This window comes from Artemia franciscana, chromosome 13 (assembly GCF_032884065.1).
Source record: "Artemia franciscana chromosome 13, ASM3288406v1, whole genome shotgun sequence".
NCBI lineage: Eukaryota > Metazoa > Arthropoda > Branchiopoda > Anostraca > Artemiidae > Artemia > Artemia franciscana.
Window position 1 is genome coordinate 38,251,292 of NC_088875.1, and position 243,793 is coordinate 38,495,084.

The window sequence follows — 243,793 nt, forward strand, 5'->3', positions numbered from 1 at the left end:
CACATCCGTTGTGCGTGAGTTTTGTTACTTAAGAACAAATACAGTAAGTTCAATCCCGGCAGGTGCAACCTCTACAACCAAAGTAAGGTCAACAAATGTAGCTGGATACGTAGTTCTATATTCCTAGTTTTCTTTTAGCCTTCTAACAGAAAAAATCAGCCAAACTTAGACGAATGCATCCCCATTTTTACCGTATCTGTTGTGCGTGAGTCCTTTTCCGTAAAAAAAAAGAAAAAGAAAAAAAAAAAACAACTTGGGCTTATGTTTTTAGATTTTCTTTTACTCTTCTGGCAAATTGAATAAACCAATTTTATGTGAATGGCTTTTGTTTTTGCAATGCGTTGTCTTAGGATTTCTGGTTTTTTTTTGTTTATTTTTAGCGTTCTAACAGACGAAATAAACCAAATTTTTGCAAATGGTTCTACATTTTTGCTCTGTCTGTTGCGTGTGAGCCTTTTTACATCCGAAAAAAATACAGCTGAGTGCACTCACTCTTTTTTTTCTTTTTTGTCTAAAACATCAAATTGGTGTTCATCTTTTGAAAAAACTTAAGAATTTATTAAATTTGTTTATTAATATAAAAGACAAAATAGTTAGCCAATACATGTAGTTCATGTATTATTTTTTTAACTTTTTACCCGTAAAGGAAACGAAAATTTGAAGAATAAGAAAAAGCATGATCTTGTTGCGATTTAAAAAACAATCAATACTAATCAGTTTAGTTAAAAAAATATTACTGAAAGTGTAACTATGTTTACTTGAATCAAAAATGATGTCTCGGGTGCGGGAACTCAAAAGGTGTCATGAATGTATCCAGGGGAGGATGAGCCCTCTCCCCCTGATTTGTTCGCCCGACTCGCAAATATGTAACAAAATAAGTATCCACAATTTTGATGCGTTTTTAATATGGTTTTTGTACCCCCCCCTCGAAAAAATTCCTGGATAGGGCCCAGATGTGACGTTTTTTCTTATTTGGATACTTATGAAACATATGTTAAAAGAAATGTGCTAAAAAGGGGGTCTAATTCGCATTTCTATATCTTGTCTTGGTTTGAATATAATTCAGAGTTTTGATTTTTCAAGAAAAAACTATATTTCATTTTATAAAATGCAGAAACAATCGGAATTCTTAGCTATAATTTGTTTGTTGTGTTTCCCCTATCTTGAAGGCTAAATCATAATCTCCTTTTTACGAACAATTGTTCCTCAGTAAAAATAAAAAATCAAAAATGTGTTTTGAGTTTTTTCGCTCTCGTGTAAAATTCTTAATATATAGTGGCTTTTGAATTACAACGAACTAACTGATTCAAATATGAAACCTATACCTTTTGATCTTGCAAAGTGATTATAACATCAGAAAAGTACGACTTCAGTTAGCCAAAAATAGTAGTTAGCCAGTAAGTATAGGCCATCACAAAAAAAAACAACAACAATATATTTCAGAGAGGTCATTTTCCCAAATAGCGGTAGAAAAAAAACCTTTGTAGGACCAGCTATCAGCACTGTCGCATGTTTTATGGTTTTTCCACATACCAAGCTCACAAATCACAAATTATCACAAGATCACAGGATCACAAATCACAAATTGTACGACAAAATGAAAGTACAGCTTCAAAGGAAGAAGATGAAATTTGATTTTGTTTTCACAAGGAAGGAAAATTACTATTGGGTGGGACAATTTCAGCTGGATAATTGGAAAATGCTTATTTATAAAAGTATATCATGGCTCTTAAAATTGGAATTTTGTTCATTTTCATGGAGATAATTCGGACAGCTCTTATGGATGGTCACCACTTATCGCTGTTTCTTAATTTGCCTCGCATTCAATGAGCCTATTGCAACTAATTTTTGAAATTTTTGGTATTCAAAAGGCAATCGCATCTATTGAATTCCGTTCAAAAGCGCCTCTCCAATCTACTAAATTAATTATTTGGTTATTGTACTTCAGATCTCAGTAGTCCCCATTTCCTCCTTTTAATAATAGAAAGTTTTTGGATGGTCATTTTCTCGGTATAAAGTAGAAGTATTTTGACTTATTTCAAAGGATCTAAAAGTTGAATTTATTTTTTTTTTTTTGCAAGAAACTCATTTTGATGATCAAACCATGTTCAACAGAGCAAAATAATTTCGCTCATTCACTAAGTTATTGCAAGTAATTGCAATTAGTTGTGTTGATTTGTTACTGATTCGGATTATTTCTGACCCAAGCTCTTACGCGGTATTATAGAAATAATGATTCGAAAAAGGTTACAGCGGTCCTCATTCTTTATAATTGCCTCGTTTTCCTTGGATACGAATAATTAACGTAATCTAATATAGGACACCTTTTGGAAAGGTTGAACTTTATGTCGCAGAAAGAAACATGTGTGTAAAGAGCTTAAAGAGTTAGCAACCCATTGGTTTTAAGTCGGGTGATTACTTTCAGCCACTGGGTTCATTTTCAGAGTCTACGCAATTAAGGAAGAATTTACGAGCTCAACAAGCATTTTTAAAAGTTTATGTCCGCTATTTTGGGTCATATTCGAGAGCAAGCTTAGAATTTTTATTACTCAAAAGGAGGCCAAAAAGGAACAATGTAAATTTGGAATCGGAGCAGCAGATTACTATATTTAACTTTATTTTCACTCTTTTGGTCAAGGAAAATTGAAAATTGCCTTAGTGGATGATTTATAGTTATTTTACTTGACTAGCCGAAGAACTTGCTGATAGAAATCAAACAGAAAAAAAGTATACTCTTTTGTGAGGATCGTAAAAATTTTTGGCCTCCTTCCCAATGGCACAACATTCTAGGTCGGTTTACCCCCCCCCCCCCGCACAATAGCATTCCTAAAAATTTTAGTTCGGTCCCCCCCCCCAGTATAGTTATGTCAGCTTTTAATGAAGCATGGCTCTGTACAACTTTATAATGAGAAATCTTCTCTAGCCCTTAAGCATAAGAAAGTACAAGAAAAGACCATATAGTCTGGTCAGGGACATATCCAGAGGGAATCTCAGTACCGGGCCCCCAGGAATTCTGCATGTTCCTTCTGGGCACTTCTTTTTCATATCATTTTTATTTAATTAGTTTCTTATTCCCCCTTCCCACAAAGAAAATTCGTTCGTTTGTTCCTTGCTCCTCCGATCGTTGGAAGCATATATCCGCCTCGGGTTAGGTTTGTTCTCTTCAGAGACACGGAAGCTACCCGTTGTATGAAATAACGGGATAACTTCAACAGTGATTGGCTAGGAGTTGTAATACAAGTACGTTTTACTTGATGTAGTGGCACTTGATCCACTTAAGAAAATAGAATAAATAACAAATTCATAATACATTTATTTATTTAATTTGAATAGTATTAAACGGTAACACGGTATTTAAAATAAATTGAATACAAAAGTTTTGTTTTTAGTGTCAAAAGAATGAATTAATATAACTATATTCAGGTCCAGGACTAAAGCTAAACCAGGTTGCATTGACAAAAAAAATGAAACTCATAAGAATATAATGAATTTGGATAAATGAAACAACAAATGTAAACAAATCGATAAAGTAAAATGACTCTTGAAATAAATTCGATGCCAAAGATTATTTTAGTGGCAACAAGCAATATTTCCATACCTAGGGCCAGGGGCGTAGCTTCAACATTCTGTTTGGGGGGGGGGCAAAAGGCATCTAACTTCAAAGAGTTAACGGACATGGGCTATATAATAATTTTCTCTCCAAATTATTGGAGGAAGGGCAACCGCCTACCTTGCCCAACTCCCAAGCGACGCCACTGCCCAGGGCTGTACGTCGAAAATGCATTATTCAGCCAAAATTACAATGACTAACTATATGAAATTTACAAGAACGTAGAAATAAATTTAGGTAATTGAAATAATGTGATAAAATGGATAATCTTAATTAGTAGCTGAAATAGCCTGTTTTTTTTATTATTGACAAAAATCAGATTATATATGAACAATTCAAGAGCCAGAGTTGTTTATTTCAAAAATATGATTAAGCTCAAACGCCTTGATAAACATAACTTAACAGTTTTATTATTTTTAAATTCAAGTAAGAAACAAGAATGTAGATTAGACCAATTCTTCTAACGTTCGAAGCAGTGTTTTTTTTTTAAATATAACCTTAATAAGGATAAAATAAGGAAATAAGGAAAAAATATAAGGGATAATAATACGGGAAAAATAAAATCTCTGACTGTTTTAAAAGTGATCGTAGAAAAGGATATATAGTGCATTTTGGGAAAAAACTCTGAATGATCTTAAACCCCCCGAGAAAACAGACAATTTATCAAAAGATCTTAAATACAGATTAAAATAAAGGAACGCAGAAATTTCTGGAAATATAGAAAATGAATTATCTTGAAACTCTTGAAGCTTATGTAATTAGATACTGATACCCCTTTGACAAAACTTCACATAACACTTTTAGAATTACCGCAGACGCAACACCGAAGGTGAAAATTCAGCAGCTACCTTGTCATGTCAAGTTAAAATGAATCATGCCCAGGAGTAGAACATCTTGTAAGTTTCATTTTAACATAACACCAATGAAGATGACAAGACGAAATTTCACTTAAAAGTAAATAGAACCAAAGGCGATGTTAGTTAATTGATATATTCTTTCATTAAGGTCAATTAAATTTGTCTACCTCCCTAATCTATCTCAGATATTTTCATCGCTAAAGGAGCCGAGCAAAGTAAAAACCATCAATTATTTCAGCCAAAGACCAATTAAGGTAGTTATATTGTCTTTACCTTTCTTATTCTCTCAAAGTTAACCATCTATTATACTACCCAGGGTATCTAGTTCCATATTAATGTATCGCAGCTCTGGGTAGCTGAGATTTAGCAACTCTTCCCCCTATTATGGATTGCAAGTGCATATTACATTACTTAATCTGGTTGTAAAGAAAACCCACAATTGGAGCATTAATTAAGGTACAAGTCCTAATTAGGCTTTTCTGATTGGCTGGAATAGCAGGGGGTCGCTTGCGTAACTCGTTTAGTTTTGTCGTAGCTTTTTCTGGTTTAACAACAGGAAGATCCGAGTTGAATGGTTTTTATTCCTTTCTTACTTGTACTGACGGCAGACTTTAAGGAGAATTCACGGTTGGATGTCCTCGCAATACTTCCAAATGAATGTGATATGAAAACAAGATTAAGACTGAAAAAAAGATTGGGTAGACGATTCCAAATGATCACAGTAAAAAGTACTTATGGCCTACATCATTGCAGAAAGATCTGTTTTTTATAGAATTACTTTTGCGTTTTATCGCTATAAATGGCAGATACATTTTGTCTCTATCAACGGGAGACTCGAGATGAATTTGACAAAAAGAGTTTTACAAGTAAAAGAGTTTTACAAGTTTAATTTAAAGTAGAGACGTTATATTATCCATCTATTGAAGCCCCAATTCTTTTCAAATTCTTTGTTTAAATTTTGACATGTATTCCAAATCAAATTTTGGCAATTTAAAGACATCTTGGCTAATAAAACTGGCTAAAGGTAACGGACTAAAGAGATATGTCTTGAAAAACACTTTAAGCCTGGCGCCAGGGTATCAAGCTTCGTTTGGTGAAAATAATGAACATTTTTTAACTATCTTTCACAGACCACATATATTTTATTTTGTTTTTCGTTGCTACATATAGTAAAACCATGAGGGTGGTGGGATTCTCGTTATTTGTGCTGTCATTCACTTGACGAGTATTTTTCCAAAATTTAGGGCAAAAACGAATTATATCGATCGTTTCTTCATGCCGGAGAATGGTCAAATGCCCATTTTCAGAAAAAATTATTGTGCTGTTTTCGATAAATAAATAAAAATATATATATACAATTATGTTAAATTCAATAAGATTAGCCACTAGACTAGCCATATTATAACAAATATCTTTTGAATCTGATGATGGATAATTTATGCATTCTGGATGGGGTGCTGTCTTTATAGTCTCAGATGCTAGCATATTTAATATCTAGTTGAAAATTTGTTTTTGTCTGTTTTTTCTTAGAAATTATTAAAATCCATCTGCATAACTCTTATTACGCTAAAGTTTGACTCTTTGTCTTAACTCTACTTTTTAAAACAGTAAAAAAAATTAGCGTAAAGAGCGGGGTGTTGAGTAGGAAAAGCTCCTTTCATATACGGAGCAATTTTTGTTCGTTTTAAGTTTTGATGTCGCTCTGTACTTTCAGTTAAAAAACTTTTTTTTAGTTAAAAAGTTGTTGAATTGATGCATGTTTTGATCTGGGCTCTCCGCACATAAATAATTAAAACAAAATTTGCATGTTAATTTTTTTCTGGCTCAATGGCTTTCTCATAGTTTTGATCGGAAGGTAAGAAAAAAGAGCGAGGGAGGAGGCCTAGTTGCCCTCCAAGTTTTTGATTACTTAAATTGGCTATCTCAGAGTTTTGATCCGGTGACTTTGGGGAAAAAATTAGCGTGGAAGGGAGCGTAGGTGCCCTCCAATTTTTTTGGTCACTTAAAAAGGGCACTAGAACTTTTAATTTCCACTAGAATGAGCCCTCTTAGGACAAAAAGGACCACCGAGTCGATACGATCACTCCTGGAGAAAAAAACAAAACAAATAACAAATAAACACGCATCCGTGATCTGTCTCCTGGCAAAAAATGCAAAATTCCACATTTTTGTAGATAGGAGCTTGAAACTTCTACAATAAGGTTCTCTGATGGTGTGATTTTCTTAAGATTGTATGACTTTTCAAGGGTGTTTTCCCTTATTCTCTAAAATGAGACAATTTTTTTCAAGCTCGTAACTTTTGATGGACTTGATGAAACATATATTTAAAATCAGCATTAAAATGCAATTCTTTTTATGCAGCTATTGGTATTAAAATTCCATTTTTTAGAGTTTCGGTTACTATTGAGACGGGTCGCTTCTTACTACTGTTCGTTACCATGAACTGTTTGACATAGTTCAATATTCTGGATGGGGTGCTGTCTTTATAGTCTCAGATGCTAGCACGTTTAACATATAGCTGAAAATTTGTTTTTGTTCGTTTTTTCCTAGAAGTTTCTGAAGTCCGTCAACATAACTCCTATTCCAATATAGCTCAACATTCTGGATGGGGTGCTGTCTAATTCCAGATGCTAGCACGTTTAACATATAGTTGAAAACATATTTTTTCTTTTTTTTTTCTTAGAATTTCCTAAAGGCCTGAACATAACTCTTATTCCAACATAGCTCAACATTCTGGGTAGGGTGCTTTCATTATAGTCTCAGATGCTAGCACAAGTAATATATAATTAAGAATTTATTTTTGTCGGTTTTTTATCAGAAGTTACTAAGGTGTTCATCATAACTCTTATTGCAACATAGCACAGCATTCTGGATGGGGTGCGGTCCTTGTAGGCTCAGATGGTAGTACGTTTAATATATAGTTGAAAATTTGTCATTGTCTGTTTTTTCTCACAAGTTCCTAAAGGCCGTCAACATAACTCTTATTGCAACATAGCTAAATATTCTGGATGGTGTGCTGTCTTTATGGTTTCAGATCCTAGTACATTTAATATATAGTTGAAAATATGTTTTTTTTTGTTTTTTTTTCTAAAAAGTTCCTAAAGGACGTCTACATAACTCTTATTGCAACATAGCTCAACATTCTGGATAGGGTGCTGTCTTTATAGTCTCAGATGCTTGTACGTTTAATATATTGTAGAAAATTTGTTTTTGTGTGCTTTTTCTCAGAAGGTCCTAAAGGCCGTCAACATAACTCTTATGACAACATAGCTTAACAATCTTTTACGTGCAATTTTTGTAAACCATTAGAATTGCTCTGTCTCTGAAGCCACGGCTACAACAGAGCCTCCAAAATATTTAGCTTTGTATCATGTATTCTATTACTTTTTTTTCTTAATTAAATTTTCCTATTTTAGTGCTATTTGAGAGATAAGTGTAAACCGATCTTCTTTCACACAACAAGCTCCAAAATCAAAGTTCAACTTTGATTCGACTGATTTTTTTGTAGTTATATCTCGAAAATTTAGAGAAAGTACAATATTTTGATTCTAGGGTCTATAAAAATGTATTCTTGTTTAATAAAAGTTTAGTTTCGCATATAGGACAACTTCCATAGACTGATTGAAAAATTTATCGTCCGACCGTAATATTTAGGGTGAACCAGTTTTCCTGTCTTGTTTCAACTTGAGCCATTTTCTATCGGACTAGTTCAATAAATTAAAATTCTCTGCCAGTTGCGTTAGTTATAACTGTATATATTTTCATACGGTATAAATCTATTGATCCAGGCATGTTCTGTTTATTCGTAGCCTACCTATTTTATGGCAAAATTATTTCAAAAATCTAGATGGCAATGTATACAAAACTATCTTTTTCATATACGGCTTCCAAGACATTAATAAAGTTAACAATGTTCAACACAACTCGTACAGTGAAGATTACTTCGCTCGTCAAGAGTTTCTTTTCTGACAGAGAGAGAGAGAGGAAGGGGAAAAAGAGAAGGGGAGTAAACGAGATAGAAGAGGAAGAGAGAGAGAGAGAGAGAGAGAGAGAGAGAGAGAGAGAGAGAGATTTGTACTTTTTTGAGACCTTTACAAAGTTATACGAGAAGAGCAGTTTATTAACACTAAAAAGTTTTTATTTTATTTTATTGATAACGTGGGGTCCCGCGTAAGAGCATTAGCAAATAACTTTTACATATCAGAGCAGTTTTATGCTCTCTTAACTTTTTACAAATTATTTGTTATAATGATTTTTACCAAACATTGCGTTCCCATGAAAAGATTACAAGCTAACATTGTTAGCACAACAAGTTGAGCCGATATTGTAGTATATTATTAGAGAATTTGAAGCACACTATTAAAAAAACTGATAATAAAGGTACGCAGGGTTCAAGATTCTTTATTATAATAGCAATAAATTACAGAATCAAATACATTTTTCCGTTGGCAGGGAGCAGAGATCGTATACCAATGCGATTTAGTTACCAACAGTAATTAGTTTTTATACTTTAAACGTTGATAAATAATTCCTGACTACTAATATTCCTTGCAGCTAGTATAATTTTTTTGTTTTCCTACATGTGTCTTCAGAAATAGACAAGATTAGTACGCTACGGTAAATTTTCTTCAAGTCTGTAATTTTTTTTATTTACACTAAAATTATTACATTTCTAAGAATTGTTAGCTAACCCTTGTATTTCCACAAGCTAACAGATAATCGTTAGAAAATATTCTTAGTTAAAAACTGGAGATGGAACAAAGCTCCATATGATACAAACCTTCATGCTGTGTAAAGCTTTAGATCGAGGCATGTTTTCTTAATATAAAGAACTACCTATCTTATGGTGAAATTGTCTGTAATAAATAGATGGCCTTGTGTTTGAATAGAATTCTTGCAGGTCTTGATTAAAAGCTGGCACGCGATATCAACAGCAGCGCCACCTTGTGAATATATTGACTGAGGGGAACAAATGTATTTTTACAAATCTAGGAATGAGATTTTGTTATTTTTTAAATCATTGTAAATACCCAAAAAGGTGTTGTTCAGCAAAAATAGCAAATAAAGGAGTTTTTGAAAATACAGAGGAATAAATCGTGGGGATATAGGGAGTTTCCAGGCATGTTTCTGCACTGTGTATTCAAATCACCTAAGCATTAGCCCTTAAACAAGACCATGGTCAGGAGGAGAGGGAAGAACGCTGGAAATTCGGAAAGAAATATATGGAATGTGGTAGTTGAATCAACCATTTACTTTTTTATCCTAAGTATAAGCAGGGCTATAGATAGATAGAAGGGGCAAGTACCATGTACCTGGGCCTCAAAACAGTCAAAAGTAGTATTTTTTTGCGTCCGGATAGTAATGTTCAAGTTTTAAACCGTCTGATTACGTAATTTTTATGACTTATCGTTTCTGCTGCATAGAAAATTGAAAAAAACAAAAAAGGGATACAAAGTCGAAACGCTAGAAAAAAGTTGTGCTATGAGATAGGAACCTAGAGTATAGTTACAAAGACGAACCTTTTCGTGTCGGCAATACGTTGCTAAAAAAGTGAATTGGTGGGCCATATTCCTTAAAGCCCAGTTACCTCTCGAAAACTCTGAGTATAAGCCAGGTTTATTGCTAAGTTCCTTTAATGGAGTTTAGGAGAGTCATTGTCTCATTTCACATCCTCGTAAAATACTGCTGGTACCTATTTCTCAATTCATTTTTTTTTGGCCCTGTGAATTTTGTAATTAAAGGTACCACAATGCTTTGAAATAATGCAAGTAGAAGGAGACTGAAGAAACGTTTTTGGACCTTTTGATGAAAATAATTATAATATTCAAAATTAGTGCTTGGTCTCAACGACGAAAAACACAAGATCTGAAGGACATGGAATAAATCAGCCAACGAGCCACTTTCTTTCATCTTTCAATTTGATTTTACCACTAATGGCCCCTTAAATAAAAGATGACCCTGAAGGAAAAACATACAAATTATCAGGAGGTGCTGTAAAGTCGAGCAAAAAGACAATTTGATAGGGTTGAGCTTACATATGTTTTATTTATTATTAATAGATATTATAACTTCTTAGGATGTGTTCCCCGTTTTGAAAAACCCTGCCAGTTTTCTCTGATAAATTATTTAGTATCAGCACCGGGACCTTTACTCTAATCTCAAGAAGAAGTTCCTCACTGGTATCGGAAAAAAAACATCAGAACTGGTTTTCTTTCTAAATTCAAAAATTTAGCTTACCATAGGACGAGTTTTTTCTTCGTTCTGCTTTTACCAAGTACATTGGCTCTGCAAAACCACGCGATTGAACGATTGCAAGGGTGCAATCGTTGAATTCGTTGAATTCGCAAAATTGAATTCGTAAGTTAACATTTCAGTTTTGAAAGTTAGATTTCGGCAAGTAAATATCGTGTAATTAGTTTTAACGTGGAAATCCTGGCATAATTTAATTTTGCGCAAAACAGCCAATGTAGGCAAAAATAAGCACAAAAGGGATACTTCCTATTTCTGCTCTGCTATTCAAAATTAATACTACTACTACTAACAACTCATCACAGCACCAAACCACCTGAGGCAAACACAGCTACGCACACTCCTCCTCTATCCCAATCTGTTCAAAGCCTCCCTCTTTACACCCTCCTAGGAGGATCCCATTTCTTTTAAATCTAAATAGCAGCGAAGACCACACTTCCTTTCCATTACAAACAACGCAACTTAGAAACAATAGGGAAATTTTCTCAAAACAATGGATTTCAATACTTCGGCCCTATGTCCAAGGGCTGTCCTCAAAACAAAACCATATATATATATATATATATATATATATATATATATATATATATATATATATATATATATATATATATATATATATATATATATATATATGTTTACGAAAAGGTAAATTTAGAGGATAAGAATTTAATTGACAAGACTGAAGAAATACTTTTTAAAAATTTTAATATTAAAATAAATGACAATGATAAAAAGTTCCCTTTCCTATATTGGACTGTAAAATTTCATAAGAATCCCCCTAAACCACGGTTTATTGCTGGAGCAGCTAAATGTCCAACCCGCATTGCTGCTACTGACCTCTCTTTAATTTTAAAGGAAATTGTAAATAAACTTAAAACCTATTGCTCTGGTATTAAAAAGTTTTCGAATTTTAATCCATATTGGAGTGTTAATAATTCACTGCAGGAGATAGAATCTTTAACAATAGTTTCAGCTAAAAGAATTGAGTCTTTCGATTTTGCGACAATGTATACTAATTTATCACTTAATGTAGTGTTAGATAATTTAAAAACTGTTATCAAGAAATCTTTCCTCTTATCTAGTAAAAGGTTCTTAAAAATAGACACTTATAATAAAAAAGCTATATGGACAAATTGCTTTAATACCACAGTTAACTTGAGATGTTACAGCTTGGATATGATTTTTGAGTTGTTAGAATTTGTTTTATACAATACTTATATAAGATTTGGTGGTGATTTGTGCAAGCAAATCGTGGGAATTCCCATGGGGGGGGGGAATGCCAGCCCATTTATAGCTGACTTGTTTTTAAGTCAACTAGAGTATAAATATATGATGGATAAGAATAATCCGAATAATTTAAAACATGTTTCGTCAAATAATAAAAGATTTTTAGATGATATTTTGGTCTTAAATTGTAAGGATTTCATTAATATTTCTAAAAATATATATCCATCAGAGCTTACTCTTGAACCTAGTCATGGCGCTGGTCATGAAGATCATTTCTTAGATTTAAATGTTAATATTTGTGATAATAATAAGTTAAGTTTTAAAATGTATAATAAAACGGATGATTTTGATTTTGAAGTGATTAGTTTCCCATTCCCTGAAAGTAATATACACTCAAATATCACATATTCTGCGTTTTTCTCACAGTTACTTCGTTATGCAAGGATTTGTAGTAATTATATTGATTTTAAAAATAGATGTAAAATCTTAAGCCAAAAATTGATATCAAGAGGTTTTTTTGCAAATAAATTAACTTGGCAATTTAAAAAAATTAGTTTTCATTATAAGGAACTTTTAAATAAATATCAAAAGAATTATCTGGAAATACTTAAAGAAATTTTCAACTAATTTTGGAGGTTCGACAAATGATGATGCAGCGAATACTCTACACCGTTCACCCCAATCAACATGAATACTTCTTTCTACGCCTGCTTTTGGTGAATGTACCCTGTCCGACGTCCTTTGAGTATTTGAGAACTGTAAACGTTACTATGCATGACACTTACCGTAGTGCATGCCAAGCTCTGAATTTATTGGAGAATGACCAACACTGGGATAACTGTATCAATGACGCGTGCGAAACGTCAACTCCAAGTCAAATTCGTGCATTGTTTGGAATCATACTAACAACTTGCTCTCCTTCAGCTCCTACAGAGTTATGGGAAAAATATAAATCGAAAGTGTCCGAAGATATACTCCATCGAAAACGGTTAGAGACGTCAGCCCTAGACGAAACGTTGCTTCCTGGTTGAAGAACTGCTCATTCCACTTTGAAATTGCCTCTGAATTTGCATTCTGCAGAAACTCCCACGTGCAATATTTCCAAATCATCTGGGATGGGTAAAGTATTGCAGCAATGCAAACTTATTATTTGGGACGAGTGCACAATGGCACACAAAAAATCGCTCGAGGCTCTGGATCAATGTTTGAAGGATTTGCGAAGGAATTCGAAACCCTTTGGCAGTACATTAATATTGCTTGTGGGAGATTTCAGGCAAACATTACCTATAATACCTTGATCAACTCCTGCAGACGAAATGAATGATTTTGCCTGAAAAATTTTAATTTATGGGCACACGTAAAGACATTAAAATTAACTACAAATATGTGTGTCCGATTGCAAAACGATGACTTTGGTCAAACATTTTCAGATCAATTGCTGGCAATTGGAAACGGAAAGTTCCCAGTAGACTCAATTTCAGGACATATACAACTACCTGCTGAATTCTGTAATTTAGTGACGTCCAAAAATGAATTGATTGAAAAAGTATTTCCGAATATTCTAAACAATTATAAAAATAATAAATGGCTAAGTGAAAGAGCGATTCTTGCACCCAAAAATATAGACGTCCACGAAATCAACGGTATTGTTTTGACCAAGATTCAAGACCAGGCAGTCCTTTACAAGTCAGTCGACACAGTTTTGGAACCAAATGAGGCGGTTAATTATCCATCTGAAATTTTAAATTCCGTGGATCTTTCAGGGTTTCCACCACACGTGCTACAACTAAAAATAGGCGTACCAACAATATTGTCACGTAACATAAACCCACCAAAGCTTTGCAATGGCACGCGACTTGCCGTAAAAAAAAAACAATGGAAAACGTAATAGAGGCCACAATATTGACAGGGCCTTTTGAGGGTGAGGCTGTTCTTATTCCTCGCATTCCCATGATTCCGACGGATCTGCCTTTTCAATTTAAAAGATTGCGATTTCCTATTCGATTAGCATTTGCAATCACCATCAACAAAGCTCAAGGTCAATCATTAGAAAAATGTGTTATAGATCTTAATACTGATTGTTTTTCCCATGGACAATTGTACGTTGCATGTTCGAGGGTCGGTAAACCTGACAATCTATTTATATGCAGCGACAATTGGACAGCGAAGAATGTTGTATATTCGCAAGTTTTACGCAGTTAATTTGTATTGTATCCATCTATCTATCTATCTATATAAAAACGAGTTGTGTGTATGCATATTTGTTTGTTTGTAAAAAGAGCGTTTGCATATGACGTCATTATAAGTACATAAGGCTTTGTATATGCACAGACAATGGGAAAGCCAAGAATGTTGTATATTCGCAAGTTTTACGTAGTTCAAAACACATATATAAATCTATTTATATTCATAGGTGGTGCACAGGGACACAACTACAATGGCGCGTAACTAATATGGCGCGTAACGAATTACGCACGCGGGGGGGGGGCTTGGGGGGTGCGCGAAACGCCCCCACAGACTAGGTGTTGGGGTGGCGCGAAGCGCCACTCCAACAGCTAGTCTTCAATAATAACTAAAGTGTAGTTATAAATTTCTGATGTAAAATCAAAAGTCATATCTGACGTCTCTAACCGTTTTCGATGGAGTATATCTTCGGACATTTTCGATTTATATTTTTTCCATAACTCTGTAGGAGCTAAAGGAGAGCAAGTTGTTAGTATGATTCCAAACAATGCACGAATTTGACTTGGAGTTGACTTTTCGCACGCGTCATTGATGCAGTTATCCCAGTGTTGGTCATTCTCCAATAAATTCTGAGCTTGGCATGCAGTGCAGCAAGTGTCATGTATAGTACCGTTTACAGTTCTCAAATACTCAAAGGACGAAGCCTTTTGGCATTAACTCTTTGAGTAGCTTCCTCTGCTGTTTCTTCTGTCATTGTAGGATTTATACTAAAATTTCTCTTTTAATTAACTCTTTGAGCAATTTACTCGGCCCACTTTCTTTTGGTAATATCTCTTTGAGCCACGAGGCTGTTTTCACGTTGTTCTTGTGATTCCTCGGCACGCTTTCTCTTATTAATTTCTCTTTGAGCCGCGAGCCTGTTTTCACGTAGTTCTTGCGATTCCTCGGCACGATCACGCTTTCTTTTCTTACTTTCTCTATTAGCCACAAGCTTTTTAGCATTAACTCTTTGAGCAGCTTCCTCTGCTGTTTCTTCTGCCATTCTAGGATTTATACTAAAATTTCTCTTTGAATTAACTCTTTGAGCAGCTTCCTCGAAACGGGAAGCTGTAAAGCATATCCGTATATACATACGGGATATATATATATATATATATATATATATATATATATATATATATATATATATATATATATATATATATATATATATATATATATACATATATATATATACATATATATATATATATATATATATATACATATATACATATATATATACATATATATATATATCTATATATATAAAAATAAGTTGTCTGTCTGTGTGTCTGTCTGTGGATCAGGTGACGTCATGTTTCTGTGTTGACTGACGTCATGAAATTAGTTGTCGTCATTGTTGCTTTGACGGTGACGTCATTCAAGATATTTAAGACATATGTTCACGTAGAAATCTATTAATGTTTAAGTTTACAATGATTGATGAGCTTACCATGGCAAAAGCCGATGAAGATGCTCAAAGAGTCTATGCCAAAAAACTTGCTGCTGATAGAGAAAGTCAGAAAAGAAAGCGTGCCGAGGAACTACCAGAGCAACGCGAAAGCAGACTCGCTGCTAAAAGAGAAAGTGAAAAAAGAAGGCGTGCCGAGGAATCAAAAGAACAGCAAGGAAACAGGCTTGAGGCTGATAGAGAAAGAAAGAACAGGAAGCGTGCCGAGGAATCAAAAGAACAGCAAGGAAACAGGCTTGAGGCTGATAGAGAAAGAAAGAACAGAAAGCGTGCCGAGTAACTACCAGAACAACGCGGAAGCAGACTTGCTGCTAAAAGAGAAAGTGAAAAAAGAAGGCGTGCCGAGGAATTACAAGAACAGCAAGAAATCAGGCTTGCTGCTGATAGAGAAAGTAAGAAAAGAAAGCGTGCCGAGGAACCACAAGAACAGCAAGAAATCAGGCTTGCTGCTGATAGAGAAAGTAAGAAAAGAAAGCGTGCCGAGGAATCAGAGCAACCTGAAAGTTATCGCCTGGCATTCAGGTACAACCCAGTCGATGATTATAGCTTGAGTAGATGTGTTCAAATCGGGACAATGTCTAAAATTTGTCCCTATTGCAAGGCCTTGAAATTCAATGGTGAAACAATGGGAATGTGTTGCGCCTCAGGAAAAGTTAAACTTCCTCTATTGGCTGCACCACCAGAGCCATTGAAGATTTTCCTTACTGGAACTACGTCAGAATCTAAGCGTTTTTTGTCAAAAATCAGAAAATACAACTCATGTTTCCAAATGACGTCGTTTGGAGCCCAAATCGAAAATCCAGATCAATTTATGTCTACTTTCAAAGTAAAAGGGCAAATTTATCATAGAGCAGGGTCCCTTCTTCCATTCTCAGGCGAGAATCATAAATTTTTACAATTGTACTTCATCAGTGATAGAAATTCTGAATTGAATGCACGTTGCGAAATTTCTCCCAACGTTGAAAGGACAATCGTTTCCCAATTGCAACATCTTTTCCACGAAAATAATAATTTAGTGCGTCTGTTCAAAACAGCTATCGATTTGATGCCTACTGATACGCATAAAATTGTTATTTCCGCTGACAAAACGCCTCCTGGCCAACATGTGCGTAGATACAATGCTCCAACTATCGACGAAGTGGCAATCGTTATGGTCGGTGATCAGTTTTTACTTCGAGATATTATTCTTCATAAGTGAAACGCTCAGTTGTTAAGAATTGCTGAAATTCATCGATGCTACGATACCCTACAATATCCTATCATTTTTTGGGATGGAGCCGACGGCTATCACTTTAATATTAAATTGATGAATCCAGCCACTAACAAAGAAATGAATAAGAAATGCAGTGCAATGCATTATTATTCCTATAGACTAATGATTCGGCAGGATGAAGAAAATTATATTTTAAAATGCCGTGAATTGTTTCACCAATTCGTCGTTGATATGTATGCTAAAATTGAATCAGAACGTTTGCTATATATCCGCCTGAATCAGACCAAGCTCCGCTCTGAACAATACATTCATTTGCGAGATGCAGTTATAAATGACGGTAATACCACAAACGTTGGAAGATTAACAATTTTACCTTCGTCATATGCTGGCAGTCCCCGTCATACGCATGAATATGTTCAAGATGCTATTGCGTATGTTCGTCTCTATGGTCGTCCAGATTTATTTATTACATTTACATGTAATCAATCTTGGGACGAGATACTGCAGCTTTTACTTCAAGGACAATCGGCGGTTCATAGGCATGACATTACGGCCCGTGTCTTCCGGCAAAAGTTGAAATCACTGATAAACTACATTGTAAAACTTGAAGTGTTTGGGTCAGTGCGATGCTGGATGTACTCAGTGGAATGGCAAAAACGAGGTTTGCCACACGCACATATACTAATCTGGCTACATAAAAAATTACTTCGAACGAAATTGATGATGTGATTTCCGCTGAAATACCTGATAAAAATGTCGATAAGGGGTTACATGATATTATTGTAAAAAATATGATACATGGACCTTGCGGTGCACTGAACGAAAATTCACCATGCATGGCCAAATGAAGGTGCACAAAGCAATATCCTCGACTTTTAGTATCAAACACAATTACTGGCAATGATGGTTACCCACAATATAGAAGAAGATCTACTGAAGATGGCGGTAAAACAGCAATAATAAAGAAGCGTAACGGTACCACCATCGAAGTAGATAACCAGTGGGTTGTTCCATATTCCCCATTATTATCAAAAACATTTAATGCACAAATAAACGTTGAATACTGTAACTCCGTAAAGGCAATCAAATACATATGTAAATACGTCAACAAAGGCAGTGACATGGCAGTTTTTGGCTTGCAGCCCTAAATCAAAGATTTCGATGAAATCGTACAATATCAGGCTGGAAGATACATAAGCAGTAATGAAGCTGTTTGGCGAATTCTTTCATTTCCGATACATGAACGTAGTCCAGCTGTTGTTCACTTAGCGGTACATTTACAGAATGGTCAACGTGTTTATTTCACGGAAACCAACGTGCAACAAAGAGTCCTGAATCCACCGGATACAACATTAACAGCTTTTTTTTCGCTTTGCAAAATGATTCTTTTGCAAAAAAACTGCTGTATACTGAAGTGCCTTCGTATTACACGTGGAATACTAAAAATAAAGTATTTGAACGTCGAAAACAGGGTAAATCAGTCGACGGCCAACCTACCATCTTCAAAGATACCACGATAGGAAGACTCTACACCGTTCACCCCAATCAACATGAATGCTTCTTTCTACGCCTGCTTTTGGTGAATGTACCCGGTCCGACATCCTTTGAGTATTTGAGGACTGTAAATGGTACTATACATGACACTTACCGTAGTGCATGCCAAACTCTGAATTTATTGGAGAATGACCAACACTGGGATAACTGCATCAATGACGCGTGCGAAACGTCAACCCCAAGTCAAATTCGTGCATTGTTTGGCATCATTTTAACAACTTGCTCTCCATCAGCTCCTATGAGTTATGGGAAAAATATAAGTCAAAAATGTCCGAAGATATACTCCATCGAAAACAGTTAGAGACGTCAGATATGACTTTTGATTTTACATCAGAAATTTATAACTACACTTTAGTTGTTATAGAAGATTTGTGCGTACGTTTGGCAAACAAACCTCTTCAGGATTTGGGAATGCCTTCACCTAACCGTATCGCAGCTGTTTCGACATGTGTAGAATTGGATCGTGAACAAAGTTACAGTACGAGTGATCTATTGTCGTATGTACAAAATAACATTTCCAAGTTAACGTCGGAACAAAAAGACATTTATGATACGATAATGCATTGTGTCGATAACAACGTTGGAGAAATTTTCTTTTTGGATGCGCCAGGAGGTACTGGTAAAACGTTTGTGATAAAACTGATTCTGGCATCAATTCGATCAAAAAATGATATAGCGTTGGCAATTGCGTCGTCCGGAATAGCTGCAACATTGCTGCCTGGTGGAAGAACTGCTCATTCCGCTTTGAAATTGCCTCTGAACTTGCATTCTACAGAAACTCCCACGTGCAATATTTCCAAATCATCTGGGATGGGTAAAGTATTGCAGCAATGCAAACTTATTATTTGGGATGAGTGCACAATGGCACACACAAAATCGCTCGAGGCTCTGGATCAATGCTTGAAAGATTTGCGAGGGAAGTCGAAACCCTTTGGCAGCACATTAATATTGCTTGCGGGAGATTTCAGGCAAACATTACCTATAATACCTAGATCAACTCCTTCAGACGAAATGAATGCTTGCCTGAAAAATTCTAATTTATGGGCACACGTAAAAACATTAAAATTAACTACAAATATGCGTGTCCGATTGCAAAACGATGACTCTGGTCAAACATTTTCAGATCAATTGCTGGCAATGGGAAACGGAAAGCTCCCAGTAGACTCAATTTCAGGACGTATACAACTACCTGCTGATTTCTGTAATTTAGTGACGTCCAAAAATGAATTGATTGAAAAAGTATTTCCGAATATTCTAAAAAATTATAAAAATAATAAATGGCTAAGTGAAAGAGCGTTTCTCGCACCCAAAAATATAGACGTCCACGAAATCAACAATATTGTTTTGACCAAGATTCGAGACTAGGCAGTCCTTTACAAGTCAGTCGACACAGTTTTGGAACCAAATGAAGCGGTTAATTATCCATCTGAATTTTTAAATTCCATAGATCCTTCAGGGTTTCCACCACACGTGCTACAACTAAAAATAGGCGTACCAATAATACTTTTAAGAAATATCAACCCACCAAAGCTTTGCAATGGCACGCGACTTGCCGTAAAAAAAAAAAAAACAATGGAAAACCTAATAGAGGCCACAATCTTGACAGGGCCTTATGAGGGTGAGGCTGTTCTTATTCCTCGCATTCCCATGATTCCAACGGATCTGCTTTTTCAATTTAAAAGATTGCAATTCCCAATTCGATTAGCATTTGCAACCACCATCAACAAAGCTCAAGGGCAATCACTAGAAAAATGCGGTATAGATCTTAATACAGATTGCTTTACCAATGTACAATTGTATGTTGCATCTTTGAGGGTCGGTAAACCTGACAATCTATTTATACGCACAGACAATGGGACAGCGAAGACTGTTGTATATTCACAAGTTTTACGTAGTTAATTTGTATTGTATCTATCTATCTATCTATCTATATAAAAACGAGTTGTGTGTATGCATGTTTGTTTGTTTGTAAAAAGAGCGTTTGCATATGACGTCATTATTAGTACATACGGCTTTGTATATGGACAGACAATGGGAAAGCCAAGAATGTTGTATATTCGCAATTTTTACGTAGTTTGAAACACATATATAAATCTATCTATATTCACAGGTGGGACACAGGGACAAAACTACAATGGCGCGTAACTAATATGGCGCGTAACGACTTACGCGCGTGGGGGGGCTTGAGGGGAGCGCGAAGCGCCCCACCAACTAGGTGTTGAGGTGGCGCGAAGCGCCACCCCAACAGCTAGTATATATATACTATATATACTAGCTATATACAGCTAGTATATATATATACTAGCTGTTGGGGTGGCGCTTCGCGCCACCTCAACACCTAGTTGGTGGGGCGCTTCGCGCCCCCCCAAGTCCCCCCGCGCGCGTAAGTCGTTACGCGCCATATTAGTTATGCGCCATTGTAGTTGTGTCCCTGTGTCCCACCTGTGAATATAGATAGATTTATATATGTGTTTCAAACTACGCAAAAATTGCGTATAAACAACATTCTTGGCTTTCCCATTGTCTGTGCATATGCAAAGCCGTATGTACTAATAATGACGTCATATACAAACGCTCTTTTTACAAACAAACAAACATGCATCCACATAACTCGTTTTTATATAGATAGATACAATACAAATTAACTGCGTAAAACTTGCGAATAAACAACATTCTTCGCTGTCCAATTGTCACTGCATATAAATACATTGTCAGGTTTACCGACCCTCGAACATGCAACGTACAATTGTCCATGGGAAAAACAATCAGGATTAAGATCTATACCACATTTTTCTAATGATTGACCTTGAGCTTTGTTAATGGTGATTGCAAATACTAATCGAATTGGGAATTGCAATCTTTTAAATTGAAAAAGCAGATCCGTTGGAATCATGGGAATGCGAGGAAAAAGAACAGCCTCACCCTCATAAGGCCCTGTCAAGATTGTGGCCTCTATTAGGTTTTCCATTGTTTTTTTTTACGGCAAGTCGCATGCCATTACAAAGCTTTGGTGGGTTGATATTTCTTAAAAGTATTATTGGTACGCCTATTTTTAGTTGTAGCACGTGTGGTGGAAACCCTGAAGGATCTATGGAATTTAAAAATTCAGATGGATAATTAACCGCTTCATTTGGTTCCAAAACTGTGTCGACTGACTTGTAAAGGACTGCCTGGTCTCGAATCTTGTTCAAAACAATATTGTTGATTTCGTGGACGTCTATATTTTTGGGTGCGAGAATCGCTCTTTCACTTAGCCATTTATTATTTTTATGATTTTTTAGAATATTCGGAAATACTTTTTCAATCAATTCATTTTTGGACGTCACTAAATTACAGAAATCAGCAGGTAGTTGTATACGTCCTGAAATTGAGTCTACTGTTAGACCAGAGTCATCGTTTTGCAATCGGACACGCATATTTGTAGTAAATTTTAATATTTTTACGTGTGCCTATAAATTAGAATTTTTTAGGCAAGCATTCATTTCGTCTGCAGGAGTTAAACTACGTAAAAATTGCGAATATACAACATTCTTGGCTTTCCCATTGTCTCTGCATATACAAAGCCGTATGTACTAATAATGACATCATATGCAAACGCTCTTTTTACAAACAAACAAACATGCATACATACAACTCGTTTTTATATAGATAGATAGATAGATAGATAGATAAAATACAAATTAACTGCGTAAAACTTGCGAATATACAACATTCTTCGCTGTCCAATTGTCGCTGCATATACATAGATTGTCAGGTTTACCGACCCTCGAACATGCAACGTACAATTGTCAATGGGAAAAACAATCAGTATTAAGATCTATACAACATTTTTCTAATGATTGACCTTGAGCTTTGTTAATGGTGATTGCAAATGCTAATCGAATTGGGAATTGCAATCTTTTAAATTGAAAAGGCAGATCCGTTGGAATCTTGGGAATGCGAGGAATAAGAACAGCCTCACCCTCAAAAGGCCCTTTCAAGATTGTGGCCTCTATTAGGTTTTCCATTGTTTTTTTTACGGCAGGTCGAGTGCCATAGCAAAGTTTTGGTGGGTTTATATTTCTTAAAAGTATTATTGGTAGGCCTATTTTTAGTTGTAGCACGTGTGGTGGAAACCCTGAGAATAATATCTCGAGGTAAAAACTGATCACCGACCATAACGATGGCCACTTCGTCGATAGTTGGAGCATTGTATCTACGCACATGTTGGCCAGGAGGCGTTTTGTCAGCGGAAATAACAATTTTATGTGTATAAGTAGGCATCAAATCGATGGCTGTTTTGAACAGACGCACTAAATTATTATTTTCGTGGAAAAGATGTTGTAATTGGGAAACGATTGTCCTTTCAATGCTGGGAGAAATTTCGCAACGTGCATTCAATTCAGAATTTCTATCACTGATGAAGTACAATTGTAAAAATTTATGATTCTCGCCTGAGAATGGTAGAAGAGACCCTGCTCTATGATAAATTTGCCCTTTTACTTAGAAAGTAGACATAAATTGATCTGGATTTTCAATTTGGGCTCCAAACGACGTCATTTGGAAACATGAGTTGTATTTTCTGATTCATTTATATTCCTTATCTCCCGGTGTCCCGGTCGTCATTTATATCCCCCTGTTTTATATCCCGCTTATTTTTCAGTTTTTTCCTTTTTTTAGTTTTTTTTTACTTTTTTAGTTCTTTTAGTTTTTACGTTTTTTTAGTTTTTTTTAGTTTTTTAGATGAATTTTTTTTTAGTTTTTTACCTTTTTTTCTTTTTAGTTTTTATTGGTTTTTACCTTTTTTTAGCTTTTTATCTTTTTTATTTTTTTTTATTTTTATTTTTAATTTTATTAGTATTCTTTTTCTCTTCTATTTTTCATTTTTCCTTTTTTTTAGTTTTTTTTAGTTTTTTAAGTTTTTTCCTTTTTTTAGTTTCTTTAGTTTTTTTAGTTTTTCGGCTTTTTTATTTTTTTATTAGTTTTTAGTTTTTTTTGTAGTTTTTGCCTTTTTTTAGTTTTTTCAGTTTTTTTTTAGTTTTTAGTTTTTTACCTTTTTTAGCCTAACCAGGATTTGAACCTGGGACCTTCATTCTCCGTTCTGACACCCTCTCTCACCGAGTGACTACTCCAGCATGTTCATTTTGGTGTTTTAAATGGTATATTATTAACCAAATTAATGTGTTTTACAATATACTAAGCATCGTCATAACAAAAATGACGGCAACTATTTTCATGACGTCAGCCGAAACATGACGTCACCTGATCCACAGATCCACAGACCTACAGACAGACAGACAACTTATTTTTATATATATAGATAGATATATATATATATATATATATATATATATATATAAATATATATATATACTAGCTGTTGGGGTGGCGCGAAGCGCCACCCCAACACCTAGTTGGTGGGGCGCTTCGCGCCCCCCCCCCAAGCCCCCCCGTGCGCGTAAGTCGTTACGCGCCATATTAGTTACGCGCCATTGTAGTTGTGTCCCTGTGTCCCACCTGTGAATAGAGATAGATATAAATATATGTTTTTAACTACGTAAAACATGCGAATATACAGCATTCTTCGCTGTCCCATTGTCTGTGCATATAAATAGATTGTCAGGTTTACTGACTCTTGAACATGCAACATATAATTGTCCATGGGAAAAACAATCCGTATTCAGATCTATACCTCATTATTCTAATGATGTGTCCCTGTGTCCCGGTCGTCATTTATATTCCCTGTGTCCCGGTTTTAACTTAAATCTGGTAGGCATTGATGACCTTATCCAAGTCAAAATCCCAAACCCAATCATCATCGCTATCATTTTCAGTTTTGATATGTTTTGACTCTCGCTGTCCAGGTGGATTTTCATCTAACTGCGCGGTTTTGCGTTCTTTAGCCGCAAGCCTGTTTTCTTGCTGTTCTTGTGATTCCTCGGAACGCTTTCTTTTCTTACTTTCTCTATCATCAGCAAGTTTTTTGGCATAAACTCTTTGAGCAGCTTCCTCGGCTGTTAATTTCATGACGTCAGTCAACACAGAAACATGACGTCACCTGATCCACAGACAGACAGACAACTTATTTTTATATATATAGATATATATAAAAATAAGTTGTCTGTGTGTGGATCTGTGGATCTGTGGATCAGGTGACGATCCACAAAAAAGGTAAAAAACTAAAAAAAAACTGAAAAAACTAAAAAAAAGGCAAAAACTACAAAAAAAACTAAAAACTAATAAAAAAAATAAAAAAGCTAAAAAACTAAAAAAAATAAAAAAACTAAGTAACTAAAAAAACTAAAAACTAAAAAAAAAACTTAAAAAAAGGAAAAAACTGAAAAATAGAAGAGAAAAAGAAAACTAATAAAATTAAGAATAAAATAAAAAAAAATAAAAAATATATAAAAATAAGCTGTCTGTCTGTATGTGGATCTGTGGATCTGTGGATCAGGTGACGATCCACAAAAAAGGTAAAAAACTAAAAACTAAAAAAAAACTGAAAAAACTAAAAAAAGGCAAAAACTACAAAAAAAACTAAAAACTAATAAAAAAAATAAAAAAGCTAAAAAACTAAAAAAACTAAAAAAACTAAAAAACTTAAAAAACTAAAAACTAAAAAAAAACTTAAAAAAAGGAAAAAACTGAAAAATAGAAGAGAAAAAGAAAACTAATAAAATTAAGAATAAAATAAAAAAAATAAAAAAGATAAAAACTAAAAAAAAGTAAAAAGAAAAAACGAAAAAAACTAAAAAAGCTAAAAAAAAGGGAAAAACCAATAAAAAACTAAAAAGAAAAAAAGGAAAAAAAAACTAAAAAAACTAAAAGCTAAAAAAAAAACTTAAAAAAAAGGAAAAAACTGAAAAATAGAAGAGAAAAAGAAAACTAATAAAATTAAGAGTTATGACGATGCTTAGTATATTGTAAAACACATTAATTTGGTTAATAATATACCATTTAAAACACCAAAATGAACATGCTGGAGTAGTCACTTGGTGAGAGAGGGTGTCAGAACGGAGAATTAATGTCCCAGGTTCAAATCCTGGTTAGGCTAAAAAGGTAAAAAACTAAAAACTAAAAAAAAACTGAAAAAAACTAAAAGAAGGCAAAAACTACAAAAAAAAATAAAAACTAATAAAAAAATAAAACAGCCGAAAAACTAAAAAAACTAAAGAAACTAAAAAAAGGAAAAAATTTAAAAAACTAAAAACTAAAAAAAAACTAAAAAAATGGAAAAAACTGAAAAATAGAAGAGAAAAAGAAAACTAATAAAATTAAAAATAAACATAAAAAAAAATAAAAAAGATAAAAACTAAAAATAAAGTAAAAAGAAAAAACGAAAAAAAAAATAAAAAAGTTAAAAAAAGGTAAAAATCAATAAAAAACTAAAAAGAAAAAAGGTGAAAAACTAAAAAAAAATTTAATCTAAAAAACTAAAAAAAACTAAAAAGGTAAAAACTAAAAGAACTAAAAAAGAAAAAAAAACTAAAAAAAGGAAAAAAACTGAAAAATAAAGGAGAAAAAGAAAACTAAAAAAATATAAATAAAAGTAAAAAAACTAAAAAGATAAAAACTTCAAAAAAAACTAAAAAGAAAAAGAAAGAAACTAAAAAACCTAAAAAAAAGGTCAAAACCAATAAAAAAAAACTAAAAGGAAAAAAGGGAAAAAATTAAAAATTTATTTCATCATATACCAATTCAAAAACGAATGTATACCGGGATGACGACCGGGACACAGGGAATATAAATGACACAACTACAACGGGGACGCCGGGGGCACAGGGGGATATAAATGACGACCGGGACACCGGGACACAAGGAATATAAATGACGCCTGGGACGCTCAAAGAGAAATCACAGACTGGGACACCGGGACACAAATGACGACCGGGACACAGGGAATATAAATGACGACCGGGACACAGGGACATAACTACAAAGGGGACGCCGGGGTGCACAGGGGGATATATAAATGACGATGGCGACTCAGGGAATGGTCGATTAGCAATCACCATCAACAAAGCTCAAGGGCAATCATTAGAATCATGAGGTATAGATCTGAAACGGGTTGTTTTCCCATGGACCATTATATGTTGCATGTTCAAGAGTCGGTAAACCTGACAATCTATTTATATGCACAGACAATGGGACAGCAAAGAATGTTGTATATTCGCAAGTTTATATATATATATATATATATATATATATATATATATATATATATATTCACAGGTGGGACATAGGGACACAACTACAATGGCGCGAGTTCCTTGGCACGCTTTCTGTTCTTTCTTTCTCTATCAGCCTCAAGCCTGTTTCCTTGCTGTTCCTTTGATTCCTCGGCACGCTTTTTTTTTCTTACTTTCTCTATCAGCAGCAAGTTTTTTGGCATAGACTCTTTGAGCATCTTGCTCGGCTGTTGCCATTGTAAGTTCATCAGTCATTTTACAGTTAAACATTAATAGATTTCTACGTGAACGCATATATATCCCGTATATATATACGGATATGCTTTACAGCTTCCCGTTTCGAGGAAGCTGCTCAAATAGTTAATTCAAAGAGAAATTTTAGTATAAATCCTAGAATGGCAAAAGAAACAGCAGAGGAAGCTGCTCAAAGAATTAATGCTAAAAAGCTTGCGGCTAATAGAGAAGTAAGAAGAGAAAGCGTGATCGTGCCGAGGAATCGCAAGAACTACGTGAAAACAGGCTCGCGGCTCAAAGAGAAATTAATAAAAGAAAGCGTGCCGAGGAATCACAAGAACAACGTGAAAACAGCCTCGTGGCTCAAAGAGATATTACCAAAAGAAAGTGGGCCGAGTAAATTGTTCAAAGAGTTAATTAAAAGAGAAATTTTAGTATAAATCCTACAATGACAGAAGAAACAGCAGAGGAAGCTGCTCAAAGAGTTAATGCCAAAAGGCTTCGTCCTTTGAGTATTTGAGAACTGTAAACGGTACCTCACATGACAATTGCTTACTGCATGCCAAGCTCAGAATTTATTGGAGAATGACCAACACTGGGATAACTGCATCAATGACGCGTGCGAAAAGTCAACTCCAAGTCAAATCCTTCAGCTCCTACAGAGTTATGGAAAAAATATAAATCGAAAATGTCCGAAGATATACTCCATCGAAAACGGTTAGAGACGTCAGATATGACTTTTGATTTTACATCAGAAATTTATAACCAAACTTTAGTTATTGTTGAAGACTAGCTGTTGGAGTGGCGCTTCGCGCCACCCCAACACCTAGTTGGTGGGGGCGTTTCGCGCAACTCCCAAGCCCCCCCCCCGCGCGCGTAAGTCGTTACGCGCCATATTAGTTACGCGCCATTGTAGTTGTGTCCCTGTGCACCACCTATGACGATAAATAGATTTATATATGTGTTTTGAACTACGTAAAACTTGCGAATATACAACATTCTTGGCTTTCCCATTGTCTGTGCGTATACAAAGCCTTATTTACTTATAATGACGTCATATGCAAACGCTCTTTTTACAAACAAACAAATATGCATACACACAACTCGTTTTTATATAGATAGATAGATAGATGCGTAATTAACTGCGTAAAACTTGCGAATATACAACATTCTTCGCTGTCCAATTGTCGCTGCATATAAATAGATTGTCAGGTTTACCGACCCTCGAACATGCAATGTACAATTGTCCATGGGAAAAACAATCGTTATTAAGATCTATAACACATTTTTCTAATGATTGACCTTGAGCTTTGTTGATGGTGATTGCAAATGCTAATCGAATAGGAAATCGCAATCTTTTAAATTGAAAAGGCAGATCCGTCGGAATCATGGGAATGCGAGGAATAAGAACAGCCTCACCCTCAAAAGGCCCTGTCAATATTGTGGCCTCTATTACGTTTTCCATTGTTTTTTTTTACGGCAAGTCGCGTGCCATTGCAAAGCTTTGGTGGGTTTATGTTACGTAACAATATTGTTGGTACGCCTATTTTTAGTTGTAGCACGTGTGGTGGAAACCCTGAAAGATCCACGGAATTTAAAATTTCAGATGGATAATTAACCGCCTCATTTGGTTCCAAAACTGTGTCGACTGACTTGTAAAGGACTGCCTGGTCTTGAATCTTGATCAAAACAATACTGTTGATTTCGTGGACGTCTATATTTTTGGGTGCAAGAATCGCTCTTTCACTTAGCCATTTATTATTTTTATAATTGTTTAGAATATTCGGAAATACTTTTTCAATCAATTCATTTTTGGACGTCACTAAATTACAGAATTCAGCAGGTAGTTGTATACGTCCTGAAATTGAGTCTACTGGGAACTTTCCGTTTCCAATTGCCAGCAATTCATCTAAAAATGTTTGACCAAAGTCATCGTTTTGCAATCGGACACACATATTTGTAGTTAATTTTAATGTCTTTACGTGTGCCCATAAATTAAAATTTTTCAGGCAATCATTCATTTCGTCTGCAGGAGTTGATCAAGGTATTATAGGTAATGTTTGCCTGAAATCTCCCACAAGCAATTTTAATGTACTGCCAAAGGGTTTCGAATTCCTTCGCAAATCTTTCAAACATTGATCCAGAGCCTCGAGCGATTTTTTGTGTGCCATTGTGCACTCGTCCCAAATAATAAGTTTGCATTGCTGCAATACTTCACACATCCCAGATGATTTGGAAATATTGCACGTGGAAGTTTCTGCAGAATGCAAATTCAGAGGCAATTTCAAAGTGGAATGAGCAGTTCTTCCACCAGGCAGCAACGTTGCGTCTAGGGCTGACGTCTCTAACCTTTTTCGATGGAGTATATCTTCGGACATTTTCGATTTATATTTTTCCTATAACTCTTTAGGAGCTGAAGGAGAGCAAGTTGTTAGTATGATTCCAAACAATGCACGAATTTGACTTGGAGTTGACGTTTCGCACGCGTCATTGATGCAGTTATCCCAGTGTTGGTCATTCTCCAATAAATTCAGAGCTTGGCATGCACTACGGTAAGTGTCATGCATAGTAACGTTTACAGTTCTCAAATACTCAAAGGACGTCGGACCGGGTACATTCACCAAAAGCAGGCGTAGAAAGAAGCATTCATGTTGATTGGGGTGAACGGTGTAAAGTCTTCCTATCGTGGTATCTTTGAAGATGGTAGGTTGGCCGTCAACTGCCTTATCCCGTTTTCGACGTTCAAATACTTTATTTTTAGTATTCCACATGTAATACGAAGGCACTTCAGTATACAGCAGTTTTTTTGCAAAGAATCATTTTTGCATAGCGAAAAGAAAGCAGTTAATTTTGTATCCGGTGGATTCAGGGCTCTTTGTTGCACGTTGGATTCCAAAAAATAAACACGTTGACCATACTGTAAGTGTACCGCTAAGTGAACAACAGCTGGACTACGTTCATGTATCGGAAATGAAAGAATTCGCCAAACAGCTTCGTTACTGCTTATGTATCTTCCAGCCTGATATTGTACGATTTCGTCGATATCTTTGATTTCGGACTGCAAGCCAAAAACTGCCATGTCACTGCCTTTGATAATAATGGGGAATATGGAACAACCCACTGGTTATCTATTTCGATGGTGGTACCGTTACACTTCTTTATTATTGCTGTTTTACCGTCATCTTCAGTAGATCTTCTTCTATATTGTGGGTAACCATCATTGCCTTAACCACCGATTGTCCTTGAAGTAAAAGTTGCTGTATCTTTTCCCAAGATTGATTACATGTAAATGTAATAAATAAATCTGGACGACCATACTACTACTACTACTACTACTAATAACTCACTGCAGCACCAAGCCACCTGAGGCCAACACAGCTACGCACGCTCCTCCTCAAACCTAATCTATTTAAAGCCTCCCTCTTTACACCCTCCCAGGAAGTTCTCATTTCCTTTAAATCTTTATTTATGACATACTCCCATCCCAGACAAGGACGACCTACTTTCCGTGTAGCCCCAGACGGTTGGCTAAAAAGGACAATCTTCGGTAATCTGTCATCCTTCATCCACAGAACGTGGCCTAGCCATCTCAACCTTTCTTCCATTATAGCCCTAGAAAGCGGGATTGGACCACATTTTTCGCACAGCTTACTGTTTGAAATATGGTCAGTCAGCCAGGTACCCAGGACAATCCGTAGGCAATTTCTCTGGAAAACATCTAGTAAATTTTCATCTGCTTTTTGGAGCGCCCGTGCTTCAGAACCATATTTGACCACTGTCATCACTGTAGCTTCCAATATTCTAATCTTGGTTTGCTGACCTATTTTTCTATTCTTTCGAACTTTTTTTTAACTGTGAAAAAACACCCTGAGCCTTAGCTATTTACTTTTAACATCTTCACTGCTCCCATCATCTTTACTAATAATACTACCAAGGTAACTGAAGCTCCCAACCTGATCAATCTTTTCGTTACCTAATGTCACCTGTTCAGCTTCACTTATTCCTAGCCTTAGTGACTTAGTCTTCTTAACATTAATTTTCAAGCCTATTTTAGCACCCTGAACTCGCAAAACCTCTAAAAATTTATTCATTTTGCTCACACTTTCATCTAATATGCTTAAATCATCAGCATAATCTAAGTCCAGGAGTGCTTTCCTCCCCATTTAATTCCATGGTCTCCCATTGCTTTTCCTGTGCTCCTTAGGGCAAAGTCTATGGAAATTATCCATATAAAGGGAGATAGAACACAACCCTGTTTAACTCTTGACTTAATACAAAACCAGCTGCTAACCTCATTTCCTACCTTAACCGCAGCCGTATTATTCTCGTACATAGCACACATCACTTTAATGTATTTTTCTGGTATACCATATAACGATAAGACCTTTGTTAACGCTGTTCTATCAACAGAATCAAAAGCTTGCTCATAATCGATAAAACTAAGGACTAAAGGTGTTTGACATCGAAGGGACTTCTCAATTGTTAACCTAAGAGTGAAAACATGGTCGACACATCCTCTACCTTTTCTAAAACCGCATTGTTCTTCCCTTAAAACTTTATCTACAGCATGTCTCAGTCTAAAAAGTATCATATTACTCAGTAATTTGCTACCTACAGATACCAGACTAATGCCTCGATAATTACGACACTCACTCTTGTCACCTTTCCCATTCAGTGGTTTAATTAAGGTTTTCCTAAAATCATTGGTTCTTCCCCTTTTTCAAAAATCATGTTCATAATCTTCAGTAGCTTATTCGTAACCTCAGAGCCACCATATTTAAGAAACTCATTAATCATACTATCAGCACCTGGGGCCTTATTATTTTTTAATCCTTTTAGTACTGTCGCTAATTCTTCCTCACTAAACAAATCTTCCTTCACATCCAAGGTATCACAAGGTTTTTCATTTTCATCTATATCTTTTCCTGCAACTGTATCTCGGTTTAGCACATTCTCAAAATGTTCCACCCATCTTTCTTTAACTTTTTCCTTATCACTAATTGTGGCCCCATTTCTATCTTTAACTGGGACTAGTCCGGATTGGCCACTCCCTTTCAATTTATTAACATGCCAGTATAATATTTTACTATTATGCCGTTTAGCCGCATCTTCCAGATCCTCAGCAATTTTATCCATCGCCTCCACTTCACATCTCCTTAGTTCATATTTTAATGCTTTCTCCACTTTCTTTACATTCCTTTTGTTTTCATACAACCTATGACTCAGATAATTCTTATACAAACCCCTTCTACTCATTATTAAACCTAAAGCTTTTTCACTAATATTCCTAGTTGCAGTCTTAGCACTCTTCCTTAGGACACAATCAGCAACTTCACAAATTGTTTTTCTGAAATTATTCCATCCATCTTCCACATTGTCAAATTTTAAACCCTCAAGTTTAGTACTCAACTGTTCCTGGAATTTCTTTTTTCAAATTTTCATCCTGAAGTCTACCAACATCATAACTTTCCGGGAGGGATTTACCCTTCCGAAATTTCAGCTTTAAATTAACCTTAGACACTACTAGATGGTGATCTTTACTTTTAACATCAATAACGGCACTCCTATACACCCTAGTATCTTGTATTGATCCTGCTAGTCTTCTGTTTACAATAACATAATCAATAAGGTTTGCTGTCTTACCATCACGTGAATACCATGTCAACTTATGGGCCATTTTGTGACCAAACACAGCATTGGTTATAACTAGGTTGTTATACCTACAAAATTGCAAACGCCTATAGCCATTACTGTTTTCTTTTCCTACACCAAATTTACCTAGGCTAGGATACCATCTATCCCTATTTCTACCAACCTGGGCGTTAAAATCTCCTAGCAAAAACACCATATTTCTACCTGGTACCCTGTCTATTTGCTCCTGTAACTGTAAGTAAAATTCATCTGAGTCACTAGTATCTCCATCAGTTGGTTCAATGGGGGCATATACTACTATAACTGATACCTTAAACTTTTTAGTCATAAAATGAGCAATTAGTATTCTATTATTAATACCTTCCCAGCCTAAACAAGACTTAGCAGCTTCCTTATTCATCATGAGCCCTACTCCCTGTCTATGTACCCCATCCTTCCTTCCTGAGTAAACAAATTCTATGTAACCTAATTTCATGCTTCCTACCCCTGGGATATGAGTTTCTGAAACTCATAATAAATCCAGTTCAAACCGTCTGAATTCGTCAGTCAAAATGTCGATGCGATAGTCCTTTTTTAACGTCGTAACATTCCAAGTTCCAATTTTCATGTTCTTTAAATCTTTGAAATTATTTTGGCCTCAAAAAAGCAGTGATCCCGGATACCAGTGCAGGATGGGGACCAACATATCTTCTCAAGTCTACACCGAAGCGCTTAAGCCGGCTTAGAACCGGACAGCAAGAAGTCCCTGGGACCTCCAGTAAGTTGGAGGCTTTGTGCAATCCTGGGCCCATCTTGGTCACAACATGGTTTTCAGCACTTGGCGATGCTGTTCTATCAACAAGAGTCGAAATCCAGCACAGACAGTCCCAAGCCTATTACCTCCGACTCATTATATATTCATGCCTACAAATATTATGCTACTACGGGGAGGCAGCCCATAGTAGATAAATTAGCTAAGATGAGGTTTTTCAGCCCGAAAACGCCCATCAAAAACAAACCAAGCCCAGAAAATTATCCAATAATCAGAATCCCGTACGAGTGCTGTGTTGTTTACTAGGCTATAATTTCCTCTAGGGGCGCCACTCCTCAAGTGGGAAAAATTGACCACAATGTTCCCAGTTTTGCAAGTACCCCGAAAGGGTCGAGGCAACCCTTTACAGAGGCCGTTGTCCATAAATCTGGACCTTACTCCCTGCCGCAGTATAGAGGATCCTCCCACGATGGTGTTCTGCTTCACCATGCAATTTAACCCATTACTGGGAGAAGGTTTGTAACTCATCTGACGTGTGAACACGGCAGTTGGTCCTGCTGAGTGTACATTTGAGGGGCCTTCTTCCTCCTCCACCTGTAATTATGACCCCCAGGGGAGGGTTTCCCAGTTTCTATTATGGGCCCCACTGGGACAAGGTCCTACTTGGTCTAAGCCTCCTATGGAGCTACTCTACCTATCTGTAGGGCATTCCCCTATCTGTTGTCCTCCACCAAAACCCAAAACCTAGCATGATTATCTAATCATTAGTTAATGCAACTAATAAATAATTGCAGTAAATTACAACTTTACTTTAATTTAGACTATAAAGTAAAGGACAAAAATAACATATACAAGCTCTGTTGTCCTCTGCTAAAACCTAGTATGCAAACTAATAATTAACTAACTATTGCAACTGATTAATAATTGTAATAAAGTACAACTTTCCTTTTAATTTATACCCTAAAATAAAGAAAACACAAAAAAGCTCTATTGTCCTCTACCAAAACCTAGCATGTTAACTAATAATTAACTAATAAATAACCCATTTGGCCTAATTGCAACACCTCACAAGCCATACCTTATAGAAAACACCTTTGAGAATTTAAATTAAGAAGGAAACTTATTAGAAACCCTGCTAGTACTGCAAAAGTAGACCTAAGTAGCCAATTTAGCCTGTTTGAAACATCTCACAAGCCAACACCCTATAGAAAACACCTTTGATAATTTAAATGAATAAGAAAACTTATTAGAAATTCTGCTGGTACTGCAAAAGTAGACCTAAGTAGCCAATTTAGCCTGTGTGAAACATCTCACAAGCCAAAACCCTATAGAAAACACCTTTGAGAATTTAAATGAATAAGAAAACTTATTAGAAAATCTGCTAATACTGAAAAAGTAGACCTAAGTAGCCAATTTAGCCTGTGTGAAACATCTCACAAGGCAACAAACTATAGAGAACACCTTTGAGAATTTAAATGAAGAAGAAAACTTATTAGAAACTCTGCTAATACTGCAAAAGTAGACCTAAGTAGCCAATTTAGCCTGTTTGAAACATCTCTCAAGCCAACACACTATAGAAAACACCTTTGAGAATTTAAATGAAGAAGAAAACTTATTAGAGACTATGCTAATACTGCAAAAGTAGACCTAAGTAGCCAATTTAACCTGTTTGAAACATCTCACAAGCCAACACCCTATAGAAAACACCTTTGAGAATTTAAATGAATAAGAAAACTTGTTAGAAACTCTGCTAATACTGCAAAAGTAGAACTAAGTAGCCAATTTAGACTGCTTGAAACATCTCACATGCCGACACCCTATAGACAACACCTTTGAGAATTTAAATTAAGAAGAAAACTTATTAGAAACTCTGCTAATACTGCAAAAGTAGACCTAAGTACCCAATTTAGCCTGTTTGAAACATCTCACAAGCCAACACCCTATAGAAAACACCTTTGAGAATTCAAATAAATAAGAAAACTTATTAGAAACTCTGCTAATACTGCAGAAGTAGACCTAAGTAGCCAATTTAGCCTGTTTGAAACATCTCAGAAGCCAACCTCCTATAGAAAACACCTTTGAGAATCTAAATTAAGAAGAAAACTTATTAGAAACTCTGCTAATATTGCAAAAGTAGACCTAAGTAGCCAATTTAGCCTGTTTGAAACATCTCACAAGCCAAAACCCTATAGAAAACACCTTTGAGAATTCAAATGAAGAAGAAAACTTATTAGAAACTCTGCTAATACTGCAAAAGTAGACCTAAGTAGCCAATTTAGCCTGTTTGAAACATCTCACAAGCCAACAACCTATAGAAAACACCTTTGAGAATTTAAATGAAGAGGAAAACTTATTAGAAACTCTGCTAATACTGCAAAAGTAGACCTAAGTAGCCAATTTAGCCTGTTTGAAACATCTCACAAGCTAACACCCTATAGAAAACACCTTTGAGAATTCAAATGAAGAAGAAAACGTATTAGAAACTCTGCTAACACTGCAAAAGTAGAACTAAGTAGCCAATTTAGCCTGTTTGAAACATCTCACAAGCCAACAACCTATAGAAAACACCTTTGAGAATTTAAACGAAGAAGAAAACTTATTAGAGACTCTGCTAATACCGCAAAAGTAGACCTAAGTAGCCAATTTAGCCTGTTTGAAACATCTCACAAGCCTACACCCTATAGAAAACACCTTTGAGAATTTAAATGAATAAGAAAATTTGTTAGAAACTCAGCTAATACTACAAAAGTAGACATAAGTAGCCAATTTAGCCTGTTTGAAACATCTCACAAGCCGACACCCTATAGAAAACACCTTTGAGAATTTAAATTAAGAAGAAAACTTATTAGAAACTCTGCTAATACTGCAAAAGCAGACCTAAGTAGCCAATTTAGCCTGTTTGAAACATCTCACAAGCCAACATCCTATAGAAGACACCTTTGAGAATTTAAATTAAGAAGAAAACTTATTAGAAACTCTGCTAATACTGCAAAAGTAGACCTAAGTAGCCAATTTAGCCTGTTTGAAACATCTCACAAGCCAACACCCTATAGAAAACACCAATCACCAAAGATATTTTTTGAATTTGAAATCTGGCATTCAAATCTCCTGGAGAAGCATGCATATCATATCTCGGAATCATATTAACGGTTCTCCTTAAATCATAAGCTTATTTTATATAATTGGTAATGTCGGTAACTCCCAGCTAATCACGCGATGTTATATAAAAGGTAGTAAGCGTCTCCGAAGCGACAACTTAACACGAAGCGTCAGTGTGTTTCTAATAATAAGGAGTCGTACATTTATTTTTAATGTTTGAAGCATGAAGGCAAGTGACTACCGCATATAGTTTAAAAAGATTGCATGCGATCAATAACTTCACCTACAAGTGATGAGTTTTATATGTGGTAACTATAGCCTTTTTTGTCTCACTGCAGGAAACTAAATTAAAATTTCCAGAAATTTGTTTATGTGCAAGAGAAAGAGGTAAAGGGACTTAGACTTTAGTGTTTAGAGGAAGAGGCAAGATGGTTTCTCTCCCGTCCTCAAAAAAGAATACAATCTACAGTTGTTTGTCTTTATAGTTTTTTTTTTATCCCTGTCATCCGACCAGTTCTTTGACTAATACAATATATGTTTACCGCTATCTTTACTGGTTTTAGAGGGCACGTAAACAGTGATGAATGTCCTATTACATATCCAGCCTTTTAGTTCTACAGTTGCAGGAACATACGAAATTATATAGGTTCTTAACGGGAACCCATATGGGAGCTTCCCATGATACAACGCAGGCTGCAGTTCAAAGTTAAAAGGTACTCGTACATCCAGCATCTTTTTAACTGAATCCGTTATTTAAGCCTGATATGGAAACTGAGCTTAGTCTTAATAAAATTATCTGTCACAACAATTTACAACCAATCTTTCAGGATTTCATTCAGTTTTGTAAAGAAAGTCTACCTAAATGCCAATAAACCATGTTAACATAAATTCCAGGCTTGAAAAAAAAGACGAAAATAATAAAAAAGATTGCACCGTATTATTCCACAAGCAAATTTCGATCATTTTTCTAAGGTCCCCGCTTTTGAATGTTGGTAAGATATTATTTAGGTATTTTCAATGGCATAGTAATGTCCATAATAAAAATTTCATTCACAAGATATTTATAATTGCTGCATACAGAGAAAAAGTTGGTTAGTTCATCATTACTAAACTCCAGTTGAAAAACCAAGAACAGTTAGTTATTATCACCAATAGAAAGGAATCACAGGAGTGAGCTAGCCTTAAATATAGGTCACAAACTGGCGAGTACATATCACTGGTCCTTTTCTGTTCGAAGCCGACACTTAGACAGCCTCCCGCAAAATTTCCAGATAGGTATTCAGGTCGTTGTACAAGTTTCATGGCAGGGCAATCTGTGGTATCTAGCAGATATCCTTCTCCTTCGTCAGTTATTAAGAAAAATTATTCTCTGGAAACGGTAATTAGGCATCTCAAAGAGACTTTCAAGTCATATAAGGCACTCTTTCGTACTGTCCAAAGTGTCTTTTAAGCCATTATTTAACAGAGACAGTGCTGTAGCGCTTCCAAATTAACTGATGGTTTTTATAAATATAGCCTTCAGAGCCCAGTAGCTCGAAACTTTCACGGATTGTTCTTTGGGTTAAAAGCACACATTCTTATGAGAGGGGGAGCGGGGGAAGTGGGTCCGGAGACTGACCAAAATTGTTTTTCCCTGATTATTTGAACGGATAAATAGCAAACGTTCTGATACAATTTTTTAATACATATTAACGATGTATTGGTGAAACAATTGACGGCATTTTAAAATATAATTGTCTTCATCCTGCTGAATCATTAGTCTATAGGAATAATAATGCATTGTACTGCATTTCTTATTCATTTCTTTGTTAGTGGCTGGATTTATCAATTTAATATTAAAGTGATAGCCGTCGGCTCCATCCCAAAAAATGATAGGATATAATAGGGCATCGTAGCATCGATGAGTTTCAGTGATTCTTACCAACTGAGCGTTTCACTTATGAAGAATAATACCTCGAGGTAAAAACAGATCACCGACCATAACGATTGCCACTTCGTCGATAGTTGGAGCATTGTATCTACGCACATGTTGGCCAGGAGGCGTTTTGTCAGCGGAAATAACAATTTTATGCTTATCAGTAGGCATCAAATCGATGGCTGTTTTGAACAGACGCACAAAATTATTATTTTCGTGGAAAAGGTGTTGCAATTGGGAAACGATTGTCCTTTCAACGTCAGGAGAAATTTCGCAACGTGCATTCAATTCAGAATTTCTATCACTGATGAAATACAATTGTAAAAATTTATGATTCTTGCCTGAGGGTAGAAGGGACCCTGCTCTTTGATAAATTTGCCCTTTTACTTTGAAAGTAGGCATAAATTGATCTTGATTTTCGATTTGGGCACCAAACGATGTCATTTGGAAACATGAGTTATATTTTCTGATTTGTGACAAAAAACGCTTAGATTCTGACGTAGTTCCAGTATGCAAAGTCTTCAATGGCTCTGGGGATGCAGCCAGTTGAGGAAGTTTAACTTTTCTTGAGGCGCAACATATTCCCATTGTTTCACCATTAAATTTCAAGGCCTTGCAGTAGGGACAAATTTTGGGCATAGTCCCGATTTGAACGCATCTACTATAATCATCAACTGGGCTGTACCTGAATGCCATGCGATAATGTTCACGTTGCTCTTGTGATTCCTCGGCACGCTTTCTTTTGGCATTATCTCTTGAAGCCACAAGCCTGTTTTCACGTTGCTCCTGTGATTCCTCGGCACGCCTTCTTTTTTCACTTTCTCTTTTAGCAGCAAGTCTGGTTTTGCGTTGCTCTGGTAGTTCCTCGACACGCCTTCGTTGACGGAAATTGCACATTCCTAATCTGGTATTATCTCTTGAGGCCGCAAGCTGTTTTCACGTTGCTCTTGTGATTCCTCGCCACGCTTTCTGTTCTTACTTTCTCTATCAGCCGCAAGCCTGTTTTCTTGCTGTTCTTGTGATGCCTCGGCAGGCTTTCTTTACTTACTTTCTCTATCAACAGCAAGTTTTTTGGCACAGACTCTTTGAGCAGCTTGCTCGGCTGTTGCCATTGTAGGTTCTTCAGTCATTTTACAATTAAACATTTTTCCGTCCACGATCTTCTTACAATTAAAAATTTGTCTTTGAACTAATTTCTTATGTACCTTTAATGATGTCATCGTCATAACAAACATGACGACAAATAACTTCATGACGACATGACAATATGATGACATGACGTCAGTCGACAGACATAACACACAAACAACTTATTTTTATATATATAGATTTGTGCTTATGTATGGCTTCAGGATTTGGGAATGCCTTCACCTAATCATAACGCTGCTGTTTCGACATGTGTAGAATTGAATCGTGAACAAAGTTACAACACGACTGATCTATTGTCGTATGTGCAAAATAATATTTCTAAGTTAACGTCTGAGCAAAAGGACATTTATGATAAGATAATGCATTGTGTCGATAACAACGTTGGAGAAATCTTCTATGCGCCAGGAGGTACTAGTAGAAAGTTTGTAATAAAATTGATTTTGACATCAATTCGATCAAAAAATGACATAGGTTGCTGCCTGGTGGAAGACCTGCTCATTCCGCTTTGAAATTGCCGCTGAATTTGCATTTTGCAGAAGCTCCCACGTGCAATGTTTCCAAATCATCTGGGATGGGTAAAGTATTGCAGAAATAATAACTTATTATTTGGGACGAGTGCACAATGGCACACAAAAAACCGTTCGAGGCTCTGGATCAATCATTGCGAGATTTGCGAGGAAATTTGAAACCCTTTGGCAGCACATTAATATTGCTTGCGGGAGATTTCAGGCAAACATTACCATTAACACCTAGATCAACCCCTGCAGACAAAATGAATGCTTGCCTGAAAAATTTTAATTTATGGGCACACGTAAAGACATTAAAATTAACTACAAATATGCGTGTCCAATTGCAAAACGATGACTCTGGTCAAGCATTTTCAGATTGATTGCTGGCAATTGGAAACGGAAAGCTCCCAGTAGACTCAATTTCAGGACGTATATAACTGCCTGCTGAATTATGTAATTTAGTGACGTTCAAAAATGAATTGGTTGAAAAGGTATTTCAGAATATTCTAACCAATTATAAAAATCAAAAATAGCTAAGTGAACGAGCGATTCTGGCAGCCAAGAATAAAGACGTCCACGAAATCAACAATGTTATTTTGACCAAGATTCGAAACCAGGCAGTCCTTTACAAGTCAGTCGACACAGTTCTGGAACCAAATGAAGCGGTTAATTATCCATCTGAATTTTTAAATTTCCTCGATCTACCAGGGTTTCCGCCACACGTGCTACAACTAAAAATAGGCGTACCAATAATACTGTTACGAAATATCAACCCACCAAAGCTTTGCAATGGCACGCAACTTGCCGTAAAAAGAAACAATGGAAAACGTAATAGAGGCAACAGTTTTGACAGGGCCTTTTGAGGGTGAGGCTGTTCCTATTCCTCGCATTCCCAGTATTCCAACGGATCTGCCTTTTCAATTTAAAAGATTGCAATTCCCAATTCGATTAGCATTTGCAATCACCATCAACAAAGCTTAAGGGCAATCATTAGAAACATGTGGTATAGATCTTAATACAGATTGTTTTTCCCATCGACAATTGCATGTTTGCATGTTCGAGGGTCGGCAAACCCAACAATCTATTTATATGCACAGACAATGGGACAGCGAAGAATGTTGTATATTCGCAAGTTTTACGTAGTTAAAAACACACACACACATATATATATATATATATATATATATATATATATATATATATATATATATATATATATATATATATATATATATATATATATATATTCACAGGTGGGACACAGGGACACACTTACAATGGCGCGTCACGACTTACGCGCGTGGGGGGGGGCTTTGGGGGCGCGAATTACCCTCACCAACTAGCGCCACACCAACAACTAATATCTTCAATATATATAAAAATAAGTTGTCTGTGTGTGTGTGGGTCTGTCGGGTGACGTCATATTTGTGTGTCGACTGACGTCATGTTTTCGACTGACGAAATTACAGACCGGGACATCGGGACACAAATGACGACCGGGACACCGGCACATAGGGAATATAAATGACGACCGGGACACTCAAAGAGAAAGCGACCGGGACACAAGGAATGTTCGATTAGCAATCACCATCAACAAAGCACCGGGACACTAATGACGACCGGGACACAGGAAGTATAAATGACGACCAGGACATAAGTAAAAAAAACTAAAAAAAAGGTAAAAACTACAAAAAAACTAAAAAGAAAAAAACTAAAAACTTATAAAAAAAACTAAAAAAGCTAAAAAACTAAAAAAACTAAAAAAGAAAAAAAAGAAAAAAAGGAGAAAAAAATACAAAAAAAGGAGAAAAAAAAAAAAAAATAAAAATAAAAAAACTAAAAAGAAAAAAGACAAAAAACTAAAAAAACTAAAAATAAGTAAAAACCAAAAAAACTAAAAAGAAAAAAAGGGGAAAAATACAAAAATTTATTACATCATATACCATTTCAAAAACGAATGTATATACAGACCGGGACACCGGGATACAAATGACGACCGGGACACAGGGAATATAAATGACGACCGGGACACAGGGACACAACTACAACGGGGACGCCGGGGGGCACAGGGGGATATATATTTGACGACGGGGACACAGGGAATGTTCGATTAGCAATCACCATCAACAAAGCTCAAGGGCAATCATTAGAATCATGATGTATAACTAAAAAACTAAAAAAGGTAAAAAAACTAAAACCTAAAAAAAAGACCAATTCAAAAACGAATGTATATACAGACCGTGACACCGGGACACAAATGACGACCGGGACACCGGGACACAAGGAATATAAATGACGCCCGGGAATCTCAAAGAGAAATCACAGACTGGGACACCGGGACACAAATGACGACCGGGACACATGGAATATAAATGACGACCGGGACACAGGGACACAACTACAACGGGGACGCCGGGGGGCACAGGGGGATATATATAAATGACGACGGCGACACAGGGAACCGTCAATTAGCAATCACCATCAACAAAGCTCAAGGGCGATCATTAGAATCATGAGGTATAATTCTGAATACGGATTGTTTTCCCATGGACCATTATATGTTGCATGTTCAAGAGTCGGTAAACCTGACAATATATTTATATGCACAGACAATGGGACAGCAAAGAATGTTGTATATTCGCAAGTTTTACGTAGTATATATATATATATATATATATATATATATATATATATATATATATATATATATATATATATATATATATATATATATATATATATATATATCTATCTATATGCACAGGTGGGACATAGGGACACAACTACAATGGCGCGTAACTAATATGGCGCGTAACGAATTACGCACGCGGGGGGCTTGGGGGGGGCGCGAAGCGCCCCCGCCAACTAGGTGTTGGGTTGGCGCGAAGCGCCACCCCAACAGCTAGTATATATATATATATTATTTATATATATATATATATATATATATATATATATATATATATATATATATATATATATATATATATATATATATATATATATATAGTATTAATAGATATTTTGGGATTTTATCGCACATTTGTTTGTTTTTTTGGCTGGTGAGTCATCGGATACAGTTTTGCAAAAATTCCTAGTGACAAGCGTGATCCTAATACCGTTTTGATGCTACAATGTTAATATCGAAGCCTACCTACCTAGATAACCCAGTTTCATCATTTAGCTTGCTACATATTTTGCTCTATTGGGAACAGAAAAACACGAATATATGTCTTTAATCAGGCAGTCAAAGAAAAATAACTACCAACGTTTCCATGTCATGAAATAAGGGCCCATTAACCTTAACCTAAAGCTTATTCCGATTGATTAATAAAAGCATAATTACATAGAGCGGTACCGCTCCAATACGTGGGTCCCTCGAACGAAAAAGAGAAAGAATTTTGTTTATGTCGGAAGCAAATGGTAACTTATGAGTAACAATGTTATGCAAAAAATTAAGGAGTTATAAACTTTAGACAAGGATGAAACTTACCATGTATATTTCGACTGTTAGGATGTGTGGGTCAATTTTAGAGAATGTCTAGATTTTTTTTCTCAGTGTGGTCGGGATCTTAAAGGACTATATAGATTGAATAGCTCTTGTTTTTGGTAAGTAACCTTTTTCTCATAGAAATTAGCAAATAGATTACCAAGCTCTGAAATTGCAAGAACAGAACATTACTTTTAAAATGTAAAAATTTCCCATCAAACTGCTATAGAAATGAAATTCCTCTTATAACTTTCCATCTTAGAGGCTTCACCTACCAATTTTGGGACATTTTAGTTTTTATCTCGCGATAACCTGGGTCTTATTGGGTCATGTGGGTATAGTAACATAAAGAATGTTTTTTCTCATAGTATGTATCAAATAGAATACATTGTTTTGAATCATAGGTACAGGAAATTATTTTTAAATGCTTAATCTGAAAAAAATTAAAAAAATAAAAATACAGAGATGAAAGTCCTTTCATGACTTTCTGTCTGCGAGGGTGCGTTAGAGGATTTTGGAATTTTGTTTCTCTCTTGATGGTTTGGATCTCGGCAAGGAAAAGCTTGTTTGTATTATATATTTTTGTTTTGATTCTATTTTTATTTTAATTATCTTTTTGGTTCTCATTTTCTTTTGTTTTTGTCTTATAGTTTTTTTTTGTTTCTAAGTCTGTACAGTTTTTAATTTGTCCTTTTTTTTTATATTACACTATTCTGCATCCTTTGCGTTAGGATGCTTACAGTTGTGGAGTACAACTCCCTGCTGAGGGGATGCTACTAAAGTCTCACGTGACCATTTGGTTCGCAAGATAAATCTACAAACCTTCCGGATGGAAAAACACTCTCATCAAATATCTTCAAGATATATATTGGTGCTATTTTCCAAAAAAAAAAAAAAAATTAAAAAATGATGCATTGTCTTATTTTTTCGTCAGGTAAACATACGCTAAATGAACTTCTTAGACCACAATCTGTTTTGCCATATATTGAAAGTTAATAAAATTAAAAGTATTGAAATATATATTGAAAGTTATTAAATATATTGAAAGTTATTAAAAAACCTCCTTTTTACAACTGCTAACGATTGCCACTAAAAAGAAACCAAAATTTGTTCTTTTTTTAGTTGGTTACCACTCCTGTCTTGTAGCAAACTTTTGAGTTATCAAAACAATAAACATTACAGAGATTAAGATTATTTTCTTAAGTTCGTTGTAACGAACTGTAGTAAGGAACGACCCGACTCAATTGTGACCGAAAGTCTAAAAAACGGAATTTTGATGCCAAGAGTTACATGAAAAGAATCACATTTCGATGCTGCTTTTAAATATATAAGTTTAATCAAGTTTAATTTTACCTATTAAAAGTTACAAGCCTGAGAAAATTTGCCTTATTTCAGAAAATAGTGTGAGACGCCCCCTAAAGGTAATGGAATCTTAACGAAAATACACCATCAGATTCAGCGTATCAGGGAACCTTACTGTAGTAGTTTCAAGCTCCTGTCTACAAAATGTGGAATTTTGTATTTTTTTGCCAGAAGACAGATCACGAATGCGTGTTTATTTTTTTGTTTGTTTTGTTTTTGTTTTTTATTCAGGGGTGATCGTATCGACTCAGTGGTCCTAGAATGTCGCAAGAGGGCTCATTCTAACGGAAAAATAAAAGTTCTAGTGCCTTTTCAATTGAACAAAAAAAATGGAGGGCACCTAGGCCCCCTTCCAGGCTCATTTATTTCCCAAAGTCACCGGATCAAAATTCTGAGATAGCCATTTTATTGAACATAGTCAAAAAACCTAATAACTATGTCTTTGGGGACGACTTACTCCCCCAAAGTCCGTGTTGGAGGGGCTAGAAGTTACAAACTTTGACCAGTGTTTACATATAGTAATGGTTATGGGGGAAGTGTACATACGATTTCAGGGGGATTTTTTGGTCGGGGATAGGAAGGGTTGACGGTAGGGGGTTACATAAGGGATCTTTCCATGGAGGAATTTGTCATGGTGGAATAAAAAAAAAGAAAAAAAGATCTAGAAAAGAACAGAAATTATTACGCATATAGGATTCACCTCCTCCTAATACCTCGCTCTTTACGCTAAAGTATTTTTAGTAATTTCAACTATTTATTCTATGGACTTTGTGCTTCAGGGTTCATTCTTAAGGAATGGGGACTAAGTTTAAGCTTTATTGTAAAGAGCGAGGTATTGACGAGGGGGCGAACCCTAACCAAAAAATTAAATGGCAACTAGGTTTCTTTCCCCGCTCCTTTTTCTCAAAATCGTCCGACTAAAACTATGAGAAAGCCATTTAGCAAAAAAAAAAAATATGCAAATTTCGTTTTAATTATTCATGTGCGGAGAGCCAAAATCAAAACATGCTTTAATTCAAAAACGTTAAGAAATTAAATAAAAAAAACAGGTGTTTTTTTTAGCTGAAAGTAAGGAGCAACATCAAAACTTAAAACGGACAGAAATTAGTCCTTAAATAAAAGGGGCTGCTTCCTACTCAACTCCCCGCTCTTTACGCTAACGTTTTTTATTGTTTCAAAAAGTAGAGTTGAGAGAAAGAGTCAAACTTTAGCGTAAAGAGCGCGAAGTTGAGGTTGGGACAACCCCTCTCTTATACGGAGTAATTTCTGTTCGTTTTAAGTTTTAGTGTCGCTCCTTATTTTCAGTTGAAAAAAAACTTGCTTTTTTCTCTCTTTAATTCTATAAATATCAACTGGACAAAATGCACTTTAGGTCACGACAAGCAATGTATAGAAGGGAAGTTCTAGTGATTTCTATTGCAAAGTGGTATTTTATGCTTATTATTTCTCTTGTCAAACATTTCAGGTCTAATAATCAAGGATGTCAAGGTCGTCAGGGTGGTATTGGGGGGGGGGGGGGGTAAAAAAACTTTTAAAAATCCATCAAAAATTTCTTTATGCTCATTTTTTAAATTGTTATATTCATTTTAAAATTCTAATTATAAGAACATCTATTTACCATTCACCAACTTTAAGGGACCTCCCCCAGTCCACTCAGCGTGTCCCTGGGTGGCAATTCTGAAACACCTTGCAGGTATTTAGGGAACCTCTATAAGAGGCACGGACCAAGGGGGACCTTGTCCCTGGGGGTCCTTAATAGAAACTGAGTTACCCTCGCACGGGGCCATAAATACAAGGGGGAGTAAGAGACCCCTCAAATATGCACTCAATAGGGCCAGCCGGCGTATCAACACGTCCCGTGAGTTACAAACCTTTTCCCAGTAGTGGGTTAAATTGCATCTTAGCGCAAAATACCATCGCGGGAGGATCCTTTATAAGAGGACAACTGCGACAGGGCTTAAGATCAAGATCTATGGACAACGGCCTCTGCAAAGGGATGCTTCAACCCTTTCGGGGTACCTGCTAGACTAGGGACCTTGCAGTGAACTCTGTTTCCATTTGAGGAGGGGTGCCGCTCGAGAAAATTACCGTCAAGTAAATAACACAGCATTCGCATGGGGTTCTGATTAATGGATAATTCTTCTGATCTTGGTCTTTTTTTATGTGTGTTTTTGGGCTGGAAAACCTTTTCCGAGCTAATTTATCTACTAGGGGCAGCCTCCCCGTAGTAGCATAAAATTTGTAGGCATGAATATATAATGGGTCGGAGGTAATAGGCTTGAGACTGTCTGTATAGGATTTGGACTCTTGTTGATAGAAGAGCATCGCCAAGTGCTGAAAACAATGTTTTGACCATGAAAGTTGGAACTTGGAATGCTACGACGTTAAAAATGACTGTCGTATCGACAGTTTGACTGACAAATTGAGACAATTTGAACTGGGCTTATTAGGAGATTTAGACACTCATATCCCACGGATAGAAGGCATGAAATTAGGTTATGTAGGATTTTTTTACTCATGCAGAAATGATGGGGTACATAGACAGGGAGTAGGACTCATGAATAAAAAAGCTGCTAAGTCTTCTTTAGGCTGGGAAGGTTTTAATAACAAAGTACTAATTGCTCATTTTATGACTAAAAAGTTCAGGGTATCAGTTATAATGGAATATGGCCATATAGAACCGACTGAGGGAGATACTAGTGACTCAGAGGAATTTTTCTTACAGTTACAGCAGCAAATAGACAGGGTCCCAGATAGAAATCTGATGTTTTTAGTGGGGTATTTTTACGCCTAGACTGGTAGAAATAGGGATAGACGGTATTCTATCCCAGGAAAATTTGGTGTAGGATAGAAAACAGTAATGGCTACAGACTTTTGCAATTTTGTAGGTATAACAATCTAGTTATAACCGATACGGTGTTTGGTCATAAAATGGCCCAAAAGTTAACATGATATCCACGTGATGGTAAGACAGCAAACTTTACTGGTTATGTTACAGTAAACTGAGGACTGGCTGGATCATTGTAAGATTAAATAAAAAAAAATAATTTTTTTAGCCTAAAGTAAGGAGCGACATTAAAACTTAAAACGAACAGAAATTACTCCGTACATGAAATGAGTTGTCCCCTCCACAATCCCTCGCTCTTTATGCTAAAGCTTTTAATTGGTTTAAAAAGTAGAATTGTGGCAAAGAGTCAAACTTTAGCGTAAAGAGCGAGGGATTGTGGAGGGGACAACTCATTTCATATACGGAGTAATTTCTGTTCGTTTTAAGTTTTAATGTCGCTCCTTACTTTAGGCTAAAAAATTATTTTTTTTAATTTAATTTCTGAACGTTTTTGAACTAATGCATGTTTGGTTTTGACTCTCCGCACATAAATTATTACAATGAAATTTGTATATTAATTCTTTTTTTTTGGCTAAATGGCTTTCTCTTAGCTTTAATCAGACGATTTTGAGAAATAAGGGGTGGAGAAGGAGGCCTAGCTGCCCTCCAATTTTTCGGTTACTTAAAAAGGCAACTAGAACTTTTAATTTTTAATGAACGTTTTTATTAGTAAAAAATATACGTAACTTAAGAATAAACTTACGTAACAAAATTTCATAACCTTATATTTTTATTATTTATACGAGGGGGTTTGTACCCTCGTTAATACCTCGTTCTTTACAGTAAATCGTAAGTTTTGTCCCAATTCTTTAAGAATGACCCCTGAATCAGAAAGGCTGTAGAATAAATAGTTGAAATTACTAAAAATACTTTAGCATAAAGAGCAAGGTATTTATCTCCTCCTAAATACCTCGCTCTTTATGCTGAAGTATTTCTAGAACCCTTCATATGCGTAATAATCTCTGTTCGTTTTAAGTTTCAATGCTACTTCTTCCTTTCATTTGAAAAAACGTTTTCATGTTTATTTTTCATTGTTTTCTTATAGTAATGCTAGAGAATCCTGCGCCCTTGTCATTGAATTTTTCTTCCCCCATGACAGATTCCTCCAAGGAAAGATCCTCCAACATAGCCCCCCCCCTCAGCCCCACCCCCAAACAAAATAAAATCCCCCTGAAAACGTCTGTACACTTCCCAATAACCATTACTATATGTAAACACTGGTCAAAGTTTGTAACTTGCAGCCCCTCCCCCAGGGATTGTGGGGGAGTAAGTCATCCCCAAAGACATAGTTTTTATGGTTTTTGACTATGCTGAACAAAATGGCTATCTCAAAATTTTGATCCGTTGACTTTGAGAAAAAAATGAGCGTGGGAGGGGGCCTAGATGCCCTCCAATTTTTTTTGTCACTTAAAAAGGGCACTAGAACTTTTCATTTTCGTTAGAATGAGCCCTCTTGCGACATTCTAGGACCACTTGGTCCATACGATGACCCCTGGGGAAAATAAAAAAAAACAAAAAAACAAACAAACAAATAGACACGCACCCGTGATTTGTCTTCTGGCAAAAAATACAAAATTCCACATTTTTGTAGATATGAGCTTGAAACTTCTACAGTAGGGTTCTCTGATACGCTGAATCTCATGGTGTCATTTTCGTTAAGATCCTACGACTTTTAGGGGTTGTTTCCCCCTATTTTCCTAAATAAGGCAAATTTTCTCAGGCTCGTAACTTTTGATGGGTAAGACTAAACTTGATGAAACTTATATATTTAAAATCAGCATTAAAATGCGATTCTTTTGATGTAGCTATTGATATCAAAGTTCAATTTTTTAGAGTTTTGGTTACTATTGAGCCGGGTCGCTCCTTACTACAGTTCGTTACCACGAACTGTTTGATACTAGGGTACATAGGAGTGCTATTATTGATGTTAAAAGCAAAGATCACCATCTAGTAGTGTCTAGGGTTAATTTAAAGCTGAAATTTCGGAAGGATATTTACCTCCCGGGAAGTTATGATGCTGTTGGACTTCACGATGGGAATTTGAGAGAAACTTTAATTGAATGCTAAACTCAAGAGTTTAAAATTTGACAATGTGGAAGATGGTTGGAATAATTTAAGAAAAACCATTTTGGAAGTTGCTCATTTTGGCTTAGGGAAGATAGTTAGGACTGCAGCAAGGAATATTTGAGAAAAAGCTTTATATTTAACAGAGAAGAGAAGGGACTTGTACAAGAAATATTTGAGAGATAGATCCTATGGAAACAAAAGGAATGTAAAGAAAGTGGAGAAAACATTAAAATACGAACTAAGGAGGTCGGAAGTGGAGGCCATGGATAAAATTGCCGAAGATTTCAAAGATGCAGCTTGGTGGCAGTATTGCACTGGCATGTTAATGAATTGAGAGGGAGTAGTTAATTAAGACCTGTCCCACTTAAAGACGGGAAAGGGGTCACAATTACAGATAAAGAAGAAATTCAAGAGAAATAGGTAGAACACTTTGAGAATGCACTAAACCGAGATAGAGTTGCAGGAAAAGATATAGAGGAAAATTTAAAAGTATGTGATACTTTGGATGTGAAGGAAGATTTGTTTCGTGAGGAAGAATTAGCGACAGTAGTAAAACGATTAAAAAATAATAAAGCTCACGCTGGTGATAGTTGGTAAATGAGTTTCTTAGATATTGTTGCTCTGAGGTTAGAAATAAGCTACTGAAGATTATGAATATGATCTTAGAAAAAGGGGAATTACCAAACGATTTTAAGAAAACCTTAACTAAACCACTGAGTAAGAAAGGTAATAAGAATGAGAGTGGTAATTATCGAAGCATTAGTCTGGTCTCTGTAGGTAGCGAATTCCTTATTAGAATGATACTTTTAGACTGAGAGATACTGTAGACAATGTTTTAAGAGGAGACCAAACACACTTGGTCCTCAGTTTTATAGATTATGAGCAAGCTTTTGATTCTGCTGATAGAAGAGCTTTAGCTAGGGTTTTATCCTTGTATAGTATACTAGACAAATACATTAAACTGATTAGTGATATGTAGGAGAATAACACTGCTGTGGCTAAGTTAGGAAATGAAGTTAGCAGCTGTTTTTATTTATTAAATCAGGAGTTAAGCAGGGTCTTGTTCTATCCCCCCTTATATGGATCATTTTGACGGACTTTGCCTTAAGGAGCACAGGAAAGGTAATAGGAGACCACGGAATCAAATGGGGAGGAAAAATTCTTCTGGACTTAGATTGCTGAAGATATAAACATCCTAGATGAAAGTCGGAGCAAAATAAATGAACTTTTAGAGATTTTGCGAGTTCAGGGTGCTAGAATAGGTTTTAAAAATTAATGTTGAGAAGACTAAGTCACTAAGGCTAGGAACGAGTGATAATGAAAAGGTGACGTTTGGTAACGAAAAAATTGATCAGGTGGTTAGACGCACTTATTTTGGTAGCATTATTAGTATAGACGGTGGTAGTAGTGAAGATGTTAAAAGTATAAGAATAAGAAGACAAGTCTGCAACCGAAGATCAGAATAATAGATGCTATATTGTTGACAGTGGTCAAATGTGGCTCTAAAGCATGGGTGATCCAAAAACTGGATGAAGGTTTGCTAGATGTTTTCCAGAGAAATTGCCCACGGATTGTTCTGGGTACCCGGCCGACGGATCGTATTTCAAACTGTATGCTACGAAAAATGCGGTTTAATTCCGCTTTCTAGGGCTATAATGAAAGAAAGGTTGGATCGCTAGGGCAAGTTGTGCGGATCAAGGATGGCAGATTACCGAAGATAGGCCTTTTCGGCCAACCGTCTAGGGCTAAACGAAAAGCAGGTCGTCCTCGTCTGGGATGGGAGGACGTCATAAAGAAAGATTTAAAGGAAATAATAACTTCCTGGGAGGGTGTAGAAAGGAAGCCTTTGGATAGATTGGGAAGGAGGAGTAGCGTGCGTAGCTGTATTGGCCTCAGGTGGCTTGGTGTTGCCGTGAGTTATTAGTATTAGTAGTACCAGTTCTTAAAAAAAATTAATTTACTCGAAAAGGGCTATAAAATCACTATCTAAGTCACAGGCTGTTGTTTAAGAGAAGAAAATTTGAGGCTCAGGACATCAACTCAAAAAGACTATTTCTTTTAGGGTCCTTTTAAAGCAGCTTGATCTAATTTTAAGATTCCAAGAACAGCTAAAATTAAATATGATTTTTTAAGGTGCTTAAGTGGAAAATTAAACAAATTTAAGTTTTAAACTTAAGGAAAATCCGGAATTCATTTTTTAATATAAAAAACCTAAAAATAAATTTGGTAGATAAATTTTTGGTAGTAGTGGGTGCCAAATAAAAAAAAAAAAACAACGCGGGGCAGAAATCAGCTAAAATAACTCTCCCTTGAAGGTGAAGTTGTCTTTTGGAAATCGACAGACTAAATTCTTTCGAACAAATAAATGTAAAATTTTACTTAGACTAAAAAAGAAAAGATAGAAATAACAGACTTAATATTTTAAATAAGATAGTAACAAACTTTTAATAATAAGGAAAGTCCAAATATTTTGGCTTCGCGTCTGAAAGACTTTATCAACGGACGAAAAATTAAATAAGAAAAAAATTAAATAAACAGAAAATACAAACAAACTGCTCAAACCACAAAACAAAAAACACAGACTAAAACAAAAAAATAACATATTGTTGTTTTTCATCTGTGTTTTTTTGTGTTTTTTGCCTTTTATTTATATGTTCTGTTTTTTTTAGTTTATTCTTTTCCATATAATCTTTTGCTGTTGATAAAAAAGCTTTCGTACGTGAAGTCGAAATATTTGGATCTTTCTTATCATTCAAAGTTTCTTTTGCTGTCATTAAAATATTATACCTGTTTTTTCTATATCTTCATTTGTTTAATTTGTAAATGGAAAGACGGCATGGTCTATGACATTATTTATTTACTAGTCTTGCTTGTATTTTCACATTTCAACGTGGCAACACTGACGAAAATGTGGTAGGCGACTGTTCAGAATGTTTTCAAAAATTTGAAACAACCAAATGAAAAATCTAAAGAATTGCTGTTATGTGTTATGAATAGACCTAAGATATGTCCAAGGGAAAAAAGTTCGGATTGTTATGTCCTTGGAAATGTTTCCAATCCCACATGTTGGGCATTCACATTCTTAACCATCATCAACACTATCTTCAGATTTTTCTTGAGTCAGCAGGTTATTAAGTTATCATGCAGTGTCTTGAGTATCAAGGCATGAATAGTTTAAAATAACAAATTGCCTTTCATGTTCGGCATTGCCACATAAGTGTCAAACAGTGACAAAAACTACTCTTGTTTGAATGTTCTTGAAGTTAAAAATCGAACAAGGATAGCATTAATTATCAGAAGACTAATAAATCTATTTTTTTCTTTTGCGGCTTAATGTGATGCCAATTCATACTAATTTGCATTTTCAATTGGAGTCCACAAACATAATGAGCTCTTACGTGTTTATATGGTATTTTCCCAGGGTCTAGCAGAAGCATTATTAATTAGCACAATATTTCTTCTCTTCCTTTTCTTGAAATAAAATTTTTTTCTCGGATGAGTCACCTTTTTGGATTTCTTTTTTTTTTATACTAACTAAAAAGAAAAAGAAAATCAATTATAAAAATAACAGTTAGCAACCTAGAGAACAATTATTCAACAACAAATAATGGGTTTCCAGTCCCTTTATATATCCGCATGAACAAAGGGAAAATTAACACTTTGTTAGAAATATAGGACAAGTTTTCCAGATACAGTTATGTCTATAAAATAATAGCAGAGAGTATGCCTTGTTTCTTAGACGAACTTCATTCTTGTTCGATCACCATGGAACCTACATCTTTATATTTTTACTAATATATAAAGGAAAATAATAATAAGGAAAATTACTTACCATAAATTCGTTAATGTAACGGCAAAGATTTTAGACTGCAGCAGCCTATTCATCTCCCGACTCTCCCCCTCCGCGACTAATCAAGGAGTTTCCACTGCTTATGTATCACCGCATAAAGAAAAATAAAACTATAGCCTTCTTAATAGCCTACTTAATATAAAATATAGCACAGGTTTTCCAGATATGATTATGTCTCTCAAGTAATAGCAAAGAGGATGCCTTTTTTTTAGATGAACGACATGTCCAGGGTCACATCCAGGATTTTCTTATTCGGGGGAGGGGGAGGTTTGCAAAAGGATTTTTTCGGGGTTTTACAAAAAAAATAAAATGCATCAAAATTTGTTTATATTAATTTTCTTACGTTTTTACGAGTTGGACAAACATTTCGGGGGGGGAGGGCAAATCCTCTAGCCCCCGTGAATCCGGCTTTGGACATTTTTGGTAATATCCCCAACAAATTCTAAAATCACTACAACCTTAGTAAAAATGGCTTTCAATAGTAAAAATGGTAAAAATGGCTTTCAATTGCGCTCAAATCCTTCTGGTCACTGAAAAAGGGTACTAGAACTTTTAACTTCCGTTCGAAAGGGCCTCCTCCCAATAGTCTTGGACCATTAGTTCGATACGACTACCCCTGAAAAAAAAAACTCGCATCTGTGATCTTTCTTCTGGCTAAATAATCTACAAAATACTAACATGTTTCGAAGATAAGAGCTTGGGACTTATATAGTAGCACGGTTTGTATCTGATAGTGCAATTTTCGTTCAGATTCCTTGACTTTAAGGAGCTGTTTCCCTCTTTTTTTTAGAATCAGGCAAATTTTCTCAGGCTCGTAGCCTTTTATGGGTAGCACTAAACTTAATGAAACTTATATGTTTGGAATCAGCAAGATAAGAAAATCCTGTTGATATACCTATTGATAGCAAAAGCCAGTTTTAGAGTTTTGCTTACTATTGAGCCGCGTCACTCCTTACTTACAGTTCATTACCGCGAAGTTTTTGATTATCACTTCTATATTGCACTAGCTGTTGGGGTGGCGCTTCGCGCCACCCCAACACCTAGTTGGTGGGGGCGCTTCGCCCCCCCAAGCCCCACGCGCGCGTAAGTCGTTACGCGCCATATTAGTTACGCGCCATTGTAGTTGTGTCCCTGTGTCCCACCTGTGAATATATATATATATATATATATATATATATATATATATATATATATATATATATATATATATATATATGTTTTTAACTACATAAAACTTGTGAATATACAACATTCTTCGCTGTCCCATTGTCTGTGCATATAAATAGATTGTCAGGTTTACCGACTCTTGAACATGAAACATATAATTGTCCATGGGGAAAACAGTCCGTATTCAGATCTATACCTCATGATTCTAATGATTGCCCTTGAGCTTTGTTGATGGTGATTGCTAATCGAACATTCCTTGCGTCGCCGTCGTCATTTATATATCCCCCTGTGCCCCCCGGCGTCCGCATTGTAGTTGTGTCCCTGTGTCCCGGTCGTCATTTATATTCCCTGCGTCCCGGTCGTCATTTGTGTCCCGGTGTCACAGTCTGTAATTTCTCTTTGAGTGTCCCGGTCGTCATTTATGTTCCCTGTGTCCCGGTCGTCATTTGTCTCCCGGTGTCCCGGTCTGTATATACATTCGTTTTTGAATTGGTCTTTTTTTTAGTTTTTAGTTTTTTACCTTTTTTTTAGTTTTTTTAGTTATACCTCATGATTCTAATGATTGTCCTTGAGCTTTGTTGATGGTGATTGCTAATCGAACATTCCCTGTGTCCCCGTCGTCATTTACATATCCCCTGTGACCCCCGGCGTCCCCGTTGTAGTTGTGTCCCTGTGTCACGGTCGTCATTTATATTCCCTACTAGCTGTTGGGGTGGCGCTTCGCGCCACCCCAACACCTAGTTGGTGGGGCGCTTCGCACCCCCCAAGCCCCCCCGCGCGCGTAAGTCGTTACGCACCATATTAGTTACGCGCCATTGTAGTTGTGTCCCTGTGTCCCACCTGTGAATATAGATAGATTTATATATGTGTTTCAAACTACGTAAAAATTGCGAATATACAACCTTTTTGGCTTTCCCACTACTGGGAGCTTTCCGTTTCCAATTGCCAGCAATTGATCTGAAAATGTTTGACCAGAGTCGTCGTTTTGCAATCGGACACGCATATTTGTAGTTAATTTTAATATTTTTACGTGTGCCCATAAATTAGAATTTTTCAGGCAAGCATTCATTTTGTCTGCAGGAGTTAAACTACGTAAAAATTGCGAATATACAACATTCTTGGCTTTCCCATTGTCTGTGCATATACAAAGGCGTATGTACTAATAATGACGTCATATGCAAAAGCTCTTTTTACAAACAAACAAACATGCATACATACAACTCGTTTTTATATAGATAGATACAATACAAATTAACTGCGTAAAACTTGCGAATATACAACATTCTTCGCTGTCCAATTGTCGCTGCATATAAATAGATTGTCAGGTTTACCGACCCTCGAACATGCAACGTACAATTGTCCATGGGAAAAACAATCAGTATTAAGATCTATACCACATTTTTCTAATGATTGACCTTGAGCTTTGTTAATGGTGATTGCAAATGCTAATCGAATTGGGAATTGCAATCTTTTAAATTGAAAAGGCAGATCCGTTGGAATCATGGGAATGCGAGGAATAAGAACAGCCTCACCCTCAAAAGGCTTGTCAAGATTGTGGCCTCTATTAGGTTTTCCTTTTTTTTTACGGCAAGTCGCGTTCCATTGCAAAGCTTTGGTGGGTTGATATTTCTTAAAAGTATTATTGGTACGCCTATTTTTAGTTGTAGCACGTGTGGTGGAAACCCTGAAAGATCTATGGAATTTAAAAATTCAGATGGATAATTAACCGCTTCATTTGGTTCCAAAACTGTGTCGACTGACTTGTAAAGGACTGCCTGGTCTCGAATCTTGGTCAAAACAATATTGTTGATTTCGTGGACGTCTATATTTTTGGGTGCGAGAATTGCTCTTTCACTTAGCCAGTTATTATTTTTATAATTTTTTAGAATATTCGGAAATACTTTTTCAATCAATTCATTTTTGGACGTCACTAAATTACAGAAATCAGCAGGTAGTTGTATACGTCCTGAAATTGAGTCTATCGTATCATAAATGTCTTTTTGTTCCGACGTTAACTTGGAAATGTTATTTTGTACATACGACAATAGATCACTCGCACTGTAACTTTGTTCACGATCCAATTCTACACATGTCGAAACAGCAGCGATACGGTTAGGTGAAGGCATTCCCAAATCCTGAAGAGGTTTGTTTGCCATACGTACGCACAAATCTTCTACAATAACTAAAGTGTAGTTATAAATTTCTGATGTAAAATCAAAAGTCATATCTGACGTCTCTAACTGTTTTCGATGGAGTATATCTTCGGACATCTTTGACTTATATTTTTCCCATAACTCTGTAGGAGCTGATGGAGAGCAAGTTGTTAAAATGATGCCAAACAATGCACGAATTTGACTTGGGGTTGACGTTTCGCACGCGTCATTGATGCAGCTATCCCAGTGTTGGTCATTCTCCAATAAATTCAGAGCTTGGCATGCACTACGGTAAGCGTCATGTATAGTACCGTTTACAGTTCTCAAATACTCAAAGGATATCGGACCGGGTACATTCACCAAAAGCAGGCGTAGAAAGAAGCATTCATGTTGATTGGGGTGAACAGTGTAGAGTCTTTCTATCGTGGTATCTTTGAAGATGGTAGGTTGGCCGTCGACTGACTTACCCTGTTTTCGACGTTCAAATACTTTATTTTTAGTATTCCACGTGTAATACGAAGGCACTTCAGTATACAGCAGTTTTTTGCAAAAGAATCATTTTTGCAAAGCGAAAAAAAGCTGTTAATTTTGTATCCGGTGGATTCAGGGGTCTTTGTTGCACGTTGGTTTCCGAGAAATAAACACGTTGACCATTCTGTAAATATACCGCTAAGTGAACAACAGCTGGACTACGTTCATATATCGGAAATGAAAGAATTCGCCAAACAGCTTCATTACTGCTTATGTATCTTCCAGCCTAATATTGTACGATTTCGTCGAAATCTTTGATTTCGGGCTGCAAGCCAAAAACTGCCATGTCACTGCCTTTGTTGACGTATTTACATATGTATTTGTTTGCCTTTACGGAGTTACAGTATTCAACGTTTATGTGTGCATTAAATGTTTTTGATAATAATGGGGAATATGGAACAACCCACTGGTTATCTACTTCGATGGTGGTACCGTTGCCATTGTAGGTTCTTCAGTCATTTTACAATTAGAAATTTCTCTTTCAACGGTCTTCTTACAATTAAAAATTTGTCTTTGAACGATATTCTTAAATACCTGTGTCCTGGTCGTCATTTATATTCCCTGTGTCCCGGTCGTCATTTGTTTCCCGGTATCCCAGTCTGTAATTTCTCTTTGAGTGTCCCGGTCATTATTTATATTCCCTCTGTCCCGGTCGTCATTTGTGTCCCGGTCTGTAATTTCTCTTTGAGTGTTTTTTCTTTTTAGTATTTTTTAGTTTTTTACATTTTTTCTTTTTTCAGTTTTCTTTTTCTTCTTTATTTTTCAGCTTCACTATGAAATACATATCGCCGAACCTTTGTTTTTTAACTAAAATCTGGTAGGCATTGATGACCTTATCCAAGTCAAAATCCCAAACCCAATCATCATCGCTATCATTTTCAGTTTTGATATGTTTTGACTCTTGCTGTCCAGGTGGATCTTCATCTAACTGCGCGGTTTTGCGTTCTTTAGCCTCAAGCCTGTTTCCTTGCTGTTCTTTTGATTCCTCGGCACGCTTTCTTTTCTGACTTTCTCTATCAGCAGCAAGTTTTTTGGCATAGACTCTTTGAGCATCTTCATCGGCTTTTGTCATTGCAAGTTCATCAGTCATTTTAAACTTAAACATTAATAGATTTCTACGTGAATATATATGTCTTAAATATCTTTAATGACGTCACCGTCATAGCAAAAATGACGACAACTAACTTCATGACGTCAGTCGACACAGAAACATGACGTCACCTGACAGACAGACACGCAGACAGACAACTTATTTTTATATAAATAGATAGACGTCCCGGTCGTCATTTGTGTCTCGGTGTCCCGGTCTGTATATACATTCGTTTTTGAATTGGTATATGATGAAATAAATTTTTGTGTTTTTCCCCTTTTTTTTCTTTTTAGTTTTTTTTTTGGTTTTTACCTTTTGTTTAGTTTTTTTTAGTTTTTTTCTTTTTTCTTTTTATTTTTTTTTTGAGTTTTTACCTTTTTAGTTTTTTTTTATTTTTATTTTTTTTAGTTTTGTTTTTCTCTTTTATTTTTCAGTTTTTTTTCCTTTTTTTATTTTTTCCTCGGCACGCTTTCTTTTCTTACTTTCTCTATCAGCCTTCTTCAAGACGCTATTCAAGTGGGGGAACTCCCGAATGTAAGAACAATTGGTTCCCTCGGACAGAGTATTTGTATCTTAGTAAAATATCTAACAAGAAAAACATTTTGGATTTCGAAACATTTTATTTAAAAAATTGAATAGTAACAGTTTCACTCTTTTTACACTTCGAGAAGTATTTTCTTCAGGACGTTCATCAAGACCTTCTTCAAGACATTTTTCAAGACGTTTTAAGATATTTTAAGAAATTTTTCTTCAAGACGTTTTAAGGCGATTAACGACGTTGGTCTGATGTTTACACAGGGAAATTCAAACACTCTTGTCAATGACGTCTGCTTTCCGTGGAATCATATCCTGGAAACTTAACTGCATCACACAAGCCTCAAATATGGCAACTGCATGAACGCGTGCACAGAGATATTAGTTGTGAGCATGCATCAAAACGACTGCAAGGGGCGGTTTGTCAAATTAACCTATCAATTTAAATTAAGAAGCAAGCCAGCGTGGGAATTCATTTGGGGATGTAAACAGGCAACACTTTCCAATAGTAATTAAATAGATAAGGAAATTTAAAGTCCATTGTTATAAATTGCTTGACGTGAGCTAAACAAGGACAGATTAGGTTAGGTATTAACAACAGTGAGGTGTTACGTAAGCATCATTGTGCAAATGATTTCATCAGGGATTTACCGATCCCTTATTTAAAACTGTTTGACAATTATTCACCTAATCGTTTCTTTGGAAGGTATTTCTAACGTCCCTGCTTTATTCCCAATATTTTTCTTTAGTTTTTCCCCAAGGTCCATTTGAAGCGTGAGAGAGATTACTTCAGCTTAAATCAGCGAGTTCTACTTCTACTGGCAAAAATTATCAAAAGCAGCTAAGCCTCGATTGTCATTTTAATTCCCAGTACCTATTGCTGGCAAACATGGCGTCAATGCAATTATTTTTAGTTTGTTTTGTTTATTACGCACATTTATTTTTGGCTTTGGTTTGTTTTCTACTAAGGTAATTATTTCCAAATACTGGCCATAGAATTTTGGGAGGAATTACCTCGAGTTGAAACAGCGAGTTCTACTTCTACTGCCAAAAATAACCAAGAACCAGGAAGGCATCCATCGCAATTTTTCATCCCCAGTACCTATTGCAGCCTAATATGGCGTCAATGCTTTTATTGTTTTTATATTTTTCTTTTGTTAGATTTTAGTATTATTTGTTAGTTGAGAGAGTGCTTTTGTCCTTTTCTTGTAAATAATTGTTTTTATTGGTTGAGAATTATAGGATTGCAGCCGTCCATAATCAGGTTTTTCGAACTTTCCCTGAGTGGCTGTATGTATATATAATTTGTTTTTTAATTATTAGTCAAATAAATAAATAAAATAAATAAAATTTGTTTTTCTTTTTATTGACCATGTTTATTGTTTTTGTCTTGTTTTCTTTCGGTTTCTGCTATGGGTAGTCATATCAAACTGCTGACCATATAATTTTTGGTAGGGGTTACTTGGAGTTGAAACAACGAGTTCTACTTCTACTCCCAAAAATAATCAAAAACCAGCTAGGCTAATCATCGCCATTTTTCATCCATAGAATTTATTGCAGCCTAATCATTGCGTCCATGCTATTATTGTTTTTATTATTGTTATCTATTATTATTTATTATTATGTTTATTATTGCGTTTATTTTTTTTGTTCCGTTTCCGCTAAGGGTAATCATATTAAACCAGTGGTCCTATCAGTTCGTGAGGGGTTACCTCAAGTTCAAATATCGAGTCATTGTTCATTTATAGTACCTATTGTAGCCTAACATGGCATCATTTATAGTACCTATTGTAGCCTAACATGGCATCAGTGCTATCATTGTTTTTATTTGTTTTTCTTTGTATCGACCACGTTTATTATTTTTGTCTTGTTTTGTTCCAATTTTTTTATCAAGGGTAATTATATCAAACTACTGGCTACAGAAATTTGGGAGGGGCTATTTTGAGTTGAAACAGCGAGTTCTACTTCTAATCCCAAAAAATCAGAACCAGCTAGGCCCCCCTAACCAATTTCATCTGCCATACCTATTCCAGCCAAATATGGTGTCGGTACTATTATTGTTTTTATTTGTTTTTCTTTGTATTGACCATGTTTACTCACCATAGAATTTTGGGTGGGGTTACTTCGAGTTGAAACAGCGAGTTCTACTTCTACTCCCAAATTTGATGAAAAACCAGCTAGGCCACTCCTCGCCACTTCACATCCCCAGTACTTAATGTAGTCAAAATGGCATCAATGTTATTATTATTTTTATTTGTTTTTGTTTGTATTACGCAGGTTTGTTTTTTGTTTTGTTTCGTTTTCTGCTAAGGGTAATCATATCCAACTTCTGGCCATAGAATTTTGGGAAGGGTTACTTATTATTGAAAAAACAAGATCTACTTCTACTACCAAAAATGAACAAAAGCAGCAAGGCCGCTCCTCACCATTTTTCACCCCCCAATACCTATTCCAGCCAAACATGACGTTAATGTTATTATTGTTATTATTGTTTTTATTTGTTTTTGTTTGTATTACGCAAGATTATTTTTTTGTTATTAGTTTCACCAGCGTTTCTTTCTAATCATTGGTCCACACGAGGGAGACTATAAGGGAATTTCCTCATATTTTCTCCATAAGTATCTAACGAGTTCGTTTTTCTGTTCTTCTTACTTTCACTGATCAATCCTATTCCAGGTGACATGATGCTGCGGTGAGTTGTTAGTAGTACCACTATTTTTTTTTTATTTTTTTTTTTTTTGCAAACCTTTCATTTCTCTATCTTGGTAATTTTAGCGACCAACCCTATTCAAACACCATTTTATTTTCATTGTTCTTCGTACTTATGTCGGTAGAACCTTTTCAAATCCAACTATCTTGATGAAACGTAGTAGTTTTGGCCTCAGGTGGATTGGTGCTGCGGGGAGTTGTTAGTAGAAGTTTTGTATTCATTTTTTTTTTTGCAAGCCATTCATACAATTTCTTAAGCACTTTTAGATATTTTCTTGATAAAACCTAGCAGTTTTGACCTCAGGCGGCATCATGGTGCAGTGAGTTGCTAGTTGTAGTTGTATTTTCGTCAGATTTTTGTTTATTTTCCATTCATTTCTCTGTTCCTTGTGCTTCTACTGATCAATCCTATTCCAAGTAACTTGATGCTGCGTTTAGTTGCTAGTATTATATTTTTGGGCGTATTTTTTCCTGTAAACCATGCATTTATTTGTTCTTAGTATTTTTAGCGACCAAACCTATTCAAATCGCATTTAATTTTCACTGTTTTCGTAATTTTCTAGATGGAACCTATTCAAATCCCACTATCTTGATAAAACATAGCAATTTTAGGCTCAGGTGGCTTGGTGCTCCAGTAAGTTGTTAGTAGTAGTTTTATTTTCATAATTTTCAAGGCATTCATACTACACCTTGTACCTTACTTTTTTAGATATGTTCTTGATAAAACGTAGCAGTTTTGACCTCAGGTGGCTTGATGGTACAATGAGTTGCTAGTAATAGTTGTATTTAATTTTTTTTTTTTTTATGTCATTCATTTCTCTGTTCTTGGTACTTATAGTTATCAATCCTATTCCAGGTAACTTGATGCAGCGGTGAGCTGTTACTAATAGTATTATTTTTGTGTTGGTGTGCGTGTGTGTGTTTTTTTTTTTCAAGCCATTCATTTCCCTGTTCTTCGTTCTTTTAGCGATCAATCCTATTCAATCCCCGTTTCATTTTCATTTTTCTTCGTGGTTTTCTAGAAAGAACCTTTTCAAATCCTCCTATCTTGATGAAACGTAGCAGCTTTGCCCTCAGATGGCTTGATGCTGCTTAAGTTGTTAGGAGTAGTTTTATTTTCACTTTTTTTGCAAGCCATTCATACGCCGCTTTAGAAACGTGCAGTAAGTTGCTAGTACTAGGTGTATTTTTGTTTATTTTCCATCCAAGCCATTCATTTCTCTGTTCTTAGTACTTTTACTGATCAGTCTTATTCCTGATCACTTGATGCTGCGGTGCGTTTTTATTGTTTGTACTATTTTTCTTTATTTTTTTTTTTGCAAGCCATTCATTTCTCTGTTTTTGGTACTTTTAGCGATCAATCCTATTCAAATAAATAAAAAAAAACTAATTTTTTTAGCTGAAAGTAAGGAGCGACATTAAAACTTAAAACGAACAGAAATTACTCCGTATATGAAATGGGTTGTCCCCTCCGCAATCCCTTGCTCTTTACGCTAAAGCTTTTAATTGTTTTAAAAAGTAGAATTGTGGCAAAAAGTCAAACTTTAGCGTAAAGAGCGAGGAATTGTGGAGGGGACAACCCATTTCATATACGGAGTAATTTCTGTTCGTTTTAAGTTTTAATGTCGCTCCTTACTTTCAGCTAAAAAAATTAGTTTTTTTTTATTTAATTTCTGAACGTTTTTGAATTAATGCATGTTTGGTTTTGGCTCTCCGCACATAAATTATTAAAATGAAATTGGCATATTAATTCCTTTTTTGGCTAAATGGCTTTCTCTTAGTTTTGATCAGATGATTTTGAGAAATAAGGGGTGAGGAAGGAGGCCTAGTTGCCCTGTAATTTTTCGGTTACTTAAAAAGGCAACTAGAACTTTTAATTTTAACGAATGTTTTTATTATTAAAAAATATGCGTAACTTAAGAATTAACTTACGTAACAAACTTTCATAAACTTATATTTTTATTATGTATACGAGGGGGTTTGTACCCTCGTTAATACCTCGCTCTTTACACTAAATCGTAAGTTTTGTCCCAATTCTTTAAGAATGACCCCTGAATCAGAAAGGCCGTAGAATAAATAGTTGAAATTACTAAAAATACTTTAGCATAAAGAGCGAGGTATTTATCCCCTCCTAAATACCTCGCTCTTTATGCTAAAGTATTTTTAGAACCCCTCATATGCGTAATAATCTCTCTTCGTTTTAAGTTTCAATGCTACTTCTTCCTTTCATTTGAAAAAAAGTTTTCATGTTTATTTTTCATTGTTTTCTTATAGTAATGCTGGAGAATCCTGCGCCCTTTTCATTGAGTTTTTCTTCCCCCATGACAGATTCCTCCAAGGAAAGATCCTCCAACATAGCCCCCTCTCCTCAGCCCCACCCCCAAATAAAATAAAATCCCCCTGAAAACGTCTGTACACTTCCCAATAACCATTACTATATGTAAACACTGGTCAAAGTTTGTAACTTGCAGCCCCTCCCCCAGGGATTGTGGGGGAGTAAGTCATCCCCAAAGACATAGTTATTATGACTTTTGACTATGCTGAACAAAATGGTTATCTCAAAATTTTGATCCGTTGACTTTGGGAAAAAAATGAGCGTGGGAGGGGGCCTAGATGCCCTCCAAATTTTTTGGTCACTTAAAAAGGGCACTAGAACTTTTCATTTCCGTTAGAATGAGCCCTCTTGCGACATTCTAGGACCACTTGGTCGATACGATGACCCCTGGGAAAAAAACCAAAAAATACAAAAAAACAAACAAATAAACACGCACCCGTGATTTGTCTTCTGGCAAAAAATACAAAATTCCACATTTTTATAGATAGGAGCTTGAAACTCCTACAGTAGGGTTCACTGATACGCTGAATCTGATGGTGTCATTTTTGTTAAGATCCTACGACTTTTAGGGGGTGTTTCCCCCTATTTTCATAAATAAGGCAAATTTTCTCAGGCTTGTAACTTTTGATGGGTAGGACTAAACTTGATGAAACTTATATATTTAAAATCAGCATTAAAATTCGATTCTTTTGATGTAGCTATTGATATCAAAATTCAATTCTTTAGAGTTTTGGTTACTATTGAGCCGGGTCGCTCCTTACTACAGTTCGTTACCACGAACTGTTTGATACTATTTCATATTCATTGTTCTTCGTGCTTTTTTAGATGGAACCTATTCAAATCCTACTATTTTGATAAAACATTGCAGTTTTGGCCTCAGGCGGTTTTATGTTGCAGTAAGTTGCTAGTAGTAGTTGTGTGATCGTTTTATTTCACTTATTTTTTTTTTGCAAGCCATCCATGTCTCTGTTCTTGGTAGTTCCACTGATCAGTCCTATTCCAAGTGACTTGATGCTGCGGTGAGTTGCTAGTACTTGTACTATTAATTGTTTTAATTGTTGAATGCTTTTAATTGTTTTAAAAAGCAGAATTGTGGCAAAGAGTCAAACTTTAGCGTAAAGAGCGAGGGATTGCGGAGGGGACAACCCATTTCATATACGGAGTAATTTCTGTTCGTTTCAAGTTTTAATGTCGCTCCTTACAATCAGTTAAAGAAACTAGTTTTTTTTATGTAATTTCTGAAAGTTTTTGAATTAATGCATGTTTGATTTTGGCTCTCCAAACATAAATTATTAAAATGAAATTTGCATATTAAATCCTTTTTTTTGCTAAATGGCTTTCTCTTAGTTTTGATCAGACGATTTTGAGAAATAAGGGATGGGGAAGGAGGCCTAGTTGCCATGCGATTTTTCGGTTACATAAAAAGGCAAATATAGATTTTAATTTTTAACGAATTTTTTTATTAGTAAAAAATATACGTAACTTAAGAATTAACTTACGTAACAAACTTTTATATTCTTTAATTTTTATTATGTACTAGCTGTTGGGGTGGCGCTTCGCGCCACCCCAACACCTAGTTGGTGGGGCGCTTCGCGCCCCCCCAAGCCCCCCCGCGCGCGTAAGTCGTTACGCGCCATATTAGTTACGCGCCATTGTAGCTTTGTCCCTGTGTCCCACCTGTGAATACAGATAGATATATATACATATATATGTTGCATATAAATAGATCGTCAGGTTTACTGACTCTTGAACATGCAACATATAATTGTCCATGAGAAAAACAATCCTTATTCAGATCTATACCTCATTATTCTAATGATGTGTCCCTGTGTCCCGGTCGTCATTTATATTCCCTGTGTCCCGGTCGTCATTTGTGTCCCGGTGTCCCAGTTTGTAATTTCTCTTTGAGTGTCCCGGTCGTCATTTATATTCCCTGTGTCCCGGTTGTCATTTGTGTCCCGGTGTCCCGGTCTGTAATTTCTATTCGAACAATCCCTGTGTCCCGGTCGTCATTTATATATCCCGCCTGTGGCCCCGGCGTCCCCGTTGTAGTTGCGTCCCTGTGTCCCGGTCGTCATTTATATTCCCTGTGTCCCGGTCGTGATTTGTGTCCGGGTGTCCCAGTCTGTAATTTCTCTTTGAAGCTCCCGGTCGTCATTTAAATTCCCTGTGTCCCGGTCGTCATTTGTGTCCCGGTGTCCCAGTATGTAATTTCATCAGTTGACAATCATGACGTCAGTCGACAAACAACTTCATGACGCATACAGCTCAATCCTTATAATGACGTCAGTCGACAAACATGACGTCAGTCGACACACAAACATGACGTCACTCGACACACACACACACACAGACGACTTATTATATATATAGATATGAGGGGGTTTGTACCCTCGTTAATACCTCGTTCTTTACACTAAATCGTAAGTTTTGTCCCAATTCTTTAAGAATGACCCCTGAATCAGAAAGGCCGTAGAATAAATAGTTGAAATTACTAAAAATACTATTGCATAAAGAGCGAGGTATTTATCTCCTCCTAAATACCTCGCTCTTTATGCTAAAGTTTTTTTTAGAACCCCTCATATGCGTAATAATCTCTGTTCGTTTTAAGTTTCAATGCTACTCTTTACTTTCAATTGAAAAAACTTTTCCATTTTTATTTTTTCATTGTTTTTTTTTTATAGTTATTTTAGAAAATCTTGCGCCCTTTTCATTGAATTTCTGTTCTCCCATGACATATTTCTCCAGGGAAAGATCCTCCCACATAGTCTCTCCCCTCAACCCCACCCCCAAAACCAAAAAAAAAATCCCCTGAAAACGACTGTACACTTCCCAATAACCATTATTATACGTAAACACTGGTCGAAGTTTATAACTTGCAGCCTCTCCCCCAGGGACTGTGGGGGAGTAAGTCATTCCCAAAGACATAGTTATTATGGTTTTTGACTATGTGGAACAAAATTGCTATCTCAAAATTTTTTCTGTTAACTTTGGAGAAAAAATGAGCGTGGGAGGGGGCCTAGGTGCCCTCCAATTTTTTTGGTCACTTAAAAAGGGCACTAGAACTTTTCATTTCCGTTAGAATGAGCTCTCTTGCGCCATTCTAGAACCACTTGGTCGATACGATGACCCCTGAAAAAAAAAAAAAAAAATAAATAAACACGCACCCGTGATTTGTCTTCTGGCAAAAAATAGGAAATTTCACATTTTTGTAGATAGGACCTTGAAAATTTTTCTATAGGGTTCTCTGATACGCCAAATACGATGGTGTGATTTTCGTTAAGATTCTGTGACCTTTAGGGGGCGTTTTCCCCTATTTTCTAAAATAAGGCAAATTTTTTCAGGCTCGTAACTTTTGATGACAAAGACTAAATTTGATGAAACTTATATATTTAAAATCAGCATAAAAATCTGATTCTTTTGATATATATTTTAGCATCAAAATTCCGTTTTTTAGAGTTTCGTTCACTATTGAGCCGGGTCGCTCCTTACTACAGTTCGTTACCACGAACTGTTTGATATCACTATACTGATAAGACTGCAAGAACATTGCAGTTCTGACCTCAGGTGGCTTGACGGTGCAATGAGTTGCTAGTAGTAGTCTCATTTTCTTTTTTATACAAACCATTAATTTCACTGTTCTTTTTACTTTTAGAGATCAATTTTATTCAAATCCCATTTCACTTTCACTGTTCTTCCTGCTTTTATAGATGGAACCAATTCAAATACCACTATACTGATAAGACAGCAGGTTTGGCCTCAGGTGGCTTGATGGTGCAATGAGTTGCTAGTAGTAGTCGTATTTTCTTTTTTATACAAACCATTAATTTCACTGTTCTTTTTACTTTTAGAGATCAATTTTATTCAAATCCCATTTCACTTTCACTGTTCTTCCTGCTTTTATAGATGGAACCAATTCAAATACCACTATACTGATAAGACAGCAGGTTTGGCCTCAGGTGGCTTGATGGTGCAATGAGTTGCTAGTAGTAGTCGTATTTTCTTTTTTATACAAACCATTAATTTCACTGTTCTTTTTACTTTTAGAGATCAATTTTATTCAAATCCCATTTCACTTTCACTGTTCTTCCTGCTTTTATAGATGGAACCAATTCAAATACCACTATACTGATAAGACAGCAGGTTTGGCCTCAGGTGGCCCTATGGTGCAGTGAGTTGCTAGTTGTAGTTGTGTTTTCGTTCTATTTTTTATCTGCAAGCCATTCATTCCGTTCATTTCTGCAAGCCATTCAGGGAGTAGTTTTATTTTCAAGTTTTTTTTTTTTTGCAAACCCACTCATACAATATTTAATTTTTTCTTTAGTTATCTTCAAACGAAACACAAAGTAGAAACAATAGGGAAAATCTTTTCAAGACAGTGGAAATCAATTCAGTGGATATTTTGGTCCTTTGTCCAATGGCCGTCTTCAGCACAATACGAGAAAGAACAATATATATATATATATATATATATAAACTTACATTAAAGTGTGAGAATTAAAACTAAAAAATTCTTTTAAAAAATGAATTGATTGTGACAGGAATTGATTGTGACGTTTTAATGACTCTAGTTAAATTTGTAATAAGTTTTCTATATATTTTCAGTTTCATGATTCTTTTTATCAGCAAAAGATGGGTTACACATGGGAGCAGCTTTCTCCGGGCTAATGGCAAATATTTATTTCGAGAACCTTGAAAACTTGGCATTAAATTCTTAATTTTTAAAACACGTCTACTGGGGTCGCTATATGGATGACGTAATTTCACTTCGGAATTATGGGGAGGCTGAACTTCGGGGCTTCTTAGATCATCTTAATACTTATGACCGAATTTGCAGTTCACCCTAGAAGTTGAAATTGAAAATAAACTACCGGTTTTAGATGTGTTAATTATCCGTAATACTGATAAACTGCATTTTACTATCTATCGAAAGCGAACGCAAGACAATAGATATTTTCATTTTAATTTAAATGACCCCCCACAAGTTTAAAGATCAGTTGTCACTTCTCTCATTGATCGTGCCCTGAATATTTGCTCCGAATCGTATATAAATGCAGAAATAAATTTTATCAGAGATAATCTTTTTTGGTAATGGATACCCCATTCCTTTTTGTCAATAAGATAATTAACCATTGACTAAAAAGACATTCTCATAAAATCGAAGAAGACAATTCACAATGTAAGGCTACTGCTGAGCCCTCAAATATTATCTATCTTCCGTATATCCCGAAAATCACAACAAAATAAAAAATTCTTGCACAAAAAATAATCTGTATGTAGTTTTTACTAATAATTTCAAATCATTAGTTTCTTAAATTCCCGTAAAGATGAAACCCCAGTTAATCGCCAAAGAGGGGGTCTATCAAATACCTGTGGAAATTACTATATTGGTAGGACCCATCAGAATCTAGAAAAACGGTTACACCAGCATTAAAAAGACGTAGACAAGCCATTAATTTCAAATAGTTCCAATAACTCCCTTGATTCTGCTTTAGGTTGCCATGTATTTAATAATCCATCCCACACGATACTTATTGAAAAACCTTCACTCACCAGTAATAATTTGGGGATAAAACAGGTGGTTCGGGGATCAATCGAAATTAGTATCAAAATAAATAGTGATATTTCTTTGAATAGGGACTTGGGGGAGTACTCACTAATTTCATTATGCTCGAACTTAATGAAAAATGATCTAACAATTTTTTTTACTAAACCAATTTATAATAGTATTGAACCAGTTACTGTTTTGTTTTAATGAATTTATCATCTCACTTCGTTCTATTTATCAGTCATGGTTGAACTTCGTTGGAGTAAGGATGCTAGGGCTGTTTAAAAAAAAGTTTTTAAAAAGGTGTTTTAAAAGAAATTATTAGTTTTAATTCTCACATTTTAATGTAAGTTTATGTATATATTTTTTTCTTTCTCGCATTGTGTTGAAGACGGCCCTTGGACATAGGGCCGAAATATCCGCTGAATTGATCTCCACTGTCTTGAAAAGATTTTCCCTTTTGTTTCTATTTTGTGTTTTGTTTGTTATGGAAAGGCAATGTGGTCTTCGTCGTTATTTTAGTTATCATCGTCATAAGACATTGCTGTTTTATCATAAGGTGACTTGATGGTGCAATGATTTACTAGTAGTTTTACTATTTTTTTTTGGGAAGCCATTCATTTCTCTATGCTTGGTACTTTTGCTGATCAATCCTATTCCTTGTCAATCCTAGACGATGCGATGAGCAGTTAGTTGAATTGCTATTATTGTTTTGCGAGCCATTCATAAAATACCTTAACTACTTTAAGATATTTTCTTGAGGACCCCAATGTCATCAAATTTCATCTTAGCGAACTCTGCCACCTATTAATTAATTAATAAGGAGTTTTCTTTTAGAGAGAACATATGGTTATTCATATCCCCACCAGCCCTGAGCCCCCTTAGTTCAACCTTCGGATCCCCACATGTCCCCCTCTAGGAGATCCCAATGTCAATGAATTTCATCCCAGTGAACTTTTGCCTCATTTAAATCAATTAGTTATGTGGTTTTAGAGGGACCTTATGGTCCTTCATTTCCTCACTAAACCAAAACCCCCCTCCGGTCAACCTTTGGAGATTCCCCATTTCCATTCCAGGAACCCAAATGTACATAAAATTCATGCTAGTGGACCTTTGTTTCATATTAATCAATTAGTATGGAATTTTTTTGAAGGAAATTATGGCAAACCCAGAGCCCACTTCTGTCAAACTTCAGGGGGTTCCCTTGTCTTCCTCCAGGGACCCCAATGTCAATAAGTTTTGCGCTAGTGAACATTGCCCTCCATACAAATCAAGTACTATGGGATTTATAAAAGGGACTTGTGTTACTCCATGTCCCCAACCAATCCTCAGCCCCCTCCGGTCAACCTTTGAAGGACCCCATGTCACCCTCCAGTGGCCTCTGAAAAATTTCATGCTAGCGAACTTTTGCTTCATGTGAATCAATTAGAATGGGATTTTGCGAGGCAACATGTGATAATGCATGCCCTCATCAATCCTGTACCCAATCGGACCATCCTTTGGAGGGCCCCCAATCTCCCCCTCAGGAGTTCCTCAATTACAATTAATTTCACACTAGTAAATTTTGCCTCTATGAATCAATTACTATAGGATTTTGCGAGGGAACATTTGATCATCAATGTCCCTCGCCAATTCAGAGCACCCTTGGGCCAACCTTCTAGTAGTAGTATTAGTAGTACTGTTAACAAAATATATGTTTTTTTAACCTTGCACATCAAATACCCCAATGAGAATTCCATTGCAAGCAAAATCTCTCTCTCTCTCTCTCTCTCTATATATATATATATATATATATATATATATATATATATATATATATATATATATATATATATATATATATATATATATATATATATATATATATATTAACAAAAAGTAGCAGGTTTTGACCTCACATGGCTTGGTAGTGCAGTGACCTGTTAGCACCAGATGTTTTTTTTCACTTTTTTTTGCAAGCCATTCAAGGAATACCATAAACGCTTTAGATATTTTCTTGATAAAACCTAGCTGTGTCAATCTCGGTTGGATTGATGGTGTAGTGAGCAGGGTTTTCAGCTGCTAATGCCCAGAAGGAGTGCAAACCAAGGCAAAAAAGAGTGGTTTTCATTAAAAAAGAATGCAAATCGAAAAATTTGTATGCACACGTCTGCTGCCGCTTGAGCATCACCCCTGAGGTATAAAAAGAGGGCATTTCAAAAAGTTGGTAACCCTCTTGTTGGATTAATTACAATTCCGACAAAGTTACTAACTACTGACGTTCAAAGTGAATGAAAATTAAGACCCAAAAAGAGTGATTTTCATTCTTCCGGATCTCTCTGAGGCAAAAAGAGTGCGTTTCACACGAAAAGTGTACAGAATAACAACGCTGGTAGTGAACTGTTAGCAGTGTAACTCAGTACCCGGTATCGATGTACTGAATACCCGGTCCAATTAAACCTATCAATTAAAAATCATTGATGCTGATATCTGTAACTATCATAGGCAGCGCAATAGAACCGTTGTCATAAAAACTTAGAAAAGAACTCATTTGATTGGAAATTGCAAGGGCTAGTGCTCTTTTTAATAGTCGAAAGTGATTGGACGGCAACTATCCTCTTCCCCTGGCCACCGTTTCCACAAACACATCCAATCAAAATTTTGATATAGCGATTTTTTTCAACATAGTTGAAAGGTCTGTAAATTATGTCTTTGAGAATGACAATCCCCCTACAGCCCTCAGGACAAGGGTTGTAAGTTTTGCCCGGGTAAAATAGGAAACATGTAAAAAGGATGATTATATAAACTTTGGAGGGGGCTCATTGAATTGGCAATCAGATGTTCGAGTGCCATTTTTAAGATTTAGAGTGATCAGAGGGTGAATACTTCTTCCCCACACCTATTCTTTTCCCGAAATGCATCTGATAGAAAGTTGGAGATAGCCATTTTTGTCTTAGAAACTTTGAAAGAGCTCATTCGATAGAAAATTAAAAGGGTCAGTGCCTTTTTTAAAAGTCGAAATTGATTGGAAGGTAACTAACCCCCCTCCCAAGATAACGATTTCCCCAAACACAGCCAATAAAATTGAAGATAGTCATTTCGTTTAACGTAATTGAAAGGTACGGAAATTATGTTTTTGAGAATGGTAATCCACAGCCGTCAGGGCAAGGGTTGTAAGCTATGCCCTGGTGGCATATATTGGGGGGGGAAGGGTGGTCATACAAACTTATGAGGGGGCTCATTGAATTGGTAATTAGAAGTTCCGGTGTTTTTTTAAGATTGAGACTGATGAAAGGGTTGATACCCCCCCACACCTCGTATTTTCCCAAAATGTATTTGATAGAGATTTTGAGATGGCTATTTGTTGTCGTAGAAACTTCAAAAAAAACTCATTCGATTGGAAATTTGAAGGGCCAGTTCCCTTTTTAGCAATCGAAAGTGATTGGAGGGCAACTAACCTCCCTCCCACGCATTTCCACAAACATATCCAATCAAAATTTTAAGATATCCATTTTCTTCAACATAATTGAAAGGACCAGAAACTCATGTCTTTTAGGATGACAACCCCCCACAGCCCTTAGGCAAAGGGCTGTCAGTTATGCCCGGCGGAGGGGGGTATTTAAGGTGTAATAGAAGGGGTTATTGTAAACTTGTGAGGGGGGCTTGTTGGATTGGTATTCAGAAGCTCTAGCGTTCTTTTTAAGGTTCAAAGTGATTGAGGGGTTGACAACCCCCCAACCCCCTAACCTCGTATTTTCCCTAAATGCTTCTGATAGAAATTTCGGGATGGCCATTTGTTGTCGTAGAAACTTGGAAAAAGGCTAATTCAATTGGACATTGAAAGGGCTGGTTCCCTTTTTACTAGTCAAAAGCGATTTTAGGGCAACAAGCCCCCCCCCCTCCACTCATCAATTCCCTAAACACATTTAATCAAAATTTTGAAATAGTCATGCTGTTCAGTGAAGTGGAAAGGTCTGGAAATTATGTCTTTAACAGTCCCCATGCCTTCTAAAGACCAGAACATAATTTGCACTTTACTGAAAAAAGAATGGCTGTGAAATGTCATTTTGGTATCTATATACCAGAATTTTCACTTATTCAAGCTAAAAAGGTTAAAAAATTGTAAACGTATTTTGTTTATTTAAATCATACGAAAAGTAACTGAGTCAGACAAAAAACAAGCAAAAAATAACATGAGTAGGGCTGACAAGACCCATACCTTCTCAAAACCAGAGCATAATTTGCACTTTACTGAAAACAAAAAACATTTATAATGTTTTCACTTTGTTTTTACTAGACATATGAAGGGGGAAATTCTCTCCCTTGCACTCCATTTGCAGTGTGAGTGTCTTGTGCCCTTTTAAGGGTAAAAAAAAAGATTGGAGGGCAAGCACCCCTTCTTTCGAGCCCATTCATTTTCCAAATGCATTCAGTCAAAATTTTTAGACAACAATTTTGTTCAGCATATTAGAACGATCCAGTAACTATGTCTTGAGGGATATTAGGCATGTAACCCCCCACAATCATGCAACTGGCCCATTATGCTTTAGAACTAAATGTGTAAATCTGGTAAACTGTTTTCAATGGTCCTGCTGGATCGATGTCGGAATATAATTTGAAAAATACGGCGACTGGAGCAAGCTGGTCTTATGTCGGACCGTTCAACCATCGACAAGATTTTCACGATTCGACAAATAGTAGAGATGACCACAGGGTTCTAACAGAAAGCATTTATTGCCTTCGTCAATTTCCGTGCTATATTTAACTCAGTCGATCGAGAAGCTCTTTAGCGGATTCTAGAGTTGACTGGCCTACCCGAGAAATAATGCAGACTTCTCAAGGCACTGCACTATGGGACGGAGAGCTGTGTTCAAGAAAGAGGTCGACACAGCCCGCTCTTTCAAATTACGAATCTTTCAAATTACAACATCACAGATGTTGATTTTGCCGGTGAATTGGCCATTTTGGTGGACTTCATGGAGCAGCTGCCGGAAGCGCTCCGAATTCTACGAGAAGAGGCTGCCAAAGTAGGACTGCAAATAAATTGGAACAACACTAAAATTATGGCCATAGACCGGTCTTCTCCTGCTGTTAACTCTCCAGTTACCCTGGACAGCACCACTGACATTGAATTTGTTCAAGAATTCACCTACCTGGGCTCCATAGTTTCTTCAAATGGCTCGCTTCTCCCAGTCCTGCAAGCGAGATTATCCGAAGTGTCTTTTGTCATGGGCAGACTGAATCGTCACCTCTGGCGAAAATCGAACATCAGTCGTACAACGAAGCTGCGGATCTTCAACACTCTAGTCGGCTCTGTGATGCCTTACGGTGCTAAGATATGGCAATCATCAGCTGAAACCCTCAAGAAAATCGATGTATTTCATGTGAAGAGGCTAAGGAGAATAAAGAGCCTACGATGGTCCGATTTCGTCAGCAATGAGAAGCTTTTGTAGCTCACAAAGCAGTCTTGGTTTTCGACTCAAGCAGCCGAGCGAAAGATGGTTCGGGCACCAGCTTCGAATGCAACCACATCTTCCCGCAAAACGATTTATGACTTTGACCCTATCAAAGCCGGTTGGAAGCGACCTCACGGCCGACAGAAAAAACGTTGGTCCGACAGCCTGTCCAAGTTCTTGACGATGGCAAACATCAGACAGGGCGAAGAGCAAATACTCACCATGGACCGAAGCGGATGGAGGAGACAGACGTCACTCTCTACGCCGAGCAGCACCCGACAGGAGACTTAAATCAAGCAAGTCTACTGTGGGTATTGATTTGAATTTTCAGAAATGCTACTATTACTACTTCTGCTGTTACAATTTAAATGAATAAAAGGGGAGTAAATATATCCAGGTTGGCAAAGAGCATAGAAATATCTTTTGGGAATAATATTAAGTTTTATTTTTCAGTTCAACTCCAGAAGCTATAAAATTAAATTAAAAAATACGGTTTGTGTCGCGATTAAAAATTGTTGGAAAAGTTCCTCCAACATACAAATAGCAACCCAAACTATGGATTCTTATACAAGAAAACTTAAAAAATAAAAAATAGGATTTTTTCCCTGAAAAAGACTATGCCAATAAAAAACGAACAGAATTTAATTAGAAAAACCTTTTCCATAAGTTTTTCAAAGAAAAATAGAGAGCTCCATTAAGCCAAGAATGAGCAAAAATAAAGTCAAACAATCTTCCAAGCGTAAAATTACCACAAATCACTATCAATCAATAAATGAAACTCAAAACGACAGGAATTACAATAAATAGCAGAGTCAAGCTGAAAACAAGCAAGAACTAACATGAGAAGGCTACTAACAAGAAGGAAACTAACAAGTTTCTTATTTTTATAAAAAAAACTATCAAAACCCTTAGGGAAAAATGTCAGTATATGTTAATTAAACTGACAATCCATGGTCATTTGTTTGTTTGTTTTTTCAGTTGAAGAACTTGTTTGCTTTTATTTAATATCAGGAATCATCGCAGTTTCGTGCAGCTTTGTAAATTGACCGATTGCAATTTGACCGATGTATCGGTCTCACCGATGTATTGACTTCACCCCTCCCATTTATTTAAATCAGTTGTTAGTTAAATCAGTTTCTCACTAAGTAATAACAAATTATCTTATATTTGTGTCACAAATGTGTCTTTCATCTGTCAAAGACGAGAACATGGGTTTTCCTCACAGCAGTCTTGTTTTAATGTTGTTTTTTTTTTTTTTTTTCATACTTTTATTATCATTCATTATCATCATAATGGCGATGATCTAAAAACAAAGCTGAAAAGTAATCTAAAAACTCGGCAATTAACAACTAACAACAAAAGGACTTTTTTAACAAAACGCTCCTTTTCAATTGTCTAAGAGTAATAAAGAATGTTAGTAATTGTTCTACTCTTTGGAATTATATGAAAGCAATTTCTTTCAAGGATATGTCATGTAAGCAGCAACTTATATAATGCAAAACCCTATGAACAATACCTTACTAAAATTAATATTTCCTGCTACAAAAGCACTCACTCACAATCGTAAAATAAAATTAATCTGGTGCTTTAAGAAAATGCCACTTTTTAAGTAATAATACTAAGCAACTTTTTAAAGTAGTAATGAACTAATTTGAGTTGACGTAGTTTGAGGTCAAAAACAAAGAAAGATGCCAAACATTTTTTTGAATATTCCAAGAGAATGTTTATAAGTGACTCATGTGGCTTGCCAACTTAAGCCTATTGAAGAAAAGATCAAGGCTGTAGACCCTACTACAAAGAGTAAAAGCCTCTTTCATGTTGACACGTCACTCCTTGACTCTTATAGATACAACAATACAACGCATATACCATTGCAAATAAAGCAGTTTACCAAATCGAAAGTTCATCAAACATTGATAGTCAATATTACTATTTCACAGGTGTACACATTGTTTTGAAATCAAATGATTTGGTATATAAAGAGCATTTCAATATAGTTCCTCCCTTGTCTAGATTGATATATGCGGTCATCTTCCATAGCTAGGTTAATACAAGCGGTAATCCCCATACCTATATTAGTTCATGAGGACATCCCCATGGGATCTTAATGCATATAACTGTTCAGAAAAAAACGCTATATATGTGTTTGTGTGTGTTGACATTTTTTATTTATCATGCATGCCTTTTAAATTATATGAAAATATAGGTCGTCGATATTTTTTATTTATTTTCAACTTTGTAAAACCCTACCAATTTCAAAAGAAAATAACGTTTATTATTATTATTCTAGGTTATCCGAGCTCTGATGTCGCCACAAACTCAGAGGGTATACAACCTCTTTGACGATATGGAGATAACCAAAGTGGCATCACCAGTAGAATTACAAGATAATCACCATATTGACTTGCCTTCCTATACAACACTTTAGAATGGTATAACAAACTATTGAAAGATTGCTTTGGAGAGGTGAGTGCTGATAATCTATTTCATGATAATCCCCATATTGACTTACCCTCTGATAAAAACAACCCATATTGGATTGATACATTTTTTAAAGATTACTTCAGAGAGGTGAATTTGACTCCCCCAGTGTTTCAATGGATATTACTCTAGCTCAACCAGAGGTCATTGATCAAGAGAGGGACAATGGCTGGGTTGACCCCGCCTTCCTTGAAGTAATCGAGAAAATTATTGATCAGCTGGAGAATTTCACTCCGCGCTCCACTCCTCTTAACACACACTGATGGGGAAGTAAGACAAAGTGCTAATGGTACTGTAATAGAAGAATGCCCTGCAAGGCCTTTTGATTTGCCAGACTTTTTGGGTGATTTCTTTTCACTCCGCATTCCAACCCTTCAAGACACACTGATGTTGAAGTAGGACAGAGTGGTAGTTGTGGTATAGTAAAGGAGAACGCTGCAACGTCCTCTCTATTGGTAAACTTTTATCTGTTTAACTCTGCCTTGTACAATGTATGTATTTATAGGGTAAAATTTGGGGATCCATTTAATGGACTAATGGCGAGAAGTATTATCACAGATCCAAGAGACATGGCACACTCCTATATGGGCAAGATACGATCCTTCTAAGGATAGATTTGGGAATGGGGTGGGTGGTATCAAACAGTTCGTGGTAACGAACTGTAGTAAGGAGCGATCCGGCTCAATAGTAACCAAAACTCTAAAAAATTGAATTTTGATATCAATAGCTACATCAAAAGAATCGCATTTTAATGCTGATTTTAAATATATAAGTTTCATCAAGTTTAGTCTTAGCCATCAAAAGTTACGAGCCTGAGAAAATTTGCCTTATTTAGGAAAATAGGGGGAAACACCCCCTAAAAGTCGTAGGATCTTGACGAAAATGAAACCATCAGATTCAGCGTATCAGAGAACCCTACTGTAGAAGTTTCAAGCTCCTATCTACAAAAATGTGGAATTTTGCATTTTTTGCCCGAAGACAAATCACGGGTGCGTGTTTATTTGTTTGTTTTTTTGTTTTTTTTTTTTTTTTTTTCCCCAGGGGTCATCGTATCGACCAAGTGGTCCTAGAATGTCGCAAGAGGGCTCATTCTAACGGAAATGAAAAGTTCTAGTGCCCTTTTTAAGTGACCAAAAAAATTGGAGGGCATCTAGGCCCCCTCCCACGCTCATTTTTTTCCCAAAGTCAACGGATCAAAATTTTGAGATAGCCATTTTGTTTAACATAGTCGAAAATCATAATAACTATGTTTTTGGGGATGACTTACTCCCCCACAGTCCCTGGGGGAGGGGTTGCAAGTTACAAACTTCAACCAGTCTTTACATATAATAATGGTTATTGGAAAGTGTACAGACGTTTTCAGGGGGATTTTTTTGGTTTTGGGGGTAGGGTTGAGGGAGGGGGCTATGTGGGAGGATCTTTCCTTGGAGAAATATGCCATGGGGGAAAAAAATTCAATGAAAAGGGCGCAGGACGAATCTGGTCACGTTAGAAAAAAACGTCAAATTAAGAGCTTAATATACAATGCTGGGTGTTCGGAGCCTCTCTATTATGGAGTATAATTTGAAAATAACACAACTATACGAGCGATAAAACATATATACCACAACCATAACTACTGCTAAGAGATAACACAACTATAAAGCGAAAACAGGTGAAAACTAACGGGAAAATAAACGAACTAAGAGGTGGAAGGGGCCCAGAGAAAAACTATAATCCTTTTTCAATTTTGAGCCTAACTTCCGCAAAGGAGTAATAATGTCAGAAGCCCCGAAATACCGAATTATTTTCTTTTCAAACAGTTCGTGGTAAGGAACTGTAGTAAGGGGCGACCCGGCTCAATAGTAAACGAAACTCTAAAAAACGGAATTTTGATGCTAAAAGATACATCAAAAGATTCGAATTTTTACGCTGATTCTAAATATTAAGTTTCAATTAATTTAGTCTTTGTTATCAAAAGTTACGAGCCTGAGAAAATTTGCCCTATTTTGGAAAAAAGGGGGAAACATCCATTAAAAGTCATAGAATCTTAACGAAAATCACACTATCGCATTCGGTATATCAGAGAACTCTATAGCAAAAATTTCAAGCTCCTATCTAAAAAATATGGAATTTTGTATTTTTTGCCAGAAGACAAATCACGGGTGCGTGTTTATTTATTTGTTTTTTTTTTCCCAGGGGTCATCTTATCGACCAAGTGGTCCTAGGATGTCGCGAGAGGGCTCATTCTAACGGAAATGAAAAGTTCTAGTGCCCTTTTTAAGTGACCAAAAAATTGGAGGGCAAATAGGCCCCCTCCCATGCTCATTTTTTTCCAAAAGTCAACAGATTAAAATTTTAAGATAGCCATTTTGTTCAGCATAGTCGAAAACCATAATAACTATGTCTTTGGGAATGACTTACTCCCCCACAATCCCTGAGGGAGGGGCTGCAAGTTACAAACTTTGACCAGTGTTTACATATAGTAATGGTTATTGGGAAGTGTACAGACGTTTTCATGGGGATTTTTTGGTTTGGGGGGTGGGGTTGATGGGAGAGGGCTTTGTGGGAGGATCTTTCCTTTGAGGAATATGTCACGGGGGAAGAAAAATTCAATGAAAAGGGCGCAGGATTTTCTAGCATTACTATAAAAAAAAACAATGAAAAAATAAACATGAAAACGTTTTTTCAAATGACAGTAAGGAATAGCATTGAAATTTAAAACGAACAGAGATTATTACGCATATGAGGGGTTCTAAAAATACTTTAGCATAAAGAGCGAGGTATTTAGGAGGAGATAGATACCTCGCTCTTGATGCTAAAATATTTTTAGTGATTTCAACTATTTATTCTACGGCCTTTTTGATTCAGGGGTCATTCTTAAAGAATTGGGACAAAACTTACGATTTAGTGTAAAGAGCGAGGTATTAACGAGGGTACAAACCCCCTCGTACACATAATAAAAATATAAGAATATAAAAGTTTGTTACGTAAGTTAATTCTTAAGTTACGTATATTTTTTACTAATAAAAACGTTCGTTGAATATTAAAAGTTCTAGTAGCCTTTTTAAGTAACCGAAAAATTGGAGGGCAGCAAGGCCTCCTTCCCCACCCCTTATTTCTCAAAATCGTCAGATCAAAACTAAGAGAAAGCCATTTAGCCAAAAAAAAATTAATATACTAATTTCATTTCAATAATTTATGTGCGGAGAGCCAAAATCAAAAATGCATTAATTCAAAAACGTTCAGAAATTAAATAAAAAAAACTAGTTTTTTTAACTGAAAGTAAGGAGCGACATTAAAACTTAAAACGAACAGAAATTACTCCGTATATGAAATGGGTTGTCCCCTCCGCAGTCCCACGCTCTTTACGCTAAAGTTTTTCATTGTTTTAAAAAGTAGAATTGTGGCAAAGAGTCAAACTTTAGCGTAAAGAGCGTGGGACTGCGGAGGGGACAACCCATTTCATATACGGAGTAATTTCTGTTCGTTTTAAGTTTTAATGTCGCTCCTTACTTTCAGTTAAAAAAACTAGTTTTTTTTATTTAATGGCATAAAAGCATGCATCACAAAAAAAATGTTTCTTTAAATGAGAAGTTGGGTAATGTGGATTTTCACTATATGCCAACAAAAATGCTAACACTTTACCCGTACTTACATAATTTTGAGAGTGTATTTTTGATTGGGTTGACAGTATTGTGACAAAAATAGATAACTATAGTGAGAGGAGGATTAGAGATGTGGTTTTATTCATTGGAAATTTAGATGTAAATGTGTGTGAATTTTAAAAAGGAATTATTTTAAGAGGCAGAAGTGGGAAGAGGGTTACAGTTTAAAATATAATTCAGATTTAAAAGGATGTCATTGCGTACAAAAATCTACATCCGCTTTTCGGAGTGCCCATGCTTTAGAGCCACATTTTACCACTGTCATCACTGTCGCTTCCAATGTTCTAATCTTGGTTTGCAGACTTATCTTCCTATTCTTCCAAACTTCTTTTAACTGAGGAGAAACACCCTGGGCCTCTACTTTTAACATCTTCACTGCTCCCACTGTCTTTACTAACAATACTACCATGGTAAGTGAAGCTGCGACCCTGGTCAATCGTTTCGTTATCCAACTTCACCTTTTCATATTCACTTATTCATGCCTGAGTGACCTTGTCTTTTTAAAATTAATTTTCAAACATACTCTAGACCCTGAACTAACAAAACCTCTAAAATTTAGTTCATTTTGTTCGCACTTTCATTTAGGATGCTTAAATTGTCAGTATAATCTAAGTCCAGGAGAGTTATTCTTCCCCGTTTGATTCCGTGGTCTCCCATTGCTATGCCTCTGCTCTTTAAGACAAAGTCCATCAAACTGATCCATATAAAGGGGGATAGAACAAAACCCTTCCTAACTACTGATTCAATACAAAACCAACTGCTAACCTCATTTCCTACCTTAACCTCAGCTGTGCTATTCTCGTATATAGCACTAATTACTGTTAATCAACAGAATCGAACGCTTGCTCATAATCTATAAAACTGAAGACTAAAAGAGCTTGACAACTTAGGCATTTCTCAATTATTAACTTAAGAGAGGAAATTTGGTCACCATAACCTCTATCGTTTCCAAAACCACATTATTTTTTTCTTAAACTATTTTCTACAGCATCTCTCACTCTAAAATGTATCATATTACTAAGTAATTTGCTACGTACAGAGATCAGACTAGTGCCTCACTAATTACCACAATAACTCTTATCATCTTTCTTATACAGTGTTTTAATTTAGGTTTTCCTTGAATCGTTAGGTACTTCTCGTTTTTCAAAAATCGAATTCACAATTTCCAATAGAAATTCATCTAGCACACTATCAGCACCTGGAGCCTTATTATTTTTTAATCTTTTTAGTACTGTCACTAATTCTTCCTCACAAAACAAAACTTCCTTCACATCCAAGGTATCACAAACTTTTTCATTTTCCCTTATATATTTTTCTGAAACTCTATTCGGTTTAGCACATTCTCAGAATGCTCTGCCCATCTCTCTTTAACTCTTTCCTTATCACTACTTATGGCCCCATTCTTATCTTTAACTGGGAAATGTCCAGATCGACTGCACCCTCTCAGTTTTTTAACATGCCAGTACGATATTTTATTATTTTGCCGTTTAGCTGTATCTTCCAGATCCTCGGCAATTTTATCAATGGTCTCCACTTCACACCTCCTTAGTTCATATTTTAATGTTTTCTTCACTTTCTTTACAATCTTTTTGTTTTCATATGACCTACCACTCAGAAAATTCTTGTACAAGTCTCTTTTCTTTCTCTATTAAACATGAAGCATTTTCACTAATATCCCTAGCTACAGTCCTTACTTTCTTGCCTAAGACACCATCAGCAAATTCAAAAATTATTTTTTCTTAAATTATTCCAGCCATCTACCAGATTGTCAAATTTAAAACTCTAACTGTTCCTGGAAAGTTTCTCTCAAATTCCGAAATTTCAGCTTTAAATTAGCCCTAGTCACTACTAGATGGTTATCTTTACTTTAACATCATAACAGCACTCCTATATACCCTAGTATCTTGTATTGATCCTGCCAGTTTTCGGTTTACTTTAACATAATTGATAAGGTGTGCTGTCTTAGCATCACGTGAATATGATGTTAACTTATGGGCCTTTTTATGACCAAACACGGTATTGGTTATAACTAGATTGTTATACCTACGAAATTGCAAAAATCTTTAGCCATTACTTTTTTCTATTCCTACACCAAACATACCTAGGCTAGTATACCATCTATCCCTATTTCTAACGACCTGAGCGTTAAAACCTTCTAGTAAAAACAACATATTTGTACCTGGGACCCTATCTATTTGCTCCTTTAACTGCAAGTAGAATTTACCTGAGTCACTAGTATCTCCGTCAGTCGGTTCTAATGTGACAAATACTAGCCTCCTATAACTGATACCCTGAACTTTTTAGTCATATAATAATATGACTATATAATAAGTCATATAAGACTTAGCACCTTCCTTATTCATAATGAGCCCTACTCCGTGTCTATGCACCCTATCCTTCCTGCCTGAGTAGACAAATGCTATATCATTTAATGTCATGCTTCATACCCCTGGGATATGAGTCTCTGGAACTCCTAGTAAGTCCAATTCGAGTAGCCTGAATTCGGCGGCAAAAATGTCGATACGATAGTAATTTTTAACGTCGAAATATTCCAAGTTCCAGTATACATGTTCTTCAAATCATTCAAATTATTTTGGCCTCAGCAAAAGCAGTCATCCCGGCCACCAATGCAGGACGGGGATCAACATATTTTCTGAAGTATAAACCAAAGCGCTTAGGCCGGCTCAGAACTGTACAGCAAAAAGTCCCTTGGACATCAAGTCTGAATATTGACTTTTTATAATCTTGACGGATCAGGGTCACAACATGGTTTTCAGCACTTGGCAATGCTCTTTTCTTAACAAGAGTCGCAATCCTGCACAAATAGTCTCAAGCCAATTACCTCCGACTCGTTATATTTTCATGCCTACAAATATAATGCTTCTATAGGGAGGCAACCCGTAGGAGATAATTTATCTAGGAACAAGTTTTTCAGCCCAAAACGCCCGTCAAAACAGACTAAGCCAAGAAGAATTCTCCATTAATCAGAATCCCGTGCGAACGCTATGTTGTTTACCAGACTATAATTTCCTCAAGGGGTGCCACTCCTCAAATGGGAATAAAGTTGACCGCAAGCTCCCCAGTCTTTCAGGTACCCCGGAGGGATTGAGGCACCCCTTTGCAGATGCTATTGTCCGTCGATCTGGATCTTACGGCCTGCCGCAGTTGTCCTCCTATAGAGGATCCTCCCACGATGGTGTTCTCAATCACCATGCAATTTAATCCATTGGTTGGAGAAAGTTTATAAATCACGGGGCTTGGGGACACACTAAATGACCCCATTGTGTGCATATTTGAGGGGTTTTCTTCCTCTTCTAACTGTATTTATGGTCCCAGGCGAGGGTGCCACAGTTTCTATTATGAGCCCCCAGGGACAAGGCTCCCTTTGGTCTGTGCATCCGGTAGAGGTATACTACACAACTGTAGGGCTTTTCACTTTTGCGACCTGGAGACACGCTGGTTGGCCTGGGGGAACTCCTTAAAGAGCTTTAGAATCGCAAAGTATTTTCCTTTTTTGACAGGCAAAAGGTGAGACTAAAACTAGACATTTATTTTCTTTTGGAGAAGAAGGGAGCGCAGCCCCCTGATATACATACCATCTGATTCATATTTATACTTTTATTTATCCTTATTAGATTAGCTGTCCTTTTGGCAACCTGTAAGTACATAACATATTTTGATTTTGTTCAAAACTCTCTAAACACTTTATTGAAAGCTTCACATTAATGCCCTAGCCCTTATTCAGCTGGGGCTGAACCGATGTCACTAAATTTATTTGACTTTGAGAGCACACAACAAACTCCTTAATTAGCCAATTATCGGCCCCTTTCGCAGCAGTCATTAATTCTTTGATATTGTTCAAACCGATTAATTAAATTATTTCTCCATTGCATAATTGTAATTTCGTTCCAACATACAGTCGATCTCTCAAATTATCTTTTTGTCTAAGTCTAATGGTTTTCCTGGTGAATCTAGAGCTTAATATTATCCCAAAGCCGTTCACTCCATAATCCGTTGTCTTTAAGTTATGGCCAACAAAAAATAATTTACAGTTATTAACAAACCGCTGATTAAGGAAAAATCCACAAACGGATAGCAACACAGACTGGAGCATAAAGTCCTTTGTAAATTAAGGATTTTGAAATGTGGCCATAAAACGGTTCTTTTTTGTCTTATTCCAATTCCCACTACAATGCCCCGTAGGTTTATCTCCTCTGTTAAATTCCCCTTCATAATTTAGTTCTTTATTGTCAAAAGAATTTCCATCCCCCTATTTTGGCACTTCTACGAGTTTCACTTTTAAAAAGGTTTCCAAGAGAGCGTGTATTCCAGCGGTATTTATAATATGAAGTGGTTTGTATAAACATCTTAAGTGCCACAACAAAATGGGACTGTGATTTTAATGTGTACAATAGACTGGAAACATTTCCTGTGACAAACTCTTGTGCCTCTTAATGTGGATTTCCTGGAAAAAGTTTTAACTGCTAAGGCTGTAAGAATAGGCCGAGATGCATGCTAATATCAACCTTGAAAAAAATGAGTGGCGTGTCAGCCCTGATGAAACAGTTCAAGTATTAAACGCCAAAGAAAGGAAACTTCAGGTAACTTCAAAGTATTTTTACTCAGGGTCGTATCCGATGGGGAAGGGGGTTCTTGATTTCAACCTCCCCCTCCTGAAATTTTTGCCCGACTCGTAAAAAGTAAGAAAAATACATATAAATAAACTTTTGTAGCTTTTTTTATATTTTTTTTTTTGTCTCCCAACCCAAACAAAATTATTAGATAAGACCTTGTTAACGCTAATAAACTGCATTAATCATTGATACACCCTATTGGAAATAAAGTATGTAGAATGGCCATAAGAGTGGCACTCTATGGTATATATATATATATATATATATATATATATATATATATATATATATATATATATATATATATATATATATATATATATATATATATATATATATATATATATATATATATATATATATATATATATATATATATATATATATATATATATATATATATATATATATACTGTATTTAGGAGTATGGTGATCAGGTTAAGAGTGCATCACCAGCTATTACAGAAACCCTTGTTTTGCCTAAGGTTTTTATTGAAAGTGGGTTTCGTTTGTTCTCAGGTTCCATAACGTGAAACTTGCTTGTCTCAATAGCTCTGAGAAGAACCAGTTCGTTTTCCAGTCTAGAAAACCCGTTGCTTAAAAAATACAATTTTGTATCCAGAATTAACTTTGAAAAATATTTTCCAAAAAATTTATTTTTTGAAGAACAGAATAAATTAAGCAACGAACGAGCAGAAATAAGGTAAATATTATTCAAACTTAAAATAAAATAGTTTAGAATGATAACGAACAGAAATGAAAATGACTAATCAAGTTAAACATAAAACAAGCAGAAATTAACATAAACAGGAGAAGACAATATATTCTAGGATATATTTTTGAAAAATGAGTTTCTTTTTCAATATATTTTAAAAGACTCTCAATTAAACACTGACTAATTTTACCTTTAAAATGGAACAAAACTAAGAAATTTCAAACTGAAATTACTAAAAGATCTATTGTTTCCCCATATTAATACAGGCGCAGACATGTTTCTATGCAATTGGCTAAACCTTAGAATAGGCTACAGAAAAATCAGATATAGAAACCTATATAGAGCTTCCGAGGGAATATTTTAGCTTCCGATTCCATCTCCAGAAGCTTCATTTATGTGTCCTAAATCAAAAGTTTTCCCAGATATCAAAGATCACATTATTCGATACATTATATTAGAAAATCCTACCGAAGAGGTTTCAAGCTCCTATATGCAAAAAATATAAAACAACATTTTTTTTAAATGAAAGTAAGGAGTGACATTAAAACTTAAAACGAAGAGAAATTACTCCGTATATGAAAGGGGCTGTTCCCTCCTCAACGCCTCGCTCTTTACGCTAAAGTTTGACTCTTTCTCTCAACTCTACTTTTAAAACTATAAAAAAAAACTTTAGCGTAAAGAGTGGGGCGTTGAGGAGGGAACAATCCCTTTGATATACGGAGTTATTTCAATTCGTTTTAAGTTTTAATGTTGCTCCTTACTTTCAGCTAAATTTTTTTTTTTAATTTCTGAACGTTTTAATTAATGCATGTTTTGATTTTGGATCTCCGCACATGAACAATTAAAACGAAATTAGCAAATTAATTTGTTTCTTAATATAAATGGCTTTCTCAGAGTTTGGTAGGACGATTTTGAGAAAAAAAAAGGAGCGTGGGAGTAGGCCTAGTTACCCTCCAATTTTTTGGCTATTTAAAAAGGCAACTAGAACTTTAATTTTTTACGAACGTTTTTATTAGTAAAAATAAACATAACTTACGAATCAACTTATGTAACAAGCTTCTGTAATCGTATGTTTTTATTACGTATATGAGGGGATTCAACCCCTCGTCAATACCTCGCTCTTTACATTAAAGCTTAAATTTGGTCCCAATTCCTTAAGAATGACCCCTGAATCACCAAGGCCGTAGAATGAATAGTTGAAATTAATAAAATTACTTTAGCGTAAACAGAAAGGTATTAGAAGGGGGGTGAACCCCTAATATACGTAATACTTTCTGTTTGTTTTAAGTTTTAATGCTGCTCCTTACTTTCAGTAGAAAAGACTTTTTCATATTTATTTTTCTACTACTTTTTCGAAAAATGCTAAAAAAAATCCTGGGCCCCTTTCGTTGAAATTTTCTTCCCCCATTGCAAATTCCTCCATGGAAAGTTCCCCTCACATAGCCCCATCCCCTCAACCCCTCCCCCAACAAAAAAATCCCCCTGAAAGTGTCTGTAAACTTCCCAATAACCATTACTATATGTAAACACTGGTCAAAGTTTGTAACTTGCAGCCCCTCCCACGGGGACTGTGGGGGAGTATATCGTCCCCAAAGGGGGACGACAGCATTCGTCTATGCTGAATGAAATGGCTATATCAGAATTTTCTACTGGTGACCTTGGGAGAAAATGAGCGTGGAAGGGGCTCTAGGTGCCCTCCAATTTTTTGGTCACTTAAAAAGGGCAATAGAACTTTTAATTTCCATGAGAATGAGCCATCTCGTGACGTTCTAGGACCACTGGGGCGATACCATCACCTCTTGGGAAAAAAAAACAAAAGACAAAAAAAAACAAATAAACACGCATCCATGATTCGTCTTGTGGCAAAAAATACAAAATTCCACATTTTTGTAGATACGAGCTTGAAGATTCTACTGCGGGGCTCTCTGATACACTAAATCTGATGCTTTGATTTTTGTTAAGATTCTATAAGCTTTTTAGGAGTATCTCCCGCTGTTTTCTAAAATACGGCAAATTTCCTTAGGCTCATAACTTTGATGGGTAAATCTATACTTGATGAAACTCATATATTTAAAATCAGCATTAAAATTCGATTCTTTGGATGTTACTATTGTTACACAAATTCTCTGTTTTAGAGTTTCAGTTGCTATTGAGCTGGATCGCTCCTTACAACAGCTAATTTGAAGGTAAATTAAAAGTTCTTGGACCCTTTTTGAGTGACCATAAAGATTTTGTCACAGAAAAATGGGTTTTCTGCCACCAAACTAAATTTTTGCCACAAACAGCATCAAGTTGCTATCGATGGAGATTTCTGAGACAGCCAATCGATTTAATAGCCTCAAAAATATTCTTTATGCTTTCCAGTTGCAGAGGAACTCACACTGCATTGCGGCATTGTTGTATTCATTTTATGTTTTAGTTATTAATTGCAAGTCAGCTAACGTTCTGTCATTTTGCAGGAGAGGGTGGGAGGCAGAAGCATACAATGCACATTTCAATGCCCAAACTGCTAACTCTCCAGAAAGGTGTAGAGGGGAAATTGGAGCTAACATATGATCTCCTTTAATTTAGATCCAGCCTTGTGTAATTGTACCACGGTTTAATATATCCCTTCTTATCGCTGAAGAGGATATGTACTGACGTTACTACTATTTACTTACGCGACCTTACTTAGTTACTGATGTTAATTTCAAAGCTTCGATCAAGTAAACTGATTGGATTCCTATTTCATGAAATTATATACATGTATTTGTATCAGCTGCTATTATGAAGGAGGTGTGGTGGTTTATTTGTTAAGTGGGATGGGTGGATGGATGGATGCTCCAGAAAGTGAATCAATTTCAAATAGCCTAACTCTCACTAAATCTCCGGATAAATATAGAATGAGTTCTAGGGAACGGGGGTTGAACATGTGGAATGTTACGTAATGACGGGGGCAAACTTGGGATGTGACGCAATCTTACAGCTGGGATGTTGCGCCGCACACATCGGCGTTACATAATACCTTAAAAATATTTTATTTTGGGATTTCTTTTTCTTTGAAGGTGTTTTCTCTTCTTTCAAGGTGTTTTTTTTCTTTCACGGTGCTTTTTTTCTTTTCATTTTTCTGAGATTTCATTTTTCTTTATATACGTTTTTCTCAGGGAACCTTCATATTCTACAATTTTTGTCCCAAATAGAATTCAAAAGGGCATTTCCATCCATAATTACATTATAAGACCATATATATATAGACCAAATATCTACACATAACGCATAATACCAAGAAAGGAATGGACATAGCAAATGAAAAATAAACGAGGAGAAATAATAAACGGTGAGAAAATAAGGATTTTGTCAGCCAGTGCCAAAATATGGATACGAAAACCAAGCAGATACTTACCAACTAAAGATTTACCAACTAAGCAAATATAAACCAACCAAACTAAAGAGAACAAAGTGATTAAATGCAAATTCTCAGAGCCAACCTTGCTTTTTTAGCAGCCTGTCTCAAAGGCCTTTTCGTATATTTTACTAAACCGATTTATAATAGCATTAAACCAGCTACGAAAAGGCCTTTGAGACAGGCTGCTAAAAAAGCAAGGTTGGCTCTGAGAAATTGCATTTAATCATTTTGTTCTCTTTAGTTTGAATGAATTTATATTCTCACTTCATTCTTTTTGTCAGTCCTGGTTGAACTTCGTTGAAGTAAGGATGCTAGGGCTGTTTTTAAAAAAAAAACTTAAAAAAAAACATTATTTAGTTTTAATTCTCACAATTTAATGTAAGTTTATTTATTTATACATATTTTCTCTCTTGTTCTCATATTGTGCTGAAGACGGCCCTTGGACGCAGGGCCGAAATATTCACAGAACTGATTTCCACTGTCTTGAAAAGATTTTCCATATTGTTTCTACTTTGTATTTGTTTGTTACGGAAAGACAGTGTGGTCTTTGTCGCTATTTTAGTTATTATTTTGTCCCTTAAAGTTCACAGAAGTTTCGCAGTTTGTCCTTCATCCCCTTCAAAGTTCACAGAAGGTTTCACTTTCATATTCTTTGTCGTTTTGGGGACCCAGGATTAAAAATACCCCCCTTTCCCAATAATAATTCCCAATGGAGCCCTCCAATCACTTTTCACTATGAAAAAGGGCACTAGAAAATCCAGCATTCAATAGAATGAACCCCCGCGACATTTCCACGACAGATCCTTCTATGCGAAGACCCCTCGAGGGAAAAAATGAAAGCCACTTCGCTCTTTAATTAGGCAGCGCCAATAAGAGTTTTCTCCAAATAGCTGTTGGTTATTTACGGTTTAAGCTGATCTAGTCGAAGAGGCTGCCATTACACATACTGTATGTTTCGGGTTTTAAAATTTCCTTTGACGTGCATTACTATTAAGAAAAGCCATAATTAATTGAACTTTCTTATAAACTAATGACTTCCGATGTTCTAGAAGTTTCAACTTAATACCCTTAGCTATTCCTAAGATTTTGTAGATACACCATTTTGATAACTCGTATGCACATACCCCCTTTGGATTTAGTCAAACATCCCTCTCAACATTCCCTGAAAGTTTCACTTTAATGCTCAAATATATTCCTGACATATTACAGTAGTGTTCTTTTGACAACCTGGAAGCAGATAGTGTATATTGTATATAAGAGCACATCGACTTGCTTTTGTTAATTAAGACAATTGGAGAAAGGAAACACGCACATTCAAGACAGGGAAATGATTTTTGACACACGTCAGCTATAAGGGAACCTGCCTTTTAGTCTTAAAAACAATTTAGGAAATTATTGGGTTTTTTTTTACCAAGGATGGTAAAATAACTATATAAAAATATAATTCTGAAAATGATATAACTATCGCCTTATGAGTTATCATTGAACTGAAATTCTCGCCTTGTTAAAATACATTGCTTCATCTATCGATTTCATTGTTCTCTTGCCCTTGTATGGTACTTACTTGTTTAATGCTTATGACCACCTGCATTTTACCTAAGATTACCATAATTGGGAAACGATTCTCTGAAACGCGGTGCCACACAAAGTGACTTTCTGGCAAATTAAGTAAATTAGCAAGTCGATCATAAAATGGATTCAATAACATAAATACATAGGAGCTAAAGAAATAAAACACAAGATACAAGTTATAAAATCATCTTTGGTAATATTGGCTGGTAATTTGGCAATATTTGACAGAAAACAGCTACGAATTTTATCTCTTTTATTTTAATTGGTTTTCCCTAATCCAGGCTCAGAATCCTGATTTACATCCCAGGAAAGCTGTATCTAGGGGGATTATGTAGTTTTCTCAACCCCCCCCCCAAAAAAAGTTTCTTAGACTTGAAAAAATCTAACAAAAATACACATAAACAATTTTGATGTACTTTTTAACTGTTTTTTTAAACCTCTTTCCTGAAAAATTACCTCTCCCCCTTCGAGCAAAAATCTCTTATATACCCTTGCCCAGGCAACTGTTTGCCTGGGCAATTTAAGAAGCTTAAACACATTTAAAAAGCTTATCCAGGTTTTGGAAAATAGGAACATACACAGGGAAAACCAATTAAAATAATAGATATAAAATTCGTAGCTGTTTTCTGCCAAATTACCAGCCAATATGACCAAAGATGATTTTATAACTTGTATCTTGTGTTTTATTTCTACTAAAAAAAAAGTTGGATATGCTAAATTACTGATTAAATACCCGCTAAGAATATCGCACCTTCAGTGTTGCGCAATATAAACTATTTTTTCAGAAAATTTTTCAGACTAAACCGAATAGTTAAAATTTAAATCAAAAATAGCTAATCACTTTTGTTAAGGCAAAATGGGGAATCCAATTTTATTCAAATTAGCTAAGGGGTGGAGCATAGTCAAGGGATGAGGAGGGTTTAGGGTTCACTGGCTTTAACCACCCTCCTCAAAAATTGCCTCTCACTTGTGAATCGGTCGTAACAATGCAAGTAAAATGACTGTTTCTCTTAAAAAATAAAATTTAATTTGGTGGAAATACGTGGCTTGAACAAGGGTTAAATAAAAAAAAATCTGCTCAACTGAGTAGTGGGAACCGTTATTTTAGAAAGTAATAAGGTAAGATAAAATTTATTCATCGTGAACTAGACATACAATATGATGTTTTACTATTCCACCAATGGCTCTTTGACCTGTACAGAAGGGGGCAGACAAACGAGTCAATTCTTCATAGAAAAAAATAATCACTTGCTCGAAGAAAGAAGAGCAAAAAGGAGAAGAGGGAAAAAATATAATTAAAACAAAAATCATAGAACTCAAAAATAAATATATTGAATAGACTAGATTAATGAAGTATATACTCCAATAAAGTTGTAAAAATATATCAGACAAATGGATAAATAGATATATAAAAGTAGCTTCTAAGAAACCATAGAATTATTAATTTATTTGAGCAAACTGAATTAATAGCACCTTTGAGCTGATTCGGGCAACTTATTCTATACAATATAACTCGCCATTAAAAGATTAAAACCTGAACTTACACAAGGAGTAAAAGCAGCTGGAATATGCTTATTTGTATTGTGAAGATTATAATAATTCTTATCAGAGGTAAAAGACAACAGAACACTTAGGGGCTGGTGGAGGTCACCATGAAGCTGAGAAAAAGTATAATGTGCACACCAAAGAATATGCAGTGAATCGAGATCGAGTAAAGGGATAACTCCCGAGCGATTAGTTTCCCGAAGGAGGTTCGTTGCTTTACTGTAAACCTTAGAAAGTGGTTTTAACAGAGAAGGACAGGTTTACATCCATACTATTGGAGAGTAAGAAACGCACGATTGGATCAATCAGTGAAAAATGATTTTCAAAATTTATCCTGGAAAAGTATGTTTAAGCCTCCATAAAATACCGGGCTCCTGCATTTCTTCATTTTAATCAAAACAGTGTGAAGCTTGAAACACAGGTTTTCATCAACAAGAATGTCCAAGAAACGAACATATCGATCTTTGGATGTATGAATTATCCTGTTTGGCTGGTTAAGTTAACATAACTATATATAAATCTGAGAAACACACGAAAAAAAAACTAGACTTAGAAAAATTTAATTACTCTCTGAAACAAATTTACTCTCGCAAATAAATTTTACAGATATAATAGATGCTCTTATTTGCAAGTTCCCGAAGTGCCAAGTGTGCTATCATCAGGAAAACAAACAAAGACATTAGAAAAAGGCGAACAATAATTGCCACTATAGACAAAAGAAGGCTTAGGATGACAAAGTCTACATCAATTAATAAGTTTGTGCTTTTAAACTGCATAAAATACATCATTTACGTAAATCAAAAATAGCACAGGCAGTAAAACTGGTCCCTGGGGGACGCCAAAATTCATTTTTGATGGTGAAAGGAAAAGTAGATCAACATAAAATTAACCTGTCATTCAAATAAGACTGATATCATTTCAAACAAAATTTTCCCTTATGTCAAAGTAGGACATCTTAGATAGAAGAATTTCATGGGCTAAGGAATCGAATGCCTTGCGAATATCCAGGAATATAGCGGCCAGAATTAATCCAAAATCTAACACAGAATGTATATAGTTCATAAGGGTCATACAGGCATGTTCAGAGTGATTCATTCGGAAACTGAATGGAATATCATTACTTATATTTTTGAAAAGCAAGGAGACGAGAAGGCATAGCCTTCCCGAAAACTTTACTGTATACTGATAAAATTGAAATTGGAGGGTAATTTGCTGGATCATTTCTTTGTCCACCTTTGTGCAAAACAATAATCCAAGCACGCTTCAGAGCATCCGGGAAAACTCCCCATTCAAATGAAAGAACGACAAGTTTTGTTAGAGGCAAAACTATTGAAGGAAGAATAGATTTAACTACCTTAGTAAGAATAGAATCTAGCCCAGATGATGAAGAGTTTTACTAGCCATTAATAATTTTAGTGATTTCACTTATCGTTACTAGCTCTAGAAACACAGACTTAGGACAAGACTTCCTGAGGTACGTTCTAAAGTCAGGCTTAGGCCTAGACAAAGTAACTGTAGAAGGAATATTCTTACCAATACTATCGAAGAATGAAGTGAATGCCTCTTGGACATTAAAATCGTTCTCAGCAGCTTCATCACGCCCTCTATAATCTACTCTAATGCATTTTTTTTTAAATTGCTCTTGGCCAATTATAAGCAAAATCAGTGCAAATAAGGGAAATAACAACAACAGAAAATTGTGTTATTTCTCTTTTGGAAAGTAAGCTTGTTTCCCGAACAAGCCGTCTATAGCGTTCCTATTAGATGCTACTTGTTCTATGTACCTGTATAAAATAAATAGATCTAGCCCAATCTAAGAATCTAAATTTTTACTGAGTTGCCGTTGTATCTCCTTTTGCTTTCATGAAGTACCGAAAAAATTCTACTTAGGACTTATGTTGGAGAAGCACCAATATTCCATAAAATGGCTTATAGGTTATTTATTATCTTACTGTGCCGGCTTCGGGTCATATCTGCCTTCATCTTCTGATCTTCTTGGATTATTCTGAAACGCCAATGTATCATCTCTACACAGTTCCAGGCCCAGTGGCAGCAAGGATCGAGTCATAGGTCTCGTAGTACCAAGCCAAGATAAATCCACTGCGCCACCACAGGGAAATACTGGCATTGAGTAAGTATAATACAAAAAAAAATCTGCTCAACTAAGCAGTGGGAAAGTAAAAATAGCTTTGTATATTCCTTCCATGAGACGCCAATGTATCATCTCTACACAGTTCCAGGCCCAGTGGCAGCAAGGATCGAGTCATAGGTCTCGTAGTACCAAGCCAAGATAAATCCACTGCGCCACCACAGGGAAATACTGGGATTGAGTAAGTATAATACAAAAAAAAATCTGCTCAACTAAGCAGTGGGAAAGTAAAAATAGCTTTGTATATTCCTTCCACTAGAGCTAAAATGAGTTGATTTGCCCCAAGACGCTCAAGGTTACAGGACAAAGCAGCAAATTAAAAATCTTGATTGAACATTTGATAAGCAATAAAAAGTAAAAGGCCTTGGTGGAAAGTTTGGACCTTTACTTCTGGGATTTATCATCGTGACTGTATTCTAGAAAGTAATCTACCCAAGTGCATTTTTAAAATTGTTATTGGCCTATTAAACAAAACAAAAACAGTAAAAACAAAAAACAGAAGGTGATTATGTATTATACCGACCACAGTGTTGTTCTTGATCTGGTTAAAACTGGTTTATCTGTGTGCACTCGGAAATAAACTGCTTAGCGTGAGTGAGATTAACTACTATGCAGGTATATTTTATAAATAATTAATGTATAGAGTTGGTTAGGCTAAGTTAGGTATTTAACATAATGCGCACTGGGTGGTCTGTTTTTCATAATTCAAAGTCGTAGTTTCAAATAGTTTTGTTTTTAAAGTATTACAGTTTCATCATATGCTGGTATACTTCATTATGATTAACCTAACTTCTCTTCTTGAGTGTGGTCGGTATAATACAAAAGTAGGAAACAGAAAAGTAGAAGAAACCTGCAGAAAAAGAGAAAACTGAAAAACTGAGAAGTTGTTTTATTTCTCTTTTCTAAAAGCGGCTTGTTTCCAGGGCACGCCGTTTACGGCTTTCTTAGTAGATGGTAAGTAATGTTTCTTATTACTCTGAAAAATAAATAAATCTGGCCCTGACTAAAAATCTGAATTTTCACCGCACTGCCAGTTTAGTTAACTTTGTTTTATTACTGAGCTTCTTTTATCAGGTATATTTGATCATGTCTATATTCTAAATATCCAAAATTTAAAAACATATATTTAAATCGTGTATGCTTCAAGGATATATTTGGTCAGCATTCAAGTTGGAAACATTAGCGAAAGAACCTACACATTTACAAGATGCCAAAATAGTTCACCAGGTTAAAAATACTGAAAATAATTTATTTTCAAGGAATATTACCTTGGAAAAGATGAAGACAGAACAAATTGGAGAAGCATCATATTTGCTCTGGCTGTCATAGGCTCAGTGCTGATAGGAGTTCTCATTACTGTTCTAGCGTTGGGTCCTCTGGATGATGCTGCAGCTTGGTTCCACATACCATTAACTCTGGAAGATGCCATTTATCAAAAGAAATCCGTTGAGATGTTTCAAACAGGCAACGCTCTATTTATAGGTAATCTTTGTACTTACAATTTATTTTCCTAAGATTTACTATTATGGTTTATATTAAAGCAGGTCAGATTACTGCAAAATTATGTAATACCTAAAATGGTGGAAACTGGTACTTGTTTAAAGAAGTTAAGTCAGCAACGACAACTTACGTTTGACACTTCTATTTCTCTTAATAACCTACCATAAACGGCTGTATGCTTGTTTTTTCTTGTACTTTGAAATGTCAGGGAGGGTAATAAAGGCAGAATTATGGCACCAGTAGGAATAACAGCTTAAAGCAAACTAGCCTACTTGCCCTTCCATTACTTCCCCAAGGCTAAAATAAAGATTGATTGATTTTCAGTACCAAAAAAATTTCATTTTTAATAACAAATGTTGAAATTAATAGTATCAAGTATCTGTTTTCTTTGACATTATCCATATTTTTAGTGAAGTCGCACTACACTGTCGGTTCACTTATCCATCCTTTTCTATTTTGTATTTCTTGATTTATTTTTCTTACGATTGATTAATAAATTTTAGGATTATAATATCCGAGATCATTTCACACGATCAACACAAACAACAACACAATTTTTTCTTAAAATAGCTTTACCAAACTGCATGTAAAGCCTTGTTTTTGATTAAATAAAAAAAAAGTAAGGCCTTGTTTTTGTTTATTAAAAAAAAAAGTAAGGAGCGACATTAAAATTTAAAACGAACCGAAATTGCTCCGTGTATGGAAGGGGCCGTTCCTCCCTCAACGTCCCGCTCTTTATGCTAAAGTTTTACTCTTTCTCTCAATTCTACTTTATTAAACAGTAAATAACTTTAGCGTAAAGAGCGGGATGTTGAGGGAGAAACGGCCCCTTTCATACATGGAGTAATTTCTGTTTGTTTTAAATTTTAGTGTCGCTCCTTACTTTCAGTTAAAAAGAACTTTTTTTTTATTTAATTTCTCAACGTTTTTGAATTATGCATGTTTTAACAACAATAATGCATGTTTAATTTGTAATAACTTACAAATTGACACGTAACGAACTTCTATGTTCGTATATTTTTAATATGTATATGAGGGGGTTTGCCTCTTCAATAACACCTCGCTGTTTACACTAAAGCTTTAATTTTGTCCCATTTCTGTTTTCTGCAAATTCTGCAAAGATTCACCCCTGAATCACAAAGGTTGTAGAACAAATAGTTGAAACTACTAAAAATACTTTAACATAAAGAGCGAGGTATTTAGGAAGAGATGGACCCCCCCATATTCGTAATAATCTCTGTTCGTTTTAAGTTTTAATGCTGGTCCTTACTTTCAGTTGGGGAAACTTTTTCATAATTATTTTTTCATTGTTTTTCTAAAAATATGGCTAGAAAATCCTGCACCCCCTTCGTGGAATTTTTCTTCTCCCATGACATATTTATCCAAGGGAAGATCCTCCCACGTGGCCCCCTCCCCTCAACCCCCCTCCAACCAAAAAATCCCCCTGAAAAGGTCTGTACACTTACAAATAATCATTACTGTATGTAAACGCGGGTCAAAGTTTGTAACTTGCAGCCCCTCCCCTGGGGACTGTGGGGGAGTCAGTCAGCCCCAAAGAGATAGTTTAATTTCCAAAGATCAACTAACAAAAAGACCCACACGACAAATCAATGTCTCGAAAATTCTCTTATCTCCAGCCTCCATCCAAAAACACCTCCATTAAAAGCTCTCAAAAATACCTCTTAATATAGCTTTTCACTGTGTTTCGCAACACCAGTATACAAAAATATGAAGAACATACAATTAGATACGATAAAAACAAGAAGAAAATACGAATAGGTCTGGAGAATGATTTTTATACAGCCTTTTTCCCATGTCACTATTTTTTCCCATGAGCCCCCTTAACTCCCAAAGTAACCAATCAAGTTTTCAAAATGCCTTTTTCTCAGAATAGTCAAAAGGCGAAGTAAGTATGCCTTTGGGGATGAGGTGATCTGCCTATGTTCAGACATATTTTTCGCAGCATGTTTCTCTTAAATGGGAGATGAAGCTTTTTCGAAACAATTTGGCGTCCATTAGCCCTTAAATTGATTAGTTTTCGAAGACCTAGTAAAATTAAATAACAATAATAAATTGAGAAGCTCTTAATATTTGCAAATTTTACGAGCCACCCAAAATTCTCACTTAATTTTCTTCTTACAAAAGTGAGTCATAAAAGTTAATCAGAATTTAGAGACGAGAGTGTTTACACTCTCGTCTCTAAGACCTAATAAGTTAAAACCTAAAAACCTAATAAGTTAAAACCTAAAAACCTAATAAGTTAAAACCTAAAAACCTAATAAGTTAAAACCTAAAAACCTAATAAGTTAAAACCTAAAAACGTAATAAGTTAAAACCTAAAAACCTAATAAGTTAAAACTTAAAAACCTAATAAGTTAAAACCTAAAAACCTAATAAGTTAAAACCTAAAAACCTAATAAGTTAAAACCTAAAAACCTAATAAGTTAAAACCTAAAAACCTAATAAGTTAAAATCCAAAAACCTAATAAGTTAAAACCTAAAAACCTAATAAGTTAAAACCTAAAAACCTAATAAGTTATATTGAAGCTTCAGTTTATTTTATTGCACTTCATATTGGCTTTAAATAAAATTCTAACTTTAAAACCACATGTAATTCGTGTACAACCGTTTAAACGTTAAAAATTTTGAATGAGTAAAGTTGTTCAACCCGGGTTTAATTTAAACTACTAAATTTTCCTCAAGGATTAAAATTGAGCTTTATTTAAGTCCTTATTAGTACTTTCCAATAAAAGTTTATGAATATATTTTAAGTTATTGGTCTACTCGATACCAAAAAATTTGAGTTCAGAATTCGTTAACTATATTTTTGCTTTTCATCTGCTCAACTAAAAGCAATCGCAAGTTGCTGTTGGAAAATCTTCACAGACATCAATTTTATGCAATCAAGTTCACAAATTTGAACTTGATTGTTCACAATCAAGTTCATTGTTCACATTGTGAACATTGTTCACAATTGTTCACATGTTCACAAATTTGAACACTTGCTCAAATTGTAAAACTGAATTAGTAAAACTACTGCGGCAATAAAATTGAATTATGGTTACTTAAAGCAAAAGCTGGTAGCTTTTACCAATAATTTTTGAAATGTTTCTTCGTGGTTCGTGGAATTGGACTTTAAGAATTTGGTTTGGCCAGTGTCTTTACACAGTCATATAGGCTCCCATTCAAAAAAAAATTATTGGGATGCAATACTCCTTTTCAATGTGTTGTGTGGAACACCATGAAAAGAAAAAAGACCTAGTTAACCAAAAAAACAACAACAAAAAACAAAAAACAACGAGTTAGATTAACAAAGCTTAGAGTAGATCTAGGTCATTTATTGTCGTTGCGATAAATATCTTAATAGGCATAAACCAAGGGCAAAACAAGGATTTTTGTTCGGGGGGGGGGTCAACAAAAATTTATAAGCGCATTAAATTTTTGGCTTATATACATTTTTGCAACGTTTTTTCGAGCTGGACAAACATTTCGGGGGAGTTCAAACCTTGTAGCCTCCCTCCTCTTGGATACAGTGTAAAGCTTCTTGGAATGCATAAAACTTCTATAAAAAATATAAATAAATATAAGTTATATAAGTAAAATTCATAAATAAATCCATTAAATGTATATTTAAATCAAGCTCGGGGTATATAGATAAATCAAATTTGTATAAATTTTCTGTCTGAGAGGTGGAGACTACCTCTCTGAAAGGAAATCCTTGGAAAATTGCGCCCATGAAAGCTTCCACCAATAGAAGATTCTGAAGAGATTCTATCCAGCAGATTGAACCAAAAAGTGCAGTCAGAAGATTGCTCATAGGGATTTTGCTCTGATCTGCCATTACGTCCACGAAGTAGTGGACAAAGCCCATTAAAAACAGCAAGAATTAATATTCCATGCAAGCTGAGAATCTAAGACGTCCCCTCCCCACACTTAAATGTGCGCAGGCACTTTAATTTCTTTTATGCATGAGATGAAAATCATTAGGTGAATGCTATCGACGCTCAAGCTCACCCCTATCACTTCTAAACCAATACCAAAAATTTACGCTTGCACATGTCTTCGCTCAGTCTTGTTCAACTCTCAATCTCACATTCCAACTAACGTTTGAATTCAAATTGAAACCTTTTCACATTTTCCACACACTCACAGTCACAGAATCTTCAAAACAAGAGCTAAGAGCTCATATGGCACTTGTGACGAGGCGAGAAGAGCTAAGAGCCAAGAGATCATATGGTATGAGCTCTAACAAAATTCTATGAATCAATAGATTGATTTAAAAAGAAAAAAAGAGGCTTAATGCCGGTCAAGATTTAAAATAAGAGCTCTGAGTCACAAAGTCCTTCTAAATATCAAAATTCATTAAGATCCGATCACCCACTCGTAAGTTATAAATACCTAATTTTTTTCTAATTTTTCCTCTCCCTTTTGCCCCCCAGATGGTCGAATCTGGGAAAACGACTTTATCAAGTCAAATTGTGCAGCTCCCTGACACGCCTACTAATTTTCATCGCCCTAGCACGTCCAGAAGCACCGAACTCGCCAAATCACTGAACCCCTCCCCCCAACTCCCCCAAAGAGAGCGAATCCAGTACGATTCTGTCAATCACGTATCAAGGTCATTGGTTTATTCTATCCAGCAAGCTTCATCCCGATTCCTACACTCCAAGTGTTTTTCCAAGATTTCCCCCTCCAAATCCCCACAATGTCAAAAGATCTGGTCGGGATTTGAAATAAGAGCTCTGAGACATGAATTCCTTCTAAAAATCAAATTTCATTACGATCCGATCATTTATTCGTAAGATATAAATACTCCAATTTTCATGTTTTCCAAGAATTCCGGTTCCCCCCTCCAACTCCCCCGAATGTCACAGGATCTGGTCGGAATTTGAAATTAGAACTTTAAAGCACAAGATCCTTCTAAATATCAAATTTCATTAAGATCTGGTCACCCTTTCGTAAGTTACAAATACCTCAATTTTCAAAATTACCCCCCCCCCCCCCCAATTCCACCAAAGAGAGCAGATCCGGTCCAGTTATGTCAGTCACGTGTCTTAGACAGGTTTCTATTCTTCCCATCCAGTTTCATCCTGATCTCACCGCTTTAAGTATTTTCTAAGATTTCCGGTCCCCCCAACTGCCCGCCCCCCAATTACGCTTGATCCGGTTGAGATTTAAAATAAGATATCGGAGTTACGAGGTCCTTCTAAATATGAAGTTTCATGAAGATCCGATCACTCCTTCGTAAGTTAAAAATACGTCATTTTTCTTATTTTTCAGAATCACCCCCCCCCCCGCAATTGAGCGGATCCGTTCCAATTATGTAAATCACGTATGCAAGACTTCTGCTTATTTTTCCCAACCAAGTTTCATCCCGATCCCTCCAATCTAAGCGTTTCCCATCATTTTAGGTTTCCCCACCCCAAACTTCCCCCAATGTCACCAAATCCGGTCAGGATTTAAAATAAGAGCTTTGAGACACGATATCCTTCTAAAAATCAAATTTCATGGAGATCCAATCACCCGTTCGTAAGTTAAAAATACCTCATTTTTTCTAATTTTTCAGAATTAAACCCCCCCCCCAACTACCCCAAAGAGAGCGGATCCGTTCTGGTTATGTCAATCATGTATCTATGACTCGTGTTTTTTTTCGACCAAGTTTCATCCCGATCCCTCCACTCTAAGTGTTTTCAAATTTTTAGGTTTCTCCCTCCCAACCCCCCCCCCCCACCCAATGTCACCAGATCTGGTCGGGTTTAAAATAAGAGCTCTGAGCCACGATATCCTTCTAAATATCAAATTTCATTGAGATCCGATCACCCGTTCGTAAGTTAAAAATACCTCATTTTTTTCAGAAATAACCCCCCCCCCCAGCAACCCAAAAGAGAGCGGATCCGTTCCGTTTTTGCCAATCATCTATCTAGGACTTGTGTTTATTTTTCCCACCATGTTTCATCCCAATCCCTCCACTCTAAGTGTTTTCCAAGTTTTCGGTTTCCCCCTCCCAACTCCCCGCCCCCATCACCAGATCCGGTCGGGATTTAAAATAAGAGCTCTAAGACACGATATCCTTCTAAACATCAAATTTCATTGAGATCCGATCACCCGTTCGTAAGTTGAAAATACCTCATTTTTCTAATTTTTAAGAATTACTCCCCCCCCAACTACCCCAAAGAGAGCAAATCAGTTCCGATTATGTCAATCATGTATCTGGGACTTGCGCTTATTTTTCCCATCAAGTTTCATCCCGATCCCTCCACTCTAAGTGTTTTCCAAGATTTTAGGTTCCCCCCCCCCTCCAACTCCCCCCAATGTCATCAGACCCAGTCGGGATTTAAAATAAGAGCTCTGAGACATAATATCATTCCAAACATCAAATTTCATTAAGATCCACTCACCCGCTCATAAGTTAAAAATACTTCATTTTTTCTATTCTTTCCGAATTAACCGGCCCCCACTCCCCACCCCAGATAGTCAAATCGGAAAAACGACTATTTCTAATTTAATCTGGTCCGGTCCCTGATGCGCTTGTCAAATTTCATCGTCCTAGCTTACCTGGAAGTGCCTAAAGTAGCAAAACCGGGACTTTAGGTTTTCCCCCTCCAACTCCCCCCAATGTCATCAGATCCGGTCGGGATTTCAAATAAGAGCTCTGAAACAAAATATCATTCAAAACATCAAATTTCATTAAGATCCAATCACCCGCTGATAAGTTAAAAATACTTCATTTTTTCTGTTTTTTGCGAATTAACCGGGCCCCCACTCCCCCCCAGATGGTAAAATCGGGAAAACGACTATTTCTAATTTAATCTAGTTCGGTCATTGATACGCTTGCCAAATTTCATCGTCCTAGCTTACCTGGAAGTGCCTAAAGTAGCAAAACCGGGACCGACAGACAGACAGACCGACAGAATTGGCGACTGCTATATGTCACTTGGTTAATACCAAGTGCCATAAAAACATATGGCACAAAGAAGTGCATGTTTTATCTTGCCGTGCAACCGCGAATCTGGTCGTAAGGTGGCTTTAGCCTGCATAATCCAAGCATCTACAGAAACAGGTAGGCTTTCTTTAGTATGTCTTTGCCCTTCCTTTTCAATGTCATTTTCCCTTGAATTGGTAAAATTTGCTTCAACTCCTCCCCCCACCAACCCTAGGATTTTGATGAGATTGCGCCACTATGCAAGATATCAGATCAATTTCAGATGACTATTTTGCTCTGAATAGTCGCAAATGTCCAATAATTGTACCTCTGGGAATGACATAGCCCACACAAGTTCATTCATTATTTTACGAAAATCACTGTTTTCTCATTAGGAATTAAGCTTCACAAAACGATTTTTCGTCCATTAATCCAGAAATAGTTTAATTTCCAAAGATCAACTAACAAAAAGACCCACACGACAAATCAATTTCTCGAAAATTCTCTTATCTCCAACCTCCATCCAAAAACACCTCCATTAAAAGCTCTCAAAAATACCTCTTAATATAGCTTTTCACTGTGTTTCGCAACACCAATATACAAAATATGAAGAACATAAAATTAGATACGATAAAAACAAGAAGAAAATACGAATAGGTCTGGAGAATGATTTTTATACAGCCTTTTTCCCATGTCACTATTTTTTCCCATGAGCCCCCTTAACTCCCAAAGTAACCAATCAAGTTTTCAAAATGCCTTTTTCTCAGAATAGTCAAAAGGCGAAGTAAGTATGCCTTTGGGGATGAGGGGATCTGCCTATGTTCAGACATATTTTTCGCAGCATGTTTCTCCTAAATGGGAGATGAAGCTTTTTCGAAACAATTTGACGTCCATTAGCCCTTAAATTGATTAGTTTTCGAAGACCTAATAAAATTAGATAACAATAATAAATTGAGAAGCTCTTAATATTTGCAAATTTTACGAGCCACCCAAAATTCTCACTTAATTTTCTTCTTACAAAAGTGAGTCATAAAAGTTAATCAGAATTTAGAGACGAGAGTGTTTACACTCTCGTCTCTAAAACCTAATAAGTTAAAACCTAAAAACCTAATAAGTTAAAACCTAAAAACCTAATAAGTTAAAACCTAAAAACATAATAAGTTAAAACCTAAAAACCTAATAAGTTAAAACCTAAAAACGTAATAAGTTAAAACCTAATAAGTTAAAACTTAAAAACCTAATAAGTTAAAACCTAAAAACCTAATAAGTCAAAACCTAAAAACCTAATAAGTTAAAACCTAAAAACCTAATAAGTTAAAACCTAAAAATCTAATAAGTTAAAATCCAAAAACCTAATAAGTTAAAACCTAAAAACCTAATAAGTTAAAACCTAAAAACCTAATAAGTTATATTGAAGCTTCAGTTTATTTTATTGCACTTCATATTGGCTTTAAATAAAATTCTAACTTTAAAACCACATGTAATTCGTGTACAACCGTTTAAACGTTAAAAATTTTGAACGAGTAAAGTTGTTCAACCCGAGTTTAATTTAAACTACTAAATTTTCCTCAAGGATCGAAATTGAGCTTTATTTAAGTCCTTATTAGTACTTTCCAATAAAAGTTTATGAATATATTTTAAGTTATTGGTCTACTCGATACTAAAAAATTTGAGTTCAGAATTCGTTAACTATATTTTTGCTTTTCATCTGCTCAACTAAAAGCAATCGCAAGTTGCTGTTGGAAAATCTTCACAGACATCAATTTTATGCAATCAAGTTCACAAATTTGAACTTGATTGTTCACAATCAAGTTCATTGTTCTCATTATGAACATTGTTCACAATTTTTCACATGTTCACAAATTTGAACACTTGCTCAAATTGTAAAACTGAATTAGTAAAACTACTGCGGCAATAAAATTGAATTATGGTTGCTTAAAGCAAAAGCTGGTAGCTTTTACCAATAATTTTGAAATGTTTCTTCGTGGTTCGTGGAATTGGACTTTAAGAATTTGGTTTGGCCAGTGTCTTTACACAGTCATATAGGCTCCCATTCACAAAAAATTTATTGAGATGCAATACTCCTTTTCAATGTGTTGTGTGGAACACCATGAAAAGAAAAAAGACCTAGTTAACCAAAAAAACCACAACAAAAAACAAAAAACAACGAGTTAGATTAACAAAGCTTAGAGTAGATCTAGGTCATTTATTGTCGTTGCGATAAATATCTTAATAGGAATAAACCAAGGGCAAAACAAGGATTTTTGTTCGGGGGGGGGGGGGTCAACACAAATTTATAAGCGCATTAAATTTTTGGCTTATATACATTTTTGCAACGTTTTTTCGAGCTGGACAAACATTTCGGGGGAGTTCAAACCTTGTAGCCTCCCTCCTCTTGGATACAGTGTAAAGCTTCTTGGAATGCATAAAACTTCTATAAAAAATATAAATAAATATAAGTTATATAAGTAAAATTCATGAATAAACCATTAAATATATATTTAAATCAAGCTCGGGGTATATAGATAAATCAAATTGTATAAATTTTCTGTCTGAGAGGTGGAGACTACCTCCTGAAAGGAAATCCTTGGAAAATTGCGCCCATGAAAGCTTCCACCAATAGAAGATTCTGAAGAGATTCTATCCAGCAGATTGAACCAAAAAGTGCAGTCAGAAGATTGCTCACAGGGATTTTGCTCTGATTTGCCATTACGTCCACGAAGTAGAGGACAAAGCTCATTAAAAGCAGCAAGGATTAATATTCCATGCAAGCTGAGAATCTAAGGCGTCCCCTCCCCACACCCAAATGTGCGCAGGCACTTTAATTTCTTTTATGCATGAGATGAAAATCATTAGGTGAATGCTATCGACGCTCAAGCTCACCCCTATCACTTCTAAACCAATACCAAAAATTCACGCTTGCACATGTCTTCGCTCAGTCTTGTTCAACTCTCAATCTCACATTCCAACTAACGTTTGAATTCAAATTGAAACCTTTTCACATTTTCCACACACTCACAGTCACAGAATCTTCAAAACAAGAGCTAAGACCTCATATGGCACTTGTGACGAGGCGAGAAGAGCTAAGAGCCAAGAGATCATATGGTATGAGCTCTAACAAAATTCTATGAATCAATAGATTGATTTAAAAAGGAAAATAAGAGGCTTAATGCCGGTCAAGATTTAAATAAGAGCTCTGAGTCACAAAGTCCTTCTAAATATCAAAATTCATTAAGATCCGATCACCCACTCGTAAGTTATAAATACCTAATTTTTTCTAATTTTTCCTCTCCCTTTTGCCCCCCAGATGGTCGAATCAGGGAAAACGACTTTATCAAGTCAAATTGTGCAGCTCCCTGACACGCCTACTAATTTCATCGCCCTAGCACGTCCAGAAGCACCGAACTCGCCAAATCACTGAACCCCTCCCCCCAACTCCCCCAAAGAGAGCGAATCCAGTACGATTCTGTCAATCACGTATCAAGGACATTGGTTTATTCTATCCACCAAGCTTCATCCCGATTCTACACTCCAAGTGTTTTTCCAAGATTTCCCCCTCCAAATCCCCACAATGTCAAAAGATCTGGTCGGGATTTGAAATAAGAGCTCTGAGACATGAATTCCTTCTAAAAATCAAATTTCATTACGATCCGATCATCTATTCGTAAGATATAAATACTTCAATTTTCATGTTTTCCAAGAATTCCGGTTCCCCCTCCAACTCCCCCGAATGTCACAGGATCAGGTCGGAATTTGAAATTTGAGCTTTAAAGCACAAGATCCTTCTAAATATCAAATTTCATTAAGATCTGGTCACCCTTTCGTAAGTTACAAATACCTCAATTTTCAAAATTACCCCCCCCCCAATTCCACCAAAGAGAGCAGATCCGGTTCAGTTATGTCAGTCGCGTATCTTAGACAGGTTTCTATTCTTTCCATCCAGTTTCATCCTGATCTCACCGCTTTAAGTATTTTCTAAGATTTCCGGTCCCCCAACTGCCCCGCCCCCCAATGACGCTTGATCCGGTTGAGATTTAAAATAAGATATCGGAGTTACGAGGTCCTTCTAAATATGAAGTTTCATGAAGATCCGATCACTCCTTCGTAAGTTAAAGATACATCACTTTTCTTATTTTTTAGAATTACCCCCCCCCCCGCAATTGAGCGGATCCGTTCCAATTATGTAAATCACGTATGCAAGACTTCTGGTTATTTTTCCAACCAAGTTTTATCCCAATCCCTCCAATCTAAGCGTTTCCCATCATTTTAGGTTTCCTCACCCCAAACTTCCCCCAATATCACCAAATCCGGTCAGGATTTAAAATAAGAGCTTTGAGACACGATATACTTCTAAAAATCACATTTCATGGAGATCCAATTACCCGTTCGTAAGTTAAAAATACCTCATTTTTTCTAATTTTTCAGAATTAACCCCCCCCCCAACTACCCAAAGAGAGCGGATCCATTCTGGTTATGTCAATCATGTATCTATGACTCGTGTTTTTTTTTCGACCAAGTTTCATCCCGATCCCTCCACTCTAAGTGTTTTCCAATTTTTAGGTTTCTCCCTCCCAACCCCCCACCCAATGTCACCAGATCTGGTCGGATTTAAAATAAGAGCTCTGAGCCACGATATCCTTCTAAATATCAAATTTCATTGAGATCCGATCACCCGTTCGTAAGTTAAGAATACCTCATTTTTTTTCAGAAATACCCCCCCCCCAACAACCCAAAAGAGAGCGGATCCATTCCGTTTATGTCAATCATCTATCTAGGACTTGTGTTTATTTTTCCACCATGTTTCATCCCGATCCCTCCACTCTAAGTGTTTTCCAAGTTTTCGGTTTCCCCCTCCCAACTCCCCGCCCCCATCACCAGATCCGGTCGGGATTTAAAATAAGAGCTCTAAGACACGATATCGTTCTAAACATCAAATTTCATTGAGATCCGATCACCCGTTCGTAAGTTGAAAATACCTCATTTTTCTAATTTTTAAGAATTACTCCCCCTCGAACTACCCAAAGAGAGCAAATCAGTTCCGATTATGTCAATCATGTATCTGGGGCTTGCGCTTATTTTTCCATCAAGTTTCATCCCGATCCCTCCACTCTAAGTGTTTTCCAAGATTTTAGGTTCCCCCCCCCCTCCAACTCCCCCCAATGTCATCAGACCCAGTCGGGATTTAAAATAAGAGCTCTGAGACACAATATCATTCCAAACATCAAATTTCATTAAGATCCAATCACCCGCTCATAAGTTAAAAATACTTCATTTTTTCTATTTTCTCCGAATTAACCGGCCCCCCACTCCCCCCCCCCAGATAGTCAAATCGGAAAAACGACTATTTCTAATTTAATCTGGTCCGGTCCCTGATGAGTTTGTCAAATTTCATCGTCCTAGCTTACCTGGAAGTGCCTAAAGTAGCAAAACCGGGACTTTAGGTTTTCCCCCTCCAACTCCCCCCATGTCATCAGATCCGGTCGGGATTTAAAATAAGAGCTCTGAAAAATAATATCATTCCAAACATCAAATTTCATTAAGATCCAATCACCCGCTGATAAGTTAAAATACTTCATTTTTTCTGTTTTTTGCGAATTAACCGGCCCCCACTCCCCCCCCCCCCAGATGGTCAAATTTGAAAACGACTATTTCTAATTTAATCTAGTCCGGTCACTGATACGCTTGCCAAATTTCATCGTCCTAGCTTACCTGGAAGTGCCTAAAGTAGCAAAACCGGGACCAACAGACAGACAGACCGACAGACAGACCGACAGAATTGGCGACTGCTATATGTCACTTGGTTAATACCAAGTGCCATAAAACATATGGCACAAAGGAGTGCATGTTATATCTTGCCGTGCAATCGCGAATCTGGTCGTAAGGTGGCTTCAAAGATTGTGAGCTAGCAAGACTATAAGAAATAATTGTCTGAATTTTAAGGATTCAAACAAGGTCAAATATACCTACAAAAAAATATGAGGCTCTTGGGTCTTCGAGTCCTGTTTAATAGAGCTTTATATTTCAATATTAGCCTCAGATTTGCAATCAGCAATTCAAGAGATTCTTGTAAACAAATTTTGAAAGAAATCAAACACCGTTTCTAAAGCAATTAGTATGTGAATTAAGAAAGATTTGTTGCTTCCTTTAAAATGCACATCTGCACTGCATATTAGATCTCATAATAGTTTGGTGAGAGAGAGAGAGAGAGAGAGAGAGAGAGAGAGAGAGAGAGAGAGAGAGAGAGAGAGAGAGAGAGAGAGAGAGAGAGAAGTTTACTAATATTAAATAGAAGACAATACAAAATACAATTCAAAATCGAATTACAATTCACATAATTACCCTCGAAAGGCTCCGTGGCCAGGGATACAATGGGGATAAGAAAAAAAATTATTATACAGGAAATAAATTCAATATAGTCAATCACATATAGCAGTTTACAGGCAATATATTTTTGGGGGATACAATATAAGGAACAACTAAAAGGATAAAAAAAGAAGAAAAAAAAACATAGAGAACATACCTGAGGCCTGGGAGCAAAGTGCAGAGAGGAAAACCACACACCACTAACAAAACACAGGGGCCATCAACTTCTCAGAGGAAAAAAAATAATCTATTTGATTCTGTAGGGGTAGGCGGAATGTGGATATTATTTGAAGAACGAAGGCTATATGGAGCAGAACCAGAAATAAACATAGGAGTTTTCCGAAGAGATTTTGGAAGAATGCCATGAAGTTGATCAAAGACAAAAGAAGCACAAGAAATAATGTAAATGGACTGTAGATTTAAGAGCTGTGTTGGTGAAGAACGGTTGGTGTCCATAACCAGACGCCAGGCTTTATTATACATGACGGAAAGTGACCACAGCGTAGACGGAAAAGTAGACATCCATACAATAGGGGCAATAAGAAACATATGACTGGACAAGACAGAAAAAAAGAAGTTTCAGAATAGATCCAGGAAATGTGTATCTAAGTTTTCGAATGATACCGAAACTCCGTGAGACCTTAACCCTAATCATGGCTACATGGTTCCTGAATGAAAGGTTATCATCAAGCAGGATACCAAGAAACCGGACCACCCGATTCTCTGGTCTACACAAGGAGCCTTGTGACACCTGAAGGTCTGTAAGCTGAGGGAAAGCTACACGAATTCGATAAAAAATAAGAAAATGGGATTTACCAACATTCTAGACCAAGTAATTGGCATTAAATCATGACATAACTCTCTCAAATAATGCCACAAGGTTAGACTTGATATCACATTCCGTCTGCCCAAGGGTCCCAAGAGTGGTATCATCAGCAAAAGCAACAAGAAAATCTTCATTAGAAGAAGCATTGGAACACGAATGAGCATCAGGCTGACACAGCTTGAAACATATCAGAGGCCTGGTGTTTTTAACAGCCGAAATCAGATCATTAACATAAATCAAAAATAAAATGGGACCAAGAACGGATCTCTGCGGGACGCCATAATATACTTCAGAAGGGCTCCGGAAAAGCAGATCAATTGAACTAAGCCTACCAGAAAGATATGAATAAAACCAAGAATAAGCGTTTGATCTTATACCAATATGTGATAGTTTCCAAAGAAAAATCCGATGAGTCAAGGAATCAAAAGCTTTACGAACATCCAAAAATAAAGCTCCCGGGATATGACCAGAATCTATTGCCGAATGAATGAAATTCGATAAAGCTGCGCAAGCATGCTCCGTAGAGTGACTCGCTCGGAATCCAAACTGGAAATCATGCAAAAAATCCTTTGCATCCAGAAAACTAAGAAGCCTGGATAGCATAGCCTTCTCAAAAATTTTGCTGAAAACAGATAGGAGAGAAATTGGCCTATAATTAGCAGGATCACTTCGAGAACCATCTTTATAGAGTACTGTAACCTTAGCTCGCTTGAGAGATTCAGAAAAAATACCTTTCTCGAAAGACAGATTGACGAGCTTAGTCAGTGGTGACAGAATAGCAGGCAAAATGACACGGATAACCCTTGTAGGAATTTTGTCCGGTCCTGAAGAGGATGATCCTTTAAGAGCATTCACGCTACGAGCTACCTCAAATTCAGAAACATAATTCAAGACCATCGACTTCAAACATGAGGGTCCAAGAAAGGCTCTGAAATCGCAACGAGAAGTTGCAGAGCTTGCAGAGGAAGCAGTTACCTTTCCTATATTAGTAAAATAAGAGGTAAGCTCTAGCTGAACATCTACATCTCCTTGGACGGCTTTACCGTCGATTTTCAGCATTGATGGAACTGAAGGCAGAGGGGGAGTAGGTCTTAGAACTGAATTAATTAAATACCATGTCTTCCTTACATCCTTCCCACATTCAGAAAATCTCCTATGATAATACTGAGACTTTGCCTTCCGAGAAAGAGAATTAAATATATTCCTATAGGCCTTGAATCGTTCGTGATGAGCTAAAGATGATGAAGCCTTGTAAAGCTTCCACAAATAATTTTTCCTTTTTCAGCTTTTATGGAGACCTGGAGTCATCCATGGATTCAGTGGTGCTATCCTTTTCGAAGTATGGGGCGCTGGACCCTGATTGCAAATTTCCAGGATTCCTTCTTTAACTAAATCATAAAAGGAATCAAAAGAGTGGTTAAAATCTGAATCAGAAACCAAACTACCCCATGGTACATCAGCCAGACGAGAATTAAGTAGACTAAGCTCAGTATCACCATAACGGAAAAATGGGAGATTAGATGGTAATGCTATACGCTGCTTGATCAGCACTCTTATATCGGGAAATAGCGGTAAAATGATCAGAAATATCACTAACCAGCGCCAAATTATCTTAAACATCTAGTGAGGAAAAAATATTATCGATAAGAGACGCTTGTGTTTCTGTAGCTCGGGTTGGTATACAAACTGAAGGCAGAGTTCCCGAAGAGAGCATCATTGATAAAATTTCAATAGTTGAAGCATAATTTTGATCCAGCAGGTTGGGGTTAAAATCACCCATAAGGATTAGTTCACAGGGATGTTTTTGTACTGAGTCCAAAACTTCTTCCAGCATTTTCAAAAACGAAGGAATAGATCCACTGGGGGACCTATAAACCAAACCCACAACTAAATACTTACACATTGATTTAATATCAATAAATAGGGATTCAAAGATTCCTGCCTTATTTCTGCTCAAATCATTTCGGACATTATATGCAAGACGATCAGCAATATAAAGCATAAGACCACCTCTCGCCATCTGTTTCCTATTCAGTCTCTCCATCGTATATCCTGCAATAACATCAGGAGTTCCATCACTAACGATCCGTTTCAGCTCATTCAAAGACGAGCAGAGTCCCTGAATGTTAAGATGAAACACAGAGAAAATATCATCTCGTTTAGAAGAGGCAGAACTATTTAATTGCGAAACATACTTACTTTTAAAAGCCGAATCAGAATCATTATTCATCTGATTTCTATAATGTTTGGAATATCTAAAGGATTATTTTGTAAATCAAGTAAACGATCCCTCAAAGAGTTGATACCAGCCTGGCCACTACTCATGGTGGATGGCAGTTTCGCCCCACGACCAAGCCCACCAGACCACAGGTATAAGAAAAAAATATAAGGAAAGAAGGGTAAAAAATAATATAATTAAGTTATGGATAAATAATGATAATAAAATCAAGGTAAGAATAAATAAGAAAAAACAGGGAGAGAGAAGAAAAAAGAAACAAGGAAAAACTAAGAACTCCTCCCCCATGCCTCTCCCATTGAAAAGTAAAAGCACTAAAACTCACAGTAAATGGGTTTGTTCTAATACTATACTGTTGGTGCAAAAAAAAAAAAAAACTGATAGCAATAAATTAAAAACGACACAATATTTGTTGTAGCAGAAGATACCATTATATAAGTCACTATTACTATTTTTATTGCAGCGGACCAAACTAACTCAACAAATAATTCAAGCAATACCTTTTTTCTTATAAAAACACAAAAAGTGTCCGGGCTTCCACAAACTCACTAAACAAAAAAGAAAAAAGATTATTCAGTCATGTAATCCAGTCCATAGAATTGCCCCGGCCATGTCCTTGCCTTCGCTGCCGTTGCGTTTGAAACAGGCTACTAATATCTGGTGGGATTTCATCAAACAAAAACATTTCCACTGCCCCTACCTTAAGGCGACGAATACATAGAGATGGTGGTATGGATCTCGCAATCCAAGTTTCAAAACCTGTTTTTTTCACGAATACTGGTTCGGATAGCTAAAAGTTTTTTCGAACATCTGGAACAGACGAGGGAAAATCATCGGATAGAAAAACATTCTGATTGCCCATGGTAGTTTTTCCACGAAGATTTCGAGCCTGTTTTAGAACTGCCACTTTCAGCTCCCTGTTCTCCATGATAACCTTTATCAGCTTTTTTTCAGGCTTAACATCAGCTATCGTGTATTTGGGTACCTTATGTATTCCAAGGCATGACGAAATTATACTACCGAACGTCGCCTTAGCGTTTACAGTATCAATCGCTGTCACGTTCCATACTAGAATATTTTTATCAGTTTCTTTACTTTCCAGCTTCATCATTGTATGCCTTAGGCTAGATAACTGCGATTTCAGTAAAGAATTTTCATCAACTAGCACAGAAATGTGCTAGAGGACAATAAATGTTCTAGAAATGTCTTAGAAATCCTTTGATCTAATCCTTTAAAATTAACATTCAGCTCATTTAACGTAGTTGAACTTTCTTTAACAGTCTGTAAAACTAGACTCAAACTATCAGCTAGTGATTTCAATGAGATTCCTTCCATAGGACTGGATGTGAGAAAAAACTCGTCAAATTTTTTCTTCTTCCTCTTTTCTCCCATTATACAAAATAGTAATTCAACTCCGAGAAAAAATAGACTGTAGAAATATACTACCACATAAAACTCCTTTTCTTACTTACTTTGCGTAATATTAGCATCTGAATCCATCCAAAAAAAAAATTAAAAAAAAAAAGTTTTTTTAACTGAACGTAAGGAGCGACATTAAAACTTAAAACGAACAGAAATTACTTCGTATATGAAAGGGGCTGCTTTCCTCATCAACGCTCCGTTCTTTACGCTAAAGTTTGACTCTTTCTCTCATCTCTTGTTTTTAAAACAGTAAAAAACTTTAGCGTAAAGAGTGGGGCGTTGATGAGGAAGCAGCCCCTTTCATATACGAAGTAATTTCTGTTCGTTTTAAGTTTTAATGACGCTTCTTACTTTCAGTTGAAAAAATTTGTTTTTTTTTAATTTCTGAATGTTTTTGAATTTATGCATCTTTTGATTTTGGCTCTCCGCAGAGGAATAGCTAAAACGAAATTTGCATATTTTTTTTTTTGCTAAATGGCTTTCTCATAATTTTGATCGAATGATTTTGAGAAAAAAAGAGCAGGGGAGGAAACCTAGTTGCCCTCCGATTTTTTGGTTAATTAAAAAGGCAACTAGAACTTTTAATTTTTACGAATCTTTTTATTAGTAAAAGATATACGTAACTTATAAATTAACTTACGTAAAAAAACTTTTGTATTCTCATTTTCTTATTACATATATGAGGGGGTTCGCCCCCTCGTCAGTACCTCGCTCTTTACACTAAAGCTTAAATGTTGTCCCAATTCATTAAGAATGACCCCTGAATCACGAAAGCCGAAGAGTAAATAGTTGAAATTACTAAAAATAATTTAGCGTAAAGAGCGAGGTATTAGGAGGAGGCGAGCCCCTCATATGGGTAATAATTTCTGTTCGTTTTAAGTTTTAATGCTGCTCCTTACTTCCAGCTGAAAAAATTTTCCATATTTATTTTTTTATTTTTGTTTTTTAATAATGCTAGTAAATCCTACGCTCCCTTCATGGAAATTTTCTTCCCCCATGACAAATTCCTCGATGGAAAGTTCCCCCAGCATATCTCCCTCTTCTTAACCTCTCCCCTCAACCAAAAAATTCTTCTGAAAACGCCTGTACACTTCCCAATAACCATTGCTATATGTAAGCACTGGTCAAAGTTTGTAACTTGTAGCCCCTCCCACGGGGACTGTGGGGGAGTACGTCATCCCCAAAAGGGGCACTAGAACTTTTCATTTCCGCTAGAATAAGCCCTCTCACAATATTCTAGGACAACTGGGTCGATACGATCACCCCTGGGAAAAAAAACAAAAAAAAAAAAAAAACAAATAAACACACATCCGTGATCTGCCTTCTGGCAAAAAATACAAAATTTAACATTTTTGTAGATAGGAGCTTGAAACTTCTACAGTAGGGTTCTCTGATACGCTGAATCTGATGGTGTAATTTTCGTTAAGATTCTATGACTTTTAGGGGGTGTTTCCCCCTATTTTCTAAAACACCACAAATTTTCTCAGGCTCGTTATTTTTGATGGGTAACTTGATGAAACTTATATATTTAAAATCAGCATTAAAATGCGATTCTTTTGATGTAGCTATTGGTATCAAAATTCCATTTTTAGATTTTTGGTTACTATTGAGCCGGGTCGCTCCTTACTACAGTTCGTTACCACGAACTGTTTGAAATTTCGACTGCAAATTAACCTTGCTGAACACTAAATGAACGGTCCGACGCTAAGTAGGAGTATTTACCTCGAATGCATTCTTGTTTTATCAAAACTTTGTGAGAGTAAATCCGGTTTAAGATGTTCACTGAATGAATGCTATATGTAAACTGATGAATGAATGCTATATGTGAACTGAACTGACATGTGAACTTACTTACTTGTGTAAGCAACTTGTCGTAGATGTTTTTTTTTTTTTTTTTTTTGTTGTTGATCTAGGTTTAAAAGAGTTTTGCTTATTAGTGAAACGAGTATTTGTATGTTTTTTAATTTGTTCTTTCAATAAATTTATATCTATCTATCTGGAAGTTGACTTTGATAAATAGTAACAGAGAATCTCATCAAACCATACAATAAAACTATAAGGTTTAGTTAAATTTAGCAATTGCTAATTAGAAAAAGAATGTAAATTATCTTTAAGTCGAAATATGAAAGCAGTTTTGTTCCGTACTAAGATTCTAAATGGGTATCTAAAATATAAGTGTAGAGGTTGACATTGATAAACAGTAATCGAACTATTAGTCATTCATGCAGTAAAAAATTAAGCTTTAGTCATGTTTAGTTATCGCAAATTAAAAATTATTGTAATAATGAAAAAAACTAATTATGTGAATTTTTTTAACTCAGACTATGTATTACAAATATTTTCTCGTTTTCTACAATTATGAGCACTGGTTAAATTTTTCAGTTAAGCAATTTTTCAATCTACAGGAGAAAGAATATAATGGGTCTAAATCGTGTTTCTAGTGATCTAGTCCGGTGTTTACTTAAGGAGGGGGTCTATCCCAATATGATAAAGTTAATTATGACCTTAATATGGTATTTTTTATGGGTGTAAATAATAAACCGGGAGACGGGGATTCAGCTCCTTCTTTCGAAACTTAATTCATCAATCATTTTTGGTGATTTTTTTTTAGAGGGAAAAATGAGTTTTCTGATGACCCATTACCCCTATCCTCCCCAATTTTGTGAAATTTATAATTATAGTCTCTATATAATCAAAAGTTATATGTTTCCTGTGATTTTTTTTATTGAATGTGCTCATGCCTGATTGACAAAACTTAAATCCCACTTATTAAGAATAAATCCCAAAATACGATTGACTTTACAAAGCTTCACTAGTGGGTAGTTGTCCTGTTGGTGGTTTTATTTTCAAAAGATTCAAAAATTATTTGGCTTGACCAGTAGCATCATAAAAGATCCTCAAAAAAGAAGAAAAAAAAGTTTGGTCAAAGTCTTCTAAAGAGTACTCGGTTGTAAGACGGTACTACTTAATTGAAAATGGATGATGAATGGTCATGATTTGCTTGTAGTTAATATTAGCTACTGCTCTTTAGTCGTATTTTGGGTTGTTTTTGTGGCGTCACTAGGAGGGTATGATTATTGGTCTTCTTGTTCCTTTTGCACGCATACTTTTAATTACGATTCTTCATCATTTCTTGTTTTCTTTGTTCAAGAACTATAAAGATGTGACTAATCGTTTGAAAAATAGACTATGTACAACTCATAATGGGTTTTCCACACTTAGCAAAAGGGGGATGGAGCTAATAAAAACTTACCTATCAGCTGACAGAGCTAAGAGGTAATGGTGAAGATTAACTATAAATAACTAATAAACTAACAAGTTCACCACTACTCTAGAAAAAATCCAAATGAAGCAGACAATGCAGGGAAACCAGAGGAATTACGACATCTTCAAAGGTTTTCGGCTCAAAACAGCTTCAGAATAGATAACCTGTAAACTCAATTTGGCTTAATTTTAACTCCTATTTATTTTGTATAGTTTACCTAATTTTAGGCTATATATTGGAAGATGAACTAAGCCCTCAAAGATTTTTCTGGGCCCGCAGATGCATATATACCACCATACACAAATAAGTTTAAAGAAAAAAAATAGTACTCACTTAAAATCCTTACTTAAAGGCATTACAAATTAGAATATGTCAAGATTAGCTTCTTGTTGTTTATTGTAGATGATAGCTTGTTGTAGATAACCTTCTAACGAATCTCAGTGATGACAGTATGTTAAACAATGGCAATATATTAATCTAATATATGGTTTTAAGTCATTTCCTTCTTCATTTCTTGTCTTCTTTGTTTAAAACCAGCAAAGTTGGGACTGATCAGTTAAAAATTGGACTATTTGAATGGGATAAATGGGTTTTTTCACTATTCCTCAAATAAGGAAAGGCTTGTTTATGCGTATTTGGTTAAATATAAATTTTTTTTTAATGTTTTGAAAGATAATTAGTAAATAAATATGTGAAATTGCACATAAACTCTTCTTTACACACAAAGATGCTTTTCGTGAAGCACCATTAAAATTTAGCGACAGCCCCCTGATCTAAAGGATAATTTCTTTTCAACCATAAGCTAAACCGACCGTCTAAGAGATGAGGAAAACTAAAGAAGGCTGAAATCTTTCACCACAGTAGTAATTAAAATTATTGCATATGGTAGCGACTGTGGTTGCTTTATCATATGTGTGGCCCCAGGTGGTTTCTCAGTAGCACTCAAACGAGCGATGGATTGCTGACGACGATGAGTAAGATCAACGAGAAGGTGGATGGATAACTTTAACCTCTGACGCCCATAACAACTATTCTGAACAACACTTTACAGATCATCGTATCGAGCCCTCGTTCATATCCCGTTGAAAGGAGTGACCTCAATACGCCCCGAAAGAATGGACGAGACTTAGGTAAGTAAGTAAAGGTGCAGGGTATCCAAAACGCCATGTGTGCTGTACAGTTCTGCCATGCCTAGCACATTTCCACATCGCTTAGAACAGTTCCACCAAGATTCCCATATCGCTCTGCCCACTCCGCACCGCTTGTGCCGTTTTGGAACTGAGACCGCTTGGCACAGTTCCAAAACACTCAGTAAGTGCCGCCTGGTGTACATAATTTCTGGGGAAGAATGAACCCTCAAGGGTTATTAGGCCTTGGATACTTCAGGGCCAGGAATGGCACATAAAATTAGACGAATTCCTAGCAGATATCACACAACTGAACTGCAGCCCTGATGTCCTCCCACTGCGGTTGAAGAGAAATCTCCCCTCTACTCAAATCTCAATCATGTTGGTGTCGTAAGGTTTGTGTTAACTCGGATCATCAGAATATCATCTGCCTCTCATATCAAATAGGGTATTTCTTCAATATCTTGAATGAAATTTAATTGTTTGTTTGGCTATCGGAGAGCACCCATGAGCAATTGTGAATTGTTTAATGTTAAATTATAATGTCGCCTTTAATCAAGCCGTTGCTTAGTGAATAGTGAATTAGAAGTGCTCCATTTTCGTTAATCTCTCCCAAGACATATGGGCCCAGAAATTTCAGACAGTACTGGTGGTTTACAATGACTTTCGGATTTAGATCGCCAACCAAAAAGAGTATCTTATGTCTAGGAACATCTTTGGGGGCAGATTACAATATATTATAGAAAACATATTTCTCTTCATCATCAGCTTCAAATAGTTGAGGAATAGTAGGCGATGATGGTTATTTTTTTTATCATTAGACATGAAGTAGACCCATCATTTTACGTCCACAAAATGGGTTTCAGTTTGTCATTGCTTTGTGCGAAATTAGCAATATCAGAAGTCTTACTCCAGCGTGGCGGACAGAAGGGTTGTCCATAATTACCGTGGCATATTCATCGCCAAACTTGTTCAATCCATTTTTCAACGGCCTTAATTCACTTAGACCGAGTATAACTATTAGGTAATATCCTATCTGTCTTATGAATTGCTTTGTCTTGGATGTCTGATTCATCGCTCTCACATTCCGAAAGCCCATTTTTAGAACCTGTCACAAATAAGTAGAAAATATGGTCTGGGCCCAGGCCCTTCTTTTTTTATTTTGGGTATGGCAGGCATGCAGGGGTCGTGGTGTGGGGAAATAATATATGCAAGTCTAGTGTAGACGTTTCGGTTGCAGAATGGTTTATTGAAGAATGCCCCTCAAGTTCCTGGGTGTGGGTTGCAAGCCCACAGCCCAACCTTCCTCATTTACGAACTTGAGACCATTAAGCCCCTCTGACTTCTGTGAAGAGAGGATCCTAACATGGTCGCCGGAGTGATTTGTGTTAAATGGCCGCACTAACAAGGTCAATGACATAGGAGATAAATGCTAAGGCATTATGGTTACAAAGAACCAGTAAATGTCAAATATTTTCTAATGATACCTAGATACAGTTGTTTGGATTATTATACTTGTAGAAAACTGACTTCTGAGGCTCTTGTATATTTTCCACTTTTGTCTTTGCACATTTCTTTTCTGATAGTCTTCTTATTGAAAAATATTAGCACATTAATATTGCAGCTAGCAGAGATATCGTAGGTTCAATTAAAACCCTTGAATAAAAATGAAGTGTAAAGCATACATGAAGTTTTAAGACAATTCCCAATTTTCATGTCTATTTTGTTACCAAGTAGAGAATTTCATAAGATTATATTATAAGACGTAATTTTCACAGGACAATATGAATGTTGAACAACATATTTTTTTTTTACTTCTCCTAGGAACGATATTTTCTCGATTGAAGTATTTTTCTTGGCTTCCAAGATATTTTAAATCATGTTGGTATCGAGTTTTTCGTTTTTCTTCTTTTTTTTGAAGGAAAAAAGGATACGTATTTAAAAAACAAAACAAACTAAACTTCAAAATATCAGGAGAATCAAATGTGATACGAGAAATTGGACTGAATCACATGCGTTCATATCATATCACAAATCATATGCGTTGTGTTGCAGTGTTTGAAGAAGGTCCTTTTAGTTCAAGAGAATAGCTTTATCGAATACCTCCAACCTTTAACTGAACAAACATATATTTAAGCCAATTTGTACTGAATTTACTTGATGCAAACAATTAATGTAAACTCTTTAATTATCTATGCGGCTCCTTAAGTTTACTTAAAAATCAAGGAAAATTTTTTTATAGGAGATTCTGTTTCGTTCTATGATGAAAATGGTGATATCAGTGTTTATGACCCAACGACTGGAGTTATTAAGAGTTTAGTTCCTAGCTCTGTCTTAGTAAGTATTTATTTTCGAATTCCTTATATTATCTCAAAATACTTAGCTATTTAGCTGTTTTATCAGCATTTAACTGCTTTTTTTTGGTATTTTTGTTCCGATTTTAATTTGTTCAATATGTGTTCAGATTGTGATCTCCATAGTTTTTTTATTATTATTAGACTTCTATATTGCAATAGTAGCTTCCTATTTGTAATCAAGAAGATCATAAATCTTTAAAAATCATCATTGGTAAGAATCAATGCTGGTTTTGCAACGTTTATGTAATTATGGTTTTGGCCGTTGTATTTCTTGTAATATTAGCGTCAGATTTGTAGCCAAGAAGCCCAGAAACCCTAAGAGACCTATTTTGGTAGAAATCGCGAACAATTTCGAAATTATACATTTACTGTTACAGATCTATTAGTCATGCTGCAATCTCGATGACTTTAGTGACAAAATTTTCTTCCTCGGGCCAAAGATCTCTCTTTTTGTTCTTACTTATCGCTGATTGCAAATCCTTTTTAGCTATGATTTCTAAGGGGGGGGGGGTCATGTCCATCTTTTGATTAAACAAGCCCATGGATCCTTTGTACACATGGCCTATCTTCATTACTTATGGCCTTTATCTTTAAAATAGCACTTGCTAAGTCGCTTTTGGAGGCATACTTTATGGAGTTTCGGCCATTCTGACAAAGGGGACTAGGTTGAAGTTTTGATTTGATGGGATGGAATTTTGCCTTCTGATCAATTTAAGTTTTTAATAGGCTATTGTAACTTTTGATTTTGTAGTCAAAAGAGTCATTCCCAAGTTTATACGTCCGTCCTTCCTGTATAAACAAGGTCGACAAAACGAGATAGAAATGCCTGGAAGACGTCTTTACTAACTAAGATGTCTACTTAGCGTGTTTCAATTTTGGTCGTCCATATGGCAGAATAAGGCCCTTTTTATTTTTGTAAGCATGTGATTTACCCCTTAAATGCCATTCTCAGTAAAAATTATGTTGGAAGGGAATAGGGGTTGAAGAGACATGAGATTAATAGGCTAATTTTGGGCCCTTCAATCCCACAGATTGAAAATATATGTATGGCTCTGATTTAACAAGGTCTAAGATGTACACCTTTTTATTAAAATGTGGACAATACCGGTGTGTTTCTGATTCTGATTCTAGTTCTCATTTTGCTTCGGTTTTTCAAGGAGATTCCAAGAATACATATTTTTCTACCCGATTCCAAAATACTAATTTTTTTGTGATATTGATAACAAATAGCCTACTTTTTGAAATTTTACTAATCCTAAACATTGAAACACTTTCCGATTCTTATTCAAATCCCGATTCCACCTTGATGTCTCGTTTCGATTCCAAGAATGCTTATCTTTTTTGTGATATTTAATGATGACTATAAAACTGTAGCCTATAACTATTCTAATTCTACTGCTTAGATAACTTCGAAGACCACACTGCCTTTCCATGACGAAAGTAAAACAGTTCAAAATAGGGATGATACCTTTTTATTGACAGTGAAATATAAAATTATTTAACTGGATATTTCGAACACATATACAGTGTTCATCATCAGCAGTAAAAAAAAGATATCTTTTGTTCTCTACCATATGTTCCAGGTTTGAGTGAAAAACCTAAAAGAATTTTACAAAATAATGGTTTAAAGGTAGCTTTAAGAGGTAGTAATACTTTGGCAAGTTTTTTAAATTCTGGAAAGGATCGGACTTCCGTAGAGCAACAAAGTGGGGTTTATAAAATTCCATGTACTTGTGGAAGCTCTTATGTGGGACGTACTAACCAGAATTTAAGAACGAGATTGCTACAACATCATAATTCCATTTCATCGTCTTTAAAGCAAAATACCAAACCTGAAGATTTCACGTCGGCCCTCGCGGAGCATATCTTTAATTTTCCAAATCATTTTATTTTGTTTGAAAATGTTTCTTTGATTTCTAGGGACCAAGGTTTAAAGCAAACTTTCAGGGAAACAATCGAAATTAAAAAAATTCTATTCAAGAATAATTCCATAAACAGAGATACAGGTGAATTTGGATTGAACTCAATTTATGATAATTTACTGAGGTCAAATAAAGTAAATATCACTTCACCTAAGAGCTATGACCTCTGTCCACGTAATACGTCAGTTAAATCTAATGAACCGGAACCGAAAAGGTCAAGGAGATTTGCCTCGGCTGTTGCATTGAAAAAAATAAGAGCAATAAACTATATGTAATTAGTTTATTAGGTATAAATTCTGTTTATTTTTATTCATGTCTTTTAGTTTTACTGCTGATGATGAACACTGTATATGTGTTCGAAATATCCAGTTAAATAATTTTATATTTCACTGTCAATAAAAAGGTATCATCCCTATTTTGAACTGTTTTAATTCTACTGCTGAAATAATTTCCGATTCTCCTGATTCCCCCTCGAAATTTTGAACTGATTCCGATTACCCTTGTCTTTTTTACGATATTGATGATAACTACCAAAATTTTTGAACGATTCCGAGAATATTTATTTTTTATGATATCTATAAAAATTATTGTACTTTATAATTATTCTAATCCTAATACTTTCTTATTCTAATTCTGATCCCACCTCAATGTCTCGATTCGATTCCAATAATACTTTTGTTTTTTTGTCATATTTATAACAATGTAACACATTATAATTGTTTTAACCCTAATACTGAAATTCTTTCTAGTTCTGATTCTAATCCTGATTTCACCTCGATGTCTTGATTCGAATCCAATAATACTTGTCTTTTTTGTGATATTGACAACAATTGTAATATTTTATGATTTTCTAATCCTAATGGTGAAAGACTTTCCGATTTAGATTCTAATCCTTATTCTGCCTCGATTTCTTGATTTGATTCTAATTATACTTATCTTTTTTTGTGATATTGATAACATTTATCTATAATACTTTACAATTGTGCTAATCCTAATGCTGAAATACTTACGAATTCTAATTCAAATTTTAATTCCGACTCGATATCACGATTTGATTATAATAATATTTATCTTTTTTGTGATATTTATAACAGCTATATATTATAATTATGCTAGTCGAAATGCTTAAATACTTTCCGATTCTGATTCAAATCCAGGTTCTACCTCGATGTCTCGTTTTGATTCTAATAATACTTGTCTTTGTTTGTGATATTGATAACAGCTATCTATAATACCTTATAATTGTGCTAATCCAAAGGCTTAAATACATTCTTATTCTGATTAAAATACAGATTCCACCTCGATGTCTCGATTTGATTCCAATAATACTTATCTTTTTTGGAGTATAGATAACAATTATCTATAATATCTTATAATTGTGCTAATACAAATGCTTAAATGTTTTCCGATTCTGATTCAAATCCAGATTTCACCTCGATGTCTCAATTTGATTTCAGAATTACTTTTTTTTGTGAAATTGGCATCGTATCAGCATTAGTTTCAGTATTAGTGTAAGATCTTCATACTGAAATGCTATCGGGTCCTGACTTAGATCCCGATTCCATTTCGGTGTCTCAATTCGAGTCCAAGAATACCTATATTTTTATGATACTGATACAAATTATAAACATTAGGTTGCATTACCACCTAATCAAGTTTATATTAAAATATTTCTTATGCATTAGTGTACTATCAATAATTTGATGCTTCTGAATATCAGTTTTAAAACCTAATACTTACAAAACCAAAAACTCATAGAACAGTGAAGATCGACATTAGCTCATAAGCCCAACAGAAGCTACCCTCTATCTCAAGAGAGATTTAGGCCCTTCTACCCTTCCTTTATTTAAGCTGAATTTTAACTTGCACCCAATTGCAGTTTGTACCTAGTTTCACATATGTTTCATGACTATTATTATTATTATTTTTAAATACAGAAAGAATAAAAGTGTGTAATTACTCATATGTGTAGCAAGACAACGGTTTTCATGTAAATTACACTTTTAGCAGTTTAAATTCAATGCAGTTTTTTAAAGGCAATAGAAAAATGCAACACCTGTGATTACCGTCCAACAGTATTCTTTACAGTTCTCAATAGAACACACATAAAATTTTAGGGTACAGGCTTGGGGAGACTACATCAACCTTAGTATTTAGGGCAATTAGATTTTTTTAGACATAATATCGCTGTTTATTATAGTGTAGAAATAGTCATTTTTGAAAAAATAGTTCTCCGAAAGTTCCCTGTAATTAAATATATTGATATCAATATGATTAAATATTAATTTTGTTTTATTTCTTTGAAAATTTAATTGATAGAATATATTTTTCAGCGACTACTAAACATCAACAATTATCATCCTTCTTGGGATCAGAAGTTCGTTCTCTTGCAATATGACGAAGCTTATTTGGAAAATGGCTGGGCAAAGGGACATAAATACAGCATATTTGTTACTAGTGAAAAGTAAGTGATTTCAACAGACTATGATAACAATTCTGCAAAACAAAAAGTACTAAATCTTCCACATGCTCTGAAGAAATAAAAAAGATTTAAGAAAAGGTATAAGAAAGAAGATTGGGAAGTTGGAAAAGTTTAAGAAAAATAACAGCTTAATTAACTAAAAATAAACTATTAACTAAAAAGGAAATGGAAAATAAATTATAAACTAAGAAGAAAGAAATTATTAACTAAAAATAAGTTAAAAAAGGAAAGAATAAGGAAGAGTAACAAGAATGAAAAGACTTAAAAAGAAGCAGGAACTTGTAGTAGTAGAAAATATAGAAGTTTTTAGAAACAAAAGAACGTCATTACTGCATTAGAAACCAAAGGAATCCTATCCTAGAGCCAGGCTAAGAAAGACTAAGCAAATATGACGAAGTGATTCGCGAAACCTCCACACTACCTTCCAACCTGAATGGGAGAACATCATCGCATCTTCAAATTGGAAGAAGGGCTGGTGGCTCCTAATTGGTGTCTCGGGCATCTTTGGAGGCAGAGGTTGAACTGAGGTCTGAAGAAATTTACTGGAGGGATTAAATATTAAGCTCTAAAAAGGCAGGAATGAGGAGCAGTCTATGCAGCTGTGGTGACCTTAGACGGATTTGTGTGATAATGAGTTGCTAGTTGTAATAAGGAGCTGATACTCGATTATAGTAGATTTTCTAATGTGGTAAGGAAGACAAGAAAGACTAGGGACCTCACGAATAATAATTTTACCATATGATTCAGAAAGTTAGCTTGAGGGATTCGTTTTAACCCTGTCTGGCAGTTTTATGCATGTACCACCCCTGGAATTTTCTGTTTTCTTTTGCAGGCCCGAACCATAAAAGTACATCACGCATGTTCTGAAAAATAATTTATTCACTTTTTGTATATAGAGGCATATTTACTTTAGTAGAAGTAATGAAGTCTGCTCAGTTTGCTCAAATATTGAAGACAAGCGTTTTGAAAAATAAAACAGTAATTTATGCTAACAAATAGAGTAATGGGGATATAGAGCGAAAGAGATGGACAAGAAAACTGAAAATTTAGATTAAATTCACTCATTTAAAAATTTTCTTCCAGAAACCTAAGACAATTGTATTTGCTACCTTAACATGGTCTAGAATAACCATGACCAGTAATAACGAAATAATAACAAATAAATTCAGAATATTCGTCGAATTATATCAAAGTAAATTAATTTAATTGAGCTTGACAATTTATTAATTTTCAGTTTTGAACAAAATCTAATGCAACATGTCAGCTCAGTAAACCAGAAACACTCATAGTCCAATTCATAACAGTAGCTAACAACAAATTAATATTATATCTATTCATTAGTATATTCATTGGTATTGATATTTATTCAAATTATACAAAGAAATACCACATTAAACTAATTATATTACAGGTATTTCATATTTTCCCCAGAATTTTCCTTACGGCATCATCCCACCATATTCAAGGACAAGCTGCTTTCCGTCTGGTCCTATACGGTTGACCGAGAAGGACAATTTTTTTTTCCAGGACAATCTAACAGTTTTTAAGATTCGGGATGAAGTTCAGTAAAACTGAATAAACATAGTAAAACACTTTTTCAAATTAGATTTGCAAGCTAAATGAAGAAATTGGGAGCAATACCTCTATTTTAATAGGTCTTGTTAATTTTATATTTTTTTTAAATTAAGTTGATAACTTCGAAGACCACACTGCCTTTCCATGACGAAAGTAAAATAGTTCAAAATAGGGATGAAACCTTTTTATTGACAGTGAATAGATATAAAATTATTTAACTGGATATTTCGTACACATATATAATGTTCATCATCAGCAGTAAAACATAAGCGGTAAGTTTTCAATTAATTGTCAAATAAATATTTCAGTCTTAAGGCATTTGTCTATTATGCGTTTTGAATTTTATTATGTGGTTCCTCTACAGTCTTCAAAGTATTCAATTTTTGTTATCAAAGTGACAATACCTCAATATTGCAATCAATCAATCAATCTGATAAAAAAAAAGAAAATGTAAGGATGCCATCCTCCCCTGCAAAGCTCATGTCATGGTAAGGTAGCAGTGAGCGAATAACAAATGGAATACTGCCCCCAGTAAGGAATTTTTTCAAGAATCGTAGGATACAAGAATCGTAGTGACCCATGTATCTATTGCCTCTCCTTTCAATTAACTCTACTGTATCCACAAATTTTTCGGCAAGCGGAGTGGGGAAGAGAATCATCTGGTCATTTACTTAAATATTTTCTTGATCATTAATTCAAGGTACATCTGCAAAATGGTTAAATATTTACAATCGCATACAGCACTTACTCATCAGCTCTTAAAATTTAATTTTTACAATTGTGCCACTTGCACCAAGCTTATGCAATAGTTTATCTAGAGATTAAATAGGAAGAAAACACGTTTTCTTTAAGCCATATTAACAATTATTTTGGAGAGGTCTTAATGAAAATGCCTCATTTCTTTGACTGGATATTAGATTTCAGTCCGCTACTGTGAGAAAAACTCTTTTAAAATCTCCAATCTTAACTTTAAGCTGTATAACATTCGAATCCAACAAGTTCACGTCTCTGTGTCACACTATGGATGGCACACGGCACCTTCCGCCACTCGTTAACGTGACGACTTCCGCGAAAATTCTCGTCACCGTGACAATATATAGCTACCCCCTGTGAGAACCCTTTAATACGCATTATCATTCCTAAGACATTTTCCAGATATGTTCTTAATAAAATTATACTTAAGTCCAATGACTCGTGTTTTTGCGAGCCATTCCTCAATATGATACCCTCCAGGGCAATACACGCCACCATATCACACTATAAATGACCCTCTGAAACCCTCTGGTATCCCCTCATCGCTCCTAAGACATTTTCCAGATATTTTCGTGGTAAAAATCATACAATAAATTCATTGGTTTGTTTGTTGTGCAAGCAAACCCTCCGTCATACACCTGACATTTCACGCCACCGTGTTACAACATGACTGGCTCTTTCCCACCCACTAACACCCAAATATAATTTCCAAGACATTTTTTCTAATATAGGTTTTTTTTTGATAAATTGATAACCATTTCCGTTTTCCCCGCTTCTGACCCCCGGTTAAAATGGTTCTACTTCCAATTCTGCTGGTTTCCATAACGTTTCAACTGATTCCAAATCTGGATCCAGTTGCGTCAGTTCCGGTTCCTTCACTTCCACCCACCACTCCAAAATTCCATTCCACCAATTTTGCTCCAGATTTCGTCAATTCCAAGATTTTTTGCGTAGCTACTTCCGCGGTAACCTATGGCTGGTAATTGACAATTGCTTGATTATTATCTGTTTTCGATCGGAGTCATTTTTATATTGGAAGGATAAACACTCACATAGAGCTTGTTGTTTGCTGATTTTTCTTTCGTAGAACTTTCTGCGTACTGATTTTTGTTCGTGAAACTTGTTGCATGTTTAATTTTCACTGCATGAAACTTGTAATTTCATTTTTCATGTCGTGAAACTGGTTTTGGTCATGGAACTTGTTGCGTGCTGATTTTAGTTCATAGAACTTGGTGCGTGCTGATTTTCGTTCGTTTAACTTGTTGTATCTTGATTTTTCTCTTCGTGAAAGTTGTATATTGATTTTTCTCTTCGTGAAACAGAATTTCTTTGTGGAACTTTTTGCGTGCTTGTTTTTGTTCATGAAACTTGTATATTAACTTTTCTCCTTGTGAAACTGATTTTGTTTGTGGAACTTCCTGCGTGCTGATTATTGTTCGTGAAAATTGTTACATGTCGGTTTTTCTCTTTGTAAAACTTCTACATTGATTTTTGTCCTCGTGAAACTAACTTGGTTCATGGAAACCGTTGCGTGCTGATTTTTGTTTTTGGAACTTGTTGCGTGCTGAGTTTTGTTCGTGAAACTTGTACATTGATTTTTCTCTTCGGAAAACTTGTTTTGTTCATGGAAAAAGATCCGTGCTGATTTTTGTTCGTGACACTTTTTGCTGTTTACGTTTCCCTTTGTAAAACTTGCACATTGATTTTTCTCTTCATGAAACTGATTTTGTTCATAGAACTTGTTGCATTCTGATTTTTGTTCGTGGAACTTGTTACATGTCGTTTTTTGTCTTCGTGAAACTTATACATCGATTTTTCTCGTCGTGAAACTGATTTTGTCCAAAGAAATTGTTGCGTGCTGATTTTTGATCGTGGAACTTGTTGCGTGCTGATTCTTATTCGTAAAACTTGTTGCATGTCCATTATGCTCCTCATGAAACTTGCATATTGATTTTTCTCCTCATGAAACTGATTTTGTTAATGGAACTTGTTTCCTTCTGATTCCTTGTTTGTGAATCTTGTTGCATATTGATTTTTCTCTTTGTGGAATTTTTGCATTGTTTTTTCTCCTCGTGAAACTAATAATCTTCTTGAAACTTGTTGCGTGCTGGTTTTTGTTCTTGGGATATGTTGCGTGCTTATTTTGTTCGTGAAACTTGTTGCATATTGACTTTTCTCTTCGTGAAACTTGTATGTTGATTCTTCTCCTCGTAAAACTAATTTTGCTGATGGAACTTATGGCGTGCTTAATTTTATTCATGGAGCTTGTTGCATGCTGAGTTTCGTTCAAGAAACTAGTTGCGTTTTGATTTGTTTCTTTGTGAAACTTGTACAGTGATTTCTCTCCTCGTGAAACAGATTTTTTTCTTGGAATTTTTTTACGTGCTGATTTTTTTTTCTTGAAACTTAATTTTCCATGATATGCTAGTAGGTTCTGTTTACTTAACCTATCCTGTGTAGATTAGGTTTCACGAGGAGAAAAATCAATGTATAAGTTTCATGATGAAAAAATTCTGTATGCAACTAGTTTCACGATTAAAATCAGCCCACAAAAAGTTCCACGAACAAAAATCAACTTCACGAGAAGAAAGAACAACGCACAAGGTTCACGAAGTGAAGAGTCAACAAGTTTCACGATCCAAAAAATTAGTAGGCAGCAAGTTCCAAGAACAAAAATCAGCACGCAGCAATTTCCATGAACAAAATCAATTTCACAAGGAGAAAAATCAATGAACAAGTTTCACAAAGACAAAAATCAACATGCAACAAGTTCCATGAACAAAATCAGTTTCACAAGGAGAAAAATCAATCTGCAAATTTCACGAAGAGAAAAACCAATATGTAACAAGTTTGCGAACAAAAAATCAGCGCGCAACAAGATCCATGAACATAATCATTTTCACGAGTAGAAAAACTCAATGCATAAGTTGCACGAAGAGAAAAATCAACATGCAACAAGTTCCATGAACAAAATTCAGCAGGCAACAAGTTCCACGAATAAAATCAGTTTCACAAGGAGATAAATCAATATACAAGTTTCACGAAGAGAAAAATCAACATGCAACAGTTCCATTGGATGGAAGTGCCCTTTCGAATTCTAATGGGGACCAAAATCAGTAGAATATAAAGGTTTCCTGAGAAAAACACAATGAAAGAAAATAAAATGTCTTAAAGTATTATATACCACCCAAGTGTGCCCTCCGTCACTACTTTCCACCCACCCGTAAGATTGCATCACATCCCACCTCTGTGTCACCACTACTTAAAACCCAATGTGTGCCCCATCATTACAATTTTCCCAGTAAATACAGCAAGTCAAGTGAGATTACATCATACCAGTAAATCTAACGATTTACGCAAGATTACGTCATCCTTAACATTGGTAAACAATCCCTGTTGCGTAAGAAGTAAAGAAATCATGAAGAAAAATGTCTTGAAGAAAAAATGTCTTAAAAATGTTTTGAAAGCTGTCTCGAAGAAAAGTGTCTTAAAAAAGTCTTGAAATGTCTTGAAACTACTCGAAAAACGTCTTGAAGTAAAAATGTCTTAAAAAACGTCTTAAAATGTCTTACAACGTATTGAAAAGATCTTGAAGAAAAACATCTTAAAAAATGTCTTGAAATGTCTTGAAACATCTTGAAAATGTCTCGAATAAAAATGTCTTTAAAAATATTTAAAATGTCTCGAAATGTCTTGAAGAAAAATGTCTTGATAAAATTCCCCTGCTTTGCTAGTGAACTCTAATACGTCGTATGACGCAACATTTGCATTAAAAAGCATTCCCTATGATGTATTTAACAGCTGCATCTCTTAGAAAACGTTCCCTTTGATGTAACATGCACCTAAGTCTCTTAGAAAATTAATAACAATTGCATCTTGAGGAAATCACCGTTCAATTTAAATCGTTAAAGGAGGAAAGGAATAGTGGGCATGCATCTGTTTAAAACTTGAAACTTGTCACTACTTTCTGTTCCTTAAAGTTTCAGCTACTATTGAGATGAGTATCTCCATACTTATAGTTTGCTACCACAAACTTTTTGTTGTTTACCAGTATTCTATATTAAATACATATCTTCTTTCTTTGTCACAAAAATTTGCAACGCTTCGATCATTTCTTAGCATATATGACTGGGATAGGGAAAAACTACAGGAGCCTTGATGGCGGGCAGCAATTAGCATTCTCGCTGCTACTTAATACTAAATTAAATACATGAAACAAGAGAAAAACAGTGAAATAATTATTAGTACTAAAGACTAAAATACATAAACTAAGTAAATCAACAAACAACAACAAGAGAGAAAGATAATATAGGATTGGATAACGATTCCCCAGGACCATTGCTGGCGCTTAGAACGTTAAATCGACGTTTTCAATTGGTAGATCTTTTACACAGGGACAAGGAGCAGGCCTGTTGCCTAAACCCAACCTCGCAGCAACTGGATCGATCCCTGGGTTCCGTAATGCCAAGCAGATCATCAATGCACAATGCTACCACAGGATCAAGAGAGACAGGAAAAAGAAAAAAAAATTCAGAACTAGGCAAAAACTAATATAAACGCTACTAAACTACTCTCTCTCAAAAATCATTTCTACAAAAATAAAAGAAAAAGAAAAAAAATATAAAAAAAATATTCATCATTTAAATTAAAATCCTTTTTGAATATGTGATATAAGAAAATATGTAAACAAGAATATGACTGAATATTTATTCATGTTATTTTACAGTTATCATTTTCCACTTCGGATATTTAGCAGCGTCTCCACTCCACCGCTTTTGCAGCATGTGGAATGGGCTGGAAAATCTTCCAGTCTTTTACTTGTTTATGAAAATAACTTATATTATAAAGAGTATCCGCTTGAAGATGTTCTGATGCAGCTGAACTATGATGGTAGTGAATATGTTTTGAATGGAGTTCCCGATTGGCTTTATCAAGGTAAGTTATTATGGGTTTAAATAAGTTTTAGCGGATATTTAATATGAGAAATATGAGTTTGTTGGTGGTGGCAATTATGGGGAAATCCTAAGTATCATAACCAGCAATTTGTCTCCGTTTTTTTTTCATTTTTAATGATGTTTGTTGGAGTATAAATTTGAAGTATCCCATTTCTGGAGTCCAAAATTTATAAAGCCACAAAAGACAGGTAAATTAGCTGAAAATGGATTGTAGAATATCATGCAAACTGTAAGATCTCAGGTTGTTGGGGCCGTGGCAAGATGTTTTTTCTGCGTACAACACTACTTGAAGTATGTCATGAAGCTTCTGTGAAGTTCAGAAGCTATAGTTTATGCTCCATAAGTTTGGTAATATTGACATAAGGAAGATACAATAATAGAAAGAGATTTAATGACCTGGAGTTTCATATCATAAAGCAGAATATGCTACTTATTTAGATTTTTGTTTGATTTCTTGAGGCATCGTCTACTGAAAGTTGCTATTAACAATATTACAGTTTGTGAAAAGCACAACAATTCTGGAAGACTTTACAGAAGCATAATCAGATTCAATCTCTGGGAGGCCCGCTATCCTTCAAGAAATAGGTATTTCATCACATTGAAAATAATATATCCTTATTCTAACTACAACTGTATCATTTCTAAGAAATATGGTGTTAAAAATAGTTTCAGATTCACCTAGCGATATTTTCATAGAGCGATCCCGCTTTCTAGGTCTATAATGAAAGAAAGATTCGGAAATTTTTCCCTTGATATTTCTTATAAAAGAGCAGAGAAGCCTAACCATGTATTATGTTTGAAATACTACACATATCTTGAACAATTTTTAGCGGCAAAAAAATTAACGTGTTACGCATGGCGGGGTGCTGAAATAGTAAACTATTGAGAGAACATTTATTTACTGCCTCTAAGAGGGAATTATGAAGGTATTGCTTATCCGAAAATAGATATTTCATCGCTTTTAAAATAATATATTCCTGTTCAAGCTAAACCCTTACCATTTCAAAAGAGAAATAACGGGGATGTAGGGGATATTGTTCGATTTTTCTGGGAGAGGTTTGAGGGAAATGCCAATCCTAAAATAAGTCATTCATCATGATGAAAATATCCTTTGAATTTATCCTTAAAAAAAATTTTTCGTCAACTCAAGGATGAGATGGTTGCCCTTTGACTCTAAGAATATGGAACTATCTTGCATACCTCAATAAAAATGATGGTGCTACACCCCTTTTGCTGCTCCAAAATATTTAATGAGTTGGATTTGACGAGGGTCGTCTTTCTCGCATTTAGGGTAACTCAGTGTGGACTGTTAAAACGGGCAGAAATTATAGTCTATTCTAAATGAAATTAAAGAGTGACATTAAAATGACTAAAAGAGCTTTTTACAGAAAACTGAAGGGTAAAGGTCAGTGCTGAAGGAAGTGGGGCAACTACCCTCATTTACGGAATAATTTCTGGTCATTGAACTTTTAAGTAATAGTATGGGGTCTCTACGTCCAAACGCTCACTATGTATCTATGCGGTTTTATGCATCGAGGGTTCAGATGTTAATATGACTAAATTTAAAAGGAATTTTTTTTAAGTGGGGGGAGGGTGAAGGGAGGGAATCATAAAATTTTAAAATATAGTTCAGAATCAAGGACTTGTGGGGCTGTACAACAAATCCATTTCGAGACGGGCCTAGAGTGTTTCAATTATGCATTCCTTATTGCCACCCATAAACCCCTAAAAAAGGATACTAGTAAGACAGATTTGGACGATTTGCTAGTTAATGAGGCTGGGGAGGGACAGAGTTTCCTAAATTAGATTTTAACTGTTTAAAGGGGCTTTATCCTATAACAATTAAAGGGATGAAACTTTTTTAGAGGGCTGACGAACATTTAAAGATTGGTGTTACGGTGTTACATTACAATAAAGAGCTTGAAGAGGTGGAACATGAAAATAAAAGGGAGTAAATGTTCACTGAGGACTTCGTCCTTTGAATCAGTAAAGCAATGGGTATGACTTCTTTAAGAGCCTTCTAGTTAACATGATTCAATCGGAAATTACTTACCAATAACTCATATTAGTCGTGTTTTAAGGAAAGATGTAAAAGAAAAACACGTATAAAACACGTGTTTTAACACGTGTTTCGTGTTAAGGAAAGAACCATAGTTCACGTGATTATTTTCTAATATGTGTATCAAGCTCTATACCGAAATAAAATTAAAGCACCACTTGAGACACTGCGGGTACCATTTATCTGTAGAGACAGTTTCGGGTGACAATGTCATCTTGTGGATCATGTATTTTCAGAATTTGCACTTGCAGAGCGAAAAGGTGGCCTTACATATCGAAGCTAAACTCACGCATGTGCACGGCCTATTAAATTTAAATCATATGAAAGAATATGAAGCCATTCCAATCTCTTTCACCCATACACAAAGAGATGCTAGTAATGCCATGCAATTGGTAGAGGTATTCGAGGCATTGGGTTAGAAGATTATGTGGGTGTTGCCGTGGTTGCACTTATTAAAACTATCAATAAGTCAATTTTACGGCTGTATAATTTTAATTATCCAATGAATTTATCATCAAAGAATGAATTGGGTATTAAAAATAAGGAAGTGATGATATATAAAGAAGGAATGGTGATATAGCTGAATCCATTGAAGATGGATCTTAAGGAATGTTAGAATTATTCACGGCCCGATCACATCATGAAAAATTTCCGTGAAAAAGTATGAGAATACTTGCTTTGAATTGTACTTACTATATCCTCTACAGGATTGTTCGTGATTATAGTTCCCTCGTAACTTTGAACAAACAAATATATCCCGATGAGCCGAAATTTTTACTCTCGGCATACAATCAGACTACTAATTAACCCTATGGTTCCATTGTAATGGATCTCATTCAAAACACGCCCGGAGATTTACGTTTAGTCACTGATATTTTTAGCAATGAAATTACCATATATCTACCAGTGAGCAGTAAATAAGGTCATTAGTCTCCATTATGACACTGAAAGAACTACATGAAAACACACATTTATTTTCCGTATTAGGTAATTCAAAACCACCAATTAGGAAGGTTATGCTCAAACATAGTATTGCCAAAGAATTTAATAATCTTCTCTCAGAGCTTTGTTTAAAGTTAACCTAAGGCAATGTTCAACTGCTAGAAGTATTTAAGCAGCGGACAAAGCAAAACCTTTCGCTTGTACGAGCCCTTGCATGTAAAAATAAGGGAACGGATTAAAAAAAAAAATGGTTTCTTCAAGCGAGTGGTAGCTTCTTTTCACTGTTACCACGAATAATTGTAGATCTTGTAGGCAGAATTTTCTAGAAAAAAAATGGCGTAAACCTACAAGCTGACACCAATAGAACTCTCTTTTTCACCAAAAGAGCACTTTGAAAATAATCTTAGTAGATTGATTAACAAAGAGACAATTGATGACGAAGAAAAATCAGCTTTGCTTCAAGATACCCCTTGAGGTTTGGACAGACATAAACCCTTCCGCAAAAAGACTGCTCAAAGTAAATGTCATTGATCGATAATCTTTATTATTAAGCATCGATAAGCTTTATTAAGCTTATCGCGAGCAATTGAATAGAATCTTGACCTATCTAGTTGAAAATGAACATGTACAAAACGATGGTAAAAATAATGAGGTTACAATCATTGTCATTACAATCTAATTGATTTGATATCAGATTTAATTGCAAATTATTAAATACTTGAATCTTTTGACATTCATTTGTGTAAATTTTTAAAGTTATCAAACATCCTAAAAAGTCTTATCGGGAATAAACATATTTTAAATCGATTAAAGGAATATGGTCAAATATCAGAAGGTGATTTTAAATCTTTTTCCGAAACTACTAGCACACCAAGTGGGGAAGATGATTCTTTATTAAAAGGTGCCCAGTGAAGGCGTTTTAATATCAGTGAATCATCTGTTAGTATGCAAAAGGGCAGTGGTAAGTTCACAACACGTTTACAAGCAAAAGGGCTCAAGTTCTGAAACGTATTTATGAGAACATTGGTGAAGCAGGAAGTTTAAGTTTCCCCACACACTTGCTCGAGGCACTGGACTTAAAAAGAAGCTAGCGACAAAAGTATTTTCAGAGTGAGCCAAGTTATACCGTTCATCAAAATCATAGAGTTCGCGGTATTCATAATCACTTTCGAAAAACTATAGTTTTTTTTCCCATTGCATATATTATAAGCACATCTATTGGCTCTAGATAAGGTTCAAAGGCGTCCAAATAGTCTTTAGTCCGTACAAGTATATATTACGTGCAATAAGTGTTTTTAGTCGATATGCATAAGATTTTTCAATAATCACCCAAGGCCATTTTTAAAAATTCTGGAAATTAACAAAATTGCCCCTTACGATCCCTGACAATTTTTGATCCAAAATCTATAATTTTGGAACCAGATTCACTTTTAAAAATCATAAGTTGTTTTTCAGAATCACTTGGTATTTCTGATGTCACGTGGCCCAGTGAAAACGGAAAGTTTCTCGTTTATGCAAAAACAGATATATCAGAAGTAGGCGAAGAAGAATATGTATTACTTGGATCCAATCCAAGAGAATATAGTAAAGCTTCAAAGATAAGATACCCAAAGGTAAGAAAGTAAATATATCTTTTTAATACCCGTCAGTCATTTGATACACCTCAGTCACACCAGCTGATACATTTTAGTCATTTGGACTGAGAGTCAGGAACACAGCTTAGATATCAATATACAATTATGAAAACTCGATTTATTTTTGGGACACAGTGCGCGGTAGCGATACTAGCGGCTGGTGACAGGAAGCTGGTATTGATATCTAATTGGTAACATGAAACTGGTATTGGTATCTAAGCTCTGTATGCAATTAAATAAAAAAAAACTAATCTTTTTAGCTGAAAGTAAGGAGCGACATTAAAACTTAAAACGAACAGAAATTACTCCGTATATGAAATGGTTTGTCCCCTCCGCAATCCCTCGCTCTTTACGCTAAAGCTTTTAATTGTTTTAAAAAGTAGAATTGTGGCAAAGAGTCAAACTTTAGCGTAAAGAGCGAGGGATTGCGGAGGGGACAACCCATTTCATATACGGAGTAATTTCTGTTCGTTTTAAGTTTTAATGTCGCTCCTTACTTTCAGCTAAAAATATTAGTTTTTTTTAAATTTAATTTCTGAACGTTTTTGAATTAATGCATGGTTGGTTTTGGCTCTCCGCACATAAATTATTAAAATGAAATTTGTATATTAATTCTTTTTGGCTAAATGGCTTTCTCTTAGTTTTGATCAGACGATTTTGAGAAATAAGGGGTGGAGAAGGAGGCCTAGTTGCCCTCCGATTTTTCGGTTACTTAAAAAGGCAACTAGAACTTTTAATTTTTAACGAACGTTTTTATTAGTAAAAAATATATGTAACTTAAGAATTAACTTACGTAACAATCTTTCATAACCTTATATTTTTATTATGTATACGAGGGGGTTTGTACCCTCGTTAATACCTCGCTCTTTACACTAAATCTTAAGTTTTGTCCCAATTCTTTAAGGATGACCCCTGATTCAGAAAGGCCGTAGAATAAATAGTTGAAATTACTAAAAATACTTTAGCATAAAGAGCAAGGTATTTACCTCCTCCTAAATACCTCGCTCTTTATGCTAAAGTATTTTTAGAACCCCTCATATGCGTAAAAATCTCTGTTCGTTTTAAGTTTCAATGCTACTTCTTCCTTTCATTTGACAAAAAACCTTTTCGTGTTTATTTTTCATTGTTTTCTTATAGTAATGCTAGAAAATCCTACGCCTTTTTCATTGAATTTTTCTTCCCCCATGACCAATTCCTCAAAGGAAAGATCCTCCAACATAGCCCCCTCTCCTCAGCCCCACCCCCAAACAAATTAAAATCCCCCTGAAAACGTCTGTACACTTCCCAATAACCATTACTATATGTAAACACTGGTCAAAGTTTGTAACTTGCAGCCCCTCTCCAGGGATTGTGGGGGAGTAAGTCATCCCCAAAGACATAGTTATTATGGTTTTCGACTATTCTGAACAAAATGGCCATCTCAAAATTTTGATCCGTTGACTTTGGGAAAAAATGAGCGTGGGAAGGGGCCTAGATGCCCTCCAATTTTTTGGGTCACTTAAAAAGGGCACTAGTACTTTTCATTTCCGTTAGACTGAGCCCTCTTTCGACATTCTAGGACCACTTGGTCGATACGATGACCCCTGGGGAAAAAAACAAAACAAATAAACACGCACCCGTGATTTGTCTTCTGGCAAAAAATACAAAATTCCACATTTTTGTAGATAGGAGCTTGAAACTTCTACATTAGGGTTCTCTGATTCGCTGAATCTGACGGTGTCATTTTCGTTAAGATCCTAAGACTTTTAAGGGGTGTTTCCCCTATTTTCCTAAATAAGGCAAATTTTCTCAGGCTCGTAACTTTTGATGGGTAAGACTAAACTTGATGAAACTTATATATTTAAAATCAGCATTAAAATGCAATTAAAATCAGCATTAAAATGTAGCTATTGATATCAAAATTCAGTTTTTTACAGTTTTGGTTACTATTGAGCCGGGTCGCTCCTTACTACAGTTCGTTACCACGAACTGTTTGACAAAACAAAATTACCTTCCCGCCTATGGTGTTGTAGTACGATCTACGCGTCGGAGCACGGGCTTGGAAGAGGCGCCAAGTTCAGAGTTGTGTGCCAAAAGCTTCTCGTGGGCAAGATTGGAGTTTTCATAACTGTATTGGTATCTAAGCTGCGGTCAGGAATGTTCGATGAAGCAGTGTTAAGTTTGTAAAAACTTCTGTATTTTTTAGCTTCGGGTCAGACAAAACATCTATTTTATTAAATAAGCAAAAATTTTCATTATAAGTTTTGATAGAAAAGCTAATTCCGATTTGTAAGATATAAAACAAGCATAAATATTTTTATACACTTCAAACTAAAAACAAACAAAAATAATATGAATAGATAAATAAAACCTAAAGCAAAAAGATATTTGAATTAATTATACAGTCAAAGATGGAACCGCCAGAAAATACAATGAATAAGAAATGGGCTGCTATAAATCATGTGTCGTATTTGGAAACCATAGGTACCCACAAAGAAACAGGGTAATTGCCCCTTCTCCCCACACTATGAAGACCAAAATGTACAGAAAGGGGACAATTACTGTACTCGCTCTCTTCAAGCGAGTCAAAACAAGGTTCCACTCTCTTCAAGCCTTTTTGAAGTATAACAAAGTGTCCTTTATGTTTTACCAAAAAGTATGAAAGTGTGAGCAAAATGAATGAATTTTTAGAGGTTTTACGAGTTCAGGGTGCTAAAATAGGCTTGAAAATTAATGTTAAGAAGACTAAGTCACTAAGGCTAGGAATAAGTGAAGATGAACAGGTGACATTAGGTAACGAAAAGATTGATCAGGTTGGGAGCTTCAGTTACCTTGGTAGTATCAAACAGTTCGTGGTAACGAACTGTAGTAAGGAGCGACCCGGCTCAATAGTAACCAAAACTCTAAAAAATGGAATTTTGATACCAATAGCTACATCAAAAGAATTGCATTTTAATTCTGGTTTTAAATATATAAGTTTCATCAAGTTTAGTCTTACCCATCAAAAGTTACGAGCCTGAGAAAATTTGCCTTATTTAGGAAAATAGGGGAAACACCCCTTATAATTCTTAGGATCTTAACGAAAATGACACCGTCAGATTCAGCGTATCAGAGAACCCTAATGTAGAAGTTTCGAGCTCCTATCTACAATTAAATAAAAAAAAACTAGTTTTTTTAACTGAAAGTAAGGAGCGACATTAAAACTTAAAACGAACAGAAATTACTCCGTATGTGAAATGGGTTGTCGCCTCCGCAGTCCCACGCTCTTTACGCTAAAGTTTGACTCTTTTCCACAATTCTACTTTTTAAAACAATGAAAAACTTTAGCGTAAAGAGCGTGGGACTGCGGAGGGGACAACCCATTTCATATACGGAGTAATTTCTGTTCGTTTTAAGTTTTAATGTCGCTCCTTACTTTCAGTTAAAAAAACTAGTTTTTCTTATTTAATTTCTGAACGTTTTTGAATTAATGCATGTTTGATTTTGGCTCTCCGCACATAAATTATTGAAATGAAATTAGTATATTAATTTTTTTTGACTAAATGGCTTTCTCTTAGTTTTGATCAGACGATTTTGAGAAATAAGGGGTGGGGAAGGAGGCCTTGCTGCCCTCCAATTTTTCGGCTACTTAAAAAGGCTACTAGATCTTTTAATATTCAACGAACGTTTTTATTAGTAAAAAATATACGTAACTTAAGAATTAACTTACGTAACAAACTTTTATATTCTTATATTTTTATTATGTGTACGAGGGGGTTTGTACCCTCGTTAATACCTCGCTCTTTACACTAAATCGTAAGTTTTGTCCCAATTCTTTAAGAATGACCCCTGAATCAAAAAGGCCGTAGAATAAATAGTTGAAATCACTAAAAATATTTTAGCATCAAGAGCGAGGTATCTATCTCCTCCTAAATACCTCGCTCTTTATTCTAAAGTATTTTTAGAACCCCTCATATGCGTTATAATCTCTGTTCGTTTTAAATTTCAATGCTATTCCTTACTTTCATTTGAAAAAACGTTTTCATGTTTATTTTTTCACTGTTTTTTTTTATAGTAATGCTAGAAAATCCTGCGCCCTTTTCATTGAATTTTTCTTCCCCCGTGACATATTCCTCAAAGGAAAGATCCTCCCACAAAGCCCTCTCCCATCAACCCCACCCCCAAACCAAAAAATCCCCATGAAAACGTCTGTACACTTCCCAATAACCATTACTATATGTAAACACTGGTCAAAGTTTGTAACTTGCAGCCCCTCCCTCAGGGATTGTGGGGGAGTAAGTCATTCCCAAAGACATAGTTATTATGGTTTTCGACTATGCTGAACAAAATGGCTATCTTAAAATTTTAATCTGTTGACTTTTGGAAAAAAATGAGCATGGGAGGGGGCCTATTTGCCCTCCAATTTTTTGGTCACTTAAAAAGGGCACTAGAACTTTTCCTTTCCGTTAGAATGAGCCCTCTCGCGACATCCTAGGACCACTTGGTCGATAAGATGACCCCTGGGAAAAAAAACAAAAAAAAAAACAAACAAATAAATAAACACGCACCCGTGATTTGTCTTCTGGCAAAAAATACAAAATTCCACATTTTTTAGATAGGAGCTTGAAATTATTGCTATAGAGTTCTCTGATATACCGAATGCGATAGTGTGATTTTCGTTAAGATTCTATGACTTTTATTGGATGTTTCCCCCTTTTTTCCAAAATAGGGCAAATTTTCTCAGGCTCGTAACTTTTGATGACAAAGACTAAATTAATTGAAACTTAATATTTAGAATCAGCGTAAAAATTCGAAACTTTTGATGTATCTTTTAGTATCAAAATTCCGTTTTTTAGAGTTTCGTTTACTATTGAGCCGGGTCGCCCCTTACTACAGTTCCTTACCACGAACTGTTTGAAAAGAAAATAATTCGGTATTTCGGGGCTTCTGACATTATTACTCCTTTGCGGAAGTTAGGCTCAAAATTGAAAAAGGATTATAGTTTTTTTCTGGGCCCCTTCCACCTCTTAGTTCGTTTATTTTCCCGTTAGTTTTCACCTGTTTTCGCTTTATAGTTGTGTTATCTCTTAGCAGTAGTTATGGTTGTGGTATATATGTTTTATCGCTCGTATAGTTGTGTTATTTTCAAATTATACTCCATAATAGAGAGGCTCCGAACACCCAGCATTGTATATTAAGCTCTTAATTTGACGTTTTTTTCTAACGTGACCAGATTCGTCCTGCGCCCTTTTCATTGAATTTTTTTCCCCCATGGCATATTTCTCCAAGGAAAGATCCTCCCACATAGCCCCCTCCCTCAACCCTACCCCCAAAACCAAAAAAATCCCCCTGAAAACGTCTGTACACTTTCCAATAACCATTATTATATGTAAAGACTGGTTGAAGTTTGTAACTTGCAACCCCTCCCCCAGGGACTGTGGGGGAGTAAGTCATCCCCAAAAACATAGTTATTATGATTTTCGACTATGCTAAACAAAATGGCTATCTCAAAATTTTGATCCGTTGACTTTGGGAAAAAAATGAGCATGGGAGGGGGCCTAGATGCCCTCCAATTTTTTTGGTCACTTAAAAAGGGCACTAGAACTTTTCATTTCCGTTAGAATGAGCCCTCTTGCGACATTCTAGGACCACTTGGTCGATACGATGACCCCTGGGAAAAAAACAAAAAAAAACAAAAAAAAAACAAACAAATAAACACGCACCCGTGATTTGTCTTCGGGCAAAAAATGCAAAATTCCACATTTTTGTAGATAGGAGCTTGAAACTTCTACAGTAGGGTTCTCTGATACGCTGAATCTGATGGTTTCATTTTCGTCAAGATCCTACGACTTTTAGGGGGTGTTTCCCCCTATTTTCCTAAATAAAGCAAATTTTCTCAGGCTCGTAACTTTTGATGGGTAATACTAATCTTGATGAAACTTATATATTTAAAATCAGCATTAAAATGCGATTCTTTTGATGTAGCTATTGATATCAAAATTCAATTTTTTAGAGTTTTGGTTACTATTGAGCCGGATGGCTCCTTACTACAGTTCGTTACCACGAACTGTTTGAAAATGTGGAATTTTGCATTTTTTGCCAGAAGGCAGATCACGGATGCGTGTTTATTTGTTTTTTTGTTTTTTTTTTCCCAGGGGTGATCGTATCGACCCAGTTGTCCTAGAATGTTGCAAGAGGGCTCATTCTAACGGAAATGAAAAGTTCTAGTGCCCTTTTTAAGTGACCAAAAAAATTGGAGGGCACCTAGGCTCCCTCCCACGCTAATTATTTTCCCAAAGTCAACGGATCAAAATTCTGAGATAGCCATTTTATTCAGCGTAGTCGAAAAACTTTATAACTATGTCTTTGGGGACGACTTACTCCCCCACAGTCCCCATGGGAGGGGCAACAAGTTACAAACTTTGACCTGTGCTTACATATAGTAATGGTTATTGGGAAGTATACAGGCGTTTTCAGGAGGATTTTTTTGGTTGGGGGGAGGGGTTGAGAAGAGGGGGATACGCTGGGGGAACTTTCCGTCGAGAATTTGTCATGGGAGAAGAAAATTTCCATGAAGGGAGAGCAGGATTTACTAGCATTATTAAAAAAAAAACAATTAAAAAATAAATGTGAAAAAGCTTTTTCAGCTGGAAGTAAGGAACAGCAATAAAACTTAAAACAAACAGAAATTATTACCCATATGAGGGGCTCACGTCTTCCTAATACCTCGCTCTTTACGCTAAAGTATTTTTAGTAATTTCAACTATTTATTCTACGGCTTATTTGATTCAGGGGTCATTCTTAATGAATTGGGATAAAATTTAAGCTTTAGTGTAAAGAGCGAGGTACTGACGATGGGGCGAATCCCCTCATATATGTAATAAAAACATGAGAATACAAAAGTTCTTTACGTAAGCTAATTTATAAGTTACGTAACCAATAAAAAGAGTCGTAAAAAATTAAAAGTTCTAGTTGCCTTTTTAATTAACCAAAAAATCGGAGGGCAACTAGGCTTCGTCCCCCGCTCTTTTTTTCTCAAAATCATTCGATCAAAATTATGAGAAAGCCATTTAGCCAAAAAAAAAAAAAAAAAAAAAAAAAAAAAAAAAAATGCAAATTTCGTTTTGATTATTCCTCTGCGGAGAACCAAAATCAAAACATGCATTGATTAAAAAACGTTCAGAAATTAAATAAAAAAAACAAGTTTTTTTAACTGAAAGTAAGGAGCGACATTAAAACTTAAAATGCACAGAAATTACTTCGTATATGAAAGAGGCTGCTTCCTCATCAACGCCCCGCTCTTTACGCTAAAGTTTTTTACTGTTTTAAAAAGAAGAATTGAGAGAAAGAGTCAAACTTTAGCGTAAAGAGCGGGGCGTTGATGAGGAAGCAGCCTCTTCCATATACGAAGTAATTTCTGTGCGTTTTAAGTTTTAATGTCGCTCCTTACTTTCAGTTAAAAAAACTTGTTTTTTTTATTTAATTATTAGTAAAGATGGTGGGAGCAGTGAAGATGTTAAAAGTAGAATAGCTAAAGCTCAGGGTGTTTTTTCACAGTTAAAAAAAGTTTGGAAGAATAGAAAGATAAGCCTACAAACCAAGATTAGAATATTGGAAGCTACAGTGATGACAGTGGTCAAATATGGCTCTGAAGCATGGGCACTCCGAAAAGCAGATGAAAATTTACTAGATGTTTTCCAGAGAAATTGCCTACGGATTGTTCTGGGTACCCGGCTGACTGATCGTATTTCAAACAGTAGGTTGTACGAAAAGTGTGGTTCAATCCCGCTTTCTGGGGCTATAATGAAAGAAAGGTTGAGATGGCTAAGCCACGTTCTACGGATGAAGGATGACAGATTACCGAAGATTGTCCTTTCTGGCCAACCGTCTGGGGCTACGCGGAAAGCAGGTCGTCCTTGTTTGGGTTGGGAGGATGTCATAAATAAAGATTTAAAGGAAATGGGAACTTCCTGGGAGGGTGTAAAGAGGGAGGCTTTAAATAGATTAGGTTGGAGGAGGAGCGTGCGTAGCTGTGTTGGCCTCAGGCGGCTTGGTGCTGCAGTGAGTTATTAGTAGTAGTAGTAGTAGTATTTTGAATAATATATTTGTTACAGCTTTTGAAAAATCAAAAGTTTGAAAATAATAATCAATTTTCTTGGGAAATAGCAAACCAAAATGAGCATGCCAACAAACGACGAGAATCAAAACAACAACAACCAAACAACAGCAAAGAAAGCTAGACAATAAATTTAGTTTAACTATTTCGAAGGTTCTTGACTGTCCATGTTTTTATTACTATATTTTAATTCGAAAACTAGTTCATCCAAAAGGATAGGAAATCGGTGGCTAAACGAAGGTTACACAACGTCCATTTTGGAAGCAGTCTGTCTTTTTTCAGCAAAACGTAGTATTAGCCAACTAATATCATTAAATTTATAATGTTAATCAATAAATTTAATTATTTTACATCATTGGTGTCAGGGCCACCCTCTTGTTTTAACTTTTAACTGGCAAATTTTTACTGTGGAAGGTGTCATGGCGCCTCTGATAATGTCGGTGCTATGTTATTTGTGTGTTGTTGCTATGTTGCATCAAATACAAAAATAATGAGCATAGTTTGAGGTAGAATTTCTTCAGCTTCTGCTAAAATGATTAGCCTTGTCAACCAACATCAGAAGAATCATCTTACTTTATATTTTCGGTGAATCTTCGTATCAAATATCTTGTAAGCCGATCAGAGAGGTTATGAAACAGGCGGCAGAAGCTCATATATTCCTCCGAGTATTTTTAAAATCTTGAGTCCAGATAATTTCAGCTTCAGATCATCTAAAGGAGCATACCCTATATTTTTCACGGATAAGGGTTGAGACAAGCCATTTTTAGGGGTGGGGGATGTAATAGAACCTGCAGACATCATGTTAGGGGAGAGGGCATGAAATAGTTTTTCTACCTTAGAAAAGGGTATATACTGCGTTTTTCTTCTTTTTTTTATACCAGTCGTTCAACAGAGTCTTTGGCTAGCATCATAGTACAGTTATTCATTCCAGTATCTTAATAGATGTAAAAATTATGTATGTAAGACACTATAAATTTCTCTTTGAAAATCACATTTCTTTGTTACGAAATTTTAAAAGAATGTTTGGGTATAAGAAGCTGGCGTCAATGAAAATTCCATTTTTAAATTAGCAAAGCTACTTAACAATATTTTATTACCAAAACTTCCGCTAATTGATATAAAACAAACAAAGTTTAAAAAAGAAAAACACATCCGTCTTCGGGTCAACCCTGGAAGAATTATGACTCTTTAATGATGATCAAAATTTTATCCGTTATGAGAAATGATATTACGCTCATAACAAGCGTAATCAAATTAAATACGGTCTTTGGGACAAGCGAGTATAGCAGTTAGTAATTACTGTAAAATTCATTGCATTAAACTGAGTGTTATTCAGGTGAAAAAAAGCAATTGAAAATTTTTGATTGGTCTCTTATCGAGAAGACTCAAAGAGTTACTTTATGGATTTTTAAAAATAGGGAGTGCTAGTTGAAAAACAAAAGAGCTGTCTGGTTACAAAAATGACTCGCTTTATATATTTTAATGACTTGGTTAGTTTACAGACTTTTAGTACTATAAAAAGTTCTTTCTTCAGATATATATTCATTTCCCGGAGGTCTACACTAGGGGCTAACCACTTTTTTTTTAATTGGGTGTATCTTGTGGTGAGTGCCATACGAAGCGAGAGGGGAAATTGCAAAATGAAAGCATACCTATGTATGTGCGGTATATACCACACGATGGGGAATAAGTTAAAAGCAAAGATACAGACCAGATAGTAGGAGAGTTGACATCCCCTCGGCTCTAAAGCTATTATACTCTTGACCACACTGAATATCTCTAACATCAATTTTGCTCGTGATTCCTAATTTTTATGTGTACAAGAATAGCCAATTTTTTCAGTAATTGAATATGAACAGTTTATGAACTAATGTTACAGTGAGAACATTTTTTAATGGACTCCACACGTTTTAAGACCTACGAATTCCTCCACTCCCCATTATCCTTCTTTTCACTAGATTGTTAGTTTTTCCAACATCCTCCAATGCCTGTTCTCCTTCTTTATTAGTATAGTAGTTTTATCCCTGTCTTATTTCCGTAATTTATGAAGTATATGAATCCAATCAGCATTCTGAGATTTTGTCGTCACAGTACGTGGTTGACTCTTACCTTTTCAAACGGTTTGTGGTAACAATCTGTAAGTAAGGAGTGAATTAAACTAAACTATTGAAAAAAGACAAAACAAGAAATATATCAATGAATTTCAAGATAAACGGTAAATTATACACCAAAATAACAAATACTTCAACATAGTCTCACCCGTAAGGCTCTATGAACAGGGAAAAACCGGGAAGAAACAAAACTAAAATAATTTAAACAAATGCTGTCATCAAACATTTTTTAAACAATAAACTCACATCACCAAACCAAACCATACCCCCGCCAAAAAAAAATCCAAGCTAGGCAAGGGAGTCATAGATGGTTCCGCCAACACAAATAAAGTGCAGAACATACAAATAAAATTTTGGTTTTATAATTCTCTAAATTTTTATTCAATTTGCTTTAATTACCCGTGTTTTTCTCTTTCTTTTCTTTTTTTCTCTCTTCTTCATTTTCAATTTTAGTTGCTATAGTCCTCAACAAGTTCGCTTCAAGGATCTTTATTATTATTGGGGTTATTTTTCATTTTTTATTTAAATAAATTGAATTTAGTTGAACCGATCCGGAGACATCAACTCATCGGAGAAGACACCAAACGAGTGGCAGCCCCGTGCAAACTCCGGGAAAGTGTTCCAAATCATGTAAGTTCTAATGTAAGCCACAGTAAGTTCTAGATGTTTTGCGCCTAGTATAGTTGAAGATTCAAAGTTTGTTGAAAGCTGATTATATATCTTTTCTGTCTGACACACCTCACATTGGAGTTCTTCACCTTTGAAGTTCTTTGTTTTTCTTTGACAAACTTGTTTTGCGGAAAATATTTTCAAATTAATTTATCTTCGTTTTTATTGACAGTCTTTTCCATAGCACCCCTTGGAAAAAGAAAAAAACAACAAATAAACATGCATACTTTTTCTAACATACTTTTTGAAGACAACAAACGAGTGGCAGCCCCGTGCAAACTCCGGTAAAGTGTTCCAAATCTATGTGTAAATTGTTGGAAGTGCGGAAATAGCAAGGCGATAGCTCAGAAACCCAAAATATATTATTACATAGGGCAGCAGGAACCTGGCAATATAACCTCAAAAAATTAAATGAAGCATAAGGCAAGAGAGATCTTTAGTACTTAAGCTTTTTTGGTACTTTTAAAAGAAGCTTCTTATTGTTCTAATTAAAAGAACTTTGCATTTCAGGAGTCATTCTGAAAGAATTGGGTCAAAATTCAAACTCTAGCGTATAGAGCTTGGTGTTAAGGAGGGAAAACCCCCCTCATAAACGTGATAATTTCTTCTCGTTTTAAGTTTTAGTGTTACTCCTTACTTTCATTTGAAAAAACTTGTTTTTTTTAAATTTAATAACTTCCATTAAAATCACTTGCCTTCTTGGCAAAATTTGGCAAATTAGGCTAGTTTTCTCAGCCTTTTAGCTTTCGATAGGTAACTTTAGGCTTGATGAATATTATATATTTAGAAGCACCATAAAAAAAACGGTTTTATTTAGGTATACACTATTTTCAAAATTCATTTTTAGAGTTTCGAGTATTATTAGCCCTGGTCGCTTCTTACTTACAGTTTGGCATCCTGAACTCTATGATCCAAAAACTACAAGCAACGACGGCAAATTACTGTTCTCCCAATTGATAACCATTGACTGTTCTGGAATACTCACTCCCCTAACAAAAAACAAATTTGCACCATTAGGTGGATGCCCCACGTTAGGAGATCTAGTTTTAAGAAATATTAATTTGTCCAATAAGTTATAACACTCCTGACAATGCTGATAAAAAAGAAATCAATCAGATTTATTCCATGTAATGATTGTAAAAAAAGAATAAATAGTAAGAAAGTAGCTCTTTATTGACCAATTTCAGGGTTGTCACAAGTGTAACAGAACGAATGGAGTCAGATGATTTCTATGACAAAAAAAAACAAAAAACAAAACAACCTGTATGGTCTTCAATGGAAAAAATAGCAAATTCAAAATGTGCAGATAAGAAGCACTTAAAGAGTATGAAATAATCGTCAATATATTCGGTTGTTTCTTCATTTAACTGTAAATGGGGCAATGTGTAATTTTGATGGAGATAGGGAGTGAGATAAAGGAAAGTGATGTTAATTCATAAAAAATTTAATTTATTTTTCGAAATGTTGAAGGGAGGGGCAAATTTGTCAGTTTTTCAATTGTCTCAACAAAATACAGTAAAAGACATTTTCAATAAAGAAAAAACTTCTCTTCCGAAAAAGGTATTTTGTAAGTCTAAGGGAGGGAGTAAAATCTAGGGGGTAAGCCCCCCTGCTCAATAAATTAAATTTTTTACGCTTGCTTAACCGAAAGTATTTAGAGTGTGCAAAAACAATTTAGCCAGTGATTGCAAGTGTTTTGCTCAACGGATAAATAAACCCCTCCATTGTCGAATCATTGTGCAGAAATACTTGGGACGTTTATCACTTTGCTCTTGTGCTTGGCAATTCTTCCACGAGCCATTGATAGAAAAATTGAAAATTCAGTATAAGGAGTGAAGGGGGCGGCTCCATCACATGAAAGGGTTATTTTTGATAATTTTGGGTTTTAATATCACTGTTTAATTTCATCAATTTTTTTTTATTAAATTCAATTTAAATTTAATTAAATCCAAATTAAATTTCATTTTGGCTTGCTTTTGTCATCATATTGAGGATGTTTCAGGGAGTTCACCTTGAAAATCATAGTTTTTGTATGTTTCATTGCTTATCATTAGAATAACTGCACTGACTTTTAGTCTTACATCCTGTTTTGCCACGATAGGACCCTGCAAAAGAAATCAAGGAAGGGGTCATGTCCTCCCCTCTTCGCTGTTATCTTCTACGACCATCGGTTTGATTTGGACATACCTCTTGATCATTGTTTCATGAGGGTATAGAGGCACTCAAAAAACTTTATGCTAATTTTTTGTCAAACTCGCAAAATCCGTCCAGTTCTTAAATTTAGCATGATATATCGGTTGGTTTGACCAATCTCACCGTATCTTATTTGGGTGTCAAGACGTGCAAATTTATTTTTTGCGGTCCTCAGTTCGCTAAGCCCCTTATATCACTCAGGAAAATAGTTAGAGAATAGATTTTACTAAATCAAAATCATATTTAGAGTATCTCAAACATATTTAAAAATGTTCAATGCAAAAACAAATGGTAATAAATACTAGTCGAAAAAAAGAAACGAATTTTTTATTTTTTCTGCTCTCCTATAAGATTTTCTGCGAGATTTTTTTTTCTGTCTTAGTTTTTCTATGTTACACTTATATTGCTGAAATTTCAGTGTTAATTTTCCTAGTTCTCAAAATTATTAATTTTTCAGACTGGTACAAATGTGCCATCCTTGCAACTTCTGGTTATCAATCTTAATGAAAAGGAGGTTGTGTCAGAAATCTTCTCCTTAAACGTTACAGAGAGGTAAGAAAGCATCATAACTTTCATTATTTTGGAGGTTTTATTCACAGCCCTAAAATTAATATTTATATCATTCACTCAGCAATTATCCTTGACGATATATATTTTGTATATAAAACAACTCTACCCCTCATTATTACGATCATGAAAAAAGAGGGATAAGACCCTGAATTCTCGATCCACTGAGCCTCCTACGTAGTTTTTACAACCGGGTATAAAATGGTTTGAAAAACACATATTTTGAATAATATATATTAAATTTCCATTTTGAATAATATATATTAAATTTCCATATATATATATATATATGTATATATGTATATTCCATATATATAATTATATATGTATATATGTATATATATGTATATATATACATAAATATATGTATACATATATATATATATATATATATATATATATATATATATATATATATATATATATATATATATATATATATATATATACATATATATATGTATATATGTATATATATCCATATATATAATTCCATATATATATATATATATATATATATATATATATATATATATATATATATATATATATATATATATATATATATATATATATATATATATATGTTTAATCTATACAAATAAAAATTACAAACTAATATAATGCATAATCAAGAGCTGTTTAAAAGATACAGCCTCTGATGGTGTAATACGTTTGAGACAATTTAATACATCGAAGCCTCGGAGACAATATAATATGTTTTGCTATTTACCAGAAGCAAACTCTATGAATTTTATTGAATTTAAGAGTATTTTCGTTTTCAAGAAGCTCTAGTTACAATTTTACTCCAGAATTTTTGAATGCAATATTTGGAACGCATATAAAAGCGCCTAAACCGATTCCAGTTTCAAAGTGTCTGAAATTTAGTTGGGAAAAGGAACTAAATTGTTATGGGTAACAAAGTACAAGGCTACAGTTCAGGTATATTGAGGATGCAGCCATTGGAAAGCCCCCAAGACATTAAAATGCGAACCACGACCTAAGCTAGCAATAAATCTAGTTGATTTTTATAGCTTTTTATATGTAACATTTAAAAACCAAAACATATATCATAACATGAAGCATGAAAGCTCCCATATGTAGTATCTCTTGAATTTCCAATCATACAAATTAACAATGACAGGACTAATATTATCCTAGACTTACAAATCAGCATATTTAGCTTAACACCAGAGTGAGTACAACCAGTCTGACGCCAAATATCAATCAAACACTAAAGTAAAAAAGGCGGGGAAATATATTGAATTTGAGGTTTTTGCTTTCATCAAGATCAGTTGGAGGTGTCTTTCCTATTTTGAAAAAAACTTCAAATTTGAATGCGCCCTAAATTAAAAAAAAAAAGTGTCAAAAGCATTTTCGTCGGGGAGCCGTTTTTACAGTTTTCAAAATTTCTCCTAGGAAATTCCAATGAGCTATCTCTGGTGGGGAATTTTGATTTTCTAGAAATAAACGCATCAATTTTTTTCTGAATATGCGAGGGTCATTAACATCTGAGACTAAAAAATTCAACGAATGCCTGAATTTATCTAAAAAAAAATTGGTAGTGTGTTAGACTAGAAAAATGAAGAATAGGTATCAAGAGCAAACTACTGACTCCAGAATTGTTTCTATATTTTTTTTGTGCGTAAATTAGAAAACAAACAGTTTTAACTGTTATTTTAACATATTTTAACAGTTTTAATGCTTAAATTTATATTTAAAAAAGGTAATTTTTGAAGCCATCTTAAAAAAACATATGTAGGTACATCTTTTGCATTAATTAAGAAATTAAATAAAAAAACAACTTTTTTCAACTGAAAGTAACGCATAGCATTGATGCTCAAAACTAACAGAAATTATTTCGTATATGAAAGAGTTGCCCCCACCATCAATATCTTGCTATATACGGTAAAGTCTATAGCACTTTTATAAAAGCTTGTTATTCTAATTAAACGCTTCTTGCGTTTCAGGGTCGTTCTTTAAAAATTAGGATAAACAGTCAAACTTTAGCATAAAGAGCAAGGTATTGAGGAGGGGGGCAGCCCTTCGTATACTGAATCTGTTCGTTTTGAGTTTTAATGTTGGTCCTTACTTTCATTTGATGAAACTCCTAAATTCCATCCTCGCTGAAAATCCCCCCTCCGTAAAATTTCTTCCACAATTTTCAGCCTGAAAAATTCTCCTTGGTGTACCTTCATTTGAAAAAGTCTTTAGTTTCTAATCATTTTTTCGATCACTCCGGAGAACCCCTTTTCAGTGGAAATTATTTCCTGAAAATCCAAACACGCTGAAAATTTCCACTGGACACTTCCCCTGGAACATCTCCATGTGCAAAATTATGTAGGCAAAGAGAAAGTAAGACAAATAAAATTAATTTCGTAAAGAAGTTTTGTCAAATCCCAACAGTGTAAAATTTACCCTGGAAAATTCACCACCTCCCAATAACCAAACACTATAATACCTCCCAATAACAAACACTATACCACTATACGTAACCAATGGACAAATTAATAACTTAAAGACCCATCCTCAGGTTCTGGGGGAGGGGATCATATTATCTCTAAAGGCATAGTTTTGGTACTTTTCTACTATGCTGAACAAAATGGCTATTTCAAAAACTTTGATCGGAAGATTTTGGAGAAAAAGGGGCGTGGAAGAGGGACTAGCTACCCTCCAATCTTTTTGGTCACTTAAAAAGAACACTAGAACTTTTAATTTCTGGTCAAGTGAGCACTCTCCTGATGTTCTAGGACCATTGGTTCGACACGAACACCCATGGGAAAAAAGAAAAAACAAACAAACAAACAAACACGCATTCTAGGTCTTTCTTCTGACAAATTTTGTTTTTACTTTTAAGGCGTGTTTCACTCCTTTATAGAAAATCAAGCACATTTTCTCAGGCCCGTAACCTTTTATGGGTAACACTGAGCTCAATGAATCTTCTATGAATCGACATAATAAGCCAATTCTTTTGATGTATCTATTGATATCAAAATTCCGTTTCTTAGAGTTTCGTTTACTGTTGAGCCATGTCGATCTTTACAGTTCGTTGCCACGAACTATTTGATATAATTATTTAAATTTATTGAAAACAAAGCAATCAGTACACGGTTTTAAGGAAAAAGAATAATTTAAGAAAAATAAAAATAGGGAAAATTGCTTTAATACACTAAAACCTCTTAATTAGGGGGGAGGGTCTATTCTAACCAATCCAGAGGGAAAGGCAATCCTCGTCTCTCTGCATTTAAATTACAAAATTCGTAGCTTATCAAATGTTACCAAAGTCCAAATTGAGCGAAATTTCCCAAATTTATGTCTTTGTAGGGGATAAAAGTTCTTATGAGGCGGTACTTTTTCTGATCAATCGAGAGAGAAGAGCGATTCACTGCTCTCTGGATTTAAATCACAAAATTCTTGGATTATTAAATGTTATTGAAGTTCAAATTGTGCAAAATTTCCCAAATTAAGTTTTTCCGAGGTATAAAAGTTCTTATGTTATGTCGGGCTGTGCCAAAATCAAGTATTTATGCATTCTACTGAGCCCGTTCTAGCAATTATGCTGCGATATTTCCAAATGTCAAACATTTAGTCAACACAGCCAACTCTATTAATACTTTTCGAATTACTATAGCAAATTTTGAACTCTCCCCGAAAAAACATTCCAACAAATTTACATGAATCTCGATCCAAAATCAAAGCTAATTAAGACAAATAATGCTAAATCACATTGTTTCCATTAAACCAAAAAAGGGGATAACTACACTATGATATTCTACATAACGAAGCGAGTCCCCCGGTGACGGCCTTTTTTTGGTTTTCAATGTGATCGCACGGGATTTAACGCTTCATTTCCTTTCTAGTTCATAATCTCTGAGGGTAACCTAGAACTTAAGAGACAGAGTTTGACAATCCTGCTGAAGTAAAATGGTTTTTTATTTTTAATCTGATTTCATGGTTCCAATGGATTTAATGCTTCATTTCCTCTCTAGTTCAAAATCACTAGGGAAAAACCAAAAATTATGATACTGAGTTTGACAGCGATGGGCGGCTATTGGGGTAGGCGAAGTAAGCGGTTGCGTACGGTGCCGAAAGACAAAGGATACCTTGAGCATAGGGCACTCTCAGTGGCAATGGGTATCAGAGGTGCACTCTTTGTCGGAGGGAGAGACCACCGCCGGGTGCCATCTGGCTTAATCGAGACAAAAATTATAAGATCATCATAGAGTCTCTTAAACCGATTCATATCACCTAAAGAATAGTTTGATTTCTTAGGCATGTAATTGCGTCAACTTAAAGAATCCCTCTTGGTGCAACGAGCGTCTGTTGCTAGTGATTTTATGGCACTACTTTCAAATTTCTCAAGGAGAGTCATTTTTACGCAGGGCAAATGTAATAATAAATTAACGATTAATGCAAAAGAAACAAATATTCACTACTTGATCAAAAGTGTACAGAACGATTTGTTTGTCTCCTTTCAAAATAGATCCAAGATCACATTTTAGAGCAGCTACGGCATGCAAAAGGGCATGCACTCTCGATGTCATCCGCACAGAGCAACTGACATTGGCAATAAGATTCGTCAACATTGTAGCAGATGAGGATGCGTTCATTAGGGAACATTTTTTAGGCTTTATTCCTATTACCAATTCTTCTGGTGAAGGCCTCAATGTATTACTAAAAGAGTTACGAACACGAGGCATTCCTTTAAACACTATGAGAGGCCAGGGATAAAACAATGGTTCTGCAATGAAAGGAAAGTATGTTGGAGTTAAGAAAAGGATTTGTGCTTTAAATCCTCGTGCTTTTTACGTACCATGTGGAAACCGCTCACTGAATCTTGTAATTAACGATAATGCTCTCTCTTGCAACGCCACAGTAGACTGTTTCACCACAATTCAAGAAATATACAAATTGTTTTACGTTCTAATCACAGATGGAGTATTTTTCTCAATAACATCTCAAATCTTCCAGTAAAACCACCCTTTAACACCCGGTGGGAGAGTTGAGTTGAAGCCTTGCTGCCTTTGAGGTACCATATTGATGAAGTATATGATACATCTTCCTAAAAGTCACGAATGAGTTGCTAAGTTCGATGGATCTATTAAAAAGTGTGCAATTATTTCTAACTAAGTCCAAATCTGATAAAGGAGTAAACAACGTAATCACCAATGCTATGGAACTCACAGAAAAAAATCGGTATTGTTTCAGAGTTTGAAAAAGAAACCACAGTCCGCCGAAAGAAAAAAATAATTATTATGAGGTTGAAGATGAAACTGTAAATTATGAAGAACATTCATTTAAGGTCAATTTCTTTTTTGTCGTGTTAGACACTGCAATATCCTCACTAAATGAGAGATTTCAGCTAATACAAAACCATAGTGAAAGTTTTAAATTTCTCTACGACATTTAAAGCTTGCCGAATTTCGAGGATGAAGAAGAATGGAAGAAAGCCTGTAAACATCTTCAAATCGTTTTGAGGGAAGGAAAAGACTGCGATGTGAACGGTGACGGGTTATTTGAAGAGTTATAAATTTCTGCAGAAATGCCGCCCTCTAAGAGTTCCCAACTTCGACAGCTTTGTCGTATATAACAAAACATAGTTATATGAACACATTCCCAAATGTTTTGATTGTACTGAGAACTCTATTAACGCTTCCAGTATCATTGCCAGTGCCGAAAGGAGTTTCTCCAAGTTAAAGTTAATAAAAACTTACTTAAGAACTATGTTGAGTCAGAATCGACTGAGTGGGCTTGCATCCATGGCCTATGAAAATGGCATCTTAAGTGAAGTCAATACGGAAAGACTGCTCAATGAGTTTTCATAAATGAAAGCTAGAAAATTTGTTTTCCGTTATAAAAAGTTGTTCATTGAATTGTTTTATAAGTAGTATGTTCAACCGATAAAATTGCGAATCATATTTTAACTCCTCATTTTCAACAAATCGCCTTGTTGTTTATTGACATATTCCATTTTACTATTTAAGTTAAAATTATGCTACACAATATGTATTTCGGCGTATAATTGTATTTCGGTCTACCATGGAGGGGGGAATAGTCCTTTTACCCCCAAAACGTCTAGTAACGACACTGTAGAAAACCCTGCTCAAGTGAAATGGTTTTGTATTTTTAACGTGATTCCACGGTTCCAATGGATTTAACACCTCATTTTCTCTCTAGTTCATAATCACGTGGGAAAAACTAAAACTTAAGGGATTGAGTTTGACAACCCAGCTCAAGTAAAAGGATTTTGTATTTTTCATTTCATTTCATGGTTCCAATGGATTTGCCGCCTCAATTCTTCTCTACTTCATAATCTTTAGGGAGAAACTAGAACTTTAGGGACTGAGTTTTGAGAACACGGTTCAAGTATGATGCTTTTGCGTATTCAGTGTAATTCTATTTGTTTACTGGATCTAACACCTCATTTCCTTTTCAGTTTATAATTTTTTTATTGAAAAACTAGAAGTTAAAACTAAAGCTATAACTTAAAAGACTTTGACAATTTTTCTCAAAGAAAATGAAATATCCCTTAGCTAAAACTAAATAAAACTTGTAGAAAGTGACACACTTCAGTTGATATGTTTTTAATGGAATCGTTTCGGGAAAAATAAAACGGTTTACAAGTTTTTATTGCTCTTTTTTACCGAAAATATTTTTATTCTGTTAAATTTATTTCATATGTAGAACAAAATTACATTTTGATTTCATTCAGGTTTCAGCGTTTCGCATTCTACTTTACTTAAAATTTGTTTTATTGTTGAAGTAAATTTAAAACTAGATGAAGTGCTACTAAATAGGGTAATATTTTTAGAATTATTGCTCGATAAAATTTTGATCGCCTGCATGTGTTGAATATTTAATATTATTATTCTTTGTTAGATTTATTTTTGAAATGACAATTCCTTAACTAATCTTTTTTTTAAAGAGCTAACATACCAGGGGGCAGGTGTTTTTAGTTTTGCTATTCAAAAGCAAAATATCATCTGAGTACGCAATTTTAATTTTTAACTTTAACAGCACATCTGCGCCAGTATCAGGCAGATTGGTGCTGCAACTAGTTGGCCTCACCAAGGGGGGTAGCGGCTCTTTTCTTAATGATTTTTCTTTAAGGAAACCCCCCTTGAATAGAAAATATTCACCGTCACCCAATTACATATTATATGTAAAACCAAGACGTGAGTCATTAAAATTCGCAAAAAAGTAAATAACGAGAAACAAGGCACAATTTTCTTATTAAAAGTGTAACTTGCTTTACAGTTTTCATTTTACTTGTTTTTCAGAAGTGAAATGTCAAACTTCAGCAGCTAAACTTCTGCAATCTATATCAGAAGTTGCTTCTATGGAATTTATTTGCTCTGATTGATTTATTTATAAAAATTCCTCTCCCAGCAAAGTTATTAATACCCCATCAAAAATACCCCCTTTTTAGGAGGGGGAAATACTCTCTTTAGGGTAGTAAGAAATCGGAGCAAATCCGTACCATCTTTATAGCTTAGTTCTTTCTAAAAGATGTTAGCCCAATCCCGTCTCTTTTGCGAATTAAATAGAAAAAAACAAATTCTTTAACTGAAAGTAAGAAGTAACATAAAAGCTTAAAACAAAGAGAAATTATTTTGTATATTAAGGAGGTTGTCCCTTTCTTAACCCTAGCTCTTTAAGCTGATATTTGACTTTTTGTCCTGATTCTTTAGGAAAGATTAAATGAAAAAAAAAATAAGGAGCAACGTTAAAACTTAAAACGAAAAAGAAATTATTATGTATTTGAGGGTGTTTGCCCCCTCGTCAATACCTCACTCTTTACGCTAAAGTTTAGATTTTGTTCCAATTATTTAAGAGTGGCCCCTGAATCACAAAGGCAATTTTATAAGAATAAATAGCTCTTTTGAAAGTACTAAAAATATTTAGCGCAAAGACTGAGGTATTGACGAGGGGGAGAGCCCCTCATATACGCTATAATTTCTGTTAGTTTTAAGCTTTAATGTTGCTCTTTACTTTTTGTTGAAAAAACTTGTTTTTTATCTAATTACTGATCGTTTTTAAAACAATGCAGGGAAATCCGGTGCCCCCTTCATAGAAAATTAACCCACACTATGGAAAACTCCACAATGGATAGATCCTCCCCCGTAACCCCCTCCCCTGACCCCCACCCATCAGAAAAATTCCCTGAAAATGTCTGTATACTGCGCAATAACCTATACTATACGTTAACAATGGGCAAAGTTCACAGCTTGCAGCCCCTCCCCCTGGGACTATGGGGGATTTAGCGCTGCTTAACAACATAGTTGTTGGATTTTTCGACTATGCTGAACAAAATGGCTGTATCAAAATGGCCAAATGGAGGTGATTTTGGGAAAAAATGAGCGTGGAAGGGGGTCTAGTTGCCCTCCAATTTTTGGATCACTTAAAAGGTGCACTAAAACTTTTAATTTCCGTTCGAATGAGCCCCCTCGCTATATTCTACGACCACTGGGTTAAAACGGTCAGTCCTAAAAAAAAAAAAAATAAATAAGCGTGGATCTGTGATCTTTCTTCTGGCGAAAAATACATAATGCCACCTTTTTGCAGAGAGGAGCCTGAAACTTCTACAGTAGGTTTCTCCGATACGCTGAATCTGATGTTGTGATTTTCATTAAGATTCTATGACTTTTATTGGGCTTTCTCCCCTTTTTTCGAAAATAAGGCAAATTTTCTCGGGCTCGTAACCTTGGATGAGTGAGATTAAAATAGATAAAACTTGAGTAAAATTTTTAGAATTTCGGTTACTATTGAGCCAGGTCCTCCTTACTTACAGTTCGTTACTACGAACTGTTTGACAACTCAAATACAGTGCCTTTGATTTTGAAAGAGAAGTATTTCTGAGACTTAAGCGTAAAGATTAAAGGTTGATAAAGAGGCAATCCTCTCATATACAGAAATTTTTTGGTAGCTTCAAATTTTAATGTTGCTTCTTACTTTCAGGTAAAAAAAAACTTGTGCTTTTTATTTAATGTCTAACTCTTTTTCAAATAATGCCAGTAAATCCCCTTCCCTCCCCCTCCCTGTGTAATATTTCTCTTTGAAAGTTCCTCCAGAAACTTTTTTCCACAAGGGAATTTTTTCCCTTGTCCCTGCAGAAAATTGCCCCGACAAATTTCCGTGTATTTCCTAATAGCAAATACTATGCGGGAACAATATGAACAAACTACTGAACTTACACCCCTTTTCCCAGGGACTATGGGGGATTGTGTTATCACCAAAAGCATAGCTATTCGACCCTTCAACTGTGTCATGCTTGCAGCAGTAGCTGCGACCTAGTAAAGAGCGAATTAAACCCCATTGTAACCAAAAGTTTAAAAACGCGTTTAGAAAAAAATCTGCCTAATGAAAAAAATTGTATCTGACACAGATTCAGGAATGGTAACTATATTTCGGTCGGTCTTAAAAGTAAAATTTTTGAAAGTAAATTTCAAAAAAGCCCTGAAACCCCTTGAAGATTTCGTCTGATCAAAATGAAAAGCGAACCTTTTGAATCAGCATAGTCGAAAACCCTGTACAGGGAAATTACAGACCCCAACATCGAACAATAAGGAAACTCTCTTTTTTGCATGGGTTTACAAAAACATCATAGGGAGATACTTAACGGCTGATTCAAAATTCATTTTTCCTTTTACGTAGTTTTTATAAATTCTGCCATGTACAAGTGCCACAGGGCACAAAAAATGGCACTTTTTGTGCCATTTCTCAAGGGGTAGGGCTAGTGGCCTACCAGAATACCGTGGACAGATGTTTAATAGCTCATATAAAAGATACACTTCATATCTAAATATCTATCAATTCTAACATCTGTAAGTTCCAAATGGCACTAAAAACGGCACTTTTGGTGCCCTGTCTCAAGGGGAAAAGCTTTTTAGATTTATGTCTAATGGCTCCTTTGAAAGTTATTGCTTGTATCTACGTGATTTTTCTCAATTTTACCATCTTGAGTGTGATATAGTACTAAAGCAATACTTTTGGTGTCACTCCTAAAGCAGAAAAGCTTGGAAGCATAAAACGGTATCATAGTAACAATTATGGTACAACACCCTTAACTGGTGATTTGCAAAAACTCCTCCCGTAGTTCCCATAAGAAGCTACGCAATTAAGGTCCTAAAATGAGCATTATATAAAATTACATTGTTTGAGGCATGGTTCTGTTGAGCTTGAAATCAGAGTGTCTCGTGTTCGATTCCTGCTTGGGTATTTTTTTTTCAGTCATGGTTTGGTCCCTTCTATATGATGTTGTTTCAGATAGTTCTCTATTTTTGCAAATGTGATGTACTCATTTTTAAAGCATGTACCACTAAGGTATTTTGTCAAGCTTTTTGATTCAAAAGGGAATAGAGAGTCATCCAGTTCAAGGTTTGCAAAGGCATTCTTAGTAAATCATTAAGTCCATACCCTCAACCAATGGCGTAATTTTTTCAAAATCCAAGTGGGGGGGGGGCCAAGGCGGAGCCAATTTTACCATATTAAGGGGAAATGACAGAAAAAACAGAAAAAAGTAGCTATAAGTAATAAAAAAGGTAAAGATGTACTTAAGAAAACTAACCCGTTTCTGTGGATGCTTGAATTATGAAGGCTTATCTTAGTCTTGAGAACATTTTTCGAGATACTAAATATCACTTGAGGGGATGGGGTCTGGGGGAAAAAGCAGGATCTTGGAGGGGTAGTTGCCTCCTCTGTCCCACGGTAAATGACACCCCTGACCCACCCCTTGCCACTTAGCGGTTGGAGAAGCGTAGGCATGTGGCTCTGGAACCACTCAAAGTTGTATATTAAACGATGGATTACTAACTGTTATACTTACTCATTCAAATTATTTACTTGTTTCACTATTTAATTGATAGCATAAACTATCTGTAATTTATACCCTCTAGAGAAATCATAGTACTAAAACCTTACTTTTTTTTTCTGTGATATTTTAATAGTTTTCAGATTAAATTCTATTTTTTTATGAACGTTTTCTATTACTTTGGAGGGAGTTACACCTGTGGACTTTTTAGAAGGTTGAAAGGATGTCTGTATTTTCCTAAAAATAGTATACAAGGATGAGAGTACCACCTGGAGTAATGATTTGATATTAAAGGATATTATGTTGAAAAATCCATTGTAACAATGAATGTTTTAAAAGCATTGTATGCTGAAAGATCTATTGCAATAGAATAACCACTAATTAAACAATTACATAAGGTTGGACCTTTTTTTCTAATGTCCTTTTGCTATCAGAAAATGACTTTGCTATAGGGAAAAGGGCTTAAGAAAAGGACAAAATGACAACCAGAGTCAAATAAAATTTACCCCAAAGCACATATCTGTTACGTTTTTCGATTCGTAACAATCTTTGTATTAAGCCGTGCTCACACGTGTGCTTAGCTACAGACAAATTTCTAGCCGTGATCACTTGGACAAATCAAGGCCACTTATAAAAGAGGAAGCAATTAGTTTTTTTTCTTTTTTTTGAGGGGATATTGTGAAGGAGATTGATTTTTTTTTTTATATATTTTTCTTTTTGTTAGCTATTTGTTATGCTATTTTTTGGTGTATTGAGAAAACGGCTAGTTTTAACTACTAAAGGCCAACAAAAACTCATGTTTTTCCATCAGTGCAGTAGATGTATAAAGTAAAGAGTTATAATCGTGTTTATTAATATTGTATCGTATCGTATCGTAAATAATGACTTACCCAGACCATGTATGTTGCTATCTCCTCTGTTGGCAGCAATCTTTACATATAGCCCCTTTAATGCGTGTCGTTGACTACAGAAACATATCTAGCTATGATTACTTCAACCAATCACGGTTCTTTATAAAAAAGGAAGCAACCAATGATTGATCGAACATGGGAATTACTAAGTGAAGCCGTCTAGCTGAACACACATGTGAATTGGCCATATAAATCTAGATTTAATTATTTACTTACCATGGAATATAAAATACGAATTTACTTTTTAGTGACCCGTATCTGAGATCAGTCATTTGGTCTGGTGACAATTCAGTTACTATAGCTTGGACGTCAAGAGCCCAAAATGTGACATCGCTGCTAACTTGTTCAGCCCCTACATTTGAATGTGAAGACGTGAGTACAGTATATTGACATGAAAAGTGAAAAAGAAGTGTGCCTATGATGTAAATATAAAAATGAGCGATGTTAAATCTTAAAAAGAGTAAAAATTATTGTAAACACAAAATCAGTGAAAGTAGGCATTTATTCATATTAGAAAACTGACAAATTTACAAATAGAGCAAGGAAATACGATTACTTTTTGTTTTTGAAGTAAAAGACTTTAAAAGAAGTAGTTGAAAATTTCATTTTATGAAAATGAAATTTTTACTCCATTTTTCATTATTTCTCGTGCAAATATATTTTTGTTCCTAAAGGCTAAAATGTTTAGAGGCTATTGCCCCAATCAACATCTGAGTCGTAACTTTCAAGTGATTGCTGGAGCTTAAATGAAAACCGCTAAACAACTTTAATGAAAACAACAAACAGAAAATAAATATTCAAAAGGCACATTTTAATTGTTTTCGTTGAAAACATGGAAACTTTTGTTTTTTAGATAAAATCGTTGTGTTCACCAGTTGATCATATTTTCCAAGTTTTCACTAAGGCACAAGAAACCATTTGAATTTTAAGAGTGGGGCTCTAAGTGATGAAAGCAACCCCAGCCAATATCGGGGACTAAGTTGCTCACTTAAGTTTGTAACCCACACTTTACTCTTTTGAAAATAAATGTTTTATTTTATTGTAGTTTCTCATGCAAATACATTTTATGTTCCTCCCTAAAAGAAATATTTACCTCATTTATAAGTATAAAGTTTTTAAACCTCAACAGCTTGTCTTTTTATTTAATGTTTTAATGTTAGGAAACACATAAGGAAATACTATGGAAAGAAAATATATTTAAAAACAATATTTTGTCTTATATTTTGCCTACAAACGACGGTCAGCGTTGCAAAAATCGCATCCCCTGTCCTGGCTCGTTCACGGGACTTGGTTTTTTCAAGGGAAAAAGCTTTAGTAAAGGGTAAGGAATGAATCTGAAAAAAACGCATGAAATTGACGATTTATCACAAATAAATTAGAAAATATGGGTGAAATCATAGAGAATTCTATTTTTGGGGAAAGTGTGGGTATCTATTGGCAATCTGTCCCTGACAAATTATTTTAAGTAAATTGCAAATTGTCAAATTGAACAACTTTTGAAAGAAATAATCACAAATTGCCCTGGTTGTTGATTATTGATTATTCAAATTACACTTTGAAAAACAAATTTTCTCCTTTTTTCTGTATTTGTGTTTTTCTTAATAAATTAATCAGTGCTGCCATTTTTAACACACATATTTAATACAAAAAATCACAGCAATAGACAAAGGACATATTTTATTATTACCAAGTTTACCAATCGCATACTTGGACGTTTTTCCCCTTAACTGTTAACAAAATCCAGATCAGTCAGTGTCCGGAAAATTGGGGAAAAAGACAATTGAATTCAGAACTATGTTCTTATATGGATTATCTTAATCACTGCAAAAACAATATTTCCTATTCATTAGAAATTTAATACTCCCATGCTTCTTTTTTGCTGGTATTAGTTTTGTATGTATGAATAGATAAACTATGCTTTTGACATATCAAAAGGATGGTATGAACTCATTGTTCTTGAAATAAATGGTTAAGTGGGTAGCTTTTGATGTCTTAATGTTAGTTAAAATTTCAGAGCTGATTTTGCATAAAATGCCTCTGGAGCCCCAGATGAAAAAAAAGAACCGTGTCCTAAGTTGCCCCTTAACGGATAAAAAGACAAAATATGACTTAATTCTCCATTCTTGAAAAATTAAGACGAATCTGTCTTAGTTATTGTTCAAATACCAAAGTAAGCTTTAGATGGAATTTTGGGAATTCAAAAAAAGAAAAAGAGTGAAAAAAATAAAGAAAAAAATTAAAAGAGTGTACTCTGGCCTTAAATTAAGTGACAATTTAAAAAACTTTTAATAAGGATTCGGCATTAAATTAAAAGTCTGTTTTCAGACTTTACAGCTATATGTTTTGAAGGAGTGACCTTTGGGAGAATATAAGCAATTACGCTACGACAAAGTTGGGAGAAGAAAAATAAGCAGAAGAGGGGTGATAGAGTTAATTGCAAGAGCCGTGGTACCCGCCGGGCTTGCCTTTTGCGGGGACAAGGTACAGCCTCCAACGTTTCCTTTACTTCTCTTGCAAGTGAATTTTTTTTTCTTCACTTCATACTTTTTGCGGTTTATTTTTTGCCACCTTAAAATGCCAAAGTTTAGGCAGTTCGACTTGGTTTTAGTCCACTTTGCAGGATATCCTCTCAGGCCATCAAGAATAATGAAAGTTACAACTGAGGGTGACGGAGATTCCAAATACCTTGTTTTTTGCTACGGTCAGTATAGTGAATATATAGTCGCTGAGTCAAATATCACGTCCAAAAAGGCTAAATCTCAACAGACCTCAAAAACAAATCAAAAGGAGTAGATAAAGTTGTCGCTGAGTTAGAGTCGATGCCCGATATATATCGTAGAAGTAAGACTTTTGCCGCTATGAATCTTACTCTGGCTGACCCTGAACCTGCGACTTCAGGTCTACTTGGCCAAGTTCCCCAAGAACATTCAATTAACATTTTCCCAAGAACATTCAATCAAAATTTTGACATAGCCATTTTGTTCAATGTAGGTGAAAGGTCCGGAAATTATGTTTTTGAGGATAGAAACCCGCCTAAAGCCCTCAGGGCGAGGGTTTTAAGTTATGCCTCGGAGGCATATAAGGCTTTTTTTTCTAGAAAGCACTGTTGTAGAAAATTCAAAAAAGGGCTTATTGGAATGGGAAATTGAGAGAACTAGTCCCCTTTTTAATAGTCAAAAGTGATCAGGAGGCAGCTAACTATCCTCCCACGCCCTTCATTTCCCCAAACATTCCCAACCAAAATTTTGAGGTGACTCATTTGCTCAACGTAGTCGAAAGGTCCCGAAATTATGTCTTTGAGGATGACAAACCCCGTAAGCCCTCAGGGCTAAGGCTGTGAGTTATGCCCTAGGGACATATAAGGTTTTTATAGAAAGCTTTGTCGTAGAAATTTCAAAAAGTGCTAATTTGATTGGAAATTGAGAGGGCTAGTGCCCTTTCTAATGAGCTTTATTAAGCCAAGAATGAACAGAAATGGTCAAACAATCTTCCAAGCGTAAAACTACCACAAATCCCTATCAATAAATAAATGAAACTCAAAACGGACAGACATTACAATAAATAGCCGAATCAAGCTCAAAACGAGCAAAAATTAGCAAGAGTAGGGCTGATAACCCCTATGCCCTAAAAAGGCATGGAATTCTTAAAAAGCCATTTTATTAAAAATTGTCACAACGTCTAATAGCTAGCCTCTGGGGATGCCAAGCCCCCACACCGTCCGGGCAAGGAATGCAAATTATGCAATGTATCATTGGAAAAGTGGGTAACATGTGATCCTCAGTATGTCCGAAAAGGCTAATGATATGGCGGCAAAATATTGGGAAATGCTGAGGGGTTGGTTGAGCTAAATCGTAAGAAACTTTTTGTATCCAAGTTATAAAAGGCGTATCTGCAATATCTTAGGGACGGGTAAGGGTATTAACATGAAATTTTCAGGGCCGCTATACCTACTACCACTGTTATGGCTTCAAATTAGACTGGTTAGGACTGCAACTTTGACTACTTCCAGCTGCGAAAAATTGTAACTATGACTGCGACTGCTTGTAACTGCTACTACATCTACTTGTGACTTGTTTCGGCGAATGTTGAGGGGAATGCTGAATTTTGAGACTTCGTTGTTGAAAAAACGTTTTTAATTTTAAAACGTTAAAAACGTTTTTTAAAATGAAATTTTAACGTTTTGAAGCTTTTATGAAACTCTGATGTCGAAAAAAGACTCAGATGTTTAAATTGGGAATATTAAAAAACCTGAACCTCTGGCAACAAAAAACAAACAGAAATTAATTTTAATAATATAAAGTTTTTGAAAAAGTCGTATTAAACTAACGACCATTAGAAACAAATTCCTCTAACAATTTAAACTTGGCACGGCCAGATATTACTATTAAAGAATATATGAGACCTACAAAGAATAGAAATTAACTAATAAACCATAGCAAATGTACCGGTAACAGGTGCTAATATAAATGAATAAACAAACCTTAAAAAATCTAAAAATTAATTTGAATATTCAGGTTATATCTGAAACGAACAAAAATTACTATTTAGCAACTGACCCCTCCCTCTTTCCTAACTCTAAAAGTCTAAAGCCTTGCGTCACTTGCACCTTACTGGAAAGGAATCTCATTACAAATATTTTCTTTTATGCTCACAGCACTGAAAAATAAAAATAAAAATTATTTCGAAATACAATCTTAACTTGCAGAACTTTCAGCAATAAAAACCTTTATATAGTAACTACTCATTTTGCTTTACTAGTTTTTTTTTTTCAGGGACTGTTCTTTCCAAATATAGTCTTCAATAAAACACAAATGACGCAATAGGCTTTGAACTTTTACGGTTATGGGGAGAGGGAAGGGGCTTTAACAACCTGAATATTGAGAAAGTAAAATCTAGATGTTTAAAAGTTGGAGTATAGGTATGCGCAGGAATAAAAAGAAACGAAATGGCAAAATTACAAGGGTTGAAGGGTAGGATAAAACAATAGGTAACTATAAATCACATACAAGAAATTTTTTAAAGTAATAAATAATACACACCTTATTAAACATTGTAAGTTATGTGATCCAAATCAGCCATGTCGGAGAAATTTTTAAACTGTACAGTAATATAAATCGTACAAAAAGTCTGAAAGGCAAAGCAAAATAACATAAACACTTAAATCTGGTAGAATATATAAAGGAAGACTCAAAAAAATATATTTATGAATTTTGTGATAAAAACTTTTATTTTTGTCTTTTAGTCAAGTAAAATATGATATTGAAACTTTGATACAAAATAGCCATACTGTTTTGTGTCGGGATAATGGCATGGTTTCTACCGCAACCCACTCAACTACTGGGTGATCTATCGCTATTTCTTAGATATAGGAGTATTCCGCTCTCTAAATGGAAAAGTGCTGTCCGAATTTGGCAATAGTCTATTATCGAGTGGTTATATCAAATATAGTAGATTATGGAAACCCTTTTGAGATCGAAAATATTATATAGACCATGGATTTCTAAGCTGACCATTTTCCACTCAAGAATTTGAAAATCAACCAAGTTGTGGCTCAACTTGAAAATTTTGCCTTGGGTGAAAGTGATAAACTAGAAAGCAAAAAAGAAAATATGTCATGAATTTTTTGTAAATATGGTGATCAATAAAACTTTCTAAAAAGGATAAAGGATAAAGTTTAAGGATAATCCTTTATCCTTTCTAAAAAGGATAAAGAATAAATAATCCTCCTGAGCCATTGCTGGCGCATAGGGCGTCGATTCAACGTTTCAGTTGCTGGTTGTTTTTTACAGGGACAAGTAGCAAGCTTGTCGCCCAGCCTTGCTGCAGCGGCGATCGAACCTGGGTGCTCCGTATTGCCAAGCAGAGCATCAATCCACTGTGCTACAACAGATTATAGAACTCTCTATTTCACCCAAAATCCGTTGAATCTCTCTTTCTTCACTTGCAAAAATAGTTAGAAAACTAGGTTTTTGTTATCAAAAATGCCTTCGTCGTACCTTGAAGACTCAGAAAAATTTCCCTGTGACAATGACTGGTCAAGAACTTGCTGGGAGATCCAACCCACCCCACAGTAAAAAAAAGTCCGTTTATCTACACTCCTGTCAAGCGCACAAGGTGGAACTTAGCGTCTTTTGAATCGCTATAGAACTGCTTAATAAGAAATCGATCCATATGAAGGAAATCCCCAAACTACCTAACATATTTCTTATGAAACGTATGCTGAATGAGGTCGATCTTATTATTGATATAAAATCTTGTTGCAACTGGACAATTAAAAATTAGAAGAATATTTGATGCTATAACATATATTAATTACGGAGAGATCAGCATGTTGCCTCTTTTAATGTTTCTACAATTACTTTTGTATTTGAATAATATTTTTCAATAAAGAACATTCTGAAGTATTTAACTGCACTAAAAGAAGTGTAATTTATATGTATCTAAAATATTTTGACTTACATTAAATGCCTCATTGTCTTTTCAGTGACATTATGTAAAAAAAGCATGAAATGGTATTCGAATTATTGTATAGTTCTTGAAATCTCTACATTGACATGTCAGATACAATTTAATCGTTTATGATAAATTGAATCTTTTAATTTTGCCTTTTGTCGCTAGATCTTTTACCTACTTCACAATTATTATTATAGCAGTTCGGCTTTATGGCCGAATATCATCTACAGTCTTGAGGCCCAAGTGGAAAAGTTAGATAACATTTTATACATAAGTTCTAACTTGTGGGTAAAATAATTGAAACAATTTTCTTCAAATGAAAGTAAAGAGCAAGATTGCAACTTAAGAAGAACAGTAATTTTTCCATACGCGAGGAGTGATCCCCCCCCTCTTTAGCCCCCACTCGATGTTATTTTGTACCGCAAAAAGGAGCCAAACACCAATTTGCTGTGGAACGATAAAATGCTATTTAAGTATTTAAATGCTAATTAAAAAGGGCACTAGAATTTTCAATTTCACTTTGAAAAAGTCTTCTCCTGAGAATATAGGATAACTGGTTCTAAGTGATCACCCCTAAAGGACAAAAATATTAATAAACAAATAAACGCTCAATCTTAATCACTCTTCCAAGTTCGAAGAGAGATTCTCTTGTAAGATAGAGAGTAATTCTAAGTTAGAATCATTTTTGTTATCTTCTAAATAAAATAAGAAAAAATGCAAATTTCGTGATTTTTAGGTAGAGAAATAAAAATCTGTAAATATGTTCTCTGACATGTTGAATCCTTGGGGTGTATTTTTCCGCTTTTCAAAAATTAGAGAAATTTTCTCAGGTTCGTATATATTTAGAATCACCATGAAAAGCTCATTTTTAAGTATATATTGTTAGAAAAATTCTATCTCTTATAGTTTTGGTTACTAATAGCAGGTGTTCCTCCTTATTTTTAGTTTGCTAGCAAGAGCTATTTAAAACAAAAGTTTCTAACTTTCTGACTCGATATTTTTCGAAAGTTTTGACGGCCGGACGAGTGCCTCACAGGTTGACATGAAGCCAAAGCTTGGCTTGACAATCTAGAGTATAATTTAACCGCACACTATCGTTCTCGTAGTTTCATTGCTGGCATGAACTCCTAGAATCATTGATGCCAAAGTGACGCTTGTTTTTATTTCGGCACTTTTTGCAGACTGTAAAACCTTATAAACTCTTGGGATACATTTCTGAATTTTCTACTAATAGTCAGGGAGCCACTCAACGAAAATGTGTCGGGTAGGTGATCAGTGAGCAGCAGAAGGTTTGACAACGGAATATGGGGTAATCGATAGCGCTGATCACGAAAATGGGCGTTATATACTCGGCCAGGGGGTGCTTGACCCCGAAAATTGAAAATTTCGCGTTTTTTTTACTATTAAATCACGTTTCGGAAAAATTTCCACAATGATCGCCAAATCTTTCGTAACTGATGCCAGAAGTGACGAGTACAGTGGGGACCATCGCGAATGACCTTGAAACTTGCAATTTTAATTTTTTTATTCGCGCTGGAAAAGATTTCACGCCTAGATTCAGCTGGTAGCGGATAGTTTTATTATCTCAGACAGGAAGATTGCCACTATACTCAACAATGACCTTGATTACAACTATCTTTCATTCCTAATCAGAATTATTAGTGAACTTGACAAGATTATTATTTTAAGATTTATTTTATTTTATTATTTTATTATTTTAAGATTATTGACAAAATGCCAAAGTGACACTTGTTTTTATTTCGGCACTTTTTGCAGACTGTAAAACCTTATAAACTCTTGGGATACATTTCTGAATTTTCTACTAAAATAAAACTTTTTTAAGGAAGAATTTTTAATTTTTTCAATACAACAAGCTTAGCATATGTGGTTAACTTTTTGGTGTATGTGACACTGTTCTAACTTTTGAGCCAAATTTTGGCTCTAATCATAGTTTGATTGTTTATTTATTATTATTTATGTCTTTTTTTGTCTGTTTTGTTCGTTTGTTAAGTGCTGTTATATTTGTGTCATTTTTTGTTTCGTTTTTTCTGGTGTTATGCTGAAGAGGGCCCTTGGACATAGGGCCTAACTTCATGGAATTGAATTCTACTGTCTTCGAAAGATTTCCCTATTTTTTCTAAGTTGTGTTTGTTTGATATATGTGGTTGTCCAGTATTAAGTGATTTTATGTTTTTCTTTTGGCAGCCACTTAGATTAATGTTATGTGTTATATTATTTTGTAATTAAATGAATTGAACTGAAAAATTCAACTGAATTAGCTAAAATTATATTATTATGAAATGTTTTAAGCACTGTTTTATAAGTAAATCAGAATATGTACTTAACGGTTATGAACGACGACCATCACATCCTGGATCTTTGTTACCTCCCTCCACAAGCTTGGGGCTTCAAGCCTTGCTACCTAAATAATAAGCTTTATTAGTTTTTTTTTATTCGCTATAATGACGAAGTTAAACTAATGCGCGTTTATCCTCAGATTTTAAAACTTAGTGGTAATTTGATTCACTAAAACACCACTCTCATTGAAAGTAGCAATATACTTTTTCAAACCTTCAAAGTGGCGATTCTCATTAAATCGGTAATATATTGTCTTACAAACAATATAATGTGCTAGTCTTGATGCTCTCACGTATTTCTTTAGCATTTAATAGGATTCAATACCTTTAAACATAATTTTGTGAGCAACGTCGGCTGACTATCTCAAAGGCAAAGTGTCCATTAGCCAATTCTGCCAGGGGACTGCTTATCATTGAAACTTATTGAGAATTATGAAATTTGACTGAAAAGACAATGGAATTGTGTCGGCAAAGTTTTTAATCAAAGCGGGTTACAGCACTGAAAATTCAAAGAGCTGTCTTATTAATCAAATGACAATTCTTCTGAGGTTACTTGCGGCATTTTCCTAGCAGGTATACTAGAAAATTTTTCGAGATAAGCATTTCCTGATTTTTAAAAAGAAAATTCTCCTCCGTTTAGTCGAAAAAACTAAATTTACACTTCCTAATAATACAAGTTTCGCTAAAACTAAACATCTCTATCTTCGGCACGGAACGAGAGGAGTTGCATGGTTTTTCTAAGATTTCAGGGAAAGTAAATGTTGACTTTTAGTTTTCCGCCGTTTATTCGGATCGCTTATCGGATCACTCCACAAGTTATGACAAGACCACTCAATCAATGCGAAGTCGTTTGACCACACAAACTAAAAAATTATAAAAGTTTATAATGGGCGAGATAGGCTGATTTATTATGGTATCGAATCCCCTTAACATTTGTTAAAACATCATGAATAATAACTATTTGTGTTTTTCCAAAGAGTTTACAGTTTAATAGCGTTTTATTTAATTAAAAATGGCCACTGAATTGCAGTATTTGGTTTATTTAGTTTACATATTTAGCTTATTTAGTTTATATATTATATATTTTTATATATTTAGTTTATTTAGTTTATATATTATATTGCAGTTTATTTAGATGCTACTGACACATAAGTGTAGCAACATAACTGTTATTTACTATTTACCATATCCAACTTTAAGATTTTAAACCTAAGATCTATTGTAGGTATATATTGCAAGAACTCGTATTGAAAAGCAGTGGCTATCAACACCAAAATTTGTTCCATCTTCTAAAAGCAACCAAGAGATATTGTTTGTTAATGAGGTCTCTGATCAAAAGGGAACCGTTTCAAATCAAATTTTGCATGTAAGGAACCCCCTGCATCGAGCAAAACCGTTGAAACACGAAGGGATATCTGTTGCTGATGTAATTGGATGGGATGAGGAACAGCACAGTGTGTAAGCGTCAAGATATTTTTTTTTTACTACGTCCCTTCAGACGTTTTTTAAACGTCTTTTACAACATCTAAAAAATAAGTCTTTTTAGACGGTCCGCTCTTCAGAGGTCAAACTGTTAGAGAGTCAAAACACCGTTTACAGATATGGTATTCCCCATAAAACGATTAGCTATGCCTATTGAAGGTGTGAATGAGAGGTAGGCGTGGTATCTACACATAATTTTATAAGGAATATTTGTTGTTAGAGACTATTGTTTGAAAAATATTAAAATGTCTAGTTTTCTGTTCTAAAAGGTTTACGAAGGACCAATAACAGTAAAGTCAAAATATGGGGGAAAATTTTGTCTCCTAATTTACTAAACACAAAAAAGGAGATTTTTTCGCTAGCCTAAAAATGAAAGCGTAGGATAGTACTAACACATTTTGTAACTATTCATAGACGAATTTTTTTTTATGTATTGACCTCCCCAAGCTTTCATTTTTGTTCATAGAAATTTTCAATTTTTCAGGAAAAGGGAAAACATTTTTTACTGCAATTAGCGATAAAAGCATATTTAATTTTATATTTATATTTTAGGTTTGTTCTCTCGGCTGAAACCTCGGTTATTTTTCCTATTACAGATGATGGATTAAAGGGGTAATATTTAATGTCAATATTTTTTCACGATATTCTCTTGATCGACATAATTTACCCAAGTGACCGGCAATTACGGTTGGTGAGAAATCGTTATAGAAGATGAGGTTTCGTCTAAGAAATTTTTTGTCCATTGGTAAATCGTTGAAAAGCGACATCGGTCAACAATTATTTATTTTTTAGATATTAGCTCTAAATCATGGTTCCTAAAAATTAATTTAAAATTTGTAATTAAAAATTGTAATGCCACAAAAACAACAGTGATAATAAACAAAATATTCCTTTTTTTTTATTTTATTCAATTTCATAACACAATAAGGTTAATGTTTTAGACAAATAAGTCAGACATGATAAGAAAAAATATAAGGGCTCACATACTCTCCACCAACTGGGGCACATTACGGAGGATCACTTGCTCCACCACACGTGACACAGTTCCTCCATATTCCACATCTTTCAACCATGGATGGCAGAGTTTGCACTACCTTGGAAAACACCACCAGATGCCCGCCGTTTTTCAAAGTGGACAGTCCCTCGTACAACAGTCCGAAGAAATCGATGGGATGACGCCAATATGAAAAATAAAATGGCAGATATTTCAGGCCGATACCCTTGAGGCCTATTCGCAATGAAATTTTACTAAAACTGAGATTTAGCTAGCATTAATTTGAGCCATTCGGAATTTTTCATTTAATTTCTCAACTGATCTGAAAACTCTATGAAAATCTGGTTGAAATTGGCACTAGATAATTCTGTGTGTTAATGAAACATCACTGTGGATGGGTCTTAAGTTTCGTCTTCAGCGACAAATTATTAAAATACAAAAAAAAACCTTGGTGCTTGTTTCTTTAGCCACCACACTCAAGTTCTGTCGAGAAGTGAAGTTTGGTTAATGCTAATGAAATAAAGCAAAAAATGATGAAAATATAATACTTTATCAACAAAATTATGGAAACTACAACAAAGAATTGTTGGAAACAGCGTTATATTAAATACGTAAACTAAACTAACCTAACCAAAATACCAACTAAATATTTAATTAAAACATAGCTACAATGTAGTTTCCCACCGAGCCGAAGCTAATATTGTCTGGTGTAAAGACCATGAAAACCGGTTATTGTCTCATGTTCTCGATATAAGATCTTGAGTGTGGTGGCTATAAGAGAAACGTATCAACAACTTATATGTTAGAAAAAAATAGGATAGAATATGATAGAATATTATATGATAGAAACTTGAAATCGTTACTTGAATCGTAAACTTGAAATCGTAAATCGTAAATCGTAATCGTAAATCGAAATCGTAAAATCGTAAATAATAATAATCGTAAAAATCGTAATTGTATGTAATTGTAATTGAATCGTAATGTATAGTAAATAATCGTAAATCGTAAATCGTAAATCGAAATCGTGAAATCGTAAATCGTAACTTGAAATCGTAAACTTGATTTTTTACGATTTGAAATCGTAAAAAATAAAGCTCGGTTACAGTTTATCGTGCGTGTATCCGTATGCTGGTGTACCACAATGTGGGACAGAGAAAACGATTTTATATTGCTCATTGCCCTACATGAACAATTAATGTACAATTGTGTTCATTATATTCGAATGATGAGCCAAAGGTATAAATTTTTGGACGTGGTGTCCAGACTTCACTTTAAATTGTGCATAAATTTTCGGTTACAACATTCAAGGAATAGAAATATATACTACTTTTTATAATTTAATTGCGGTTGACTTTCAACAGAAAATATTAAAATGCTAGAAGTGGCTCGAGAACATATTTCATTTCCTTCTAACACTCCTTCGTCGTGTTATAACGACCACACTTTGTTCTTGATCTTTAATGAAACTAGTTTTCTGTCTCCACTCGGACAGAGAAAACTGGTTTATCTTTGTTCTCTGTTCTCAATCTTTCGAACAAAACACTTTGTTCTCGATGTTTAATGAAGCTGATTTTCTGTGTCCACTCGAACACAGAAAATCAGCTTAAGAATCATCTAAGAAATCAGCTAAGAAGATAATAAGCTTAGCTTGAGGGAGATAAACGGTATCTATGCAGGTATATATTGATTAAATATTTAACATATAGAGGGGGATAGGTATTTAATACAATGCTTTCGGGGTGGCCCGCTCTCCAAAATTCTCTGCTGCAGGTTCCATAGTTTTGTTACTAAAGTATTGTATTTTCATCGCATTTTGGTATATTTCATTGTGACTAGCCTAACTTCATCTCTATGGCGTGATCGCTAAAATGGAATATACCTAAGTAGGATGAAAATAAAATACTTTAGTAGCAAAATAATGGAAACCGCAACAGAGAATTATAGAAATCAGGCCTCCCAGAACGCATTAAATCAAATGGTTTCTAACTTAACCTAACCAAAATACCAACTGAAATATTTAATTAAAATATACCTACATTGTAGTGTATATGTTACCGTGAATATCCGAAATCTGGTTAATGTCGACATTCACCGGTGAATGTTCGAAATTCCCTTTTCTCTCCTTCGCTTCAAATAGATTTGCAAGTCAGCGTTTTCAGACTTGTGCAAGCTAAGATGGCAAAAGTTAAAGTTAAGTTTGATTATGTTAGTTTAGGTTAGGATACATTAGGGTAGGTTAGGTTAAATTTGGTTCTAAATATCAGAAATGAGCTAAAAACTAACCTAAGCAAACCTAACATAACCTGACCTCACCTAACCTACTCTATTCTAACCTAATCTGTTATCATCAAACCTTGCATTAAATTGAAAAAGTTGACTGGCAACGCTGACTAAATCCAAGAAAAAAAAAAGGTATTCCGGACATTCACCGGTGAACGTCGACATTCATTACTTTGTAGACATTCACAGTACGATAGAGACACTCTCTCAAGCTAGGCTGATTATCACAGAGTACATACTGAAATACAGGAAAAAACCAGTTCTGTCGGACCAAGAACTTGAGTGTGGTGGCTATAAGAGATAAGTACCAACATCTTTATTACCCTCCATAGCCTGTACTTGCTAACTATATATATCCTAATTAGCCCCCCCCTCCCTTTTTCCTTATCAAATAAGGATCTAAAGCCGAACTGGCCAACCATGACAAAAAAAAAGAGAAGAATCTAATAATGAAGAGTAAAACAACAGGTCTAAGGCCAGTAAATGGAAAGGAAAACAATAACTAAACGACCAATATTTGACCTGCATAAAACAAGGCGTCTTCAGCGCTTAATATACAAGGCACTAAGTTTTAACTAAACGCCACCTAAACACCGGAAACGCCTAGTTCTATTCAGAAGAAATATCCGTGGTTAGTTATTCCTTGCTTTTCCATTTACTTGCCTTAGACCCGTCGTTTTCTCCTTCATTTGAGATTTCTCTCTCTTTGTTTTCCCGCTTATCAAATCTAGGTGAGTTATCACCAGGGGTGGATCCAGGGGAACCCCAGGCTCCCAAGTTTTTTTCTGACCCCCCTCATTCTGCTGTTTTCATTTTTATCTTTTTAAAAAATAAACTTGTCAATTTGGTCAATTATTGACGCCTTTGTCACATCCCTCCCAAGATTTTTCTCTATATTGGCCTTTGGCTATATCTGTGATTTACTGGTATTTAGTCATCTAAAAGGTGACTAAATTGCTTTCATCATTCCTTTAAAGAAACTTTATCGTGACTATTAGTTATGCTTAAAATGTTCCTTATTCAGCAGTTGCCTCCAAAGTTAATTCATAAATTCCTTCCAAATCCAATTTGTGTGTACTATATCCGACTTTCATCTTGACAATAGTCGTCAACGCCCCCCTAATTAACTAAAACCATCTTTAGATCTATTGCCTCGCCAGCAAAAAGACGGATAACCACCGTTCATTTTGAACGTTTGTTAGCCAAAAAAAAAAGATGAATTGTTTGATTAGGCCTATGTCTATTCATCTTATGCTGGTCACCCTAGACAATGGATTACAAATTGAACAAAGCAGTTTCATTGAACAATGCAAATGTGCCAGTTTTATGTTCGCTGTCGCCAGAAATTAAATGCTGCTAAATTTTGTAACCCTGAAGAAAACATACAAATTTATTTTATTCTTGACATTTGGAAATTGATTAGACTGATAGAGAGAATAATAGGTGATATTACCACTGTTGTACACGATTGAAAAACTTAATGAATTTTTCCCCTCCCCAAGTACTTTTAAGATTGGATAACAACAAGTTATAGTTTTTGATTATGGAAGACCAAATTAAATACTTAACGTCAGCAGCACGATCTTCCTGTACTTTCCGTATCGGAAAACATAAAAAATTTATGACTAAAATCATCAGTCTTTTCAATTTCTAAATAAAAGCATGGGGTGGTCATAACATAGACAGCCGTTCTTGAATAGTTATTAAAAAATCAAAAATTACTCTAATTGAAAGTAAAAAGTGACATTAAAATTTAAAATAAACAAAACGCTTCAAAAATGCTTTTTTTTTCAATCAAACGACCCATTTATTTGAGCTGCCCATGTGTTTAGAAAAGATATCAAAGGAGGCAGTCTTCCTCATATACGGAAAAATTATGTTCACTTTAACTAAAGATCGACATTAAGTCAATCTTTACTTATATTTCAAGAATCTTGTTTCTTATTTAATAACATGCCTATTTAATATACTTACTTACTTGCTTAAGACAAGACACAGTCTATTTAGCCCAAGTCGGCATCACGATGCTGCTAGACCAAATGCTTCCATTGAGATTTGTCTTCTATGAGTGGTCGAAGAAATTCCAGCCGCACCTTTTTCTACTTGTAACTATGCCTTCGGAATCCTTCAAACGGTTTGACATCTTCTCTGACGATGTTATGCCAAGATTTCATCTGGCCACCGGGTTTTTTCTTCCATGAGGAACGGGGGGTTGCTAGTAGTACCTGGCTTGTCAGGGTCTCTTCTGGGCACCTCATTACGAGACCTAGCCACTTGAAACGTCTTTTCTTGATTATGGTGAAAATGTCATGCTTTTGTCCGGATACTTTTATTAGCTCTTGGTTGCTGATTTTTTGCGCCAGCTGGAAGTTGCGAATAGCCCACACTTTCAGTCTAAAGTATCAAGCTGACAGTCTTCTTCCAACTTGATGGACCAGGTCTCATATTCATTTAACCACATTGAACGCGCGCATGCTGAGTAGATCCTCAGCTTTGCCACGATATTGATTTCCCTTCTAGTCCAAAGTGGTTCGCGAGCTGGCCAAAGGCGAGCCAAGCTTTACTAATTGCGCCTCACTAGTGGCTCCATCCTTAGCATCTATCGATGACTTTAAGTATTTGAACTCTTCCACCCTCTCAATAAGTTATCCGCTGGTGAATACAGAAGTGTTCTCTTTGGTTGGAACTTACTCTATTTTTGGGATACTAATCGTGAGTCCTGTCTCATTAGCCGTTTTTACTATTCTTTCTATCATATTTTGCCCTTTCTGTGTGAAGTCTACAAGTAGATTACCATCGTCTGCATATTTGAAGACAGTAATTTCTTCTTGAGCTGAAAAGAAGACGATATCATCTTCTTTCAATAAGTTTTTCATAATTCAATCTATAATATAATTGGCTATGCTAGACTTCCTTGGCAGAGGCCATATGCTATTTCAAATATTTCCGTTAGCTCACCATATATTCGCACGTTACCACCACTCGGCGTTACTACCTCTGACAGCTGGGGAGTTCAATATGCTGTTTTTTAATAACTTTAAATTGATCGATCATCTCAGAGTTTTCACTCCATACAAACTTTTGCTTCTTTGGGGCAAAATTTTATTTCTTTACCACAAAACTTATTGAAAGTAAATTAATTTATGCCACTTAACCACTTAGTATGAAAAATTACATGTACAGTATGATTGCAACTAAGCTTGTCTTAAGAATTATCCAACAGATTAGTCTGATAGTAATTCAACAGACATAGCTGTTTATTTCTATTTCCCGAGTTTTCCCCCGGAAAATCAGTCCCTAGAAAATTCTGGAAATAATTAAAATGAAGTAATTTATTAGCTTAGGATAATTGTATCCTACGTCGTGTTTCGGCTGAAAGTGGGGCAACGAGGAATAAGCCATAAATTAAACTAAGTGCAGAAAAAAATTATTTTCTTTTCCAGAAACAAATCTTCTAAGGTTTCCTTGTCTTCCCTAGACCCGAACAGTATCTCTTAATTTAATTTTATAATCCCTGAAGTTGACCTGAAAAACAAAACTTAATATAATTCCCAAAAGATTCTATGTATGCTCTTTGACAACCTGGATGCACTTACACACTTCTTATTTACTTAAGTTGTAAGGGCAGAAGTAGTAATAGTAGTGTCCCCAAGAAGTTCCAACTTAATTCCCCTAGTCGGTCTCGATATATTGCTGAGGTGTCTTCTTGGCAACCATAAACACAAGGCCTTTTGATTTATTTTAAAGAAACATTCAGTTTTAAAGCATTCAGTTGGTATAGCTAATATCCCAAAGGATATAGTAGCTGGACCATTGTACTATGCTGAACAAGATGGCTGTCTTAAAACTTTGACTGGATGCATTGGGAAAATGAATGGGCTTGAAAGAAGAACTGCTTGCCCTCCAACCTCTTTTTACTGTTAAAAGAAAAACTTTTTACTCTTAAAGACACCAGAACTTTTAATTTTGAATCAAAGTAGCTCTTTTAAAATTTTCAATAACATTTCTAGCTATTTTAGAGTGGTGCAGACTATGATATTGCTTATATGCCCTTTTGAAAACCTGAATGTAAACAGTTTTTTCGTCTAATTGAAATCATCACTTAGCGTTACTAGATACATTAACTGTAATGGTAGTATTAAAAGAATACACATAGTGCCTTCTGGCTAGTCCAAAATCCCCCAATACTTACCCTTAAAGGTCTAACTTAATAATATAATTGTTCTTCAGATATTGTTGTGTCACCCTTTTGAAAGTCCACATGTTCATAGTCTGTTTTGATTTTGTTGAACATCCGCCTAAAGATTCATTAAAAGATTCACCTTTATAGCCTTTGATTACACAGTAGGGGTAGCAGCATTAGTGGCAGTATGCGCATAGCATCTTTGGTTTCTTCAACATCCTCTTCAACACACGCTGAAAGTTTCAGCTTAATACCCTCAACCGTTCTTCAAGCATTTCTGATGCGGCCACTTGAAAATCTGTGCGGAATAGTGTGTTTCGATTTAATTCCTTTTAGTTACTATGCATCCCAATTTTTCACCTTAATATTTTTATATTCGATAACAGTAGAAGTTGTATTAGCAGCAGAGTTAATTGTAGTAGCCTAATCTTTTGTGGCAGTAGTGGTTAGAGAAAAACAGAAAATATTTTAAAAGTCACGCGGTATCAAATATGATGGCTATTTCAAAAATTGTATGTTTTCGGCAAATGATGGCACGGGAGGGGGGTTAGTTGCCCTCCAAGCACTTTTGACTACTAAGAAGGGCAGTAGCCCTTTCAATTTCCAATAGAGTGAGCTCTTTTTGAAGTTATGGAGGGGGGATATCCACCCTCTAATGACTTACAATCTTAAAAAGAGCATTAGAACTTCTAATCACCAATTCAATGAGCCCCCTCCAAAGTTTATACGATCACCCTTCCTATATATACCTTATATTCCCCCAGGACATAACATATAACTCTTGCCCTGAGGACTGTGGGCGGGGGTCATCCTCAAATCCATAATTTCTGAACCTTGCAATTACGTTGTCTCAAAATTTTGATTTGATATAACTGGAAAATGGTGGGCGTGGGAGCAAAGGTTAGCTGCCCTCCAATCACTTTCGACTACTGATAAAGAAACCAGCACTTTCAATTTCCAATCGAATGAGCTCTTTTCTAAATTTCCACGATAAAATTGGCCATCCCAAAATTTCTATCAGATGTATTTAGGCAAAACACGAGGTGTTGGGAGGGGTATCCACCCTCTGATCACTCTGAACCTTAAAAAGGACACTAGAACTTCTGATTACCTATCCAATGAGCGCCCTCCGAAGTTTATACGATCGCCGTTTCTATGTATACCTTAAATATCCCCGGGGCAAAACTTAAAACCCTTGCCCTGAGGGGTCTGGGGGTTTGTAATCCTCAAAGACATAATTCATGCACCTTTCAATTATTTCGAACACAATAGCTATTTCAAAATTTTGATTGGATATGTTTGGGGGTAATGATGGGCGTAGAGGGGGTTTAGTTGCCCTCAAATCACTTTCAACTAAAAGGGGCACTATCCCTTTCAACTACCAATCGAATGAGCTCTTTTTGAAGTTTCCACGACGACAATTGGCCATCAAAAATTTGTATTAGATGCACTCCGGGAAAATATGAAGTATGAGGGGGAGGAGGTATCCACCCTCCGATCACCGTGAATCTTAAAAAGGGTACTGAAACTTCTGATTACTAATCCAATGAGCCCCCTCCGAAGTTTATACGATCACCCTTTCTATATATACCTTATATGTCCCCAGAACATAATTTACAACCCTCGTCCTGAGGGATGTCAACCTCAAAGACACGATTTCCGGACGTTTCAACTACGTTGAACAAAATGGCTATTTCAAAATTTTGATTGGATGTATTTGGGGAAATGGTGGGCGTGGGAGGGGGTTAGTGGCCCTCCAATCACTTCCGACTGTTAAAAAGAGAACTAGCCATTGTAATTTCAGTCAAATGAGCCCTTTTTAAAGTTTGTGTGCCCATATAGCTCTTTCCTCGGGCACCAGCGCTATTGTGCTGCCTTTTATATGAAGCTGTAGCAAAATTTTGTGTTCTGCAGGGAGTATAAACCTTTAGATGTACATTTTATCTTATTGAACGAATAACAATCTTATATATGTATATGTATTTATTTGTCTGTAATTTTCTTTTTGAAAGAAGCACTGCTTTTTTCTGTGAAAATTGCCCTGCTACCACTTTCAGCGTGGAAGAATTCGTGTAGGGTCTTAATTTTGGAAAAAAAAATTCATGTGAATGATGTTACAAATACTTGGAATAGTTACAATAAATGTTTCCAAAGATGAGTGTTTGTCCGGAATATTTTGAAAAGTTTACAATTTAATCTGATTGTTGACAATAAAGAATAATTTGTTTGTATCAGCATGCGAAAATGTTTCAACGAATAAGATAAATGAAATTTATTTTACGAAAGATATTAAATAAACTTTTTTTTTCACAGAATAAAGTCCATTCCTTTGCTCTACGTATTAGAGGGGCTTGTATATTAACATAATCTACACATTGATTTGCACTTTACATTTATTTTTGTTTCAGGTACTTAACAGGCTCACCAGATATGTATCCTTACGAACAGCAGATATACAAGATATCTGACGCAAATGACCTTGAACACTCCTACCTTATTTGCCTTACATGTCAAAACACAAGTATAAACCTAGCACAGACTTGCTCATACTACCGAGGTTCTATGAGCAGATCTTATAGATATATAATCATTGAGTGCCTTGGACCAACTGTTCCTTACACTTCTGTTTACAGTATAGAAGATATGAAAGTTGTAAAAGATTTAAATAAAGAAAGTGATATAAGGAGGGAGCTGGTGAATGGATTGGAGTGGAGGGAAAAGAGGTATACTTTCGATCTAGCAGATGGCTCTTTGGGATATATTCAATTGTTCCTTCCGTTGAAGTGGAGTGAATATTTGCACGGGCGGTTGCAATTCCCAATGATCATTGAAGTGTAAGTAATTTTGGAAATTATTGAAAGATTGGACCGCAATTTATCTGTGAAAGGTGAACATATATTGAGCTTATAAATTTAATCATTGTAGACTGATACGGTGGAGTATTATTAAATGAAGTATTATGTTGAGGTACGGTAAAGCTGAAAAATAGATGAAGCCTTATTTAACCTTCTACCAAGGGCCACTGGTTTCAAACCCAACGCTATTATGAATAAGTTAGTTCAGATATGGGGAAAGAGGTGATGATAGGTACCGAGGAAGCTAGACAAGTGTAGGTTCGCATACCAAGGTTGCATTATTAGTGGGGAAGAAAAGGTCCGTGGAGAAGTAAATGTAAAATAGCCATTGCACGAGGCATTTTTCATAAGGAAATCATGTTCGAGAGAACTAAATGAAAAAAAAAAAACCAACAAGTTTTTAAAGATGAAAGAAATAGCGATATTATAAACTGGAAGGGGACTTGAATATTCAAATTAAACAAAATTAATGTGAATTAACACATGAAAAGCAAACAAAAATCTATTTTTGTAGAAAAGATAAACTTAAGACGGCAAGAAATTTAAACGAATATCAAATGAGATGCCGTATTCTCAAGCTCTCAAAAGGCTAGAATATTTTTGCCCAAGTGAAACTTTTTTTCTAACCATAACATGACCTGAAAAAACTCATGGGTCTATATGTCTCCGTTATCTAATTCAGATGGTAGGTTCATGTTGCATTATATAGCCTTTCAATTCTGTGCGAATTTATAAATTAATACGAGATAAATTAGTATGAATAAATAAATGAAACCTAAAACAAATAAAAATTCATTTTGAATAATCAAGCCAAACCTCAATCGAAAAAAAGTTGCCACGACTAACAGATGAGTCGCCACCCTTCTGAAACTCTCAAAAGGCTAAAGAATAATTTTCGCGCCACTGAAAATGATACATACTGTGAGCTCCCATTTTACTTCTTTTTTTTTCTTATAGACTGACCCACATAAACTTATTGGTCTTAATACCTTCATGGTTTATTTCACATGACAGATTCTGAATGCAAGCTACTTTTGAGTTTTCTACAAATATTAGATGATTAAAACGTAAGGCTTTGGACACAGAAAAATCAAGTGGAAGCCTCAAAAAATAGAAAAAGAAAACGCAAGCGAGTTAGAGCGACTGACTTTGGTGACAGATTTAGTGAAAAATCTAGGGCAGAGAATAAAATATAAATGTTTAACGCAATCCTTCCATACAAGAGCCATGGTAGTCGTTGGAGTTCAACCGCTGAAAATCCATTCGGTCAGAATTGAGTTCAGAACGTGGAACAATTTTCGGCATTTAACATATTAAATCTATAAATAAATACTAAGTAACTAAAATAACAATGGGTAAAATAACCGAGACTTTCTATAGGTTGAATCAAAGGCATGATCATAATTTACGAATAAAACTCACTCAAGGGTTTGATGATTCAGATATTTCTTTATTACCAGCCTAAAGGTACAGATTTCAATCAAGACATTCTCTCCGCCTCACTGTTCGTCTCTTAAAATTTTATCTACATCATTTACTAGTCCAATAAGCATCATCATGCAAAAAATTTGCTTCCTAATGAAATCGAGCAATAACATCTATAGCTTCTACACTCCCTCTTAGTGCATTCTTCTCTTATAATGTGTCCTTCTTATACACATAATTTAATTTTGCCAATTTTAACCTCACAATCTAGGGTAAACTACATGGTGTCGATGCAACTATCCTATTGTTCCAAATTTTTCAGGATTTCTCAAAACTTCCCCACAAAGAAAACTAGATTATCCAAGATCTCTTCTGATATTAACGATTTGTGTTTCGTATTAATATTCTTGTATTCAAAAATGTTCATTTTCGGGAAGATTTTCGGAGGACCAATATTTGGAGAAACTGAAAGCACTGTTTCCAAGAGCAATTGAAAAATCTATTTAATAATGATTCTAGGCCAAAAGGATGACAGGAAAGACCATAATACCTATTATGTACATATTCTCCAAAGTATTTCAATTTAAAGTACCATGGACATTAAAATAAAAAAAAATTGCCAGGGAAACCCTTCTTAAGTCTATTTATATTTGAAAACTGTGGTTCTCAAAGATTTTTCGTCTCGCTTTTCCAAAATTATTAGTAGAGCCAAATTTTATTCAGTGTTGCCATGTTGAACTGCAAAAATTAATAAGTAAAATAAATTGGATAAAACTGGTAAAGCTTATCGTCCGTAAAATTCAAGCATTAACAGCCTGTTGATTATCAAAAGCGACTACACCTTGGAGGAAAGCTAAATTTATCTTCAGCTGCTTGGTTTATTTTGTTTTTAGCTTTTAAATTTACTGGTTTGTCAACAACCTTTTTCTTTTTAGATTTTGCTGAATAACTGCACATGGACTTTCCCATTAAACTTTTCGTTCTTGATTTTTACCACTTTCTAAAATACGTGTGGTTATGTAATTCCCACTTAACCAATTCAAAAATCAGATTAGATTCTCACCTTCCTTGGTACTTTAAGAGTCAAGTTACCTTGAAACTGAAAAACTTAAAGCTAACCTTTGTCGAATTATTTATAAAAAAAAGCCTGTTAGCATAATTTGTGTCTGCAACCATAAATAACTTATAATGTATCGCATATTTTTGTCGCATTGTAATTAATTTTACCGGTCGTAAATTACCTGAGAATACCGGATTTGCTCGCATTTGTTAAATACCTTGGTTTAATTTGAGAAGTAAAGCTTTGTGACTACTATAATTTATTGGTCTTGTACAAAAAAAGAAATAAAAACACAGATTTTAACTATGGTCATAATTTACGCCAATCAATCCAATTATTTCTTCCTCGCTTTTTTCCCTCTACAACAAAACGAAATAAATCTTTTACGATCTAGATAATAAGCGTCTTGGCTTTTTTTTTTGCACCTTGCCTAACTAGCCGCAGCTGAAATTTGGTGATATAATTCTTAGCAGTAACAACTAACAGCAGCAATATTCAACTATATTAATACGGATTTCAACTAGTATTATGATTCACATATGTTGCAGCAATTTTTGATTTTATCAACTATACTGCTATAATTATTTCTATTTACAAAAGTATATAGTATTTTTTGACAAAAATTAGACAGTTACTGTGATTATCTCTATTTTTACAAGAAATGTACTACTAAAATTATTTTACTTTATCTTTTGCTGCAATTCCATTACTTTCTATTTTCATCCACACAGACAAGAATGACAAGGGGACAGCCTGATTTCGTCCTATGAAAATATCAAGGATTTTATTATTTCTACTATATTTTCTACATTTATAACATAGTATTCCATTTTATATTTATTCCCCCCCCCCACCCAGTTAAATAATCTATTCTACCCAGAAATAGTTTTTGTGTCTTTGCATCAGTTGCAGCAGCCTATATCTTACATATAGTGGGAATTCTCCGAACATTGTAGGCTGCTTATTAGAATTTAAAATCAGTTATTATTTTACTTTAAATAATTTTTTTTATATTATTACTATAGTAACTTGATATTATTTACAACAATATATCTTTTGTGTTTATTTGTAATATTGTTATTTGTTATACCAATGATCAATTCGATTTAAAGAAATCAAATGAAAATAGAAATTATCTTTATTTCGTAATATTTAATAAAATCTTTATCAGAAAAAAATAGGACACAAAACTTAACCAAGACACTTACTTTTACAACTAAAGACGTTTGATTTGTTACAATATTATTTATTTTGTTGTGATGCTGTTTAGGAAACTATTATATACTATTAAACAATGTGATATTATCCATAGTATTTTTATGAAAATATTTGTCTGGTTTTGTTTCAATATTATTTTTTTGTCTTTATATTCATTTTGGATTTAGTGAATGTCATTTTTCAGTCAGGAAAGCCCAGAAGAATTTCAAGTGGAGAGCAAATGGAGAAGGGGGTTCGACATGTACCAAGCCCTTGGTCTTCAAGTACTATACGCTAGAATGGTTGGCCGGGAGAGACGAAATTTAAAAGGATCAGTCTTACTAGCGTCCCAGGTCAGACTATTTATTCTTCTAATCCAAGTTACAGTCAGAACCTATTTTGCCAACAGGTTAAAACCCTGATTGGAACCTGATTTCATCGATTACATTCAGCTTGTTGTCTGTCATAGCCGCCCATATGCGCAGTGGCGTAGTGGGCTAGAATTTCTGTACCAGTAGGCATATGAATGTAATATTTTAAAGTAAAAGAAGAAACATTTAACTGTTCCAAGGTATTGAAAGCATTATAATGTATTTAACGCTTAATATACTATAAGGAGGTTGAAGGTTTAATTCTGATTGAATAAAAAAAAAGTTTAAAAAGTAAAATTCTTTTTGTAAAATCTGAATAGTGTAATATATGTATTTTCTTTTCAATGCTGTAGTAACCGGAAAAGAGAATTTTTGTAACGTAATTTGCTTTCAGCGAAACGCTAATGACACAGAAGGCCTTAGGTTTTTAAAGTTAGGAAAGGAGGCAATAGCTAAATTCTTGCATGCGGTGAAACTAAATTTGTCATGAACAGTCTTGAGAAGAAATAAGGTTAAACTAAACATTTAGTGTATAATAATATCATCTGCTGAAAAGCCCATCAGCTCAAAATTTGATTTTACTGTAATTCTTTTCAATGTTGTGATAAGTGCGTAAGAAATGTTTGTAATAAAGCGATTAATTCAAATTTGGGCTGAAACTCAATGTGTACTGCATCATAAATTTCTGAAACCATCGTTTCAACTGGAAAATTAGCATGGATATTAGCTGTAGTTTGGGATGTCAACTCCTTAAGCTTTTCATCAATTTTTTTCGTGATTTCTTCAGCTAGATTTTACTTTGTAGCCGCAAGTTCATTCTCTGTAGCGGCCGCTAGGCTACGGAGATTAGCAGCGGGATCCGAAATCTAAGGAGCACAGGAAAGGCGATGGGAGACCATGGAACCAAATGGGGAGGAAAAATTCTCCTGGACTTAGATTATGCTGATGATTTAAGCATCCTAGATGAAAGTGTGAACAAAATTAATGAATTTTTACAGGTTTTGCAAGTTAAGGGTGCTAGAATAGGTTCGAAAATTAATGTTAAGAAGATTAAGTCATTATGCCTAGGAATAAATGAAGATTAAAAGGTGACGTTGGGTAAAAATAGATTAATCAGGTGGAAAGCTTCACTTACCTTGGTTGTATTATTAGTAAAGACGGTGGGAACAGTGAAAATATTAAAAGTAGAATAGCCAAGGCTCAGGGTGTTTTTGCACAGCTAAAAGAAAGTTTGGAAGAACAGGAAGATAAGTCTGTAAACCAAGATTAGAATATTGGAAGGTACAGTGATGACAGTGGTCAAATATGGCTCTGTAGCATGGGCACTCCAAAAGTCGGATGAAGATTTACTAGACGTTTTCCAGAGAAATAGCCTACGAATTGTTCTGGGTACCCGGCTGACTGACGGTGTTTCAAAGAGTAGGCTGTATGAAAAATGTGGTTCAATCCCACTTTCTAGGGCTATAAAGAAAGAAAGGTTTAGATGGCTAGGGCAAGTTCTGCGAATCAAGGATGAGAGATCGCTGAAGATTGTCCTTTTCATCGAACCGTGTAGGGCTAAACGGAAAGCAGGTCGTCCTCGTCTGGGGTGGGAAAATGTCATAACAAAAGGTTTAAAGGAAGTGGGAATTCCTGGTAGGGTGTGAAGAGGGAGGCTTTTAATAGATTGGGACGGAGGAGGAGCGTCCGTAGTTGTGTTGGCGTCAGGCAGCTTTGTGCTGCGGTGAGTTGTTAGTGGTAGGAGTAATATTCACTTATATTAGTATATGTCGTATGTATTATTGGCTATGATTGTTTATTTAGTTTATGTTCGTTTTGGGTTTCATTTATGCTACAATAGTAAAAATTTGTGTTCATTTAGCCTGATTTAATTAAATTTAAGCTGTACTCATTTTAAGATTTATTGATTCATTTTTATTAATACAACAAATTAATGAAAACAAAAGCAATACCAAACCAGAAGAATGGAACATCAAGAATAATGCAAGAAGAGATAAGAAAACTAGAAACAACATTAAAAAAAATGAAAACCAAACACAATTGACCCCCCTCCCCCTCCCGCACTAAAAAGAGTAAACTAGATATATTTAAGCTGCTCCAAATGTATTTAAGCTGCTCGATTCTGCTATACTAATCTATACTAAAAAAAACTTGTGAAAACTGGATCTTTGGTGGTTTAGCATAGGGCTAGGAATAGCATCGGGTTAGGGTGATTTAACATAGGAAAATAGGGACACAAACTAATAACCTCAGTTATAGCGTAGCATCTGATGACCTCATTAAAAAAAGTAGAACATTTTAAAGAAATTGAATGTGTGGTAGAATTAACATACAACCCAAAAAAATTAAAGCTAAAATTTCTCTACAAGTGATAATTAAGCAGTATTTTGCATTTCTAAATTATTTTAGGTCAAAATCCAGTCCACACAAATTAGGCCAAGTTTACCGTGGAGAAACCTTCACAGGTTAAGTAGGTTATTTTATTTTAAGTTGGTATATTTAGTAGGGACCTAACTCTGCTTTTTCTGCTCTCCTCAGCCTTTTAAAGTACCTGGTTATTGGGGAGTATACAGACATTTTTTCTGTGTGTGGGGAGGGGAGTCTGGTGAGGAGGGGAGTTTTCTTTCGAGAATCTCTTCATGGAGAAAGTTCCGTGGAGGATGATAACTTTCCATGGAATGGGGCCAAATTTCCCAGCAATCCTTAAAAAACGATCAGAAATTAATTAAAAAAGGTTTTTTTCAACTGAAAATAAGGAACAACATTAATACTCAAAACGAACAGAAATTATCTACATATATGAGGGGTTTCCTCATCCTCAATGCCTCACTCTTTAGGCTGAGTTTTTATTGAAATTTTTGAAAAATCTTATTATTCTAATTAAACGACACATGTGTTTCGGGAGTCCTTCTTAAATAATTGGAGCAAAAAGTCAAACTTTAGCGGAAAGAGCGAGGCATTGAGGGTGGGGCAACCCACCTCATATATATAAATAGTTTCTGTTTGCTTAAAAATTCCATTACCAGGGGTAGGAAGCATGTAAGGGGTAGGAAGCTGTTAAGAACGTGGCTAATTTTACTCCTTTTCAAAAATAACAAATCGTAATGTCTCGAATTTTCATTTTTCAGTTAGTGTCAAGTACTTGAGTTAATATTAAAGTAATTAATACTTTTAAAATTATAAAATTTATAAATATATTTTATTTTATATTATCTATAACAATTTAGGGGCTTGTTACCTTGGTTCAATCCTAGAAAGACATGTCGTTATAACCGAATTCAATTGCAGTCAAATAATTTTCTTAATCTTGGAATACAATGTTTTTTTCTTGTTTCTTGTTTTCATCAGTATGAACTATGTTTTTTGTTTTATTTTTATTTTAAGAAAAATATACACGACTCTAATTTTTATCGGCCTTTCCATTTTCAGGCTGCACAGTTAGTCTTTGATTTGCAAGGGTTCGGAGGGGGGATAGGACGAAATGCTTCAGTTCAAACATTCTATTCCATCGTTGCTTCACTTTAAAAATCAAACCTCCTGGATTTGTCAAATTCATTTCCAAAGATCCAATATGAAACGGAACATGGAAGTTTTTCATCTGAAACACAGTCACCTTTGTTGTTCAGAAATTATGAACTATGAGTTATGGTTATCTCAGTTTAATCTAAAGCTGAACCAGCGTCTCTTCTTTCATCTCTGTTTCGACTCATCTTAACACTTTGGACTCTAACCTTCAGTTCACCTTAAAAGTTAATCATAAACTGCCTTTTCTAGATGCCTTGATCTTCAATAATTCCCTCAGCCTCGGCTTTTTGATTTATACAAAGCCTACACATAACAAAATGTATTTGTATTTTTTTCCAACCACTCTCCTAGCGTTAAAAAAGGTGCAGTTATACCTTCGGTTAATCGTATAATAAAAGCTCAGAAGATCATGTAGTCCCACAATTCAATCACTATTTTATTTTATTATATATTGCAAAATTTTATTTTATATATTTTATATATATATTTTATTTTATATATTTATATATATATATATATATATATATATATATATATATATATATATATATATATATATGTATGTATATATGTATGTATGTATATATATATATATATATATATATATATATATATATATATATATATATATATATATATATATATATAGATTATAAATAATATATTATTTATTTTATAGTATTTATTTTATTATACTATTGTAAAATTTTATTTTGCAATAGGTATCTTATAGAAGTGATGGAATCCATCATAAGAAATGACAAAAAAGGCAGAAAAGGATACATCAACTCCAAACCCCAAAAATATTTTCCCTTTGGTGGGTTATAAGAGACTTTTCACTATTTTACATTATATTCCCGAATTGAGTGACAAAATGAGAAGAATCCTAAAAAAAAACTTATTATCTTAATGCCACTTGAATAAAATACAGAACCCAACAAAAATTGGGGGAGAGGTTATCCAGTGCTGAGTGTGCTTTGATGTATACGTAGGGAATACTTGTTTGATTGTAGTTCTTCTTCTTCCTAAAAGGCCATAGCAAGGCTATATCTAGGGGGGGGGGTGAGTTTGAGCCCCTTGAAGTTTTCGTCACTAGTGAAAAAGTAAAAAAATTGTTATAAGGCAATTTCTGATACATATTTTTATAGTTTTATTTATATTCCCCCCGTAGAATAAAAAAATCTCCACACCCAAACAAAAATCCTCAAAACGGCCAGTGGTCATAGACCTGTCCGTTTTTTAAATGTACACTCGGTCATGTTTCCTCGACATTTCAGGGGACCTTTACATCAGACGTTTTGCTCAGTTTATTATTTTTTAGCCCTAAGGAGTAAAGATTGTTCTTACGGAAAAGGACGCTTGTCCTCTTTGTCCTCCTGTTTCAAAAATAGAAGTAATCTACTTTTGATTTACGGCTTTAAAGAGATAAAGCATCCTCTAAATATTCTGGTTAGTTTCATTAAAACATTCTTTTGTTATAAATACATAGTCTTTTACTGAGTAATGATAATAATTTACACACAATATGGTTCATTTAAAATTACATTCGAGATTAACTGCTAATGAAAGGTTGTTAATACCTGTATTTTGTATTATTAGATGCTTGCAAAGAAAAAAAAATTAATGATGATAAATAGAAGTTGTTTTATATACCACTTCGACATGGTCTACCATGGTTAACACTCTTAGATAAGATAGTGTTGAAACTGAAGTTGACCATCACACTATGTTTTTCCATTTCTGCTGTTTTTTTGTCAAATCATACAATATTTTGGAAACCTCGTGATAAAAGATTCGATCACTCGATTTACTAATTATCCCTACTGTCCTTCATTCCAAAAAAAATTTTTGTCATTGAGATCAAAAAACCTTCACGTCATTTTATTTGTGATTTGGGAAATATAGTTCAGCTCAGGTTTAACTCGGATTAAATTGAACCTATTCAATTCTAGGCATTAGAGACAATGTGTTTAAGAACATATGTGTTTTAGAACATATAACAATTAATTATCCCTACTGTCCTTCATTCCAAGAAAATTTGTCGTCATTGAAATCCAAAAAACCTTCACGTCAGTTTATTTGTGACTAGCTGTTGGGGCATTTCGCACCCCCCAAGCCCCCCCCCCCGCGCGCGTAAGTCGCTACGCGCCATATTAGTTACGCGCCATTGTAGTTGTGTCCCTGTGTCCCACCTGTGAATATAGATATATATATATATATATATATATATATATATATATATATATATATATATATATATATATATATATATATATATATATATGTTTTTAACTACGTAAAACTTGAGAATATACACCATTCTTCGCTGTCCCATTGTCTCTACATATGAATAGATTGTCAGGTTTACCGACTCTTGAACATGCAACATATAATTGTCCATGGGAAAAACAATCCGTATTCAGATCTATACCTCATTATTCTAATGATTGCCCTTGAGCTTTGTTGATGGTGATTGCTAATCAAACATTCCCTGTGCCCCCATCGTCATTTATATATCCGCGCTGTGCCCCCCGGCGTCCCCGTTGTAGTTGTGTCCCTGTGTCCCAGTCGTCATTTATAGTCGACAAACATGACGTCAATCGACACACAAACATGACGCCAGTCGACACACACGTCCCAGTCGTCATTTGTGTCCCGGTGTCCCAGTCTGTAATTTCTCTTTGAGTGTCCCGGTCGTCATTTATAATCCCCGTGTCCCGGTCTGTATATACATTCGTTTTTGAATTGGTATATGATGAAATAATTTTTTTTTTTCCTTTTTTCTTTTTATTTTTTTTTTGGTTTTACCTTTCTTTTAGCTTTTTTTAGTTTTTTTTTCTTTTTCTTTTTAGTTTTTTTTGTAGTTTTTACCTTTTTTATTTTTTTATTTTTATTTTTATTTTTTTAGTTTTATTTTTCTTCCTTTATTTTTCAGTTTTTTCCTTTTTTTAGTTTTTTTTCTTTTTCAGTTTTTTTAGTTTAGTTTTTTTATTAGTTTTTAGTTGTTTTTTTCTTTTTAGTTTTTTTGTAGTTTTTACCTTTTTTTAGTTTTTTTTTTATTTTTTTACTTTTTTAGTTATTAGTTTTTTTTATTTTTTTTTTAGTTTTTTAGCTTTTTTAGTTTCTTTAGGAAATAAATTTTTTGTTTTTTCCTTTTTTTCTTTTATTTTTTTTTTGGTTTTTACCTTTTTTAGTTTATTTTTATTTTTTTAGTTTTAGTTTTTTTGTAGTTTTTACCTTTTTAGTTTTTTTTCTTCTTTTATATTAATGCTAAAGCCGAGGTTCGAGCCTGGAACCTTTCGGACCTAGAAACTGGAACATAACGCTTAACCAACTCAGCTACTTCGGCTTGAATACATTTACCTTTTTTAGTTTTTTTATTTTTATTTTTATTTTTTTAGTTTTCCTTTTCTCCTTTATTTTTCAGTTTTTTTCCTTTTTTTAGTTTTTTTTCTTTTTCAGTTTTTAGTTTTTTTTAGTTTTTTATTAGTTTTTATTTTATTTTTATTTTTAGTTTTTTTTTGTAGTTTTTACCTTTTTTTAGTTTTTTTTCTTGTTTTTCTTTTTTAGTTTTTAGTTTTCTACCTTTTTTGGTTTTTTTTTTTTGGTTTTTTAGCTTTTTTAGTTTTTTTAGCAGTTTCTTTTTAGTTTTTTTTGTAGTTTTTACCTTTTTTAGTTTTTTTTGTAGTTTTTACATTTTTTAGTTTTTTTTTCTTCTTTTGTATAAATGCTAAAGCCAAGGTTCGAACCTGGAACCTCTAGGACCTAGAACCTGGAACATGACGCTTTACCAGCTCAGCTACTTCGGCTTGAATACATTCGTTTTTGAATTGGTAAATGATGAAATAATTCAGACGTCATATGCGGACAGACAGACAGACACACAAACAAACAACTTATTTATATATATATTTATATATATATAGATTTGGGAAATATAGTTCAGCTCAGGCTTAACTCGGATTAAATTGAACCGTGTAAATTGAAAACAGCAACTGGTTTTTGAAATAAAAGTAAGGAATAATCTTAAAAAAGAGCAAAAATAATCCTGTGTATGCGGGGAGCCGCCAACGCTTGGTCTCCACCCACTGCGCCTAAGTACTACTAATACATAGTTGCCAGCTTTCTGTTTGTAACAAATCTACACACTTGGTAATTTTAAGCATCTTGTGAAAATTTGCTTTTTTTCGGAACAACGAACAACGAATGGGAATAACGAAAGAACAACAACGAATCAGAACGTCCTTTTAATCTCTGGGCATTATGATAAAAAATATCTTTTAGCACATTCCTCTTTTTCTAGAACATTTATTAACTAAATTCCCAGAAATACATTGAGAAGTCTCATATCACCAAACTTCTTTAGTCCTAAGTCTTGTAGATTACGAACATCAGTCCAAAAAAATTATTTGTCCTTCTACTGATCCTTCTACTAACTGCCAAATAAGGCAGCCATACATCTTGGCTAAATTGAAAGCAGAATATCCTTATGTGGGGCAAGTAAAAGTTATAACAAAGTATTTGAAGAAAACGAGAACTTCATGAGATGGAAAAAAAATGAAGCCTTGAACAGATTGGGGTGAAGAAGAGGAACAGAGGAAGAAGGGGTTAACGGATTAGGGTGGAAGAAGAGGCTACCAATCTGCGTTAACAATGTTCTGATCATATTTATTTTTTTTCGAGCAGGCTACACATAAAAGAAATCGTAAAAGTTGCAACTGCTTAGTTGTGTCCAAAGTTGGGGATTTAGTTGCGTTTTGATTCTTAAGCACCAATTTCAACATAGTTACCAGAATACCTAAAGTAGGGCACAATAGCGCATTCCACTTACCATAGTTGACGAGAAGAATACTTTATTTGGTTCTCAAAATGAAACAGAGACCGCGTATGGAAAAGCATTTACCACAGAAGTAATGAGGCCTCCATGGTTTTTGCCAACAGCCCTATCCGTTCGTATCCCGATCCGGACACTTTTCTTAGTAGCTTCTTCAGGAAAAAGGTGCATGTTACGTCATAAAGAATATTTTTAGGAGATACAGGTGCATGTTACGTTGTAGGGTTTGCTTTTTACATAATAGAGAGTGTTTGGGAAACCTAGGGGTGTAAGGGAAAAACCTACGAAGCCCACCAAATCTGGATTTCCTTGGTTGTTACCATTAAAAACCTACGAGGGCTAAGAAAAAAGAACATGAGACCCCACTAAATCAGGTTTGTATTCGATATTCTTTAAGAAACCTGCAGGGCCCCGCCAAATGAGGACGTTTTTGCTTGTTATGTTTAAAAACCTACAAGGATCCTCCCTCAAGTAAGGGTATGGTTCTTACATCATCCTATTATTTTTACGCTTTTTCACCATTTTGTGCCAGCAAACAAGGGGTTTTACTGCCATTTTAATGAGTAGAACTGTTAGACTTTTGATTTTCCTATGAACAAAATTTTGTTGGTATCCCGAGACTTCCAGAAAACAGAAGCGTCACCTCATCCACTATTACTCTAACAGGAACTGAGTGATTTTCTGTTGTCTATGGGGGGGGGGTATAAAAACGGGTATTGATTGAATTTTCCCATCAATATTACATAAGATTTTGAAGGTAACACATCTTTCTTAAAAAGGTTTCCCATAGAAAATTAAGAAAGGATCCTATGCTTATATGCTGGTAACCCTCTCTTTCTGTCCCTTCCAAAAAAAAAAAAATAACAAACGCCTAAAAAATCTTCCTTCTGCTATTGCACGATTCTCAATATGTTAAATTAATCTCATTTTCGCGCAAAATTCAGTAAAATGATATTAAACATATCACGTTAAACTTAAGACAGATAAACTTAAGACATGGAGTATATCGTCACTTCCATAATCAAATAAGACATCACTCCCCTATGGTTTGAAAGCTGTAGACACCCAAATTGAATTTGATGTATATTTTTGTAACTTTATTTATAAAAAGGGCGAGCATTCTCCACTTCTAAGCGCAAAGCTCGACTTTTGTTACCAAAAAGTTACCAAAAGCTATATACTTTGGTCACGTTAAACTTAAGATATGGAGTATATCGTCCCTACCATACTTAAATAAGACATCCCTCCCCTATGGTTTGAAAGCTGTAGACACCCGAATTGAATTTGATGTATATTTATGTAACTTTATTTATAAAAAGGGCGAGAATTCTCCACTTCTAAGCGCAAACCTCGACTTATGTTACCAAAAAGTTACCAAAAGCTATATACTTTGGTCACGTTAAACTTAAGACATGGAGTATATCGTCACTACCATACCGAAATAAGACATCTCTCCCCTATGGTTTGAAAGCTGTAGACATCCGAATCGAATTTGATGTATATTTTTGTAACTCTACTTACAAAAAGGGCGAGAATCCTCGACTTCTAAGCCCAAACCTCGACTTTTTTTACCAGAAAGTTACCAAAAGCTATAGACTTTGATCACGTTAAACATAAGACAGATAAACTTAAGAGATGCAGTATATCGTCACTACCATAATTTAATAAGACATCCCTCCCCTATGGTTTGGAAGCTTTAGACACCCGAATTGAATTTGATTTATATTTTCGTAACTTTATTGACAAAACGGACAAGAATTCTCCATTTCCAAGCCCAAAGCTCGAGTTTTGTTACCAAAAAGTTACCAAAAGCTATATCCTTTGGTCACGTTAAACTTCAGAGATGGAGTATATCGTTCCTACCATAATTACATAAAAAAAACTAGTTTTTCTAACTGAAAGTAAGGAGCGACATTAAAACTTAAAACGAACAGAAATTACTCCGTATATGAAATGGGTTGTCCCCTCCGCAATCCCTCGCTCTTTATTCTACAGCTTTTAATTGTTTTAAAAAGCGGAATTGTGGTAAAGAGTCAAACTTTAGCGTAAAGAGCGAAGGATTGCGGAGGGGACAACCCATTTCATATACGGAGTAATTTCTGTTCGTTTTAAGTTTTAATTTCGCTCCTTACTTTCAGTTAGAAAAACTAGTTTTTTTTTTATTTCTGAACGTTTTTGAATTAATGCATGTTTGATTTTGGCTCTCTACATATAAATTATTAAAATGAAATTTACATTTTAATTCCTTTTTTGGCTAAATGGCTTTCTCTTAGTTCTGATCAGACGATTTTGAGAAATAAGGAATGGGGAAGAAGGCCTAGTTGCCAGGCAATTTTTCGATTACACAAAAAGGCAACTATAAATTTTAATTTTTAACGAATTTTTTTATTAGTAAAAAATATACGTAACTTAAGAATTAACTTACGTAACAAACTTTTATATTCTTAAATTTTTATTATGTATATGAGGGGGTTTGTACACTCGTTAATACCTCGCTCTTTACACTAAATCGTAAGTTTTGGCCGATTCTTTAAGAATGACCCCTGAATAAGAAAGGCCGTAGAATAAATAGTTGAAATTTCTAAAAATACTATAGCATAAAGAGCGAGGTATTTATCTCCTCCTAAATACCTCGCTCTTTATGCTAAAGTATTTTTAGAACCCCTCATATGCGTAATAATCTCTGTTCGTTTTAAGTTTGAATGTTACTCCTTACTTTCAATTGGAAAAACTTTTCCATGTTTATTTTTTCATTGTTTTTTTTATAGTAATTTTGGAAAATCCTGTGTCCTTATCATTGAATTTCTGTTCCCCCATGACATATTTCTCCAAGGAAAGATCCTCCCACATAGCCCACTCCCCTCAACTCCACCCCCAAAACCAAAAAAAAATCCCCTGAAAACGACTGTACACTTCCCAATAACCATTATTATATGTAAACACTGGTCGAAGTTTGTAACTTGCAGCCCCTCCCCCAGGGACTGTGGGGGAGTAAGTCATTCCCAAAGACATAGTTATTATGGTTTTTGATTATGCGGAACAAAATGGCTATCTCAAAATTATGATCTGTTGACTTTGGAGAAAAAATGAGCGTGGGAGGGGGCCTAGGTGCCCTCCAATTTTTTTGTCACTTAAAAAGGGCACTAGAACTTTTCATTTCTGTTAGAATGAGCCCTCTTGCAACATTCTAGGACCACTTGGTCGATACGATGACCCCTGGAAAAAAAAAAACAAAAAAAAAAAACAAACAAAGAAACACGCACCCGTGATTTGTCTTCTGGCAAAAAATATGAAATTCCACATTTTTGTAGATAGGAGCTTGAAAATTTTGCTATAGGGTTCTCTGATACGCTGAATGCGATGGTGTGATTTTTGTTATGATTCTGTGACTTTTAGGGGTTGTTTTCCCCTATTTTCTAAAATAAGACAAATTTTCTCAGGCTCGTAACTTTTGATGACAAAGGCCAAATTTGGTGAAACTTATATATTTAAAATCAGCATGAAAATCCGATTCTTTTGATGTATATTTTAGCATGAAAATTCTTGTTATTTAGAGTTTCGTTTACTATTGAGCCGGGTCGCTCCTTACAACAGTTCGTTCCCACGAACTGTTTGATTAAATAAGACATCCCTCCTCTATGGTTGAAAGCTGTAGATATCCGCATTGAATTGTATGTATATTTTTGTAACTTTATTTACAAAAAGGGCAAGAATTCTCCACTTCTAAGCCCACAGCTTGACTTTTGTACCAAAAAGTTACCAAAAGCTATATACTTTGGTCACGTTAGACTTAAGATATATAAACTTAGGACATGGAGTATATCGTCACTACCATATTTAAATAAGACATCCCTCCCCTATGGTTTGAAAGCTGTAGACACCCGAATTGAATTTGACGTATATTTTTGTAACTTTATTTACAAAAAGGGCAAGAATTCTCCATTTCTAAGCCCAAAGCTCGACTCTTGCTACTAAAAAGTTACCAAAAGCTATATCCTTTGGTTACGTTAAGCTTAAGAGATGAAGTATATCGTCCCTACCATACTTAAATAAGACATCCCTCCCCTATGGTTTGAAAGCTGTAGACATCCGAATTGAATTTGATGTATATTTTTGTCACTTTATTTACAAAAAGGGCAAGAATACTCCGCTTCTAAGCCCAAAGCTTGACTTTTGTTACCAAAAAGTTACCAAAAGCCATATACTTTGGTCACATTAAACTTAAGACAGATAAACTTAGGAAATGGAGTAAATGATCACTTCCATGCTTAAATAAGACATCCCTCCCCTATGGTTTCAAAGCTGTAGACACCCGACTTAAATTTGATGTGTATTTTTGAAAATTTATTTGCAAAAAGGGCAAGAATTCTCCACTTTTAAGCCCAAAGCACGACTTTTGTTACCAAAAAGTTACCAAAAGCTGTATACTTTTGTCACGTTAAACTTAAGACAGATAAACTTAAGACATGGAGTATATCGTCACTACCATACTTAAATAAGACATCCCTCCCCTATGGTTTGAAAGTTATAGACACCTGAATTGAATTCGATGTACATTTTTGTAACTTTATTTACAAAAAGGGCAAGAATTCTCCACTTCTATGCACTGGGCTTGATTTTTTCTTCTCAACAAACCTATTTTCTAGAAATAGTAGCCTAACCAGAGGCTGGAACCAACACCCGCCGTGTTTGCTTGGTAGATTTACCATGGCAGCATGACTTTTACTTTAATTTTTCCTTGAACTGTTTTTTTTATAATCTGCAATTTTTTCCATAATTTCTATCTCCAACCACATAATTTGAAGCAAATGCTGTCAGATCCATAAATTTGAAAATAATTAATTAATAAAGAGTGCTAATGGGCAGCCTAAATGAGTGGGCAGCTGAAGTTTTATTCTCAGGAAAGAAAGATTTATCGTATGAATGAAGGCAGATTTGCAATAGCAGGAGGAATCCACAGAAGTTATTCAAATAGCAATAAAATAATTTGAACTACAAAATAATTTCTTGTAATGACTTGCTGCATAATTTGTGGAAAAGATCCTGCCAAATTTAGGGATTTAGAAATTGTAAATTTATCCAAGATGGTTAAAACGAGTGGGCAGCTGGAATTTTACGGCCAATTAATGAGCAATTTATTTTCTGCAACAAGTCAGACAGCAGCAACAAGAGGCGTCAAATGTATTGCTGAGCATATTCAGTGTAAATTCAGTTATTTACAAGTTCATTAAACTTATTACTTGTGTTAATGGTGATTTTACTAATGGTGGGACTACATAATGAACTGTACTTTTTAACAAAAACACTGGAATATTTTCTGAAGGACCACATTGACTAGTCGTCTGTAAGTCCTTCGATAACATTCTATGAGTCTTTGTTCCATCTCCGACTGTGTATTTGAAAGCCCCCAGACGGTTTCAAGTTCTTCTCAAGCTATTTTTGGCCGGATTTTCGTTATCCTCAGGCTACTGGGTCACACACTATTTAGTCTTGTGATATCATCCATTGGGGGCGACACAGAGTATTACCAAAAATACTTAGATGACATCTATGAACAATGAGCGACAGCTCGTCTGATAGGCCTCAACGACTCCTTATTTCACTACTTGACATCTTGACACAACTGCTAGTGCATAAAATATAGCGAAAAGAGCAAGGGATAGACGCGTTCATGCTTTGCTTGTCCCTAACCTGTTTAACCATAACATACTGGGTATAGTAGTGCGGTTTGGATAGTTGCTACATTGGATCAAAGACTATTCGTCACAAATTTTGCATACTGTGGTACACTTACGAGTTATAGATAATCAGGACATAGAACACGAGGGTACCTAGCTTATTGATATTAGAAAGAAAGTGGCAAAGGCTGTTCGATTGGATTAAATTGTTGGTGAAAAAATCAAAATTATTATGATAAGAAGCCCCCTATTACGAGACATAAATGTACTGACACTAGGCGGCTCCAGCGATAACACTCAGATAGCTTTTAAGGACCTTACTCCTATTGTCATATTTTTAGGCGCCTTTTTAGAATTCTTTGAAAGGTCTAGAGGCTTTCTCTAGAACCTCTCTTTCGCGTAGTTCAGCGTAGCACTTCTTTCAAATACCCATTTAAATTAAAAATGAAGGTAAATGTCACTTTGCTGACATTTGCTGACAAGGTTGTGGTACAGTCTCTTTTGCTACTTAAAGGGCACTAGAACTTTCATTTTCCTTTCAGATTTGCCCTCTCGTGATATATTAGTACCGCTGGTACGATAAAGTTATCCCTGGAAAATAAACAGTAGCATAAAAACAAATAAACGCGTGTCTGGAATCAACCTTCTCGAAAAAAAAAAAACAAATTCCGCTTTAGAATAATTTTAAGCTTAATGAACTTTATATATTTGGGATCACTGTAAAATTTAATTCTTTTGATGTATATATCGTAAAGAACTTCTTTTAGAGTTCTGGCTACTCTTAGCCCGAGTCGCTCCGTCCTTACAGTTTCTTACCACAAACTATTTGTAAATCAACATCAGTCTATTGTTTTTTGTCAAGTAATTTTTTTTTTGTAACATGTGGATGATCTCATACTGAATGTACTACATAGTGAAATAACCTAGATGCAATAATTTAAATTGGTTAGTGATGTCGGACAAATTTCTTAGACATTTTACGTTTTTTTTTTCTTTTTGTATTTACCAACAATTGAAAATTCATTGTTTATCCTCGTATGGCATATAGCTTATAATCTTCAAGCTCCAGTTACTCAAAAAGTATTTATAGTGGATTGTCTTAGTTTCATACGGAAGATATAAAGTCATATGAGTAGACAGGTCAAACATATTGAAACGACCTTTCTTGATTATAGCTTCAAAATATCGTGCACTGTTTTCTCTTAGGATATCATAAGGATGGTTAGAGCATTGCTGATTGAAGAGAAATTCATTGACAAAGACCGAATTTCAATTTGGGGAAAAGGTTTTGGAGGATATGTAGCCACGGCCGTTATGGGGTCTCCACAAACCGAAATCAAATGTGCTGTTGGGGTTACTCCAATTACTGACTGGCTAAGCTCCGGTAAGTTCGGCCAAATAATTCTTGCATGTAATGCAATATTGCATATGTGTGTGTGTCACGGTATAGGTATCACGAATTCTGAGATACCTTCAGTATCTTTTCACTTAACCCGGATTTTCTTAGGCTGATGTGTCGATGTGTTTGACCAGTTGTCAAAAAAAAATGAGATAGTCAAATTGCGAAACAAGGCTCATTGATTTTTACAGATTTTTACCGATTTCGCTCTTTCACTTTAATTAAATTTAAAGTTCTGGTAGTTATAAGTTTTGCTTTCTTATTTCTCTTTTCCCCTCCTTTTATGTTTTCAATTTTTTTTGTATCTTCTATTTTTTATGTGTTACTTTGTAACTGGTTTCCATGATGTTTCTATCTTGATTTGCATTGCATTTTATTTATTTTTCTTCGTGTTACTCCACATGTTATACAATTGTATAGTGTGGGCCAAAAATAAATTATAATAATGATACTATTACTAATAATAATAATAATAATGCGCATTTCCAATATGGTGTCTGTATTACAACTATAGATTTATAGTTGATTTATAATTTATAATTTTAAATAGATTAATAATTCATACATATATTTAACTATACATGTATATAAATTGTAATCTTAATTAAATATATTTAATTAATTAAATATATTACTAATTCAATTAATTATTAAAGAATATATTTAATTAAATATAGTGTAAATATATTTAATTAGTATACATAAATTATAAATATATTTAATATAATTTACAAATATATTTAAATAGATTTATAATTTATAATCTAGCTATTTATATAGATCTACAATTATATAATTATAAAATTGCAATTGTAAAATAGATTTATATATTCAATTATATTTGTTTGAGAATACAGAGTTTTTAGCATAGAGATAGAAAAAAAAAGAATATAAAGAATAAGAATAGGCCAGATTCTACAAAACCTCTTCGGTTAGATTTCGCTGTTAGACAAGATTCGTGCTATTGTCAGAATGAAATTTCTGAGCCCTCTCATATTTGAAGTAGTTCTTCTTCGGTTTTAATGACTAACGTCACTCCCTTTTTAGTGGGAAAAGCTACTTGTGTTCAGTTTCACTTGTTCCGTTTGTTATTTGTTTGTAACAAATAAATTAAAAACATTCCTTAACTTAAACAAACCACTAGAATAAAAATATTTGTTGAGATGAGCCTTAACGATATAGTCACATATGAAAAAAATATGAAAGGTCGCATTCATGTCCCTCCTGACCCTCTCCAAAGCTATGGTTTGACCCCCTACGACCCTCATCGACCCTCAACAAAGCTATTGTTAACTTATGGTTTGTGTGAGGCTCCCATTTCAATATAGCTACTGATACATGATCTCTCCCTCCCTTTTCTTTTCAAATTTTGCTGAATTCTGTGACAAGGGGAAAAATATAAAAATTAAAATAAAACTATAAAAAATTATTACGACTTTATTTTTTTCGAAGGTATTATGAGCCACCCAATGAGGTGAAAGCAGTTTATACCTTTTTCAAGAAATCGTGACGAAAAGGAGCAATATCAACTGAAAATTAAAACTGGAAAAGAAGAATTATGCCAAAAAGATAATTAACGATGAGAGAAAACCTTGAATAAATCCCTATTTGATTTTAATTTGATCTAAAATACTTTTTCAGATCTGAGTGTCTTAATATTTTTCATAAGCTTTTGCTTTAAATTTTGAGCATTTTCACTTTTTAACTAATTTTCTTGCATGTTTCAGTTGTTTATTGAATTTTTTCCCCAGTAATAAAGGTTTCCAGATATGAAACTTATATATTCGGATGTTTTTGGTTTATTTTATTCACTGTCTTGATTATCAGCTTTACCTTTTGCTAGAATATTTCTATATTTCCTTTTATCTATAAATCCTTACCTATAAAGAAATAGTAGAGATAACGAACCTTATCAATCGATTAGATTTTAAAATCCAACCCATTTTAATATATTTATCCTCTTATCATTTAGATTGTGTGGTTTATCTTCTATTTTTTCAGATTTATTACCTTTTAATGAGTAACAGTGGTAAAACAATCAACCAGTTCGTGGTAACGAACTGTAGTAAGGAGCGACCCGGCTCAATAGTAACTGAAACTCTAAAAAATGGAAATTTAATACCAATAGTTACCTCAAAAGAATCGCATTTTAATGCAGATTTTAAATATATAAGTTTCATCAAGATCAGTTTTACCCATCAAAAGTTACCAGCCTGAGAAAATTTACCTCATTTTAGAAAATAGGGGAACAGACCCCCTAAAAGTCATACGATCTTAACGAAAATCACGCCATCAGATTCAGCGTACCAGAGAACCCTATTGTAGAAGTTTCAAGCCCCTATCTACAAAAATGTGGAATTCCGCATTTTTTGCCAGAAGAAAAATCACGGATGCGTGTTTATTTGTTTTTTGTTTTTTTTCCCCCAGGGGTGATCGTGTCGACTCAGTGGTCCTAGAATGTCGCGAAAGGGCTCATTCTAAGGGAAATTAAAAGTTCAAGTGCCGTTTTTAAGTGACCAAAAAACTGGAGGGCACCTGGGCCCCTTCCTGCGCTCATTTTTTCCCCAAAGTCACTGGATGAAAATTCTAATATAACCATTTTATTCACCATACTATAAAAACCTAATAACTATGTCTTTGGGGACGACTTTCTCCCCCGCAGTCCCCGTGGGAGGGGCTGCAAGTTACAAACTTTGACCTGTGTTTACATATAGTAATGGTTACTAGGAATTGTAAAGACGTTTTCAGGGGTCTTTTTTTGGTTGAGGGAGTTGAGGGGAGGGGTTACGTGGGAGGATCTTTACATGGAGGAACTTCTCAGGGTGGAAGAGACTTTCAATGGAGGTGGCTCAGGATTTTCTAGCATATTTAAAAAAACAATGAAAAATAAATATGAAAAGTTTTTTCTACTGAAAGTGAGGAGCAGCATTAAATCTGAAAATGAACAGACATTATAACGCATATGAGGGGTTTACCTCTTCGTAATACCTCGCTCTTTACACTAAAGTATTTTTAGTAATTACAACTACTTATTCTACGGCGTTTTTGATTCAGGGGCCATTCTTAAGGCATTGGGACAAAATTTAAGCTTTAGTATAAAGAGCTAGGTATCGACGAGGGACGAGCCCCCTCATATACGCAATAAAAACATACGAATACAGAGGTTCGCTACGTAAGTTAATTCATGAGTTACGTATATTTTTTACTTATGAAAACGTTCGTAAAAAATTTAAAGTTAATGTCTTTTTAAGTAATCAAAAAATTGGAGGGCAACTAGGCCTCCTCCCTCGCTCCCTTTTTCTCAAAATCTTCCGATTAAAACTATGAAAAAGTCATTTAGCCAAAAAAAATTAATATGCAAATTTCGTTTTAATTACTTATGTGCGGAGAGCCAAGATCAAAACATGCATTAATTAAAAAACGTCCAGAAATTAAACAAAAAAAACAGGGTTTTTTTAAAATGAAAGTAAGGAGCGACATTAAAACTTAAAACGAACAGAAATTACTCCTTCTATGAAAGGGGTTTTTCCTCCTCAACGCCCCGCTCTTTACGCTAAGGTTTGACTTTTTCTCTTAACTCTACTTTTCAAAACAGTAAAAAACTTTAGCGTAAAGAGCGGGGCGTTGAGGAGGAAAAGCCCCTTTCATAGACGGAGTAATTTCTGTTCGTTTTAAGTTTTAATGTCGCTCCTTACTTTCATTTAAAAAACCCCTGTTTTTTTTAATTTCTGGACGTTTTTGAATTAATGCGTGTTTTGATCACGACACTAAATCTTGTCACCTTTCTTACACAGTGTTTTGATTAAGGTTTTCCTAAAATCATTACGAACTTCCCCTTTTTCAAAAATCATGTTCATTTTCTTCAGTAGGTTATTCCTAACCTCAGAGCCACCATGTTTAAGAAAGTCATTTATCACACTATCAGCACCTGGGGCCTTATTATTTTTTAATCCTTTTAGTACTGTCGCTAATTCTTCCTCATTAAACAAATCTTCCTTGTGACACACATGCACGGAAAGGTGTAGCATAAATGGCAGACAGTAACAACGGCAATCAAAGGGATAAAATTAACCCTTGACTGGGCTGCCCACTTAATTCAACAATCTGTCTTGGCTTTTTTCTACAATTGGCCATGACTTTGACTTTTCCCACAACTATTCCCTCTTTTTTAAATTCAAATTCAAATTAACCCTTGACTGGGCTGCCCACTTAATTCAACAATCTGTCTTGGCTTTTTTCTACAATTGGCCATGACTTCCACTTTTCCCACAACTATTCCCTCTTTTTTAAATTCAAATCCAAGGTATCACAAACTTTTTTCATTTTCAACTATATCTTTTTCTGCAACTTTATCTCGGTTTAGCACATTCTCAAAATGTTCCACCCATCTTTCTTTAACTTTTTCCTTATCACTAATTGCGGCCCCATTTATATCTTAAACTGGGACTAGTCTCGATTGACTATCCCCTTTTAATTTATTAACATGCCAGTATAATATTTTACTATTATACCGTCTAGCCACATCTTTGTCCTCAGTAATTTTATCCATGGCCTCCACTTCACATCTCCTTAGTTCATACTTTAATGCTTTCTCCACTTTCTTTACATTCCTTTTGTTTTCATACGACCTATCACTCAGATAATTTTTGTACAAACCCCTTCTACTCTCTATTAAACCTAAAGCTTTTTCACTAATATTCCTAGTTGCAGTCTTAGTACTTTTCTCTAAGACACCATCAGCAACTTCACAAATTGTTTTTCTTAAATTATTCCATCCACCTTCCACATTGTCAAATTTTAAACTCTCAAGTTTATTATTCAATTGTTCCTGGAAGTTTTTTCTCAAACTTTTATCTTGGAGTCTATCAACATCATAACTTTCCTGGAGTTAGTTATCCCTTATTGTTTGAATTTGATTTGCTTATCCTCAATCTTTTGAGATATGTGGGCCAGTAATAAATAACAATAATACAAAAAAAATAATTAATATAATTGACGATACGGGGAAACCTGAACATGTTCTTTTTTTTTGTTTAGTTCGACCTAAAATAGTTTTCTAGATGTGAGTGTCCTAATTTATTGTTTACAATTTTGCTTTACACATGAATTTTTAAACTTTTTATTTAACTTTATTGTATGTTTCAGTTTTCTAGATTATTAGTTTTACCTTTTAATTATATGTTTCTGGAATTTAATCTTGCCTTTAAGTTATTGGCCATAAGAAGGATTAAAGACGAACCAACTTAACTAATTCATTTCAGAGAGAAATCTAACCCAGTTTTGTGTTTTCGGTCATTTATTATCGTTTATTATCGTATCGCTTATTATCAATCCTTGTCGTTTGGATTGGAAGGTTCACCTTCCATTTTTTGGGATTTATGGCCCTTTTATCTGGGGTATAACATGCTGTCGGGTATCGAGACCCAAATTTGCCTACCCAGACCTCGGTTTGCCCCCCCTCCAGGTGAATTTTAGTTTCTGCAAAACAATCATGTCAAAATTTAAATAAGCCTGTATAATTCAAGCATCCAGAGAAACAGGTCAGTTTTCTATAGTTTATATTTACCTTTATGGTACTATATGACTCATTTCTAAGTTTTCACTGTCATTTTCACTTGATTATGGAGAAATTGGCTCCATTTTCACCCTTCCCCCACACCACGAATTTAATTGAATTATGCCACTACTCTTAATAAATAAAGTAATAAAAATAAAAACAATAATAGATATAACTCACAATGGGAAACATCTGTATAAATTCTATTTTCAGTTAGATTGTTCTAAAATAATTTTTCAGGCGTGAATCTCCTAATTTTATGTTTATAATTTTGTTTGATATATGAAGTTTCTAAACTTTTTACGTAATTTTCTTTTATTTTTATTTGCTTTATTTTATTCTGATTATTAGTTTTACCTTTTATTTTATATTTATATGTTTGGATTTTACCTTTAAATTCTTAGTTATAAGAAGGAGTAAAGACAAACGAACTTCACTAGTCGATTTAATACAAAAATTTAACCCAGTTTAGTATATTGAGTAACAAATCCCGTTATCGTTTCGATTGGGCGATTCATCTTCCATCATCTGAGATTTATGGCACTTTATAAATAACAATAATAAATTATAGATGCCGTAACTAGTGAACGATACTTGGGCTCTATCGAAGAAGCTTACAAATCATATATAACAGGAGACTTGTCAATGATTTCGCACTCAATACCAGATGAAAGTTTTCTTTTAATTCATGGGAGTTTTGGCAACCCTGTACAATTACAACAAAGTATGAAGCTGGCAAAAGCACTCACCAGAGCAGAAACTAAATTTGAGCAAAAGGTAAAGGAAACCACAACTTTCTATTTTTCTCAGAATTTTTACTTCTAGGCTGGGGTTTTGCAGGATTATTGTCTAACCATAAAAATAAGTTAGTTTATACGTAAAAAAACACACAGCTATGATGTCAGGAACGCCTACAACAGGGGTATGAGCGGGGTCTTTTGGCCCTGTATTTTCAACTGTTTATGGAATTGCCAAATTTCAAAATAAACTATATTTTCAAGTTTTGTTTCATTTCCAAACAGTTCGTGGTGACGAAATGTAAGTAAGGAGCGAACCAGGTCTATAGAACCGAAACTCTAAAAGCCGATACTAATAGATTTTTATACTAATAGATGCATCAAAAGAATCGGAATTTTTTTCTGATTTTAAACATATAAGTTTCATCAAGCTTAGTTTTACCCATCAAAAGTTACAAACCTGATAAATTCACCATATTTACGAAAAAGGGGAAAGCATCTCCTAAATGTCATAAAATCTTAATAAAAATCACACCATCAGATTCAGCGTATCCGAGAACCCTACTATAGAGGTTCCAAGCTCCTATATGCAAAAATGTGGAATTTGTTATTTTTGCCAGAAGAAAGATCACGGATGCGTGTTTATTTCTTTTTTGTTATTTTTTTTCTTTTCCCCAGGGGCGATCGTATCGACCCAGTCATCCTAGAATGTCCCGAGAGGGCTCATTAAAATGGAAATTAAAAGTTTTAGCACCCTTTTTAAGTGAACAAAAAATTGGAGAGCAACTAGGCCTCCTCCCACGTTTTTTTCCCAAAGTCACCAGATCAAAATTTTGAGATAGCCATTTTGTTCAGCATAGTCGGAAAATCTAATAACTTTGCCTTTGAGGACAACTGAATGCCCCGCAGTCCCCTGGTTAAGGGCTGCAAGTTATGAACTCTGCCCATTATTTACATATAGTAGTGGTTATTGGAAAGTATACAGACATTTTCAGGGGGGATTTTTTCTAGTGGGGGGTCAGAACAAAGGGTTAGGTGGGACGATCTTTCCATGGAAGAATTCTTCATGGAGGAATAGAATTTCCATGAAGGGTGCGAAGGAGAGACCCGGCTCAACAGTAACCAAAACTCTAAAAAACAAAATCTTGATACCAATATATGCACCAAAAGAATGCGATTTTTATGCTTTTTTTAAATATATAAGTTTCACCTCGTTTAGTTTTAACTATTAAAAGGTTCAAAAAAGGGGAAAACGCCCCATATAAGTAAAGAAATCACACCATCAGATTCAGCGTATTAGAGAACCCTACCGTAGAGTTTTCATTTCCTATCTGGAAAAATCTGGAATTTTGTATTTTATTTTTCGCCAGAAGAAAGATCACGGATGCGTGTTTACTCCCCAACCCTTTGTTTTTCAAAACCGCCCGATCAGAATTTTGAGATAGCCATTTATCCAAAAAGAGTAAAATTAATATGTAAATTTCGTCTTAATTATTCATGTACGGTGAGCCAAATTCAAAATTTAAATTAATTCAAAAACGTTCAGAAATTAAATTAAAAAAATTTTGTTTTAACTGAAAGTAATGAGTGACATTAAAACTTGAACGAACATATATGAAAGGGGCTGTCCCCTCCTCGGCACCTAGCTCTTTACGCTAACGTTTGACTCTTTCTCACAACTCTACATTTTAAAACAATAAAATACTTTAGCGTAAAGAGCAAGGCGTTGAGGGGGGGATAGCCCTTTTCATATACGGAATAATTTTGAGAAAGTCATGTAGACAAAAAAGGTAAAATTCATATGCAAACTCAATTTTAATTATTCCTGTCCAGTGAGTCAAATTCAAGACCTGCATTAATTAAAAAAATGTTCAGAAATTAAATAAAAAAACAAGCATTTTTAACTGAAAGTAAGGAGTGGTTATAAAAATTTAAACGAACAGAAAGTTTTCCGTATATGAAAAGGGATGTCCCCTCCTCAACGCCTTGCTCCTTACGCCAAAGTTTGACTCTTTCTCACTACACTACTTTTTAAAACAATAAAAAACTTTAGCGTAGAGAGCGAGGCGTTGAGGAGGGGTAAGCCCCTTTATATGCGAAATAATTTCTGCTCGTTTTAAATTTTAATATCGTTCTTTAATTTCAGTTAAAAACTTGTTTTTAATTTCAATATAGGAAGAATATTATGCCAGGAAAATGGGTGGCCTTCCATTGTATTTTCTGGATACTATACTGCTGCTACAATGATTCTAGTGTAAGTTCTTGATAGTCTTCTCGGCTTGGACCAAAGCCAGATTATTTCATGACATGAATCTGAAGGGTTACTAAGTTTTTGTATGACAAATCTTCGTGGCTGTAAATGCCTACGTCGTCTATCTTGTCTGTCGCGCCTGGTATTAACAAGAGTTAAGAGCTCATATGGCACTTGTGACGAGGCAAGAAGAGCTAGGAGCCAAGAAATCATATGGTATGAGCTCTAACAAAATTCTATAAATCAATAGATTGATTTAAAAGGAAAATTAGAGGCTTAATGCCGGTCAGGATTTAAAATAAGAGCTCTGAGTCACGATGTCGTTCTAAATATCAAAATTCATTAAGATCCGATCACCCACTCGTAAGTTATAAATACCTAATTTTTTTTCTATTTTTTCCTCTCCCTTTAGCCCCCCAGATGGTCGAATCTGGGAAAACGACTTTATCAAATCAATTCGTGCAGCTCCCTGACACGCCTACCAATTTTCATCGTCCTAGCACGTCCAGAAGCACCAAACTTGCCAATTCACTGAACCCTCCCCCCAAATCCCCCAAAGAGAGCGAATCCAGTACGGTTCCGTCAATCACGTATCAATGACATTTGCTTATTCTATCCACCAAGCTTCATCCCGATTCCTCCACTCCAAGTTGTTTCCAAGATTTCCCCCTCCAACTCCCCCCCAAATGTCAAAATATCTGGTCGGGATTTGAAATAAGAGCTCTGAGACATGAATTCCTTCTAAATATCAAATTTCATTAAGATCCGATCACCTATTCGTAAGATAAAAATACCCCAATTTTCACGTTTTCCAAGAATTCCAGTTTCCCCCTCCAACTCTCCCCAATGTCACAGGGTCTGGTCGGAATTTAAAATTAGAGCTTTAAAGCACAAGATCCTTCTAAATATCAAATTTCATTAAGATCTGGTCACCCTTTCGTAAGTTACAAATACCTCAATTTTCAAAATTACCCCCCCCCCCCCCAACTCCACTAAAGAGAGCAGATCCGGTCCGGTTATGTCAGTCACGTATCTTAGACAGGTTTTTATTCTTCCCATCCAGTTTCATCTGGATCTCACCGCTTTAAGTATTTCTTAAGATTTCCGGCCCCCCCCCCAAATGCCCCTACCCCCAATTACGCTGGATCCGGTTGAGATTTAAAATAAGAGATCTGAGTTACGAGTTCCTTCTAAATATGAAGTTTTATGAAGATCCTATCACTCCTTCGTAAGTGAAAAATACATCATTTTTTCTAAATTTTCAGAATTACCCCCCCCCCCCCAATAGAACGGATCCGTTCCAATTATGTAAATCACGTATCTAAGACTTCTGCTTATTTTCCCACCAAGTTTCATTCCGATCCCTCCGATCTAAGCGTTTTCCATTATTTTAGGTTCCCCCACCCCAAACTTCCCCCCAATGTCACCAGATCCGGTCGGGATTTAAAATAAGAGCTCTGAGACACTATATCCTCCTAAATATCAAATTTCATTGAGATCCGATCACCTGTTCGTAAGTTAAAAATACGCCATTTTTTCTAATTTTTAGAATCAGAATACTTCAATTTTTCTATTGTTTCCAAATTAACGGGCCCTCACTCTCCCCCCGATGGTAAAATCGGGAAAACGACTATTTCTAATTTAATCTGGTCCGGTCCTTGATACGCCTGCCAAATTTCATCGTCCTAGCTTACCTGGAAGTACCTAAAGTAGCAAAACCGGGACCGACAGCCAGACAGACTGACAGACAGACAGACCGAGAGAATTTGCGATTGTTATATGTCACTTGGTTAATACCAAGTGCCATAAAAAGCTTCAGATAGTCTTTAATAGCGCCTGTTTCCATTGTAATTTTCATACTGTATTCACATTTTATTTTCATACTGCATGAAAAGTCTTAAACGATTCTTGAAGTCTTAAAGGCATATCTACCAGCATCAAGAGGTTTGGGTTCCAGCCTGTTCTGGGAGTGGGGCCCGAAACTTTTTTTGGAATTGTGCACAAAAACCCGAGGTAATTACTTGTATTCAATAATGTATCCAGAATTTTTTTCTGGGGGGGGGGGCGCAAAATAAACTTTAAAAACATATCAAAAAGTTGTTTATATTCATTATATTACCTTCTTACTAGTCAAACAAGCTTTTCATGGGGGAATCCTACAACTCAACCCCCCTCCCGCTGGATACGACCTTGCTTGTGCTTATAACGGACCTTGAAAAATTAAAATAACGTACCACATCCCTCTCCATAATTGACCAATCGAGCCCTTAATGCAGTTCAAAACCTCGAGTCCATCAACATGGTTGGTTAATATAAGAAAACGATTTCAAGGGGACATTAAAAAATACTAAAAAGAGACTTAGAGAATTCATAAGCACTTAAATTAACATCTCAATAATTTCAGAGCAATTAACTGTAGTATCTGAGTAAAAATAAATAGCCAGGGACTAAGTTTGACGTCCTAGGAATTATTTCTGCTGGGAGAGATTACGTGTTATTTCCGTCAGAAAGCTTTCAATTGCCACTAAATTGTTTTCAGTTTTGTCTTGAACGCTGTTGTATTTATCAAGTTTATACTGAACTTTCTGTAGCCCCCTCTCAAAAAAAAAAAATAAAATAATAATAATAAGAGCAGAAATTATTGGTTTACCACGATGAAACTGTGAAGCCAATTACCGTTTGGATTAATTCAGAAAAAATTCATGTCTGATGTCTGCCAAATCATAATAAAGTAGTCATCATAGTAATTTTTTAGCGATTCAATATATATTTCTATAAGTCGGTATAATCACAAAACTAGCAGTTTAATGATTATATGAACATCAGTTGGATATAATGAATTCAATTCAATGATAATAAACCTGACAGGTCGTAAACAACCATCAGTGAAATCTGGTTATGTATTAATCATAATGTCTTTTTATTCTAGATTTATCCCGACGCAGACTATCACCTGAACAACGTGGAAAAGCAAATCTATATTTCAATCCAAGATTTCTTTAGTAAGTGTAACACGAAGAATAGAAGTTGACAAGTTGATAATTATAATTACAGTTTTTGTTTCGCATATATATATATATATATATATATATATATATATATATATATATATATATATATATATATATATATATATGTATATATATATATATATATATACATATATATATATATATATATATATATATATATATATATATATATATATATATATATATATATATATATATATATACATATATATATATATAAAAGAGAGAGGAAAGGGAAGTACGATCGTTTTATGTTATAAATACACACAGACACATACAGACTTAAGAATTGACAAAGGCATTCAGCGTACAATTAATGTATATCAGTAACAAAATGGTATTTTGAAGGCCACCTCCCTCCCTCTTCATTCCGATATCCAATTTTGTCATTACATTCAAAATTTGAACCTCTACATTTGTTCGATACTATTATAAAACACAAATGTCAAGCATTTCTACAAAAATATATTATTTATGCCAGGTGTAAAAGAGATACGCAAGATCTAAAGGCGGTTGCCAATTGAGGGGGAAAATGCCTTGTCCTGATGCAAGTAAAGGTAAGTAGCACTCTGGATGGTCAGTCCAGGGTCCACTTGTAAATTTGGTATAAAGGCAATAAGCAGGGGCGTATCTACAGTATTTTTATTGGAGGGGGGGCAAGATGTACTATTGAAGTAGGTGCTATTCAAGCGGTAGTAAAGAAAATTAGCTATATGACAAACACGCTACTTGGTGAATTTGAAAAACAATACTTAATACGTTTAACAATAAACACACATTAAACAATCATAAATTTAAGTTTAGGTGCTTGACTAAAATTGTCACCAAGGAACAAGCTTTTGGGTGGCGAAAATGAATGTCGAATAAACTCGGCTTTTTTCAGCCAGATTCACGACTAATGCTGCAGTAGGCCTAAATGTCCCCCTCCACTTGCCCCAGCCCCCACGCCCAGGACAGGATGTTCAATTTTATAATTGAAACAAGCTCTATTCTAATAGCCTCGGGTATCGCGCTGTTCATTTACTCGTAACTTTGAGCGGATTTAGACTCTGTAAGATTTAATTTGTTGTACTAAACTTATAATATACGTGAATTATTGAAATATTATTTATATTTTTTATCAAATTGATTTGTTTGTGGGTTCGCCTATTTATATTAATAAATAGCATTAATACCAGCGGGTCAAAGCCGAAACAAAAATCACAGGCAGCGCAATAGCGCTGTCTAAGTAAAGATATAGGATCAGTTAAAGTATTACCACAGATTGTGAAACATTACATTGTGACACATTCCTCACATTTAAATAGAGACCGTATTTTAAATTTGAAAGTATTCGAAAAATAAAGTTATAATTATTAACTTATCCGTTGGGCATTGTTTGACAAAGAATATCCGGAAAATCTTAACAATTTGGCATCACAGCGGCAGAAACTTCAAATAAAATAAAACGGCCAGGGATGCCAATTGGAAGGGAAAATTGATTCCTTGAGTTTGAAAATTATCTTCTCCTTTGTATCTTTGCTTTAAAAAACGTACTTCTATAAAGATTAAACAGATTTTTTTCTTGTGTAAATCAGGGTATGGAGGGTATACATCTCCAAAGTGGGTTACATTGAATATCATTTTTATGTCTATAATTGCTTTCACAAGCGAAGCACAGTCTCCTAGAGTAAATTAAATAAAAAAAACTAATTTTTTTAGCTGAAAGTAAGGAGCGACATTAAAACTTAAAACGAACAGAAATTACTCCGTATATGAAATGGGTTGTCCCCTCTGCAATCCCTCGCTCTTTATGCTAAAGCTTTTAATTGTTTTAAAAAATAGAATTGTGGCAAAGAGTCAAACTTTAGCGTAAAGAGCGAGGGATTGCGGAGGGGACAACCCATTTCATACACGGAGTAATTTCTGTTCGTTTTAAATTTAATGTCGCTCCTTACTTTCAGCTAAAAAAATTAGTTTTTTTTTTATTTAATTTCTGAACGTTTTTGAATTAATGCATGTTTGGTTTTGGCTCTCCTCACATAAATTATTAAAATGAAATTTGTATATTAATTCTTTTTTTGGCTAAATGGCTTTCTCTTAGTTTCGATCAGACGATTTTGAGAAATAAAGGGTGGAGAAGGAGGTCTAGTTGCCCTCCAATTTTTCGGTTACTTAAGAATGCCACTAAAACTTTTAATTTTTAACGAATATTTTTATTAGTAAAAAATATACGTAACTTAAGAATTAACTTACGTAACAAACTTTCATAATCTTATATTTTTATTATGTATACGAGGGGGTTTGTACCCTCGTTAATACCTCGCTCTTTACACTAAATCGTAAGTTTTGTCCCAATTCTTTAAGAATGACCCCTGAATCAGAAAGGCCGTAGAATAAATAGTTTTAATTACTAAAAATACTTTAGCATAAAGAGCGAGGTATTTATCTCCTCCTAAATACCTCGCCCTTTATGCTAAAGTATTTTTAGAACCCCTCATTTGTGTAATAATTTCTGTTCGTTTTAAGTTTCAATGCTACCCCTTCCTTTTGAAAAAACGTTTTCATATTTATTTTTCATTGTTTTCTTATAGTAATGCTAGAAAATCCTGCGCCCTTTTCATTGAATTTTTCTTCCCCCATGACAGATTCCTCCAAGGAAAGATCCTCCAACATAGCCCCCTCCCCTCAGCCCCACTCCCAAGCAAAATAAAATCCCCCTGAAAACGTCTGTACACTTCCCAATAACCATTACTATATGTAAACACTGGTCAAAGTTTGTAACTTGCAGCCCCTCCCCCAGGGATTGTGGGGGAGTAAGTCATCTCCAAAGACATAGTTATTATGGTTTTCGACTATGTTGAACAAAATGGCTATCTCAAAATTTTGATTTGTTGACTTTGGGAAAAACATGAGCGTGGGATGGGGCCTAGATGCCCTCCAGTTTTTTTGGTCACTTAAAAAGGGCACTAGAACTTTTCATTTCCGTTAGAATGAGCCCTCTTGCGACATTCTAGGACCACTTGGTCGATACGATGACCCCTGGGAAAAAGAAAAAAGAAAAAAAACAAACAAATAAACACGCACCCGTGTTCCACATTTTTGTAGATAGGAGCTTGAAACTTCTACAGTAGGGTTTTCTGATACGCTGAATCTGATGGTGTGATTTTCGTTAAGATTCTACGACTTTTAGGGGGTGTTTCCTCCTATTTTCTTAAATAAGGCAAATTTTTTCAGGCTCGTAACTTTTAATGGGTAAGACTAAACTTGATTAAACTTATATATTTAAAATCAGCATTAAAATGCGATTCTTTTGATGTGGCTATTGATATCAAAATTCAATTTTTTAGAGTTTTGGTTACTATTGAGCCGGGTCGCTCCTTACTACAGTTCATTACCACGAACTGTTTGAAACTGATAGCAACAGAAAAAGAGAATGGGTTGGTACCGCTTATAAGTGCTCGTAAAATTTCTAAATTGAGAGAAAATATGAATAAATTTTGTTTAAATTCACTTTATTCTATTCTCACAGACATTTCGTAAATCTTCGGGGTTCGGAGAAAAATGTCCCACAAGTAGCGCTGACATTATGTGAAATGCGATTAATTTCAGTCATAATTCTTAGCACATTTATGTCAGTTCTTTTTTGGAGCTGGTTAAAAAAAAAAAAAAAATAGAAAAGCGAAAATATCAAAAAGTCAGCATGGTATTGTGCGTAGAGGCAGATCCATATTTATGTGTTAGTATGTGACTCCAAAACGCAAGGAATATGACGTTATTAGCGCTTATCAGGCATTTAAATGACAAATAAGAGAATCGGAGTTTCAATTTAATAATGGAAAAAAATAAAACAATTGAATGATTCTTTGAACGGATCCCCCTCTACCAAATCCTATCACCAAATTACAACCTATTCGGCCTATCTAGCTATAATGCGAATATCACTATAAAAAGCACAAGGTCTTATATTCTTTTTCAATGATTTTTTTTTTCATTCGGGAAATTGAATTCACTGTATTCTTGCTCTTCAAGAATTTCATTTCTGTTCTATTTGCAGACACAGAGTTTGTATTCATTTTTACTTTTGAGAGTTTTAAAACAGGAGAATATAATCTCGAACTAATAGATTTTAGGAATTAAAACCCTTTGAACATCAGGAGAAAAAATTGACCTGACCAAATTTGGAGAAAAAGGAGGCATAGAACATATTTCAATTTTACCATTAACTGGGCTCACATTTTTACTTAATAATTGAATAATAAAAAACAAGTTTTTTTAAATAAAAGTAAGGAGCAACATTAAAACTTAAAACGAACAGAAATTACTCCGTATATGAAAGGGGCTTTTCCTCCTCAACGCCCGCTCTTTACGCTAAAGTTCGACTCTTTCTCTTAACTCTATTTTTAAAACAGTAAGAAACTTTAGCATAAAGAGCGGGGCGTTGAGGAGAAAAAGGTTTCAAAGGTTTAGGTTTCAAAAGGATAAGGATAAGGTTTCAAAGGCAGTAGATTTGGAAAAATATTAACACATATTATGAAGCGTAATGGACTTCTATTTTTCTTGTTTTTCTTATGTTAAAAATAAGCATGGATTAATTTTAAAAAAGTATCTGCTGAAAGTAAAGATAAATTTTGCGCTTAAAACGAGCAACAGTTTTAAAGCTACTTAATAAATTTATAGTTTTTTTTCCAAATTATTCCCAAACCGAGCATTGCACTCAAGGCCAAAGGCCCTGAATCAGGAAGTCGGTACATGCGCAATCCAGACCATTGGTCAGCCTACGAAATTTTTCTAAAAGTAATAAATTATATTTGTCCTCAAATTATTGGGCGGAGACTACCCCCTCTCCAGCGACACCACTGGCAACAAGTATACAAATCTATAGTAAGATTTCTCAGAAATTCCGATTTCGCGTTTCTACCTTTCATCATTCATTAGCCATTATGTAAAAAGAAGGTAAAGGATACGGCATTAGACTTTACAGTCCGTACCGGCGGTGCTGATCTCCGTTTCTTGGCCCTTCAGCCAGGAAGTGCAATGGGGGGTTGGGGGCCAGCCATCCTGTGCTTTCGCACACCCTTCCTGTTTACCTTCCCCAGATTTCTCCAGGTACCCATTTAGAGCTGGGTCGACTCTGGCTAAGCTTACAGAGTCACACCACTGACCCCCGTCCCAAACTGAAGAATTGGGTACACTGGGATTCGAACCCGCGTCCTCTCAGACAAGGGATCCCGAATCCAGGTTAGAGTCGACCATTTCATCCAGGTGAAATTAGACATTATGACACATAAATGACGGTTAACCTAATAAATATTTGCCTGCACGGGTGGGTGTTTATTTGTTTTGTTTTTTTTCCCAGGAGTGATCTTATTGACCCAGTGGTCCTGGAATTTCGCAATGGGCTCATTTTAACGTAAATTAAAAGTTCTAGTGCCCCTTTTAAGTGACCAAAAAATTGGAGGGCACCTAGGCGCCCTCCCACGCTCATTTTTTGCCGAAGTCAACGGATCAAAGTTTTGAAATAGCCAGTTTGTTCAACACAGTCGAAAAACATGATAATTATGTCTTTGGGGACAACTCGCTTCCCCACAGTCCCCGGGGGAGGGGCTGCAAGTTATAAACTTTGACCAGTGTTTACATACAATAATGGTTATTGGGAAGTGTACAGAAGTTTTCAGGGGGATTTTTTGGTCTAGAGGGGAGGGGATTAGGGGAGAGAGCTATGTGGAACGATTTTTCATCGGAGGAATTTTTCATGGGGGAAGAGAAGTTCCATGAAGGGGGTACAGGATTTTCTAGCATTATTTAAAAACAAAAACAATGAAAAAATAAATAGAAAGTTTTTTTCAACTGAAATTAAGGAGAAGGATTAAAACTTAAAACGAACAGAAATTATTACGCATATGAGGGGCTCATCTCCTCCTAAATACCTCGCTCTTCACGCTAAAGTACTTTTAGTAATTTCAACTATTTATTCTACAGCCTTTGCGATTCTGGGGTATTTCTTAAAGAACTGGGAAAAATTTAAGCTTTAGTGTAAAAAGTGAGGTATTAACAAGGGGGCAAACCCCAAAATATACGTAATAAAAACTTATGAATATATAAGTTCGCTACATAAGTTTATTTTTAAGGTAGGTATATTTTTTACTAATAAATTTTTTACTAATAAAATTATTCATGTGCGGTGAGCAAAAATTAAAACATGCGTTAATTCAAAAATATTCAGAAATTGAGTTAAAAAAACATGTTTTTTTAACTACAAGTAAGGTGCGACATTAAAACTTAAAACGAACAGAAATTGTACCGTATATGAAAGGGATTGTTTCCTCATCAACGCCTCGCTCTTTACGCTAAAGTTCTTTATTGTTTTAAAAAGTAGAGTTGTGACAAAGAGTCAAACTTTAGTTTAAAGAGCGAGGCGTTGAGGAGTTGACAGTCTTTTTTATATACGGAATAATTTCAGTTCGTTTTAAGTTTTAATTGTCGCTCCTTACTTGCAGTTAAAATTAACTTGTTTTTTTAAATTTAATCACTGTAAAGGGCTGAATTCAAACAAGACTCTGTCTTTTTAGATATGACGCTGCCATCCATAGGAACGTGGCTTAATATTTAACTTAATAATCACAAATGCTAATTCTAACTTTCATAATGTATATTTCTTACCTTGAAACAACACTTTAATTGCCCCTAAGCACAACAATCGACTACCTGAAGCAAAGTTTTCATTTTTAGTTTTTCTAGAAAAACCGAACAGCCAAATCAACAACTAATACTACAAGAAAACTTCTCTTTTTTTAATTTAGCACAGAAAAAATTGGTTTCTGAAAGGCGCATTTGTTTAGCGTTTTATTTGGAAACCACCAAGTGAAGAAGCAAGTGTTGCAATGTGGTAAGGACAAATTTTGTATGAGGACATTTGTGTTTGTAAGGACAATTGTAAAGAGACAAGCAGACGACAAAATTTCAAATAAAAACTTTTCTACAGATATCCTTTCAGAGGAAATAATGTATCTTTTTGCATGCAGACATGACAAAAGGCTGTCTCTCGTTCATCAAATTGTCTGTCGTATACTTTCAGTTTGGCATTGAGGTCTAGCAAAAATTAAATATTTTATATGTTTGATAGAACTTACATAAACCCATGATTAAAATTACAAGGCTAAGATCTGTTGTGCTATATAGACAATCTAAGGTTATATATATCAACAGGTCAAAGAAGCTTATGTACTACAACACATAAGTTTCTTCAACATGATCTGAACTAGCAATAACTTCTCCAACGCAAGCCGAATTAAAATTATAAAACAGCATAGTTTATTAAAAATAGTTGTTTTTCTGAAAATGAAAAACAAACCTTCATACAAAAACCCTTGCAAATGGTCTAACAAGGATAGACTGAGTATGAGAATCTGGATTTAGTCACTCCTGGGAAATGATCGTTAGTACCAGTGGTGTCCTCTTCTGTGCCTCTACACCGGAAAGGAAGTCCTCCCTGTTAACCTCTTATTTATGTCATAGTGAGCCTACTATAAGTTAACCTGACCAGAACTAGGACTGCAAATAGCGGTGTAAGACGATCTTGAAGAGTCGTGCCCTGAAAGAAATTATGGTTTAGTTAATGATGCATCACTGCCCTGGATTTAAAGCAATGGATATTTCTTCTGAGTTATATTTCTTTTAGTTGGCTTTCTTGTCTGTTTAGCTTTTCCCTTGCTGTTAAGCATATTTTGGATTGCCTCACCGTCGTAGTTTAATATTTCTGAGTTTGACTATTTACTCATAATGGTACTATTGATAAGAATTCCAAGATTGATTAGTGGTTATAGCATAGCCAGCACAGAAATCATAGTTACAAATGATTAAAAAACAATAAACAAAATTAAAGGTTGCCCATGGCTTAGGAATCTTATTTTATTTATTTTTCACTTTTCAACATTTCTTTTCTTGCCTTGTATTAGGTCAAATTTTCTTATGTTACCGTAATTATTTTCAAGTATAACTGTTCATTTCCACGTATGTTTTTTTTTTTTTTTCCTTTCCTATATTTTCTCAGACACGTTTTCAATTCAGTAAAATCAAATAAAATAATGTGTCAGGGGAAATCGGCCAAGAAATTATTTTTACTCGTCGCCAACTGCCGTTGATTGGAGCGCATCGACAAAGGCTGAAAAATGCGTAATGACTAAAATGGGCTCAGACATGCATGAAGTCGGTGTTCAACTTCAAGTCGTGGGGACTGCTTACTGTCCGGTGGCAAGCAGCATAATCGCTTCGTGTAGACTTGAGAAGAGGTTATTGGTCTCCAGCCTGGTCGTGTGGGAGAGTTGCCCCTCCACCTGAAATGTTTGTCCGACTCGCAAAAATGAATATAAACAAATTTTCTATGTACTTTTGTATCCTATTAGTGAGGTAGGAAGGATAGGGTATACAAACAGCAAATAGAGTTTGTGATGAATAAGAAAACGTTTAATTCCCTTTTTTATCTTGCCAAGATGCTAAAACTAGAAGCCTAGTTGCAAAATTTATTATAGAAAAGTCCACGGCATTTGCAGGAAAGACGTTCAGTCCCCTCTCCCATACTTCGGTCTATAATAGGCATTACAGTTGTACTGCCTAATTAAAGAGCAAGCTCTGTGTATTATTATTATTTTATTATGAGTCCCCAAAAATTACTATAATTTTGATGTATATTCATTTGTTGCTATCAAAACTCTTTTATTAGAGTTCTTGCTACTAGTAGCACGAGCTACTCCTTATTACAATATGCTGTCACGAACTGTCTAATATATAAAAAATAAAAATAAAACCATACATCTATTCAAATTCGATAAAACACAATTCATGGTAACACTTCCCCTCCCCCTGCTTCTGTGAACTTCCCGGGTAACGCCCAAGATGCCACCCTTCTCTCCATCTTTTGTACCAGTAATCATATGAATGCAAACTTTTATTTTGCTATAAAAAAAAAATCCGTAATTAGAAGGGATCTATTATTCCCGAGTCCCTTTTTTCAGCCTTAATCCAAATGAGGGGAGGCTAGAGATTAATTAATACACCCTATTCCCAAGATCTTCGTCTAATTTCACCTGAAGTATCCCATGAAGTTGTAAAATTTAGGTGTCAAAATTCATTTTTTGGACACCCCCCCCCCCTCACATGCAAAAGGACCATAAGCCCTTTTACATAGTAGCTTATGCGCAATTATACATCACCATGCATAATTCTATTAAACATCAAGCGATTTTCAAACCATGCTAGGAAATCCCCTTCCTTACCCCTTCCTGGTGTAAAATTCCCCCCTGATAAATTTCCATTTGAAAATACCCCGGAAAATTTCCTCGCCACAGAAAATATCCCTCGTGGAAACTCCCTCCCCCCGTAGAAAACACTCCACAAAGAATGTCCGTATATATTTTACAATAATAAATACTATATTTGAATAATGGGTAAATTGTGTAACTTAATGCCCTTTCCCCAGGGACTATGGGGGTCATGTTGTTCCCAAAGGCATAGTTATTGTACTTTTCAACTATGCCGAATCAAATGGCTCTCTCAAAATTTTGATTGGATGTCTTTGGGGACAAAATTGGCGTTGGAGGGGAGCTATCCTGTCCAATCCTGTTCGTCACTCAAAGAGGGCACTAGAAACTTAAAATTTGATCAAATGTACTCTGTCTCGATCTTCTAGGATTACGTGTTTGGTACGGTCATCCATGGGGAAAAAAATGAATAAACACGCATCTGTGATCTTTTTTCTTAAAAAAAAAGAAAAGAAAAAAAATCCACACTTTTGTATATAAGAGCTAGAAACTACTACGTTAAGATTTCGTGATATGCTGAATCTGATTGTATAATTTTCATTAAGATCATTTAACTTCTTGGGCTATGTTTACTACCTTTTTTGAAAATTAGACAGATGCTCTTGGACTTGTAATTTTTGATGAAAAACCTATTGTACCCTATATATTTGGATTCAGCATATAAATTCAATTCTTTGGATGCATCCATTGTTACTAAAATTCTGTTTTTTAGAGTTTCTGTTACTACTGAGCCAAGTCGCTCCCTGTTTACATCTACCACAAACTTAGCTCTATGAAGCTTAACCGTTGGTTTTCCGGTATAACTTAACCGTCTATATTAACTATTATTTTTTTGTTTGTTTTTTATGAAATTAACTCTTTAAAAACAAATGCACCACTGCACTACATTGCTTCTAATTGCACTGCATTGCCTCAATGCACTGCATTGCCTCTAAACTCTAAAACTCACTATACAGTTTTCCGACAATTTTAACTTGACTGGCAATCTCAAAATTTTTGATAGTAATTTGACCTTTTTTGGGGCAAAATTATAGTTTTATGCCAAAAATAGGAGAAAACACAACCTTGGTGTGATACGATCTTTTTGGATGCTTAAAAAGGCCACCAAAACTTTTAATTTCAGTTCTAATGAGACATCTCCCGATTTTCTAGAAACACGACCGACATGACCCTTGGAAAAAAAACAAAAAACAAATAAACACGCATCCGTAATCTTCCTTCTCGAATTCCACATTTTTATAGGTTGGAGCTTTTAACCTCTGTAATAGGGTTCTCTAATGTGTTGAATTCTGTGGTGTAATTTTCAACGAGGTCACCTAGCTCCCTGTTTTCTCTCTTTTTCAGATATCAAGCAAATTTTATCAAGTTCGTAGCTTTTCATGTGTTACTTTAAACTTGATTGATTTTTTATATGTGAATTCATCATAAAATAGGATTCTTTTGATGCATATATTGTTGTCAGAACTTTTCTTTTTTAAATTTCGGTTACTATTAGCCCAAGTCCCTCCTTACTTGCAGTTAAGTTGGAAATTGTTGTTCATCAAAGATTGTTTGAAAAGCCGTCATTTGACATTTTCCCAATAAAGTTAGATTGACGACCTTCAAAAAAGCAAGTTCTGTCAATTAGTCCAAATTGTTTTTATTTACCTTATTTATCCTCTCTTAAAAAAAAGTATTTAATAAAAAAAAACTTTTTTTCATTCGTAGGAACAGTTGAATATTTGAGCTCTTGTAATCAAATTTTATTTACCGTGTGTTGAATATAAAAAAAAATACAGGTTCTTCCAAATTAAATAGAAAAACAAGATTTTTCAAATGAAAGTAAACAGCGACACTAAAATAAACATGAATTATTCCTTATATGAGGGTGTGAGCCACTTCCTCAACCCCTCGCTCTTTGTCCTAAAGTCTTTTTGTGCTTTATTAAATGCATTTGTGAGGGCAGCAAAAATAGCTAACTGGTATTTGCAAGCGTTTTATCTCATTGTCTTTCAAAATACTTGAAGTAAAACTTCTATTGTTTAAACCAAGTGTATATTACTTACTTACTTACTTAAGTCTCCTGCCGGGTGCTGCTCGGTGGAGGAGAGTGACTTCCTCTGCCTCCTCCATCCGCTTCGGTTCATGACGAGTATTTGCTCTTCGCCCTGTCTGATGTTTGCCATCGTCAAGAACTCAGACTGGCTGTCGGATCAACGTTCCTTGGGTCGGCCGTGAGGTCACTTCCAACCGGCTTTGATAGGGTCGAAGTCGCAGATCGTCTTTGTGGGTAGATGTGGTAGTATTCGAAGCAGGTGCCCGAACCATCGTAAGGTTCACTTGGCTGCTTGAGTCGAAAACCAAGACTGCTTCGTGAGCTGCAGAAACTTCTTATTGCTGACAAAGTCAGACCATCGTAGGCCCTCGATCCTCCTCAGGCTCTTCGCATAAAGTACATCGATTATCTTGAGGGTTGCAGCTGATGCTTACCATGTCTCAGCTCTGTAAAGTATCACAGAGTCGACTAGAGCGTTGAAGATCCGTAGTCTCGTTGTACGACTGATATTCTGTTTTCGCCAGAGGTGACGGATTCAGTCTGCCCATGACAGATGACGCTTTGGATAATCTTGCTTGCAGCTCGGGGAGAAGCGAGCCATCGGAAGAAATTATGGAGCCCAGGTAGGTTAAGTCTAATTAGGTAGGTAAAGCATATTAATAAGCTTTATTTTTAATGCATTGTGGTAAATACTTGTCAACCCATTCAAAAAGCTCTATTATAACCCTTTGGCCCCCATCCCTATAAAAGCCCTCCCCCGCACACACAGAGACTCGCTGGTCCTAATGATAATAGATGATGAACAATTATGGACCGCCATATATAATTACGAAACTTCAGATGAATCAACTCATTTGTATGAAACTTAAAAATGATTGTCAATATTAACCATTTATTTTGGCTAAACTATGTACACCCTTTAAGAGTTAAACAAAAAAACAAGTTTTTTTTAAATGAAAGTAAGAAGCGACATTAAAACTTAAAACGAACAAAAATTACTCCGTATATGAAAGGGGCTTTTCTTCCTCAATGCCCCGCTCTTTACGCTAAAGTTTGACTCTTTCTCTTAACTCTACATTTTAAAACAGTAAAAAACTTTAGCGTAAAGAGCGGGGCGTTGAGGAGGAAAAGCCCCTTTCATATACGGAGTAATTTTTGTTTGTTTTAAGTTTTAATGTCGCTTCTTACTTTCATATAAAAAAAACTTTTTTTTGTTTAATTTCTGGACGTTTTTTAATTAATACATTTTTTTTATCTTGGCTCTCCACGCATAAATAATTAAAACGAAATGTGCATATTAATTTTTTTTGGGCTAAATGACTTTTCATAGTTCTAATCGGAAGATTTTGAATAAAAGGAGCGAGAGAGGAAGCCTAGTTGCCCTCCAATTTTTGATTACTTAAAAAGGCAACTATAACTTTTAATTTTTTACGAACATTTTCATAAGTAAAAAATATACGTAACTTACGAATTAACTTACTTAGCGAACTTCTATATTCGTATGTTTTTATTGCGTATATGAGGGGGCTCACCTCTCGTCGATACCTCGCTCTTTACACTAAAGCTTAAATTTTGTCCCAATTCCTTAAGAATGACCCCTGAATCACAAAGGCCGTAGAATAAATAGTTGAAATTACTTAAAATACTTTAGCGTAAAGAGCGAGGTATTACAAGGAGGTAAACCCCTCACATGCGTAATAATTTCTGTTCGTTTTAAATTTTAATGCTGCTCCTCACTTTCAGTAGAAAAAACTTTTCATATTTATTTTTTCATTGTTTTTTTTTAATAATGCTAGAAAATCCTGCGCCCCCTCCACTGAAAGTCTCTTCCCCAATAAAATGTTCCTCCATTGAAAGATCCCCCCACATAACCCCCCTTCAACTCTCCCCCCAAACCAAAAAAAAACCTGAAAACGTCTGTACACTTCTCAGTAACCATTACTATATGTAAACACAGGTCAAAGTTTGTAACTTGCAGCCCCTCCCACGGCGACTGCGGGGGAGTAAGTCGTCCCCAAAGACATAATTATTAGGTTTTTCGACTATGTTGACTAAAATGGCTATCTCAAAATTTTTATCCGGGGACTTTGTGGAAAATATGAGCGTGGGAGGGGGCCTAGGTGACTAAAAAGGGCACTAGAACTTTTAATTTCCGTTAGAATGAGCCCTTTTGCGACATTCTAGGACCACTGAATCGATACGATCACCCTGGGAAAAAAAAAATAAAAATAAACACGCATCCGTGATTTGTCTTCTGGCAAAAAATGCGAAATTCCACATTTTTGTAGATAGGAGCTTGAAACTTCTACAGTAAGGTGCTCTGACACGCTGAATCTGATGGTGTGATTTTAGTTAAGATCGTATGACTTTTAGGGGGTATTTCCCCCTATTTTCTAAAATGAGGCAAATCTTCTCAGGCTCGTAACTTTTGACGGGTAAGACTAATCTTGCAGCATTAAAATGCGATTCTTTTGATGTAACTATTGGCATAAAAATTCCATTTTTTAAAGTTTTGGTCACTATTGAGCCGGGTCGCTCCTTACTACAGTTCGTTACCACGAACTGTTTGACAAATGCACCATCGCGCAGTATTATGGCCTTTGAAACTGGGAAGCTCAATGCATATTTTTGAGGACATATCTACGACCATCCTTCACAGTGTAAACTACTAAATTTCAAATTTTTGTTGATAGGGACTTTAAATTTCTATTCTGTGATGGGACCAATGTTTTTTTTTTCCTGGAAACCGCCTGCCATCAGAAAATTCTCCTCGAGAAAAATTCTTCATGGAAAATTCCCCCGCAATCCCCTTACCAATAAAAATTCAACTATTCGCATAATTGAGCTGTCGCCAATATAGGCACCTTCAAAATAGGCACCTCCAAATATCAATCAAATGCCCTAAGGGGTAACGAAAGAACCAACCACACATCAAAAACGGTTCGAAGACAGGGGCTGGTAGGTCTCCAGTCGGTTCCGACTTTAAAAAGAAAACAAGAACTCTCAATTTTTGATTAAATGAGGAGCCTTAGAAATTTTAACGACCACGAGGGAGAGGTCTAAGATGAGGAGGAGACAACCCCCCTCCTCTACGTATTAAATTCTGATCGTTTTGTGGTTAAATGTTACTCTTTACTTTCATAATAACGCCAAAGACCAGAAATACGCTTGGAACTCAAGAGAGATTATAAATCAATTTCTACCTCTACCTCCCTTTCCTTTGAAATAATTATGTATTTATCTGAAGGCTCAATGAGAGCTATGAGGTTTTTGCATAAAAATACACCCCTTGAGGCACCTTCCCCTCTTCCTACCAAGCAATCTGAGAACTCTACTACCAACTACCAAGTAATCAGAGAACCCCACTGTAGAGGTTTTTAGCTCTCATCTACAAAACTTTTAAATGTTGTATTTCCCTAAGGATGATCACATCAAACCAAGGATCCTAGAAAATTTGGAGAGGGTTCATTTCAACAAAAGTTTAAAGTTTAAGTGTTACGTTAAGTAATCAGACAGAATGAAGGGGAACTAGCTCCTTTCCCATGTCCTCTTTTCCCCAAAACACATCCGAATGAAATTTTGAGATAATATCTTGGTTAATCATAGAGACGTCCAATAAATATGTCGGGAAAGGAGGCTGGTTGAACACCAATCCCTTTTGATTCTTAAAAAGGGTACTAGAACTTCCGATTTCTAATCGAATGGGCACCTTCCAAAGTCTACACGCCCATCTCTTTCATATGAAGTGCCTCTGATAAAAAAAAAATAATAATACATGCGGTTCAATTTTACACGCTGGGTAATTTTCAGGGGGGAAGTATCAGAGAGAATTTTCCAATGGGAAACATCTAGCACCTTCTCTAAGATGCAGAAGATGATGGTCCAATTTTCATCAAAATGGCTTTACTTTTCCTGGTTTTCCAATTTTACTTTTTACTTTTCCAATTTTACTTTTACACTTTTACAATTACTTACTAATTGTAAAACACTTACTTTTACAATTTTACTTTTCCAATTTTCAAAAATTAGACATATTTTAAAATAACTTTAGAAGGATAACTTTAAATCTGAATAATATTATGTATCTAAAATCACTCTAAAAATTCAACTGCTTTGATGCTATTATTGCGATCAAAACCTCTTTTTTTTTAGTTTCGGTTATTATTAGCAGGAGTCCCTCCTTACTTGCATTCTGTTACCATGAACTGTTTCATTATTACCTCTTAATAACTGTCATCTCAAAATGTATTAGATAGTAATTTTTTATCCTCCCATAAAATATCTGCAATATAACATAACATCTTTTGAGTTACACCAGCTAAGTCAGTTCATTGCTTAATTCAACTTGAACGTTAACATGTTCGTGTTATACATCACATACTAAATCTAAAGAATGCATCACGTTTTTACTTTTTCTTACAGATTTTCATCCTTGCCACAGTTAAATATGGAACTGAATAGCCTGACAGCCAGCTCACAGTAAATAAAAACATAATTGCATACATATCCATTTTACATGTTAGACTCCATTTTGCATATTACCACAATTACTAATATTTCAAATCCGCTCAGGAATGGCCGTTAAAGACAATTGATCACTCGAAGAACAACGGACATTCTTAGCTAAACTGTCAAAAGTAATAAAACACCAAGAAAAAATTAGCAAGAAAGTATTACTCCATTAAGGTTTAAACTAAACAATTGCTCACCACCCGCCCCCTTTCCAGTTTAATTTTTAAACATAGTACAATTTAATGTAAAAAAAAACAACACCAAAATACCAATCTCAAATAAATACTCAATAGGATGTCAAACGTAACATTGAATATTACATCATTTTTACGTAATTCATTCTTGTTCATGTGGATATGTAATTCCCATAGCTTTTTTTTAGATATTTACATCAACGGAATAATGCAAATTAAGTTTGATTTTCACATATTTGATTTTGCTTGAGTGATTAATTTTGAGTTCCTGGGATTGATCACCAAGATGTCATATTAAAAATCAGGGAATACTTAGGTTACAGGGTACTCTATGTGAGGGATAGGAAAAAAAATGTATTTACATGTTTCCACTGTTTAGAATTGGTGTTTTTGCTCCTTTTTTTTGTACCGTTTATCGTTCGGTTCCGTTTGCTCAGAAGTAACCTTTTGATGACCTGAGAACTTTAATGCATTACCAAATATAGCAACAGATGATTTTCAAAACCTTTGAAAAAAATATCTATTTGATAACAATGAGCATGTCAAAAGAATCCCATTTGTTTTTGCAATGATTCCAGATATTTATAAAGTAAAAAAAAAGTTTTTTAACTGAAAGTAAGGATCAACATTAAAACTTAAAACGAACAGAAATCGTTATGCATTTGGTGGGGGTTGCCCATATCTCAACACCTCACTCTTTACGCAAAAGTGTTTTAGTACTTTTAAAAAAGTTTCTTGCTGTTTTAATTAAACGGCCCTTGTGTTTCAGAAGTTGCTCCTTAAGGAATTGAGACAAAATTCAAACTTTAGAGTAAAAAGTGAGGTATGAAGAGAGGCAACCCCCTTTATACACGAAATGATGTCTGTTTGTTTTAAGTTTTAAAGTTGCTCCTTTTTTTCAGTTGAAAAAACTTGTTTGTTTTCCTTAATTTAATTTCTAATCGTTTTTTAAATAATACCAGGAAATCTGGCACCACCTCCACGGAGAAATCCCTTTCCCACGTGAATATCTTCCAGCCAATTGAATCCCGGTGAAAATTTATCCAGGACAATTACCCTTAACAGCTCCACGCACAAAACTGAGATGGAAAAGAGAAACCGAGATATATAAAAAAATATATATATAAAGCAATTCAGGCAAATTCCCCCAGTGTAAATTTTCCTCTGACAAGCTCATACCCTGGAAACTTCCTTCCCCCATGATAAGTTCTCCCGTGGAAAAACCCCCAGCGGAAAATTCGTTCTTCGAAACCCGAAAATGTCTGCATACTTCCCAATAAAAAATACTCTGTGTAAACAATAGGTAAATTATAACTTACAGACCTTTCCCTTGGGGCTGTGGGGGATCATGTTATACCCGAAGATATAGTTATTGGGCCTTTCAACTATGATGAATAAAATAGTTATTTCAAAATTTTAATCGGACTATTTTGGGAGAAAAGGGGCAGGGGAGGGTGCCTAGCTACCCTCCAATTTTTTTAGTAGCTTAAAAATGGCACTAGAACTTTTGATTTCCATTCGAATGAGCCCTCTCTCGATACTCTTGGACCACTGAGTTAATACGATCTGGGGAAAAAATACGACCCCTGGGGAAAAACCAACAAATAATCGCGTATCCTTAATCTTTCTTCCGAAAAATAGAATATTCCGTATTTTGGGGGATATGAGGTAGAAAGCTCTGGAATAAAGGTTCTCTGATATGCTGAACCTGACGGTGATTTTTGTGAGGATTCTTCAACTTTTAGAGAGTGTTCCCTCCCCTTTTGAAAAATCAGGCAAATTTGTCAGGCTCGTAACCTTAGATATGTAACATTAAACTTAATGAAACTTATATATTTAGAATCAGCATAATAAGCCTATTATTTTCTATCAAAGCTGTGTTTCTAGTACTATTGAGCCGCGTTGCTCCTTACTTACAGTTCGTTATCACAAACTGTTTGATAATTTACGTATATGTGGAGGGGGTTGCCCCTTCCTTAACACCTCTATCTTCACGCTGAAGTTTTTTGGAAGTTTTAAAAAAGTTACTTATTGTTCTAATTGTTCTAACTTTAGCGCAAATAGGGAGGTGTTGAGAGGAGGGCTACCACCCTCATACACGTAATAGTTTCTTTTCGTCTTAAGTCTTAATGCAGCTCTTTACTTTTAGTAAAAAAAATTCTTTTTTTTTATTTAATTACTGATCATTTTTTAAATAATGACAGGAGATTGGCTCCACCTCCACGGAAAAAATCCCCCCAAGGAAATATCCCCTGGATGATTCATTCCTATTGAAAATTTACCCCGGATAATTACCCTTAACACCTCCAGGCGTAAAATTGAGTCGGTAAGGAGAAAGCAAGACCTATAAAGAAATTTCGTATAGGAATTCTGGAAAATTCCTCTAGTGCACAATTTCTTCTTAAGAGTTTACCCCCTGAAAACTTCCCTCTCTTTGTAAAATTTTCCCGTGCAAAGTCTTCCCAGCAAATAATTTGTTCTCCTCTCCCCATCCGAAAAAAAATATTCTTATTTCCCAATAGCAAATACTATACGTAAATAATGAGCAAATTTTATAGCTTAAAGACCTTTCCCCAGGGGCTTTGAGGGGTCATATTATCTCCAAAGATACTTTTATTAGACTTTTCAACTATGTTGAACAAAATAGCAGTCTCAGAATTTTGATCAGGGGATTTTGGAGAAAAAGTGACGTGGTAGGAGGGCTAGATGTCCTTTAATATTTTGGGGCACTTAAAAAGAGAACTAGAACTTTTAATTTCCGTTAGAACTAGCCATCTCCCGATTTTCTGGGCTCTTTGGGTCGAAACGACCCCCCACGGAAAAAAAACACACAAAAAAACAACAATAATAAAACAAATAAACATGCATCCGTGACCTTTCTGGCAAAAAATACAAAATTCCACATTTTTGCAGAGGAAACCTCTACAGTGGGGGTTCTCTGATATGCTAAATCTGATGGTTTAGTTTTTATTAAGATCATGTGACTTTTGGGGGGTCTTTCCCCCTTTTCTTTAAAATCAGGCAAACTTTCTTAGACTCGTAATCTTTGATGGATAAGACTTAAAACTTAATAAACATTTAAAATCAGCGTAAGAATCCAATTCCTTTGATATATCCAAAGGTATCAAAATTGCGTTTCTTAGAGTTTCGGTTACTATTGACCCGGGTCGCTCCTTACTTACAGCTCGTTACTACGAACTGTTTGAAAATCCATTAGACTTAAAACTACCTATAGAAAACTACGAGCCTAAGAAAATTGCGCAGCTGAAGAAACAGGGTAGGAACACCCCTTAAGAGGAATGCAATTTGATGAAAATTGTAGCTTCATATTCAGTATGGCAAAAAGACATTTTGCAGGGGTTTCAAGCTCTTATGTCAAAAACGCAAAATTTCACATGTTTTTTCGAGAAATTTGCTGTTTGTTTGTTGTTGTTGTTTTTTTTTATCAGGTTTGACTTATCCAAACTAGGGGGTCATAGAATACCGGAATTTGGCATATTTGAACGAAAATTAAAAGTTCCAGTGCCCATTCTAAGTAAAACTGGGCTTATCAAGAGAGGGATTATTTGAACAAAATTAGAAGTTCTAGTGTCGTTTCTGAGTAAAAAAAAGAGATTGTACCAAGAAAGAGCTGATTTTTTCCATTTTGAGCTGTGAGTAAATTTTTTTCTTTTGCGACTGTTTTGATATAGTCAATTAGCTTTGACCCTTTAAAAAAAACTGTATAAGTTCACTCCTGGTTTTGGAATTTATGCTGTAACATAGTGCCGCAATCGCCAATAAACATAGTAAAGAAAAAAAAACAAGTTTTTTTCAACCGAAAGTAAGGAGCCACATTAAAATTCAAAACGAACAAAAATTATTCCTAATATAAAGGGATGCCCCCTCCTCAATACCTTGCTCTTTACCTTAAAACTGTTAGCACTTTTAAAAAGCTTCCTATTCTAGTTAAACGTTCCCTGTGTTTCAGTAGCCGTTCTTAAAAATTGGGACAAACAGTCAAACTTTTGCGTAAAGACTGCGTAAAAAAAAAAACTTTAGCGTCAACTATACTGCGTAAAGACTTTAGGCTATCTCAAAGTTTTGATCAGATAGCTTTGGGGAATAAACGGGCGTTGGGGGACAGTTACCCTCAAATCTTTTTTGTCAATTAAAAAGTGCACAACTACAACTACTAATAGCTCACTGCAGCACCAAGCCGCCAGAGTCCAACACAGCTACGCACGCTCCTCCTCCAACCTCATCTATTCAAGGCTCATCACACCCTTCTCTCTTTACACCCTTCCAGGATATTCCCTTTTCCTTTAAATCTTTATTCATGACATCCTCCCAACCCAGACGAGGACGACCTGCTTTCCGTGTAGCCCCAGACGGTTGGCCAAAAAGGACAATCTTCGGTAATCTGTCATCCTTCGTCTGCAGAACGTGGCCTAGCCATCTCAACCTTTCTTTCATTATATCCCTCGACAGCGGGATTGAACCACATTTTTCGTACAAGCTACTGTTTGAAATACGGTCAGTCAGCCGGGTACCCAGAACAATCCGTACTCAATTTCTCTGGAAAACATCTAGTAAATGTTTGTCCACTTTTCGGCGCGCCCATGCTTCAGAGCCATATTTGAACACTGTGATCACTGGGCTTTTACTACTGACACTAGATCTTTTAATTTGCGTTCGAATGTGCCCTCCCCCAATGTTCTAGGACCATTATTCCAACACGCTGGTCCTACAGCAATATTCTCTCATATTATGAGTCTAATGGTGTGATTGTCATTAAGATCCCTTGATGTTTTGGAGTTTTTCCCCTTTTCAGAAAGTCGGGCTAGTTTTATCAGGATTGTAACTTTTGATGGGTAACATTAAACTTGATAAATTTTAAATATTCTGAATTAGCATGAAAATTCAATTCTTTTGATGGATTCAGTGTTACCAAGACTCTGTTTTTTAAAGTTTCGGTTATTTTTGAGCCGCATCGCTCCTTAATTACAGTTTATTACCACAAACTATTCGATATACAGACCATACAAAAATGAAGGGCCATAAAATAAAACGTGTATACAGTATTACTAGCGTTCATATAGAATTGCATTACTACATATCAACTTTTATGGTAGGATGGAGGCTCAGTGAGTTTTTTTAGGGGGGAGGGGGGAGGAGTTGCCAGAATTCAACTGAAAAGGGAAAAGAAACTACTTAGAATATATTTACTTCGATCCTTTTAGCTGCATATTGGCTATAAATAAACAGTAGAGCATTTATTACAATCACTTTAAGACAGGGGGATGGGTAGCCTGCTTTTAAAGTCCTTAATTTTGAAACTGGAGCTCTTCCTGACTAGTTTGAAAAAAAATTATGATTTCGAATATTTACCTGATGCTACGTGAAAACAGGAGTTTCAACAACCAGGATTAATATCTTCGGGTTTCGAAGCTTTTTCAGGTTGATCTTTGAAAATTGGGCTGACAACAGGTCGACGATGAAGCTGAGTCGAAAAAAAATAATAAATGTTTAAGTGAAGAAATGATAATATCTCGCGTAGAATTTTAAAGAGAAATCATCGGGTAATAAACTACTAACATAGATTCTCACATAGTCTATACTCAACTAGGAAGAAAAATACAAAAAAATTTACTTTTATAGTCTCAGATGTTATTGAGGTTTCAAGAATTCCTTCCGAATTTCATAACTTAACATTTACTTTTATAGTCTCAGATGTTATTGAGGTTTCAAGAATTCCTTCCGAATTTCATAACTTAATAGATCATAATATTATAAATTCTATCAGAATCTCCCACTGTTTGTACGGTAGTTTTATGAAAATTCCTGCGAAAAAAAATATTTCCCAAAATTCCGATCGCAAAATTCTATTTTCACTCTGATGTGTTTTATAAAATGTTTTTCTAAGAAGGTGGTTCTTGACTTTTGGGTTTTTTTACTACATACTGACGAAGGGTTTCTAAAGTTTTGACTAAGACTCCAAAATTGTAGTTTTGCTTAAAACCGTAGTAGAAAACAAAACAAAAAATTATATTTTGTAATTGTAGTGGATATACTATCATGTTATCAACATTAGTCTACATTATTGCTTTTCCTGATTTACCAATCGTATCACCGATTATAGTTACCAATTGGCATCACCGGCATCAAATATTACAATAATCAGCATTTCCTCAATTACCAATCGGCATCACCGATTCCAGATACATAAAAATGTCTTGATTATCAAAATTAATCCAGCTTCTGCCTCAATTGCAGCCTGATCTAATTACTAATGAACGGACTTAAATTTTACCGGTTGTAAAATTGATTGAGTTTCCAAAGCAACCTGTACTTCTCATGTCCCGCAATTTGTGGAAAACACAATTCCAATAACGGATTTAATTTACGAAAAAAACGCACAAACTATTTTGAAAATCGAAGGAATTATGCAGAAAAATCGCAACCTTATCTAATGGTTCATTCAGGCACATGGGAAAACCAATGAGAAAACCGGTCGGTACGAGGGGAAAAGTGTTCAATCAATAGGTGCAAACCTTTTCATAAAAAGAATACATGCACTCGTACTAAGTTTCTAAGCCAAATTTATTTCATGACAAGTATCTTCTTATTTCATATTAGTTTTATACTAAGCATTACTTGTGTTGGATAAAAACTAATGGTTCTACATAAAAGAAACTTCTACATAGAGCATGTGGAAACTAAGGGTAAATAGGCAATCTATTTATTTTATTAATTCAATGTGAAAAGTCAATGTCAATATGGATCCCCTCCAGTCAATGTGAAGGAGGATGTATCCTTTAGTGTTCTTTCACTTGAAATAAAATGTTTGGATAACTATGTAACATGGATAATAAGGGGAAAATGGGTCCCCTATTTTCCCCATTCCATGTCTCTTTTGTTTTACATTGAAACAATTGAAAAAACAGCAATTTTCACTGAAAAAAACAGAAATAAAAAGCAAAATTGCCTCCACCCTAGACTATGCAATATGGATACTAAGATGAGAATGTGCCCCCTATTGCCCTTTCCCATTGTTTTTGGTTTTACATTGAAAAAAGAACATAATCCCCCCCACACAATTTTGACCCTCTTATGATGTCGTCACTGAAAAAAAACCTTTTTTTGGTCTTTTCATTGAACAAATTGAAAAAAATTCCCCAGCTCTAGATTTAAAAAAAAAATACACCCCCCCCTAAATTCTCATGAGTTGGCACCACTAGTTTTGCGTCAAATTCGGTAAATTTCATCTTTGAAATTTGAAAAAGAAAGCTTCGTTCTAAGTCTAAAGTAATGACCCTGAACTAACCAAACTTACTTATTACATTTACCCACCTTTTAAATTTATATCACTTCACAGTATGTAATCTGATTGCTAAAGGAATTTCTTCCATAACAGTAAAACATAGTAAATTACATCCTCGTGAAAAATACTCCATGTCAGCAATTATACAGAAGCAACGTAACTACAGAGATAAAAATCTGTTTAAAAAAAACTCGCTTAAAATTGACCATCTTCTAAATTATTTCTTCTTTTCAATACCGCCAAAAAGAGTACTAAAAAACAAACTGCAACAAATCCTACCGCACACAGACTATCAAACAAATATATTACCATCATTAAGGATTGGAAAACCGGAATGGCTCAAGATCTGATTATGGAGAATTTAATTCCATAAATATAAATGATTTACTGTAATTCATGGCTAAAATAAATGCATACTAACGATACAGCTGCGGTAATTCAAATAATGTTATGTGATGGCTTTTATCAAATGATAGATAAATAGATCATTGGTGTCAATTACCGAAGATGTATAGGGGGAGGAAGAAAAAAAAATTTTTATGGGATTTTTTATTTTAATTGTTTTCATAAACTAAAAAAAAAAAATGTATCTTTCAACGAAAATACCAAGCAGATGTAATTTCCAAAATCGGTAGGGAGTGAACTAGGGAACAAATATTCCAACAATTGAATTTATATTCAACACTTGAAGTACTGAGGTAGGAGGTATATCCAATTGACGCCAACAACGATTACGTTTTTATTCTTTGAGGATTTTTTTTTTAATTCACTCAACCTAGATTTTCTTATTGCTTATTTAGTCATTTTCTCATGATTCACATGGGAATCATTTTCAAGCTTGAACATCAGCACAACGAAAAGGAATGGAATCCCTGTAGCTCGGGGGCTTGGTTGTTCACTTTTTTCAATTATTTATTTTTATTTATTTTTTATTTATCTAATTACTTTTTTATTTTCTTATTAATGTTTATTTTCATCACCTGTGAGTTTTGGTAAGAAACATTGAATTTGCCAAGTTAGTAAAATTGGCTTACTATCACACAATAAGGGGTCATTCAATATGGGCACCGGCAGGAGGGGGACAGGGGGAGCATGACCCCCCTGGAAATTTGGGACTATAAATTAATTATAAGGAAACTAAAGGAGAGAGAGAAGAACAGGGGAAAACCATGGACAAAATCAGTTTTGCCCCAGTGTTGGCTGCCTGCCAATAAATTTTGACCCTTAATAAAAAAATATAAGTTCTAATTTGTGACTAAGTGACCCTTTCCGGTATTTCGCAAAAAAAATTTTCTATATGATTTGGTTGGATTAACAAAAAAAAATCAAATTCTTCATAGTAATGAATTGTAAGTAAATAACGATCCTTATCAATAACGAAAGTATAAGATCCAAACTGTTGATAACATTCAATTAAAGAATCAGCTTTTTATGGTGATCTTAAATATCTATTTGTTCATTAGTAATTAGTGTAGTTATTAGTACACAAGAAAGTTCGTATAAGCATAGAAAACACAAGGCAAATAACTTAATAAGGAGCGATTTCGGTAAGAAACTTTTGCTTTCATTGCAAGAGCGCCCATGAGCTGATATATGAAGCTAATATTTCATTGATGTTTCCTTTGAACAGAATCCAGGGAATTTCTGTAATTTCTCCCTGAACGGATCCGTTTTTTTGGTTTTATTATCATTTGTTTATTTTTTTTTTTCATCATTTTTTTTACACTGATGATGCATAAAGATGTCAAATATATCTTGGGTTTTTGGTATTCAAAATTAAATTAAAAATACTGAATTAAGAATAGCTGTTTGATATACTTATTTTTAGTTTTAATGGTCTACTTTGAACAAACTTCTTTGATTATGTGTCACTTTTTATAAACACTTAGTTTAAAAGCATTAAATATTTTGGTGTTTGACAACCAAGTTCAAAACTGTCAATACTGTTAGTCCAACACTTCTTGCACAACAGAAATGAATGCTGGGAGTTTATATTTTAGTTTTTGTAAGTAGGCTATTCTTTTGTGTCTGTTTTTGTAATCACTGACTTTTTTCATTTCTACATACTTTTAGTTTAATTGACATACTTCTTTGATTGCCTTTAGAAAAATATTTGTCTCTAAGCTTCATTGAAAAAAAATAGTTTTTTCACTGAAAGTAAGTAACAACATTAAAACTTAAGAGGAACAGAAATTATTAAGTAAATGAGGGGGCTTGTCCCCTCCTCAACACGTCGCTCTTCACGCTAAAGTTTTTTAGCACTTTAAAAGAAGTTACTTATTGTTCTAATTAACGACCCTTGTGTTTCAATAGTCTTTTTTAAAGAACTAGGACAAAATTAAAATTTAACTTAAAGAGCGAAGTTTTGAGGAGAGGGCAACCTCTTCATTTATTTAATAATTTCCGTTAGTTTTAAGTTTAATGTCGCTCCTTACTTTCAGTTGAAAAAAAATTATATCTAATTTCTAATAATTTTTTAAATGACGCCAGCTTATCTGGTTCCATATTCATGGAAAAATCCCTTTCCACACAGAAATATCCTCTGGAAAATCCAATCCTGGCGAAAATTTACCCCGAACAATTACCATTAACATCTCCACGCGTAAAACTGAATCGATAAAGAGAAAGAAAGACATATAAAGAAGTTTCGTATAGGAATTCTGGCAAATTCACCAGTGTAAATTTCCCCTGAAAAATTAACTCCCTGGAAACTTCCCTCTTCATGTACTATTCTCCCCGTGGAATTATGCATACTTCCCTATAACAAATACTGCATGTAAACATTGGGCAAATTTTTTAACATAAAAAACCTTTCCCCAGGGGCTGTAGGGGGGAATTTTATCTCCGAAGAGATTGGCATTGGTCCTCATAAATATGCTAAGAAAAATTGCTATCTAAAAATTCTGGTCAGACGATATTGAAAAAACTAAAATATTATACTGGCATGTTAATAAATTGAAAGGAGTAGTCAATCCAGACTAGTCCCAGTTAAAGATAGAAATGGGGCCACAATTATTGATAAGGAAAAAGTTAAAGAAAGATGGATGGAACATTTTGAGAATGTGCTAAACGGAGATACAGTTGCAGGAAAAGATATAGATGAAAATAAAAAAGTTTGTGATACCTTGGATGTGAAGGAAGATTGTTTAGTGAGGAAGAATTAGCAACAGTACTAAAAGGATTAAAAAATAATAAGGTTCCGGGTGCTGATAGTGTGATAAATGAGTTTCTTAAATATGGTGGCTCTGAGGTTAAGAATAAGCTACTTAAGATTATGAACATGATTTTTGAAAAAGGGGAAGTACCTAATGATCTTAGGAAAACCTTAATTAAACCACTGTATAAGAAAGTTGACAAGAGTGAGTGTCGTAATTATCGAGGCATTAGTCTGGTCTCTGTAGGTAGCAAATTACTTAGTAATACGATACTTTTTAGACTGAGAGATGCTGTAGACAAAGTTTTAAGGGAAGAACAGTGCGGTTTTAGAATTGGTAGAGGATATGTCGACCAAGTTTTCACTCTTAGGTTAATAACTGAGAAGTTGTCAAACACCTTTGGTCCTTAGTTTTGTCGATTATGAGCAAGCTTTCAATTCTGTTGATAGAAGAGCGTTAGCAAAGGTCTTATCCTTATACGGTATACCAGAAAAATACATTAAAATGATTTATGCTATGTACGAGAATAATACTGCTGCGGTTAAGGCAGGAAATGACGTTAGCAACTGGTTTTGTATTAAATCAGGAGTTAAGCAGGGTTGTGTTCAATCCCCTTCATATGAATCATTCTGATGGACTTCGTCTTAAGGAGCACAGGTAAGGCAATTGGAGACCACGGAATCACATGGGGAGGAAAAACGCTCCTGGACAAAGATTATGCTGACGATTTAAGCATATTAAATGAAAGTGTGAGCAAAATGAATGAATTTTTAGAGGCTTTGCGAGTTCAGGGTGCTAGAATAAGGATGAAAAGGTGACGTTGGATAACGAAAAGATTGATAAGGTTGGCAGCTTCACTTACCTTGGTAGTATTATTAGTAAAGACGGTGGGAGCATAGAAGATGTTAAAAGTAGAATAGCTAAGGCTCAGGATGTTTTTTCACAGTTAAAACAAAGTTTGGAAGAATAGAAAGATAAGTGTGCAAACCAAGATTAGAATATTCGAAGCTACAGTGATGACAGTGGTCAAATATTGCTCTGAAGCATGGGTGCTCCAAAAAACCGATGAAAATTTACTAGATGTTTTTCAGAGAAATTGCCTACGGATTGTTCTGGGTACCCGGCTGACTGACCGTATTTCAAACAGTAAGCTGTACGAAAAATGTGGTTCAATACCACTTTCTATGGCTATAATGAAAGAAAGGTTGAGATGGCTAGGCCCAGTTCTGTGGATGAAGGATGACAGATTGGGTTGGGAGGATGTCATAAATAAAGACTTAAAGGAAATTGGAACTTCCTGGGAGGGTGTAAAGAGGGAGGCCTTGAACAGATTAGGGTGGAGGAAGAGCGTGCGTAGCTGTGCTGGCCTCAGGCGGCTTAGTGCTGCAATAGAGTTATTAGTAGTAGTATTAACAGTAGTAGTGTAGGAGGGGGCCTAGTTGCCTTCCAATTTTTTGGTCGCTTGAAAGAGACCACTAGAAATTTTCATTTCTGTTAGAATGAGCCCTCTCCCGACGTTCTAGGTCCACTGGGTTGATACAATCACCCCTGGGGAAAACAAAATTAAAAAATAAAGACGCATTCGTGATCTGTCTTCTGGAAAAATTTACAAAATTCTACATTTTTGCAGATGTGAGCTTGAAACCTTTACAATAGGGTTCTTTGATATGCTGGATCTGATGGTGTGATTTTCATTAAAATGCTATGACTTCTACTGCTACTACTACTACTAGCAACTTACCGCAGATCCAAGGCGCCTGAGGCCAACACAGCTTCGCAACATAGCTTTACACCCTTCCAGGAAGTTTCCATTTCCTTTAAATCTTTCTTTATGATATCTTCCCACCCCAGACGAGGACGACCTGCTTTACATTTAGCCCTAAACGGTTGGACGCAAAGGACAATTTTCGACAATCTATCATCCTTCATCCACAGAACGTGCCTTAGCCATCTCAACCTTTCTTTTATTATAACCATAGATAGCGGGATTGAACCAGACTTTTCGTACAGCCTACTGTTTGAAATACAATCAGTCAGCCGGGTACCTCGAACAATTCGTAGGCAATTTCTCTGGAAAACATCCTGTAAATCTTCATCCGCTTTTCGGAGCGCCCATGCTTTAGAGCCATATTTGACCGCTGTCACCACTGTACCTTCCAATATTCCGGTCTTGGTTCGCAGACTTATCTTCCTATTCTTCCAAACTTTTTTTAATTGTGAAAAAGCTCCCAAAACCTATGTTATTCTACTTTAACGTCTTCACTGCTCTCGCCGTCCTTACTAATAGTACTACCCAAGGTAAGTGAAACTGCCCACCTGACCATTCATTTCGTTACCCTATGTCACATTTACATCTTCACTTATCCCTAGCCTTAGTGACTTGGTCTTCTTAACATTAATTTTCAAACCTATTCTAGCAACCTGAACTCGCAAAACCCCTAAAAGTTTATTCATTTTGCTCACACTTTTATCTAGGATGCTTAAATCAATTCTCTTGTTATATCCATTGGTATAAAAATCCGTTTTTTAGAGTTTTGGTTATTATTGAGAAGGGTCGCTCTTTACTTACAGTTCGTTACCATGAACTGTTTAATTACCCATCACAATCCAAACAGAGATCGTTTTTTATGCGTTCCCAAAAGTATTGTATGCATAAAACCTTACAGATACATGAAATGTAATTAAACAAATAGAAAAGGTTTTTCAACTAAAATAAGAAGCAAGTTTAAAATTTAAAACAAGTTGAAATTACTATATATATAAGGGAGACTGCCCCT

The 243,793-nt window shown here is 35.1% G+C and overlaps 1 protein-coding gene and 1 long non-coding RNA gene across 2 annotated transcripts; one reads left to right on the forward strand and one right to left on the reverse strand.

The window, feature by feature from the left end:
- Positions 1 to 85,510: 85,510 nt before the first annotated feature.
- LOC136034903 (prolyl endopeptidase FAP-like) lies at positions 85,511 to 214,564 on the forward strand. The gene is made up of 14 exons (XM_065716400.1): positions 85,511 to 85,774; positions 96,433 to 96,655; positions 121,077 to 121,171; positions 125,447 to 125,577; positions 132,650 to 132,858; positions 137,335 to 137,492; positions 151,018 to 151,112; positions 163,097 to 163,220; positions 172,884 to 173,116; positions 183,006 to 183,431; positions 187,340 to 187,487; positions 202,749 to 202,926; positions 209,070 to 209,275; positions 214,416 to 214,564. The coding sequence occupies exons 1-14, from the start codon at positions 85,682 to 85,684 to the stop codon at positions 214,515 to 214,517; spliced, it is 2,421 nt and encodes an 806-aa protein (XP_065572472.1). The 5' UTR covers positions 85,511 to 85,681; the 3' UTR covers positions 214,518 to 214,564.
- Positions 214,565 to 221,807: 7,243 nt separating this feature from the next.
- Positions 221,808 to 238,205, reverse strand: LOC136034904 (uncharacterized). Its single transcript, XR_010619285.1, has 3 exons — positions 237,891 to 238,205; positions 235,929 to 236,040; positions 221,808 to 222,091 (listed from the first exon to the last, which is right to left on the reverse strand). It is a non-coding gene; the product is annotated as an uncharacterized LOC136034904 (long non-coding RNA).
- Positions 238,206 to 243,793: the final 5,588 nt, after the last annotated feature.

Bases quoted from the DNA above. Each gene is read 5' to 3' on its own strand.
- LOC136034903 (XM_065716400.1), top strand. From the start codon at position 85,682: ATGCATGCTAATATCAACCTTGAAAAAAATGAGTGGCGTGTCAGCCCT. The intron at 125,578-132,649 runs GTAAGTGATTTC...GTTATTTTACAG, and splicing joins ATATTTGTTACTAGTGAAAA to TTATCATTTTCCACTTCGGA. The intron at 151,113-163,096 runs GTAAGAAAGCAT...TTTACTTTTTAG, and splicing joins TCCTTAAACGTTACAGAGAG to TGACCCGTATCTGAGATCAG.